At 36.2% G+C, this 288358-nt stretch overlaps 7 protein-coding genes across 26 annotated transcripts; 3 read left to right on the forward strand and 4 right to left on the reverse strand.

The window, feature by feature from the left end:
• Positions 1-17831: 17831 nt before the first annotated feature.
• On the reverse strand, positions 17832-43722 carry LOC117331816 (guanine nucleotide-binding protein G(i) subunit alpha). 2 transcript variants are annotated; one of them, XR_004533656.1, is made up of 10 exons: positions 43383-43558; positions 38549-38591; positions 37134-37275; positions 28189-28346; positions 27561-27689; positions 26270-26399; positions 23053-23206; positions 22492-22684; positions 20514-22011; positions 17832-20480 (listed from the first exon to the last, which is right to left on the reverse strand). XR_004533656.1 is itself a non-coding variant. In XM_033890716.1 (9 exons), the coding sequence occupies exons 1-8, from the start codon at positions 43498-43500 to the stop codon at positions 22494-22496; spliced, it is 1065 nt and encodes a 354-aa protein (XP_033746607.1). In that variant the 5' UTR covers positions 43501-43722; the 3' UTR covers positions 17832-22011; positions 22492-22493. The 2 variants fall into 2 exon arrangements, 1 of the variants encoding a protein (XP_033746607.1); XM_033890716.1 differs by having other exon boundaries at positions 17832-22011; positions 43383-43722.
• A 7334-nt stretch (positions 43723-51056) lies between these two features.
• Positions 51057-72446, forward strand: LOC117331819 (TBC1 domain family member 22B-like). 3 transcript variants are annotated; one of them, XM_033890735.1, is made up of 13 exons: positions 51057-51269; positions 52755-52817; positions 55060-55271; positions 56417-56608; positions 57748-57818; positions 58068-58196; positions 60650-60667; positions 63003-63068; positions 64673-64793; positions 65143-65325; positions 65754-65881; positions 66516-66611; positions 67404-72446. In XM_033890735.1, the coding sequence occupies exons 1-13, from the start codon at positions 51190-51192 to the stop codon at positions 67533-67535; spliced, it is 1491 nt and encodes a 496-aa protein (XP_033746626.1). In that variant the 5' UTR covers positions 51057-51189; the 3' UTR covers positions 67536-72446. The 3 variants fall into 3 exon arrangements, with proteins under 3 accessions (XP_033746626.1, XP_033746628.1, XP_033746627.1); XM_033890737.1 differs by lacking the exons at positions 60650-60667; positions 63003-63068 and adding an exon at positions 62143-62208; XM_033890736.1 differs by lacking the exon at positions 60650-60667.
• An 855-nt stretch (positions 72447-73301) lies between these two features.
• On the reverse strand, positions 73302-131272 carry LOC117331818 (protein polybromo-1-like). Of its 16 annotated transcripts, XM_033890717.1 has the most exons (48): positions 131188-131272; positions 130006-130165; positions 128892-128989; positions 125203-125350; positions 124538-124696; positions 124203-124343; positions 123757-123771; positions 121203-121370; positions 120026-120111; positions 119188-119442; positions 118621-118690; positions 116971-117069; positions 116600-116665; positions 111839-111889; positions 108386-108556; positions 108096-108227; positions 106680-106855; positions 105679-105711; positions 104034-104160; positions 102608-102775; positions 102067-102204; positions 101860-101948; positions 101586-101628; positions 101308-101394; positions 100752-100964; positions 100457-100536; positions 99840-99978; positions 99279-99380; positions 98930-99004; positions 98511-98657; positions 98065-98149; positions 97692-97767; positions 96811-96983; positions 96580-96677; positions 96199-96270; positions 93833-93928; positions 92164-92307; positions 90623-90664; positions 90228-90269; positions 89613-89627; positions 88249-88374; positions 88022-88141; positions 84843-85029; positions 83701-83778; positions 80932-81225; positions 77363-77468; positions 76879-77105; positions 73302-75817 (listed from the first exon to the last, which is right to left on the reverse strand). In XM_033890717.1, coding segments are annotated over exons 2-48 (5385 nt in total). In that variant the 5' UTR covers positions 130132-130165; positions 131188-131272; the 3' UTR covers positions 73302-75815. The 16 variants fall into 16 exon arrangements, with proteins under 16 accessions (XP_033746608.1, XP_033746616.1, XP_033746612.1 ...); XM_033890725.1 differs by lacking the exon at positions 93833-93928 and having other exon boundaries at positions 92164-92283; XM_033890721.1 differs by lacking the exon at positions 93833-93928.
• Positions 131273-137908: 6636 nt separating this feature from the next.
• LOC117331820 (ATP-binding cassette sub-family D member 2-like) lies at positions 137909-155383 on the reverse strand. Of its 2 annotated transcripts, XM_033890738.1 has the most exons (11): positions 154350-155383; positions 153565-153751; positions 152754-152878; positions 151253-151403; positions 150844-150870; positions 147910-148004; positions 147421-147566; positions 146981-147126; positions 145704-145788; positions 145079-145204; positions 137909-144592 (listed from the first exon to the last, which is right to left on the reverse strand). In XM_033890738.1, exons 1-11 carry the CDS (start codon positions 155304-155306, stop codon positions 144379-144381), a joined length of 2259 nt encoding a protein of 752 aa, XP_033746629.1. In that variant the 5' UTR covers positions 155307-155383; the 3' UTR covers positions 137909-144378. The 2 variants fall into 2 exon arrangements, with proteins under 2 accessions (XP_033746629.1, XP_033746630.1); XM_033890739.1 differs by lacking the exon at positions 150844-150870.
• A 47-nt stretch (positions 155384-155430) lies between these two features.
• Positions 155431-166889, forward strand: LOC117331821. Its single transcript, XM_033890740.1, has 11 exons — positions 155431-155520; positions 161058-161190; positions 161522-161672; positions 161857-162004; positions 162331-163199; positions 163427-163520; positions 163707-163750; positions 164737-164782; positions 164881-164956; positions 165135-165166; positions 165514-166889. The coding sequence occupies exons 1-11, from the start codon at positions 155458-155460 to the stop codon at positions 166048-166050; spliced, it is 2193 nt and encodes a 730-aa protein (XP_033746631.1). The 5' UTR covers positions 155431-155457; the 3' UTR covers positions 166051-166889.
• Positions 166890-168386: 1497 nt separating this feature from the next.
• Positions 168387-237869, reverse strand: LOC117331822 (proton myo-inositol cotransporter-like). The gene is made up of 9 exons (XM_033890741.1): positions 237331-237869; positions 187125-187284; positions 186563-186774; positions 180582-180693; positions 175717-175880; positions 174685-174799; positions 174118-174359; positions 173486-173638; positions 168387-171752 (listed from the first exon to the last, which is right to left on the reverse strand). Exons 1-9 carry the CDS (start codon positions 237770-237772, stop codon positions 171526-171528), a joined length of 1827 nt encoding a protein of 608 aa, XP_033746632.1. The 5' UTR covers positions 237773-237869; the 3' UTR covers positions 168387-171525.
• Positions 237870-270584: 32715 nt separating this feature from the next.
• On the forward strand, positions 270585-274871 carry LOC117331114 (antho-RFamide neuropeptides type 2-like). The gene is made up of 3 exons (XM_033889709.1): positions 270585-270774; positions 272201-272713; positions 274807-274871. The coding sequence occupies exons 1-3, from the start codon at positions 270585-270587 to the stop codon at positions 274869-274871; spliced, it is 768 nt and encodes a 255-aa protein (XP_033745600.1).
• Positions 274872-288358: the final 13487 nt, after the last annotated feature.

The raw sequence follows: 288358 nt of genomic DNA on the forward strand, positions 1-288358 counted from the left end.
TAGATTCTACGGTAGGGAGGTTAATCCGCATACGAATTCATCCATAAGGCAAAATGAATATGTAGCCCCACCTGTATCAAAATGACGTTTGCACGCAAATGATATATCGCATTACTAGTATATTTATAAGTTAAGATATGCATTGCATCAAAAACGCTTAAGTTAGGTTAATGTTTTAGGCTTCGCATTTCAAAGAATTGATCACATCATCCGCATATTTTGCGCAACATACAGTTTTTTACGTAAAATTACAGGAACAAAAACAAAACAAAAAACAAAAAATAAAATATATATATATAACTTGGAGATGACTTCTTCATTGTTTAGCTCTTAGTCATAAACGTTAAAAACTACAACTACATGTATAACAGAAAAATATGTAAACCAAAAATAGTGCGAATAGAGTAGAATAAATTTATAATAGAACAACATAGATATAGTTGAGCAAACACTTATGTAAAATTAGCACTAGTGGAAACAATCCCTTTAAAACTGAAAACCTGACTAATGTTGTTTAATGTTATATGATAAATACGTTCGCTGGAGAAAGTAGTGCATTTTTGTTGCTCGAATGGGCAGATGAACACAAGTGCATGTAGTTATAAGAGTTTACTATTGGTAGAATTACAATTGACTTGGAAGCAAATGCACAATATTCAGAAAAATGGTGATTTTTAACTGATGTTGTCCTTTCTTTAATGAATAAATTTATTCCACATGTCAAATCTTCATTTCTATGATATATATGATATATATAAGGCTTTCTCCGTTTCAATATAGAAATCAAGACCATGAACTATCGTGTTCCAATGTTTTTCCATGACATCACCTATTGGGATAGCTTATGGTCAGCAAGACAATATATTCTAGAATATTTTTAGAGAAAATTATGTAATTTACCTCCGGATCCTGTGGATGAGCCTGCTCCTGTGCCCTGTTGAGCTCCACTCCCTTGCCCATCCGCCTTAATCCAGCCGGTGTATCCAACATAAATCTCATCGGCTGTAATGGTTGGCATCCCAGAGATCGTCATGGTCCCGTCCACTTGGACAGTGGTCACGGTGACGCTGGACGTAAGCGTACATGATGTACTAGCACTAACCGTCAATGTGTTTCCAGATATACTACACCCCTGTGCTATGGTCAGCATCAGAAGCACTATATAGAATGTGCACATTTGAACGTGCGTCATAGCGAAACACGCATGCAATTGACGTACGACGTCCTGCACCGTGCAAATAATAACTGAACAAAACGTGGATTATTGTACAATATATACACACTGGTCGGCTCGTTATCTTGTATTATCTTGTTTGAATACTGAAAAACATGGAAGTAGTGGCGTCCTCGACTGTCGGGTACATCTGCTTGCTATCAGCCCTATTTGATCATAAATAAACAAACAATAATTTCACTTTTGAACATAGTATCTATATGCCCTATATTTTTGTAAAAATGAAATATACATTTGTAAAGATTATTTCTTAAATACATTTATTAAGTAAACCTTCTTGGCCCCTGCCACATGTTTTACATCCAGATAATGAAAATGAAAGAATTATAAAAACATCACCAGTGTAAATCGGCGATGTTGCCGCTTTATTCATTTAAAGACGTAGATAGGCTAAATATTTTGTGAGAGTTGGCAAAATTTGAAATTAACCCAAATATCGTTGCATAGATATGACTTACAAAAGGTACAGTAGAAGTTAAAGTTAAATATATTATGGAGTACTGGTTAAGAAGTACATGTGTGTGCATGTATATGACGGATCTAGGATTTCATGTTGGGGGCGTGTGACAGAAAAATATTGCAGGGAAATGGTGATTATAGTATGACATAATGAGTCAATTAAGTCGAAAAAGATCATCAGATATTGTTTCTGGAATTCCAGGACTTGATATATTAGGGGGACGTTGGGCCCCAGAAGCTCTCGAAAAAAATGTGCAAAATCCTACATTGCGTGACTGTCACCATATCTGGGGAAGGAGGGGGGGGGGGATTGATGGAAGGACCGTATAAGGTGAAGGAGAGAAGTGATAGAAAAGAAGAGTTTTGAGAGGTTGCCGAGAGAACGTTTCTTGCTTTTTGTATTTGTATTATTCCCTTTTCTTTAAAATAGAAGGTGGAAAGAATGGTATAGTACCGGAAAGAAATACAAAGAGCCAGGATACAAGTCTAGAAGACCCAATATTTCCGATTTCTTTCAAGGGTTGATGGGATTTGGGTGGGGGACGGTTGTAACGTACACGTGTCACATTCATCAGACAAATTACCAGTGAATCACATATACACTGTGGGGTGAAAGTAGTTTACATATTGTAATCAAATCGACAGGATTTGTTTTCTGCTAAACTGTACTCTTATGTACACTGAGAGGGTACATATTCGGCTTGGTTTTGCTTAAAACCTTACCAATGGAGAGTAAACCATAATAAAGTCGGGGTAGTAGTGGTTACACCTGGAAACGAATCAGAAGAAACATATCATGACATCGATATAGCGTCTACGAGATGACAAGCGATATGAAAGAGTGTACGGGGACAATGATGCGGCTATTGAGGAATGCATTGCTGACTCTAACGCTCGTACTATGGTACAGATAAGGGAGGAGAAAGAGTCTAATAGCTAAGAGACTTCAGAGGACTAATGGTTCGAAAGGATTCTGGTTTTGATCACAGGGGCATGTCTAGTTTTATATTACAAAAAATAGTCAGAAATACCTGTCAATATATATAGGTATTTCTGACTATTTTTTGTAATATAAAACTAGACATGCCCCTGTGGTTTGATCCGGTCCTTAACTTCTTTCTCTACATTACAGGTAGAGTCAAAATTATTCCGTTGCCTAGGGTCTGGATGTAGAATGACTTGTTTTCAACATGTCTTTATTCAATTCTTCCTAATCGACTGTTCACGCTTATTTTCCAAAATATCCTCCAATTTCTGTAATCTTTCCCCCTATATAGGAGTAGTTCGTATTCAAGGAAGCTATTTATTTTTATGACTTTCCAGATAAGCATTCGTACTATAGTAAACATTATCTGTAGTGGGTACTTTGACGTGCATTGCTCACGTGGATAGTTGAACTTGCGACTATACTACTATGTCGTCAACATATCTATAGACATATCAGGTGATGTTAGGTCCAATGTTCGTGATACAGGAGCGCTGTTATCAAAGCTTAAATAGCGTGAGTCATTAATTAAAATGTTCACAGCATTTATTAGACAAATTATATAATATGCAGACATGGGATAATAGCTCTCAACAATCTAAAGAACTTTTTAGAATCTGTCCAATTAGAAGCAGCTAGAATATAACAGGACTTAGATCTGGAACATTAGACAATATACTATAAAGAGAATTTGGTTGGGAAACACTGTCAGTAAGAAGAGACAAACACAAACAAACATTGATGTATAATAATGCATGGGTTCTCACTGGAGTACTCACAAGATGTCTTACATCCTTTTGTTAATCAAAATACTTAATTATATAATGTACATTTCACAATATATCAGGAAATTTTCTGTAAATTCTATTCTAATAAGGATATATTGAGAGTCTACCATTGAGCATATTTGGTACTTTGTTCAATCAGTTTTGTTTTACAGCATACATTTTATCTATTGATGTATTTTTATATCAACTGTTTTCAATTTAATTCTAAATAGCTTAACAGTAGTGACAGCAACGTTCATAATAATATCAAATAAATGCTGTAATTATATTATGTGTTTGGAATATGTGAACGTAAATGTAATTAAGATATACGAATGAGTAATCTCCCTTTGTCGTTTTTTATGATTTTCATTTCAAAATTTAATGTCTATGATTTATTAACTATCAATCTATTACCACCGTATGGGAGATAAAGACTTTGCCTGTTATTTGATCCCTATTGCCTTAACCAATAAACATAGTGAGTGGGAATCACGACACACACTACAAAGTGCTAATTTACAACCACAGTGACTTAGATCTGATAGATACTTGATAAAGATGTTCACATGTACAGAAACCTCACAAAACGACCCAAAGCTCAATTCACAAAATTAGCCCATGGGTGAACGACGGCCAGTCTATCTCATCTATGACGTCACAAATCTCTTGTATGATGATAATATTGGCCACAATCAAAATTGTGTCACTAACAATATTGGTCACTTTAATTGTAACTTTTGATCCTCCTGTGCTCCACATACACTTGTATGATTAATTTCCCATTGTTTGTATGCAGGATGATGCTTTCTGATTGGTTGAGTTTTTCTTTACTTACTTTTATATTTATATTCTGAATGTTTATTCTATATATGAATATGCCAATTGAAAACAACAATCATTTGACCATGAAAACACTATGAATACAGTATGAAAACATCATTTGAAGTACTGATTTTCCACACAATACATCAGTTAAACACTGATACGCCAGAAAAATAGTCCCCGTTTCATATTAGAGGATAGATAGGATACTTGTACAAACTTCACGTGCTGTCCCACAATTCCAATTCTACTGCTTCTATTATAATTAATTGGCTCTCGTTGGTCGATTCTGATCACGTGTTACCTACATCACTATCAATTCAAATACACATAGTTGTAAACAAATCATTGTCTATTTGGCTGTTAGCCACTATTAAATACTCTAATGAACTTAGCAACAAACTAATTGAAGTAATATGATTATAAACATGAACCTGTTTATTAATAACCATTTGCTAGCAACTACATGTATCTATATGTTGTATATAAACTCTAATAAAACACATTTCTATATTGTATTTGATGTCTTTTTGTTTTGAATAAAACGCAAATAATAAAAATAATAAACAAACAAACAAAACAAACAAATCAAACTGGAAACTGCGGAAGAACACGGTAAACGATAGCATGGTCATTAGCAGGATCATCGACGTTCATTAATTCTGCATCTTCTCGTATATAGTATATATAATATGTTGTGTATAAACTCAAATTAAACAAATTTCTATTTTTTTCACAGCATACAAGAAAAAACATAGATAAAATTCAATCATGATTTATCAATTAGATATCTTCAGCAACATGAATTATGAACTTAAATTTGGCTCTTCTTGGTGCTACTCACCATCTCGTATACATTTACTAAGATATAACCGTAACTCATATTAAAAACCCATGACCAATTATTAAATTTGTTATTACAAGGTAGTTACTATCTGAGTGGGGAAAAAAATTCTCTGGAATTCTAATGGCCTAACGAATGAATTTTGTTGTGTGTATAGCAACAATGAATGAGAGCCCCAATAAGATGATGTTTTATGCACATATAGTAAGCACGTCCATCAACCTGTGTTTAATAAGACTTAAATATTACACATGTTGTTTTGAGCTTGACGTATGGCACTTTGGGATGTTCTAATGTATCTTGTATAACAGTCGGATGACCATTGTCTTAAAGTCTGAATCACATGATCGTCTACTTCTGTGGTGGCTGCCCCAATCCAGAAAGCGTGACCACAGTAAAGATTGTCACCCAATCCTAGCCTGTCTAAAATGCCGAAGATATTCTAGACATTTGTCTATAGATAAGGCGACAGATCTATATCTGTCACTTAATAGTGGTGTATTAGGGGTTGCATCTGCTTCGAGACGAAGATTGTATAGTCGATCCATAGTCCTCAATGGAGAAGCAGTACTATTTTCGTGGATAGTGATAACTACACCTTGATGAAACACGTCACACTTTGATTCCCTTAATGTAAAAGTATCAAAATTGTTATTCTATGCTATATTGATGTCTTTCATATATACACAACCTTGATCATTTGTTTTATTCCTTTTATTTCACCACACCTCAGGAATCCAAAAAATGCCATCTGACACATGCACTCTAATTGTAAAGCCATGAATGGCGAGAACACATCACAATTCAAAAGAGAACAGATCCTTTTTAATACATTTGTATGTAAAACGTAATTGGTAATCGTTTTGTGAAGTTGGATTGGACTGTTTCTTAATACCTCTCATGGTATACGCTAACTGAGTAGAATTCCCGATAGGACCAGGCTAGATACACTTGGATGGATGGTATCAGCGCTAAGGTTTAACATTTGGGGGCAATGGGTCACAAAGTACACTAACTCTTCCTCTGAAATTGAAGGTAGAGCCACACCACACATAATTGCAAAAGACAAGAAGCATTGTAGTACTGACGAGTATGCTGATCACGTATTCTTATTGAGGGATGCCTCACACAAAACTTCCACCTTGTGGCTTAACACAGCACCAAATCTCTCATGGGAAGGCATGCAGTTGGTGTTTGATCAGCGTTTGGTGCTAGTCTCCAAAATCTGCCAACGAGATAAAGAGACTGCTAGAGTTTACTTCTCCAAAAATGTGTCAAGCATGAATCACATAATTGTGACAAGCAGAATGCCAAGTTATTCTCCTCATGAGCTTCTATATGATACAAGGAACTCTCGACCTGCGTTTCCGGATAATGTCTGCTGTGACAAAACATGTTTCCTAGACCAAGAATGTATCCATAACACACATGTATGCCATAACTATGGGATATACATGTAGTTTGTAAAATGCCATCGAGACTTCCTCACCACTCAAGTCCGGAAATTTTCCCTGAAGCCACTTGTTATTGAAGAACCCCGCAAAGGAACGTTGAGTGGAGTCTGTAAAAAGTTGAATATCTGCAGCTGCAACAAAATCATTATCGATGAAGAATGACACACAGTTCCAACTTTGTAAAAAATCTGTACCACATATTGAGGTCTTTTCTACCCTCCGAACTAATCTTAACATGGTGGTGCAGTTCTTTCAAGGTTGTAGACAATGCAATTAAATACGACACAAATAAGCATCACGGAGCAATGCTTCTGGCTACAAAATTAAAATGGCTCAACAGTTCCTGTTTCGTACACGACTTCCTGTTATGAAAAGAGTTCAAAATATTGATAATACGATCACGTTTCTCTACTGGTAACCGTGCATCCATTGTGTCAGAATCCAAAACAAAAACCACAACAACAAAAAAACAACAAAAAAGGATGACCTTCTATAGGTCATTTAGTTCCAAACAATATGCTATTTTTGTTTTTGTTTTAGTTTAAAATCAGATTAAATGGTCATTTTTAAAAGCATTCGTATTGATTATTTAGATAACTTATACATTATGTAAGAGAATAAGGCAAAAGGACATCAACTTTGATAGAATAGATCGATGTCTTTCAAATAGCTAAATAGTGCTTTCGAATCCACGGAATTGAAAAGAGTTTTCATATCCGGGACTCGAAAGAAGTCATCATGAACGTGCTTGAAATCGGAACATCATATTAGAAAATGCTCCACTTGTGAATTGAGTGTCACATGCATAACATATTGGTGGATCTTCTCGTTTTAAAAGGAACGAATGAGTAGGATATGTGTGCTCGGAGCCGAGAAAGGACAACTTCCTCACTGCGTCCTTTCCGACTGGGAGAAAAGAATAGATATTGTAAACTATAAACATTACTGCTGATAATACATACGCCATCAACTTGTGTAGTCATATATATATACGCGAGAAAAAAACTATTGCCCCTTCCCCGCTAAATTCTACTTTATTTAGCAAGTCACCAATAAAGACTACGTACAATTTTGCGGATAAAGGTCTGCCTTGTAAGATTCCCCGCTTCATGACGACATTGTCAGACTAAAAACCATTAACATTATTGGTAAATCGATGATAAATTTGTTTCATGATATTCCATATTTCCCGTTTAATCCCATATTGTACAGCTTATAGAATAAGCCTTATTGCCATACAAAATCGAAGGCTTTATTGCTATCTAGAAATCTAGGCTATAATTCACACTCTACTGTAGATTAAAAGAAGTTCATGACCTACATAGTATTTGTGGGATGCAGACTGATGCTTTTTCGGAAATGTGTATGATTCAAGAACTGGACTTAAACGGTTAGCCAGCAGTGTCTCAAAAATCTTGAAAAAACATGAACTTATGTAATACCCCGTATAGCTGTTTGAGTTATCTTTTGGTATAATTTATATGCAAAGTGAGTATTGTACCATGTTTCCATGATTTTGGAACATACTCGTATATAACAATGATATTGAACAAAAATGTTATATGTTTGATCGTCAGACTGTGACATTATTTAATATGCTCATACACAAGACCGCCAGGACCACCTGACTTTCTTGTCTTAAGACTTGTACAAATTTCAGCAACCACTTTAAGACTAATTCTTTTTCTAAAAAAATATCTTTGTCAGTTTTCGCTTTTTCTTTCATGTTCAATTAATTACATTGAACCTTAGAAAGAAATCTGTGTCAAACAAATCGTTTGGTTCATTGTCGAACAATTTACGAAAATGAGTACCCCATACCTTTACTATTCCTTTTGGATCACGTAGGACTCGGCCGTCATACTTGAGTTCTGTTTGTGTCAACTTGGGTTTATGAGCTTTATTTCTATTAAGTTGCCAGAACTATACATTGTTAACTTAACCTGACTGATCAATTTCTTCAAATTAAAGTCTCATGCACTCGCTAAAAGCATTTCTAAGTTTACTTCTAAAAATATTCTTACACGGCCTATAGCCTAGAAAATAAACATCATCATTAACTCTACATCGGCCGTTTTCTTTCCATAACTTCCTTTAACTAACCATCAGTCGGTGTCTATTTGTCAACTCATCATTCCAATATTGTTTAAGATCTCTTAAATTTACATTTCTGAAAACTGATGCTTTTAGCAAAACAGATTTTAGAACAGCATAATAGGTATCAATTTCTAGGGTCGACGTGATATTTTGAGGAAACGCTACTGAACTAAGGTAAAATTTGACCACTATTTACAGCTATACGCCAGTTATACCTCACAAATTCACTGTTACATTGTTGGAATGGACTCATGGGGATCTAACATACTACTTTCGATAAGGATATGGTCAATATTTCGGACCTGTACATTCAGTCGGGATATTTATCGAGAGTAAATTATATCTTTTTAAAAACTTTTTTTTTTTTTTTTTTTTTTTTTAAATATGTAAGAAATGATAACGTGGACTAACGTAAAAACTTGACAGTAACATTTTTCTCTTCAAGGTAATTGCACATATTGGTGACGTACACGTAGCATCTACGTGCGTGTTCTCCTGTGTTTCCCTGCGGTGGTATATAGAACGAAATCTTGTCTTTGACAATTGATGAGTAACTTTGTATTGGGTGTTTTCCAGTCGTTTGTTGGGAGTTGATAGGCCTTTTCCAATACATTACAAGAAAAGGTTTGTACAGTTGGCGGAGGTGGAAAATTAATTATATTTATATGAAATGAATTCCATTAAAAATAAATTTGTTTTAATTCGTAAATAATTAATTTTCCATTGTTTGTACGCAGAATGCGGCTTTCTGATTGGTTGAGATTTATTTTGTGACGTCACAATACGACAATTGACGTTGCATATTGATTTGAGAAAAATAATCCCATATAAAACAAGTAAAAAAATTGTACATAAAACATGTTTTAAATTAGAAAATTATTTTCAAAAATTAATTATAAGCGTTGATGTCAATTATTTTTTTAGTTTCATAGGGGTATGAAAAAAAATTGTTTCCAAACTTCTGTAAGAATCCGCGGATTCATACAGATTGCAAACAAAATTTGTTTCATACCCCGATGAAACTAAAAACAAGGGCCTAATGGGCCAGAATTGCTCACCTGCAATGCAGTGATCTTTTCATATATGGATCCTGCAGTTATTTGAAAGCGTGCTACAGGGCCAATATAATGTCTCTTGGCACTTTGGCTATTCAGAAGTCATTTAAAGATTTAAGCATACTCAACCAACGTGACCTTGAATGTGAGTCAGGGTCATTCATTTGAACAAACTTGGTAGCCCTTCACCCCAGCATGCTACAGACCCAATATCAACTCCCTGGGACTCTTGGTTATTGATAAGAAGTCGTTTAAAGATGTTAGCCTTTTTGACTACTGTGACCTTGAATGAAGGTCAAGGTCATTCATTTGAACAAACTTGGTAGCCCTTCACCCCAGCATGCTACAGACCCAATATAAACTGCCTGGGACTCTTGGTTATAGTGAAGTCGTTTAAAGATTTTAGTATTTTTTTTAACTATGTGACCTTGAATGAAGGTCAAGGTCATTCATTTGAACAAACTTTGTAGCCCTTCACCTCAGCATGCTACAGGCCAAATATTAGGTCTCTGGGACTCTTGGTTATTGAGAAGAAGTTGCTAAAAGATTTTAGCCTTTTTGACCCCTGTGACCTTGAATGAAGGTCATAGTCATTCATTTGAACAAACTTGGTAGTGCTTAACCCCAGCATGTTACCTACCCAATATCAACTCCCTGTGTCTCTTGGTTATCGAGAAGTTGTTTAAAGATTTCAGCCTATTTGATCCTAATAACCTTGAATGAAGGTCATAGTCATTCATTTGAACAAACTTGGTAGCGCTTAACCCCAGCATGTTACCTACCCAATATCAACTCCCTGTGACTCTTGGTTATCGAGAAGTTGTTTAAAGATTTCAGCCTATTTGATCCCAATAACCTCGAATGAAGTTCAAGGTCATCCATTTGAACAAACTTGGTAGCCCTTCACCCCAGCATGCTAACAGGCCCAATATTAGGTCTCTGGGCCTTTTGGTTATTGAGAAGAAGTTGTTTAAATGGTAAAAAGTTGACGCCAGCCGGTCGGACGTCGGACGCCGCGCCACGGCATAAGCTCACTTGCACTTCGGGCAGGTGAGCTAAAAATTGACAACAATGCTTAATTAAGTTTGTTCACGAAAGAAATCCTGAAAGTAATAACCATATGTAGACGAAGAGTGATGACGTACATTTCGGTAAGTTCCGTTGTAGACTTGCACAAGTCCCTATTTGTCAAGGACAAAATATTATACAAAAAATATCAAAAAAATATAGATATAAGGATTATATAAAGTTATGTTGAGGTGTATGGGGGTATAAACCTCAATAGGTCTTGAGACAAGTTTTATGAACAGCTCAATCCTTAAATGAAATCCATCACGATTGAAACAAGAGGCCCATGGGGCATGTATCGCTCACCTGGTTGGATTTGACCAAATGTCAAAATAATGTTCATGTTCAATTTGTTAATACATATACAACAAGAGATCCCAGAGGGATCTTGGCGCCCACCATTGAATGATCTTCATAGGTTCCATGTCAGATTGATCTTTTCTCTACTTTTCCCTTCATTTTACTAATCTGTTCAAATTGAGACATCCCTCCAGTACTTTTCAAACAAGGGAATCCTAGCTATATAAGAAATTTGAGATTTAACAATAATGGCTGTTTGTCGACCATGTTGTTTTTGGATTGGTCCCAATATGCAAAACTAGGCACTGAGGGGAACCTACATATGAAATTTGAGAAAGATCCCTTCAGTGCTTTCTGAGAAATAGCGATAACAAACTTCAATTGTCAAAATCCAAGATGGCTGCCTGTCGGCCATGTTGTTTTCTGATTAGTTTCAAAATGCAATATGCATAACTAGGCACCAAAGGGAACCTACATATGAAATTTGAGAAAGATCCCTTCAGTACTTTCTGAGAAATAGCGATAACAAACTTCAATTGTCAATATCCAAGATGGCTACCTGTCAGGCATGTTGTTTTCTGATTGGTCTCAAAATGCAATATGCATAACAAGGCACTGAGGGGAACATATGTATGAAATTTGAGAAAGATCCATTCATTACTTTCTGAGAAATAACGATAACAAACTTCAATTGTCAAAATCCAAGATGGCTGCCTGTCGGCCAGGTTGTTTTCCGATTGGTCTCAAAATGCAATATGCATAACTAGGCAACAAGAGGAACCTACGTATGAAATTTGAGAAAGATCCCTTCAGTGCTTTCTGAGAAATAGCGATAACAAACTTCAATTGTCAAAATCCAAGATGGCTGCCTGTCGGCCATGTTGTTTTCTGATTGGTCTCAAAATGCAATATGCATAACTAGGTACCAAGTGGAACCTAAATATGAAATTTGAGAGTGATCCCTTCAGTACTTTCTGAGAAATAGCGATAACAAACTTCAATTGTCAAAATCCAAGATGGCTGCCTGTCGGCCATGTTGTTTTCTGATTGGTCTCAAAATGCAATATGCATAACTAGGCAACAAGAGGAACCTACGTATGAAATTTGAGAAAGATCCTTTCAGTGCTTTCTGAGAAATAGCGATAACAAACTTCAATTGTCAAAATCCAAGATGGCTGCCTGTCGGCCATGTTGTTTTCTGATTGGTCTCAAAATGCAATATGCATAACTAGGTACCAAGTGGAACCTAAATATGAAATTTGAGAGAGATTCCTTCAGTACTTTCTTAGAAATAGCGATAACAAACTTCAATTGTCAAAATCCAAGATGGCTGCCTGTCGGCCATGTTGTTTTCCGATTTGTCTCAAAATGCAATATGCATAACTAGGCACAAAGGGGAACCTACATATGAAATTTGAGAAAGATCCCTTCAGTACTTTCTGAGAAATAGCGATAACAAACTTCAATTGTCAAAATCCAAGATGGCTGCCTGTCGGCCATGTTGTTTTCCGATTGGTCTCAAAATGCAAGATGCATAACTAAGCACCAAGAGGAACCTACATATGAAATTTGAGAAAGATCCCTTCAGTGCTTTCTGAGAAATAGCGATAACAAACTTCAATTGTCAAAATCCAAGATGGCTGCCTGTCGGCCATGTTGTTTTCCGATTTGTCTCAAAATGCAATATGCATAACAAGGCACAAAGGGGAACCTACATATGAAATTTGAGAAAGATCCCTTCAGTACTTTCTCAGAAATAGCGATAACAAACTTCAATTGTCAAAATCCAAGATGGCTGCCTGTCGGCCATGTTGTTTTCCGATTGGTCTCAAAATGCAATATGCATAACTAGGCACCAAGGGGGAACCTACATATGAAATTTGAGAAAGATCCCTTCAGTACTTTCTGAGGATTAGCGATAACAAGAATTGTTTACGGACGGACGGAGGGACGGACGGAGGGACGGACGGAAGGACGGACGGACCACGGACGCAGGGCGATTTGAATAGCCCACCATCTGATGATGGTGGGCTAAAAATGTACTCTCTGAAAGACCATATGGATTATTTTTACACCATACTGGTGTTTAAAGAAACTAAGTCCCTTAGGGTGGGGAAAACCCTTTGGCCTATTTTTACATAAGAATTGTGTTTATCCCTTAATGCCCAGCAAAACTATACATAGTTATGGGATTGAGGGTCACAGTAACCATTTATGCAAAATCTGTTCCCCCATCACCACGGATGTTTCTGACCAAATTGGGTTCAAATCCATTTAAAACTCAAATCTCTATTTCCCCTATTTGGCCCCTCCCTTCAGGCCCCTTGGGGGTCAGAGTCAATATTTATATAAACTCTCTTTCCCCCTTCCCCTAAGGATATTCCAGACCAAAGGAGGTGGTGCATGGTGGCCCACGGCCGAATATTATTTTATGCATGATATTATGATAGACTTTTACCAAATACATGTCATTTTAGACACTAAAACGAAAATTGGCAAATGCTGTATACGCAGCGCCACCTAACATGATTTCTGTAAAAAATGTGTACCCTCCCTTTTAAATTCAGTATATTTCTCGTACAAAAGTACTTGATAAATTTCATATTGCATTGATAGTCTCATGTGATGTTATATTTTATAAAAACATGTGTGTTTAGTATGAATTTGTATAATAGAAAGTGTAATTACAGCTTTTTTAACAAAATTATCAGTAAAAAAATTACCTTCTTGAAATTTTCTTTTATTTGTTAAGTAGATAAAATGTAATAATCGTTGGAGTACTATCAAATTTTGCTTTTAAAAAACATGTTTGCATATTAATCTTGATACACAACCAAAAAAAATCATCAAAAATTACTGGATAACAAAAGATTTTTGCTTACAAAGAAAGGTCATGAAGTAAATTGTATTAAAAACCCAAGGGTTAAAAAGGAGCACCCTGTCTGACACAAGCAGTAAAGTCTGGTTGCATTGTTATTTTTGTTGGATTTTTAGCATTTGCCTTTATTTTTTCAGTACTTTCGGTACTTTGATATGTTGTCCAAAATTGGTGATGATTCATATACAAAATTAAACCTTAAACAAATGGGGTGAATTTGTTTCACAAATAGGAAATAAAAATGTGTTCTATAATAATTAGTGGTCAAAACATTAGCTTCTTATGCAGTTAGATGGGGAAATAATGAAATCACCAAAAAAAGAATATATACATTGAGGAATGGAAATTAATTCCTCCCACATAATCGGGGATATTATGCTTTTGACAAAAATATGTTTCCGGGAAAAAAATTGCCGTGGGCCGATTTAGCCCTCCTATGCACCACCTCCTTTGGTTCAAATCCATTTATAACTTTATGAAAAATAGTGATTTAAAGGATAAACTCCTATTTCCCTATTTGGCCCCGCCCCTCAGGCCCCTGAGGGTACAGAGTAAAAATTTATCCAAACTCGGTTCCCCTTCTCCCAAGGATGTTCTTGACCAAATTTGGCTAAAATCCATTTAAAACTTTATGGCAAATAGCAATTTAAAGACTAATCTCTATTTCCCCTATTTGGCCCCGCCCCTCAGGCCCCTCAATATTTATACAAACTCTTTCCCCCCTTCCTCTCTGGATGTTCCTGATCAAATTTAGTTAAAATCCATTCGTAACTTAATAATTAATAGCGATTTAAAGGATTAACCCCTATTTTCCCTATTGGACCCCACTCCTCAGTCCCCTGGGGATTCAGAGTAAAAATTTATACCAACTCGGTTCCCCTTCTCCAATGAATATTCCTGACCATATTTGGTTAAAATCCTTTTAAAACTTTATGACTAGTAGCAATTAAAAGACTAATCTCTATTTCCCCTACTTGGCCCCGCCCCTTAGGCCCCTAGGGGTACAGAGTAAAAATTCATATAAACTCTATTCCCCCTCCCCTCAAGGATGTTCCTGACCAAATTTGGTGAAAAGCTATTCAATACTTTAGGACTAGTAGCGATTTAAAGGAGTAACCCTATTTCCCCTATTTGGCCCTGCCCCTCAGGCCCCGCCCCTCAGGCCCCGCCCCTCAGGCCCCTGGGGGTTGAGAATAAAGATTTAAACAAACTCTGTTCCTCTTCTGCCAAGGATGTTCCTGACCAAATTTGGTTCAAATTCATTAATAACTTTATGACTAGTAGCGATTTAAAGGATGTACCCTATTTCCCCTATTTGGCCCTGCCCCTCAGGCCCCTGGGGGTTCAAAGTAAAAATTTATACAAACTATGTTCCCCTTCTGCCAAGAATGTTCCTGACCAAATTTTGTTCAAATTCATTCATAACTTTATGACTAGTAGCGATTTAAAGGAGTAACCCTATTTCCCCTATTTGGCCCCGCCCCTCAGGCCCCTGGGGGTTCAGAGTAAAAATTTATACAAACTCTGTTTCCTTTCTGCCAAGGATGTTACTGACCAAATTTGGTTCAAATTCATTCATAACTTTATGACTAGTAGCGATTTAAAGGAGTAACCCTATTTCCCCTATTTTGCCCCGCCCCTCAGGCTCCTGGGGATTCAGAGTAAAAATTTATACAAACTCTGTTCACCTTCTGCCAAGGATGTTCCTGACCAAATTTGGTTCAAATTCATTCATAACTTTATGACTAATAGCGATTTAAAGGAGTAACCCTATTTCCCCTATTTGGCCCAGCCCCTCAGGCCCCTGGGGGTTCAGAGTAAAAATTTATACAAACTGACCAAATTTTGTGAAAATCCATTCAATACTTTAGGACTAGTAGCAATTTAAAGAAAAAGTTGACGGACACCGGACGACGGACGGACGGGCCAGGTGAGCTAAAATTAAGAGTAAAATGCTATAACAATAATTTTCATTTAGTCATACATCGTAAATCAATCGTTACGTCAGTCATATACATTTTGTATTTTATCTTTTGATAAAATTAAATGAATGTGTATCAGCAGAGACGTGTATATCACATGTCTCTGGTATCAGTAAGTAATGGATAATGACCTAAGTGATATGAAAACTGAGCCGCGAAACTGAATTTTCTAGAATGTGGAACATTGACAAAAGGGTTTCCGAATTCGGGTGATGAAAATGTCATAATTTTCTGTTTCCTGCATATATTCTTCGTACATATCCAAATATTGGCCAATGATGGTATCAGAGTCGTATATGGTATCCACAATCTAATTAAAATCTAGATGCTCACTCTCACTCCGTTACATGAACATCTAACAACATCCCATAAGGGGTCACGTCGGGGTGACCTTTTGGATTAGCCAATCAAATGACTACTTCCGAGAATCTTGGAAGTGATCTTTAAGTGTCCGAATATTAGCATGACTAGAGTGCATAGCTTGCATAATCTGTCAATTTGTTTCAAGTCATTTCGTCCCAAAAAGCATATAACTATATACATTTTGTGCCAAATTTACTGCTTTGATTACAGTCTACCCCCCCCCCCCCATCCCTTTCCATGTAAAGAAAGTACAAGACACCCACGTAACCATTAGTGATTCCATACTATTTAAAGGCGCTATTCATCTGTGGCTTCTGTACAATCCCCGGAGTAGCCCCAACATGCACCAGACATACCCCGAGTGTTTTTCTTTCTGCAAATAAAATGCATTTGTTTCCCTAGTGAGATTGAAACAATATAAGACATTGGGAATATATAGAACCAGAGATTGCACGTGAAGTTTTCCAATTAAGAAGGAAAATCTCCTAAAAGAACTACTGTAAATCACTTATATTTCACGAGTACTTAATTTCGCGAACTCACCTAATTTGACTTATTCGCGAATACACAATTTCGCGAATTCCAATCTCATGACTTTAAATTCGCGAATGACGTTAGATTGTCTAACAGATCGGCGATATTCCCATGTTGGTAGCCGTTTTGTTTATGAGAGTCATGTGACAGTACGAGAAAAGTCATGTGATTCAATCATGTGATATCGGTGTCTGGCCATACTGAATTGTATTTACCGTACCTGTATACATGCTAAATGGCTTACAAAGGCGGTGTCAGACATTGAACAAAACCCACGGCTCATTAAGAATGCCTGGAAGATGACGGGACTACAATAGGTTGTGAGTTTACGTACATGCGTATACAGTGATACCGATGAACAGTTCTCCATTGCGAATGATTTATACTCCAGGGAATTATTTGCTCTGAATGTTTGAATAAAATAAATAATTTGTTTGATTTCAACTGTTATGGTAAATATCTTTTCGAGAATCAAGTGATGTGAAGTGCTATGTATACATATAACCTTACATAACTTACAACAGCGTGGGTAATAAAGTACCACGTATTCCGTGTGACCATCCGAGATCCTCAGGACCGTACCTATTATACTTAAATTAACTACATGTAAAACGTAGTCTAGAAGTTAATTAAGTCCGAGTTCAACCACAATATCAGTGTTCAGTGGTTTTTTTTTGTGTGTGTATGAAATTTTGATGTTTTGTGATATAAAAACACACTCTGATATACCATTCTATCATTATTTTAACGGCGATGTTTGCTCACCAACTAAAGATTACGGTAGATTCAAAATGGACGCCACTTAGTATTCTTGTCATTCTTATACAAATATTCGTGAGGGATTTTAATTCGCGTTTGACTCTCCTCGCGAATTAACGCGAAAATAAATCCCACTCGAAATATAAGTGATTTACAGTATTACCCAAATTGAGTTCAGTTCTTGGTTCATCAGCTGTAGATCTAGAATAAAAATAAATAAAAATGTGTATGCTTACATGAACCTTTTATTCCTACAATATTATACAAAGATTTATTCACAATACATACAAGCATTTCTCCTGTGAACAAGGTAGCATTATAACACAGTAAGAGGATAGAAGAGAATAGATACAGTACCCAAGACAAAAATGCCATCAACATTTCTTGGATTTCATGATAGTTTTGTTTACACACTAAAAAATCAGTCATAATTCTTTTGAAGACATAATACATATCCAAGGCTGGTAATTACTTACCCTGAACAACAAATACCAGCAAAAAAAAAAAAAAAAATTATCTAAAATTGTACATATGTATACACAAATTCAAAAATTCTTAATTGGCAATATCTTGATTTTAATTTCCATGCTGAAATATATATATATATATATACAAATGAAAATGACTCATAAAATGTCTACAAAATATTAATGTTAAAAATCCAAATGGTAATTCATCTGCTTCCTGTTTTTGTCACATGAATTTTGATACTGCATTAATCAAAACTATTATTCGGTTGACCTTAGCGCATGTCTATGTTGACCTAAAGTTAACACAATGGACATTCAAGAGGTCTATGTTGACCAAAAGTTAACACAATGGACATTCAAGAGGTCCATGTTGACCTAAAGTTAACACAATGGACATTCAAGAGGTCCATGTTGACCTAAAGTTAACACAATGGACATTCAAGAGGTCTATGTTGACCTAAAGTTAACACAATGGACATTCAAGAGGTCTATGTTGACCTAAAGTTAACACAATGGACATTCAAGAGGTCTATATTGACCAAAAGTTAACACAATGGACATTCAAGAGGTCTATGTTGACCAAAAGTTAACACAATGGACATTCAAGAGGTGAGTTCTTTATTTGTTGAGTTTGGAAATAATTCCTCAAGGATTAACGAGATTCGATTTTAATCACAAGCATTTATAAGTATCAAAATTACCTTTATGAACATCACTTGACATTCAGTTTTACAAAAATAATACCTCTCCATAAACATTAGGCAAACTATTCCTCATGATTCTTACACAAACAAATAAAAGAGCCGTAGAAAATGTATTAAAGTTGATAAAAAACAGTTGAATACATTATATACTGACACTTAGTATTTTGGCAGTTTTTTTCAGTTCCTGACATATTTAGAATGTTTCATAACCTATAAGAAGAAGCTTGGACAAACATCAAGCAGAATCGGATAAAACACTTACCGTAGGTTTCGAATGCAAATGAGTCAAATTAAATATGATCAAGCATGTCCAATGCTTAGTCACAAATCATTAATTTAACAGCCACTTTCAACAACTTTACCATAACAGTTTCATCTCTGAATATGCAGAGTGAAACTGTAACATGATTAAGGACATTCTGGTCATTAAACAGAATAATTTCCTCATTTCTGTCTGAAATACACAGTAAAGTTTAAGCAGTGTTCGTGGGACATCAGCGGTACACAGACTGTAGCACTAAACACAACAGCCTAATAAAACTCAGCCCTATACCAGTGTAAAAATAAAGTTTGTAAAGTTCTGTTTTTGGAATGGAATAGACAATACAGTTATGTCCCTTTACGGTAGGTAAAGTACAATACATTCATCAATAATAAATTCCTTCCTCAGTTTTTTTAATTTTTTTTTATTGAATTTGACATCAATACTGGTGTCCTTAAGAATAATGAAATGTATTGATACAGACAAGAAACTGTAATTATAGCAAAAGGAAACTAAAATGCCAGCAGAACTTGGATGAAATTTATGAATCAACATGTCACATACACAATCGATTAATTCTCGCATCTAATTATATAAATGAACACAAATTTGATCATTGAGTATACAACACGCTGAAAGTGTTATACGGTGGAATATAGAATGGTAATGACTTAATAAGAGTTGCCAAAGAATTCAAACAAACTCCATATATCTTTCCTACAGATGTTCAAATCTGGAAAGTCACAGGCCAACCCCCCTCAAAAAACACTATGGTTTGAAATGCTCACCACCCCATCTAAGTAACAGCAACTTACATTCAGGTAAATGAAGTCTTCAATATAACATCAAAAGCAGTGAAAATATCAAACCATCGATAAATGTATGACATCAAAATTAAAATAAGCAAAGTTCTATAAAGACATAAATAAATAATTGTACAACATGGCTCACAAGCATACTCCATTCATTCTTAAAATAATAGTTTACAATTCACATTGTGTATTTACAATTGCACATGGTTACTTCCAACAGGTAAGTGGTCACCCACCCTAGGTAAGTCATTACGTATGCCAGGCATGTTATCTACGACATGTTAATCAATGATGACATGTAAGTCACCTACCACAGGTAATTTATCACCAAATGACAGGTTAGTCACCTACCACAGGTAATTTACTACTTGTGACAGGTAAGTCACCTATTACAGGTAATTTACCACTTGTGACAGATAAGTCACCTAACACAGGGAAAGGACCTACCGTATTACAGGTAAGTCACCTACCACAAGGAAATTACCTATAACAGGTAAGTCACCTACCACAAGAAAATTACCTGTAACAGGTAAGTTACCTACCACAAGACAATTACCTGTAACAGGTAAGTCATCTACCACAAGGAAATTACCTGTAACATGTAAGTCACCTACCACAAGGTAATTACCTACAGTTAAGTCACCTACCACAAGGAAATTACCTATAACAGGTAAGTAACATTATCTGTATTGATCACATTATATATACTGGTAACATCTTTAGTATCAATAACACCCGACAGTCTGCGATTGGTCCAGAAATCTCACCAACATCAGTTGATCTCCAACAGGATTGTATTACAATCACAAGCTACCTGCTACAGTGTTGGTCCATACCTCTGAATAATTGGTGGCAGATTAATTTTTTTTTTTGATAACATGCTATTCAGTCCAATATTGAAATAACATTTGGTTTGTTCTTTAATTTATAACATCAAACATACATTAAAAGTGAATATGTTGATCAATTATTAAAATGAGAGGGACTTGTGGTTTGGACATTGATATATATGTACATTTACCCGTCACAGCAGCTTAAAACACTATGACAAATTTCATAAAATATCAAAACAATATTGAACAACAGCACCCAGTGTAAATAGATTGACATACAAGATAATACCATTGTACCACATCAACCATACCGGTGTGGACAGCTCCTAATGACAGTGGACTACAGGATGATTGATGAATGATCACACTTGTTAATGCCAATATTTAAAAGCTTGTTTTATGAGTTAACACAAAAAGTACACGTATACCATTACAATACCTACATGTACTTCAAACAGTTCCTGTTGATCTGCTCCTTTTCAATGAAATTTTCTCTTCACAATTCAGTTACAGAGAGAGGAGAAAATCTGCTAAAAAGTGTTGTATATACTTGCACTGAATACCTAACACATATATATATATTGGAATGCATTTCATTGTTGAGCATCTACAGTCAGTAGGAATACCTTCATGTTTTAATCAGGAGTAGATTCGTTATAATATTCTCATATTAAAATCAGATCATTGTTCATAATAGAAAATATTCAGCAGTTTCTAATTTGATCTGTTCAAAAAATATTTCTGTTAATTTTGCATACATAATGTTCTATACTTGTATCAAAGATTTATTTGGGAGGATACTGTCTTATTCTTTATAGATATTGAAAAACTAAATATTCTATTTTCCTTTAGGAATTCCAGCGTGCTCAACCATTGTATGACCAACATATAATTGTGCCTTTGTGTTGGTTTTTCTAATCAATATTACTGATTTTCTTACATATGGGACAGCCAAATATGATGTCATTTAATATGGCAGTTAGTGTCTGTGCCTTGTCCTCTGGTCTGTATCTTGCTCCAATCATGTGAAAAGGTATCCACATTTACTAGAACAGTACAAATTCTGACACAGGTCACCGTCTTCACACTATGTGAATCATGTCATTTTTCACACTTGTACACAAAAAATAGATCACAAAATCCATGACACATAAGTAGGTCGCTGTAGCAGCCACTGTTATGCACATTCTGCAGAAGCATAGTTGATGAGGATTACTTGGTTGGTCTGAACAAGTCTGTTCTGGCTGGTTCAGGATCCAGTCATCTTAGCTGGCCTCAGGTGTGATTAAATGACAGTTCTCTTCATTCCTAGTCTTGATAAACTTTCTGCAACAGACCATGAAATCTTAACAAAGATGTACAGCTTAAGAGGGACCTGAGCATACAACATTGAGTGCCCTTTATTGGATCTCTGTAAAACTGATCAAAATGGAACATGCACATCAAGGGACCAAGGGGAACCTGCATATGAATTTGAGAAAGATCCATGAAGAACTTTCTGAGGAATTGCAATAACAAGAATTGTTTCAAGACAAATAGATGCAGGACAGACACGATCACCAGATAAAGAGCAATTTGATTAAACCATTTTCTGGTTGAAATCCCTTGTCACTACTGAGGCTGTACGATAGTAAAGAATTTCTATACAACCAAATACCATGATAATATTATACTTAACTTATAATTAAGATTGTATAATTAAGATTGTTTTAAAATCAATTTGCCTTATTTATTTGTTTGTTTGCTGGGTCTAATGCCCCGTAAAGCCAGGGTCATATTGAGGCATTTCCCCCCTAGTAAACTTACCTTTAAAACAGACCACAGTCTTTTAGATTGTTCTTAATGATAACGTCTGTGACTGCATCAAATACAAACTGGACATTATTAGTGTCGGTGGCACAGGTAAAGTGAGTGTAGATCTCCTTTGTTTCTTTACGCTTGTTCAGATTCTCAAACTGCACTTGGATGTAAGTTGCTGCTTGTTCATAATTGTTCTCACCTTTGAAATGAAAATTGAATAATGGTACAATTCATTTTCTGTATAATGATAAGATGGCTCTCTCAAAATAAAAGACAGGGGAGATTACTTTGTTACATACTGCATATAATGTGTGTTTGGGGTTTAACATTATCACGACAACAAGGAAACACCAAGCAAGTTTCAGACTTGTAAAGTAAATCAGACTTCACAATGATGTCCTAAAACTCCACATAGTAACTATATCTATCAACCTTGATTAAAATCTAGTTTCTGTGCTGATTCATTATTTTGGCCTATATCAGGTGAATATGAAAATGATTGTAGTATTGTCTATTTGCAGCTCACTATTGTTATAATGAAGCTTATTTTAGAAGGAAGAAACGAACCTGAAAACTCTGGGAAGCATATGGTGAGGGCAGACTTTTTGATTTTCTCTTCAAACAGGTCTTTCTTGTTCAGAAAGAGGATGATAGAAGTGTCTGTGAACCATTTGTTGTTGCAGATTGAGTCAAACAGTTTCATACTCTCCATCATTCGGTTCTGGAACAGAAATAACCACATAAAGCTAGCTACTAGTATATATTGATTGAATTAAGGACTATGATAATGATAAGTGACAACAGTTTTGTATCCAGCAACATGGCAAGAATCATTTCCCCCTTAAGGTAACAATGTTTATCAGTACAATATTTTAAACCTCTCAACATGGCAAGAGTTATTTCCCTTTAGGCAACAATTCTCATTAGTACAATATTTCAAACTCAACATGGCAAGAGTTATTTCTCTTCATTAAGGAGTAAGGAGTGCAACAATGGAGTAGGGGTGGTACAATGGAGTAGGAAGTGTTAAAATGGAGTAGGGAGTGTCTCAGTGGAGTAGGGAGTGTTACAATGGAGTAGGGGGTGTTACAATGGAGTAGGAAGTGTTACAATGGAGTAGGGGGTGTCACAGTGGAGTAAGGGGTGTTACAATGGAGTAGGGGGTGTTGCAATGGAGTTGGGAGTGTAACAATGGAGTAGGGGGTGTTACAATGGAGTAGGGGGTGTTACAATGGAGTAGGGAGTGTTACAATGGAGTAGGGGGTGGTACAATGGAGTAGGGGGTGTTACAATGGAGTAGGGGGTGTTACAATGGAGTAGGGAGTGTTACAATGGGGTAGGGGTGTTACAATGGAGTAGGGTGGTACAATGGAGTAGGGAGTGTTACAATGGAGTAGGGGGTGGTACAATGGAGTAGGGAGTGGTACAATGGAGTAGGGGGTGTTACAATGGAGTAGGGGGGTTACAATGGAGTAGGGGGTGTTACAATGGAGTAGGGAGTGTTACAATGGAGTAGGAAGTGTTACAATGGAGTAGGGGTGTTACAATGGAGTAGGACGTGTACACAATGGAGTAGATGTGTTACAATGGAGTAGGGGGTGTTACAATGGAGTAGGAAGTGTTACAATGGAGTAGGGGGTGGTACAATGGAGTAGGGAGTGGTAAAATGGAGTAGGGGGTGGTACAATGGAGTAGGGAGTGTTACAATGGAGTAAGGAGTGTTACAATGGAGTAGGGGGTGTCACAGTGGAGTAAGGAGTGTTACAATGGAGTAGGGAGTGTCACAGTGGAGTAGGGGGTGGTACAATGGAGTAGGGTGTGGTACAATGGAGTAGGGGGTGGTACAATGGAGTAGGGAGTGTTACAATGGAGTATGGGGTGGTACAATGGAGTAGGGAGTGTTACAATGGAGTAAGGGGTGGTACAATGGAGTAGGGGGTGGTACAATGGAGTTGGGGGTGTTACAATGGAGTAGGACGTGTTACAATGGAGTAGGACGTGTTACAATGGAGTAGGAAGTGTTACAATGGAGTAGGGGGTGTTACAATGGAGTAGGGGGTGTTACAATGGAGTAGGGGGTGTTACAATGGAGTAGGACGTGTTACAATGGAGTAGGGAGTGTTACAATGGAGTAGGGAGTGTTACAATGGAGTAGGGAGTGTTACAATGGAGTAGGGAGTGTTACAATGGAGTAGGGAGTGTCACAGTGGAGTAGGGGGTGGTACAATGAAGTAGGAAGTGTTACAATGGAGTAGGGAGTGTTACAATGGAGTAGGGAGTGTTACAATGGAGTAGGGGGTGGTACAATGGAGTAGGGGGTGTTACAATGGAGTAGGGGGGTGTTACAATGGAGTAGGGGGTGTTACAATGGAGTAGGACGTGTTACAATGGAGTAGGAAGTGTTACAATGGAGTAGGGGGGTGTTACAATGGAGTAGGGAGTGTTACAATGGAGTAGGGGGTGTTACAATGGAGGAGGAAGTGGTACAATGGAGTAGGGGGTGTTACAATGGAGTAGGGAGTGTTACAATGGAGTAGGGGGTGTTACAATGGAGTAGGAAGTGTTACAATGGAGTAGGGGGTGTTACAATGGAGTAGGGGGTGTTACAATGGAGTAGGAAGTGTTACAATGGAGTAGGGGGTGTTACAATGGAGTAGATGTGTTACAATGGAGTAGGGGGTGTTACAATGGAGTAGGGGGTGTTACAATGGAGTAGGGAGTGTTACAATGGAGTAGGAAGTGTTACAATGGAGTAGGGGGTGTTACAATGGAGTAGGGGTGTTACGATGGAGTAGGGTGTTACAATGGAGTAGGGGGTGTTACAATGGAGTAGGAAGTGTTACAAAGGAGTAGGGTGTTACGATGGAGTAGGGAGTGTAACAATGGAGTAGGGGGTGTTACAATGGAGTAGGGAGTGTAACAATGGAGTAGGGGGTGTTACAATGGAGTAGGGGGTGTTACAATGGAGTAGGAAGTGTTACAATGGAGTAGGGAGTGTTACAATGGAGTAGGGGGTGTGTTACAATGGAGTAGGACGTGCTACAATGGAGTAGGGGTGTTACAATGGAGTAGGGGGTGTTACAATGGAGTAGGGGGTGTTACAATGGAGTAGGGGGTGTTACAATGGAGTAGGGAGTGTTACAATGGAGTAGGGGGTGGTACAATGGAGTAGGGGGTGTTACAATGGAGTAGGGGGTGTTACAATGGAGTAGGGGGTGGTACAATGGAGTAGGGAGTGTTACAATGGAGTAGGAAGTGTTACAATGGAGTAGGGGGTGTTACAATGGAGTAGGGAGTGTTACAATGGAGTAGGGGGTGTTACAATGGAGTAGGGAGTGTTACAATGGAGTAGGGGGTGTTACAATGGAGTAGGGTGTGTTACAATGGGTAGGAAGTGTTACAATGGAGTAGGGGGTGTTACAATGGAGTAGGGATGTGTTACAATGGAGTAGGGTGGTACAATGGAGTAGGGAGTGTTACAATGGAGTAGGGGGTGTTACAATGGAGTAGGGTGGTACAATGGAGTAGGACGTGTTACAATGGAGTAGGGAGTGTTACAATGGAGTAGGGGGTGGTACAATGGAGTAGGGTGGTACAATGGAGTAGGGGGTGTTACAATGGAGTTGGGGTGTTACAATGGAGTTGGGGTGTTACAATGGAGTTGGGGTGTTACAATAGAGTAGGAAGTGTTACAATGGATACGGAAGGGTTTATGACTGAGAAAAATTGATTACCAAACAGTACCGGGTACTTGTTACAGCTCACTGTGGTATCTATTACTCACCATTTCCTGGTCTTCCACCAGTGTGAGATCATACTCGCTCATGGCTACAATGAAGATGATGGCTGTCACACCTTCAAAACAATGGATCCACTTTTTCCTCTCTGACCTCTGACCTCCCACATCAAACATTCTGTAAACATAGCATCAAACAAACTGAATTAAATCTACAACTTACAATATATATATATATATATCAATCAAACATACATACGTAAAGACAGGTTCTATTCATGAACAAGACAGGTTCTATTCATGAACAAGTCTCCTACCCGCTCTGGCTAAAAAAAAGTAGCTTTCACCTTGAACTTGACCCAAAAAACCTGAAACTGAAACTTGTCCGAGATATTATGGTCCTTTATCATTGTTCAAATGAAGCTGCTAGAGTGCTGACATACGTACAAGGAAACCTATAGTCTCTGTGGTTTCACCGGTGGGGACTTAATACTGGTGATATAGATTTAAAGTATTACATTACCAGATAAACACATTGTTTACTTTATCTCCTTAACCCTGTGACATCACAAAATTTCAGTTTCGTGATAAACATCTTCATGGAGCCTATTGGTTGATTTTTTAAGATTTAAAATGCAAACCATTTTTACAAGAAATACAAGAAATCATATATTTATTGTGTGTCCCTGCTTCTCAAAGTCTAATTAACGGTAAATTGTAGAGGAAATGGAATCCGAAATAAGTGTTGTTCCAGGTTTGGATATGACAGCAAAAGTACTTTAAAAATTAAGCTCAAACTCCAGTTAAATGGAAAAATGCAACATTGTACAACTGATTACGAAATCTAATTAATGTTAAAACTGTTGGGGAAATTTGGAATCTGGATTTTTTGTTGGGATGGCCATGCATAGATGTAAGAATACTCCAGGTTTTGTTATGACAGCACATGTACAAATGTACTAAGAGAGAAACTCATCCACCAGCTACACAGACATTTTCTACACTGTTTTGAAAATTGACACAATCCAATTAACTGACAAGTATAGGCTTATATCACAATAGAAACCATGTGCTGAGATGCTCTTGCTCATACACCTGTAATTATTGAACAAATCGCGAGTTTAACACAAATGTTGATGCTGCTAGAAAAGTAACACCCATGTCTCTCCATGATTCCGTTGCACATGAGACAAAAATTGTATAAATTGTATAAAAGACCTTGTACATTACTGATGTCCATCAGATACAATAATGTATTTACCAAACACCAAATGTATCAGGTGCAAGCGTCCTTAAAAGAATCTCTATTCAAATTATAAATACATGTACAAACACTTACTTAAAGTGAAGATCTTTAAACGTGAAATGTGTTTCCACAATGCCGGTTGTTTTCACTCGCGTTCTCAGCACATCTTGTTCCGTGGGAATGTAACCAGACTGTGATATTCTGTCTAATGAACTCAGGTAGCTAGAAAAAATTACAACATTGCCATTACAGAGGTATTCACAAATTTTTAATATCTCATATTTTCAATTATTTAATGAATATTGAAAATTTATAACTTATTTACCTTTATACATGAAAATATTTTTTGAAACCCCCCCCCCCTTTTTTAAATTTGTTTTTTGAAATTGTCACCCATCTCTAAGTGGCATTAATTGGGTTTTACAAAGTAATGAAAATAGGAATATTTGAATTATTTCATTACATGTGTGTTTCAAGGTTAATCATTTTCAACCTGACAGGGACTTTTAGGACTAATGTTAGGGTTCCTATACTCATGTCTGAAAAACATACGAGACACATTATAGATCTAGATATATTCACAACCGCATTTCACACATTTATCATGATCAGAAAACTTGTTAATAAGGTGACAAACAGGGAAATTATCATATGATAGCAAGCTCATCTAAACAATTAAACATAATAAGCCTACTTCCTGGATCACTTTTATCTGACTTACTATTCTGCAGAGTCATTGAGTTGGTACTCCCGTGACCGACCAAAACATTCTTGCACACCAGAATCCTTCCACAGTCGTTTCATGATTGCCGCCAGTTCAGATGACAGCTCGCCCTCATCAGTGTTATTTGTCAGAGCAAACAGTTGCCGAGCATCTTCCTGAAAAAAAAGTTATTTATCAATATTACAGAACACAAACACTAATTAAAATAACAATAAAGACAGCTTGCTGGTATTACCAGAGGCTATGATACTGAGTCTATTAGAGTGGTGGATACATAACCTCAGGTAAAAATCTGAGGTTTGTGATTCAACGCTCCCTACCTATGTCTATCTGTGATTCAACACTCCCTACCTATGTCTGTTTGATTCAACACTCCCTAGCTACCTGTCTATCTGTGATTCAACACTCCCTACCTATGTCTGTTTGTGTTTCTTGGGAAGCTGAGAAATGTCTGTGCTGTTGTGGTCGTGTCCTTGGGCAAGACGCTTTATCTCTATTGCTCTGTTTGGCATGGGACGGGCCAGTGAGGAAGTCACCAACTACTACAAGGAGACCTCACCTCAAAATGACCCTGGCTGATCAAAGGGCAATATTTGCAACAAATAAACCTGGTATTACCAATGATATGACCTTGAACTTAGGTTTTACATTTCCATTAAGCAGGTTCCTATTGACTGGTATTAGTCTATGACAAGACACAAGCAGAGTGAGCCAACCCTGTTTCCTTTTGAAGCATAGAAAATGAAATTTTGCCCCCTCCCCCCCATTTTTTTTTTTTAGAAAGACCCATTCAAATTTGATAGAGGTACCCCATTTTTATCTCAATGAAAATGCAATGTGATAAAAATGGTATAACCAATTATCAATACGGAATCTTCTCAAAATTTATCTATGGCTGAGAAATCTTTTTAATATTGTATATATAAGTTATCTGTACAACTTTGTGAAGAAGTTTCTGATAGAGATGGAAAGTACAATTTTTGAAAATAAGAGGCCATCAAAATTACATATCCATCAAACTTGCCTATGCTAATAACTCTCCGCTGGAGATGTATAGCTATATAGATAACCCAACAGCCTCACTGCCTGACAATCACTGTCCATTGCATTTGAACCCATCTTAATCGTGGAATTCTCTATCAGTTCTTTAGAAGTGCTGCAGAATAAGCTAGATGTTAATCAATTTATTTTACTATAATGTTAAAATGTAGCAAGTACAAAAATTGATACCGAGTAATACTTATCTACTTTATAATTTAACTTAATAATATAAGTTTATTACAAATTTGTCACCTTCCCTGCTTTCAATGTACAATGTAGAATTTTAAGGGTGCATTTTGAGTGCATGTGGTATGCACAAAATTTTTGGTCAACAACACAAAAAGTAGGCTAATATGACCCATGATTATTTTTGACTATATATACACAGGAATCCTTCCGTGCCAAATCTGATGTTATTGATTGTTTTAAACCTCAGTAATAGAATGTGTGAGAAAAAACAGCCATGTATGTAAATATGTTTATTGTGGACAAACAATTCAGGCCCAAACACAATGTGAATACCTGTGTTGTTTGGCAAAGACTGGTTTCCGTCAATTATGATTCACCGAGTACTTTGTCGTAAAACACAATATAATAAATACTGGGCTAATAAGGTTGTAAAATAAGAGGATCTATATGTAAAAGCCTTATTCACTTGAGGAATGTGTATATACACATTGTAGTGTTCCTCTTGGGTGTGTTGGGCTTCTCTGGAAATTTATATGATCATGTATAATCATATCAAGTTAATATCTACAGCAGTATCTATGACGCTGGCAGTCGAAAGTTTTCAATAAGAATAACACAATTATATGTCTCGGCTGTCCCACTTTGTCACTATACTAAGTTTTAAGCAGACTCCAAAATTGACTAAAATTCCAGTATTTTCCCCAAAACAACCAAAACATCTAGATCTCCACTTGATAGTATGGAAGCACTCTTATACAGTATAGACTTGTATGAATAATGATGCATTGCAAAACAAATGCCAAATTAAGCAAAATCACTAATTCTCAAAATTCACCTAAATGTGTCATTTTTATCCCAAATATCACTTTCTGAAAAGGGAAAAGAAAAGGCATTGATTAAACATAAAATTCACTCTAATTTGGCTATAACCTAATTTGTAAATCAATTGGAGAAGCAATAAAGATTTTATATCAATTTCTCACAATCTAAGGTTTTTAAACCAAAAATACAGCAAAAAAAAAGAGAAAAAAAGAAAGAGAAATTCATGAAATCTAGATGAGATGTCCATATGTACTACAACAATTATATTGCTGGTTTAAAATTTGGTTGAAATAACATAACACACACAACTTTAAAAAGTCCAGAATCCAGGCATCAGTAAATTGCAGAGTTGATGGACCATACATTCTGTATGGTATTCTGTAAATGAAGGCGATGTTAAGATATAGGTTAATGATCTACTTTTTGAGCAACAGACCTAAATTTTGTCGTCACCACTGTCGCTGGTGGAAATGTATAAAACCATAGTCTCACTTTGGGACTTTGTTGCAGGTGAGACAATAACAATGCTATATGTAATTGTTTTTCATAAAATTGCATGTATGCTTGAAAATGAATACATGTTTATTGATGTACTAAATCATTGGTTTTATACAAGTCCCTGCAAAACCTGTTTGCCCTCGGTAAGACTTTGTTCCATCTGGTAATTTGAACAAATTTGGTAAGAATATATCTCAGTAGATTTTCAGTCCTATTAAAGCTAAATCAAATCTACCTGCCAATGTCATTGTACACATAACTACACATGTATACATATTTGTTATTTCATTAAAAAACCTCCAGATGTAAAAGACAATTTCTTTTATTTTGAAAGATTGAATTGCTTGTCCTACGTTGTCATGCAGAGTTTGGCAAGCCATACAATGTATGGTATGGCAAATATCAGATTCAGTTCTACCTGACCCCTATCCTGCTGGAGAATTGCTGCACGAAGTCTGCCTGATAAATAAGAATCTCCTTTCATCTGTGCCACACAGCCAGGCCATTCCTAAGTACATGTCCTCGCTATGATGAGGGTCATGTTTCTGAGTCTCTGTACAAGTATAACTCACAATCTAGCAGTCACTTATAACAAGAACTACCTTCACTCTTAAAAACTCTCAGATCTGGTAAAACATCTCTGAAATCTGGTAGCCCTAGTACTGATATTGACACTGCTAAGTATGATTTCCATAACCAAGCTACAGGAATATTCCATTTAAATATTTTAAAACTATTAATTCAACAGGCAGAAAATGAAAGCAAAAATGTCAACAAAATGGTGTGATAGTTTAGGGGCACATTCCAGAGTTGTGGCTCATCAGATGAAGATTGATGCATATAAATGTACATACAGCACAGCTTAAGCTCTGTTTTGTCTAAGTAAGTTAACAACCAAAAAATTCAACATCAGCAGTTCATAACAGGATGTTCAAACAACAACATTTTACAGCTCCAAACTAGGTCTAAAGCTATTCATGGAAAATTGTCAGGTGGTAATGATCCCTTAGGTTATAATATTACTGGTTTTATATGGGGAAATACTTCAGCTAATACAAGTGATGTTAAGAGTACATAATGAGCTCTACAAGTCAGTAGTAGTTAATTCAGCCATTGATTGACTAATTACACCTCTAAACTAACCCTTCACTTACATCCAGTGTACAAAATTTTATATTTAGACAGTACTGGTGCTCTTCATCTTAAATTACTAAAAAAAAAAAAAAAAAAAAAAATTCATATGTGTATATCTTGCCACATTCTCTTATCCCCCAAAAAACCCAACACTTTTCATGGACTCTTGCTAAATTCCATAAAACCATCGAACTGAAAGTGCAGTAAAAATGGACATCACTACAGCGCCTATTGATTTTCTGAAAGAATTTTATCTCCTTTCCAAACCTTATAACCAATAACTCTTTCAGTGACCTTGGCTGTGTGAGCGTCGCCCTGGTAACATCCAAAGACGTGCACTAGTCTGAGTAGTCTAGCTGCTGTCTGGCTTTGGGACCATCAAATACATCAATTAACCTTTTTTTATTTCCTTTTGTCCAGACTTTAAACTTACAATCAGTCAATACATTGCAAGCAAAGTGAAAGTTGTTCTGCACATTTTTTTTTTTAATTACAAAATATTTCTGTAGAGAAAATACCCTATTGTTGCTTGGCCTATAGGTAGTACGTTAAGTGCCATATATACATGTTATGTGGCACATTTTATAATATTGTCCAACACCAATATAGGTTATCATCAGTGTCAGTAGATCAATGCTGAATTCATGTACAGGGCACTTCACCCGAAGTTGACAATTGTGTATTCCATTGATCAGCCCTCGTCAGGGCCATAAACAGTCGCCACATAATGTCTTCACCACTGTTCCCAGTATACAACTGTAACAGAATACCTAATAGGTTCTCTCCATTGCTTGTGTGTAAGGCAACCTTATACAGGACACAATAAACATTTCCTGCATAGTCTCTAGACAATGTACCTATATCAGGGCAGTACAATATTCAGTATAGTTTCTGTCCTTCCTATAATTATTGCTACATTATATAGGCTTGTAGATATGGGGAGTTTTTATCAATAGACTGAAAGGCCAACTCTACTATGGCTATTGAAATAGCTGGTCAATCAAAGAACTCATTTGAACATAAGCATTTATTTTGGCTTTGACTGCATCCATGTTTGACCTCTCTGGCCCTTGAACCGCCATTCATTCATTCATTCTGAGCTTCCTTGTAAAAATACAGGCTATGATTTGTGAATACATGCATATGCATGTACACTTTGTAACTTAAAGACTTCAGCTCAAAAGTTCAATATCAATATTATCAGGAAAAGATACCTGATAAACTTCCTCCTCACAATCAATAGCTTATCACATCCATGTTGTTAAAATATTGAAGTTGTTCTAACAAAAGACATGTTTAGGGTACACCAATGCAAGATACCTAATTTAAATTGATGTTTAATACCATATAAAATTATCTACCTGTAGCAGCTACCTATCTTATTCCTAGCTGTAATCTTTGTAGCAGCTTCCTATCTTATTCCTAGCTGTAATCCTTGTAGCAGCTACCTATCTTATTCCTAGCTGTAATCCTTGTAGCAGCTACCTATCTTATTCCTAGCTGTAATCCTTGTAGCAGCTACCTATCTTATTCCTAGCTGTAATCCTTGTAGCAGCTACCTATCTTATTCCTAGCTGTAATCCTTGTAGCAGCTACCTATCTTATTCCTAGCTGTAATCCTTGTAGCAGCTACCTATCTTATTCCTAGCTGTAATCCTTGTAGCAGCTACCTATCTTATTCCTAGCTGTAATCCTTGTAGTAGCTACCTATCTTATTCCTAGCTGTAATCCTTGTAGTAGCTACCTATCTTATTCCTAGCTGTAATCCTTGTAGTAGCTACCTATCTTATTCCTAGCTGTAATCCTTGTAGCAGCTACCTATCTTATTCCTAGCTGTAATCCTTGTAGCAGCTACCTATCTTATTCCTAGCTGTAATATTCCTAACTAGCAGAATGATTAACAAGGATATCATCTTCCACAACTGTTTATGTGAATCCATTTTATGATACAGTTATAGATTTTCCTGATCTGTCAAGTGCATACACACTAGTTGTACCATGTAGTGGGTGTTGGTGACCTATTGGGTTTATAACAGGGAGTATGCTGTGACATTAATGATGTACCAGATATGAATATTATTGCTTATGATCTACCTGAATGATGTTATCATGTTTATGATCAGTGTTGAGTCGACTCTGATGACCCAGGTATAAAAATCCTATCTACCAGGTAATATAATCTACCTGTTTTAGATACATAGGTGTAGAAATGTATGCATAAAATGACTGTTAGCATCAGATGTAAATATGTTTATATCAAAAGTAATTACAGACAACAGCTACAGTATATATATTTGTTGTCAACTTGTTATAAATAAAAATCTAGCCATACATATATGGAAAACATGTACAGTTATCTACAAAACATAACCCCATTTAGCTCCATCTTTGATCAATGGGCAAAAATACAAAGTCTAACTATATAGGTTTTAGCATACTAGCTAACCAAGTGATATTTTAGAAAAAAAAACTGCAAGTTTGACCTACATTTTTATACTGCATGCTGAAAACTTTCACATAACATGAATATCTATGAGTGTTAAACATGAGGCTACATATGTTTACATTTTAATTTGTTGTTTGAGTCATAGAACTTCTAAAGGAACCTATGTAATGTAGAAAATTTTTATGCAATGCACTTGTTAAAGAAATACCACTAAAGTTTTGTAGTGGAACTGGGCAGGGCTGGGCACTGGTGACCAGCTGGTAGCTTATTTATTACAGCATCTGTCTAGGGTCTGAGTTCAGAGGTCAAGGGTTCAAATCCAGACCTGGTCACTGCCTCTCATATAACTTGTGTTTCTTTCTACAATAAAGCATGGTCCAATTTTGGATGAACAATATTGTGTCGGCATTAAATATATCTGATGGATTACTTCTGAAGATTTCCTAATGAATCTAGATCATTAATAACAAGTGAAATTACAGTTATTCAATTAATAATACCTTAGTCCAATCAGCATTGACACACTGCTGTCAGGTTGCAAAGAGATTTAATTAAACCTGTTCATCATATTTTTTCAATACCAGGCCTAACAAAATAATTGTTGTGTTTCTACAAGAATGAGACTTATTAGCATTGATTTTAATGGAAAATTTATCAGACTTGAATGGTATAATTAAACACACATGCACCATGGCAGGCAATAATTATAAGCTATCACTGTTGGTTTAAAATGTGAAAACTTACTTCAGGTTTTCCCTTTCATAAAGAGCTATTGCTAATTAAAAAAAATTATAATAAACCTTTAGATCCGACACTGTCAAAGAAGCTAGCAGGACCCCACCTTTTATGATTAATTATAAACGAATGTTAGTTAAGAAATGAATCATGAAAGTCTGACAGAGCTGTTCGAGTTTCCTTTGGACTTAATATAAAAGCAGATCTATAGCAATGAAGTGAAACGTTGATCAGTATATACACCGTCAGTCCATTCATCAGAATTTATTACTGCATGACTTGACCTCCTTGTAACATACCCTGGCATCCACATGTTCAAGATGTCATGTGATCAAGAGGGAAAATATTAAGGTCGGAAGCCATTACTATACACACTGTACACTTAGAGATTACGGAGATTAATATTGAAATCTTATCTGTAGAAAATGTTTTCATGTTTTTACAAATTTTCTTTGTGAAATGAGAAGGAAAATGTCTAACTATATTCAGAATAAGGCAAATACATTTATATTAAAGCAGGTGAGAAACTGCACCATGTGTTTTAACAGAATGAAAATTGTGTGGTATCTGTGGGTTACTGAGAGTAAAGACAATACGAATACAATCTGGGTGACAGATAGAGTAACGCACCATCACTCACTGAATCACTGAAACTATAGTGTGTAGTCTCATATACTGTATATTGGTTTACTTATGACACATATCTAGGCAAATGCCACACAGAATATATAGCATTATGTACACGGCAATGTGATGGCATGCATATATGTTCCACACTTTGTTTTACATGTGATTGATAGTGTATAACTTTGTAGAGCTGTTATATTTCCTGGTGCCAGTCAGTGATGCTATGCACATGAAGCTAAGTGATCCTTCTCATTTAAATTATGAAGATATACATCTAGTTACAACAAATTCCCTGAAGTGCTTATCTTGATCATCAGATCACTGATTTTGAAAAGGTAATCCGAGTAAAGTGTTACAAAAATCCTGATTGACTTGTTTTATTTACCTAATAACAAATTCTATTTTACTATGGACTGAAAACCCCAAACAAAACATACTTAATCCTGTTTCATTCATAAATTGACAAACTGTAGTAATGAACACAAGTTAACAGACTTTTCACCAATTCTATTATAAACACCTTTGGGCAGTCAATCTACTGAGAAGATTATAGTGGTCCTGCTCATTCCTTAACAGCATTTCATTCATAAAAATTCATTAAAAAGTCTAGACTATGAACCATTTCAGGCATAAATTAATACAAGTGTTTTACTTTGCACTGAAAAAAAAGACAATAAAAGAACAAATCTATAACTAAGAATTTGTAATAAGGAAGGCTGTCTAACACCCCAGTATTTATAAATGACCTGTCCTGTGAATGTCTCCAGCCCTAGTACACAGTTAGCCCAAGGTAATGTCCAGTCTTATCATTAATACCACATTCTAGCGGTGATTTAGTAGTTTGTACCACCTGTATTTATACAGTATAAACAGACATCAATCAATATCATAGTTGTTGATCAGAATACTACCTGTGAAGGTGATATTAGATCTACAACAGGGAAAAGGCTGTGCAGTTCTTTGGAACATGCTTTGGACAGAATTTAAGAAATGTTCAATGTCACTATAAAAAGCTTAAAATGTCAGTTATTAATTAATTCAGCTTAGTTGGACTGGACCCTTTTCCTGATAAACTGGTATAATAACTCTACTACTCTTTGATGGAATGGAGTATAAACCCTGATTAACTAAACAGACTGTTTTGACACATTTATATTGTGACCGAGAAGTTGATGACAATTGGTGAATCTGTGTTATGAATCAATGCAACACTCCACTGTGAAATGTATTTCCAATGGTTGATACACACTACTCTGATTCCTATACCGGACTTATCACATTACACAACATCAGGCATATCATTTGATCCATGACAATGTTAAGACTGTCACCTGATCTGTTTCACTAAACTCATTTAACCCTTTCGTTCTACACTGAAGACATACATGGTATCCAACCAACAAAAGCACTGCTCCATACGAGAAACAACAAAAATATAATTTAAACTTACCGCTCTGTCAGGGTGTCCAAACTCGATCTTGAGTTGTCCCATGGCCCTGATAATGGCCATCATAGATTGGATAGCATTGCTGTATACCACCGGCTTGTACTGTAGACATTCTTCTTGTGAGTAGCCCTTCTCATGGATAATTCTAAGATGAAAGGTAACATGTCTTATATACAGATATGGGATAATTAAAATTCTGAAAGGTACAGTGAAAACATTTACCAGCTTCCATGATTTGTATTGAACTAGTACACCAGCTTTAAGGTTATTGATGTTTAATCATTATGTTTTTAATACTAGTAAACATATGTAGCCTAATTACACACATAACATAAAGACAATGATCAGATCAGGAAATCTTTTGAAACATTTAATATCATTTGGTTTTTTTGAAGGTTAATTATATAAGACAACATTGATTACAAACAACTTAACAAAAGTGACATTCTTTCGACTCCTTTAATTACTTTACTATTTAATATATACCCACACTCTTTATAAAAACATGTTTGTTTGAAATTCAAACAATTATGTTTGAAATTCAAACAATTAAATTTTGGTTTGAAAAGGAAAATTTACATTTTTTTTGTTTTTCATTATACCTGTTAATCAAGATTGAATTGAGAAATGTATTGTTACAGCTCTGCTGCTTGATATATATGACATATATATATATACATAATCTAGTACATTATACACATGATACATAATTAAATATATTATACACAAACTTTTATATTCAGAAATAAACTTTCTAATGTGAATGTTGCTGATTGTTTTTCCACATCAATGACATCACTATCCTTCCAATATATATATTGATGTGATGTGGTGTGTATACAGATGTATCTTTATCAATTGATATATACATAGATTCAATACTCTTATATAAGTTCCCATGCATGAGATTCTTACAGCTATAGTCTTAAGAACAGAAAACTAGCAGAGATCTAACGACTATAGTGTAGGATCAAATGACTATATATAAAGTAGGATCATATTGAGTTCTTATGAAATTAATTAAGAGATATATGTAAGGACTTCAAGTACTGGTACATTTATTTCGAAATAATGTCACAAATAGTACAACTAAAGTGGACAACGAGGACACAGTTTTTAATCATGGAAGCCAAAAGGTCTACATTCTGGAACTACTTACAGGACTATAACTATCCTGGCAGAGTGTGTTTTTTTTTTAATTACTAATATTACTATATGTTTTGGAAGTGGGGCCAAAATGCGGAAATGAGGCCTAATGTATGTTTGAATATTGTCACTTGAAAAATTAGAAATTATGTTTACTAGTCAGCATTTACATTTAATTGATGTGCAATATATAAAAAATTGATTTTTTTTTTAAATCATACTTTCCACTTGCTTTGGACGCCAAAAATATTGGCAGTAAATGTAGTACTTACTTCATCTGTTTCACAATAGTACTCTTGCCCGACTCCCCAGCACCTGTAAAAATTCAAATGTGATGTCAATAAATTTTATCAATAGGCATAATTATATAACATGTCAACTATTCATAAAGCAACCCTGGAATCCCAGATCTTTACAGGTCTCACTAACAACAAAAATGTCTTTTTGTAAATATACTTTAAATATACCTGACAACAGTAATTGTCAAATAGACTTTTTACAGTTTTAAAGGAGCCAAATAAAAATTTGGACTAATAAGAAATTCTACATCGGAAAAAGTCTATTAATACTGATATATGACACCAAGTTAAACTTCTTCCCTTGACACAAAAAGTAATTTTCAACAAAAACTATCCAAAAAATCTATACAAGTCAAAGGATTAAAATCTGGATGACTCACAAAGGAAAGGCGATTACACTTTCTGTTGAACAAATGCTCAACTATTTAACAGGACAGATGTGAAAGCTATTTGAAGATAACATCTCTTGGCTTGCATTCAACATGCCTTTTACATTAAATATTGAAACCTTTATTTACATGCCTGCCAAAGAAAATAAGCATTGTTGTCAAGATTTATATATAATTATATACTCTTAATCTCATTTCTAAATTTGCCTATAAAATCAAACTGTCAGGTGTCTTGCTAATTTAAAATTTGACCAAACCTACTGCAATTACATTTTTGTCTCATTCATTTTTGGGACACATGTACAACTTCACATTTTTCTATACATATTGGTGTGACCTAGCTGGAATCTGAATGATGACTTACAGGGTATGTAAATATGCATTATAACCAACAAATGTAACATCGTTGTTTATTTTGTTAAACCAATGTAGTAGCAGGTTTCTCAAACAAGTGGTCCATGCCCACAAGGTTCACACAGTTACTGATGTTTATTTCATTACCAATTTATCTCAAAACTTATTTTGATCCATTTGTTTACTAGCTCCTGTGTGTATGCTTCATGGAAAAGCATCAAAAGGAAACTAAATACTGTATGTCATATGTACTGCATCCACTCATATACTTCCAATCCTATCACAAACAAAACTGATTCAGAAGTTGATAAAGGCCACATAACTTTGATAATGAGTGGAGGCAGGGTGCGAAAAAAGCACTCGTCCTGGATGAGTAAAATTTGGCTGAGGACGAGTGAATGTCGTCATGCACTCGTCCTTAGTGACGAGTAAATTTCAAAAGAAAATAATAAATAAATCATGTTTATACATATTGTCTTTGGCGTTTATTCCACGAATTCTATAGAATTTTCTAAACAAATTAGGATTAAATCATTAAATCATTAAAAAAAGTACTTAAAGCAGTTTCATCGAGCAGTGAGCCCTCTCTCCGCGATTGCTCTGCAGAAGCGTCTACATGATACTGATGCGTTTATGTGATCAAGAAGGGCGAGACTAATACAGGTAAATGACAGAAATAAATCCGGGACCCGGTATCATATCAAATACGACAATTTTTAATGGCACTCATATAATGACAATATTTGAACACAAGCGAGTCACACTTCTGTACACTTTTATCTCTCATTTTTGTGCATTCTAATACCTAATATTAAAAAGTATCACAGGCTAGTGTTGGGAATCGGTTGAATTTTTGTGATCGATCATCACTTGTGTGTAACCAATCGATGATCGATTAAAATCGATTAATTTCCAAATGTATTTTTTGTCTTAATGTCACAATATTTTGTGAAATGCTTTCAACAACAATTTCAGTAACAAATAAACCATTATACCTACATGTATACTATCTTTATACCTACATGTATACTATCTTCCTGTGTGTTTATTTGTTTATTACACAGATAAAAATGAACCAAAATTGTTTTTTTTTAAATAATTTTATTCAACACATAAAAAAACAACAAAAGGATTGTTTATTGGAGTATTTAGCTAATTGGAATTTTTTGCACGGGCTGTAAAATGCTTTAATCCATCCGTTATCGAAAGTCTAATATACTTTGAAAACGAAAGTAGAACTGTGACTTACCATTTTACCAATAGTTTTCGTCATATTTAAAGTATCAGTACTTAACAGACATTCTGCTTCTCGTTTTCATTAAAAACCAAAATGTTTCCATAAAACAGACCCTGTGAGTTTACCGGGAAAAAGATTGTATACGTTAACGTTGCTTCCATAGCTAGTTGCTTATATTCTCACAAACGAAATCTTAGTCATCGGTACGTTTGCATTCCCCCTAGTATTACTACACTCTACCAGTTAATGTGACGCTTGATTTTGTATGATACAAGCATAACCATTTCCCGCAAGCGACTGTGTTGTAGACATTGTCAAGCTGAATTTGCGTATGTTTATCTGAAATCCGGCTAATATATTTTCATAAAACCTGATGTAGGGCACTTCCGATGAAACTCGATTACAGATTTCTTACTCGATTAATTGATCAAACGTCTCAAACAAGTGATACTCGACGACCTCGATTAATCGGAACACCAATATCACAGGCAAATACATGATTGAACTTATTTAAAACAAAATCCGGAAAAAAGGTTTTTCTGATTAGAACCGACTTGTTAGTTCCTGTTAGGCCATGGCGAAGCAAACGATATACTGACTCGTTTTTTAAGGAAATGTTCACAAAAGTGTAGTTCAAATTGTATAATTACAACTAGTAATGATCAAAACATTTTTTTTGAAAACATATTTACACATGTTTTGTGTGTTTTTTTAAAAACTGAAGTTGGAGGGACGAATGATTCTAGTTCAGGGACGAGTGGTTCTCATGAGGCACTCGTCCCCTTGCTTTCAAAAATATTTTTCTCACCCTCAGAGGGATATCAATTTTCATGCAGTTGCAAATGTTGTTAATTTTTTGTGTGCATATAATATGACATAAAGTAACAAAGAGTTAAATTTTAAATGGGACACTAATTGTAACTTATATTACTTCCCATTACTGCTATATCTTACGAGTCCTTTCTAAAAAAAAATCAAAATTTATTTATTTCCTGATAATTCCTTAGAAGTTACCATTTTCTCAACACTACACAGCCTATATATGTGTAATTCTATAATAAATACACCAGAAAATAAATGAAATCAATAAAGTATAAAAGGTTTTCTTTGAAGTTACAAGCATTCTCATAGTCATGCTAGTATATACATTGAGTATTTGGCTAGTGCTGCAACGGTAATCCGTGGTACGGTATATCGCGGTATAAATAGCACGGTTCGGTTCATGGTATTTTGATCTCGCATCACGATACGTTCACGGTTCAGGCTGTTTCCGATATTCAGCGTGGTAATTTGTATCGCTAAATTTATTTAAAATCATTTAAGAATCAAAATTGTCGAGACAAAGTCTTCCCGATCTACTGTCAGGAATCCTGTATTTTGATTGGCTGATGACGACTCACAGATCTAGGTTATTTCCTAACATGAATAATGTTTCTCGCCACTTCATTAAAGGCGTAATTTGCTACAGATCGTACGGCGTACGCCAATCATGTTTATCCTGTGTAGATCCAAGAGCCGTCCACGAAAAAAAATATTTCACTCATCAATAACAGGGCCGTTTTCGTTTTTGCGGTACAAAAGGTTGGACCAGTGTTGTTAGTTTATGAAATAAATACAGACCTGGTGATTTTATATTACTTTCAGACGACCCTTGACAAAGACTTCTTAGGCATGTATTAACATTTGCAAGTCCGTTAAGTTAGGCCTACTATCAGTATTATGTTTGAAATATTACATTTAAATACTGACGGACCGGTTTGTCCTCATAAACGAATTACAGGCCCAGATCAATTGGAAATTGAGTAGAATTCTAATTGAAAACAAAATAATTCAAGATTTAAATTAGATAATTTAAGAAGAAAACAATTAATCTTTGTAAAACATTTATTAACCCAATGTGTCAATTGTCAAAATGTCTTATTGCTAATAATAAGCATGTCAAAACTTCTAAGAGTCATTTTTTAAAATTAAATTTAATTAACATTTTGATAATTACAGCTGTAATATGATGGCTAAATTTGTACAAATAAGTAACCTTGATAAGTGAATTCGTGATAGTGCCCCTTGATTTGTGTTTGAATCCCTCCAATTTTCAGAGGAGGGGTAATGTTACACTTTATCCCGACAGGATAAACTAATGGAACATGCTGTAAATGTACTGTGATACGTATCGTACCGTGAGACAAGTATCGCGATACGTATCATATCGTGAGGGAAGCGTATCGTTGCAGCACTATATTTGGCTGTTATTTAAATCATTGCTCATTTGAATAACCACTGTAAATGTAAACTGATATCTATGACAGCATCAAAGCTGTATCCGAATACACCACGGACAATCTGAATTGCAAATGAGAATTTAAACAGCTAAAAAAACTTACCAGTTGAAATTTAAAATTTAACCATTTGTGTAAGCGATAATTTATCTTAAATTTGTACACGGTGGGCATAAGGTTAATACTATATTTGTCATATTTCAGGCTCTTTTTCATTAAAAAAAATAAATGAAAAATATCATACAGTCCATGTTGTATAAATTTGACCCAGATAATACATTTCGTTGATGAAACGAAATGAACAAAATTACATGAATGTAAAATGTAACACGAAAGGAGTGCCAATGCATTAAAGAACTTTATACAATATCAACTCGGCAACGTGAAAGTGTTTATTTACTTGCGTGTGTCAGTTGTCATTACATATTTGTGACATGGGTTGGGTTGGCGATGGATGACAGTTGTGTTACCGGAAATGAAGACAACCAGACAGACTTTGAGGTTCTTGATAAATCAATTAATCTGTTTAAGAAGAGCTAATTACAACTTACCTAATAAAAGCAGTTTGACTTCCCTGGCAGCTTTTTCTCGATCCTGTCGAAGAGTTTTGTCAATTTGTTTTGATCTCTCCACTGCCGCTTTGTCATCGGCCGAAACAGCACATCCCATATTTACGGCCTGGTTTTATCCGGTATCAAAATGTTAGTTAATTACAAATAAATGTATATCTGACTGAACGTTAACACTAATATGTCCTATTTCAGTTGTGTTAATTCCCGTGACAATCACTGATGGTCTCGAATTACAATTTCCCTCTATCAATGGACCATCAGTGTCTCCGGTTTGGAGAAATCATTGTCTTTTTGAAATAACATGAAATGCCCGGATGTTTACGGGCACCTTGCGTGATATCGCGAGATTTCTGACGACCAAAGGGACTTTCTCAAAATGCATTTTCTACGTCACTTGACCAAATAACACGTTAAAGATCAGTCGTTTGTAAATTAGTCTAAGCTATCAAAAACCACACGACAATTGCGATGCAGTAAGTTTACATTTATAATCTTATTAAGTCATTTATTCTTTCCAAAATTTCTAACCTATCCATTTAAAAAGCAAATATAAAAAAAGGAAATCATAACAGAACTAGATATCAGAAATATGAAGAAAAAAAACAAACAAAAAACACAGTCAACTTGATGAAAGGAAACTATTGGGAAATTATTCGTTTTACATATAAAGAACAATAATTCATAAAGCCTATATACATTGCACCGAAATGATAAAATTTGATATTTTGTAATTTTATTGATATCGACATATAGAGGCTATCAGCCTGTTTCCATATACAATTCTAATACATCCTAATAAAATAATGAAAAACATGTTACAATAATAAATGGATAAACGAATAAATAAATTAATTACTTAATTAATTTTTGGTTAAGGCTTCTATATATACCACTAAATATAAAATATATTTGTTAAACACTTCTCTCCGGTATACATGCACATTGATGACTGCTTTTGATTGTTGCTTTGTAATCAAAGAAAATTTTCCAATGATTGTCAAGCTTATTTATAGAAGAATAAACAGTAAATGTTGATACGACATGATCTGGCAGTTAATTCGAAATTGTTCAAAATAATGTGTCTTTTTTTATTCCTTAGCTTACATATTGATTGTTAAATTAACATTTTTGTGTGTCATTACTATCATATTCCCTAATTATCCTGAAGGCCAATGTTGTTTCTCCAACCTCTCACTGCAGGTAAGGTCCCTCATTCTAAATAATGAATATATAAAACATTTGTAAATCATATAGACTTTGTTCATATGTCTTTACGTGAGATCAGATAGGAGATGTACATTGGAAACATATGTATATATATCATATGATGTATATCGGCTAAATCCGTTCTTAAACCACGGACATACATGTATATATGGTGTATATCTAAATCCGTTCTTTGACCACGGACATATATATGATGTATATCTAAATCCGTTCTTTGACCACGGACATACATGTATATATGGTGTATATCTAAATCCGTTCTTTGACCACGGACATATATATGGTGTATATCTAAATCCGTTCTTTGACCATGGACATATATATGATGTATATCTAAATCCGTTCTTTGATCACGGACATACATATGGTGTATATCTAAATCCGTTCTTTAACCACGAACATATATATGATGTATATCTAAATCCGTTCTTTGACCACGGACATATATATGGTGTATATCTAAATCCGTTCTTTAACCACGGACATACATGCTTATATGGTGTATATCTAAATCCGTTCTTTGACCACGGACATATATATGATGTATATCTAAATCCGTTCTTTGACCACGGACATATATATGGTGTATATCTAAATCCGTTCTTTGACCACGGACATACATGTATATATGGTGTATATCTAAATCCGTTCTTTGACCACGGACATATATATGGTGTATATCTAAATCCGTTCTTTGACCACGGACATATATATGGTGTATATCTAAATCCGTTCTTTGACCACGGACATATATATGATGTATATCTAAATCCGTTCTTTGACCACGGACATACATATGGTGTATATCTAAATCCGTTCTTTAACCACGGACATATATATATGGTGTATATCTAAATCCGTTCTTTGACCACGGACATACATATGGTGTATATCTAAATCCGTTCTTTAACCACGGACATATATATATGGTGTATATCTAAATCCGTTCTTTGACCACGGACATATATATGGTGTATATCTAAATCCGTTCTTTGACCACGGACATATATATGGTGTATATCTAAATCCGTTCTTTAACCACGGACATATATATGGTGTATATCTAAATCCGTTCTTTGACCACGGACATACATGTATATATATGGTGTATATCTAAATCCGTTCTTTGACCACGGACATACATGTATATATGGTGTATATCTAAATCCGTTCTTTGACCACGGACATATATATGGTGTATATCTAAATCCGTTCTTTGACCACGGACATATATATGGTGTATATCTAAATCCGTTCTTTAACCACGGACATATATATGGTGTATATCTAACATGTATATATGGTGTATATCTAAATCCGTTCTTTGACCACGGACATATATATGGTGTATATCTAAATCCGTTCTTTGACCACGGACATATATATGGTGTATATCTAAATCCGTTCTTTAACCACGGACATATATATGGTGTATATCTAAATCCGTTCTTTGACCACGGACATATATATGATGTATATCTAAATCCGTTCTTTAACCACGGACATATATATGGTGTATATCTAAATCCGTTCTTTGACCACGGACATACATGTATATATGGTGTATATCTAAATCCGTTCTTTGACCACGGACATATATATGGTGTATATCTAAATCCGTTCTTTGACCACGGACATATATATGGTGTATATCTAAATCCGTTCTTTGACCACGGACATATATATGGTGTATATCTAAATCCGTTCTTTAACCACGGACATATATATGGTGTATATCTAAATCCGTTCTTTGACCACGGACATATATATGGTGTATATCTAAATCCGTTCTTTGACCATGCACATATATATGATGTATATCTAAATCCGTTCTTTGACCACGGACATACATGTATATATGGTGTATATCTAAATCCGTTCTTTGACCACGGACATATATATGGTGTATATCTAAATCCGTTCTTTAACCACGGACATACATGCTTATATGGTGTATATCTAAATCCGTTCTTTGACCACGGACATATATATGATGTATATCTAAATCCGTTCTTTGACCACGGACATATATATGGTGTATATCTAAATCCGTTCTTTGACCACGAACATATATATGATGTATATCTAAATCCGTTCTTTGACCACGGACATATATATGGTGTATATCTAAATCCGTTCTTTGACCATGGACATATATATGATGTATATCTAAATCCGTTCTTTGACCACGGACATACATATGGTGTATATCTAAATCCGTTCTTTGACCACGGACATATATATGGTGTATATCTAAATCCGTTCTTTGACCATGGACATATATATGATGTATATCTAAATCCGTTCTTTAACCACGGGCATATATATGATGTATATCTAACATGTATATATGGTGTATATCTAAATCCGTTCTTTAACCACGGACATACATGCTTATATGGTGTATATCTAAATCCGTTCTTTGACCACGGACATATATATGATGTATATCTAAATCCGTTCTTTGACCACGGACATATATATGGTGTATATCTAAATCCGTTCTTTGACCACGAACATATATATGATGTATATCTAAATCCGTTCTTTGACCACGGACATATATATGGTGTATATCTAAATCCGTTCTTTGACCATGGACATATATATGATGTATATCTAAATCCGTTCTTTGACCACGGACATACATATGGTGTATATCTAAATCCGTTCTTTGACCACGGACATATATATGGTGTATATCTAAATCCGTTCTTTGACCATGGACATATATATGATGTATATCTAAATCCGTTCTTTAACCACGGACATATATATGGTGTATATCTAACATGTATATATGGTGTATATCTAAATCCGTTCTTTGACCACGGACATATATATATGGTGTATATCTAAATCCGTTCTTTGACCACGAACATATATATGATGTATATCTAAATCCGTTCTTTGACCACGGACATATATATGGTGTATATCTAAATCCGTTCTTTGACCACGGACATATATATGGTGTATATCTAAATCCGTTCTTTGACCATGGACATATATATGATGTATATCTAAATCCGTTCTTTGACCATGGACATATATATGATGTATATCTAAATCCGTTCTTTGACTACGAACATATATATGATGTATATCTAAATCCGTTCTTTGACCACGGACATATATATGATGTATATCTAAATCCGTTCTTTGACCACGGACATATATATGGTGTATATCTAAATCCGTTCTTTGACCACGGACATATATATGGTGTATATCTAAATCCGTTCTTTGACCACGGACATATATATGGTGTATATCTAAATCCGTTCTTTGACCACGGACATATATATGGTGTATATCTAAATCCGTTCTTTGACCACGGACATACATATGGTGTATATCTAAATCCGTTCTTTGACCACGGACATATATATGGTGTATATCTAAATCCGTTCTTTGACCACGGACATATATATGGTGTATATCTAAATCCGTTCTTTGACCACGGACATATATATGGTGTATATCTAAATCCGTTCTTTAACCACGGACATATATATGGTGTATATCTAAATCCGTTCTTTGACCACGGACATACATGTATATATATGGTGTATATCTAAATCCGTTCTTTGACCACGGACATACATGTATATATGGTGTATATCTAAATCCGTTCTTTGACCACGGACATATATATGGTGTATATCTAAATCCGTTCTTTGACCACGGACATACATATGGTGTATATCTAAATCCGTTCTTTGACCACGGACATATATATGGTGTATATCTAACATGTATATATGGTGTATATCTAAATCCGTTCTTTGACCACGGACATATATATGGTGTATATCTAAATCCGTTCTTTGACCACGGACATATATATGGTGTATATCTAAATCCGTTCTTTAACCACGGACATATATATGGTGTATATCTAAATCCGTTCTTTGACCACGGACATATATATGATGTATATCTAAATCCGTTCTTTAACCACGGACATATATATGGTGTATATCTAAATCCGTTCTTTGACCACGGACATACATGTATATATGGTGTATATCTAAATCCGTTCTTTGACCACGGACATATATATGGTGTATATCTAAATCCGTTCTTTGACCACGGACATATATATGGTGTATATCTAAATCCGTTCTTTGACCACGGACATATATATGGTGTATATCTAAATCCGTTCTTTAACCACGGACATATATATGGTGTATATCTAAATCCGTTCTTTGACCACGGACATATATATGGTGTATATCTAAATCCGTTCTTTGACCATGCACATATATATGATGTATATCTAAATCCGTTCTTTGACCACGGACATACATGTATATATGGTGTATATCTAAATCCGTTCTTTGACCACGGACATATATATGGTGTATATCTAAATCCGTTCTTTAACCACGGACATATATATGGTGTATATCTAACATGTATATATGGTGTATATCTAAATCCGTTCTTTGACCACGGACATATATATGGTGTATATCTAAATCCGTTCTTTGACCATGGACATATATATGGTGTATATCTAAATCCGTTCTTTAACCACGGACATATATATGGTGTATATCTAAATACGTTCTTTGACCTTGTCACCCTGAGTTAATTACAGTACTTATATCACAATACATTTTTTTATGTATATTTGTTATAAATTCTAGTTTCTGTAAGTTAACACTGAAGCTGAATGAATTGAATGAATGTGTAATCAAAGACTTGTTCAAGTAGAGATGTAGTCAACCTAATTACAAATACACTCTGTAAGAATCCTAACACACTACATTACTAATTAGCTTGGGACAAATCGTTGATATTGCCGGTAAATCCCCGCCGAAGATCGACTTTGATCTACTCTGACTACTGGTCAGATACAGGTAAATGACCCGCTGTTTAGTACAGACCCCTGTGGTTAATGACCATTACCTAATGGACGAATCGGTCACATTATTTTCTTCAGATATGCCTGAAAATGCCATATCAAAGGACAAGAACATCTAATCCATTTTTTTCCATAGATTTAAATAGCCAGTAGTATTTGGGGAATCGACACACTAATTAGCATACTATGTAGTTTAATGGAGACCCCAGGTTTACTGGTGATATATGTGTAATATTATATATTATGTCAATGACCAGAACACTCGAAGAAAATGAAGGTTACTGGACTAAGAAATACGGCGGAATTATATTTCACAAACAAACCCTTATGATATGATAGGAGTTGCTGTGTGTCTCGGAATCACATGTGGATTCGACCAGAAAGCCAGTGGTTTTATAAATTACATAATACAGAATTTCAGTCAAGTGACTGATCTGTCTTTGTTGACTTTAATCAGTGTGCATTCCATTGTTTAGCCCCCCAAAACCTGGCACGTCCTTAAATGACCCTGGCTGTTAATAGGACGTTAAACAAAAACAAACCAAACCAAATTGTTGAGCCCGGCATCACGGACTTACTTACTTAAGTCCGTGATCCAATTTAACAATGTATTTAACACTCTATGGAGAGTCATGTCAGAGACCTAAATCAGAGACATATATATATGTATATATATGTCTCTGCCTAAATGTACGTCCCTGCTTGGTCTATAAAACAATTCAATATTTGTTATGTTGGATAAATGTATAGTTTGAAACCGTACCGCTCTTTGAAACGTGTAAAAAGTCAGAAACATTTGAACAATTTGAAATGGAGTATCGATAAGCTAGACAGTCGATGGAGCCGAGAATGTTTCTCAGTGACGCACATGAGGCATGTGGGCGGGACCATTTTGGGGGCCGAGTGGTTAAGGTGTCCCGACACGTTAACACTAGCCCTCCACCTCTGGGTTGCGAGTTCGAAACCTACGTGGGGCAGTTGCCAGGTACTGACCGTAGGCCGGTGGTTTTTCTCCGGGTACTCCGGCTTTCCTCCACCTCCAAAACCTTGCACGTCCTTAAATGACCCTGGCTGTTAATAGGACGTTAAACAAAAACAAACAAACCAAACCATTTTGATATATCAGAGTTATTTCCCTTAGTTCCTCCCAATCAGTGCTGAAGCTTGACAGCCAAATGTGGGTCGAAAATCTTCCTGGTAGGGTTTAGATAACCACTAGTGCATGGACACGATTACACGGTGTAGTACCTTTATTGGACTATATGGCTATTCAAACTGCTGAACTTCAGGAAGCAGAGACGAAGAAAGGCCAGTTAGTACAACACCTCTGTGTCTGCTAGAACAAGATATACATACAAATATATAGGGTCCTGTATTAATTTTAAGGTATCCTGTTTTTGTTGTGGCAGTACAACCTGAATAATGCCATAATCTACGAAATAAGCCACATTAAAATTATCAGCGCACATTCATCCTTAATATAAAATATTTGCTTTTGAAACGTACCCTCAAAAGTTCAGGTGACCCAGAATAGAGTAGGAAGTCTGCGTATCGGAAGTGCACGTCACAATTTTCGCCATATTGTCAACACTGAAGTTCCAGCTCATCCCCTGAAAATGATATAGACACGCAATAATAGTTGTATTATGCTCCCGAGATCCAAGATCGAAGATCTACACAGGCATGTCTCGTCCGGGCAGTTCATCTGCTAAGGAGGGAAGCAAACCGGGGTTTTGGAAAAAGGGGACAAGTTTCCCAGGGAGGTAAATTAATTGTACAGCAACTCCTGTCAGTGTCAATGCATTTACAAGAGATGATCACCAATAAAACTTGAGAGCCGGTGAAGGACAAATTACCATACCCTAAATACGCCCATCATGTTCATATACCACCAGTGCATTAGTTAACGAAGTTGGTGCCATTGGCATTGTTTACTTTGCAACTTAATGAACATTTTTTGCTTACATTTTTTTGGAAAAACAACTGGAAGCTTGCAATCAAGTTCGATTCTTCGATTCCTTATGTGATACCGCATAATAAGGTCAACGTCAGAGGGAATGCATGGTCAGAACCTATTGGTGTATTTTGGTGTCTTTGATTTTACAATGAGTTACAGGTGAAAATTTGCACACTCATGTGACATAAAATATGTACATTATATAAAATTTGTCATAATAGATAATTTGTTAAAGAGATTGCTAAATACATATAGTTGGTTTACCTATGGTATCATATTAATTGTATCTTATAATCCATAGTGATGGGTTGGTGAAAAAGTCAGTCAATTTATGGAGTTCACGAGTGATACAATATACTTCATTCCTAGAAAGGCAGATCTATCTGCATTAATATACTGTATATAGGAGTGAGAGTGAGAATTCCTTGCTATGTCAAAATACAAAATAGAGCTGACCTGGCCTGCAGAGGACATATATATGAAATTTAAAAAAAAAATGCTTAAAAGTCAGTAGAATGATGATTTTTTGATGTGTTAATACTGTTATAGTATATAAGTGAGGATACAGCTTTATAAAAAAAATATTCATTTAACAGTAGGAAAAAAAATACATCAAAGACCTGTTAGTATTTATTAAAATGTTATAGAAAAAAAATCCAGTTTTTTGTTGGAAATTTCATGACACCTTACTGTTAGGACAGAAAGTTTGATTTTTCCTCTGTGATATACTGGTATTACATATTATTTGTGATGGTTATTTAGATAACAGAGATAGAGATTCAGTGATCATCAGTACTTATGACTTTACCTGAGGTGTACCAGCTGATAACACCTAGCCTCAGGTAGATGTACCTATCAGGTATAGACTGGGATGGACTGTGTTGCCTGGTTCCAGTAGCCTTAGGGGACATTCTTGACAATAGTGGTCAAGACCACTACAACAGTGACCAATACCATTACATCATATACACATCAACAATTGTAACATGTATTTCACTTCCTTGTGAGAGTCCTGTCAAATGGATTCACTGGCATATTACCTGATAGAGTTGCAGAGATAATTCTAAGAGGAAATTTAGAGCATTTTCTTTGAAATATTGAAAAGCTGGTCTTAAAGTGAGTTGCAGAGATAATTCTAAGAGGAAATTTAGAGCATTTTCTTTGAACTATTGAAAATCTGGTGTTAAAGTGTTAGAGAAAAAACAGATTCATCAAAATTTGCAAAAACCTTGGATTGATATTTTATGATGACCTTGACTATGAAGCACTTGTATAAGTGTTTGTTTTTCAGCATCAAGCCAGTTTATGGAGCACAACACCCACCTATGCAACAATCAGCACTTCCTAGTAAAAGGTGAATTAAATTTTCTTACTACTTTTAATGAAATTGTAACAGGTGTATATTTTTATCACAGTCCTGTTGTCATTTAATGTTTCTATTTGCAGCTTATATGTAAAAAAAATTAACTGTATATCAATATAGATTATTTTCCCATTTCGTGAAGGCTTTAAGGAGAATTATAACTTTTCACATAGTGACTTGTATAATTTTAATACAGCTTACATTGATACTAGAATAGCCTCCGATGATGGAGGTAAGTTGGATGTCATAATTATTTTTTGACTAACAGCATACCAGCAGGTATAGTTTCCTATTATGAACACACAGTATATGAACCTTTGGTTAGTCTTATATTTCTTTACCTATCTGGCATAGTCTTAAGAAGTAATTTTTTGTTTCCAGACATAAAGTAAAAATTGGCTTATAATTATGTTATAAGATGGTACTACTCTAACATTAATAACAGTGTAATATAATGCATCCTTCTACACTCATACTTTGTATAGAAACACACATTCCCAAACGGTTAATTTTATTTTGATTAAATTTGTGTGGAATTTGCTTATTACGGCAAAGGATTCCACCTAGCATAAAATTACATACCCTTCATTTAAAATGAGGGCGTTCTTCTTTTGGAGCTATGGGCTACAACCTGATAAAGTTTTGCAGGATGAATTTTAAAGACTACTACTTTAAAATTACAACAAATTTTTAAATGTAATTTAGCATAGATCATGTCTAGACCAAATGCATGGAAGGTTTTGTAATTGAAGGATCTGATGCCCTTTAGATCTCATTTCAAGTTCTAGTACCGAGGTGTATTAAACCACTCTTTGTAGAAACATTTATCTGATGATGGTGATAATGAGTGTATTTCTGATGATGGTGATACCTAGGTGTATATCTGATGATGGTGATACCTAGGTGTATATCTGATGATGGTGATACCTAGGTATATATCTGATGATGGTGATACCTAGGTGTATATCTGATGATGGTGTAACCTAGGTGTATATCTGATGATGGTGTAACCTAGGTGTATATCTGATGATGGTGATACCTAGGTATATATCTGATGATGGTGATACCTAGGTGTATATCTGAGTGATGACAGTGTTACCTAGGTGTATATCTGATGATGGTGATACCTAGGTGTATATCTGAGTGATGACAGTGTTACCTTGGTGTATATCTGATGATGGTGATACCTAGGTGTATATCTGATGATGGTGTTACCTAGGTGTATATCTGATGATGGTGATACCTTGGTGTATATCTGATGATGGTGAAACCTAGGTGTATATCTGATGATGGTGAAACCTAGGTGTATATCTGATGATGGTGAAACCTAGGTGTATATCTGATGATGGTGATACCTAGGTGTATATCTGATGATGGTGTTACCTAGGTGTATATCTGATGATGGTGTAACCTAGGTGTATATCTGATGATGGTGTTACCTAGGTGTATATCTGATGATGGTGATACCTAGGTGTATATCTGATGATGGTGTTACCTAGGTGTATATCTGATGATGGTGATACCTAGGTGTATATCTGATGATGGTGATACCTAGGTGTATATCTGATGATGGTGTTACCTAGGTGTATATCTGATGATGGTGTAACCTAGGTGTATATCTGATGATGGTGTTACCTAGGTGTATATCTGATGATGGTGATACCTAGGTGTATATCAGTAATATTTTCAGTGCTGATCTGAGAACTTACATTATCATTTTTTTTTTTATTTCGGAATTTTTCTCCTTTGCTTGATGCTTAAGCAAGAATCAGATGGCTTCTAAGTCAAGATGAAGGGAAATACTTTTAAGTGCTTGTTGAGAATCAGATAAAAGAAAAAGTAAATATTACAGGCATTGTAAACCTGCTGTTGCAGTTATTTCATTATAAAGTTTCACTAATATAATCTTTCTATGGGCATCAAGTTTCTACATCAAACATGTACACGTATAGATTTTTATATATACTTAATAGGTGCAACAGCTGAGATCTAGGAATATTGATTTAATAAGATTTAATGTTGACATTGAGTGTTTTATACACAAAGCAGTAATTAACTTGAGATAGGAGTTCAGATGCCGTATTGATCATTAATACTACAAATATCCTTCAATAACATAAGCGTACACTAATATAGTTATAACCTAATCTTAGCTCTTCAGAATCAACCACGATAATGTTAATAAAACAGTAGTCTTATGATGAGGAGTTCTATGTAAACATTTTAATTTCAGTAAGAGAGATGATAATGGCAAGCTAAAGAGTAACAAAAAAGATGCATTCCATGACTTTGAAAACAAGACGTCAGATGCTTGGGATGATGGAGACGATGATTTACTCGTCATGGCCAATATCCAGATGTCTCTCCGTGATGTCCGCAAAACTGCAGAGGCTGTCATAGACAACCACAGTAAGCAAATAAACGCCCAGAACGACAGCAAACAAAGTAAGCTTCATCAATTATTTAATGCTGGTAAATGGAACATTATGTGAAATAAATAATTTCTTACTATTTCTGATTCTATTATGCAGTTTTGCCAAAGTTTTAAAGCTAAAAGAACACACTTTTCTAGGAAATTGCAACTGATTAATTTTCAATTTGTTCATACAAAGATAAAATCCCTGGAAAATAGGAACCTTAACAGTGTAATTAATATTTGGTACCAGACCCAAGACAAAAGATTTTAGGTTTAGAACTCCTGCTTTTTACGTCCTTAACTTACAGTGATAACTGTGTTCATTGTCATCAGCACTGACAGAGGGACTATAGGCTTGCACTCTGTCGATCAGTCAGTGTCCCTGTTTGGGGCATATATATCCTATGGCATAATACTTCTGGTACCTTTTTAATGGGGGAGTGTCAGATTCTGAAACACAGTTGAACTTCATTAACTCATAATCTTCAGGATCGTAAAAAAAAGAGTTTTCCAAGTATTTGAGTTGTGTGACTTTCAGTGTTTGATGTATTTTAGATTTTTACCAACAAAAAATCTAGGAGTTTGAGTCATTTATTTGCCAACGCAGTTCCAAATTCTAAAAGTCAATAAAAATGAGAAAATGGACATTATCTAATTAATTAAACAATTTATTCATTATGTGAGATAAATGTAACATATCAAATAAACAAACAATATTACAACACTTAGGTATCAGTGCACAAGACAGAGAAGTGGAACTTATTAAGTGGGTTTTTACTATCCGGGCCAACATTTGATTTCACGTTCAGGTTTTTTGAGTTATTATTGTCTGAGATTTAATTACTGCTCTATAAGAAAATGACAAGTTTATGCCAGGACCAGAGAAATTAATGGGGTCACTATTCATTGTTGGAACACATTAATTTTGGGATACTTTGCAATATGCAGTTGTCAGATATGTCATGTTATTACTTCTTGAGAAAGTTGTATTCTGAAAGCAGGTATGAAATGAGAGTTGTGGCCCTTTAATTCAAATATTGAATTTTGTGTCCCGGTTGATGGTTAAACTGGTGGCAAATTGAGAAAGTACTATACATTGTATACTGATTTTTTTTTATTATTGTTTATGTTTTTTGTTTTGCATACTCTCTATTATCAATGTATCATTTACCAGGTCATGTGACTGCTATCCCATCAGCCACTTCCTCACAAGGAGCTGGTCCTGGAGTGGGAATGAGGCTGAACACTGGATGGCAGGCTCCCAAAACAACAGCCATCAGACCAACACAGAAAAAAGTGCCAGACCGCCAAGTCATCAAACTGGAAAAGTTCAAGAGTGCCATGGCTGCACAGAACACAGACTTAGGTATACCCCAATGTATCAGAGTTGTTAATTTTAGGATTTAGTTTTGTAGTAAATGTATCTAAAAATTGATATTATTCTTTATATAGAGGTTACACAATGAGAGGTCGTTGTGTGTGGTATTTCTTTCACTAGAGATAGTTAACTTTAACAAGCGTTTTTTTGTAACTTTTGAAAAAAAAATAATGAGAGTGAAAGACATACCATATACAACATCATGTGTGATCTGTTACTACCACAATCAAAAAGCTATTCTGATGTTGAATTGGCCTATTTTGTGTCAACATGTGTTCTTTTCACAATATCAGGTGTGGTGTAAGGCTATGACCTAAATTGAAATGCTGCTAATTAATATGTAAAAGTTACAATATCATTTCTGAGACATCATGAAGCGGCCTTCGAGTGTAAGCCAATCAAATCATATTGAACCATGTAATTAAAAAAAAGGCAGAGTCAAAGTTCACTGTGTCAACCAATCAAAACACATTTAGAGTTTATTCCACATGTGGTATAAACTTTAATGTTATTCAACAGTTGTAATGATCATCCACCTATTATGGTAGAAAAGGTATTTCAAAAAGTAGGATTTATTGTAATGTTGGGAGTCTATTTCGCAACACTTAGTAAGGATTTACTGTAATGTTGATAGTGTATAAGGATTTACTGTAATGTTGATAGTGTATAAGGATTTACCTGTAATGTTGATAGTGTATAAGGATTTACTGTAATGTTGATAGTGTATAAGGATTTACTGTAATGTTGATAGTGTATAAGGATTTACTGTAATGTTGATAGTGTATAAGGATTTACTGTAATGTTGATAGTGTATAAGGATATACTGTAATGTTGATAGTGTATAAGGATTTACTGTAATGTTGATAGTGTATAAGTATTTACTGTAATGTTGATAGTGTATAAGGATTTACTGTAATGTTGATAGTGCATAAGGATTTACTGTAATGTTGATAGTGTATAAGGATATACTGTAATGTTGATAGTGTATAAGGATTTACTGTAATGTTGATAGTGTATAAGGATTTACTGTAATGTTGATAGTGTATAAGGATTTACTGTAATGTTGATAGTGTATATCGCATACAATAAGGATTCATTGAAACAATGAGAATCAATTTTTGTTACAGATGAACTCAGAAAACTCAGCTGGTCAGGGATTCCCAAAGCTGTCCGTCCTACTGCCTGGAAAATCCTCTCCGTATGTAGTGTAACATTTTGATGATAAAATCGTTATCTAAATGTCATTGATTGTGAGACCACAGTGTATGTGTTGCTGAGTTCCTTTTGAAAATGTTAAAATTATACCAAGAGAGAAATATAAAGTAATTTGGTATTCCTCATTTTCTTTGCTCAATGGACCTCTGCCTTTCTGCTTTAGTAAAAAGTATGAATTCAGCACATTTGATACCATTATTGAAGACAATATGACCATGTTATGTTTGTACAGGGTTACCTTCCAGCTAGTCTGGACCGACGAGAACCTACTCTACTAAGGAAGAGGAACGAGTACTTTGGCTTTATAGAACAATACTATGACACGAGACACCAAGAGATGCATCAGGAGACTTTTAGACAAGTAAGGGACCATTATCAGGCGACAGTGTCTGTAACCTCAGGTCAATGGGTGATTTACGATCGATGGGTGACTCACGATCGATGGGTGACTCGCGATCGATGGGTGACTCACGATCGATGGGTGAGTCACGATCGATGGGTGAGTCACGATCGATGGGTGACTCACTATCAATGGGTGACTCACAATCAATTGGTGGCTCACAATCGATGGGTGACTCATGATCGATGGGTGAGTCACGATCAATTGGTGTCTCACAATCAATGGGTGACTCAGGATCAATTGGTGTCTCACAATCGATGGGTGACTCACAATCAATTGGTGACTCGCAATTGATGGGTGACTCATGATCGATGGGTGAGTCACGATCGATGGGTGACTCACAATCAATTGGTGACTCGCAATTGATGGGTGACTCATGATCGATGGGTGACTCATTATCAATGGGTGACTCACAATCAATTGGTGGCTCACAATCGATGGGTGATTCATGATCGATGGGTGACTCACGATCGATGGGTGACTCACAATCAATGGGTGACTCACAATCAGTGAGAGACCTTATTATCTAAGTCTTTGAAATTGATTATATCTTGTAATGAGAAGGACACATGTGACAGTTTTATGTTCAGTTCAGAAATTAACTATGCAATAGTGTTTATATTATTTCATGGAAGCTTTTGATTTTGTGTTAAATGTAAAGGTAAAAATGTCTTGGACGATGTATGAATATTTATTTTTTTTAACTACCAATATACAGTATACTGTATACTTATTATATTAACTTTTTGCCATCTCGTAAAATATCTTTTAACTTGAATATTTTGAAAGCGTGTCCAGTGTCACAAAATATGTCAAACTAATGTGTGTGATATCTATATAGAAACTAAAACTTTCTTGTTGTTTGTATCGGAACATACACATTATGCACATATGTACATTTCTGTTAGCAAAAAAATACTTTTCAGTAGCACAATGAACATACAATGGAGTCTTTGTAGTAAAACAGGTGGTAATATCCTTACACTGGACTGTTGTAACCAGTTTTCCTGTTTCCTCATGTCTCCCTATTCTGACACATCATTACAGTTCTTATCATCAAAACCTTTACAAGTGTCAATTGTCCCAAGGGATTAGATCCTCCTTCACTCCAGTGTTTTAGAAGTATTTGATTTGGTTAATGATCTTGTATATGTTTCTGTTGGTCATAGACTTACTTTTTCTTAATGCTAAAGTGATTCATGTTTGAAGAATCCAGTTTTAATCTCTCCTAGTTTTGTGGTCATGTTTTGCATCAGTTTTATTCTCATCCACCTTTCTCTAAACTGATTCTTCTGATAGGTCAAAATCTGTCATTTGATTTATGGTGACCACTTTCATTAAAATTCCTGAACTTAGGAAATTAAGTTAAATAGGTAAACTTAAACTTTTTCATATGAAGGCATTACAGAATTTTGGGTGTTTCTTAACTCTGATTTTTCCTAAATCCAAGAAATGCTTCCATATAGAAATTACCAGTATGTTATGGATGTTAAACAGGATGGGTATACCATTATGTTAGGGATGTTAAACAGGATGGGTATACCATTATGTTAGGGATGTTAAACAGGATGGGTATACCAGTATGTTAGGGATGTTAAACAGGATGGGTATACCAGTATGTTGTTAGGGATGTTAAACAGGATGGGTATACCAGTATGTTAGGGATGTTAAACAGGATGGGTATACCAGTATGTTAGGGATGTTAAACAGGATGGGTATACCAGTATGTTAGGGATGTTAAACAGGATTGGTATACCAGTATGTTAGGGATGTTAAACAGGATTGGTATACCAGTATGTTAGGGATGTTAAACAGGATTGGTATACCAGTATGTTAGGGATGTTAAACAGGATTGGTATACCATTATGTTAGGGATGTTAAACAGGATGGGTATACCAGTATGTTAGGGATGTTAAACAGGATGGGTATACCAGTATGTTAGGGATGTTAAACAGGATTGGTATACCAGTATGTCGTTAGGGATGTTAAACAGGATTGGTATACCAGTTTGTCGTTAGGGATGTTAAACAGGATGGGTATACCAGTATGTCGTTAGGGATGTTAAACAGGATGGGTATACCAGTATGTTGTTAGGTATGTTAAACAGGATTGGTATACCAGTATGTCGTTAGGGATGTTAAACAGGATTGGTATACCAGTATGTCGTTAGGGATGTTAAACAGGATTGGTATACCAGTATGTCGTTAGGGATGTTAAACAGGATTGGTATACCAGTATGTCGTTAGGGATGTTAAACAGGATTGGTATACCAGTATGTCGTTAGGGATGTTAAACAGGATTGGTATACCAGTATGTCGTTAGGGATGTTAAACAGGATGGGTATACCTGTATGTCGTTAGGGATGTACTAATTTCTACCCGGGATGTGATGTAGCCTTGTTTGTGTCATTACAGGGGCTAGGACTGGGTGCTGTAAGTAGTTCTGGAATATTCTGTGCTGTCAAAATTCTCTAACAAATAAAATAATAAAAAAAAAAGACTTGAAAATGATCCTCTGTCAAAAATTATTTGAGTAACACTTTAAAATATTTTGAGACTTTTTCATTCATGGAAGTTTCAAAAAAAGATCTTGTAATGAAGACAAGGAAGATGAAAAGAAAGAAATGTTTTTATATTTAATGAGAAGTGGTTTGTGTATGTTATTTCTAACATCAGCTATTTTCATACCAGGTAACAATAAGCAGTGATGCAATTTGACTCAATATTATGGTGAACTGTATCATTGAAAATTTTTTGTACTGTGTACATATCTACAGGAAGGGAAAAAAACAAACATTACTTGTCATTTACATTTATCTAATTTAACTGGAAGTTAAAGTACAAGAAATTTGTTAAAGCTTCGGGAGGTATATTGTAAACTTTATGAGTTATATTGTAGACAGTTACCATATCATTTGTTTAAACTTTGCGAAGTGTATTATAGAAGAGAGTCTTGTTCATTGTTCTCTGTACAAAATGACCACTGTTCATCAGCTCTTGTTATAACCTTTTGACATTCAGACTGTTTGATAGTGTTGTTCTATTATCACACAGTTACTCTTTCTTGGTGTTCCTGTTTCCACTGTATTAATAGTTTGTCCTCCATTGCTGGTTATCGGTTATCTCCCCTTAATCATCTTCACTTGTAGAGCACACTTTCCATTTCACGCCTTTGTATGTGGTTTATACATTATTCTATCACTAGTTTGCTAACTAATCATTAGAGCAGATTGTAGGTACTCGGTAAATAACCCAAACTGCTTTATTTACATAATCACCTGTCAAAGAGTAAACCTGTATTAGTTTTAAATGTTTTTTTTGTATTTAATGTTTAAATCCAGCAGAGTATATAACAATGGATTCAGCCTTAATCTGTATATCATTATTATATGAGTGTATTGATCTGTATATCATTATTATATGAGTGTATTGCTTTGGATGCCTACTAGGATGTTGATGAGTTATGACCAGTACTAACACTACTTCTGTACCTTTACACCGTCACAAATGATTAAACAAATCCAATATAATGCAGAACAAAACAATACCAGTGTATTTTTATTTTTATTCTGGAAAAAATAATCTCTTATAATTTCCATGCTTTCCAATAGGAAATTATCCAAAATATCTGTGGGGCTCAACCTTAAAACTTTCTGTTTATCTCTGCAAGCTGTTGCTAATGGAAAGTTCAGAAGAATTTTCATTCTGAAAACAAGATCTTTCCATGCTTTTTACTATTGAAATATCCTGAACTATCAGTGGGGCCTTAAAACTTCCTGTTTATCTCTGTACTGTTCTGTCAGATCGCACATCAAACAAAGCTACCCTGAATGTTCAGCAATGACGGGATGTTGTAATTTCAAAGTATTGACACATTCATGTATGTTATTACCACTTCTTGCTTTCAGATTCACATAGATATACCAAGAATGAGTCCATTAATTCCCTTATTTCAACAAAAAATAGTTCAGGAAGTGAGTAGGCTACCCTTGTCTGGTAGAAAGTACCCACGCCTCATCGTCGTCACTGTTGGATGTTGTCAAATTGTCTGTGTTTGTTTGCTTTGTCAAACTATACCAGGGGCTGAAAACACTTTAAATGTCAAAAGGGTCAAATACATAAATGTCAAAAGGGTCAAATACATAAATGTCAAAATGATCTTAAAGATTTGTACGGGCCTTTTTGTGACTTTTTGTGACAGTGGGTTATCAGACGTTATTAACGACTAAACAGGTTTATGTGATTGGTACCTTTGTATGGTTGATGAAGCAAACTTACTACTCTCTGCATGGTGTACAGAATCATCGTTGTGACACATGTATAGCTAGCTCACCATACCTGCTATAGTACTACATTATATTACCTGACGGGGATTTTGTTCAGTGTTATTTGCATGGTTAACTGATAATAATGTAAAAATCTATTTATCACCATTAATCACAACAACACAAATAAAAACTCTGATATCAAAGTCACTTTAAAAAGATGTAATGTGTTGTAATGTGTCAACTTGTGCAATTTTCACTGAACAAGTTCCTGATGGCTTTTGTTGATATCTTTGGGTTTTTTTTTTCATTGCAAATGTACGAGTCACATAGAGGCTTATTACTTCAGCGTTTATATCTGGGTCGGTGCTTTAGATGTGACAGCTAATCTTGGTTTAGCTGATGCTTGAGTTTGTCCCCATCTTTGGCTAGTTGGTACAAACACTTATAACAACATCATGACTAATATGATACCATTATGAAATTCCATGCTTGTTTTACAGATTCTTAAAGATATTCCAAGAATGACATCACTTGCTCACTTGTTTCAACAAAAGGTTGTTCAAGAAGTAAGTATGCAGCCATGCAATCTGGTTGGCATCAGGATATGTTATTGAAGATTGTATGCATTCTAAATTAATTGGAGATGAAGATGATTCTTGCAATTAATTCTCCAGCTGCTTGGACATATCCTTTCAGCTTTAGAACTCCCGTACATCTTAATCCCATCATTAGAACTCCCATACATCTTAATCCCATCATTAGATTGTAAATAATAACACTAATAACTGTAGTTGGAGACTGGAAATGATCGCATGTGGAACTTTACAGATCAGACTGGAGGTTGTATTAACATATCTGTGTGAGAGGCCTAAGTTACTAATACAATCTCATTCTGCAGACATCTTATTGCCAATTGAATGATCAGTTATTATAATAAGTGTTCACCTTTTCATTGAGTCTATAAGTACATTGCTGTGTACAATATTATCTGTCAGACTTTGGACTTGGCTCCGTTACTGTCCATGTTGGACGTAGAACTTACTGAAACTTCATATCTAGGTACAGCCTGAAACTTCATATCTAGGTACAGCCTGAAACTTCATATCTAGGTACAGCCTGAAACTTCATATCTAGGTACAGCCTGAAACTTCATATCTAGGTACAGCCTGAAACTTCATATCTAGGTACAGCCTGAAACTTCATATCTAGGTACAGCCTGAGGTTTTCATTAAGATGTTTAGTGTAGATATTTTTTGTTAGACTTTGCAATTACCAGCATCTCAATATCCATAAATATTTAAAGAGTATGTTTTATAAACATTCCCTGTCCTTAATTCTATTTTGATCCTTATGTTGAATATTTTATTAAGGTATAAGAATACTGATACATATGTACAGATTAATGACTTAACTGTAAAGCAGACCTTGTTAACCGGTCACCGATATGACACTCTTTATCGACACTGATATTCGACATGTGCAAATTAGTGTAAATAAATGATGATTGATTTTCAACTATAATTCAAGTGTTTATTTAAAGCCAAGATGTGTATGCTCACATTGTTCTACAAATGAGCAATGAATATACAATATGTATAAATTAATCTTTAGATATTAAAGCTTACAAACAACTCATGCTCATAAGAAAAAATAGAAAACATAATATACAAAAGATAACGGCTTGTTTTGATGAATGAAGCATGCCATTGATGTGTGTTTTGTGTTGCCGCTGTGAAGGGTTGCATGTAGTCTGGGATGTAACTGGATTGATGGTGTTTCTTATTAGCTGTGTAACTTTACATGTTCTGCCAGATTTTCACTATTTCACTATTATTTGAGCTTGAAATGATGTCAAAGAGATTTGTTCATTTATTTACTATGCATGTTAACTTGTTTGAAGTGAAATGGTTGAGAAATCAAATATGAAAAATAACAAGTTTCATGGTTAGATTAAAATACTAGCCTGTGGAAGTTCTGTTGCCTTTAAAACTACCAATATGGCTATATAAAAAAAATATATCTTTAAATGTTAGAGTATATTTAGAGAGGGTAAAGAAATGCCTTTATTGCAAAAGTAGATATTTTTGATAATTTACACAGTAATGTTAATGATGCTATTTAAATACCTTGTATGACATGTCTTTTGTAATTGAATGCTTGTTTTGTGTAGATTTTTGAAAGGATTTTGTATATATGGGCGATTCGTCACCCTGCCAGTGGATACGTCCAGGGAATCAATGATCTCGTTACGCCATTCTTTGTGGTTTTCCTGTCGGAATATATTGAGAATGGTGAGGAAAATATATTAAAAACTGTCTATCTTATCTGTCAAATTAAGAAAATTGAAATACAAGTCAGTGGGAAAAAAATATTTTTATGCTGGAATGAAAAATGACAATATAAATGAGCACATGGATAATTGTTTTCAGTATCACTTGAAAAATACAGTTAGAATTTCCTGGTATGCCCTTCTTCAGTCTTCCATTGGCAAAATTGCCAATATAAAGATCGGTCATTTTGAATGATTGCCGTAAGGGAATACAGAGGTCCATACTGTAAATGGGATCATGAAATACACGTAAAAAAATATCTGCAAGAGATTGATCAACACCAGATTCACTGTAAACTTATTTACCCTAGATGTGGAGTCTGAGAACTGTGACCTACAGGAACTTCCAGAGGAAACACTACGCATCATTGAGGCTGACAGTTACTGGTGTACGTCCCGTCTGCTGGACGGTATCCAAGACAACTATACATTCGCACAGCCGGGCATACAAATGAAAGTCAATGCCCTCAAAGAGCTTGTGAAAAGAATAGATGGTAGGAACAATTACACATTCTGTTTGACAGAATGGCTTACATATGTTGCGATTCTGTAGCTCAGAATCACCTTCATTTCAATATTTTGGAAAGGTGTTATTTCTAAGAATTCACATCAACTTACTGATTGGTTAACTTTGAATACTTCAGTATAGGTCCATATAAACACAAATTACTCATCTTACAAAACTTGATATACCCCTGTGGTGAAACTTCATTAATTTAGTGATTTTGGTTCTCATATTGCATTGGTTTTCTAGATCAACAATACATTGTGTCACTCAGTTCATCAATATCAGGATATGCACCTGTTACACTAGTTAATTTGATTTGTTAAATTCGAGACTAGCAGCCCATTGGGCCTCTTGTATTTTAAAGGTACTCTCAGTAGTGATGATTTATTAATCAGAGTTTCTCCTTTACCATAGTTCCCCTACATAAACATTTGGAGGAACAGACTGTGGAATACCTTCAGTTTTCTTTCCGGTGGATGAACAATTTACTGATGCGTGAAATTCCACTCAGATGTACAGTCAGACTATGGGACACTTACCTGGTAGGTTTCATCAGTCCAGAGCTTTATACTGTTTATTCAAAATCATTCAGGTTAATTTTGTAAAGGTTCATTTCAGATAATAAAGGATGATTTAAATCCACATGGGCTATTCTAAAATCATACAGGTTAATTAATGTTGGTAATATGGGTTCAAATGTTAGACTCCAGTGTTTCATAGAATATTGCCTGTGTCCATTTAACATCTCTTTATATACGTACCCATTTAACTTCTTGTAAGAACACCAGTGTTTCATAGAATTACTTCCCTATATGCCTGTACCCATTTAGAGGGGCCGCGGTGGCCAAGTGGTTAAGGTGTACCGACACTTTAACACTAGCCCTCCACCACTGGGTTGCGAGTTCGAAACCTACGTGGGGCAGTTGCCAGGTACTGACCGTAGGCCGGTGGTTTTGCTCCGGGTACTCCGGCTTTCCTCCACCTCCAAAACCTGGCACGTCCTTAAATGACCCTGGCTGTTAATAGGACGTTAAACAAAAACAAACAAACTGTACCCATTTAACTTCTTGTAAGGACACCAGTGTTTCATAGAATTACTTCCCTATATGCCTGTACCCATTTAACATCCCTATATGCCTGTACCTACTAAGCCAACACTGTTGTATTTGTTGACAGTGTGAGCCCAATGGTTTCGCTGACTTTCATCTCTACATGTGTGCAGCATTCCTAGTGAGATTTTCTAAAGATATACAACGGGAACGGGATTTTCAGGTATGTACATTATAAAGTAAAATTCAACAGGAGTAGGATGTTCTGCTGCAGAGTAATTGTATGCCTGTATTTCTACCACAATTCGCTTTGTTATTCCACTCTCAAGCCATTGTATAAATGTGCCGACTGTTGGATAAATATATGTTATATACCACTAGTGGTATATGACCTTCCGGTCTTTTGATTGGTCAAGAATTCGAACTTTGGCCCAAGCTGCAATTGTTATTGACACTTTATTTGCATACGCGAAATTATACTTGGCCACCTTTCCCTTTGATTCAAGCCGAAATTATTGTGGTAGAAACAGGTCACACGACTCGTGATTTAAAGCTAGTGTCTTTTGTAACTTTAAAAAAATAACTTACTCAATCACTCGTTGTGTAACCTCTATATATACAACATGACAAGGATTTTCAGGTGTGAAGTTGTATTTTCAGTATAGAAGTAAAATTCAACAGTAGAATATTCAGGTATAAAATATATTTGTCTGTCTGTATAGAAAGAAAAATTCAACAGAAATGTGATTTTCAAGTGTGGAGTAGTCGTATATCTGTATGTTGTTTTGTCTTATGATTTATAATAGTGACATGATTTCCGGGTATGAAGTCGACACATTTTCTGCCTGTATAGAGAAGAAAGTATAGATCTGTAACTGCCAAGTTTCAAAAGTAGTGTATCCTGTACGATAGGAACCGTAAATAACAAAGCCAGTCACACTGTGACAGACAATTTTACAGGATTAAATTCAATGAAGTCTGAATGACTACTAATGATCTAATGTTTGTCTTGTAGGGAATTCTCATGTTTCTACAAAATTTACCAACACATCATTGGAACAACGAAGAAATCGGAGAACTTTTAGCAGAAGCATTCAAACTCAAATACATGTTTGCAGATGCACCAAGTCACTTAGACAAGAAATGATGTACAGAAATAGTTTAGTATTACAGTTGGTTTTTACTCGGACGCACTTGTGTGGGTCACTCATCTGTACGGTTGTGTGCATATATGATTACGGTGCCAAATATAGAACATTTGACCTGTCTGCAAGGTCATATGACAGTTGATGTCACATGGTCACAACTTAGGTTTGTAACAGTCATTGCATGGTTAGTGACCTTTGACCTGTTTTAAGTAATCAAGGCAGTAGAAGGATTTATATGATGTCCAGGCAAAGCACCAGATTTGTAGTACTGTTTGTTATCAGTGATACCATGTGTGTCTTTTACAAAATTAGGGCAAACATCTCCACATGATATACAAATAATCAGTGGAATCTCTGGTGTCAACTCAGGTCATACCAAACAGGTACAGATCACCATTGAAAAAGTGTTAATATCAGTGAGAGAATGTGTTTTCAGTTTGACATAAAATGTTATCTGGGAGTGTTATCGGTAAGGGAGTGTTATCTGTGAGTAAGTGTTATCTGTGAGTAAGTGTTATCAGTGAGATTAGGGTTATTGGTGAGAGAAATGGCTGTCGGTGAGAGAGAAAAATATATTATTGTTTGGAATGAATTTTTTTGTCTGCGAGACAGTATTTTTTATCATCGAGAAAAAGTATTGTCATTGTTTTAGTGTTACATATGTACTGGAACAAGTATGTTTTACTTTACACTTAGAATGTACCAATGTGTGTTGTACTATAATAGTATGTACGTGTTTAGTACTGGGTGTGGGGATTTGGTCTTCAATCACAGTGTGTTGTCAAGGATACCAAACCATGTAATCAACTCTGATGTGTCCACAATTTAAAGTACACAAACTAAAGTGGAGACAACTCGTGTTACGATGAGACAAGACCTTGGTAGGTCATACTGTGTCATTGGCTTTCTTTTGTGATGGAATTCATTTCTATCATGTATCATTTATTAAAGTAATAAGTGATAATAAAGCTGTTGTTACATTAAAAGATGTTATTGTATGAAAATAATCCACTTTTAGTGCAAAACTAGGTATAATTTTTAAGACATATTTGAATCCCATACAAACTCGTCTTGTTATTAAACAATACTTCCTGATGATAACACTATGATTTTATACCAAGTCAATGTTTTGTAAGTTCTTCAAGTCTCCCTGTTATGGAGGGAAATTTTAAGTAGTAATCCTCTTCATTGACTTGTTAAATTCTCTATTTCTTTTCTCAGATTAAGTAATGCATTAGTACAGGTTTTTTGGTAATTTGCATTATTTTTGTCGAATAGTTTTAATTTTCATTTAGCATTTCTAGATTTCAACATCCTGTTTTCTTGATCAAAAGTTTAAAACACTTGAGTACTATGTTGATTAACTGGAAAAGGACCATATACCCAGGAATTTACAGGACCAACTTAATAGGAAAATAAAACAACATAATCAGTAATGTGACATTAAATAACATGGCAGTAAGTGGCATCATATGCGACACCTGTTGTAGATTTTACCTCTGTGTTCGTTATGTTCACATGACCAGGTAGAAAATACAATGTGATATACCAGGTATATGATGTATAATACCATTTGTGTTATATGTAATTACATGTTATATATAATAACATATGTAATATGCATTTAAAGTATCATTGTTATATGTAACATGTTTTTATTATGCATTTAAAGTATCATTGTTATGAGTAACATGTTTTTAAATGACTACATGTTTATTACAAATGGTGTTGTGTATCATAAGTTGTATCTATGTGTGAAAGTCACCACATCAGTGACATGTTTGACCCTCTACTACCATTTTTTTAATTGGTTACAAATATTCCTGAGTTTACTCGGTGGATAACTAGGTACCCTAACACATACTAACCTGGTGTAGTGTCAAATTATCATCAGTCTTCATCCAGTGTATTACCATATAGTATATATGTATAGGATCATTTACCAAACTCAAATAAAGTTCAGCCAGCTGTTTTTATGGATTGACCATTTGATCAGGAACTCCAATAACTTTTTATGTTACAAGATTAACTTATAAAAAAGTTTACTACAAGATAAATTAGCATATAAGTTGTCACAATAGATAAAGGTATAGAATAGTAGAATCTAACATGGGTCTGTTCTGTGGACAGGGATATCTCAACCCTTGTGTAAGAGTTTGGCCAGTCAGCACTAGGCTTGCTGAGTGCTGGCAAAGCAAACTCTCACACGAGGGTTGAGATAACCTTGTTCGCAGAACAGACCCATGTTTGATAATGTAACCTTTTATGAAAGTTTTTCATCGCGCCATCTATAATGCACCTTGAAATGTGCATCAAAATTGATGATGTCATCATTCACAGCATGGTCACTGAACATAAAATAATGATGTTACATTATTGTGAGCAATGTCATGTAGCAAGTGCCAGTTGTCTTTATCGCATATGTGAGATTGATTCATGTTTTCCCTAGCAACTGCGGGATAACCCTGTGAAGTATGTCCTACACTCTATTGGAGTGACTATATTATTACTGGCCAGGATAGTGAAACTACATAAAGACTGTAATACTGGCAAGGATAGACAAATTACACATAGGGACTGTTAAAGAGCAGTTGGTCAATGAACAGTGTCCCAAGTTCATATGATGACACCGTAAAACAGCATAATTAACTACATGTTCATATATTTGTCATAAAACTTAATTCATACCCCCCCCCCTTAAGTGCTGGATTTGATTTGAGCTCATTGCATGAAACTTAAATGTACCTAAAAGATGCAAGAAAATAAGATGTGCCAGAAAAGTGCTTGAAAAACATGTAAGAAGCACATTTAACCTGTCACATCATATAATCTTACTATAATTGTTTGCAGTATAGGAAGTGGGAAGTGGCACTTTACGTCACAGATGTGATACTAGTGGTTAGTGCTGGTAGCTAATCATATCAAATTTTTTTACTCAGATTCAGTACTCAACATTGTTTGAAATGCTCTGTGGAACTTGAGGATCAATAACTCAGTTCAAGCTAAACATTGAAGCTATTTATACCCTGTGAGCCATTTCTAATATTAATCCTTTATAATTCTTTATAATAATAGCAAAGTGTTAATCTGAAAATGGAGGATATTTTGATACTGTAAATATGAAATAGGATTGAAATACTCAGAAAGTGTAATCACTGTATATACTATTACCAATAGAACAGTATCTCAAGTTTCTGTTGATCGGAAATGTAGGCTTCAGTCTCGCATAGGCAAGCTCTCAGTAAATTGAGAAGGAGGTAAAGGTCATAGTGCATTGGAGTCGAGGATGGGGTAAAGGTCACAGTGCATTGTGAAGCTATCAGGGAGGAGGTAAAGGTCACAGTGCATTGTGAAGCTATCAGGGAGGAGGTAAAGTTCATAGTGCATTGTGAAGAGTCAAGGATGAGGTAAAGGTCATAGTACAGGAGTTTAGCCATTGCATGTACATGTACTTATTTTCTTCCAAGATAAAACCACCAAAGTACTGAAACTGTCATTCCCAAAGAAATATAATTTACATTTATTTTGATTTATATGATTATCAATTCATGCCAGTGCTTGAAATTGAAACCTTTCTTTGTCATTGACTAAGAGAGATTGTACATTGGTATAAAATCTAAGTGATTTTCTAAAGTCTGGTATGATCATTTTACTTCATGGAATCAACAAATTTACATGCTCAATATAAATTGCATTTGAAGAAATGTAATTACGGTTGGTACATCAATAATTTATGTATTAATAAATAAATGGTAAAAGTATTACATGTGTATAGTTGACAAATCTGCATGTTAAATAAGAATGGGTAAATAAGCTCCTCTTCACTAGTATTAAGTATGCGTATAGGGGACTCTAGATACTGTGTACCATCCCTATAGTAAAATGTTCTTGTATAAAAGGACTAGGATCCTGCTGCCTTTCCACAGTAGGATGTGTAAGCTAGTATTGAGTACCATACATGTCTAGTGTACTGTGTAGGGAAGCAAGGATCAGTGCTACAACGGTAAAAGGAGAATATACAGTCTAGGATATAGTATACAAAACCACTTCATTATATGTCTTCACCATTGTCGGTTTAACCTCACACCCATTATGTCACTGTGGAATGGCTCTTTGAATGTACTGGAGAGTCTATTCCTTATATTTAGGGGTGCCTTCTCATTTTATATATTACATTTTAGGCAACCTCCTGTATTATGTATGATGTTAAAATCATGATTCAGTTTGAATTCAATCTCATCTTGTGATGAAGCATTTTCTTAAGGTTGGTAAGTGTATTTGTGATTAGATTTTTGTGTATCACGACCATGGATTAATATGTGACCTATCAGTGACTACACCTTGTCACTTTTATCAGAAAAATAACTCTGTACACATGTTTGAAATAAAAATGAACCCACTTCAAACAAAACATGACCGAATAGACTTGTACACTATTTACAACCTTAGTATACATTGGATTATACTGAAGCCAAAAAGACTCCATTTATTAAAATTACATACATAAATGCTTTACCCATCATTTGTCTGATGAAGGTGACAAAGTGTAGCCACCGTAGTGTCACGCAATCATACACAGGTTGTGGTATACAAAAATCTCTTCACATACTGCTAGTGGTATACAAAAATCTCTTCACATACCGCTAGCTATCTATCATATTCATCTACTGTGCAACGTTAGAACATGAATTTTAGTGTTCATAACTAGTTGTGTATCAATTAATATGTTACCTGAAATGTTCATTTTCTTGTTAAAAAATCTCTGAAAAATATGGTCAGTCTAAATTGTACCTTAGTTACTGATACATGATATGTTGATTTTATTTTCATTCACAAATTTTATTTTCATCATCCTTCATTTTGTTGTCATTTATTCAATGAATGAATAAACCATGAAATTTCTACTGATATTGTATTTTCTTTGTTTTGTATGCAAGTGACTTAATGAGTTTGAAGTTAAAGGCAAAATGTTTCGTTTGGGTCTAAAAACAAATTCATTCTACATTGTACATGAATTGTGCAGATTTGATTATGCAAGCTAAGAAATGCCTGATAATATTCATAGTAAACAGGATTGTAACACAGCCCTGGCTACCTGTTCTTATTTTATCCAATTCGTTTAACTACTTTCGTGGAAGAAATTGAAAGATAGTATGAACCAAATTCATGGTATATATAAGACCTCATCTGGAGTATGTATGTACCAGCATGCTACATTAAATACAAATGAGTCCTGTCTCCCACACTTTATACTTCTTCCATAAAACAAGAATTACAATTACTTTTAAGCGAAGTCCAAAATTCACTAAAATTTTGGTACAAAAAAAAAAAAATAAAAAAAAATATTGATGCATTGCAAAACAAATATCAAATTTTACAAAATGACCAATTCTCAAAATTTACCTAAACATGACATTTTTACACAAACAGTCACTCTTTCTTTCACTTCCACAAGACCATTGCTCATTGCACATTGAGGTGGTACCTATATGTAGTAGTTGATGGCTACTTCACTGAAAATCATACAGGAGGTCCTTGGTTCTAGGTCAATGACACATTCCTGATAGTAGTCATGTGAGCATGGTACATGATCACAGTTTCCCCGAAGAACTCAAACTGATTTGTGTAGAGATCGAACCACCCACATTGGATCTTTACCCGATGTTGCATTAGCTCTACCAACAGATTTAATGTTTTAAACATTAGAATCTTCAACCTGTTAAATGACCTATAACCAGGCAAACAAACAAGGAACAAAACAGATATAATCTTGTAAATATTTATTAAATTCTCTATAGATTTAACCCTACTATTCTTTTGGACCAAATACAAAAAGCTGATGAACAATTGTAAATATTCAAGTCTATCTTAAAACAGTTCCCTACAATAAAGAGAGACCATGACAGATGGAAAAACCTGTGAGCCTGAACAGATTGAAGTAGCACTCACAATGTAGTCCTATCTCTCATTACAGTTAAAAATCCAAACACCAAAGTTTTCCAAAACCAAAATATACTGGTATATATCAGCACTGATAATTCAAAATGTCTTTTAAAGATCAAATTCAGACAGGTAATAACTGAACTTGTAAAAATATAGAGTTTAGAAAAGAACATATTTGTCCAAAGTGTGTATTTATTTGTGTGGAATTTTCATGTTTAATCTATCGTCAGCAGTTTTGGATTATATCAGCCTGCCTCTGATCTATGTTTAGTGTAATAGCATCACAAGACAATAAAGATCACATGACTAGAGACACATGTCACATGATACAACCAGTGTTACTATGACAACAAATAAAGTAGATTTCATCTTGTCTGCCAAATGCATCTTAAATATAGAACAACACTTAAAATAAGTCAGTTATATGTAAGAAAAAAAAAGAGAAAGTAGTTAAGAAACCGAGACATCACAGTTAGCGGTTCTAAAGATTTGCTAAATACTGCACTTTATCCACACAGGAACACATTGAGGTTATGATGGGCTAACAATATTAATGAACATTAAAATCAACAATACTGACAAAATTTGAGTATTTATCGTCTAATTCATGGTTAGGTGAAAAACAGTTTTTAGAGGAATACATACCATTACTATGAGGTAATGGAAAGCTACATTTTTCTGGCTACAATGTCAATTCCTCTAAGTTTACATCCCAAAAGGATCAATTCCTCTAAGTTTATATCCAGTAAAGGTCGCAAAGAAATGACAGTAGCAGTTTTTGAAAATATGTGATTTTGTACTCGATACATGCTCAACAATAACATAATATCCTGGTGGTTGTATAACAGCTACAGATGTTTTCAGAGTGAAGCTCTTTCTGATATGATATAATACAGTAAAGCATATGTAGCAAGTAAATTTAATTTTGCAACAGAGATCATTGAAGGCTTCAAATGTTCAACCATTCAATAAGAGACTAATAAGTAAGAGTATACTTATAAATTATATGGTGTACTGTTTTATAATGCAATGGAATTCAACAGACTTTGTATTGTACATATCAACTGCCATTAAATGTAATCCAGGCCTCCGACATAGCAGTAAATACTTCATTTACCAACCAGACACTACACTTCACATAATATCACTGCAAGTCTCAATATTCATTCAAGTAGGAAGTTTTACTCTGAAAATGTTTACTAGTTTTTGAACACATCATTATAAATATAAATATGAAATTATGCAATACATTATTTAATTTTCCATACTTACTAACAAATTATCCAATTCACTCCTCAACACCAGCATAATGAAGCACATGTACACACATATTCACTCAAATAAGTAGTTCCAGCTACAAATTTATGGTGGCAGAGAGAGGCATGAATTATTTGTAGTGGGGTCCATCTAAAATAATTGCTATAATTGTATCCAAGGACCCAGAAATAATAACTGAGGGAAGTTTGTTTAAAACCTTATCTCCTGCCCAGCTCCATCCCATATAAATAATGTATTTCTGAAATAACCCTAACATCAATTCAATACTCATTTTGTTTAACAAACACCCACACACACATACTAAATGCTTCCATATCCCTGAGACTCACAACGAAGTACTAATACATTTTGGTCCAGTTCTGCTTCTCTCGAGTCTTCCTTTGTAATGGTTTTGAGATAATGATGGCCTTTGCATGGCTTAAAAATAAATAAATCAGCATTTGGCTACAACTGAGGATCCTTAAAGTATATTGCAACCATTTTACAGAAATTGTCTTTCTCAACTATTCTTTTTAAAGCTCACTTGTATGCATTTTGATTTTTGTGTAGTCTCTTCCATTTTGATCTTCATAATGAGATAAGATTCAGAAGTATGGCATGAACATAAACTTAAATTTTTTTTTAGTTCTTGGCCCAAATCACAATATCTCTCACCACTCAGTTTGCTGTTTGCCTATCACTGGTTTTGATGTCCACACTTTGTTGTACTTTGTGGTCTCACGGTAATAATGAGCCTAAATGCTGACCACGCTCTACGATTTCAATGTAACTAATGCAATGTTGAACACATCAAGGGCAACTCCAAACACATAGACGCTACAAAAATTCAACATTAAGACCCACAAAATAGCTAGTCCACTAGTGGTACATCACAACACTGGCGCGACATGCAACAACAGCCAACCCTCTCGCGTCTAGCAGTCGTCACACTATGTAGCGACCTACTTCATGACACAGGTCATGCTACCCTTTCGATTCCGGAAGAGCTACAAATTTGTCGGCAGGGCTTGTGGCATTGGAAGGTAAATTTAATTGGTATTGACCTGTCCACCTTTTTCTCCTGAAACAGACAAATATAAAACTCTTTTATGTCCTTAAATCACTATAATGAAATAAAGTCTATTAAAATGGCACACATTATATAACATTGTCTTAAATATTTATTCTGACTGTGGTACATAAACTGCTACCATTACACTTCCATATGATATTTCGTGAAAGAACATGAAACAACAGGCCAACGGGCCGTAAAAGGTCACCTGAGTTCTGATATACATACTGACAGTTGATGGGTTTTTTTAAATTAAGAATTTTACACATTTGAACAGTGTGACCTTGAAGGCAGGTCCAGGTCATTCAGTCTGCTATCAAAGCATGCCACTATCCCAATATCATGACCCTGGGCCTCTGTTTGTTGAGAAGTTTATTAAAGATTCTAACACATTTGACCCATGGGACCTTGAAAGCAGATCAAGGTCATTCTTTTTAACACCTTTGGTAGCCTTCCATCTAAGCATGCTTCTAGCCCAATATCATCACTCTGGACATCTTGGTTATTGAGAAGTATTGATAAGATTTTAACACATTTGACCCCAGTGACCTTGAAAGAAGGTCAATGTAATTAATGTGAACACACTTTATAGCTAATCGTCCAAGCATGCTACAGGTCCGATATCATGACCCTGGACCTCTTGGTTATTGAGAAGTTGTTCAGTATTTATTTTCAAGTCAGCTCATCCTTACTGAATTTATAGCTACTCAATGATGATTAACTATGTCTATGTCCATCTGAACTTGCACATATTTCTATATTCATCTGCACTTACTACAGTTGTACTCTTCAATATTTTGGAATACAGTGTATATAGGAAATATACAAATGAATGAACAAAGTACAATATTTGGTATAACATATTTATGGTATGGCAATTACCAGCCTATAATTTATGATTGACAACCCATACATCATAATTTTTCATGCTTTGTTTATAAGGATAACAACAATTCACCTGAGGGAATTACAATAGCTATGGTGTTACTAAATCATGACATATGCAAGATTTTTGCTAATTTTTTTCTCCGATTAATTGTAAATTGTGAGGTATCCAGCTCCAAACTTACAGAGCGCCTCAAATGGTAGAGTGCGAGATATGCTCATTGTGTCCTTCATCATCAGATCTCGTAATGCCCATAATGCATCTGTAACATTTCCATGGTAACCAGCACCCTGGGCCAGCCAATGGGCAGGCAGACGGCTCTCATCAGTAAGAGTATTATCTGAATTGGCAGACAGGTTTTTCTCCCACTCACTTATGTGTGGTTTGTCAGCACTAAGTCCCTCAATATATCTGAAAGGTAAAGTACAGATTTGCTATTTTGCTTATTGCTGTAAATAAAAATGTTGTTTGATCTTGTTCATGCGATATTCTAAATAATGTAAAAACATATTGCAATATAGCAGCTGAAGCCACATATACAGGATATCATGCTAGATCCCTTTTCTGAAATGTTTATCTATAAATAACACAATAATTAAACCACTGTTAAGTTCCCGCCATACTGAATTGTTTTAATAATACCTGTACATCTACGGAGTTGACCCTACCTTAGGTATGCCTCGGAATGCAGCAGCCTCTGTGTCCTCGGAGGTACACTCACAAACATTGGAGATGGGGGACGTGGCGGAGGGGGTGGAGGTGCCATTTGGGGACCTATAAAATGATAAACAAGTGACATGTCATACACATAAGCAACCAGAAGGCTGTAGGACCACCTGATATCTGAAACCCTACCTATAGATGTGTACTTCCCCATACATATATCTATTTACATAGTAATGCAGGACATCACGGATATGTCTAAACAATACAAATGTAGAAAAACTTTATAACACTGTAATATATCAGTGTTAACTACATGCTGTAACCTGTGGATTCTGACTTTCAGTAAGCTCTGTTAAAGGTCATGATCATGGTATGTCAGGAAATATTAATGTTGGCCATCTTGGTCATAGTTTAAAGATAGGGTCATTTAAATTTGAGTACCACATGATATCCATGCAGTTTGAATCCAAGGAGCCATAATAATTTGAGGTTTATCTCTTATATGTCATCCACCGAAATCCCTGTGGCCATACTGAATCAGGTCAAGGTCACAAACTAACATGTTTATAATGGTAATGTCAGAAACAAATTCAATCAGTTTTAACCAAATCAGCTGAAAGGAATTCCAATAATAGAGGCACTATGTGTCATTCTGAAGCCTATATGTTTGCTTCTGTAAAACAAACTGTACTAGTCATCATCAAAATGATGTTTATCAACACAAGTTTTACAGTTATTTAGATACAAAGTAGAAAGTAGAAGAAACAAAAACGAAATGAAATGAGACTTTATAAAATTTTTTTAACAACATGTAAACATCACCAAATTTTTTTTACTTTCATTTGTTGTAAATACTTTACGCAGGAGTGTTCATTTTTCCACATTTCTTAATTTCACTGACACAAAACTAAATGTGCTCATTCAATGACTATGAGTTGTCATTATAGGGACAGCTAACATTTGTTCGATGATGACAACCACATCTGTTGTAATGACATAATGTTGTCCAGATTGACAAATAATATTAAACCTGTAGCCAATGAAAGGAAAAATGTCAGTGATATCAAGTATCTTAAGCTTAAGGAGTAGAATTGAGAGACAGGGAGCCACTGTAGGTTCAGTGTAGACTGGTATCCCAAATATATGATAAACACATGGTACAACTTTAACATTATTAACAAACTCAACAAGGTAACTTTTGGCAGAAAATAACTCATCCACTTAGCCTTGTAAAGAATTTTACATGTCCAAAATATACCAGGTACTGTGTATAAAATTACGGTTACCCAGTAATATATTGTTCCAGATGGTTTATCAGCCTTTGTTCTCTCTACATAACGTCAATACGGCTAGTAATGCATCACAATGCTATGGCATTCTCTACACTAGTTATAGAAGGGTTAACATGCTACACCATCGACTCAGGCATCACCCCAAGGCCCTACACATGCTTTAATTGCTGGTATCTGGTCGTAAGAAGGAAAAGCACCTTTATGCCATAGTGAGAGACCATGTGGTAAAATTGAAAGAAAACACTAAATACAAGACTATTTAAGGTAAACAAATATCTAATGTATGATATTGACAAGCATATGGTACTACAAATTCTACACATAATTAGCAATTGGTGAGCTTTCAATTCATCAAATATACTATTTTTTTTTTTTTTTAAATTTCAAACAGACATAAAAATTGATTGTTGGAATCTAAAAATCCAAGTATTCTCACATACTGATTACAGGGTGATCCTTTGGTTGCTAGGGATTGGATAAATCAATCTCACACTGGTTATAGAAAGACAGCTGGCACACGCTATGACGCCACTCAGAATAGCGACATCATCATTTTTATGTAATGCAACCACATCCCAAATTGATAATGTCATTAATTTTGACACACATTTCTTGGTAATTGATAATGACGCCATGAAAAAGTTTCACACCTTATGATTTGTTGTTGTTCTTTTTAAGTATATAAGAAAAATGATCAAACACAGGACTTTACAGTTGACAGAGATATCTCAACCCTCCTGTAAATTTGGCTGGCCAGCAATCGTCAAGGCTCGTGCTGACCAGCCAAGCTTTTACACGAGGTTCGAGATATCCCTGTCCATGAAAAAGGCTCGTGTAGATTACATTAATCTCAGCTAGTTAATTCACAGCTGGTTATGTGTAGAATTTACAAAAGCATATGCTCAGCAATAAATAATAATTATGGATTTATAATCAACATTGAATGCCATTTTAGTTCTCTGCGTGAGATCCACCAGTTTGAAATGGGCACTCTCCATAAGCTAATCATGTGACCCCACTAAAATTTTTCCAATATTTTATCAATTAAGCATGCTCCATACACATTTCCTAATTACCATGCCAATAGTGTTTATTCATAAATATCACTTTTCTAAAATATGGGTCACATTGTGTTATTTAAATAAATGGTTGGCTTACTACTAAATGTACTATTAATACTTAATAATTTATATTATGGATATCTTGTTATACTTAATTAACTGATGCCTTTATTAAAGATATCTTACACTTACACAACATTATAAATATCCCCTTGTAATTCAATTTAGATCTTATTGTCCTCTGTCCTTGCATGCTGCTAGCCAAATTATATGTCTCTTGGCCCATTGGTTATTGTTTTTTTTTTTTTAAGATTTTAACACATTAGATCTCATCTTACAATTGGGTAAAGTCATTTAGACTCATTACTATGAACCATAGCCATTAATCCTCGCATGCTAGCAACTAATCTCATGACAATGGGCCTTTTGTTAATCAGAAGAATTATTTTATCCAAACTTATTTTAGTGATATTCAGTATATCACAGAATTTGCCAAAATCTTAAGAGTCAATTTAGTTCTTACTGAACAGTTCTTCATGTAACGAAACATTTCCATCTATTAATCCATGTATCATATTATATGTGTCCAAACACTGACTATGATAGAGATCCTTGGTATACCCAATATACATGTCACCTCAATTGTTTTAAAAGTACATGTTAGTGAAATAAGCCATCCTGAACTGTGCATTGACCTGGTTTTTTAAAGTAGGCTTTATCTCAGATTTTGTAGCTTTAGATCTAAACTTGAACTGTTATCAGTTCATCTACCTTTCTATTGAGTGCTGAATTTCTTAGCAGCATTGGAAGAATGCCCTATCTCAGATTTTTCAGCTTAAATTTCAATTTCTAACTGTTCTCAGTAACAGTTTAATGTACGAAATTCTGAAATGGTTCCTGCGAATTAGAGTATCACTGTGGGCCTACTGTAAGGTTATTAAACATGTAAGTGGCCAAGTTAATGGGAGACAGTTAATCAGGCATTATCACTCATGTTCTCTGGTCTCAATGGCCTGATATTCATCTGCTTTTCAATAAGCTTTTTTTACCTGGTACATGTAATTGTTTAAAATGGGAATATTACTTGAAATGAGGGATATAACTAATTTGAGTGGAATGATTTCCTTGTGTTAAGTCTAAATTAGGTGCCAAATATTTGTGTGTAAGTCCAAGAAATGTTTGAGAAAACCCAATCCTCTGACACACTGCTTCTCCTACCTTGACCCATGCTTTGGGGTGGCATACCCGCATGCGGACTAGGAGGCATTCCTGGATAGACTGCCACAGTCCCGGGGGTGGGACCCGGGGACATAGCAGGGTGGGGACTAGCCATGCCTGGGTGGGGTGTGTGAGGCTGACCCTGGGGGCTGCCAGGGTATGGTCCCTGTCCCATAGACATAGGGCGCATCCCTGACTGTTGTGTGTAGGGCATGTACTGGCGCTGTGGTGTCATGGGCGACATCCCCTGGCCTGGGCGCGGCACCATCCCCGGCGTAGGGACATTGTGTAAACCTTCGCAAATAAAATCAAAGGAAAACCATACCAAAAAGCTACAGCAACGTTACAAACGGCCAACAACAAAATAAACATAACATCTTGGAACCTGTGTAAACTAGGCTGACGTTTCATTCTAATTTATCATGCATGATGGTTTATACTGATATTCTCACTTTTGGGGAAGCCAATGAAACATGCACCAAACATGCACCTTTTCAACATTTATTGTCTGAATCAATTTTCTTTGGAAATATCAAATATGTACATTTGGGTCCCATTTAATCTCAAATTCCAGATATAGTGACTGACTATAATCAGTTGAAACTATCCCTTATTTACACAAGTTGAAAGGGAAAATATATCAAGCAAACAATTATAGGATTAAAAAAATAATCCATACATGTGTGAAAATAATATTCAAGACAATGTATAATCCATTCACAATCAAATAGTAAAATAAACCAATCAATATGTCTGGTAATAAGCTTTTCCTTTATAGTAATGATTACATTTTTTGTCAATAATTATGATAGAAGCTTATGACCAGACAACAAAGAGAATCATATAATATAAATCAAAGGATGTTTTGGGCCATTTTTACCCCACCCCTCCTTCCACTTCCAAAATAACAAGTTTTAATTGAATTTTTAAAACAATGTATTCTAACTTATGATATTCGTTTGATAGTCCCTCTTATCAATTATGGTTGCCGTGGTAACCAGTTGCACATAACATAAATCAATGGAATTTGAATATCAGTACCGATAATCTTTTTGTGCAGTATGAAAACTTTGACTGGTAAGCATAGCAACCATTATTGGAGGCAGAACCTTTTTCCCCCCAATATATAAGTTTCTTGCATTTTAAAAGTATTAATTTTAACATTGATTTGATGAAAGGATTTCAATTTTAATAGATTTTAGGATTGAAAATGGCACAAAATCATATAAAGTCCTTTCCAAGGAAACATCTCATGCAGGAATGAAAATTAGGTAACAATATGATTAGACGTAGTTCATCCCTCTTATACATGCAATCCAGTACAGCAGTGATCAGCTTTACAGAAGTATGTCAGGAGACCCTGCTTATTTCAGAGTGATACATGGTGGATTATATACTGCAGTAAAAGGACTGAACTTGCAGGTGTATGGTGGAACATATAGTGGCGGATCTCGTGAGCAAGAAGGGCTGTAACCTGTGCCTCCTACAGACATGTCATACTATCCTAGCTAGTCTGTTAGACAAAGAAGCAGTGTGGCTACATACAACTAGCATATTCTAATGCTCACATGCAACAACATGCAAAGCTCTATTGGGCATTGTCATCTAGTATTTCATCCTTACAATTTCTTTATCTGCTGCTTTTGTTATTTCTTCAGAAATGCAGACCCAAGTATTAGTTGAGGAAAAAGTTAATATCCATTTTCTGATGCTAATGATACTAAAATCAATAAAAGCATTCAAAGCATGCCCTGACCAGCTCCCATCACCTGTGTGTTTGATCTCTATCTAATCATTGTTATGTTACCAGTATTATTTGTTTTACTGTAGAGAAAGCGATTTTATTGTTACAAAATTGTCTTCCAATAAAGACTGAATCTGTACCCATGGTGTATCTTAATCATGGACTACAAACCAAGAACAATTCATCCCGAACATCTACTAGTTTGGTTTGGTTTGGTTTATTTTGTTTAACGTCCTATTAACAGCCATCTAACCACACACTGGAAGCTAGTTGTGGTATAATAGACATAGGTGATTCAGAATTATGAATCCTTATGACAGTGATGAGAATTGACTTTCTGGAATACCATATTCTACCTCATAATCACACCTGCCACCCTTTTCAGAAAAAGAGAATGGGTGCACTAATGGAAACATCTAACATCATGATCACTGATCTGCCAAAATGAATTTCAGTATTTTAAGATTTTTTCACTACATAAAGGTATGTAAATGGACATAAAAGAAGTTTTTTTCCTCCATCAAAATTTCAAATGGATTTTTTTTCTCTGTACAGTTTTATTCAGTGCACTCTTTTTGTGTTTTTGAAGTGCACAGTGGACTTATTAGGTCGAATATGGTATGTTTTTAAGTTTAAACAAACTTTATACAGGAGAATACAAATGCTGTGGTACACTTCCTGGGTTATAATGTTATTATGAGTCACTTAGTTCTCATGGCAGCTATACACAACGTGTGGGATTGAGCTTGATAGAAAGGTTTATGAAAGGTTGGTAATGAAGACAACCATTCAAGTTCCCTCTTCTAAATGTAATGTAATCGATGAACAGCCTAGTTTCATCAAGGACACCTATAAATGTGATGTGGCTGCTGGTGTACAGAAGAAATGACCAAAATCAATTGGTAGGATTACGTCTAGCCCTGTAACCAATGACGGGCCTCACCCAGCAGTTAGTCACACATAGACCTCGTGTTCGTTAGTGACCACTGCCGAGAAGCAGGTTTGGTCAAGAACACCTAGCTTACCTTGCATGGGTGCATATTGTTGTGACTGAGCACCTTGTGGTATACCATAGCCCTGATAATTGTATTGACCCTGGTAGCCTGTAAACAAAACCATAACATACAAAATAGCTGGCTAAACAGAAAAAAACACACAGAAAGCTTCAAAATGACCAATGGGGTAGAGGGCACTCGCCAGATTTAAAGTGGCAATTTGGATTTTTTTCCATTTATATCAAGCCACTGTAAAATGTCCAAATAATTTTTTTCAGGGAAATTTTTGCTCTTTTTATTCCCCAATATTTATAAGTCATATACTGACTTATAAAAAAGTTTAAAATCAGTATTAAGAAGCTCCAAATAAAGCAAAAATAAATAATTTTCAGATAACAGGGCTAAAATTATAACACAAGTGATATATATATAAAATGAAAAACTATAGTGGCAAAATAAAATAACATCATAAAGCAGTTTGCAGACAAATAACAAAACACATTTATTGCCATACAAATAATTCAACTAGCGTAAAATAATAAAAGGGGAAGCTACTCTGGACATAAAACCACCACCAGCTAGCTTTGTATATAATTCAGTAATGTAAACAAAAAACAAATTTAAGTGAAGCAAAAATAAAAAAGCATGATTATAAAGAGTAAACTATTTTGCATACCACCACCATCACTACCACCAAATATATTATCTATGTATTAGGCAAGTAACTCATCGTTTGTTAGCCAACAGACTTGTACTCCAAACTAGAACTCCACAGCAATGTCTAACTGGTAGTCACCAGTGTGGGTGTTCAAAAACTAAAGACTGTGAGAAACTATATACTTCACACAAAAATTTTGTAATGAAAAATATAGGTGTATGTCTAAATACAGGGAATCCAACATGCGCCAATTTTGTGTTGAAGAAAACTAATTCCACAGCAGAGCTGTTGCCATAGGAAAAGTCCATCATGTGTGGTACGGGAGTCTGGTATCTTGTCAGTCCATCACTGAGGTTATACAGCAGTATAAAAGGCACTCTCCATCCCAGAGACATCTACACGGAATATAGGAATTGTTACCTACCTTGAAAGGCGACAGGTGTACTAATACATAGTATGATGATCATCCCTTGTCCCGCAGGACTGTTGGCACTGTTAGGGACTGATTACTTACCTCCTGGGGTGATAGGTCGACCTGACGATCCGGGGGAAGCCCTGCCTCCATCCCAAGGACTCTGAGAGCGATTGAGAGATTCATTGAATGCTCGCTCTGCTTCCTGCTGTTTGGCTTGTTGCTCTTCTGCTACCTTCTTTGCTTTTTCCTCATATTTTTCTTTTTCTTCCTTCGACAAATTCCTCCACTAAACGAATACCAAACAACACCATACTCTATGTCACTAACTAATACCACATAATTTGATGTATGATGTCACTTCCCATACATAACATCAAAATAATGAAAACAACAAAATTTGAGGTTAATATATATTCACGATTATGAAACATTATATAATATCAAAACAGGAGACATTAGTTTTAATGTCGACTGGTATACCATGATTAAACAGTCAATTTCCTTCAAATATACCCAAATCCTATTCTAAAACGATCATCTACACATGGAAAACACCTTATTTTACAGAAATGTTTGGTGAACTACCAATGGATGGATATCATCCAACTCTGTTAGCCATTTTGATCAATACATTTTAAAGTATTTGAATGCCATTGCCAGACAAGAGATACAGTCCTTTAAATATCCTCCATGCAGATTGAAAATACTTCCAAAACTACATAACCATGCTTTAACTATCATGGCATATTGTATTTAGTTCATTTAAAGACTGTTACACAGTAATTGTTGGGATAATGTTTGGAGGAAAACATCAGCATGAAAAGTCAAAGATTCAGATTATTTATGATAAAACAGTAAACATACTTATCTGAAATATATAAATCCATGCAATTTAACTGGCATGCACACAGAGATATAAGCACTACTCTAGGAGATACAATTCATCACAGCCAGCGAGTCGAGTCACGACAGGCTGCTACCATTCTAACACCAGCAAGCTCTGATGTTAATAATCCCTTTATCCTAATTATTAGGTTAAACCAACATCCAAACATATAACCATGCAAATGAACTGTCCTATGACTAACATAAACCTCTCGGGTAACTTATCTCTGGTATGAAACTACCTACATAGTCACTGAAAGAATGAATATACTATCATATTTAACCCTGGTGAATACTGTACCAGTTTTCATCAAGACGTGTATCATTTTTTGTTGATGTTCTAAATGCCTCCCCATACTTTATTACTAAAACATCCTCATATGTCTAAAAACTTTCTGATTCCATCTCCTTTTCATCACAATATTAGACATGTGACATCTTATTTTACAATGATAAGAAATTCAAATCTCATTATATCATCTGGTATTAGGGAAAATGAATTAAAACATGTTCAACACAAAACTGGTATTTGGGGAAAATACAAAATCTGTGATTATTGGTCTTGTTGTCCAGTTTAGATTCTTTAAAATTACCTAGACCCAAAACATGAAAAAAAATCAGGAAAGAATTTGATTGATTTTATTTGTGACACTTTCATATTTTTACCCTAATTCTGGATTATCATTAATGTTTTTTCACCCTTAAGTTGGGTCATTATATTTTTTACCCTAAAATTTGATCATAATATTTTCATTCAAAACTGGATCGAAGTATTTCAAACCAATATTTTTTCTCATGAACCTATTTAGTTACAGGTAAAATATGTGCCCGTCACATAGTGAAGGAAATCCACAACATAGTAAGGTGATAAGTAAAATAGCAACCAGAATTTATCCCTAAGAAAGACAAACTAGTGTGAAAGTGAAAAATATGATACATATACTTGTCTTATTGTTTGTTGGGTGCAAATAACTTTTCCTACTTACTTTTTATTAACTTAAAGCAAACAACCCCTTTCCAAATACTGACTGCAGTTACAGTAAAAAGTTTAAATATTAGAAAAAGTACAACTTGAAACAATGTCCTACATCTCCCCACCCTTTATTTAGTAATAGATAACAGGTAGCCATCTTGCATGCATGTTCTCAGTCAATGTTCTATACCAGTTCAGGATAAACAAGAGAACTTTGTTCTTTTCCTTACTTAATCAAGACATTCATGCAAAAATATATCCAGATCATTCCATATAACATATACTACACCACATTCCACAACATTAAGTATGAATTACAACATGTATTTGGTACAACATCCATTACAAACAACATTTAAGTCAAGTGAAAAAAAGAATCCAGAAAATATATAAAGCATTCTGAAAAAATACTTGGAAAGAAATTTCCTTAAATTGGAAATACCATCAAGCAAATAAAATCTCAAAGTGGAAATAAAATCTAAAATTGAACAATAGAATATAAGAATTAAATTGTGGAATTCAAGAACGATTACACTCACACCACCAGCTAAACGAAAGCTTGTTTTGTAGCGAGACTGATGACAGAAAATGTAGAAGGCATTCTTAGGATGTAAAACAAGTCATCTAGTGAAAGAGAGTAAGAATAGACGATAGCAGAGCATTCAAGTACAGTCAAACATCATTAATCCAGACACTTCGGGATGGATTTTTCACAACAATAATGTTCTGTATCATTTACATGGAAGGTCATAATCTAAATCCAGAATATATCCTTTGTGTCCAAAACTTTTATTATATCAAATGTTTGATACCAGAGTGCTTGCAGACATTGGTACCATATCTATCCAGCATTAAGTCCATGTCCAAGTCCCTCATGTTTATTTAGATTATACTTGGAGTCAAAGTTGGTGTCCGCCTCCTGGGCTTGTCATAGGATGAATAAAGGGCCTACAGTCATCCATAACAACACTTGAAAGTAGGACAAGACTTTAGTTGCTAACACTGATTTCTTCATGGTTAGTTCTACCGTGCAAGACTGACTGACTCTCTGTGAGGGATTATTATATAACTGTTAAATGTACAACTACGTGTTAGGATCTCTAGATGTATTTCTCCAGAAATTCATTACCTAGGACAGATTTTGACTATGTACCAAAGTGTCTGTATTAACAAGGCTCAACTATTTTCAGAGATATTTGTACCGTAATAAATAAACTGGTTTATCTTAAATACTAATCTTGAGAAGTTGGATGAATTCATATTTATTTTGGATTTTACATAACTTACTCCATATTTGTTTTACATTAACTTTACACAGGAGAGAATTTTAATTTAAATTCATACTAATAAAGATTAATAGTCAGAATAGTTATAAATATTGTGTGGTATAATCTGTTCAATAATTCTCTGACTCAATTACCTTCTCTCCGACTAAACGACTAATTTCTCCAAAAGATGTAGACGGGGCCTCTTGCGTGATCACTTTGCGCATTTCTTTGGAAAACAATATGTAACCACTTGGGTGGCGACGGGGCTTCTCCTACAATTTACCAAAAGCATGCAACAATATAAAAGTCATGCAATGCACATGCAAATATCTACTCCTGAGACCACAACATCGAGGTGGAGGTCACACCAACATGTTACCTTTAGTCCCACAATACGACTTATCTCCCCAAATGTACAGTCAGGATTTTCCTGTTGAATGTGTTTGCGGATCTCCCCCGAGTATACAATGTAGCCACTTATTTGTCTCTTCATGTTGCTCTTAGCCTAAAATGTTAAAGTTCATCATCAGCATCAACCCAGTCATGCCTCCAGAAAATTACTCATTCTTCTGTGATGCAAAATTTAAGGAAATATCGGAATAAAATGAAAAACAAACATGAGTTTGATATTAATCATGAAAATAAGCATTTATAAACAAATGAAAATACAAAGAACATAAACATTCTGCAAAGAAAACATAAATGAAACATGTCATAGATTGTGATGACACAGTAACCAAAGGTCAAATGTATGTAGTTGTATATACTTCAAATGTAGGATACATTGTCTAGCACTATTGTATATGTAAATAATGTTTTACATAATTATATACATATATGTTTTAATAATTTCAGAAAATATACTGGACAATAAATGAATATTTCTACATATTATTGTAAGTCTTATAAAAGGATATCAGGTACAATTAACTTCAAAGTGAATCTGAAATTCTACAAATTGCGGAAAAAGACTTTTGATATTTCTAATGTATGGTTTGTGTTTTTGGTCTGACAATATTCACACAATATTAGTTCTGATTTTAACAGAAGACCTTACTGAATCCAAACCTGTTGCCTTAGAGCAGTACTTGACGTTACATTTGAATACATTTCCAATCACCAACAGCAGATTAAATAAGGATAAAAGAGCTGAAGGAAACATTGCCAGTTACAATTAGCATTATAAGTAAGATAAGAAGATCACACAAGATTTAGAGACTGTTACACAGTTGATGTAAAATTTTAATGAATTTCAAAGCATTTCCAGCATTGAGGTTCAAATAAAATTTTATTGAATTTCAAAGCATTTCCAGCATTGAGGTTCAAAATAAAATGTTAGAGTTATTATTAATGTTACAGTTCAGCTGCAAAGAGTAAAACATTTTATCTGCAAAAAAAATGAAACACAACTTGACTTGTCTTTTTGGTGACCAAAAAAAGAAAGTCTTGTGTAAAATGATCATCTTGTTAAAGAACATGTTGAAGAATAGCTACATGACCATTTTAGTGGAGAGTTTAAAGGATAACCTTCTGTTGAATAAGAAAATCTATTAGTGGAATAATTAGGTTTAAAGACCAGAAAGATGTGTGATTGATGCTGTAGCACCTGCATAAGTATAAACTGTCTTGTGTATAAACAAAAAAACAAAACAACTTGTGCATGAAATAATTTGTTATTCATTAAGACTTCACATGCAAATAACATTAATTAACATATAACAACAGAAAAATCTTAAAACAAACCCCTGTCAGTTTATTCTGAAAGTTCAAAAAGCTTGTCCTTTTGCAAGATTGATCATTACTTATCATGACTTGCAATGTTAACATAGTACAGTTACTGCAGTTCAAAGCATGAGATAATGACTAATTGACAGACAGATGCAGGAGAAACCTGAACAAGATTTGAAATCTGCCCCCACTGAAGTCGGACTAAAAACGGGCAGACAAAACACGGACATGACAATAGAAGCTAAATAACAATGGTATTTATCTAAATTATCTGCATTCCTGACTTTATCATTTATTGGCGGCAAAAGATTAAAACATTACTGAACAACCATTATACAAGTATATTTAAAACAATACTGATCCTTTTATATAACATGACTATATTCAATGTAATATTGCAATGACCCCTCCACTCTTAAATCTCATGATTAGCCATGCATAAGCCTTAACAAATGTCTACACCTTGTAGTAGTATCTGATGAGAAGCAGAGATACCTGGCCAGTGACAGTGGTGATTAGCTGGGACATATTCAGTGGGGGCACACACACACACACAGTTTATACTAGGGACACCTAAAGTGATGTTAATTGCTGCACCTACAGATTCTACACTTATTTACACAAATCTACCTTTTTCAGGACAACTTTTTCTTTTGGATGCTCATCCTCACTCTAAAATAAAGTACAAAAAAGGGTACACTACACGAATACACAACACCTGTGGTTCAGGGACATGGCAGTGCCACAATGGCTGCTGTCTGCTTATCATCACTGAAATATGTAAAATATCCTGGCCATATATATTTACCAATCCAATAAAATATTTTTGTTATATTATGCAAAATGATAATTAATTCATGATCATTTTTCTTGTATCAGACATTACCATAGCAACAAGATGCCAAAGCCTCCTGGAAAAAAATTCTTTACATCAAAGATTGATGAAAAATCCTCTAGCAGTGTACAACTCCTTGAAGATTTTTCATTTTATTTTTTACATACATGCCTATCTAAACAACATCTACCTTTTTCGGGGGGCATTTTTCTTTACCATGGTCATCCTCGGTCTAAAATAAAAGTGCAGAAAAACAAGTACTACGAATGTCACACAACATCTATAAAGCAGAAAGTTACCAGTGTCAAGTGTTATATGGAGGTTGTTACTGTTGCTATGGAAATAGACTCAAGATAAATCATCAGGATTACTTGTAATTCTATCATTTTCATCAAAAAATCTAAGTATACATTAACATACGAAGGTGGTGAAGGCCAAATGTTCTTGCTGATGTTATGATCTCACAAATTTACAAAGATAAATAGCCTTTGGTGAACAAATTACAGGATTTATAATGTGTTTTGCATTTGTGAAAGATTTCTTGTTTGTTTATGACTGCAATAGATGAAAATATTTCCAATTTGAAGAATCAAGAAAATTTCCTGTTAAAATGTTTTTATCAGAATACTTCACCCATTCCCTGATTTAAAAGTACATATAGTTTTCTATCAATACCCACACTATTGAAAGAACTTAATCTGTTTTGCAATATTTTAAGGATATTAAGAAGCCTGAAAGTAATACCATTATTACCAGAAATGGTTACTGATGTCCGTTATTGAAAGAGAACTTTTTAATCTTCATCGTTTTCACACAGCAAACTGATTCACATTACACATTTAGTATTGTATTGTCTATATGAAGTACCTTCATCGAAATGTTTTAATGAACATTGAACAATCAAAGAAATTTGATGACAGATATTGCGAAAAAAATACTGCATGTATAATAAATCTAAACAATAGAGATAACTTGTGTACTGTTAATTACAGTTCTATATCTAATATAAAAGTATACAAAATAAAATCCCAGTCCCGAACCATACCAGAGGACAGCTGGCAGTACAAAATAACATGAGTGGTGGACTGAAGAATTATTTTATAACATTGAGACTTGATCATATTAAAATATTGTTGATTTTAACAGCCTCCCCAATACCAAATGAACACATTACATAAGTCAGAATACAATCATCATTGTACATTGTCAAAAAAGAAAGAAACAAGGGCAAAGGTTCAGTTTTAAAAATTATATCTACTAATACAATGAAATTGAAACTTTTGTGTAGGGCTGGTGTCCTTTGGTATGTTGTGTACAGAAATGTATGTGTATAGATCAGGACGTTACATACATGTGTGCAGATCACAATGTTAAATACATGTATGTCCATCAAAGCACTAAATATATGATTACAGACCTCAACATCTTTAACCATACAGTGTAACACACATACAGTTAATCATGGAGGCAGACAAAGCTTTCAGAGTTGAGCAGATTTTTGACTTGAAAGGCAGAATAAAAGACAATATTAATTCATAAATATTGACCTTATTTATTCTCTTTCCCTTTATTTTCCTTCAAAGCAAGTATACATAAGTCTACCTCCATACTATAACAGTGTAATACTATAAAAGACTGACACAACAGGCTACCCAACTAGTTTGAATTCTAATACATATTCCCGTACAGATCAAACTGTCACCCTGATCCTCCACCCCTGGCTCCACTTACCTTTTTTGGAGGTTTTTCCGGGACAGGTGTGACCTCCATGGACACATTTAATGTGTCATCAGCAGCCTCTGTGTCTCCATCCTGGGAGTCGTCGCCATCCAAGTAGGGCACATCCACAACCTTCAACAGCAAGGGCGATGGCTCCTGAAAAATTGGTCAATACCAACTGGTTATGCTCAAGCTGCAGGAAGCAAAGCAACATGTAGGGGATTACAGTTAAGGCACAGATTCTCAGTACACTATGTATGCAGGATGTAACGTCAGCCAGTCATAGAAGGCAAGCAGTAATAGTAGAGGATCAGATAATGGTCTACAGAGAATGTCTGTGAGGAGCCAAAGCAATTAAAGACAAATGTCTGCAATCTAGTACTTTCATCAACATTCAACATATGTTTTAAAGTTTGTATTTAGCCTGTGATAAAAATAAGCTGGTATAAAGATTGATCAAATGGTTATCTGCCACTGATTTTCAAAACCAAGAACTAGGTACAACTTAGCAATTGCCATTACTGATAGAAATTTGAATATATTTGCAACATAAAAATATGAAAGATCACCGTTTTTGATTAAATTCATTTGAGAGTTTTGACTATCAATGGTAATAACACAAAACATAAACTCCTTGAGTATTTTCCTATAACAAAACTTTTATCCAAATCAAATTAACACCATATTACTTACAAGTTTCAAATAGTTACAGATTGAAACATGCATGAAATACAAGGGGGCAAAAATATCTTATAGTATCAAGGAATCCCTATTCTGATCATACAGAGTTCTTAATCATTAAATGTTTATCCCCTAAATAAACACCTTTTATTGAAGTAGTATATAGTTTCTCATAGTAACATCGTGCATAATAGCCAACTGTTGTGACATTTGAAATGCTGCTTGTAACATGTCTTCAAAACGTTACATACAAGGAAGCCAAAAGCATATGATAAAGACAGTCCCTGTGTTAATGCATATAGGGGGATTACAGATATAGGAGCAGCCTGTATGTTAGATAGGCTTTATAATGATGTGGCGGTTATTGATATTGACCATTTGTGCTTTTGGTAGACAAAATGATTATGCTGTCTAAAATATACAATACATAGGGCATTGTGTCAAAAAGACAATACAGTTACATCAGATGAATAATAGGACATATTGGATGGACAACATACATCAATAAGGGGGTGGGGGCTTAATGCACGGACACGTGACAACAATGATGCTATGTTATAACAAAGAGGACAATACTGCCTTATTACCGTAACAATATAGAGGTACTACTTCATACAAATTATAAAAGGTGTCATAGCCGTACAGAGTACAACAGGATGGCCAGTGTTAAAAATCCAGTTTTTGTAGCAATGCCATGTAGAGTTATTACAGGAGAAGCCAACGTGTTATCAATATAATAACAGATGCCATATTAAACAGAAATATACAGTAGGACATTTCCTTACATGGACAATACAGCAGGATTTTTGCATTAGATTGACAATACAATGGGACGCAGTGTTAGATATTAGCAGGTCAATGGAGCCATGTTAAGACCCTTAAGGATAAGTATACATTTGGCAAGTTAGCTGAATGATAGAGAGAGATTATCATTCTGACAGGGCCGACAGCACTATGATGACAGTTATAGCGGTGTTAATGCTGTGAAGTAGATGATAACCTGATGATGAAGGTGTTGTCGTGGGGTGGGGTGGAGGTGATGATGAGGTAGGACATAATGAACGTTGTTGTTGTTGTTTTGTAGAGGTGAAGCGACCTGTAAACAGTTAACAGAACCATACAAACCAGAAGTTTACCTTACACTGACCTGCTTGTTTCAAATACAAAATATCACAACAGGTCAGTACACTGAACTGACCAGTACAGAGATTCAACTCCATATAACAACTGGTTAGTACCACACTGAACTGACCAGTACAGAGATTCAACTCCATATAACAACTGGTTAGTACCACACTGAACTGACCAGTACAGAGATTCAACTCCATATAACAACTGGTTAGTACCACACCGAACTGACCAGTACAGAGATTCAACTCCATATAACAACTGGTTAGTACCACACTGAACTGACAGCTATAGATGTTTACTTAAAATTTAACACAAGTGGTTGATACAACTGACCAGTAAAGAGCTTCAACAATGCACGTTCAGCCTGCCCGCTGTGTCAGTACTCAGCAGAGTAAATTTTTGAGAAGAAAAACTGTATTCCCCCCCCCTCCCCCCCCAAAATTTTTTTTCCCTCTTAATCAAGTAATAGCAAGCAAGCACAATATATGTTGTAAACCTGTTTATGTTGCATTGCAAAATAATGAAGTGCAGATTTCATCAAATCTCTAATTCCCCAAAATCACCTTAATTTTTTAACCCCAAGATATCATAACTTCTTTTCAGCAAGTTGGAATGCAACTATCTGAATGAAACTATCTGAACTTTTTTTTTTGCACCGGTGTGTCCAAAATAGTCAGTAAATTAGATGTCAATAATATCCCAGCAGCACTTGGCTAGCATCCCTACATTTCAGAGTACATTGATCATTAAATCTTGATGATACTGAATGAATGATTGGTTCATTGAAATGCTCACTGTGTGTTATAATTATAGATCAATTTTGGTTACAAGTGGACCTGTACTTTTTGGGTGAATGATCTAAATGTGAAAGTAATAGCAGAGTTTCACTTTCACAACTTTACATTGCTTTCAAGACAAATATTACCCCATACCCTGGATGGTATCTATTTTACTCTGAAAAATGTTCGTTCAAGTAAAGGTCATTATAAAACTAAATTTCTTTAGTACCAATACATACAACAAACATATCAGCTGAAATGAAGTAAAAACACTTAATCACCATGATTAATTGTCAACCTGACAACACCAAACTACAGATAAAGAGAAACAACTGATTGTTGATGTAGAAATGACCATGGTATATAAAATATCATTATCTCTGTGTAAACACACACTACTTCAGTGTGGTTATCAACCTCCAGACACACTACATCAATGTTGTAAAACAGGCTTAAAACACTACATCAATTACAATTCATGTTACAATAGCATTTCTCTGTATTCAACAGTTCAAGGGAGACAATTCATCTGACCTTTGGGCCCAGTAACAAATTGGATGTGCCCTACAATGAAGGATGAGTTCAGAATTTTTGTACATTTATAATATGATATGTATTAATTAAAATAATCTACACCAACAGTTACCACACATACAATATATTTTAAGATATAAATCAGAGAAATGAAATAGAACAGTTTAAAAAATAAGTATAAAGCAAGAAATGTCTGAAATACTTTCTCTGGGAATCAGTCATTTGTTTTGGAATTCAATTCAGAATTGATATATCAAATTCCTAAAAAACTGAGAAAAATATACATAGTTTTTTTGGAGATCCAAGGGTTTCAACCTTGATTTATCTACAAATCTTCTCTAAATCCTTGTAAAAATCACAAAACTTAATGTTCTGCATATGTCATGACAGCTGATGAGTAATGAGCTTAATAACTAAATGCCTTGATTAAGATGTAGCTCCTCTGGAGTTTTCAATGAGCATGTATCATCTAAGTGATTGTTTTGTTTTTGATGTCAAATTGCTAATCGTGAACCTTTGATATTGCCATGACAATATTCCAATTATTCAGAGAAGGAATCTATATCACGAGCAGGCCTCATGGATTTAGAGTTTTGGAACAATTCCTGGTGTGGAAATCTTTTGTACAGCAATATTGCAGTGATTAATAGATGTCACAGCATGTTATTTTTTTTTGCTTTGCTAGGATTAAGTGTAAGAAAATCTGATGGCAAAAGTTTCCACAACACAGGAATTTTGGTTTAAATATCATGATGTTACTAACAAAAGTTTAACAGACAAATCTTGCTTGCAGTGAAATCTATATTTTTAATAATGTGAACTCTCAAACATGGACTAAATTATTTAAATACATGCACTATGTCTACTCTCACAAACATCAGTCTATACTAACAATCAGGTATACACAATGAGTGCTACCCACCTTTTGAGGAGTAATGGGCTTCCTGAAGAAGTACAGCTCATCATCGGTAACTTTTGGAGATAATACATATTTCTGTCGAAAAATATGATCACATGATTACTTATTTACGGTTACAAGTATTATTAATGATTTATTATACATTCAATATGAGGGACATTTTTTTTATCAAACCATGTGAAGCTATGTAACAGCTGATTTTAATCAGATTGAATTCAGGCATAGTAGTGAGAAAAAGAAAAGCTATGAACCATTACACAAAACTGACTAAATCCATCAATTAAAAAATGATCCATGGCTTGTCATTCTTAAGAACTGTTCTGTATCTACGCAATTGTTTATATCTATCTTTAAATTACAACTTCACAAATAGTCACATCATACCTTAAGACCTTTCCCCAGCTTCTTAACCATCTTCTCCAACTCGAAGTATTTTGATTCACAAAGATACACATCTTCTTCTGGTGTTTCTGTGACACGATCTACGAACAAATAGAAACCATATACAAATGTATTTTTTGAATATAACAAGTAATCTGTCTTAATCTAATTTTCAACCTGCCAAATTTTTTTTTCCTATAATCCATTCAACTGAAAAATACACATATTACTTACTGGTTAGGTAGTCTTTTATATGAAGTATAGAACATTTGCCAGCAACTCGATCTATACTGATGGTGTCCTCAATACCACAGGCGAACACCTCATTTTTGTAAAACAGACGGGTTGGTGAGTGTTCTATGTCTGATGGATAGATATACCATGGTCCATTCAAGTACGTTTCGCCACTGTTAAGTAAACATATAATTATGTATCTACAGGTTTAAACCTCTACAGTTTTTTTAAGGTGAAGGTTTTGTTTTAATTCAAAATTCAAACTATACAGCCTGTATACAATTAATAGTGGATTTATTTTAAAGGGGCATTCTTTAGTTTGAATAAAATTTAGGTCATCAAAATTAAACTTACTGGAAAAATGTTATTTTTCCAAGTAGTAAAAGTTATATTCTTTACATTAGTACGGAAGTTTTGCTCAAGATAATATCTGAAGTATTACTAATTGTCGCAAAGACATACGGTATTTATATACAATACGCCCTTTTCCTGTACATTTCGATGTTAATTGCATTACATGTAGGCACAAACACTCATATAATCATCGTTCGGACATAGATTTTATCAATATAAATTGTGTATATTTCTTATGTCCGGACGAAGAAATGCCCCTTTAAGCACTAACTTTCCAGGGGTATTTCTCAAACTGCCCTACTTTCAGTTACCACAATTAATACATTTACTGTCTCACAATCAGCCTAATATCTATACAATTATGTCAGACAACTTTAAAGTCTATCACAAACTGAAAATAAATCTATCAAAATCTCCTGAACTTACAGCTGTGTAAAAGAATTATTGCTTTTCCAACCAAGATGTTTTATATTAAGTTTTCTCCAAACAATACTATTGGAGACAAAACTTTTGTCAATAATACATACCTCCTGTTGACCCATATCTTGTCAATCCTGCAGAGTAGTTGTTTTTCTCTATCTGACTTTATATACACTCCATCACCTAGGAGTAAAGAGAACATGTTTTACCATATTGTCTTGTGTTGAGCTTTTAATTTATCAGATACAACTATATCACAGAGTGGTTTAACTATATTAAATCATACAAACAATAGTTTTAAATACAGCAAAGTAAATCGGGTAAATCGGTGTAACATGAATGGATGTACCAGAGAATATCAAGAAAGACAACACCACAAGATTGAGTGTCTACAATAACCACATAATCTACAGCAGAACTTTCAAACACTAGACATAATGCTTATGGTATGTTAAATCTGAGGATGTTGTATAACTGTACCTAGTTTTAGAGTGCCCGCTGCAGTGTTGAGTTGATCGTAGTATACACACCCTTCCTCTCCATTAGGGATCTCTATTTGTACATCCTGTTTACAGAAAACACAATCAAGTTAATGAAGTAAGCAGCTGTCACCGATTTACCAGCTTAAGTCGTTTTTATTCAACACTGGAATCAATCTCCTTGTCGAATTATGGAACAAAAACTGACCCCTGGAGAAGTAAATTTTCATAACTATGCTGCAAATTTGGGCCCACAGTCACACTCCAACACATTAACTTACAAAATCTAACATGATAGTTGAGCTTTATAATGAACATTTTGTCTTTGCGTATTACAATGTAAGTATTAAAACCAATTTTCTGAGGAGGTAGTTGTAACAATTGTACAAAAAGCATAATTATGACAATACAATAAAAGGCTTGTTAAGAATTTATAACAACACTTACCCGCCTCTTTTTGTCTAGTATGCTATTGTCACCATCATCAATGATATCCTTCTCCTTGTCTGCAAACACAGAGGACACACGGACCGGCACCAGTGGGATGTCACGTGGGACAACACTCACATGCTCGTTCTTGGTAGACTGCCAGATCTATAACAAACAACGACACTTTAATGTCTTAATAAACAACTTAGAAAAGGTTTACAGAACCTTTCCTACACAACAAACACTTCACACCACTCTATATGGATAATTTCACATTAAAATAGTTTCAGTACAATTTTAAAATTACTACTTTTTTATGAAAATATTATTTCAAATGCTACAATGCTATAATTGACCTGATGGAAATAAATCAAATAAGTGACTTTCAGGGTCATTTGATTTAAAATTTATGTCAAACACAGACGTCAAATACAAACCTTGATTTTCTTGAAGCACTTATGTTTAGCAACATATCTGTTTTCACACACATACACATCATGATCGGCTATACCCTGAAAGGTTAGAGGAATGACGATTCACCAATGTAACTCTCCTTAACATATTTATGATCATTTACAATACTAACTATTAATACAAAATAATTCCAAATCAGAATTTAACTTGATCCGCCACTGTGTATGAGAATATATAAACTGACAGAGCTAACTTCATCAATAAAACATGGAACTATTAGTCAACATCTCTAATGTGAAGTGCTCTACAAAAATAATTGATACACTTGATTACGATACCTTTCAGATTATAAGATTCATGTTAACAACTTACCTCGGGTCTGTACTTGAAGTAATCCTTGACAAACATGATGAAACACTTTCCTAGGACTTGTGTGATGGGGATACTGGTGTACGAATCACTTTTCAACACTTCCTGTGAAAAACATAGCCAGACTTCTTATAGTTTACTGTATTTGTTTAATAACAGTTTCTATACTGTGCGATTGTCTTCCAGATTTCAAATCTGAGAATATTTTCTCAGCCATTTTCAAACTCTTGATACATCACTGATGTAGATCTCTTAGATAATTGAAACATTTTTGAAAATCATCTAAAGCCCACACATTTGGAGAAACTACCGTCAGAATCTATACCTTGTAAAATACATCTAGGCTATTACCAGCATCATGACAATAAAATCTTCAATTCAACAGGTCAGTATCGTTATGGTAATACAGATATATTCATCTATCCATATAACACTGACTGATAATTTGAGATACAGTCTACTGGTTCTCATAAATATTCATATTATAAAGAGTCAATGGAAATTTTTGAAAATCAATAACATATTCTCCCAAGTCAGTTTGAAAACAACTCCGGCTTTACTCACCTTTTCCAGGAACTTGCGAGTAGCAAGGTGGAAAGTCTCATTTGGTCTGTAAAACCAGTTACCATGTAACATTTGTGTGTCTGTCTGGTCCACAAACAACTTCTCTATACACATGATGTGGGGTTCCTGGCCCTTCTCCCTGTCAATTATAGGTAATTTTCAACTGTTAGTGTACTGATGACTGACAGAACAAACTGTTCCTCAACGTTCTGATTGTAATTTTATATTTCAACAGTCTGCTGTGCCTTAAATCCTTAAAACAATCATTTCATGGTAGTCTGCTGGGGTTCCATACGGTAAATATTTAAAACATTTTAAAAAATTAATAAAGTATCAATTCTATATTGCATAAAGTCTACATTTAAATCAGTAAGGTATGTTTAGATGTGTCCAATATTCCTTTAGCTTGAATTTGATTGTGGACTCTTAGACTTATATCAGTATATTTACTGCTAAATCAAGATATTTTTCAAAATCGTTTCTCTCTTTTATAATTTCAATGATTTTGATATATAAAGGTCTTAAGAGTGATAAAGATTTCAATATAGCAAGGTTATCTATATTCTATAAATGGGATAGGAAGTGAAATAGTGCCAATATTATAAATATGTACCCACCGTGGTTCTATGTAGACAAAGTCTCCTACATGGAAAGTCTCCTCTTTATACCTAAAGCTGTCCAGACCACCTTCACTCGGCTGGAAATAGACCCAAAATTTTATATGACATGAGGAATCTACATAACATATCAAAATTGTCCATATTATAATTGAGGAGAAGGTTTTGAAGGCTTTGGAAGGCAGCTGTTTTCCCTTTTAAGTCTTTGGAGTTTAAAAACACTGTTCTTTATTTTCACCTTTCTCTAAACATAATGCAAAAGTTGAGGTTTGTGGCCAGAACAGAAACAGCTTACTGTGTTGTACTCTTCTGCCTCCTGCCGGGCACGCTTTTCCTCCATGCTTTGTTGCTCCATTGGTAACTTCTCAATCTTTTCTGCATCCAGAGAGGCCTGTAGGTGGCGCTCTGTGTAGCTGAGGGCGGGAGTGAGCAGTATCTCACCATTACGGCATGTCTCATCCCTTGTTTTGATGAAGTACAAGTGCATCTCTACAGCATCTTCGTACAGCTGCAATGACAAAAACGCAATAAAATATTCAACAACTGTAAAAAATAATGACTGAACAATTTCTGTCCGAATAACAAACAAAAATTTGATACAATTAATTTTAATGAAATGTTTAGAACAGCTACATGTAGCTAATTAAAAACCTTAAGATCAACAATATTCAATACATTATTTTGACACTAGATCAAATCATACCCGGATGTCTGACCCCTAGGAAGAACAAAGCGTATAAAAACATGTGCCTAGCCCATTCAATGAACAGGTACACAAATAAGGATTTCTACAAAGAGAACTGATAAGCACATCCACAGTACAGGTTTTACTGTATTTGGCCCTGTCATACCTGAGAGTCAGTCCTGCTTAGTCGTCGAGCTCTTTCAAACACTTCAAACATATCTTCCTGGAACTTGTCAAAACGTCTGTATCTACCCTGTAACAGAAATACAACTATTTAACAAGTATTCAATGGATAAATCATTTCAAAAACTTTTCTGTAAATATATGTCTGTCTTCTTCCAATTATCTTTCAAATCGGGATTTACCTTACCTTATAAGTTAATTTTCCCTATTAGACTAATCTTACCTTGTCTAAATTTCTTTTTCCTATTAGACTAATCTTACCTTGTCTAAATTTCTTTTAATTTGGTCAAATGACAGAGGTTTTCTGAAAAAGAAAGTATATGTTGTATTCACTGCAGTAAAGACTTTCTGTACAATAAATGACAAGATTTTCAATTACAGTTTTAAAATAAAAACAAATACAAATTTCAATATTGAAATCAGTCCTTAAAATACCATATCAGAATTTCAAAATTAATTAAAAAATAGAAAACAATAAAGATACATTGTCAGAATAAAAGAATTATTAAAAGCCATAGAATAATGTCAAACTTACTCCTTTTGTTTGGAAGTTTCTAGATCTTCATCTGGGTCACGTTCAGGAAGTTCAGCGAAAGAATCACTGTAACAACGCCCTTCCTCATCCTATTGTAAAACAAATTTCATAATCAGCTAGCTTATATTTCTAAAGACATTCAATGGTATAGCAGAAAAAGAACTATCCATTACATACAGCTGTAATGCGTAAATTTTGAAGACTTACCTGGAAATTGTAAGTAGATATAAACAGACTAGTCATCATCTCCTGGACAGCGGCCCGCACGTCAGGAATATCATTGACCCCGTCATTGCTCATCTCCAACTTCTTCTCCAGACAAACTCTCTGTAGTGTCAGGGCGTCCTGAAGGTCAAAGGTCACAATGTTACAACTCTTCTTTTGGAAATGTTTACAAATAATCAACAGAAGTCTTATACATTCCTGCATCTAGCAAAAACTTTCATATAATAAAAGTCATATAATTGGGCATTACGTTGTTCTATTAGGTAAACAGTAGCATTAGTCTGTACAAGCACATCATAATATAGGAAATTATTACAATATTAATAGGGTTCCTGCTCCTATCATTGGAAACCCATAAACCAGATTTCAGCAAGATTAGCATACTTAGCGTTACAGTACCCAGATGTTTGGCACTTGTACAAACATTACCTACCTCCAAACTGTTAGGGGAGGTAACAGTCTTTAGACTTGTATCTACATTACTATACCCCCCAACTGTTAGGAGAGATAACAGACTATATACCTTGTAGATTAGAGAGTCTGGCTCATTATATTTGCAGGCATTGTCAAACATCTGAACAAAGTCAGCCACCATGTCTTCTACAGATTCATACTGGGAGGCTGTCAGCTTCTGTTGGATCCTCTGCATGTCGACAGGCTTCTTAATCACCTCATAGTAGTCTGGGTACTCCTGGGTAAAAGTAGCCATGATATGAAGTAGAACTCTTGGAATTAAGTTTACGCTTGTAATTATTGTAGTCAAAATTCATCCCTGAATACACCAAACAATGCCTCTTATGAATACCTTTGCTCTAATTCCTAATCAGATGCATGACGAACTTCATCATAAAATATTATGGTCGTTTATCGTAAAATCTGTAGTTTTGTCTAATTTTTAAACTAGGGATGAAAATAATGATAACAATATATTGTGTGGTGTTCATGTTAGTGTTGGGAATCGGTTGAATTTTTGTGATCGATCATCACTTGTGTGTAACCAATCGATGATCGATTAAAATCGATTAATTTTCAAATGTATTTTTTGTATTCATGTCTCAATATTTTGTGAAATGCTTTCAACAACAATTTCAGTAACTAATAAACTGTTATACCTACATGTATACTATCTTTATACCTACATGTATACTATCTTCCTGTGTGTTTATTTGTTTATTACACAGATAAAAATGAGCCAAAATTGTTTTTTTTTAACAATTTTATTCAACACATAAAAAAACACAGATTGTTTATTGGAGTATTTAGCTAATTGGAATTTTTTGCACGGGCTGTAAAATGCTTTAATCCATCCGTTATCGAAAGTCTAATATGCTTTGAAAACGAAAGTAGAACTGTGACTTACCATTGAAGGAATACGACTTTCTGCACATTTTACAAATAGTTTTCGTCATATTTAAAGTATCAGTACTTAACGGACCTTCTGCTTCTTGTTTTCATTAAAAACCAAAATGTTTCCATAAAAAAGACCCTGTGCGTTTACCGGGAAGAAAGATCGTATACGTTAACGTTGCTCCCATAGCTAGTCGCTTATGTTCTCACAAACGAAATCTTAGTCAATGGTACGTTTGCATTCCCCCTATTATTACTACACTGTACCAGTTAATGTGACGCTTGATTTTGTATGATACAAGCATAGCCATTTCCCGCAAGCGACTGTGTTGTAGACAAGCTGAATTTGCGTATGTTTATCTGAAATCCGGCTAATATATTTTCATAAAACCCGATATAGGGCACTTCCAACGAAACTCGATTACAGATTTCTTACTCGATTAATTGATCAAACGTCTCAAACAAGTGATACTCGACGAACTCGATTAATCGGAACACCACTAGTTCATGTTGACAAACGATACAATTTTTCACCATAATTTTAAGTCAAAACATGTTAAAGACCAAACACTGTAAGGGTGCAGTGAATCATCACTACTTACGGTTTTAAGGGGAAGTTTGAGGAAGGGTGTGGCGAGAGCACGTCCTCGAGCATCCTGGTAGTTATGGATAGTGTTGTAGATATCCTGGAGTTTAGTAGGAAGTGGGGTCACTTTCTTATCCTTCATCCTGTTGGTGAAAATACTGGTAAAATACTATACCCCTAATGCAGTCATGCCTTCTACTGATTATATGTAACATAAAAACAAGCACAGCTATGGAGATTAATTTATCATAATTGTTAATCTGAATATTATAACCTTATTTATTTTTATTTGACTGATACTTTAGCTTTAACAGCTGCATAGGATATTTTCTATTTCCATAATTCTACTGAGCATTTAGTATTACAAGAAAATAAAGTCTTTGAATAAAAGAAGCGATTATTTTGTGGCAATCAACCAAAGGAATTCAAAATACATCTTAATCAAATCAATGACATCAAATATCTAGTATGAAAATTCAGTAATTTAACAGTATTTAAAATATTTACGATTAATAACATTTTAAAAAGAACATCAATGATATTTATGAATATAATTAAAAACAATAAGAGCAAAGATTTCCCAATGTCAGTTAACATGTGCACTCCATTTCATTAACACTATGTAATAAAGGTAATGTATTGGCTTCGTGAATTTTCTAGTGACAAGTTAAAATAAGGTATTAGATGTACACTTTTGTATTTTTCTGACATAATTAGAAAATCTTTTAAAACCCATTTGCTCAAAGCCTTCAAAGATCTTAAGTTGTGATAACAAAAAAGAATGCATCTCAAGGACTTGCTTTTTGTGCATGCATGCAAGAACGCAAAATAGCATAAAAGAATATTCCCAATAGGGAAAAAAGGTATGTAGCTGCCAGATAAGAGTATGTATATGCTATCTATAGACTATATAAAGTTATTGATTAGAATGATGATTGGAAGACTTTGAACAAATATCAGTAGTTCACATTTTATAGACACAACAACAAATACAACAACAACTGAAGCATGTCTAACCAATGTCCTAAAGAACATTGGTCAGACTTGCTTTTATCCTATAGTATGCCATATCCAATGGACAAAGTGAGGGAGTGAGGAAATGAGTGTCAGAGGATAAAAGGATACTTGTTGGAGGGTATACGGCTGTGAGTGGGGCCCTAACAGTGGTGTCAAACACTTAAACAATTAACACACAACATTCTAGCCTAATCTCTACCATCACCATCATCAGGCTTTCATTGCCTTTGTCTATTTGTGTGCATGTACAGGTATCAGGGTTCTCCATACCAATGAGTACAGATTTTCATTATTAATGTTTATAGAAAACAATCTATTTATGTGGAGCCCTGCTCCGTCATGGGAATTTTCTGTGTAGTAAGTCTTAACAAGATTTGAGAAGAATTCAAATTAAATGTTGAAGAGCAAGATATTTTCTAAAACAGTGTTCAAATGTCAAGAAAGTAGGCATAAATATTGCATGTGAAATGAAGGAGGAATGAAAACTTCATAGACTACAATAACACAACATAGAGTAGGGCTGCGTATCATCCTGATTTCTGCTGCTCTCGTAACATTTACTAGAGCCGTTCTCTCGTAACTTCTACTAGAGCCATTGTCTCATAACTTCTACTAGAGATATATACCAACAAAGCACTGCTTACCTTGTCGACTTTTCACACACATTTGTCTTCACACTACATAATAGTGATAACAAATGTGATTACTTGAGAATTACTGACTACAGAAGGGGTGAAAATGTTCTGTTCTGTTGTACATCACAACAATATGTTAATGTGTATATGTGAATCTAGTAACACAACATCTACTCTATCATCTAGGCTATTTTAAGACCCATTATCTTAATGTATTTTATTATACATATATATATTTTTTTTTAATTACTTGTTTCTTTGACATGACTCTATATCACTGTAACTTTTTATTTTGTCAGGGAAGAATCAGAAGTTTTTGAGTAAAACAAACAGAATATCATGCTGAACATGTTTAAAAATATATTAATAGATCATTCTGTCTTCAATTACTATTTTTGATAAAAACATAACCTGACATTATTTTTTGTTCTGAATATAACCTGACATTATTTTTTGTTCTGAATATAACCTGACATTATTTTTTGTTCTGAATATAACCTGACATGTTGTCCCTTTGTCCATGTAAAGGAAGAACACATTACTTACCTGTATAGCCAGACACCAAGAAAAGATTAAGACAAATAAGATTAATACCAACATTTACAAATCAATCACATGGTTTAACAGACAGATCAATATAATTCAAATGTCCCAAAATGCAAAAATCAAGCAAGAAAAGCAATCAGATGGAAAAATACATACTTAAGATCACACCTCAGGAAACTGTTTTCAGGTTAAAGTCTTTTTTTCTATTATTGAAATTCATCCGGTGTCATATTTTTTTCTCTCTAAATTCCTTCACCTCTACATACAAATTAAGTTGTAATCAAATCATGTTAATTATGTGTGATCATAAGCTGACAAGATTTCCAGTCTGGCCGATTTGGTTGGAATGCAGTTAATATTGCTGTTAATGATTTTCTATGGCTAGAGGAGCGGCTGTGATATCCCTACACTACTGAACCTTATACAGCCTTTACAAGACTCACTGTCGGTACATCTGCACGTACTTCCTGCTGAGAGCCTTCCGGGCTTCCATTGTCTGTAGCATGTTCCTCCACTTGTTCTTGACTAACTTCTCCAGTGTGTTAGCGTCCTTGTACACCTGAGATTCCTCCTCGTTATAGTGACGGGCATTGTTAAACATCAACTCAAAGTCTACAATCAGCTCATTCTCACTGTAGTACTGTGGAAACAGAATCAATATACACTGTTAGCTTTAACACATAGATCTACAGAAATTAACCAAGCTAAAATTATAACCATATGTACTTTTCCAAAATTACTGCAAGATACATATCACCAATATTCTCATATCCATGCTACATAATATTAATATATTTGTACCTTGGCCTTTTCTGAGTTCAATTAAGCCTTAATTAAAATTGTTGATATAAAAATCGGCTTAATTGAAAACAACAACATCACAGAATCAAAACATTCAGAAGAATTATCCTTAAATATCTACTACCAAGAGTAAACATTCAATACTACCATATAATATGAAATTAGATTCAGGTTATTATCTGATAAAATTTGATGAATTGGAAGCGACAAATTCTGAAAATATTTTTACTGCCATTCAGCAAATCATTTTTGTCCTCCATAGTTGCTTCAGAAACGTAAAAAAAAAAACCATGAAATAATCATGATTACTTTTTATCTGGGTATCAAAACAAAAAACAATATAGATATTTAATAAAACAATACTCTTAGTGTTCGCTCCAATTGTAAAGATACATCCTGGTGTTCCCCCTGATTGTAATGATACATCCTGGTGTTGCCCCTGAGTGTACAGATACATCCTGGTGTTCCCCCTGATTGTATATACATCCTGGTGTTCCCCCTGATTCAGTGGTGTTCCCCCCTGATTGTATAGATACATCCTGGTGTTCCCCTTGATTGTATAGATACATCCTGGTGTTCCCCCCTGATTGTATAGATACATCCTGGTGTTCCCCCCTGATTGTATATATACATCCTGGTGTTCCCCCTGATTGTATATATACATCCTGGTGTTCCCCCTGATTGTATAGATACATCCTGGTGTTCCCCTTGATTGTATAGATACATCCTGGTGTTCCCCCCTGATTGTATAGATACATCCTGGTGTTCCCCCCTTATTGTATAGATACATCCTGGTGTTTCCCCCTGATTGTATAGATACATCCTGGTGTTCCCCCCTGATTGTATAGATACATCCTGGTGTTCCCCCTGATTGTATAGAACTGGTGTTCCCCCCTGATTGTATATATACATCCTGGTGTTCCCCCCTGATTGTATAGAACTGGTGTTCCCCCTTATTGTATAGATACATCCTGGTGTTCCCCCTTATTGTATAGATACATCCTGGTGTTCACTCCCCATATCATTTTTAGTACTAACTTGAACACTAAGAATATGTATAATGGTATCAGAATACCTACCTTCTCGCCCTTGATTTTAGCCTCAATAGTGACCATGTCTATAGGCTGAAGTATGACCTGATAGTAATCCGGATAATCACGTTTTGATGGCAGCTCCATGAAGATCATCCTCAAAGGTCGGCCATCAGTATCCTGTACACATAGATCAGTTAAGTCAAACCACTCATGACAACATTCATGGAAGTAAATTCTACAGTCATTTGAGTTAATTAATGGTGGTATATCATGTTCACAGATAAAAGAGACAAGACAGCAGTGTCCTTTTGTATTGATGTTCATCCATTACTTACTGAATAGTCATGTACTGTTTTATAGATAGTCCAAAGTCTGCGCCTCATCATATCCTCAGGTGTGGCCCGCTTAGCACGCTTTTTGTCACTGTCGGGAGCTCCAGATCCACTTCGGCGGTGTCTTGACTTGTGGCTATCATCATCCATGGAGTCAAGGCTATGACCAGACTTCTACAATTGGACATACGGTAAAATTATAAGTATCAATCTGGTTCACTGAACAAAACAGCAAAGGTATCTTATTGTTGAGTCATGATCAAAGGTATAATTTTGGGACGAGTTTGGAATATTTAATAAATCTTTTATATTGTATGATATCATAATATATACCATCCACTTCCTTCAAAACTCTGAAATTCTACCATAACATGTACAACCTTAAACTATCAATGTGAGGATAACAAATCAATTACAGATAAATTGTTTGGTGAGTAGCATATGACAATTGTAAGTGTGTTTGAAATGCATCTGCCAAATGCCCCAGAAACAGATTTTAGACTTCTGCCTGAGAAACAGATTTTAGTCATCAGAATGTTTAGAAAGTTATGGAACTTGCTCTCAAAGTAGGTAATATCTATCTAAAAAAAAAGCATTTCAAACAAAATCTTACTTGCCCTCGCTCACAAGTGCATTTTTTCTTTTTCTTTTTTACATTAATTCAATTAATTTTAAAGAATATCTTCCAATGTCTATCTTAGTGCTTTCTCCTGATCCGAATGACACGTTTGGGGATGACTGATGAATTAATACTCTACAGGTATTTTTATGGAAGGCTTAATTCACGTGGTTCATCACTGAAGCAGGCCTAAACCATTTTAAAATACATGTACTTTGGAAATATGTTGTTTGCAGTGCCAAATCAAAATGATTGTCCCTATTTCTAAAATTGAAATTTATTCTTTTATCTTTTTTATATACCAAAACAAATATATAGGGAAGTGTATCACTTGTGTACATCTTGTATACACAGATTTGATGCCAAAGACAGGGAGGATGGAGAAAGTATCAGACATGGGACCTATTCTTTTCATTTGGTGTGGGCCTGGGGACCTTCACTTGAAAATTATTGTATTATTATAATTAAATTTTTGATCATTTTGTAAATATTGAGAACACATGACCGATTTCAGAAATATTTTCCCCTTCATTCCAGGATATCATTATGACTCAATATCATTCCAGAATATCATTAAGACTCAATATCATTCCAGAATATCATTATGACTCAATATCATTCCAGAATATCATTAAGACTCAATATCATTCCAGAATATCATTAAGACTCAATATCATTCTAGAATATCATTATGACTCAATATCATTCCAGAATATCATTAAGACTCAATATCATTCTAGAATATCATTAAAACTCAATATCATTCTAGAATATCATTAAGACTCAATATATAATGTACTTCAAACATGACGCATATTTATTATGACTTCATATCGTAACTTATCAAAATCCAATCTGAATTGATAACATGTCTGAAACTACATCACCAGCACTGAAGGTACATTATCAAACTTAAAGACAATGTATCATGTATTCAACGCATGAAATATAAGTATGTCGTGAAAACTATCACTGAGAAAATGCCTGGCATTAAGTCTGGTTACAGAATTATCACATTAGCAACAATGGCATTTCTATTATGCACACTGACCATGATTGTCCAGAACATTTTATGTATGTCTACAAAATAATACATTCACCAGTGCTTTTTTACATGTGGAAGCTAACAAAAGTCACTTACAAATGACATAGTTAAGTATGAGGTAGAATACACTTAAAATCATAATGTTTCCTCACCACTTCCTTGATTTTGTTTGTATCGTACATAAACTATCTTACATAAACTATCTTCTATATATATATCTAACAGTTTACAGTATCATTCCCTGACAAAGACCTCATGGTTGAAAAACCTTGAAATACATTTTTTAAACCACTCAAATTTCTCACTTATATTATTGATAGTATTTTCATATACATTTGTATGTTATATTATAAATGTCTATACAATATGGGAATATACTTTTTAATCAAGGCCACAACACTATCGTACATAATACAATGGTGCCTTTATAAAAGTATGAGAAATTTAGCCGAAGTGCAGTTATGATCTAGACAGCTGGGAGATATCCACACTACGTGGCTTAGATACAAGCCCAGGTCAATGTGATGACACACCCTTAGATCATGGATATGACCAGCAGTAATGTACTACATGAGGATATAGGTACAGCCTTACAGTAGTTAGGGTCAGAAATCATTTAAAATGACTATCACACCAGTTTTTCTTAATATCATGATATACCACCTAAATCTGAGATATGACCTTACGTCAATATCAAATCATAACTTTGGTTCATGGGCATATTTGTATATATGATGCGTCTATAACTGAAACATAGTTATGATCTTTACAAGACATTGCACACAAACAGTACCATACCACCCATAAAAAAACTTGAATGCATACTATATCTTAAGCTTGTTCAATATTTCAAAATAATGAGATTCAACAGATGCTTATTGTTAATTTCATAAAAATTTATCCAATTAAGAATGTCAAAACTAAACTATAAGTTAACTAATAATATATTAAATACATCAAACTTATTCTTGGACAATAAATTATCTATAGTTTTGAGGATAATTTCTAATATTTACAATCACTATGGGTTTTTTGTGATTAAATCACCTAGTACATGTATATATATCTAAACCAGCACATGTAACACGAACTACAAACCTACTAAATTGATTACATAGATATAAATAAAACACTAAAAGGTATATGATGTAGTTTTCCACATGATTATTGACAAAACACTACATCTCTGTATCAGTGAGCTTTGGTCTATACAAAGTTTCCCCTTTCAATTTGAGTTTATACAAATGTATTGAGTTTATACAAATGAATGGAGTTTATACAAATGTATATCAAGTAGAAATTGTCAGTTTCATTAAGCCAATACTCTGTATACGGTTTCTCTTTTACATAGTCATTTGATCCAAGTCTTCTCTATCCGACGTCGATCATTTTATTGCATGCACACAGCACCACAACTTGACAGAAAGCACCACATATTTTCTGAATACTTTACAAATGTAAAACATAACACATAGAGTGCTGATGTGAAGTATATAACACGTATGAACAGTCAAATAATCTGTGCCTTTACAGAAAGCAAAATGTGGGTAGCCAAATTCATACCAATACCCTGTACCTGAAAAACCTGTCTTCTTTTTTTAGAATCCTAAGAAATGAATATAGAGCTTTTAAATCCCAGACCACCTATTCCTATGCAATTAAATATGTCATTATTATCACCATTCACTCACATGCAAGTGCACTGGACCCACTCAAACTTTTTTCAGCTGTATAAAAGGATGTGTGAGGTAAGGGCTGAAATCAATAACATCATCAGTACACATGTACTCACCACACTGGAGGGGAAATCAGATTGAGAAGAAAGTTCCTCCATGAAAACGTCCTGTTGTGCAACCATAGAATGTATAGACATGTTAACTAAGGGCTTATATACTAGTAATATCACACAGAAGGAACTGTTATGGGATTTATAGATAGTATCAGCTCTGCAGGAAAACTGAAGTTAAATCATGTCTGATTTGTAAACTAGACAATTGTCTTCAGAATAGACATTATCGATAACTTGTTACATTATTTCATTGATGAGAAATTAAAACTGGTTTTAATGTTACTATTACATCCAATAACTTCATTAAAAACTTGAGTTGTTTCAAAAGGAGGTAGTTTGACACTTTAGCATAAAACAAGCATCATGATCACGTTAAAATACTACACAATAAAACTGAATAAAATTGTAAGGAAACAAGACTCAGGATTAAGCCAAAGTTTGATACCAAATACATATTACATTCTCTGACAACAAGCTATTAGAATGACAACAACGAGAGGAAGCCTTGCTGGTTAGAACATACAGAAGGGACGGAACAACAGCAGCACAAACAACTAGAGGTTTATCATAAACGCTGGTCACTGATATAACTTGTACGTATATACAGGTACATTACCATGAAATGTCCCAAGTACTGGTACAAGGTCAAATTTTATTTCTATTTTGTCAGATTTATCTACCTATCATTCATGCAAACTTTTTTTAAAAATCATTTGTATCAGTATCTGCAAGGAACCTTAACATCCCCTTCCAAAAAAAACTGATGTTCAAATTTTAATCAATGCTATCAATATCAGTTAAGATAAGGTACGTACATAACTGGTTAAATAGAGGTGGGACTTCAGTAAAAACAACTATGAGTGTTAAGGTTATAAGTAATGCTCCCCAGTCTGTATGAAGTATTTAAAGTCATTTACATCTGATAAAAAAAAAAGAAAAAAAAAGAAGAAGAAAAAAAAAGACGCAAATAGAAAAATTGGCTCAGATCAATGAGATTGATCAAATAGGATAATTAGTAATTTCTTCAGGTTAATTAATATACTTGTTGCAGTCTTCCAGATAACACATTCTTGTATGTAATTTATCTTTTCCTTGTTGTTGGGGACTATTATAGATTCCTTTGTGATATCTGTACGCATTGTACTCTAGCTATTCTGTTACCATAGAGACTAGGACACAAAGACATGCCTGTTAGTCACAACATCTATTGTAGATCATAACATTTTCATTCTCTTAAAACTTTTTAATTTAAATTTCACTCATCTGTAAATACCTACAACTGAGTAAACTGTAGTTTCTAAAATACTATATCTGCAGCAGATTCATTAAATCAACTAGTTTTAGAAACTGGAATTATCTACAGATTTTTCCTCATGCAAAATTTCCAAATATAAATATATTGAATATGGTGGAATAAACTCATTGTTTGAATTCATATGCGATATATATATCATAAACATTTATATAAATAAGATATATGCCATGCTTTGTTTCCCATTCCCTTATCAAGGTATTGTACTGACACTTTCAATAATGCAAATTCAAATTAACATTGATTCAAAGGACTACTGCCTTGTTACTAAACAGACATACAGGTTAGGACGGGTACATTTCCACAACTCATACAATGTTCACACAAGATCACAAAGTCTTCCAACTGATGGACTTGGTCATCTATACATAGTAATTTCTAACAATTCTGAGATATCATAATGTACAAAACTATTAAAGCCACCTGTGCATAAAAATTTCATACTAACAGAATATCAAATACTTAACTCAGGATAAATAAATCTACAGTCTGCGACACATACACAATGGCAGTAGGCTAGTCTTAGAGATATCGGCGCATGTACTTGGCATATAACGTTTTTCGTTTTTTCGTTTCTATTTCATATGGTTTGTCACAGCTCCAAATTGTTATTATGTATCTTAATTTCTGTCTCCATTATTTAACAAACATCTTTCTATTGTATGTCTGTATAAACAACTGGTTTCATTACAAGTTTAGATACCATTTTTATCCAACAGAAAAAAACCCCATTGAAATCCATTTTTACAGATGTGTTTAACTGTTCTCTACTAACATGCAAAATAAATCAGCTATGTTCACAGAACACACAAACACGTTCATTATTACAACATTTTGGCAGAATTGGTCAAGGAGATTACACATACAACAGTCTGTATACTGGTATCATGCAAAGTCCAACAACCCCATTATCATGACGACCATCCCAGTTGAGCCTAGTTTCTGTTGAAACTCAACTGAATATGTTAGTAATAGACTGTTAACAACCTATAACACCTAGAGACTAAATACTACATGTTTACCAGTAATAAGCCCATGCATACTCATAACACCTCTCATATCAATCACAATTTCGACAAATGGCATTTTTGTAAAGTAATAAATAAACCCTCCAATTTCACCCACACAACCCATGTTATAACTCAGAGATCATATTCTGACACACTGGTTTACTGCAGGACAAGTGCAGTAATATTGCCCCACTCCATAAGCTTATCATTTTTATTTGAGAAATGTAGGCGAGTTAAAGAATGATGTGTACATACACAAAACTTTATTGATATTCATTATTCAAGTATCTGTTGTATGAAAAGTGATGAACTCTTCTGTGATAAACAGTATACTGTTACTGTTTTTCAGTGAATTTTTTCAATGTGGTTAGATTCCAATCTGATTTGTTACATGCTTGAACATCAGACGCCCCACTCCCCACACAGATACTTATTTCCTTATGCTGGTGTTCTTCACTATATGTTCTTTAATCTGACATCTACCCCCATACAGACTTAATCTGACATCTACCCCCATACAGATTTAATCAGACATCTACCCCCATACAGACTTAATCTGACATCTACCCCCATACAGATTTAATCTGACATCTACCCCCATACAGACTTAATCTGACATCTACCCCCATACAGACTTAATCTGACATCTACCCCCCATACAGACTTAATCTGACATCTACCTCCATACAGATTTAATCCGACATCTACCCACATACAGATTTAATATGACATCTACCCCCATACAGACTTAATCCAACATCTACCCCCATACAGATTTAATCTGACATCTACCTCCATACAGACTTAATCCGACATCTACCCCCATACAGATTTAATCTGACATCTACCCCATACAGATTTAATCTAACATCTACCCCCATACAGACTTAATCCAACATCTACCCCCATACAGACTTAATCTGACATCTACCCCCATACAGATTTAATCTGACATCTACCCCCATACAGATTTAATCTGACATCTACCCCCATACAGACTTAATCCAACATCTACCCCCATACAGATTTAATCTGACATCTACCCCCATACAGACTTTAATCCAACATCTACCCCCATACAGACTTAATCTGACATCTACCCCATACAGATTTAATCCGACATCTACCCCCCATACAGATTTGATCTAACATCTACCCCCATACAGATTTAATTCGATATCTACCCCCATACAGATTTAATCTGACATCTACCCCCATTACAGACTTTAATCCTGACATCTACCCCCATACAGACTTTATCTGACATCTACCCCCATACTGACTTTAATCTGACATCCTACCCCCATACAGATTAATCTGAACCATTACTACCCCCATACAGACTTCATCCTGACATCTACACCCATACAGACTTAATCTGACATCTACCCCCATACAGACTTTAATCCTAACATCTACCCCCATACAGGACTTTAATTCCTGACACATCTACCCTCCATACAGACTTTTAATCCTGACATCTACCCCATACAGATTTAATCTGACATCTACCTCCCATACAGATTTAATCAGACATCTACCCCCATACAGACTTAATCTGACATCTACCCCATACAGACTTAATCCAACATCTACCCCATACAGATTTAATCTGACATCTACCCCCCATACAGATTTAAACCGACATCTACCTCCATACAGATTCAATCCGACATCTACCCCCATACAGATTCAATCTGACATCTACCCCCCCCATGCAGACTTAATCTGACATCTACCCCCGTACAGACTTAATCTGACATCTACCCCCATACAGACTTAATCTGACATCTACCCCCATACAGATTTAATCCGATATCTACCCCATACAGACTTAATCTGACATCTACCCACATACAGATTTAATCTGACATCTACCCCCATACAGACTTAATCCAACATCTACCCACATACAGATTCAATCTGACATCTACCCCACATACAGATTTAATCTGACATCTACCCCCCTACAGACTTAATCTGACATCTACCCCCCATACAGACTTAATCTGACATCTACCCCCATACAGACTTAATCTGACATCTACCCCCATACAGATTTAATCCGATATCTACCCCATACAGACTTAATCTGACATCTACCCACATATTGATTTAATCTGACATCTACCCCTATACAGATTTAATGTGACATCTTCCTCCATACTGATAGTTATCTTCCTGACCTGCCCCATATGGAGATAAAATCATGGAAGAATTTGTATTCTTTTCACATATATGAAGAATATATATATAGATTGAGTGTCTTTTCTGGAGTCCCCAAACCCTCTGTATCTATCACCTGAAGATCAAGGTATATCCTTATTCTCCCTAGTGAGAAAATTTTCTATGTTATCACAACATACAACAAAAGATGCAGCTAATTTTGGGAGCATCTGCAAGCACAGCTATGCATGCCACAATACCTGACATACAAAATACCTTGGAGTCCCCACGCTCCAGTTCATGTTTCCGGTCCCACATCACCTGTTGCAAGGTCACAGCATCCTGTCAACATTTACAACCAATTATCAAACTACAAATATTTCTGTTTTCCTGCTAACAGTGCAACGATGACCAGCAAAGGCATTTCAGTCATGATATATCAATGATATATTTTACTATTTATTACATTTTTACCTGTGAATATCATAATTATCATTTGATAAAAAATAAAAAACTTTCATCATCACTAGTGATGGCTTAATGTTATTGAGCAATCAGAATGGTGTTTTCTATAAACTGCATTGAAATCCACCATTTTTTTCTGTAAACATTTTTTTATTGACTATGTGATCGCCAATCCTACCTACCTGGTATATTTTGGACTCGTCAGCATTGTACTGCTTGGCATTTTCAAAGACAAGATTTATATCTGTTGTCAGCTTATCCAAACTTCTGTACTGTTTGTACTGAAATGAACAATCACATAGGATTATTTTCATGTATTTATCAAGGTTAAATGCCCTCTTATATCCAGGTAAAGTCTGTGAATACAGATGACAGCTGGATAAGTAGTAAAGAGATTTGACAAAAACAATACAACACCCTTACCCCTTCTACACTGTCATGATCTTTCAGTAACAGTTAAGTGCTACAATATAAAGTTCAATTTCTTTTACTATGAAAGAAGACAAACTCTAGAAATGACTTTTTTTTACTCTATCTAAATATTTGTCATTATCAATTGTAAAAAGGTAAAATGAAATAAATTAAATCAAAGGGCCAAAGGCCCTGAGAAACGTCAGGGTCTGAGGTCATAATTTTTTTTTAATTGGATTTTATAGTCAGACAGCTACATTTGTATCAGATGAAATGTCTTAATTTGGTTATTCCTATTCTATATATATACTCAAGAAAACACGATTGTATAACATATTTATCTGCTGAAAACTTTCCAATGGCTGAGTATACTTCTTTCCCTAACCTAAGTATTTAATGTTTGTGGAAGATTATTGATATACTTCTGAATCAGTAAAGCTGCTTGTAAACTTTGGAAAAAAATCAACTGAAGGACAAATCGGTCTATTAACAGTTACATGTACAACCAGAGATAAAATCCAAGATGTACACAGCCTAATTTTTTTAAATTTATATTATAAGATGTTAATTAGGCCTAGCAAACATCTATTTTATGATCCCTAGTGACATCGAAATATGCAAATATTTTACCTCCGATAGAAAAATGCGGTCGCGTTGTCGGTCACGCTTTCCGACACGCTGTCCGATGAGACATATACATACTGTATAGGCCTACAGTTTTGACAAACAAGATGCCAGTACATCAGTAACTGATCATAATCGTTAGAATCTTTTCAAATTAACAAATAATAATCTTATCAAATAAAATCCTCATAAAAAACGGCAATGTAGTTTGTTAAAACTTGCCGTCAGTTCCTGTTGATATTTCTTGCATATTCTAGCGACATACAAATAAATATGAAACTGTAAACGGTCGCTGGTTTAGTTACATTAGACATAACCGCCATTTTGGCTGATGATCACCTGATTAGTCACGTGACAGCTGAAGTTATCCCTGTTCCGCTGCAAAGCTATTTATAGAATATTGTAAACATTTGACTACGTAAACATGTGACGCATGTAAATTTCCACAACGATCAAACTGATTGTTTTACTTAATTTTCCAGGCAGGATTGAGACAGAACTACGCCAACAAAATTGTATATACTGAGGAAAATGTTTATATTTAGTCTAAAATGATCTAGAACACCGAACATTCATATTTCAATTTAAATATTTACAGTTAACACAGTAACCATCAGTTAAATCGTGTCAATATTTGCTGTTAAAATAGGAACTATATTAGGCTGCGGATGAAGATCACTTGTATTACAGAAAAGGGAAGTTGTTAGCCGGAAGCAAAAGTGTGACTAACAAAATTTACCCATCATGACTATAACGGCAGGTGCCAAAGGCATCATGATGTTAAAAATGCTGCTTACCTTCAGCTTCTTGCGAACATTTGACAGTGACATAGGCTTCTTAATCTCCTCATAATAGTCGGGATAAAACCTAGAAAAAATAACATTGATAATGACTGAACCTACGAAATTTCATTTCGTTAAAATAACAAGGTTCTGTTGAACAATACTAGTCCCCCTAATCAGTTCATTGTACTTTTGACCTGAAAAGAAATCCTAAACAAGCAGCCCCAATAGACTAGTGTGAAGTTTGAGTTTACTGGACCCATTATAACTCGAGTCATTGTCCCACAACTAAATTAGGGGGTCATGATAGCTCAGTCGGTTAGAGCGTTGGTCTAGGTAACTTCAGGTGTTTGTGTTTCTAGGGAAGCTGAGAGTTTGATGATCAGTTCACTTATTATTGTCTAAATCCTTTCAATGACTTAAAATATCTTTCCTATATTGACGTTGGTATATATGTAACACATGTATATATCTACTTCTTACTTTATATCTGTACATAAATATAGCTGTAATAGTCGATACATCATAAACATTCTTTCAAAAAAAAGATGTTTTCATTGATGTTTTCTGATCAATGCCTACCTTTTACTGGGAAGTTTAAGGAAGGGCTCACAAAGAGGAGTCCCAGATGGACCTTTGAAAGCCTTGATGTAATTGAGTAAGGCCCAGTAGGGGTCACCTTCCTCCAGCTCTGACACAACAGTTTCTGTGCCAGAATCATCATCGTAGTCCATGCTCATGTTTGAGTCCTGGGATACAGGGGGTTCAAACGTCTCCTCAACAGGGTATGGCAGATTGGCACAGTAGGAGGACCAACTGCACTTATCCCGGGATCGGCTGTGACAAAAAACCATTTCCAGTTTACTGCATAGCAAGTAACAACTTGAATGCTGTATATTTGGTGCATGTATTATCATATTAAATCTAACCTTTATACTCTCTCGATATACACTGTACATATTGTAGGGTTACTCTCTTGATAAACACTGTACACATTGTAGGGTTACTCTCTCGATATACACTGTACACATCGTAGGGTTACTCTCTCGATATACACTGTACATATAGTAGGGTTACTCTCTCGATATACACTGTACACATCGTAGAGTTACTCTCTCGATATACACTGTACACATCGTAGGGTTACTCTCTCGATATACACTGTACATATCGTAGGGTTACTCTCTCGATATACACTGTACACATCGTAGGGTTACTCTCTCGATATACACTGTACATATCGTAGGGTTACTCGCTTGATATACTTATGTAATACTGATATATTATACGTACAGGACATGAAAGTATCAAATTGACACATCATCATGAACTTAGCCCTATCTACTCTTTATTATTAATGACCATGCAACTCTGATGTAGTCAGACCTGCTGTTTACATGACCCGACTGTAATAACATACCTTGCTCTCTCCCCTGGTTTAGGGATAATTTTATTCTGTATATCCACCTTCCTTGTCTGAACCACCTTCTTCAGTGTCTGTGCATCCTAATACCAAATAAGGCAATGTCAAACAATTTGCTGAACTTAACGGAAACTTTAGAAAAAAGAACCTTTGATAGATTTAATTGCATATTTCTTAAAATAATTCCTTCAATTAATGCAGTAAAAGCTGTTTTTCCTCCTAAATGGTTCACATTTTGATGACTTTTACCTAAACTTTGTAAAATATACATTCTCTATCAATCTTATTCATATCGAATCTATTTTGGTGATTATATGACACTCTTGAAAAGGGAACCGTTTGAAAATAACAACACTGAGAGTGACCTAAAAAAATCCATCTTTCTCTGAATTAACTACATGTATGTATACCAAGCAAATGAAAAATCTGAAGGACAAGAAGTCAATCTTGTACTTAAGCCAATCTTGGCATACATTTTTATTACTAACAATATCAAATTGTGTGAATTTTATTGTAAACCGAAATTAAATTCTGAAGTAGTGATAGTTGATGTTCACCAATCATATTGGCTAATTCAAATTCATATATAAACAGAAACAACTGAACCATTTTTAAATTATATCATTGCATATATCAAAATTATACAGGTCCTTGTCAAAACTGATTATACATCAATAACATTACATACATTACATGAATATATAAATTTGCATTTATATATTAAATAAAGTACAAGTTAATTATATACTTTACACACTGCAAGCAAAAAAGGCTGAATGTTCAAAACTAGAGGCTGGAAAATTTTCCAAATAAAACAGATCATGCCTGAGCTGGACACGTGCATATCCACATATACAAAATAAAAGGAAAGACAAAACCAAAAGGAAAATTTAAAGACATATTCCAACAATACATTAATTGTAATATTTCTGGGTTAAACACGTGTTCCAGCCAACTTCAGAAAGTGGGTTTCATACTGCCAATGCCTTCATCCAAATGGAATCAGAAAACTATGAATTCCCTTCAGATTAAACTTGAAGGGGTATCAAATATGTATAGAGACCGAAATATATTTCAGGAACATATAGCCAAAGATGAAAATGGATCTTTTGGAATGCAGTGTTTTAAAGAATTTTATTTAATAGAAATTTAATGCTCTTTTCTGTAAACACACCTTGTAGATAAGGGATTTAGGCTCGTTGAAGGTTTTGGCGTTTTTGGCCATCAATAGAAAATCTTTTTCCAGGTCGTCCAGAGTTGTGTATGCTCCTGCTTGTAAGCGCTGACCAATTATCTTCATGTCAATTGGCTGTTTTATTATCTGGTAATACTCAGGGTATTTCTGCAGATAAATGAAAATGGGCTTTGTTAAAACTACTTTTGGACTTTTTAAAAAATTTTTATGTGTGGTGTTGATTATTTTTTCAATTCAGTAACTGCTTAATTTTGAGAGAACAAAGTCAAAAAAGCTTTACAATATTTGTAGACTTTAAACAAAAAAAATTAACTTTGGATCTTCATCAAAGGAAATTTCACATCCTCATTTCAGATATCAAAGGTAGCGATTGTTATTGTGAAAACGTTTTAAAATGCAATGGTTACAAAAAGTGTTTAGTTGGTATTAATGTAATTTTACATATTAATGGGGGCACATGAGGTTAAATCAAAAGTGTACTATAAAAGTGTGTATTTGCAAGTGTCAAGGTCCTCTGATAGGTGAATAGAGATATGAGAAATGTTCAAAGCATGAAGCCCGCAAGATTGAAGCAGCACTCCATAGTAAGACAATAAATCCATATAGGTGTTTTTGATGACATGTCGTGAAAACCATCCATTGCACAGCAATACTAAGTAACATGTGATTTTTTTCTGGATATTAATCCTTCATCATCACTGAAAAAAATCTGATGATCAAGATGTGAATCCAAATCCAAAACTTTGAAGATACAATGTTTTTCAAACCCCTGGCCAACAGAGTTAGGTGACTGGGTAGAGTGTGATGTGAATGAAAACACCATGCGTTCATTGTTTGATATTAGTGTACTGAGATCTTGAGTAACACTATTACTCTGAAGATTTCCAGAATAGATACTGGCTTCCCTATAAATTTGTCTTTATTCAGCATGCACAATATCTATACCAAAACATTCATCTGTCTAAACAAATCAAAATAAAAGAAATGATAATATAAGGGTACAACAGTGAAATGACCAAATCAATCTCATTTAAACTCTCAAAACATTTCTGTTGACAATTGTTGTTCACATTTTATAAGATATTGATACTTTAAGTAGGTATACTTGTTTATATTTTGCCTATTAAGCAGGCTTCCATTAACAAAACACATAAATCCATTTGTGAAATGTAAATTTGCTTTTAATGCAACTCACTAAACCATGACATTCAAAATGCTTTTAAAATAAATTTCACAAAAGTTGTCTACAGAAATGAGAGTATAAATGTTCCTTGTGCACAAAGACTCCTGTTAACCTCTATGACATTCTATGTCATTAAACAGGGGAACATGACATTCTAGGTCATTAAACAGGGGAACATGACATTCTACATACAGTATACAACCAAATCTGGGTGCCTGCCTAATAAGGGCATGCCCACCTTTTTTCCATAAAATTATTTTTGGCTGATAATGTCAAGATGGTGTTCAGAATTAATAAAGAAAAGATATACACTTACCTTTTTTCATATTTATTTGTCCAATTAAAATTACAGACTATATTCATATAGGCACTTCACAAATTTTCACTACAATTGCAACGTTGCATTATCAACTGCAACAAAGGCATATAGGCCTAGCTAAAGTACCCTTATCTCTAGATCTATAAATGACTAGCGCAGTCATAGTAATTATCAGTGTCATCCATATCACTGTCATCGCTGCTTTCAGAAAATTCAACATTTATATTATGCACACAGGCACTTTTGTTTTCATAAACAGATTGATCAATGTTAATTTCATCATAGCCTTCAAACACCTCAATTTCCGATTGTGATTTTGCCATGAATAGATCATCTTCTGTTCCATCTAACTTCTTTGTTTTTCCACATTTTTCTTTTGTGAACATAATCACTTGCAGTTTGAACTTATTATTATAGCTTTTCATCTTGACAAGACTGCACATGCTATTCTTTCTAAACAAAAGCAAAGGGATTGCTACAGTCTGTTTCATACATCAAAGCATATTTTCCTTTGAATTGAAGACAGCCTGGTACTGTGTATAGTCTGTTCATAAAACTTCAGAATAATGAACCTTAATAAGGGTGCCCTGCACTCTTATTTGGTCATATGGTATATGTATGTCATTAAATAGAGAAATATGATATTAGAACTGGTATTGATCTGGTGTTATCAAGGTACTTCTACTGTTGTTTGTGTGTGTTCATGTAGAACAAGAGAATTTAAAATTAAATGGATATGAGATCTATTCATGACCCTGGCAGTTGATAGGACGTTAAACAAAATAAACCAAATGAGATCTAATTCAATATATAATTCACAACACAAACATCTTTCATTGGATGATTGATTATGAAATATTACACTGATTGGCTTCCAAAAACCAAATTGCAAAATATTACTGAAAAGGACACTTTGTCAAAACAAAGATCTAGAACCACTGAGTGCTGATATATTGTAGGCAGACCGGGAACTGTGGGTGATGTTATGAGGTTAACTACATTATGCACAAGGGTTGAATGGAAATTACTACCTTTCTGCCACTAAACTGAACATACATAAGCAAAGAAGCATATAAAGAATTGCCAAGCATTCTGATTACTACACACTACAAGTACATCCTATTGCATTTAAGTCATATACCATTCCTCTAAAGTCTTTCCCTAAGTTCAAAACTTGTCTGACAGTATCATTAATTAGAACACTTAATTTTGTTGATTTTCATTTCAACCTTATCACAGGTATTTGCAGAGCAAAACCTGTCAAATTAGAACATTATAATCAGTCCCAGAGAAAAAGGGTTTTAAAGAGGCATAATTCACGAAAAGAAATTCTAGAAGCTAATCTCTGATGTGGAGATGATAAATCCATATGGTCAATTCGTCATATAGAGGAACAGTAGTAAATATGTGAATTCTAATCAAAATAAATTCACTCACACTCCCAGCTTCTCTACACACAAATCATACATGCACTCACAGACTTGGAAGGCAGTAAGTGGAAGGCAGGACTGATCTCTCTTTCCCCATCTCGGGCCATCATTACAGATGTAAAGAGGCTTTCAAGGTCCTCCGGAGTGTCTGGCTCCACAGGCATCAAGCTGCTGTCGTTAGAGCTTTCCTGAAAGCAAAAAATACATAAGTCTTTAATGACAGTCCAGTTTAGTTTTTACATAATATTGTACTAATTAGCAGTATTATCTATTGTTTTTTTTTTATTTGTATCAACATCTGAAAATTGGATTTAAAAAAGAAAATCATTCTAAAATAGCTGACAGGAACTGTCAATATTCTACAAACAAAAGCTGGTCTCACCTTGTCATCATCCAGATCATCACTGTCGGTAGCTATGGCACGGCCTGCTCGCCTATCTCCAGGGACAAGTTCTCCAAAAGCCTCGGATATCACCTCACTCCGAGTTTCATTAAATAGTTCCCACATATCGCAAGCATCTTTGTACTCTTGGGAATCTTTCTATAAACAAAGACAAAGTCATATCTTGAATATTCTGTGTTTGATAATTTTTAATGCTTTGTATTCTTCTAAATAGAGGAGTATGATCAAATATGTGCTAGGTAAAGGCTCTCACAACAGAAAACTAAATATCAAAATTTCTGGTGAAGTAAGTTCGTATTCTAGACAAGTCCTTTTTACCAAACCAATAGTCTGTTGCACCCATGAAAGTATTTTTTTACACCCATGTAAAATAACCAATGGCTGCATGACAAGACACACATTTATATGCCTACCCCAAATTCTTTATAATACAACTTGATTTGAACTTTGAAACATGATTTGCAACATTATTAGGATAAAAACTAATTTTCAATAATTCTTCAGATAAAAAATTTTCAACTTAGGAATATTGACGCAGATAAATCTAAACAACTAGTCAACATTCCACAGGGAAAGCTATCATGCTAGAGTTATAAGATTTGTCTTAAACTACCAAAGTACAAATACAGAATGCTGTGTACTACCTTGTAATATGACTTGGCATTGTTGATCATTAGCTCAATGTCTGTAGACAACTGGTCTATATCTTCATATTCTTCTGTTTTCAGCTTCTGCTGGATTTTTAGTAAATCTATAGGAGTACTGACCACATCATAGTAATCAGCTGCCGTTCTGTAAAGCAAACCCAATTTAAAACCATTAATCATCCTATAAGGGCTAATTAAAAGAGTGTTTCTTTTACAAAGTGTTATTTCTATATATATAAGGCACAGGAAATCATGATGGATGAGTCTCCATATCCAGGGTTTTCCCGGACGCAAAAAAATCACGAAGGACTCACAAAAAAAATGTATTTGCATCCATGGGACGCAATAATAGACAAACGTCTAATTATACTACATAACCACATTGCTAAAAAAATAACTTTTTGTCGGTATTGTGCCGTGTTCATTTCTCACTGGTATCGATCGATGTTTTTACAAATCTAGGCCTGGTAATAGCTATATATAGATCATTTATGATCAGGGTAAATCCGCGTCTTCCGCGAGTTTGAAATGGTAAAAGTGTTACGTTCGGCTAATCGAAGCGTCTAAACAACTATGATATCGATGTAGACAAAGTTTGCAACCATGCAGCGAACGATCAGAAGTTTCTTTGGTGGCTGTAATGTTAACAAACAAATTGCAGCAGATGATACATATGATGATGTGGTGAATGAAAGTCTGTCTTCAAGTAAAAAACGAAAGTTAAAAAATGGGACTCATGAATTTCTGCTGGGACTCCCAATTTTACAGTTGAGGAGTCCCTGGGACTCCCTAAAACAAAATGACAGGGAAAACCCTGTTATCAAGTAAATGAGTATTGAAATGGTTTTATATTATTGTTTAGCTGAGAGTCTGTGATATTGTGTGACCCTTTAGTCACCTACGGGATAACTTACCTACTTATACAAGTACATAATGTATGAATTCAGTAAATAGGCCATCATGACTAATTAATGAGATACTTATTTGAAACAGATTTACATTAAGTTATTTTGACTTGTTTCTGGATCCCATTTCTTTGTTTGTTTTGTCATGCAATTCAATATGCAATGAAATAAAATTTATACTAATAAATGTATGAAACTCTATCATTGTAACACTAAATCAAAGGGCCCTGGAAAACGTCGGGTCTGAGGTCATAAAATAAAAAATAAATAAAATTGGATTTTATAGTCAGACAGTTACATTTGTATCAGATGAAATGTCTTAATCTGGTAATTCCTATTCTATATATGCAAGAAAACATGTATAACATAATATTATTTATCTGCTGAAAACTTTCTAATAGCTGAGTAGTTCTTTCCCTGACCTATTTCTTTAATGTTTGTGGAAGATTATTGATATACATCTGGATCAGTCAAGCTGCTTGTAAACTTTGAAGAAAACAATCAACTGAAGAACAAATCGGTCTAGTAACAGTTACATGTACAACCAGAAATAAAATGCAAGATGTACACAGCCTAAGTTTTTTTTATTTATATTATAAAATGTTAATTAGGTTAGCAAACATCTATTTTATGACCCCTAGTAACATCGAAAATACAAATATTTTACCTCCAATAGAAAACTACGGTCGCGCTGTCGGTCACGACATATGTACGGTAAACCTCCGATTAATTCGAACACACGGATAGTTCGAACACACATTTTTTTCTAAAAAAACAATAAGTTTTTAGCTAGTAATAGTTTGAACTCTGGCTGTTTATAACTGACACCATTTTGGATAGTTCGAACTTGTCAAATGAAGAACGTAAAGTAAGATTTTTTTCCGGCAAACTCCATTGAAAGCTCGCGACGACCCGGCCCCGATGACCGGCCCAGAAAAAATGCCAAGATTTAAATTTGATCAACAAGCATGTTTAGCTTATTAGATTGTATGCGTGATCATTAGAATGCGTCTGTGATTTAATATATGCCACATATTTTAGCGTTAATTCAGTTTTTGTTACATTGCAAAATACACCACGCACTAGACAGCTGATTGCAAATTTAGGCCCCGACAATGTATAAATAACATGCGATATTTGTATTCGCGCTGTATGGCAAACTAACAAAATTAATCGTCCGTGTATTTTCACATATAACTAGTGTTAACTTAGCATTATGATTATTTAATTGTGACTGGACATCTCTTAAGTATTGCCAATCAAGGTATTACCTGAAAACCTGCGACCTCACGCTAGGTAAGCAGGCCACGCGAGGTGTCGCTTGCGGTAAAGTTGAAAGAGTGACGTGAAAAGCATTCATATCCAGTCAAAACAATTCACAGTGTCCCAATTCACAATTAGTGATGGATAATTTTGCAAGTATCAACTATGTTTGGTAGATAATACGACTGGGCATATTTAAAGCAGACATGTTGATGTTCTGACCTAATTTTACAAACATATCGCCTATTTTTACAGTAGTGCTTTCGTAAACACAACAGGTTATGTAGACTGCTTTTCATGTATTTAAGAGACCATTTATTACAATAATATAGCGATAGTTGCTGATTCAGATAGAAAATATAACCATGCAAAGATTATACTGTATAAATGTTTAACTTTTGTGTCACAAATGAAACGTGTACTGTACTGTTTTGGGGCCTACTGTAGCTACGCATTGCCCGAGTTGCTTCGCGCAATAACCATCATAATTATCGCAAAATGAAGAACGTTTAACGATCAATTAACATTGAATTAAATAAAATACTATCATTTTACTTACTTATAAATGTGCCAATGTTCAGGCCGCCGTTGTTACGTATCAGATTTACGATGTATTTGTGTCTAATGATTTTACTCTGCCGAGATTTTCGTCGATATTGACTCGAATAGTTCGAACTCACGCTTATTTTCTGAAGCATAATTTCGAATAATTCGAACAGGTTCGTCAATATTTATTTAATTTTGTTCTAACTAACCGGAGGTTTACCGTATATCATATGTATAATGTAGTTTGTTACAACTTGCCCTCATTTCCTTTTGATATTCCTTGCGTATTCTAGCAACATACAAATAAATATGAAACTGCGAACGGTCACTGGTTTTGTTACATTAGACATAACCGCCATTTTGGCCGATAAGTGATGATCATGTGATAGCATAAGTGTTTGACTGCAAAGCTATTTATAGAATTGTAAACATTTGACTACGTAAACACAGTTGGTTTTAGGCTTATATGAAATGTTCCTGTATATGAACTCAGGATGAACATATGAGTCTATGACATGCGGATAGTTTCTCTGTAGACGCATGTATATTTCCACGACGATCAAAGTGATTTTTTTTACTTTCTTTTTCAAGGCAAGATTGAGACAGAACTATGTAATCTTACACCAACAAAATTGCATATACAGATGAGGAAAATGTTTATATTTATAATCTAAAATAGTCTACAACACCAAGCATTCATATTTCATTTTAAATAATTGCAGTGAACACAGTAACCGTCTGTTAAATCGTGTCAATAATTGCTGTTAAAATTGGAACTATATTAGGCTGCGGATGGAAATCATTTGTATTACAGAAAAGAGAAGTTGTTAGCCGGAAACAAAAGTGTGACTATAACAAAATTTACCCACCACGACTATAACGGCAGGTGCCAAAGGCATCCTGACAATCACCTGAACATATCTTGCTGTCTTTCACACAAAAAAATTCCTGCACATATAAAGAGCGACTGACCTTCTCTTTGGAGCTCTGATGAAGGTCTCACAGATCAATCTTCCATCTTCTGTTTTGTAGTTTCTAATAGTGTCATAAAGTTCCTGACAAATATCCACCTACAAAAAAAACACAGACATATAACGAAGTTATCAGACTAGGGAGTAATGACAGTGAAAAATCATCATTCAAATAAATATATATTCTTATCATGTTACAAATATGAAATGAAAAAAAGAAAATCAATTAGGCATTTCCTATAATTTCTACATGGTATAAACATAATTTTCACATTACAACTGAGGTCTGTTCAGGATGCATGGCGCGCACTCGCAAAAATGCTTGCGTGACAATAGATCAGCGATCCTGAGTGGTAGTGTGCACTCCTGCATGCATTCAAAATGGCCGCCTCCATTGTATGTAAACAGTGTGAAATACATACTAAGTGAGGTGTTTTTGTTCATTTTTCAGTGAGAAATATCATTCATAGTGTATGATTGTGGTTATTTTAAACAGTAAATCCTTCTTACCGGAATGACAGCGGCCACTTATTAAGTCGGCCAAAAAAATGCGTACCAAAAGCTCCAAGCTGTCATCAGTTTTTAAAATCAGTTTCTCCATGTGTAATATATTGGACGCCATCTTGGTTTTTCTGGCGAACAGCTCGGTGGATTGGTATACGTGTGCGTGCGAACTCTCACTCATGCCTGTTAAGAAGCGAGCGCATGCTTTCACCCGCGAGCATTCGCCATCCTGAGCACGCCTCAGATGTCATGCCTGCTACTCTTTGTTCATCCAAATAAAGCTATTGTGTATTATATGTGCTTATAAAAACAAAAGTGGGATATATTCTAAAATCAATTTTCCAGAGGTAAAGATCACCGACATATGTGAAGCTTGCTGGTTTTCCTAAATATGAACACATTACACAATAACATCATCAACCACAAATACTCAGGCCTAATTTCCAGCAGAAACAATGATGGAAGTCACAATGAACAATACAAGAACTTGAAATCACAATGTGAAAAATTTATTAAGTAATGTTGTGCGAGACATATGAAACTTTGGAAGTAGAAAGGCATTGAATTTGAAATAGAAACAGTATGTTAGTATATAAAATATCATAACTTACAGGGTCATATTGTAGAGACTTCTTGCGTCGTTTGTTTGGCAACATGGATGGACCTGGTGACTCCTCACGTTCATCAACTGGGTTATCTCCAGAACCTGGGGGCTTTTTCCTTTTGGGGGCCATCATGTGTACTTGTTGTAATATTTTTTATAAAGGGGTCCTAAAATATATGGATTTAAAAAAAAAAGGATATAATTCTATCTATAAGATTTATTAAATATGAGTAGTTCTGTCTTGGCTGCCCTGCTTTGTTAGCAAGTTTTAATTAAGCAAACTTCAAAATTAACTTTGATTCTGTATTTCACCCCAAAACAGCCAAACAAACCCTCATGTTAATAAGGTGATCACTGATCATATATTAGCATCCTTATAGACATGTACAAATACTGCAAAATCGCTCATTTTCAAAATTCACTGAAATTTGACTCCCACCAAGTTTCAATTTCGAATGATACAGCATAAATCTTAAATTGATATCTGTTTTTAGTAGACAATATTTTATTAAGCTATATATCAAATAAATATTTCTATACGTAGGTGAAATTAAATCTACATGATCTTTTACACTTCCTTTGAATTTGAAATACTTTAACTATATTAAATAGGTGATATATTTAAATCTACATCTATTTTATGCCTCCTTTCTGTCTGTAATGTTACAGCATGAACATATTTTGTTGTAATAATATGTATCAAGGTAAATCCTTGGTTTTTTATGTATGATTTATTCATAATGTCATTGTAAAGCGATCATGTGTTATCATGTTTAAATATATCGACATTTAGATAAAATTTACTTGAACTTAAACTAGTACAACTGAAAGGATGTTCCCAATTTCTAGTTATTTACATTAACTTATATAGAAGATTATTTCATGCATCTATTCTATGTCCGAAATTTCGCACAGCATCATACTTTCAACTGTTTGATTGTTGATAGGACGTTAAACAAATAAAACCAAATTAAGCTCCTTCCAAAGCGATATGACTACTGTAGACAACTGCAGACTCACAGTATTGTACGTCGAAGACAACAGACAATGGAACAGGCTGTACCCAACGAGCTACTGATTACAATTACAATTGTAGATTTTGTGGCTAATGCAACGTTAAAAATGACACAGTATATGATATGCTGGCAATTGGCTTTATATTCAATCGAACGTTATGCGTAATACTAACCCTTTTCCGTAAAATAGTTAGATCTTGAAAAAGACGCTCCACAGTCAGCGAGCCGCCATTTTTTTCGTTTTGAAGGAAATCGTGGTCGTCTCTGAGCTTGAAAAAGAGGGATGCGGCTTTGTTTGCTCTAACCAAGCGTTTAGACGACCTTGAACCAGTCTGGAATATCGATTTCCAATTTTCATCTGGAGAAGAGTTCCCGCAGAGCACAATAAATTAACATACATCTGTGTCAATAATCTATTTGTTTTGTTAGAATTAAACATTGCGCACCGCTGATGAAATGCAAACTAATCAATAACTGACTATGATCGTATGTTGACTTCAAACAGTGAAAACATTCGCATGACCATATTTAGACATTGGATTTGACATCGTCTGCTAGAATCTAGAATCTAATAACCATACTAAATTTCTTAATATTAATTGCCTGATTATAAACAAGGTATTGATCTATAAATAACAGCCGCTATATAATGTAAGGTTATACAGTGATAGTCTGTCTAGCTGCGTCAAAGTTGATATATATTCTTGTCCCAGTGGCCATGGATAGAACGCGAAGTAACTAAACAAGCTAATTGCTAAAATGCTTATCCACTCCATTAAATATTGGAATTCACAATAGATAGACTAATTTGACAAACCAAATTCTACGTATTTATGAAATGAACATAGATCTAGATACATATCAACGCTAAATATTCTGGAACAGTTTCTTCAGGTTGATATAGAATATGATAGAAGTTACTAATAGGTCTATGATATCTATGAGTGTGGCGTTTCTAATGACCAATGTGAAGCGTACTAGCACTGTCTTATGTAGTGTCCGAGATGGTAAAAGATTCGATTGTTTCGTTTTAATCATGACCCCATTGACACCAAGTTAGAAAATAGTGTGAACACCAGAAAAACGTGGAATCCCCAGAAGGCAAAAAATTCACAAGATTAGAAAGGAAACAATCTCAGCCCCAGCTAAAACAAATCGATCGGCACATACAGACCATTCTATGCAGCATACAAAACCACATAACTGACTGGGGGAATTCCAAAATTGTCGACAGGGAAAACTATGGCGCGGGAAGGATATCATAATTAAATATTTTTGCCTAGGCAGAAATCGAATTAAGGCAAAATTCGATTTCTGCTTAGGCATAATTCGATTTTTGCCTAGGCAATAATCGAAACAAAATTATTTTTGCCTAGGCAGACATATTTTTGCCTAAGCAATATTCGATTTTTGCCTAGGCAAAAATATTTAATTATGACATCCTTCCCGCGTCATAGAAAACAACCTATCCAGGCGGCTGATCAGGGAGGCCATCTGGATACGTCGCAGCAGGCAGTACTAAACAGGGACGAGGGGGCTACAGTTTTTCGCACATCTATAACCAAGTGTTAAACAATATTGCGTACCCGATTCGACTACGGTACATCATACAATATCGTACACTTGTTTGATTCTGTTTTATTTTTACCATCTCGTCACACTATTTTCTATCTTGGTGTCAAAAGGATCATGATCAAAGACTTATATGAAGACGAAACATCCTTCAGAGTAAATCGAGTCTTTTACCATCTCGGACACTACATAAGACAGTGCTAGTTCGCTCCACATTGGTCATTAGTCTGATGAAGGTGACAGTGTAGTTAACGACTTAAATATTGTGTCATAAAACTTCTATCATATCAACGCTAAATAGTTTTATTTTAATGTATACACAATGTATTTGAGAGAGGAGGGATGTGCAGACTCCACCAAAATCAGAAGCCTTGGCTAGCGAAGATGGTTGCGGGATGTGCAGATTGAAATGGAAATGAGATTTTCTAGTTTCATTTTATCGAGATACATTTCTTTAACAGCTAGGATCGTACAAGACCATTTATTGAAAAAAAGGTTTTCGTTTTCTATGGAACGCCAAAATTAGCATACATTCAATTAATTGAACCTATCTTCAAATAATTCAATTCAATTAAAGATAGGTTTAATTCAATTAGAGATAGGTACAATTCAATTAAAGATAGGTTCAATTAAATTGAAGATATGTACAATTATATTAAAGATAGGCGTTTTAATAAGACTAATATCTTCAATTGATTTGAACCTATCTCTAATTGAATAGTACCTATCTCTAATTGAATTGAACCTATCTCTAATATTGAATTGTATCCATCTTTAAATACGAACAAATAGGAAATTTTAAGGGCCCCGGACCGCTCCCCTTGTTCTGCCAATGAATTAAAGATAGGTTCAATTGAATTAAAGATAGGTCTAATTGAATTGAAGATAGGTTTTATATAATTCAGCATATGCTGTATTTGAAGATAGGTTTAATTTAATGTTTCTTCAGTTTTTACAACGATGGGATTGCTTTAATGTCGAGCGGAACAGAGTTCCAACACAGGGACTTGAGAATTTGGTAAAAATGAATGACACCTCCGATGTTCACTAATTATACTAATGGATAGGTGGATCTATCCTCGGCAGTTATGACACTTTCGGGGGCATTATTTTAACCAGGGCTGAGTATGATAAGGAGGGAGCACAGGCCATTGAACGCAAATTCTGATATTGGATGTGTCTGTCTGAAGGGAATGTCAGTCATTGATAAATACATTTGAACCTTTGAAAGCTACTGTCGCTGAAACTAGAGATGCAACATTCACCATTACTTGCCTTACGATGCCCCACATCACCGCTCATTATATATTATCTGACAATTGAACATTGCTGCAATCGTCTTTTTACATACTTAATTTTTCAACAATATGACAATGTCTTGGGCTGTCGTTTTTTTTATACCAGATTTCTGAATCAATCTTTTTAAATTAACTGCTTTGCACAATTGTAAGTGCATTGAATAAATTGATTCATATGTAACCCTATGTGTTTTCGTCGTATTCCTGCTAATGTTCAGAAAACACAAATGAATTGGAAATCATAACGATTACGTCTTGATTTTGACCCCTTTTTTCGACCTATTTGTGTTTCCTATGTAGTTTCCTTGATATCATATCTCATGTTGAATATATAAGACGGTTGTTCCATCCTATTGCTAGGTACTGACCGTAGACAGGGACGTAGCTGGGCCCTTGATTAAGAGGAGTCACGAGCGCCGTAGGCGCGAGTCCGAAAGTTTTGGAAAGTTTTGAAGTTTTGAAAATGTTAAAATGGAGTTAAAGCAAAGCTGATGGTCCGGCTTTCCCCCGGTAAACTTAAATTTTCATTTCTGTTCCCGACGTGCAGAGACATATATACAGAGGGATTGGCAGCTCTCTATTTGCCCTTGTGTTTACATAGTGGCCCCTGACCTTCCCACAATCCTTTGCGGTCGCTCGGTTCAGTCTTCACTAGACGCCATATTGGAGAAAACTTGAAAACCAGACACATAATTATCGATAATTTCTAATTGAAATCATCACCAAGATCCAATTATGTGCTTTAATTTTATTAATATCAAAGTGCAGAAGTGTCATCAATATGAAATATATCACAATTTGCTGTCCAAGTGTTTGTATTTTGAGTATGAAAGTCAAGCACAACGCAGGAAAGATCGGCGGGAATCTCCAATTTTCGAAAAGTCCCTATGGGGTTTTCGAGAATACGGATAAATGACAACAATGTGCATGATAATCAAGACCACATTCCATAAGTATGATAGTTTTTGGTTAATGTGGTAACTTTTGTAGTGGCCTAGATAAAACAATGTGCTTTTTGTGTGCGTTTAAAATTGACGATGTTTTGGTCGGACGGAATGGCTGCTTAATTACAAAACTTGGACATGTCGAATAGGACCCAATGGATTTTAGAAAATACGGATAAATGGCAACAATGTGCATGATCAATAAGACTATATCACATAAGTATGATAGTTTTTGGTTAATGTGGTAACTTTTGTAGTGGCCTAAATAAAACGATGTGCTTTTTGTGTGCGTTTAAAATTGACGATGTTTTGGTCTGACGTAATGGCGGCTTAATTACAAACATGGGAGGACATGGACATGTCGAATAGGACCCAATGGATTTTCGAAAATACGGATAAATGACAACAATATGCATGATCAATAAGACTATATCCCATAAGTTTGATAGTTTTTGGTTAATGTGGTAACTTTTGTAGTGGCCTAAATAAAACGATGTGCTTTTTGTGTGCGTTTAAAATTGACGATGTTTTGGTCTGACGTAATGGCGGCTTAATTACAAACATGGGAGGACATGGACATGTCGAATAGGACCCAATGGATTTTCGAAAATACGGATAAATGACAACAATATGCATGATCAATAAGACTATATCCCATAAGTTTGATAGTTTTTGGTTAATGTGGTAACTTTTGTAGTGGCCAAAATAAAACGATGTGCTTTTTGTGTGCGTTTAAAATTGACGATGTTTTGGTCTGACGTAATGGCGGCTATTTACAAACTTGGACATGTCGAATAGGACCCAATGGATTTTAGAAAATACGGATAAATGGCAACAATATGCATGATCAATAAGACTATATCACATAAGTATGATAGTTTTTGGTTAATGTGGTAACTTTTGTAGTGGCCTAAATAAAACGATGTGCTTTTTGTGTGCGTTTAAAATTGACGATGTTTTGGTCTGACGTAATGGCGGCTATTTACAAACTTAGACATGTCGAATAGGACGCCAATGGATTGTAGAAAATACGGATAAATGGCAACAATGTGCATGATCACTAAGACTATATCACATAAGTATGATAGTTTTTGGTTAATGTGGTAACTTTTGTAGTGGCCTAAATAAAACGATGTGCTTTTTGTGTGCGTTTAAAATTGACGATGTTTTGGTCTGACGTAATGGCGGCTTAATTACAAACTTGGACATGTCGAATAGGACCCAATGGATTTTCGAAAATACGGATAAATGACAACAATATGCATGATCAATAAGACTATATCCCATAAGTTTGATAGTTTTTGGTTAATGTGGTAACATTTGTAGTGGCCAAAATAAAACGATGTGCTTTCTGTGTGTATTTAAAATGACGATGTTTTGGTCTGACGTAATGGCGGATTAACCAGAACATGTCGAATAAGTTCCAATACTACGATACACACATGCGCATAGCCCGATTTACCTGCGCTCGCGTGTGTTTGATAGGAGACAGGACGCTCTCGATAAGGGATATGCTTGAGTGGTCACGAATAAAGGGAGCCACTATGTGTACGGGGAAATAGCGATGTTACTAATCTCTCTGTATATATGTCTCTGCGACGTGTCAGTGTCACTATATGGTTCTACTATGAGAATATGAAAGAAGAACGTGTTGATGAGCGCCCTTTTACGATTGTATTTTATTTTAGTGATATCACCAACATTATTGTAGTGATAGCGCCCATTTCAGTTTAGCGACATCTCCTCATTGATGTTACCACTCCGAGGTACGTAAATGTTACTACATCTTCTTTGACTTGTCCGTCGTCAACAGCCTCTCTAGATCGAGTACCCTGCCTACCTCTCTGACGACGATCATTTTTCAGAAATCGTCCGTCCGCCGTCCAGAGCTACGTTATTGCAGCTTAATGAGATTGTCAGCAAAGTAAAGATCTTCCAGCTCTATGATGAAGTTCCATCTTATTCCTGTTGATTCTCTTAGCTTACCATTATGAAGTCTATTACCAGGAAAACGGGAAATCCAGACATGTTACCGGAATCGGTCAGAAAGCACGCGGCAAACGGATGCATAATCCGGCTAAGGATTTCAACAAAACTCCTGTGAGTTCGAAATGTAGGACAGATTCAACATTTGCGATCTTGATTATCAGACTCTTGGCCAAAATATTTTTGGACTTGGTAAAAAAATCCTAAGAAGGTAAAAATGTGTAAAAAGAAGGAAAAAATCCAGAAATTAAATCTACATTGTCATTGTTAGACCCCACAAGAACATCTCCCCAACCTAAACGGGATGAGGTATCAGGCTCAGTATTGGAACAGCAAATTCTTTTAATTCACTTTTGTTCTATCAGAATTAAAGGATTTTATCTAGATCTATATTTAGCCTGAATCGTCCTTGGGTGTAGGGCAACCAATTTTTGTATTTAGCGGTAGGTCTTACCCACTGAGACCTCAACTGGGGAAATATAGCAAATTCTTCAAAATCCTTATGTTGGAATTCAAGAATTTGGTCCATATTTTGTCTGAAGCATACGTATGTGAAGGGAAACCAATTTTGTATACGTGATGGGCCCGACCACTAGGGACATGGCCCCAATAGTGGAAATGCAAAAAATTCTTTGAAATCCTTGTTTGGTCAGAAACATCCTTTGGTGAAGGGCAACACATTTTGTATATATCAGCAAATGTAGTATCACTGGAAAGGTCTTCTGACAGGGAACACTCATGTCATATATAAAATCCCTATCGCATACGGTTAATAGTAGATCAAATGTCAGTCAAGGTCAGCTGGTCCGCAAATAAAGTACAGATGGAAAGATCTTGTTACATGGAACACACATGTGAAATCTCTAAGCTGTGTCCTCATCAGTATTGACACAACATTTTTTTTTATAAAAACTTGGTCACTTGGTCAGGACCATCTTGGGCCTAGGATCAGGCAAAGATTGAGTTGAATCCCACTGGTGGAACTTCAGAAGAAGTTTTAAATGTAGACAGTTTACTCACGGCGGACAGAATGACGGACAAAGTACAATGGCCATTCCGAGCTTTCGGGTCAGATGACCAAGAAACAACATTGCTTGAGAGAGAGTATTTATTCAAGTTTTAATTAGACAGTATAACAATTGGAAATGTTCCATTGTGTAATTATTCTACAAGAGAAAATGTTTGTGCAATATTTCTAATAGAAGTTGTAAATTACAATAATGGTCTTTATTACGGTATTTCTTTAAATAATAATTGACATTTTATAGTCAAGAAAGTTGGAAGGATATTTAACTGGGGTTATAATTTCAAGAAAAGAGAGTACAATACCCAATCCTGAGGATGCCTGATGGAATATCGTAATTTCTCAAACCCCAGTACCAAAAAAACATTCATCCTTGAAAATCAGTCAAGTTGAAAGTCTAACAAAAATCACTTCATACATTATTTATGTTGTACATTATTTGAAACTTTGGTTAACTTTTTTAGCTTTTCAGTTTGCATTTAATGTAACCATTGATATAATGAAGCAGGTAGGCAATACAGCAGTACATGCCAAACTTGTTAGCAATAGCATATATTTTGACGTCCAACTGGAAGAAGGTCATATACTAGTAGTTACTCTTTATCTTAATATTAGATTGTTTCTTAATTACCTGTCAAAGACAATAAAGTTAATCAAGGCATGGTAAGGGCCCAAGGAAGATTTTGTAAGTACATGTAGTACTTTGAACTTTTTCTGACTTGCCCCGAGTTTGTTTAAATACTAAACATTTGACACTGATGACTTTGATATTTGACAAAAACTTTCCTAAATACAATAATATATTGCATCCATTCATCAGAACACTGCTGACAAACTTTTGCTGGTTTAAATTACAAAGAAGTTTTCAAAAGAAAAACAGTTTTTTTGTTGTTTTTTTTTTAAAGCTAATTAACATCATGATTCATAAACTTACACTGTTTTGAAAACAATAATACAAAATATTCAATATTTTGCAATGCTCTTTAAAATATCCTTTATACCATTCATGATTTCATATTTATTTACTAAATCAAATGATAGGCTTCCTTCTGGCAATTAGATTTCAAAGTACATATGTATGAAATAGCCCTTTTGATGTCATGGTCTTTATCCAATATAAAAGTATAATGAGTATTCCTGGACCATTAAATGCATAAGATCTACGATATTTCCACACAAGCTCATTGTCTGTTTTTGATATAAATTACTAGGGTATATAATGTGTAAAGAAGAAACTTTTACCTTAAATATTATATTATGCAGGAAACTTTTTTTGTTTTGTACATTTGCATGTTGAAAATCGGTAGATATCTTGTAATTGATGATAATGAGTTGGTAGAAAACAAAAGTCAATATCTCCTTAACTGTGATCATGACAGTGAAAACAAAACAATGTTCACCTTGACAGCCCTTTTCCTGAAAACTGGACATATATTTTGTTCGTATGAATACCGTAGATCCAGAGACATTTTTAAAACATTTTTTTTGTATTAAATTTCCTCTTTAATTTGATCACAAACGATGCAGTCATTTATCATTTCAATACTAACTAAAAGCAAGGCATGCAGGAATGGGAACCATTAAGTTAAGAATCACGCTCTCAGAGATAAGACTTATACATTGTAGGTCAAGCAGACTAGCACAAACGCTTGATTTAGTTGGGAAATTCTAAGTCTAAATTAATAGAAACACTTGTTTGCATAGGAAACAATAAACAAAATTATTCTAAATATGATAGGAAAGCTTGGAAAACAAATAGAAACAGTGCATCCAGTTTAGCATATCAAAGACATCACATAAAATTAAACTTGGAAATTCTAAGTCCAAATTAATAGAAACACTTGTTTGCATAGGAAACAATAAACAAAATTATTCTAAATATGATAGGAAAGCTTGGAAAACAAATAGAAACAGTGCATCCAGTTTAGCATATCAAAGACATCACATAAAATTAAACAACACACACAATAGTTACTGGTAATTCAACAACAAATTACCAATCAGATGTTTGGAATAAATAACATAAACAATAACAAGGATCACAGGTGTTTTGTTTCTACCAAAGTAAGAACTTGGTTTATTTAAGTTTCATTTTGTTCCTTTATCTATTTGATAGTCAAGATTAGATACATCTTGTGTGAACTTGCAATGTGATCTTTTAAACAAATGTTATTCACACGTTTGACATTTTCCTTTCAAAGCAAGGTTGACCAAATGACTTTCTTCAGAAATGTTAATAAGAACCTTTATCAAAATTAAGCATGGCTACCAACACAGCTAAGGCCTGAGAGAAATATTTTTGCGAAACTGTCAGCCATGTTGTTCTTGTGATCTAAAAAATGAATGTACCCAAACCAATAGGAACCTAGATATGAAAATAGAAACAGACCCATACCAGATAAATGAATGGACATTGGTACGGGACAGTACAGGAGTTAAAGGTGACATTTCTGTGACTTCACTCATTTTCATCAGACATATGACTAGCTAAGCATGTACCCGAGGTGATAAGTGTATGAGATGGTAATCAAACTGACAGGTTTATCTGTCTACACTATAATCTATAAACTACTATATGTAGAACTCTGAGGAGAAGTCAATTTGGCTACTATATGTAGAAGTCAATTCGGCTACTATATGTAGAAATTTATCTGGCTACTCTGAGGAGAAGTAAAAACTCTCTAATCTGTCTAAATTGTGGAAATTTATTGGCTACTCTGAGAAGTCAATCTGGCTACTATATGTGTAGAAATTTATCTGGCTAATCTGATTAGGCTAATCTACGGAGAAATTAAATTGGATACACTTTGTTTATAACCTGGTCATAGATGTGCAAGAGTTTACAGAAATTAATAGAAATACTTAACACTAAACAATAAACCAAATGATTCTAAATATGATATCTATGATGTGCTGCCCTTGTCAGGTGTGTCACACTTAATCCTATACTGTTTCTAATCCTATACTGGTTGTGATATATCAAAGTTCACTCACGATCATACTCATCAACCTGACGTAAGCTAATATACCACGAATTAGTTTCTGTGTGATTCCCTCAATAACATTAATGTCTGTTTCGACAACATTGTATGTAAAATATATATATAACGAACCTAAAGAATAATATAATTATTATATACCCTTTTTGCAACTTGATAATAAAATAACCTTTACAATCGGTCAACAAATCATTACCAAGGTAAAGATATACAAATCTACCACAATTAAACCAAAAAACTGTTAAAAGCTTGTTCCTGATTTGTGACAATTCCAAATATATCGCATTGGGCTATAATACTGTTAGAGCTACCTCCAAATATTGAAAATAGACATAAAAATGATGACTGATTGTCTTTTTTCCGTGTATATATCTGAAAACATTTAAACCTCATAATTATCGAATTAAATCCCATACTACATATGTTTCCCACCATATTTTATACACCCCATTTCAATATTAGGAAGGGGCCGCGGTGGCCGAGTGGTTAAGGTGTACCGACACTTTATCACTAGCCCTCCACCTCTGGGTTGCGAGTTCGAAACCTACGTGGCGCAGTTGCCAGGTACTGACCGTAGGCCAGTGGTTTTTCTCCGGGTACTCAGGCTTTCCTCCACCTCCAAAACCTGGCACGTCCTTAAATGACCCTAGCTGTTAATAGGACGTTAAACAAAAACAAAAACCAATATTATGATATCTATCTTACAGCCATTATTATGCCCTTTCAGTGGATGAGGCTGAGACAGCATACCAAACACTGAGGCAATATTATGAGGGTACGGTAACAGCACACTATCATTTGCCAACACTCCGTAGTGGCTACCGAGAAAACTTACTGTCGTTATTGGTCAGAACAAAATGTAAACACACTGTTTACCAGAAACAGACTGGAAACAAAACGTACAACAACAAAAACAAAATATTACCAATCATAAATTAACAAAAACAATATATAAGCGGCAAGAGTGAGGTACAGTAATGAGAGGGATCTAAACTTGATTGATTCACTGTATGTGTGAATAATCTGTTTGTTTAGAGCTAACCCAAAACAGCACATACAAGCACCAAATCATTCAAGTGACAAACATTCAAAATCATTGTACCATTATTGAATAATCTTATTGCTAAAGTATTTCACTTGTTACATTCACAACACTGCTTTTGCTTTTTAATAATAATGCAATGTACATATAGAACCATTTGGGTAGATGTGCTGCTGATTGTTCATTTATTTCTAACGAATATTTACTGAATATAGGATCATAGTACATCATTGTAGTACATAGTTATTACATAGTCAATTATGAAAAGAGTGGACATACTCAAGAAATGGTAAAATTGTATGTTTAAAATTAATAGGGAGTAAAAAATATGAACACTTGAGAAAAATATCTGAAAAATACTTAATGTAGTATTAGAAAAAAATTGGATTTTAAGAAACCGTAGATAAGTTGATCTAACCATTTTCTTAATAAAAAAAAGAAAGTCAGTTTCATTTAATTTTGTGGGAATATAAAATCTGTATATTGGCAACAGATAAAATCACTCTAATAATTGTAACACAGATGTCATATTCCAAAATATGTGCAGCTTTCTTTTGATAATACTCTCTTTGATTTTCCATTCTTACTGAAGACCAGCCTTGAAGATGGCTTCGGACTTAAAAGCTAGTTTATAGCGGGACATTTAATCTAAGAATAAAAGTTCTCATACACAACTTACAACACACAAAAATAAAGATAATTGCTTATTTCAACACATGACTCCAATCTATCAAATAAATACTGTACAATTTTCTATTTTACACTGGAACAATAGTCCATATAAACAATACATTACAATAAAAAACCCATCATATTTTATTGGATAAATGTTGTACATGTATGTGTATGAATTTGATCAAGCATTAAATTTTACAATCAAATTTCATTCATTCTTTTGGGACAATGGGATTGGATCTTTGGAGAAATATGAATCAAAAGTAGATCTCCTGTATCATAAAATGACAAAAGATAGAATTTAACATTTGACTTATACACAGTATTTTTGTAAATACCTTCTAAACATCTACTACATTTAAAGAAAACATGACTCAGACAGATTTCTCAAAATTCAAACACTTTCTCAGCTTTTGTTCTACAAATTTCAAGGTCAAGGTCAATGAAAAAAAAAAAGGCAAAGACATTTGGTTTTTAACAAAGAGAGAATACTGTGTCTGAGCACATTAAAATAAATCAAATTATATTTGAAATAATTAACTTTTATGATAATAGCATACCGTACTATATCAACAGTAAGAGTTCATAGAAAAGGAACACAATTTGTATCCAGAGCCAAGTAAATTATGATTTGTCCATAATAATCATCGGGATTCATGTTGGACCATATCATAACTATATAGAGAAAATTTGGTACATGGAAAAAAATATGATAATAAGTGGGATATTATAATATCCGATATTGTATGTGGGATCCACTGTATTAAAAACTGCACACTTACTTTAAGAAAAATCTATTTTATAGTAATACAGTACTTAATAAGCATCTGCCTAAATTTCAAGTTTTTTTAGTGGCTTATATGCAGTATTTTAACCTTTAATAGACAGTAGAAACCAAATTCTTTGACTCAACCATGGTGACAGGGCACAACAAAGAAACACTTGAATCAACTGAAAAAGCAGTTGCGAACCTTAATTTACTGGTTCCAGATTAATATACAAATGTATTGACTAATTGTGATTGTACTTAGATCTACTCTCAAAATGTGAAGATATCCTAACCAATATCTATATCCCAAAACAGAAGACTGTTAATATGTTACTGATCTCTTTTTCTCTCCACAACCTACACCAACAGAAGTATGTGGCAAGAGACATGCTCCTATTGAGTATGAGGCCAGGAAATGAGTAATCAAAGTATATGAAAATATCATGAGACCACTAATCTAGTTGGCAAAGCAAGCAGGCACCCCACTGGTCCCAATTTGCAGCCCCCACTAATCTTGTCAATTCAATATCTATCAATAATTCTGATCACATCACTATCCAAACACTAATAATCCTGTTATCCAAAAATCCAGACACCTTCTATCTGGTTTTCCAAAGAAACAGTTTATGGACAAAATTGTCCCATCTAACAGTCTGCCTGTTTTTTTTGGTGAGAGACCAAGGTGGACAGCTGAGGTTCCATTAATACAGAGTGAATTCCGTTTAAATAACAACCTTTCAGTCACCAATCTTAAATAGACTAAACAAAACTGACGACATGTTTACCTTTTGCACAAAACAATAATACTGATGTACATATGTAATAATAAAAGTGTTTGAAAAGACTTACATTAAAATACTACCTACTTACTATCACATACACAAAAACGTGTACCAACCACATTTCATCTCTCTGCACATAGCACACACCTGACACTCATTCATATTCAGGACAAATGGCCATGACGTTGCATTGATATTTGATATGACTTAATACATTTTTTAATTCAGAATGGCAGTCTGACTCTCCATCCTTCTTAAGGGCACCTCCTATCACTAGTCTGACTCTCCTTCCTTTTTGAGTAGAACAGAGTCTTCTCCTAGCATCCCACACAGCTCCTTCAGTCTCTTGTGCATTTTGGGCAAGCCTGCAAGTTGAGTCTCTAGACGCTGTTTCTCCTCATTAAGGGTCAATCGAGTATTTGAGTCAAGTTCTTCCATTCTCCATCCTCCCTCCCCATCAAACTGCAGGAGGTGAGTGTGGAATTTCCTAATGGACGATAATACACATCAGTTATGATTTAATTTCTATGAATTAGTACTGTAAACGTGGAAATTTACGCAAGGCGGAAATTTACGCTAATTACACAGAGTCCTTTTGATCACGAAAATTCCCCCCACGTGTATTATTTTGATATCAATTTGCGTAATCTCGAACTACAACGAATGTGGATTGATCGCGAAAATTACCCCAACGTGTATAGTTTACATATCGAAATTGCGAAATTACCCCCCCCCCCCCCCCCCCCCCCCCGCAAAAATAACAACATTTATAGTACATCATTATTTTGAAACTGGACCATAATCAAGCATTCTATAATAAGAGTTCGTGGACTAAAAATAAACAGTTTCTTATTAATAACCAATACAAAACACTCTTTATAACAGAGACTAAAGATAGATTTGTTGTCTTAGAATCACAATCACAGATATAAAAGATTATTTTCTGTTCTACTTCAGGTAGAGTATGACCTACCAGAGTGATGGCCTGTGTGTGATAGTCATCAGGGAGATACCAGAATCCTTCACTGTCTGGTATATCTTACTCTCAACATCAATGGACACAGCGCTGGTGCATTCATCCAGGAGTGCAAACTGAGGCCTGTAAAACAAAACAATCATGGAATGAAATAACAGTACAAACCTTAATCAAATACATATTTCTAGTGACTACAAACACTTTAAGCAAACCTTTATTTCGACTAAGTGTCATTCAACAATTTTTCTTTCTTTTTTTTTCTGCCGTTGATAATCAAGTCTGAGGCCCCAGGGATTTGGAATAAACCTGTTTTGTTATATATTTTTTTAGTCAATTGCATTCCTATGTTAAATTAATTACATTTTTCGTATCCTTTTAAAGTAATTTCAATCAAAATATTCACCAAGTGACCCCAATGTCTATTTAACAGTACATTTCTACTATTAAACTTACCATAACCCAGTGATCACTACAGTAAATGTAATTTTGAAAGCATCATGTGTTCATTGAAGTTTGAAGTAACATCTCAATAACACTAACGAGGAGAGTAAAATTTCCTCTCTCCCTCAACACCTGCTTCTATAGATAAACACAATTTAATCTTATTTCTTCCAATTCTTACTTGTGGTAGAAAATCCTAGCCATTCCCATTCTCTGTTTTTCTCCACCAGATAAAACATCCTTCCAATCACTGTGAGCGTCCCATCCTGCAATTATCAATATTTAATATTTATAATTTTGATTATGAATTGCATGAATGACCTATAGTTTCAATGTTCATAACAAACTTACATGGAGTGATCAAAATGTAATGAGTTTAACATCTCCTTGTTATTAAATTTTGTTAATATGTGTACATTTTACTATAATGGCACTACTAAACACAGCAAGAAAATTTAAGGACAAGGTAAAATTATCATTTATGTGAATATTTTAAGTCTCCCATCCTCCATTATGATTTAACAATATAAACATATTAACAATGACCAAGTCAAATTGGAATGAGATGGAATATTATGATATAAGAGGCATATGAACCTTAACAGTCACCTTTCAGTGAGTTCCAATATATTTCAGTCAATTTGACCCATATTGACCCAGCCCATCAGCCCTCGGTGGTCAGTCTGGGCCAATATGTGTATACATGTACCATCAAACTGCCATTCCATACTGATAAGTCTAACCAAATTTTGATTTTTTTCTGATTGCGATTCAACAAATGATGCACAAAAATTTGATTTCCCTTATATAATATTTAGTAAAGTTTACCCCCTCCCCAGAGGGAAACATGAGACCCCAGGGTCATCAAATTCACAACTTTGGCAAAGACTCTTCCTCTATGAAACTTACTTGGGTTATGAGAAGAAGAATTTTGAAATTTTAGACAATTTGATGCCTTAGGCCCCTGGGGCCATATAATTCACAATTTTGGTTGACCTTTGGCCATGGAAGGTTTCTTAAAAATTTCATTGAAATTGGTTCAGGGGTTTCTGAGAAGAAGTGAAAAATGTAAATTGTTTTCAGACACACGATAACAGACAAAAGGCAATCAAAATAGGTCACATGACCTAAAAATTTAATTCAATTTACATTTTGCTTTTTGACAAAATTTAGAAAACAAAATTTGTCAACTGATATTAACTAGTCATGTCAGCTGAGATGGAAGTGTCCATGAGGTCTTCAGGCAAATTACCCCATACCTTTTCACCACATCAATACCAAGAATCAAACCTATAGCTAATTGTCTTGATGAAAGGCATGTAACCAATCTAATGAGCCACCTGACCACATCTACCCTCAATTTCGTTTACTACATCATATTGACTTTAGGTAATTCTCCAAACCATAATATTCAATCCATGCACATTTTGTCTATGCTCCTGAAGTCAAAATACCAACCTCCTTCCCTGTCAACAATCTGTCTCAGATTGACGATATCTAGAACTTTCTCCAGGTCTGCATCAGTATAACCCTTAACAGTCATGTCCTCCAAAGTATCTGGATAAATCACCTGGTCACGGAATGTTCCTAGAGACATGTACGGCCTGCAGCAAATACAAGTATCATGGGCATTACATAATAAATCTATAATGAGAATAATCAATATTGGAGCAAGTTATGTGCATTACAAGAAAAGAACTACAGTCAACTTGGCTTGTAATGAATTTGATATATAATGAAGCATTCTGAGGCTTAAATAATATTGTACTCTTACAGAAATTTCACTGTTCTCGACATATTTTCCAAGTTGACGGCATGTTTCTGCTTACCAGTTATGGAATACATGTATTTGATTATAGGACTAATACTGACTGAGTAAAACTAGCAAGAAAAGTTACCTTTGAGGAATGTAAAACATTGTGCTGGGTGGTGGTTTGAGGAGTTTCCCACCATACGCTGGCCACAACCCACTGAGTATACGAAACAGAGATGATTTGCCACACCCATTTGGTCCAGTGATCAACAAATGTGTTCCTTTTTCAATCTGAAACAGTACATGTTTCCCACCTTTTGTAAGTTTTCGTGAGTAAGTGCAAAGTAAAGAAATCTTATAAATGTAAAGATTCATACTAGACAAGACACTTCCTAATTGAAATGGAGATTCAAATTTGGGGTCCAAAATTTAGACGTGAATTCATCAGAAAACCTTCTTTATGGTTGAGGTTTTTTTTTAAATCCTATTGAGCAAGCATACAGATTAGGTAAAAATATGTAGTTTTAAGGGATTAGTTTGTCAACTACAACTATACATGCAACATACTGATGAAGTGTATGACAGAACAGCTACCATAGATGCACACACAAGACATTTGAAGAAATGGCTGTACCTTGAGGTTCAGGTTGGCTACAATAATATCTCCATTTGGTGTAATGATGGGCAGGTCCCGAATATCAATAGTTGATTCTGTGTCAACAACTTCACCTGCAATGAATGTAAACATTGTCAGAAAATAAATAATACATTACCCTGAAATATCAGGAAAACCAGTCAGCGTAATTTTAATATTTTGATTTTTTTAGGTAAGACTGCATAATCATAAAGGAGAACCATAAAGACAATCCATAATCTGACATACAAGATTACCTATAGAATCTGGGTTACTAATATAATATAAATTATCTTCTGACACTGATGAATTGCTTGCTGTAGCCAGTACAAGTTGTACATTTCTCAACTCAAGTAACATGATACAGACAATACAATATTGTACTTCCAACTCATTTACAGTTGAAAATGTGACATATTTTACTCATGTACATATCAAATCCAATCTGACAATGAACATGTAACTGATGATACAGTATTGTATTTCCTCTTACTAACAATTTATATCATGTGACAAAAATTTACGGATTGCAAATTATTTTGAGATTCTGTTTTCGTATTTGGCAGCTAGCACTTGCACAATGATGTATTAGTAGCTCTTAATGCTTAAATTTCAACTAATGACAACTATTAATCAGAAGAAGTGATCTCACTAACACAAGTTTATCATGATATGAACCGCCATTCATACTTTCCAAGTGTTTCTATTTCTGTTAAAAGATACCTTGATTTAATCCTTATACATGTTGTCGTTGTACATCAAATCTAATGATTTTTTAAAAATAATCAATACAATAAGCTACAAGTATTGTTTAAATGAATATCTGTACATTAAATGAAAATTCAACAAGAATTGATTTTATATACATGTACACCAAAAATATATAATAGTACATTTCACAACAATACCAACATGCCAAAACACATTCAGCAACAGACATAACAACAATTTAACAGGTATTTCATTACATGCTTATTTTGGTGATACAACACTCTAATGTATAGTTACTTCACATCCTCTCAATGCAATGCAGAGCGATTACAGTATGTGTTGTAAGAACATAGAATTATTTGATCATATGACCACTAACAGTGATAGCTATTGTGATGTCACTGATGTCATTGTGATAACACCAACTTCACTGTTTCAAAAACTCCTCGATCTGATGTAAAGAAAGCAATGTTTTACTTTCTACTCATTTTCCAACGCCCTGTTAAAATATATACAGTAGTAACAGATAGGAAATGGTGTTACAGTCCTACATCTTCTATTGCCAAAAAATCCCCTCAAATCCCCACTGGGAATTAGTAAGTTTGTCAGCAATTTTATTGCATTTGTTAGAACTGTAACACCTTTTGCCAAAACATTCTCTTCTTATAATAATTTCCGTACTTCCATTTATCAGAGGTACCAAGTTCAAAGAAAAACTAGTTAAACATGACAACTCAATATTTAAATTGAACAATATTAAAACATATAGTGAATGCTATGGCTCTTTTAAATACAATCATCAACGGAAGAGAAGATGTTGTCTTTGATGTTATTAAGCACAAAGACATTAGATGTAAATGGCATGCCAAATGCATACTATTTAATGTAGTGTAGCAGGCCAGGTTTTAATTGTAAATACTGTACATAGTTGTATGGTCGCCTTCTAGCTTCGGGCTAGGGGGAATTTCCCTTTAGCTCAGTTGGTAGAGCGGCGGACCAGTAAGCCAAGGGTCTTGGGTTCGATCCCGGCTGGCTGCACACTACTTACTCCTTGAACTTTTACATTGGTGCCACAGACCACTCCAAGTGAAAGCAAGAGGCTTCTCTGGAGAGAGAACCTGGGTTGGTGTGTTCGGGGGCGAACACGTTTGAAGGAGGGAGTAGTGTAGCAGACTGGGTTTTAATTGTAAATACTGTACATAGTTGTATGGTCGCTTTCTAGCTTTGGGCTAGGGGGAATTTCCGTTTAGCTCAGTCGGTAGAGCGGCGGACCAGTAAGCCGAGGGTCGTGGGTTCGATCCCGGCTGGCTGCACACTACTACTCCTTGAACTTTTACAGTAGAATATGTATGGCACAAAATGAACCACTTTCCACGGATATCTGTGTACCTTTATATTGTTAACAGGAAAGAATGTTTAAAATCATTAACACACAAGAGAGCATGCAATATCTGTTGAAATAGATTAATAAATTAGTAGATGGATATATTAAAATTTCTATTACTTTACACCACTTTGTCCAAAGTATCATTTTTCAGTCTCAGGGTAGTTTTAAACTATCAATAATTCAATATATGTAATTATAATTATTACCTGATGTTAACTTGGACGTGTGTCATAATTACTTTTTGATATGGTTGACTTAAGATGTATGTCTATTGACAATATTTTTTCCAATATTCTGTCAGAATGCATACCAAATGTCACTTTGCATTTTATGTTAATGATAATTATTATGCAATGGGAAAAGAGTCAATGGCAAAGAGGGGCATCAGACCAAAGTAGTGATAATGTAATTATATCCTCTTTTTTCATGTCATTACTCTGAAACAAAAATTTTTACTTGTGACTTTGAAGAGAATGGAAGGCTCCTACTAAGCAATACTTAAAGTATAGAAACAGAAATGTCAATAAGGAACGAAGTTTTTGATAATATTTCATGGATTTAGGGTTTAACATTATATAGCATGCTCCTAATGTTAATGTGCACTTGTTATGTCATCTATCTGTGGAAATCTATAAACAAACAAAAAATGATTAAAAAGATTTTGTCACATTTTGTTCACTTTTACCCAAAATTACTTCAAACATTTCCACAACTTTCAAAACTTTAAATTGTCTGATCACTCTTTTGTATAATGTCAGGAAAATTCACCAATGGAAAGTGAAGCCTAGAAACACAATAATCAAAACAAATATAATCTCATGCCAATAACAATTTACCATGGTAACAGGATTTTGGTGTAGAATCTTAAATATAAACAACAATTTTTGAAATAAATCAATAATACCTTGTATAATGTATTAAAAACTTCTAAATTTAGAGTAGAAATTTAAAAATAAAACACATTTAAATTCCTTTTATTCAAAAATAATTCATATGAGTAATCAGTACCACTTTAAATATTAGTTCCACATGTTATAGGAAAAGCAAGCTTCATGCATCAACTACATGAATCATTTTTGTAATTGAAATTTAGGGATTTATTCATAATTTTTTTTTAAGAATTATTCTATACACATGCTGAAACATCCAAATTTGCATTCATTATTCACTTCATTTTACAGACACATATCTGCTTTAGGGTTTAATTTCCAATCACGAAGTGAATACCCAAAGAAACATTCTAACCTTTGATTTCCAGAGGTCCACTAACATGGTCCAGAGCTACAGCCTTTCCGATTTTAGTGACAGTATTTTTTTGGTATTTTCCTTCTCCAACATCTTCAAATACCTCTATCATATCAGACACACGGGATGTGTATCCAGCAAGCTCAGTGATCTGTTAAACATGAAAATTAATTCTCTGAACTGTCAAATACATTAAAGGGATACTCTACACAAGATAGAAAATCTGGCTGTTCTGTATCCATGAGAAACTCTTTCTAACAACTTTTCAAACTATTGTCAGCATTAAATATCCTTCCTGCGGTCCATTTGTACAAGCAAAATATGGAATACAAAATTAGACTGCCAAAATATAGCACATTTATCATGTGATGACTTTTGAAAGGGAGCCTGCATATGTCAGTGACATGGTCATGATCCTGAAAAGCAAATACTACATACATATATGTATATGTCAAAAATAGATAATAAAATGCATATGATGGACATTGCTTGTTGCTACATAATAAGGATCAAACCAATGATTTTGATGTGAATATTGAAGATGAACGCGTACTGAATCATATCATGTAAGAAACTGTCAATTCATATACAGTGTACACAAGTGTGTTTTCAGCTGTCCACAAACAATTTCTGCTGGGATCTCGATTTCTTTACTTTGTTTCTAATTTCCTGTCTAATTTTCCAGGGTTCCCCTGTAATTTTGTTATACAGGGTTCCAGGGACTCTCAGATGTGAAAATTGGGAGTCCCATTTAGAAATCCACGAGTCCTATGATATTTTAAACTTTAGAAAAAATCCTAGTTAAACAGTTCCAGCATCCAAGTTGGTCATCAGGTATAACATGTTGCCTAAGTAATAAAATACAAACACAATAAAATACTACTATCAATTAAAATCAACAGTTATTTCTTCATCGTATGGCAGATTTTGGACTAACAATGCAGCATAAGGATTCAGACATTTAGTTTGGATGTCCTTCATGTTTTTTCTGTGTCTAAGACGCAGGAAACCTACGCCAGGTGCAGTCAGGCTTGCATGAATGTTTATAAATCAATCTAGATAGATAGCATAGATTTGCTACAAATTAAAAATTGTATGTTTGTTGATATGGACTGGTAAATTGAGATATATGAAATCCAAAGGAATAGAAATAGATAATTTTGCACACTTATTATCAAAATCAAATTATGAAATCATAACTTGTGTGGAATATCTCTTTTAATATGTACCTGAACTCAATCAGTGTAGTAGGTAAGTTATTATCTGTTAAATTATCATTTTTGTACTTATTTTGTTCAATCAATCATTTTACTATTTAGAAAGTTTGTTTACCCTTATTAAACAATTAGCAAGCATATAACACTGAGGTATATCAATAGAAATATTGAAACTGTAAGCCACTGACGGGCTATAACTGTAATACTTCCTAAACCCATAACAAGCTGACATGAACTTTGTCCTGCAGATAAGTATTTAAGTTTGATACATAACTATAGTGCACCTCTTTGTATGATGAGATTAGCCTTTCAGTAGCATCTGCAGAGTTGATGAGGAGGTTTCTTGCAGTAGTAAATGCTTTTGTTCTCTCTCCGACTCCCCCATCTGGGTCATCATCGATGTGACTACCTGTATGCGAGCAAATACCAAACTTAGTTAGCAGTAAATATCATTGATTGTTTTCATCATCTATTTTTAATGAAACATTATGGACTGTCTGGGGACATTTGAAAATTTGTCATTCTTTGTCACTAAGTAGTCGATTATTTAATCTTATTAGTTATCAATTTTGCCAAATATTCCTTGGTTAAATTTGCAGCATTTAATCATAAAATAAAGCCTTGTGGAATAGACAATTTTAGCTAACCTTTGGGCAGGTGAGCTTATGCCATGGTGCAGCATCTGTCGTCTAGCTGACACCAAATTTTTCATTCAGAATTCCAGAGATCTGATATTTAGCCTATAGCATGCTAGCGGAAGGGCTACAAAGTTCGTTAAACTTAGTGACCTTGACCTACATTAAAAGTCACATGGGTCGAATGTGTTAAAATAAATTCTTCTTAATAACTTATGGACCAAAGACCTGATATTGAGCTTGTAGCATGGTGGAATAGGTAGTCACTATCTACTAAAAAGAGACCCCACCTCAAAATGACCCTGGCTGGTCACGGGGCAAAAAAAACCAGCGAGCAAATAAACAAATATAGAAATTTGAACTTAGCATCCACGTAAATGACATATAGCTAGCTCGACTTTAAAAGTTGCATTTGTAGCAGGTGAGTGATACTTGTCCATTGGACCTCTTGTTAACTTACCGTCAGTGCGGATGCCTCCTCCAGTGGCAGATATGATCGGAATGGCCACCATAACAAGCCCACTAGCACTCCAAACATATTTCATCAAAAACTGCTCCAACATGATGTACCAAAGTTTGGTTTTGAAAATGACATCCATTTGTTTTGCTAGATGTCTGAAGCTTGTTTGCAACAAGTTTTGTTCAATCTGAAATAAATAAATAAAAAAAAGATATATTTATTTTATGATGTTCTGAAACATTTATTTTAAAATGCAATTGCAAAATAGCTGATCTGTATCATCAAGCAATAAACTCATGTTTGGGAATGAGCCTTTATATGTCTAACACTTATTTGGAGTCTTTTGTAAATTTAGCTTCTAAGACTTTTTTGTTTTCGAAACTAGTCTGAAATTTTGAAAATCTGTATTAATGAGTAGAAACAGCATAATTTTTGGAATATGAGAACAAGACATAGATAACTGGTTTGTGTTACTGTATTTAATAGTATCAATAGACTTGTGCTGTCAATGATTCCTTTGGGAAATTCATTTTTCAAACTCATGAATGCAAGTGTTTTTTTCCAAGTTAGGAACAAACATTGGTTTGCTTAATTTTAACCATGTAGCCTAAAACACTGTTAAGTGACAGAAAATGGAAACTTCGTAAATTTCCCTAAGTACTTTCAGAATACAATTTTACATTAACTTATAAAGGCTTTAAAAGCAGCTTCTGACAAAAACCTGAAACATGTATTTTACTATTTATTTTGATATGTTTGTTAGAGTAGTTCCAGCAGTTCTTTACCTTGTGGCCTCCATAGAAGGCAATCTCCTCAGCATTGGCAATGACTCTTGAGTGTACATAACGCAGATAACCCTTGTGCTTTGCTTCCTCTGCTACTAACTTGCCAAATTTGGGAGAAACAATTCTCAAAATATGAACTGTACAACATATGACAATAGCAGCCAACATGGATGGATACTTGGAGCTTGCACCACGGTGACTAGCTTGCGAGTACAAAGTGAATGTAATTAGTGCTATATCAAGTATGGGCTTTGTTAGGTGGGAATAAAGATGAGCAAGAGATTGGGTAAACATTGTGATGTCATCTGTGAGACATTGGTCAGAATTAGCCAGGCGGCTGTCCAAATTGTCAACTCGGTAGTAGGTTTGATTTTTGAAGTATAATTTGTAGGCATGTTCTACAAGTCGTGTTCTGAGTACCAGCCCAAGTTTACACTCAAGAAAACGTATAAGACTATTGACAAATGTTGCAGGAATTGCAATCAGGAGCCACTGAGTAAGTCTGAGGAGAAAACTTTTAACATCTCTTTTGACTATCGTTTGTACTATTCGGCCGTCTAGCGTTGCTACGTATATTGATAGGAACGTTCGCACTATCAGTGTCAATGTGTGAACAGTCAATATACCGAACTCTTTGGTCCAAAGTCCGGGGATAATGATCTTCAACAAGTGTCTTAACTGCTTATAAAATCGTTTGTTGACAGTGGGTGTAGACTTCTTAACTTTCCCTTGTGTGTCCCGATAACTTTTGTTAAGTGACAGTTTGTCGTCTTTGTCAACGGCATCACCAGTTCCAATAAGCCAACCAAGAGCTTTTTTCATCTCCGGACAACATTTTTTAGCTGCATACGCTGCAACTAGACATACAGCTGCAGTTGCTGCTACATTTTTCCTTGTAATGTTTTTTTTGTTTGCTAAATACAGAAATTTCGACATTTTTACACTTTCACCTGTCATTTACACGCCACATATCATACATTCGCAAGGTGTTATCCAGACCTCCATCACACTCTCCTCCATGTTGGATTTCTTATCAGAACGAGTTTGTGACCTTTGACCGACTTCCGTCGTCTGCATCAGAAGTCCGTGGACAAGGCGAGCGGTAAATATGAACTGGGTTGGTGGAGCGAGGAATCGAGTGCGGTTTTCAAATGAAAGAAAAATACAGAAGGTAAATATTACACAAAAGCAACACAATTATCACATTTCTCACTAAAGTGGACATTTCTATCGACCTCAAATTAAAAAGAAACCTTAAGCTTTCTTTGAACAACGTACGGTCTCCCAGCTCGTACTCCTCCACGTCTCCTGACACCGAAATCAAAACATTACATAACCGATAAATCCAATGATAGATCTGATAGCTTGAAGCATTTCACAGAATTTCAGTCGTTATGTTTGCCAAATTCGGCGATAATTGTACTGATCCGGCCATGCAAATGTTAAACGGAGAGAGAGAGAGAGAGAGAGAGATATGGCGCGGGAAGGATGTCATAATTAAATATTTTTGCCTAGGCAGAAATCGAATTTTGCCTAGGCAATAATGAAATATTGCCCAGGTAAAATTCGATTTTTGCCTAGATTTATAGGCAAAAATATTTCTGCCTAAGCAAAAATAATTTTGCCTAGGCATAAATCGAATATTGCATAGGCTGAAATATTTTTGCCTAAGCAATGTTCGATTTTTGCCTAGGCAATATTTCATTTTTGCCAAGGCAAAACTATTTAATTATGACATCCTTCCCGCGCCAGAGAGAGAGAGAGTAGTATGAAGTATATGGATCAATAAGAATGTTATAAAAACTAGAATCAGCATACATGTTATACTGTTATATATTTGTTATATTTGTGGGTGGGGGTCTATACGGACGGAATAGATCATCAATACTCCCGGGACAAAATGGATGTTTCACGGTAAATACATATCTTATTTATTCAACAATGACTGATGTAAGGTAGGTGCTATGTCACGCCTGATTTTATTTTATCTGCACCAAAATTTAAGCGACACGAAACGGTGTTGAAAAATTTCACGTTTTAAAATAGTAGTAGTCTACGCTCTGGCGAGGATATTTGATTTTAACTCAGTCTGGGTGCTAAATTACCAGGTACTTGTATACAATCGCCTATGGTATGCTTAATTCAGAAAAAAGGTACCAATATTATGCACAGCTTTGTGATTTGTGAATCAGGTGTAATTAACAAAGTTGTTGTTTGGTAAAGAATTTTGATAAAAAAACAACAACATAAAATGCTAACAAAGACAAGTCTAAGTCTGACAAAATACGTAGCCAATGCGAACTATTCTATTGATGGTGCAAACATTACACCGTCCCGTACCAGAAAATTATTCAAAATTTATCAACATCAAAATTTTCTTTATTGTTATGATTTTTTTTCTCTTTGCTTAACTTTGCTCTTTGTTTTGTTTCTTTCTTTAAATACAATGTGTAGCGGGGGATGTTATCGTATATCAGAGACATATATGTCTCTGCGTATATGTACTGATAGGTTAAGCTGACAGGGTTAAGCTTAACGCTAACTTTATGTTGTGTCTGTACTATGTGTACCTGTGTCACCTTGACCTTTACTAGTCCTCTGTTCACGTGTGCTGTCTCTGGTCGATGTTTTTGTCGTGCATTGTTCGTAGTCGCTTGCTTTTTCGTCAGTGTCTGTCGTGCCTGTGTATCCTCTATCGTGATTGGTCCTTATAGTTTTGTATTGTTAAAAAGTGGGATAAATTCAGGGTGGTGTATCATATACTGGGCAGTCTGATGGATTAGTTTCCTGTGTGCTGTCACGTCTTCCTCGCCAGTACTTATGTAGCGTTAGGGTATTTCGGGTCTTGGGTGGGTAGTATTAGACAGGATGTTTGGGTTTAGTTAGGTCGTACAGGTATGGGGGTTGGTTTTAGGTTAGGATGTTAGATATAGCTAGGCCTATGCTTGTGTGTGTTTCTATGTAATTTCATGTTGTAAATGTTTATATCGTCATTAATAAATGGTTAATTGTAGTTCAAGACGTTTGTTCTCTCTCTATACGACAGATACAAGTTACCCATCGAACCTGGGTTGTTGGTCCACAAGGGCGAGTCGGGTGCGGTTTGACGTACGCAAACTGGGCCCGGCACGCTCCTGTTACAAAAGGTCGTTTTGACCAGAGCTTGTTCTGTTTATAGAGAGGAGGAAGTGTCTTGAATAAAATCCCTGTTACAAGTTGTTTAAATTGGTCAGTTTTATTAGTGATCTTGGAAATAAACTAATAGGTACACCAATGGCACAGGGGCGCGTCACTGTAAACAGTAATGGCGGAGAGCCCGATAATCAGAATGCTCGAACAATCGATAGTATTTCGAGCCTATACAATATTGTAGGGACGATGGCAACATAAGGCAATCGTAAATGTTCTGTAAAGAAGGTATTGAATTACCTGTAGATACAGAAAAAAACCTTTCATTTAACATTTAATAATCCAACACAGACAACACAAATTCTGTTAATTTTTATTAGTCTCTGTCAATAAGTATTATGGGACACATGTAGACGTAAATAGAACGTCCCGTGAAGACTTGTCAAACGAAACAATGCCTGTACTACAAGCTCGTGTGTTTGATAGTCAGGTAAATGTGGCACGAAAGGGAGAGTCGGAAACCACAAATGTGAGAGGAGTGGGCTCAGCAGGGATATCCGGAAATGACACTAGGTATTATTTCCCATATAATTATCTCCTAACAGTGTAGAAATGGGAAGTTTAAGAGGGTATGTCATAGTGAAGGTGTATGAAAATAGATGTAAGCCATTGAACTGGTCAAGTACCGGTGTATGAGCTGTATGTGTCAATGGACGGGCAAACGAGGCTATCGGAAACATTGATTGGGTGAAGGGGCCAACAAAAGTGTATACATTACTGCAGGTGGATCTTTGGTCTCTCTCAGATCAACCAAAGTGTGGATAGCAGTCAATTTGTACATATAGGAGGATAAGTCGCCATGGGAGTAGGCGCACGACTGCTAGGTCTGACTTGGGAGAAATTGACGCTTCCACGGGGCATCGTTGTAGGGAAGAGGAGTTCCGGTCCAAGTTTAAAAAAAAAAAAGGAGATGGATGGCCTATTGCTACCAACGTGACCATGGACGCGTAAGCGGGGAGGAATCAGTAATCAACACTGATGACTGTGGCTACCACGACCTGATGAAGGAAGACCTAGGATGTGTAATTGAACTGTGCTAAAAATGCAATATTACCCGAGACATTCCGGAAGTACTATTCGTTCGGGTGTTTTCACTTTCATATCTATTTCAGAATTACAGACTTTATAATTGAAAATGTGTATGCCATAGTGATATATTTTTTGTTTGTTTTTAACTCTCAATTATATTTTATATGTATTTAACTTCATAAAAACGGGGGCTAACTTTTTCAAAGAAGGGAGGTGTGTAGCGGGGGATGTTATCGTATATGTACTGATAGGTTAAGCTGACAGGGTTAAGCTTAACGCTAACTATATGTTGTGTCTGTACTATGTGTACCTGTGTCACCTTGACCTTTGCTAGTCCTCTGTTCACGTGTGCTGTCTCTGGTCGATGTTTTTGTCGTGCATTGTTCGTAGTCGCTTGCTTTTTCGTCAGTGTCTGTCGTGCCTGTGTATCCTCTATCGTGATTGGTCCTTATAGTTTTGTATTGTTAAAAAGTGGGATAAATTCAGGGTGGTGTATCATATACTGGGCAGTCTGATGGATTAGTTTCCTGTGTGCTGTCACGTCTTCCTCGCCAGTACTTATGTAGCGTTAGGGTATTTCGGGTCTTGGGTGGGTAGTATTAGACGCGATGTTTGGGTTTAGTTAGGTCGTACAAGTATGGGGGTTGGTTTTAGGTTAGGATGTTAGATATAGCTAGGCCTATGCTGGTGTGTGTTTCTATGTAATTTCATGTTGTAAATGTTTATATCGTCATTAATAAATGGTTAATTGTAGTTCAAGACGTTTGTTCTCTCTCTATACGACAGATACAAGTTACCCATCGAACCTGGGTTGTTGGTCCACAAGGGCGAGTCGGGTGCGGTTTGACGTACGCAAACTGGGCCCGACACGCTCCTGTAAAAGTAACATTCCGAAAATTCATCAAAAAGATAATCAATGATTCTATGATTGTGTGTTGGATCTGCATTTTTATGATACTGTAATAATGCTTATTACTTCTGAATACAATTCTATACTATGTACTAACACTGTATGAAAACTTCTGAATAATAATGATAATAATAAAAAAAAAATCCGAGAAACGGTATATTTTTTCCCCTTAAATTCTAATCAGTAGACTTCCTTTGTCAGTGATAGAGAAATATACTGTCCTCACCCGTTGTTCCAGATTCTTATACATCCTTTTTCATAACAATCTCGGAACACTAATGAAATTTGGTAACACTGGAAATATTTCTGTCCTTCATATAGCTACAAAAACTTTAATCCATTCAATTTACCCCCACACTCCTCTATTGTTCACACTGATCTCGTTAATAAATGAAATCCTTTTAGAATTTTGTTCTGATTTTGGATTCAGCTGAGGTGTCAGATTTGCCGAAATAGAAAATATGTTTTCTGATTTTAATCTTGGTCATGTTTAGGTCAAATCATGGTTTTGTGCGCCATACCTATTAATGGACTGAATAATGTACAAGACAGTTTGGTTTCAGCAAAATGAAACGAACGTTAAGATAAAAGTACTAAAAAGGGACACAATACAATGTTTTTTTTAACATATATTGTATATATAATGTACGATGTATTTAGATTTTGCTCCATCGACGGTTCCCGCAATGTAAATTTAGGTTAAATCCAAGTAATATCAAAATCAGAGTGAGCACCTCGATGTTACACTTAACATCGCAGAAACATTTCCCAATGCAATCATGATGGTAACGGCTGTTAAATTTACTCATAGCTTTCATCAATATGTTTGTCTCCAAGTTCTGTGCTGTAAGCTTTTCCATTAGCACTCTACACGAAAATAGACGAGTGATATGGAGAACACGCCACTGCCGGAAATAGTGATAACGAGGACACGCCATTGACGTACAAGATCAGAGGTAGAACTGTTGAGCAGTGAAGAAATCGAAACCACTATGTTTGAATATAGAGGTTAACAGCCGGCTGATCTACAAGAATCTTACCACCAAATTCAACAAACATACTGTTTAGCAAGAACTCAATTTCAATAATTTGGCATACTCGGTATTTTCACGGCACAAATTGTTATTGCCGTTCGTATTTCTCCTTTCTTTTTTCCCCAATAAAACCCTCATCATGAGAACAAATGCACTCAAGTTTGGAATGAAGTGTGTATTGAGAGGAAAAGTCTTATGTTTAATTCAAAAGAGGTTTTTGAGGAACAGATGTTAAGTCTTTGATATTCTGGCCCCGATTTCAACGATTAGGAAATAATTATTTGATTTAGTGAAGAAAAAAAACAACTTCTGTAATGCTTTCCTATGAAAAATGTTAAGTTTAGGAATATTTATGAACATGGAGCCTGGATATTTAACACAAGAAGCAGTTATTGGCGTCGCCAATTGCTTAAGAACAATTTTCCAAATTGTCAGTACATGATTCATGGTCAATATATCAATATTAAGTTATGTAGTTTACAATTTCATACCATTGATGAATGTATCTTTAAGACATTTTGTAAGTTGACAATTATCTTGTATTAGGAATTCTTCGAAAGAAAGAAATTTGATGCGAAGACTGCAACTCGACACAGAGTGACTACATCTGACAGGAAGCATAGCGAAGATTTAAAAGCAATTCATACAATCTCGAGTATGCATTCAGATACGTTTTCGTGTAAGTAAATATGGGTTTATTACCAAAACTTTCGGTACATTTTCATGTGATGCAATACAACCAATTTTATCGAAGTGCTATGAAGTTACATGATATTGGTATCCCAACCGACTATCTGGTAGCTGTTTTAGAAACATAACTGATATGGCGATTCTGTACTAAACAATTTGAAATATTTTATAACACAAACAGTTACATACAATATGTTTATGCTGGAATGACCACCGAATTGATAATGATTAATAATATTTTGAAATATTACATAAAACATTAGTAAGATTGTAATAATTAAACCGCAAAGTTGAAACTTTGTTTTTTTTATTGCTTTAAGTCCAACAGCAATGGCGACCTCTGAAGATGCTTGACCTTGACAAGTTTAGATCCAAAAGTTCGATATTTGTTGGCGATATTGACTTGGGACCATCTTCACCTATCAAAACTCCTTCGAAGTTGCATCTTTTGGAAGCAAGTCATCAAAAACAGTTCGTATATGAATGTATAATTTTCATCATCAATTATCAATGATTGCATGATGAATTTGATTACCACTGAATGATAATTGAAACAAACAATCTGAATTAAGCAAAAAGACAAATAAATAATACTGAAGGTTTTGTTTGTGTGATAATGTCTGATCATTACCTTAGTAATCTGTTTTCATTACAGAGTAGCCCCGAAAATGAACAGGTCGACAGATGATGACGATTTGTTTTCCCCCAAGCCAAGTCAAAAACACCCCAGGTTATGTTCAAGTGATGAAAACTCTCACATTGTACAGACGTCACAACTTAGTTACAGCCAAACTAAATTCAAGGTACAAATCACTTACTTTGAAATAGGACTTTCGTCCTTTCTAGTGTAACTATGCCGCCTTGTTAGTATTTACTAGTGCGAAGCGAAATCGGGTACGTAGTTGTTTTTACATATTATATGTTAAGTTAAGTGATTTTTTTGTACTTGCCATTCTTTATTTCATCATAGCCTATTTCACATTTTTCATTGTAAAGAAGCTGAATTTGAAATTACATGCTGTGTCCCATTTTAATTGGATAAAAATATACATATGCCCAACATCTCAAAAATCTATGAATTGATAGTCTTTATTAGAGCATGCACTAAATAGGAAAGTGTACTGTTTAGATACCAGGTGTACCTAAGAGGACACAAACAGTACCAAATAGCGATGTTGACGACAGAAAGAAAGTATGGAACAGGAAAATAACAGATGAAATGTTCAAACACTCTAGTCTGCCAAAGAAAAAGCATAAAGCGAAGTTTGAACCATATAGTCAAAGCAGTCGTTGCATCCAACAACACGATTCTGTCAAAGATTTGTTCGGGATGAATCTAAAATTGGATCAAGATATAACACTGTATAATCCAGGTAAAGATATACCTGCGGTACCTTTTGTGTCTAAATCAACACCAATCAATCCCACAGGTAGGGACATGTTCATCACAGAGGACTTTCAGATGACACCGATTAGGAAATATCAGATGGAAAAAAATGTGATACCCAAATTAGGATTGAGCCATTTAAGTAGAAATGTTGATCTTTCGGATCTCAGTGATGTTGATCAACCAGAAAATGTAAAAATAAAACTAAGACCTCGCGTATTTCAAGGGGAGGATTTCATGCAAACACCACTAATTAACGTATCTCCGCCAATCGACCTGTTTCAAGCACCACTGAAGCCAAATTTCTCTAACGGGACAAATTCTCAAAGGGCTGTCGATAATATTATTTTTGGAAAACATATTTCCCAAATGGATGACGAAGATAAAGTGAAAACTAATGGAATATGTTTAAATGAAGCAAATTTCCAGACACCATTATATAAATTCACACCCAGGACACATTTACAACCTGTTGTGTCTGTTGAAGACAACCATGATATGCATCCATCTGAGGAGAGCTGTCGCGAGAAGCCTAATTGGATGCTGCCTAGAAGCCAAGAGTCATTTATAACAACTCTGAATGATTTTATAGATTCTACGACTGATCATAGGTATGATTTTTTGTCAATTTGAGATTTTTGTGAAGCATATTATTACAACTTTCATAATAATAGGTGTAATGAACAAGGAAAATGTTTGGTAAGGGATTTTGAAAAACAACTAAAATATTAAAGTCCAAGTCGTACAAAATAACGATTAAATGCGAACTCTTCGATAAAGATGCAGCATTATACAGACCCATACTATATCATCCACATGGAATACTTATATGTTTTAGGTTTAAAGCAGGGCATATGACAATATCTGAGACAGCGTCGTTTCCAGGGACGATCAGCATGCAAGATGCGCCTACAGAATCGGCTTCGCTCAGTGTAAATACTTTAATCATCATATAGGTAATCAATATCTGTAATGTAACTTTCATATGGAAATACTGTTTGTATTTATATTTGTATGACATTTAAGTGTTCACTACAGTGCATGAAAAATTAGCTTTTTATTTAACCACAAAAATAATTAACTAAAATCTGTACTAAATCGTGTTTTATTTCTTTCAGGTCATTGAAAACCATACACAAAAAGAGGAAGTATTTGATGAAATGTAATTAAAATGATCTTCATTTTAAATGAAGCAAGAAGATTGCGTTCATTTTAAATAACATACATTTTTTTAAACACGAAATTGCTTATTGCAATAGATGAAAAAGGTTTTGCTAATATCTTATTAATCTCCAATCACTAATGTGTTAGCGTTATGCCCTTTTCTATATAATCATATGCATACAATTTACCTCTAAATATTAAGTGGGTTAGTTTTCCTGGAATGCTGCGTTTTTAGTAATTCTTTCAAAGGATAACTTCAGCAAAATATCCAGGATTCTCATTGGCTAGTAAATGACATGATAAATAACATGCTTTCATGAATATTTACATTTTTAGTTCACTTGAAGTCTCAAGTGACTTGTTGTAATCGCCTTTTGCTCGTCTTTGTGCTTGCATAAGCAAATTACATTTTTTACTCGGAAACCACTGAACAAATGAAATTTTACAGAAAAATTCCATGGCCAAAGGTCAACTAAATTTGGATTATTTGGTCACCTGCCCCTAGGGGCCCGATGGCGCTGCAAAAATGGGTCAAATAGACTGAAATTTCAAAAATCAAGAAACCCAACTTCAAGATGTGCTTGACCAAAATGTGTGAATTTCATGCCCCTGGGGTCTCGCGTTTCCCCCTTAGGAGGGGTAAACTTTGATAAAATTTATATAGGGAAATCACATTTTGAGCATCATTTGTTGGATTGCCATTGGAAATAGTTGAAACTAGGTTCGAATTATCAGCATGGGATGACAGTTTGATGGTATGCACATCTTGTTCCTGACTGACGCCCATGATGAACGGGCCAATATTTCTCAAATTTTGACAAAAATATCGGAACTCGGGTGAAAGTTAAGGCTCATGGCCCTCTTGTTTAACGAAACTTTTAAAGTTTTCTCCATAATAACCTCCGATATGAAGAGATAACATCTTGATTATTTCTCTCATTGTATTATCATTTGCACTACTCTTTCCCATTTCTTTTTTTGTAGCTTGACACATGGAAAAAGAACTGCGATGACGGAGATCTTGGATGAGGTACGTGATGAATTCATTCAGAGGGACTTTGAATTTGCAATAAAATATTTTTCATCTGCATTGAATAAGCTGATTATACTGACGTGTTTTTTTTTCAGATGCAAGAACTCGAAAAACAAGACAAAATGGACGAATGGATGATGTTAGATGAATGTGAAGTTCCACATCAGAAAGGTAATCATCTTATGCTTCCAAAATACATCTACGTAACCAATTTTGCTTGGTAATCAAAGCTGGTTTTATTGAAGCTGACTATATGATTGACATTGATACAATAGTGTAATATGTATATATACAACTAATGTGTTAAGCTATTCGCCTTTTTTACCAGTAATTATATTTTGCATTTTAGAATCGTGCATAGATCAGACTGAAGAAGAGGAGGTACTGTACCTTTTCTTTTACGAAATGAATTTCTCAATGGAATCAGGCATTCAATATTGATCTAACATTGATTCTCATTATTAATTATCACAAGCGATCGAAATGAGTCATAAATGAATGAGATCATTTTAATGATTTTGTCTAATTAATGTGTTCTCTGTGATTTATACATATTTATATTGTTAAGGAGGCAATGTTTATACATGATACAATATATAATTTAACAAATCATTGCTAAATTAATCTTATAAGGCACTATTCATTTGTGTGTCGTGTACAATCCCCAGAGACAAACTGTCAGTCAATTCTATTGGTTAAATGCTGCGTTTCACATTTGCTTTCTGCAGATTTTATTTCCGAGCGACGATGAAGAGGTGAAGGATACCATGAACGATATGTTGATGAGAGTGGTAGCCGATTGTAGTGATGACTTCGAGTTTGACAGATACGAGTCGCTAACGGAAGGCCAGTGCTCCATTCCAACAGTCCGAGGGCCTGATACTACAATGGAAGAATCCCACCCTCAATTATCTGATGGAAATGGTTCAAATAAGAAGGATTTGAACGAGATAACGGCTGCAGAATTGTCTGCAACTGACAGTGGCCATGATGTTTCCGAGACGAGATTCCGTGATGCGACTACGTCGACAATAGAAAAAGAAACCTGTGATAAAGGAACACAATATTCCCCAAAGATATATAATGAGCCTGCTTCATTACAAGACTTGCTTTCTAGTTCTAACCTGTATCGGCGGTTTTCCGTCAAACCGATTCAATTGGGACAGAAAAAAGACGAGAGAGAACAACCCAGTTTGGGATCTGGAAAGGGAAGTTTGAATAGCGTAGAAACTGCTTACTGCCTGAGGTCTAGGAAAAAGTTTTAACAGATGTCTCCGATCGCAACATAACTCGCACTTTAGTAAGATTCTTACATAGGAGTTGTCTCCCTTTAACCAGTAAAAATGAAAGCGACGGACGACATAAAACAAATTAGATACTTTATTCATTATCACAAAAATAATTCCACATAACATTGAACGACATGTATATTGTAACTAAATTATGATCACAAAATATTAATGTTCTATCGGATTGTACAAACGGTTTTATAACACATAGACACTCACAATCTGGCATATTTTAAATGAATTCGAGATACAAATATTTTTGTCTTAGCAGTATATAGTTGGTGTTTTAAAATGACATCATCACTATCTGAAATTTGTGATTTCTTAAATAAATAGTTTATTATTAGCCCATTTAATTCGAGTTTTTATTGTTAAATAGTTTATTGTTTCTATCGCTAATGTATTCGTGACGGATGAATGTATTTAATTTACCATCAAGCCAAGACGTTTCCTTTGTATATGAAAACAAAATGAAGTGTAAACATGTAGGGATTCTAAGTGGCAGTGAATTTGACATTTGGTGCTACATATTTGTTTTATGTTTTATGATTAATAGTATGCTTAATGATGACACTTGACACACACATATATATAACTTATACGGCCAATAAGTTATCCTCATCAATCTTACGTACTTTTAGAATATTTCTGATATATAGTATTTGCATGAAAAGATCTGCATAAACACAAGCTTAAACATGAATATATATGTATATATTCTTATAGCGTTCATTCATACCGTATTGTGGGTTGTTTTTATATTTTTAAATGGAATATGGCATCTTGTAAAGTTTTCTTTGTTTCGTTTATAGCAAGAAAAGTACTGAAATATCATTCTATCCCTTTATATTTCCTCATGGTATATTTGGCACAAAATATTTATAACTATTGCTCATTTTAAATTACCATATTCTTTCTTTTTGTGGCAGCTGACACAGAATTTGTAAGATTTCTGTTTGAGTCTTCACGATGTAATATTTGGAACAATATGGGAAATTTGATTCCCTTTCAGTTCTTGAATTCAAATTGTTCATTTGTTTTACCGCAACAGCTTATTTTAAATGTTATTTTTCTTCAATGTTTCTTTTTTTAAATTCTTTTTTCAATGTTTCTCTAAAAGAAAACTATTAGAAAGCTGTGATTTTGAACACATCCATGCAAAATACATTTATAATAGTTGATATTTGTGTAGCACTATGGACACGTTATTCATGTTCCTGTGTATAATGAGCCAGACCTCTAGAGAATCTTGATGATGGGAATGCGAAATAATCACTATAGCTAGACACATTTATCAAATCGATCAAGTCTAAGCAATAGACTTTTATGACATAAAAGGTAAGGATAGACGTCATTGTTTCAAATGAAAAATTGAGATAAAACATGTTTGACAAAGGAAGATTTTTAATACAAACAAAAAACGTATCAAAATAGCGGTGTGTTAGCTTTGTTTTTTTGTGAGCCGATACGACATAGCACGTATTTCTTTTTTCCAACCACATTTGAAAACGGTCCACAATGCAACTGTGTCGAGTGGGTAAAGTAAGTCGTCAAAAAGCACATCAAGATATTTGTATCAATATGCACTCATCTGAAATTGGAAGGTAGACGATAGCTTATTACATGTTAACCAATTCAATAGACAATATTACGTGTATCTAGTAAAGTGCGTGTGGTTAAAAATATCCGTCTAGCTGTCTGTCTTTTAAGAGTGTAATTGACACAAAATGTCTTGTTTTTTTACCATTGCTTGATTTATTGGTACTGTTCAACTGTGAACAGCGCAAAATTAGGGTTTCATTCGGAATTATGGAGTAAATCAAATAACATGTTGATTATTTTTTACACCATGTGTAAAATGTTAGTGATGTTCATGTTTTTATTCATCGAAATATCGAATTTTTAACAATCTACACATACTGTGCACAATTCTGGGTACTAAACATGTTACTCTTTTTGAATGTTTGTGATATTGCGTGGAATTATGGAACAACTAAACAGGAGATCAAGGATTTCTTTGTTGATTCATATATTAAGAATTAAACAAAATTGTCTTTTTTTCTTCACTGGTGGATTTTTAATGATTTTTAGTCCCCTGCCGTTTGGAAAACGGGGGACTATAGGTTTACCCTCCGTCCGTTCGTCTGTCTGTCTGTCTGTCTGTCTTTCACGCAACAGTTGTCCGGACAACTCAGTATAACATGTAGTTGCACATTTTCCCCCCCGAAAAACTATTTTTCAAAATGGCCGCCGGCTTCTCATTGGCTTGTCCGGACAACTCCTCCTAATGTACCAATCTAATTAAAATTAGACTTGTAATTTCCGTTCCTCTACGATACACTGCAATACAAGATCTAACGATGCCCCATAAGAGTTCATCTCAGCATGACCTTTGAGCTCAGCCAATCAGCGCGTCGCCTATGAAATTGTCGGTGTGATTTCACTCTTCGGAAGTATAAATACTTACGTAACGTTCCCGAGGTATTCCGATGGTCGATAGCAACGGTAAACAACATGGCTTCACCCACTCCACCTCACCGTGAACACTTCAACAGATTTATATTTTTACAAACGGGTGCTGCCTGTGAGATTTTTCATTAATCATACGAAAGAGAGAGAGACAGTGAAGACAGCAGCGTCGTGTAAAATAGTTTGAAAGGGAATAACGTGTATGGTAACGGTTTTCGCAATCCAGTTGGCAACACAGTCCGTCCTGTCGACTAAGACAATATATAGGCCTTATCGTTTTCTGTTCTTCTTTCAATGTAACGCCCAGAGAATAAGCAATTTTTTTATTATCGTAGCCATTTGAGTAGTCTGAAATTTTGCGTATTTCAAATCAAGCGCTGATTTGAGTCTTCAATACTAAGGAGACGCAACCGAAGGCTCGTATAAGGCTGTTTGTCATTGGTTGACTGATGACGTCATTGAACAATTATCATTGGCTTATACTTAAAGCTCAAAGGTCATGCTGAGATGACCTCCTACGGGGTGTTGTTAGATCTTGTATTGCAGTGTATCGTAGAGGAACGGAAATTACAAGTCTAATTTTAATTAGATTGCCTAATGTACTGCCCCGATTTTGACGGAACTTGGTATACATGATCAGTATAACATAGCATCCCACATTTTTTTTCGGAGTAAAAAATTCTGAAATGCATGGAAAATGGCTATATCTCGTCACCTGGCGAGTAAAATAGCTCAAAGTCATACGTCATTTGAGGTCAAATGTCACTTTTTTCGAAATTAGAGCTTGTCCTGGGCATAACTTCCGTGTTATTTCACCTACGTTTAACCAACAAGGTATACTTATGTATTTTTGTATTTTTTTTTGTATTTTTTTTTTTTAAATATTTGTTGTCCGCAACCTGAAATATTCTTCCTGTTGTTCTGTTGGGAAAACTAGTTTAATATATCTATTGAAGTTCTGTCGAAAATAAATGGGAAATAAAAAGGTGCACTCCTAGGTCAGGCAGGGGACTTTGGATTGCTGTTGCAATGCTATCCATCCTTGTTTAAATAAAACGTGACAATTCAAAGAAATCCTCTAGATATTAAAAAAAATATTCCAACGAGTTTTAGATCCCTTCATCAGTTGGTATTGGCCAAAATCTCACAAAATGTAAATTGGTGTTTGGGTTATGATGATATTTAAAGACACGTATCACCCCTGTTACATAGACACGTCAAGGTTATGTCCATTTGAAAAATAAAATGAAATCTAATTCGACGGATATGTGAGCCAAATTCTAAGTGTTGCTCAATTCTGTATTAGTTGGCGTATTTTCATAAACATTTAATACGTATGGTAGTCATATTTGCCAGTCCCTAATTTCCTTATCAAATCATATTTACACCTGCAGTGAGAATTCAGATACATGCATACAAAATCCTAATTATTAGCTTCTATAAAATTCATAAAATACAAAATGTAAGTATTTCAATTTTCTGAAAGCAAATTATATATTTTTTCTTGAACATTTCCTTCAGGTTGGTGATGTAAAAATGTAGTTATATAACACAAACAATATGGTATTTAAGAGTGTGACGTTTCGATGTCTACACTGTCACCTTCACTTCATCAGATTCAACTCTTAAATATCATATTGGTTGTGTGTTATAACTTCTATCATAAATCATACAATTGTATATACTTAGTAACCTAGTAACCATGAAAATGGAATGAAACGGACGTGTTTCAATGAGTTATCTTTCAGGTAAAGCATGATGATGTTCTCTTGGAACTAGGCTTATCTATTAATCGTCTTATTTAAGATTGAACATTGACAACAGTGTATTATTATATATACATTGTAGTTAACGATAAAAGATCAGAATGGACATTGAAACTGTTTCTATCATCTCGGTTATCTCAAACACAAACTTAATAGTAACGGTATAGCAAAATAGCGTAATGATATCTAAGTATTCTAATATTTCGGGTTATGATTGTGACATGATGTGTACAAAGTAATTATCTTCTCTGACAAGATAAACCATGTTGTTTACTACTTTATTGATGTTGAAATGAATACATGTATTAAGACTTCGGCATACTACAGTCATTCTTTAAAGATGAATCCCCGCTGATTTGCAATATTTTTCACATAGAAAAATGTACATAAATTATTTTCCTTGTATTCAAATTATTCACATCCATCGCTAGTTAAGGGGAAATGAAAATGAACAATGAGCACGGCTCTGGAGACAAGATTGGATCAAGGTAAACATTTACTAATTAAATAACCATCTATTGCTCTATGTACGCCATTCATTAAACAAATGAAATGTAACTTCCAGTTCTGTTGCTAAGTATTCACTACATAGGTCAGATATTAATAAACTCTTAGTCCTTTTATGTTCTTATATAAATTCAGCATGATCTTTGGTTTACACTTGGAAAAACGAATTTCGAGAACGCCAAAAATGCTTCATGTAATGCACAGATGGTGTAACTATTTAGTTATATTTAAAGACATCTCCGACAAAAGAGTAATTATGATCGGTTAAAAACAAGAAAAGGCTGTTGTATATTTTCATTCAATACCAAAAGTTACATACTTAACGCTTGAACCACCCTTCAAAAGTACGAGCTTCTCATTTTATCTCTAAAATGCAAAGTGAATAAATGCATTATTGCATCCCGAAGAAATGCTATCTTACTCCGTCTCTATAAATATGCATAATGAACACATACAATTGTGTGATAAAGTACGAAATTCAGCGGTAATCCATCTTTAACATAGAAATCAAGTACAACTAACTCGGGGACAGCGAATATATGAGCTATTTATGCACCAGTAAAATACATTTGCTAAATAATATTAATAGGAGATCATTGATTGACTAGGAATCCATCAAGATATTTCGTCTTTCACAAAAATACCTCAAGTTTATGGCGAGGAATACCACTTGTAGCCGACGAAATGATTGACTGCATTTTACTTTCCATCATTCTGGTGAGTCTAATTCTGATTCACGACCATCTCTGTTAAGACCACGTATGTGTACATATTGAATTGTTTTTGTGTTGTAGCTAATTGGTTGTCCTCCGCTGCACCAAGGTTGAGCAAAGAGACCCTCCACTTCTTCCAAACTCTTTCCCTTTGTTTCGGGCAGCAAAAAGCCTAAGGTCACAACTCCTATGAACGCCATCCCCGCGTAAAGGCAAAACGTTCCTTGAAAAAGAAAATGCATTGAGAGATTAAATTATGAGTTGTTTCAATAGGAGTTATAGTCATTAGATAGTATGTCAATGAACATATGTTTGCTGTTGAATATTATAATTACTGCCATATATGACCAGGAAGAAGTTTATATGCCTTTCGAATAATGTTGCAATTAAGTGAGAATATCGGTTTATAGTACTACATGCATTCAACTAATGCCGTGAATTATACAGCCACTATTATAATTACTGGTTGTTCATACACATGTATATTAACGTTAACGTTGTCACTAGCCTGATTTTGAGGATGTGACATAACATGGCTTTAACTTGGGTTAACTGTAGAGTTGTCAAATTTCACGGTGCTAATATTTCTTGGTCGTCCAAATCGGACCTTGTTTGTGGGCATTAAAGTTCACGCAAAGCCATTTTGTGACCATTCTGCAGTAAAAACCATAAATACATTTGTAATATTCGCTGGTTATCTATTTTTTGTGCTATGTTTTATTACCGCGAATATAGCGAAATAAAATACCCCTCGATTATTAACAACTATACAGCATATGGTTGGCGTCAATGGAATAGAAGGCATATTCCCTTCCAGAACACATGCTTCCATTCCCCATTTACTTAATCAATGAAACCACCGAGGTATCGTCACCGTCTCTGTATTGGTTATAGGACATTGCCATGTATACCACTGGTACTATTTATCAACTGGCTGACACTCTCCCTTTGTTGCTCTTTACCACATTGCCTTACACACAGAATCGCCTTATTTGAAGTCTGATTTTAAAACGCAGTGCATCAATTGTTTTATTCATATTCTTGAAGGGTACGTGTATTGTTATATTGGGATTGCTATTTGTGAGATCAAGGCCAAATGTAACGTGAACAATCGTTCAGAAAATCTGTCCCTCGATAAAGGATTGGAAAATCAACAGTGGATAGGAACAACGCCGTTCGTTAACGACAGTGTCAAAGAGTATTGTTACACTATCAATATAACTTGTTTATTCAATGGGAAGAAACATGTATCCTACTGCAGAGTGTAATTGAAATAAGGCCCGAAATACTTGCATCAAGGAGGCAGACATGATTTAATCCTCAGCGGGAGGGAAAAGTCACATGAAGCATGGTTTAGAATTCAAATTATAGCGATTTACAATTATGTCATATTTAAAAAAAAAGGGACAACAATTAATTCTTACCCCAATAATTAAGAGATATCACAAAATGTATGGTTGTTCTCGTTTAGAAAAAAAACGCATTAAATTTGAATTAATAAAGTAATCGAAATAATGTTTTGATTACATCAACAGGTCGCGTTTGAACTTTTGTCTGGGTCACGTCTCTGTAAAGGGTACTGACACCAAAATTATGTATCGGTGAATTGTGGTTTGCTCGTTCGTGGATGATAGCCCTATCCATGGATTGGCATTGAGAAAATAGTGTTTTATTGAATACGAAACAATGCGATATAAATGAATTTAACAGATGTGAAAACATGCTAATCTACATATCCATTTTCTCAACATAATTATGAAAATGGTCACACGCCTCACAATAGCGTTACTTACAATAGCTCTCGCAAGCATGACGACATAGAACATTACCCTTTGCTTCTTTTGATAATATGCTATGTTAAACTGATATAAGTCCCCATTTTAATTAAATGCTACCTGCAATTATCGGTTGCCATTTTAATTTTCAACCTGATATATACGGCATGTATGTGCATACCTTGTCTCGTTAAAGTTTCAGTAAGGCTAATAAAAGACATGGAGACGGCAAGATTAAATATCCAGTTTGTAAATGTCGAAGCAGCGTTGCCAGTACTTCTTGCCCATAAAGGATATATTTCGGAATTTATAGTCCATGGCATGGGTCCCATACCTGTAAAATATAAATGAGGAAGATATACGATACGAGTGTACTGTAAGAAAGTTAAATCATACGTTCATTGTTAACAATTTAAACTAGAGTGTAACATCTTATTCAGCTGTTTGTTAGTTTTACGATTCTTTGAGATAGCTAGGTGGTAAACTCCACTGGTGGAATGTTTTCTAGGTTTGTTGTTCCTCTTCATCCGACATCATGAATAGTGGCATCGGTTCAGGATTTAAATATTACATTATCAAGTAATCGGCCTTAATGTATCATGTTAGTTAGGTTTACATTGATATGAGTCGATTTTGATTTCCTAATATTTTCTCTGGATTTCAACGGTCATAAAAGGATGAAAGAGTGTATGATAGAATTGTATATTATGATATTCACCTCTGTGTAATCGTCAAGAAAGACCAACTTACCCTACTAGTTCCTTGAGCATCTTTCAAAAATAAAAATACAAATGTACTCCTGTCTAGTCTTACCAGGTGCAAAGAATATAAGATAGAGAACTAATCCAGCCATAGGCATCCACGAGTAATCAGTGGGACAATAGTCATACGCCCAGGTGAGGTTGCCTGACAACGAGGTGGTGTTACATCGTCCAATTGTGGCTTGCCAAGGGTCCTCGTAGTCTGTTGGTAAACACGAACTATTTGTTGGTCCCCTGATGTTGTCGAGATAGCAGTAACCGCACTCCAGAGCTCTCATACACTGATTACAGGTTCTACAAATAGAAAAAAAAATATAACAGAAAATTGTACCTGATATAAATTATAGATGACAAAAACAACAATTAAGTTGGGTTTTTTCTGTTGGAAGTACACATATATATCAGTGTTTCACGTTTGAAACATTCTGATAAATCAAGAGTGCTTTAATTGTGCATTATGTACACGGTTTTCTATGGCAAGTGTTGTGGTAGCCCTAATATATCGTTTAATTCGGTTATGGGCTAAAATTTGAGTACGTCAAAGTAATTATGTTTAAGGTAGTTGATTAGAACAGACAAGGGCGCCAGATAATCATTTGGGAAACCATGAAAGACTTACGTATGTGTTGAACAAGGAGATTCGGCCGATACACTTTCTATATTAGTCACTGCTGGTGTGTAGACGGCAGAGAGGTGGAAACCAATCGCCAGCCAAGCTAGACTTATAACAGCACCTGTATCAGAACATCATAATAGGCATTGGTTACAATGTAATAATAAGGCATAATATGGGACTATAACTTTACAATGGTATGAAAATGAACAAATATAATTAGGGTAGTAGCAAATATTCTGAACTTATTTCACTAACTTCCAACAATGTTACAAAGAAACAAGATGATGATTGAATTCTAAAATATGAAGGCACAATCATATCTATTTTGCAAAAGTTGTAATATCAAATACTTCCAAATTACTCCTTGTAGTTAATTGTTATTTTATGTTTCAGGATGCTACTTACTTATTAGAAACATTATGTTTCAATAAAAAAAAGAACGCCATTTTCGACAGAAAGTCAAAACAGTCAATATACTGATAAAGATTTCCGAACCATTCAAAAGCAGAAGCATCCTTCCTCATAAATCTTCAAATATATATTTGTTATATCCATGTAAGTCACGTAAAAGGAATAAGAACGATATTCATACCTACATACACTAAACTCATTGTCTACCGGTACTGAATCATTAGTATGATAGTACCTGTGATAATTATGAATAAATATTTATATTTCAATAACATTTTTGCTAAAGTAAAAAAAGAGTGAAGTAGAATTGAAGTTGCCTTTTAATTATACACACTAAAAAGTAACTTATTTGCAAATTGTAAGTTGCAGAAAAAAGCGAAATTCATACCTTCTTCACTAAAAGGCTTACAACCATCAAGAAAGGGAAAAAGTCCCCCTAATCGAGTTGAGGCCGATACCAAAATAACTTAAACTGATGCAAAAGCTTTTACGTACATATTTGTGTAAGCATTATTCGTCGACTAAACAAGTTGTCTACAGACAGAAAGGTCATGTGACCACATATCACGTTATCATGCATGCAATAATACAACGGCAGTCCCAGAAAGGCATAAACGTCCATACCTATGAGACTGCCAAGTGTCAGAGCACGTCTTCCAATTTTTTCAACCAAGTATAAACCAAGAATTGTAAAAACAAAATTGACGAAAGACGTAACGGCGGACAGCCAAATAGCAGTTTCGTCTCCTTTCACACCAGACATTCTTATAATTGTAGCACTGTAATACCTGTTGATGGAGAAGGCAAACCATATACGGTGTAATTATAACATTGAAATACCTGTCAATGGAATATACAAAACATACTTAGTGAATTACAACATTATGATACTTGTTAATGCGGTATAGATAACATACTTAGTGTAATTAAAACATTATGATACTTGTTAATGCGGTATACAAAACATACTTAGTGTAATTACAACATTATGATACTTGCTAATGCGGTATACATAACATACTTAGTGTAATAAAAACATTATGATACTTGTTAATGCGGTATACAAAACATACTTAGTGTAATTAGAACATTAAGATACTTTTTAATGCTGTATACAAAACATACTTAGTGTAAAAACATTATGATACTTGTTAATGCGGTATATATAACATACTTAGTGTAGTTACAACATTATGATACTTGTTAATGCGGTATAGATAACATACTTAGTGTAATAAAAACATTATGATACTTGTTAATGCGGTATACAAAACATACTTAGTGTAATAAAAACATTATGATATTTGTTAATGCGGTATACAAAGCATACTTAGTGTAATTACAACATTATGATACTTGTTAATGTGGTATATATAACATACTTAGTGTAAAAACATTATGATACTTGTTAATGCGGTATATATAACATACTTAGTGTAATTACAACATTATGATACTTGTTAATGCGGTATACAAAACATACTTAGTGTAATTACAACATTAAGATACTTGTTAATGCGGTATATATAACATACTTAGTGTAGTTACAACATTATGATACTTGTTAATGCGGTATATATAACATACTTAGTGTAATTACAACATTATGATACTTGTTAATGCGGTATACAAAACATACTTAGTGTAATTACAACATTATGATACTTGTTAATGCGGTATATATAACATACTAAGTGTAATAAAAACATTATGATACTTGTTAATGCGGTATATATAACATACTTAATGTAATAAAAACATTATGATACTTGTTAATGCGGTATATATAACATACTAAGTGTAATAAAAACATTATGATACTTGTTAATGCGGTATACAAAACATACTTAGTGTAATTACAACATTAAGATACTTGTTAATGCGGTATACAAAACATACTTAGTGTAATAAAAACATTATGATACTTGTTAATGCGGTATACAAAACATACTTAGTGTAATTACAACATTATGATACTTGTTAATGCGGTATAGATAACATACTTAGTGTAATAAAAACATTATGATACTTGTTAATGCGGTATACATAACATACTTAGTGTAGTTACAACATTATGATACTTGTTAATGCGGTATAGATAACATACTTAGTGTAATAAAAACATTATGATACTTGTTAATGTGGTATATATAACATACTTAGTGTAATTACAACATTATGATACTTGTTAATGCGGTATATATAACATACTTAGTGTAATAAAAACATTATGATACTTGTTAATGCGGTATAGATAACATACTTAGTGTAATAAAAACATTATGATACTTGTTAATGCGGTATATATAACATACTTAGTGTAATAAAACAGTATGATACTTGTTAATGCGGTATATATAACATACTAAGTGTAATAAAAACATTATGATACTTGTTAATGCGGTATATATAACATACTTAATGTAATAAAAACAGTATGATACTTGTTAATGCGGTATACATAACATACTAAACATACTAATAAAGTAATACCTGCTGATGTGACAATTGTGAAAAATACGAAATATAATATTTGACAATGCAATACACGTTTTTGCGCCCCCACCTTATGGTTAAATGAAATATATGTTTTAATAATGCATATGGTGAAACTTACTTCATGTACTATTTATTATAATATGGAAAGCATATGGTTTATATAAGGATTTTTGTTTTTACACAACCAATGAATATACGTGATGTTTCGATGGATAACACGGTATGATGATCAGGGAAGCTCGTACACATTGTACACCATTGTTTAGACATGGTGTCCTGGTCATTTGTCTGATGATGCAGACCAGGTGATTTCTGAGGATATAAACAAACACATGAAGCGCATAGGTAAACGAGCATTCGAAAAGAACAAAGAACGCCATTTGATTAAATTAAACCATCTTGTAGACAAATCAAGATAAAACAACATGAACACAGATACAGCTCTGGATGATTCTATGCTCAAAAATAGGTAGATAATATAATATACAATAAGCTCACCGATAGCGAGAAAACGTTACTCTCTAAGGGTATGCATTATGTCATCTTTCCAGATAAAATCCCAGCTGACGATTTTGTTATAGCCAAAGACCAGGTATGTGCGAAACTAAGTTCTGCAGAGGCTGATCAACTCAAATCCCAGGTGACGGTTTTTTTTTTAAATCAACAACGAAAGAAGAATGAGGCGCACTACAAAAGTTAGGCAGAGACAAATACATTATGATATTACCACCTTACAACACCGATGACTGAGGCCAGGGTCATGGCAATGCTATAGGACAAGACATACGAAAAGTTAAAGACCAAACCAACACAAAAGTTTAAAGGCGTCTAGTTGCCATCCTGACCCAGTTGAAACATGACAGCATTATTACTGTAGGCCAATACAGATACCTGAACCCTACATCAGAGAACATCCCTAGAATGTACCGTATATCCAACATCCACAAACAGGGAAACTCATTGAGACTCATTGTGGACTAACACTGGTTTCATTGCTTTCAATGTTCCCAGGTCATTAGCAGACATTCTTGGACCGCTTGTAGGTAAATCAGAACACCGTGTGAACAATTCAAAACATCTAGCGGAGGCCATGTCTTTCATTATGATCCAGGAAGATGAATAATTCATGTTACACGATGTTGTCTCTCTTTTTACCATCACATCCATTCACGATTAAATTAGAATCATTCAGAAGCGCCTAGAATTAGACAGGTCTTGACAAAAGAATACAAACCTCCAGGACATCATGGAAATGCTGGAGTTTTTGCTTACAACAATATATCTTATTTTCCGGGCAATATCTACATGCAACGCTTCGGCACTGCTGTAGGGAGCCAAGTGTCACTCAGTGTGGCAAATTTGTTCATGAAACATCTGGAGCAAGAAGTGATAGCCACAGCACCCATGCACATTATACAAGCCGAGTTTATTGAAACGGTACGTTGATGCCATACTTGAGATAAGGGAAAAATACTCTATACCTCAATATATGAACATTCATTATGTAATCATTTCATTGATTAGTATTACTTGCTCGTTTTGTATAAGAGTTGATTTATCTCTTTGCTAAAAGAAATCTCAATGGATAATCTTATCTGGTCTTAACTAGCATTTAGATGATTATATCTTTTATCTTAAATTCTTTTATTGTATCAATTTATATGCAGTAGGAAGATGCGTGTTTGATCAGTAGAAGATTTCAGTCGGAAACTCTGTTGTTGATCAAACACTTAGTCTCTCTCCTGCGTAGTAACTGAGAACTAATATTTATTTAATGAGGAACTGTAAAATATCAAAAAGAAAAAGAAAACACATAAGATTTTCATTTAAGCATTGATGTCATTTTTTTGGTTTCATTGAGGTATGAAAAAAAAAGTTTGCAAACTGTATGAGTCCGCGTAGCACGCATACACACACAAATATGGACAATAATAAAACCAAAGGGCAAGTGGTCATCCCGTATAATAAAGGTATATCCGAAACCATCCAGAGGATATACCGTAGTCATGGCATAACTACAGCTACGAAGTCACAAAAAACACAACGAATCATCCTAGTACACAAGGGATAAAACGTCGCAAAAAGCATATACAACTTAAATACAAAATGGGATGCCAAAACTGCGACGCATTGTATATTGGAGAGACGGGAAGACGTTTTTTCTTGATGAAGACCGGAAAGATGCAGAATCCGAACCAGATATTTACTTATATAAACAAGAAATGTATCTGATCAGAAAGAAAAGCAGTCGGCGTCCTCAATTAATAAATCGGCTGTTACAGACCACGCCATAAAAAAAAAAAAAAAAAAAAAAATGTGATAGACTGGGAAAACTCCAAACTATCTGACATGGAGAGAAATCTGTTGAAGTGGCGGATAAAAGAAGCCATCTGTATACACCGCACTGGGACAGTTCTAAATCGGAATGAAGGGGGCAAAAAATATATGACCAGGTATTAGACAAAGAATAGCAGTGAAAGTGTACGTACCGTACTAGATTCATTGGTTGTGTAAGAAAATCCTCACATAAATCATTATACATTTAAATGGAGAAAAGTAAAAAAAAAAAAAAACGAAACAAAAAACATAAAATATCTATATCATTGTCATACCAGTTGAGAAAGCAACACTGAATACATGTCTTCATGGGCAGTTTTGTGTAATTATACTACTGCTATACATATTTGACAACTATTAATGCACACGTTGTATCATTTACTTTGTATATTTATTCGAATATTAATTAAAAACTACATATTTCAGACTAACATATCTTTACGATGTATACACTGGTATTTACTGAAGTGAAATTGCTTATATTAATTTATATATATAGGTGTAGGTGTTTCATTGAATTAAAATTAAGGAATTACTTAAATACTATCTAACATTATCTAAATGACAACCAATTAAGCTAACATTTGAAAGTGTCATATAATTGTCTTCAAAATGGTAAAACTTCTCTCTCAAATGTTACCTCTGATACTTACATAACTGTATTGATTCCAGCAACCTGCTGAAACATTTGTAAACTGCATCCTACGATCAGAGCTCGTCTGATGGAAGGTGTTTGGATCATTTGGATAATGATAGGCATCTTTGCTGTAAGAAGGATGTTAACTGTTATTATATATCGCCCTAGGAAATTCATTTAATCCAAATTGACGTTATAAAACTTTTAACTTGCACGAAACACATATCATTTTAGATTCAATATCAAACGCAATATTTGAAAATGTCTGAATTTTTGCAGAAATCGCTGGAATTTGATTGAAGGTTAAGACTTAATATGGATTTCCTGGTATATAACGAGGTCTGAAGTGACAGTGAACCTAAACGCAGCTTCTGTTTCCCTGCCATAGAAATAAACCTGCGAGGCTATAGCAATAGTGATTGCCAGTACTGGTTGTGTAAGTACACAGGGGGACTCTGTATATTGATAAAACTATAAGGTGACGCTAACATTTTCTGACAGGTTGCATGTCGATTCTTCCTCAATATTACAGCAATATAATCATTGGCGTATTGTTCTATTACGGTTTTGTAAATATCAAATACATACATGAGCAGATGGCGATTATCGCAGTAAATTTATTATAGATATAAATCCTTTATTAACACGAGAAGTATTAGCTATTGATTGAGATAAACAGAAACACTCAAATTACAGATATGTTTGATTTGGATCATGGATACTGGTTATGTTGACTGTCAATACCATAAAAGAAGCCCTAATGCTTTATTTTAAGAAAATCGAAAAGCTCAACGTTTCATCTCAATGTGCCATGAATGAGGAATCGATTGCATGATGTTTAAACCGTAAGTCGAAGTCACTATTGATAAAACTAAGGCAGATTATACAGCATGTTTATTATGATATCCATTAAGTGAATAAACTAATAAATAATTTTTTTAAAATGTTATCAAAGAAAGAGCCACGGTAGTGTCACTGAAACAATAAGGAACAGCAATGAGTATACTCCGATTTCACTTTCAAAATCATGTTTCTTGCATCTTGTAACTTATCATGTAAAGCAATATGTAATAAATCGGAGACAAACGGTTCCAAGTAGAATTTACAAAAAACAAAAAAAAACAAAAAACAAAAAAAAAACAAAAAAAAAAAACAACAACTTATATCCAACATGGACTTTACTTATCTGATAAAAAAGAGATTACCAACTTTTTCTTATAGACTTAATACTTATACTCAAAACACTTACAGTTTATGTACTTTCTATATATGATGGAAGAATATTTGAATTTAGATAAAGTGTTCCCGCATCAGAAACATGAACAGTTGATGATTGATACGATTTAACTAGCACGAATTGGTAATATGTACTTAAGCGCTATCATCTGTTTGTTAAACATGACGTAACAAACTGCAAAATGTCGTTGGCAGGCCAGGAGAACATCATTAATCTTGCTTTTCTTTAATTAAATATCTGTTTATAGCGTTTGATCGATTTTTCTTTAATTTCCTTTTTTTCCTTTTCTTTTCTTTCTTTTTTTTTCGAAATCGACAGCTCAGAAATTCTGCAATGCTGTAACTATATCATGCTGATTTCAGTCGTCGTTCCATTGTCGTGGTTTTATTACCGAACACACCGATAACGAGATATATTGATGTATGGTGTGATAGATTCCTATAGACCTTACCAACATGTAATTGATACCTTTCACCTGTCACATGTCGTTTATGTTGACTATTTTATAGCCCTTTGGATAAATGTATATGATTCCTGTGTAAAATTAAAACGCCTCGTGTATGGCATTGGAAATCATTGATATCTATAAATTTGAATTCTTTTAATTATCAGCGTTTAATCTAAATAAGAATTATACTTGCTTCGTAACATTCTATACAGAACAAGACTGTTTCTTACCATCTGACAGTGCGACATATCTGACTCAAGTTTATGCTGAATCGCTCATCAATATGACCTAAGTTATTGTTCGGTAATTATACAATGATGTCTTAGTTTGTGGAATGAATACTTTTAAATAATATTACAAATACATGTCTTTCTGATTTTTTTTCAAAGGCAAAACATCTGAACACCCTACCCCCCAAAAAAGGCCTTTTGTAAAGGTAATTCCTGAATATTCAAAACACAACCTATTGTATAGGTAGTTCCTATATATTCAAAGAATCGCCTATTGTATAGGTAGTTCCCGAGTATTCAAAGAACCGCCTATTGTATAGGTAGTTCCTATATATTCAAAGAATCGCCTATTGTATAGGTAGTTCCCGAGTATTCAAAGAACCGTCTATTGTATAGGTAGTTCCTGATTATTCAAAGAACCGCCTACTGTATAGGTAGTTCATGAATATGCCAAGAACCGCCTACTGTATAGGTAGTTCCTGATTATTCAAAGAACCGCCTACTGTATAGATAGTTCCTGATACTTCAAAGAACCGCCTACTGTATAGATAGTTCCTGATTATTCAAAGAACCGCCTACTGTATAGGTAGTTCCTGATTATTCAAAGAACCGCCTACTGTATAGGTAGTTCCTGAATATCAAAAGAACCGCCTACTGTATAGGTAGTTACTGATTATTCAAAGAACAGCCTACTGTATAGGTAGTTCATGGATATGCCAAGAACCGCCTACTGTATAGGTAGTTCCTGAATATCAAAAGAACCGCCTACTGTATAGGTAGTTCCTGATTATTGAAAGAACCGCCTACTGTATAGGTAGTTCCTGATTATTCAAAGAACCGCCTACTGTATAGGTAGTTCCTGAACATCAAAAGAACCGCCTACTGTATAGGTAGTTCCTGATACTTCAAAGAACCGCCTACTGTATAGGTAGTTCCTGATTATTCAAAGAACCGCCTACTGTATAGGTAGTTCCTGATTATTCAAAGAACCGCCCACTGTATAGGTAGTTCCTGATAATTCAAAAGAACCGCCTACTGTATAGGTAGTTCCTGAATATCAAAAGAACCGCCTACTGTATAGATAGTTCCTGATACTTCAAAGAACCGCCTACTGTATAGATAGTTCCTGATACTTCAAAGAACCGCCTACTGTATAGATAGTTCCTGATTATTCAAAGAACCGCCTACTGTATAGGTAGTTCCTGATTATTCAAAGAACCGCCTACTGTGTAGGTAGTTCCTGAATATCAAAAGAACCGCCTACTGTATAGGTAGTTACTGATTATTCAAAGAACAGCCTACTGTATAGGTAGTTCATGGATATGCCAAGAACCGCCTACTGTATAGGTAGTTCCTGAATATCAAAAGAACCGCCTACTGTATAGGTAGTTCCTGATTATTGAAAGAACCCCCTACTGTATAGGTAGTTCCTGATTATTTAAAGAACCGCCTACTGTATAGGTAGTTCCTGAACATCAAAAGAACCGCCTACTGTATAGGTAGTTCCTGATACTTCAAAGAACCGCCTACTGTATAGGTAGTTCCTGATTATTCAAAGAACCGCCTACTGTATAGGTAGTTCCTGATTATTCAAAGAACCGCCTACTGTATAGGTAGTTCCTGATAATTCAAAAGAACCGCCTACTGTATAGGTAGTTCCTGAATATCAAAAGAACCCCCTACTGTATAGGTAGTTCCTGAATATCAAAAGAACCGCCTACTGTATAGATAGTTCCTGATACTTCAAAGAACCGCCTACTGCATAGATAGTTCCTGATTATTCAAAGAACCGCCTACTGTATAGGTAGTTCCTGATTATTCAAAGAACCGCCTACTGTATAGGTAGTTCCTGAATATCAAAAGAACCGCCTACTGTATAGGTAGTTCCTGAATATTCAAAGAACCGCCTACTGTATAGGTAGTTCCTGATTATTCAAAGAACCGCCTACTGTATAGGTAGTTCCTGATTATTCAAAGAACCGCCTACTGTATAGGTAGTTCCTGAATATCAAAAGAACCGCCTACTGTATAGATAGTTCCTGATACTTCAAAGAACCGCCTACTGTATAGATAGTTCCTGATACTTCAAAGAACCGCCTACTGTATAGATAGTTCCTGATTATTCAAAGAACCGCCTACTGTATAGGTAGTTCCTGATTATTCAAAGAACCGCCTACTGTATAGGTAGTTCCTGAATATCAAAAGAACCGCCTACTGTATAGGTAGTTCCTGAATATTCAAAGAACCGCCTACTGTATAGGTAGTTCCTGATTATTCAAAGAACCGCCTACTGTATAGGTAGTTCCTGATTATTCAAAGAACCGTCTACTGTATAGGTAGTTCCTGAATATCAAAAGAACCGCCTACTGTATAGGTAGTTCCTGAATATTAATAGAACTGCCTATTGTATAGGTAGTTCCTGATTATTCAAAGAACCGCCTACTGTATAGGTAGTTCCTGATTATTCAAAGAACCGCCTACTGTATAGGTAGTTCCTGATTATTCAAAGAACCGCCTACTGTATAGGTAGTTCCTGATTATTCAAAGAACCGCCTTCTGTATAGGTAGTTCCTGATTATTCAAAGAACCGCCTACTGTATAGGTAGTTCCTGAATATCAAAATAACTGCCTATTGTAAAGGTAGTTCCTGATTATTCAAAGAACCGCCTACTGTATAGGTAGTTCCTGATTATTCAAAGAACCGCCTACTGTATAGGTAGTTCCTGAACATCAAAAGAACCGCCTACTGTAGAGGTAGTTCCTGATACTTTAAAGAACCGCCTACTGTATAGGTAGTTCCTGATTATTCAAAGAACCGCCTACTGTATAGGTAGTTCCTGATTATTCAAAGAACCGCCTACTGTATAGGTAGTTCCTGAATATCAAAAGAACCGCCGACTGTATAGGTAGTTCCTGATTCTTCAAAGAACCCGCCTATTGTATAGGTAGTTCCTGAATATCAAAAGAACCGCCTACTGTATAGGTAGTTCCTGATTATTCAAAGAACCGCCTACTGTATAGGAAGTTCATGGATATGCCAAGAACCGCCTACTGTATAGGTAGTTCCTGAATATCAAAAGAACAGTCCCTACGATAGTAGGTAGTTCCTGATTATTCAAAGAACCGCCTACTGTAGAGTAGTTCCTGACTATCAAAAGACCGCCTACTGTATAGGTAGTTCCTGATTATTCATGAAACCGCCTACTGTATAGGGAGTTCCTGAATATCAAAAGACTCGCCTACGGAATATGTTAGTTCTGATATTAAAGAACCGCCTATTGTATAGGTAGTTACTGAATATCAAAAGAACCGCCTATTGTATAGGTAGTTCCTGATTATTCAAAGAACCGCCTACTGTATAAGTAGTTCCTGAATATCAAAAGAACCGCCTATTGTATAGGTAGTTCCTGATTATTCAAAGAACCGCCTATTGTATAGGTAGTTTCTGATTATTCAAAGAACCGCCTACTGTATAGGTAGTTCCTGATTATTCAAAGAACCGCCTACTGTATAGGTAGTTACTGATTATTCAAAGAACCGCCTATTGTATAGGTAGTTCCTGATTATTCAAAGAACCGCCTACTGTATAGGTAGTTCCTGAATATAAAAAGAACTGCCTATTGTATAGGTAGTTCCTGATTATTCAAAGAACCGCCTTCTGTATTGGTAGTTCCTGAATATCAAAAGAACCGCCTACTGTATAGGTAGTTCCTGATTATTCAAAAGAACCGCCTACTGTATAGATAGTTCCTGATTATTCAAAGAACCGCCTACTGTATAGGTAGTTCCTGAATATCAAAAGAACCGCCTACTGTATAGGTAGTTCCTGATTATTCAAAAGAACCGCCTACTGTATAGATAGTTCCTGATTATTCAAAAGAACCGCCTATTGTATAGGTAGTTCCTGATTATTCAAAGAACCGCCTATCGTATAGGTAGTTCCTGATTATTCAAAGAACTGCCTATTGTATAGGTCGTTTCATCATATTTATAACACCGTCTATTTGTATACGTAGTTTCAGTAAGTATCGATATACCATCTGTTTGGATGTAAACAGGTCAGCTGGACAAAGAACACCTACATCGTTTTTGTTCCTCCACTTCCGTTTCCATGCAGCTGTGTTTGATGGAATCGTATTCCTCCTCAATATCTAACTGTCCCCTCATTGTTTGTAGTACTCTACGAGCACGCTCGTCCTTGTGGTTTATAATTAGCCATCTGGGACTTTCCGGCATCATTATAAAACCCAGGAACTGCAGGAAGGACGGGATACCGGCTAAGCCCAGCATATACCTATAGTTAACACATACATACAAGATATACTATAAATATGATATCGTATAGTACGCATATAACCGATAATGATGTATAAAAATTTCAAATACCAATAAGATAAAGCTATCACAAATATATACAGAATAGATACAGATGTCATTACAAATTAAATTACAATATGTAGAGCATTAATTAATACCAAATATATACAAATACATACAGGATACATATTCACTTCGTAATTTAAAAAACAAAAAACAAAAAAGAAAGAAAAGAAAAAGAAAAAAAAAGGTAAAAGAGAATTATATCACCTGTACGTAGTTCCTTTAAATATTTGTTGTAAATATACATAATATTTATCTACATACCTCCATCCCGTTGTTTCGTCCCATCCGAATATACCGTCGATAACATTGGCTACGAATTGTCCACACGCAACCATGGCAATGTTTGTTGATACAAGTCTACCTCGAATATGAATAGGAGAACACTCTGCCAAGTACATAGGTATTGTTGTCGATGTCATACCTGAAATATAATATTCCCTATTTAACTCGTCGTTACAATTCTTCTGATTGCGTAGTTATGGTATGAATCTGAATTAAGTTAAGTTATCAATCCTAATGCTCCTCATTATAGCAAATGCATAAGAGGGTAAGTATATCCTGAATCATAAGATGACCACGTGTAACATTGCTACGAAGATGATATGCTTGAATCCCATGATTCAAAGAATATTTCAATTATCATGTCTGTATTATAGCAAATCAGTTTAATCGCATAATATATGCGTAAAATATCAATTGATATTACGTGGTATGAACGTAATTGGCATGTTGTTTATATATTGACTCGCAACATACATATTTTTATCTATAATTTAACAATGTTATTTCAATGACACCTTCAACAAAAATGTCTTCAACATGCATTTATTATCACAATGATTGAAAATCGTCACGATAATGTAAACTCTAAATCTAAGTTCAGAATGCCATTAAGATAAATACCAATTAATGAAATCTTTAAGTAATTAGAGTTATAAATTTAAATACTAAAAATACTCAGGTGGATAAGTTGACCAAAGTAGAAAGATCTGAGGTATGATGTGACCCAGTACCGACAGCTAGCATGCCCCCATTAAACAACTGTTATCTGAACCTGAAGCTAAACAACAGGGAGACAAGTAGGAACTTGTGAGAATTAATTCATATGTGGATTCTAAGTATTGCGAACAATTGAAGATAAAAAAGAACTTCTTCTGAATCTTTAGCGGATTCAGCATAGACACCAGTTTATTTTAGTTATTGCCGGTTTCGACCTAAGCCCTACCAGATCCGAGCAATCCTCCTCAACTATTAAGTCGTAGAGGCCTTAAAATGTAGCTATCGGTAAATGTGTTTCAGCATTAGAGCAATAACCAGCTGATATGTCAGTAAGGTCGACTCATATACTCGATTACATACCAGACAACGTAATCATTTCCCCGTAAACATGGAAACGGTTGTCTCCATTTTGTCTTGAAAAGACAACCAGTGTAAATATCCATCAATCATTTTATGAAGGAGAAGGATATAAATAAACAAAACAATAAATTAAAACTACATTCTTAATGAAAAACTGTAACGATCCTAGAGCTTTGTCATCTCTGTGATTTGAAAGTGACCCCATCAATTATAGTAAAACATTCTGTTGATTACATACAATTAAATATCTCATGTGAAATTCGAACCATCTTAATATGTTAACTACATATTTGACAGTAAAAGACGACATCGGGATGAATTCATGTATCTAAATACAAAATCAAATGAGATTGTATGCTGACTGCATGAACCATGTCAATTTTGTTCTTAGATATTTCAATGAGCCGTATAATAACTTGTATACCGAGGTTTGTCCCGGACATAATTCCCTAGTGGATGAAAAAAGACAGTTTGATCGATCAGCTGGAGACCCGTATACTTAAAACGGGATGAATATACTGGGTTTCTATTTCCCGTCCCACACAACGCAAATACGTTCGGAAATTACGTCCCAACTTTGTACGACCTTTGTCAGAACACTTCGTCCTGTGTGCTTAGTCAGCAATACAAGCAATACACAAGCGTCTGACGAGATAGCCACCGTTTCGTAAATAATTCCAGCGTAAAGACTAGCCGGAGCGCACGTCTGTCGGCTTCTTGGTCTACACATTTACTACGCAACATAGAAAAAATCCATGATATAAAATGTCGATACAAAGACAATTCCCAAATTATATTAGATTCATTTTGTTATTGCAAATTAAACAAAGATTTGTTTGAATGAGTCACGAGGGATATATTACTCGATTCCTGAATGTGACAAACGGTGTAAAACTACTTCCACGTCCTTAGTGGAGTCCCACCATCTCGATTGTTACAACAAACAAACCATCGTACAAACTAGTACATACGGAAATTCATATTGAAGGAAATTTTATTTAATAGGTTTACTATTCAAATGCAAAAAATATCAAATATACGTACATGTGCAACAAGAAGGCATATGCTTCGTGATTTAAAGATACACAGAGAAATCAATGACCTTGTTTAGATTGCATGACAGCGTACAGATAGGTTCCATTCTCATAAAATTTTCCCTTAATTATGTCAACGATATTGTTTGTAATTATAGTAGAAGTACATTCACTCACTAACATGAGTAATTAGCCTATTACCGAATGTATCAATACATTGCATTATTTACACTAATGGTGTGTACTAATCAAGACTTAACATATCTAACTAAGTGATGAGACAGTACATGCAACATAACAGTGTAAAACCAATCCTTTCTCGCTTAGTTTATAATTCAGAATTGATCATATATCTCGTTTTATTTAGTGGAGATAGAAAAATAGAAATCCATTACATTTCAGTAAGCTTGGTTGAGTCAGGATATAGCGGATTGAATCAATCACATTTTAGTATTCTTTATTTAGTCAGGATAGAGAGGATAGGAATCGGTCAAAATTATGTATTATTTTTTAGCCAGGATATAGATGATATGAATCGGTTACAATTTAGTATTCTTTATTTAGTCAGGATATAGAGAATAGGAATTAGTCACATTTAAGTATTCTTTATTTAGCCAGGATATAGAGGATATGAATCGGTCACAATTTAGTATTCTTTATTTAGTCAGGATATAGATGATAGGAATTAGTCACATTTAAGTATTCTTTATTTAGTTAGGATATAGAATAGAGGAATCAGCCACAATTTAGAGGATGGGAACTGATCACAATCTAATACTTTTTATTTAGTCAGAATATAGAGGATAGGAATCAATTACATTTTAGCATGTTTTATTGCAGACCAGTTTACAATGTTTCCCTTTAGAAACAACATCAGAGTGGTTGCCCATTTTTCATTAACGACCTAAGGAGATTCCGAACTTAACAGAGGGCATTATTGTATCGACACTATATTATCTTAATATCAAAAAACGCTCGAATCACTGTCTATTTCAAATGCGAAAGTCATGTAACAAATTAAGCATCGTGTAAGCCTTGGGGACTACTTTACCATTGTGTTGATAAGTCGTTACATCAATCTTCATAGAGATTGATAATTGTATGACAATGTCATTGTAATCACCTAACCATTCCAGTCGATTAGAAAGCATAATTTGAGGTTCCAAAGACACACGCGTAATAAAAGCAGGGCGTATGATTGTAGTAATAGAAACAGTATAGGCCGGATAATGAAGTAACTGGAACATACAACTTCTCCTTGTCCTTCTTGGACTCCTCAGAGACATCATGCAGCTTTTTCATTTCCTTTTAGGACACGTTAGTGATTTTAATTATATCATACAGTTTCTCCGTCCTTTAGGGACACGTAAGTAATGCCTAGGGACATCATACAGCTGTCCCCTTCATTCTAGGACCATTAAGTAATGCTAGGGACATCATACATATTTTTACTGTCCCTTAAAGACACGTTAGGGATGCCAAGGTACATCATAAGCTGTCCCTTTCCTTCTAGGACTCCTAGGTGATGCTAAGGACATCACACAACTTTTCCGTCCTTCTAGGACATATTATTGAGGCTCTATACATCATTACAGGGCTCGTCAATGGTGCTAGGGATATCATACACATATTTTTGTCCTTCTAGAACTCGAATGTGGTGTAAGGGACATCGTACCGCTGTTAATGATGCTAGGGACATCATACAGCTGTTTTGTCCTTCTAGGACTCGTCAATACTGCTAAGGACACCATACAGCTTCCTCTCGTCCTTTTAGTATAAATAGTGTTACAGTAGAGAAAGTATGTGAACAATACCCGTAATTCAATTAATTTGGTAACATTGGATGTTGGATTAACAATAATGAAAATGTGTGTTTATTCCGAACAAGTGTTAATATTCATCAGCATTCAGATGACATGGCTGCGGCGAACCCTGGGGACTAAACGACTACCGTCAGTTTACAATCCATCATCACATAGCACACGGATATGGAGAGTTTTAATAGGAAGATGGCAATAGATACAGTATATGCAGGGAAATGAATAACAAAGCATTATACAACTGTTACGAAATTGTAAAGCTGATTTGGTTATCATATTTAATCGTTTGACGTTGATTTTTACATAATAGAGATAATGGACGGATATCAGTTAATCTCCCGTCCCTACTTCGATTTGTGTTGTTTTTGTAGGATTTTATATAGCATGCAACAGCTTAAATAATGATTTGTTAGAGCTTCCAGTACCCAGTTGTGCTGTTTCCTTAGATAAATTACATTGCCAAATAATTTTAGCACTGATAACATATTTTGATATATAGCGTAACATTTTGTCAGAGTAATGTTCTGTGCAAGAACAATTTCAAACGAAATCATAATACTAGGGTACTATGAAGCATAGCTCCGTTTCATGTTATGCATAGAATAAATAAACACACCCTACATTAATATGGATAACTATATTAAAATGGATGTAGCAACGTGCAGCTCACCGAAAGCTTGGACGCTAATACAATTCATTTAAAAACATGAGCAAACTTAATAATGTGCTTTTGTGTATTACACAAACTACAAGGCAAAGCATGTTATTGAATCTTTCATCGTTCTAAATGTGACAATATGGCCGGTGATAATTACATGTTGAGCTGATAAATTACACAGACGTGCAACATAATCATCCAAGCCCATCCATGTTAAGACCAATTCATTGATCATGTCTCTAATTACGCAATCGTTACACCATATAACGGTCTGTCAGACCGTCCCATAACACCTAAATGTCTGGCCGAGGGTGGATCGAATCCGCCTACGCAAATTGTCCACATGGCTTTGACTAATTGTGCAAATTACCCCAAATACCCTAATCAGTGTAGATATAGTTTGAGAAGCTGTCGATGACAGTAATCAACATGCATTCATTTAAAATTAAATTAAGTTGTCTTGTGATGATTAAGAAGAGGTTTCCTCTTACATTCTAAGAGCAATGACGAAACTCTCAATGAGGTTTGTTAACACATTTTCATAGATTTTTATTGAACAAATGACGTTTTAGGAAGACGTGTGTAACCCTGGTTACTAGCTGTAATATACTGCTCGACTAGAGAGATCCCTTTGGCTCGAAAGGTCTCAGGTTCGATCCCTAGCGGAGTCAGTGATTCAAATTTGAATAATCATGCGCTTTGTTACATGCGACTGAAAAAGCTTCTGCCTAATTCTCCTCAAGTTTCGTGTAACTTAAGATAATGTCCGTTATATTTTGCTCCTATTAAGGTCTAGTGCACTTTTACACTACATATTTTACGAAGTTTTTGAACTCTTGATTAAGTTGGGATTTTATTTTGATGTAACCCCTTACAAATTTTGGAGGATATCTCTCTGCTACATGATGGACGTGGGGACAAGTGTAACAATGGTCCCAGGACAGACAGCATTGGAAATTTCTTGTGATGGCCTTATGGACGATGTCGCACGAAGAGGATAAAGTAAGTATACAAAGTCGTCTAACTTTCCTGGCTATACTCATGAAATCATAACGATTCGAAGATCAAGCGTAGGAGGGACAACCAATTTATATTTATGAAGTTATCAACAAATTATGCGCCAAGATTTCCCGTGGTTTTGTGAGCTATTCTGTGACATATCGTGTACCGTTTCGTGTTAAACTCACCGCACGTCTGGAAGTAAAGCGTGGGAAGAACAATTCCATGTTTATTGATGAATTTACATCTCCATGATGGACATCTTAATCGCATAGGATCTACAATATTTCTTGATAAAAACTCATATCTGTTTTAGTTGATATTACTATACCATGTGTAATGCAAAAACGCACGAAACTTAATTTTAACTTAATAATTACACGAAAATGAGAGTATCAGAGCAAAAAAACGATAGAAAACTATTGTTGTTACGACGAAAAAACGAATTAAATCCCTTCTGAATTCATATGATCTCGAACTGATTCAATAGCTTCACGTGCGCACCTGGTAAGCGTTACCCAAGATATTGATAAAAACACGAGGCCATGGCCATAGCAGGGAGGACAATCTTGTTGTTGGCGAAGCCCCTCTCTGTCATATGCCTATCCTATTTTGATATTCTAAATATATTTGACACCAACGACGTGAAAAAAATATATGGAGAGAATATGCCTTCCAACCGACTACGATTTGTTGCACTCTCATATATTTAAAGGAGAAAGCACAATACTCAGAACACATTAGTATCTTTCTCTCAGAGATGTTCTGGATGGACATCCAGCAAACATCGTAACGTTTGTATTTGTCAGTTGAAGATACCAGCTGATAAATATGTGTTTCTGACCAATCATTAGTCACTAAAAATGTTATTCCAACGTTTCCTGACAAGCACTGATTATATTTCTTTAAATCACATTTTAGTGTAAATTACACACGTGGTCCCCTCCGAATGTCTAACTAGCAGTTTAGGTCAGCGCCTTGGCTTTAGGGATATCATCAATGCATTATTAGTCAGCTTCGATTTTCCGGTTTGAAAAACTAACGTCAATATCTCGTCAATAATGACAGTGAAAATAAATCACTGTAAGGTTTGTGTTTTCCTTAATATGTCTTTTTTCCTAAAATTTGGGTATCATTTTAAGTGTTTTCTTAATGCTTTTATTCTCTTATGCACTTCTACCAGGCCAACAAGAATGATTCATATAAGTTTGTTTCGCTAAAATAAAAAAACAAATAAATACTTAAAACACGTAAGTAATCTTTTTACCTATGAAGGTATTCACTACCACAAGATATAGCAGGGATGTTCCCTACTACCCCGTATACTCACTACATCATTATTACACAGTACACATCAATTTGCCCTGTATAAAATAATAGTTGTAACTCAATATTGATGCGAGATAATGTTGATGGTACCACGTGATATCGTGACAACCAAAGCTAGACGGAAATTTAAGACTGGTTTTCTATTCACAATGGTTACCCCCAAAACATAATAGACTAAAATGGCCCGATCAATACAATTCGTTTTAAGCTGTATCGAACGTCAGAAGGCTCCTCAAACAAGGACGAGGTAAAATGTCAAACTTCATCTTTACAATAACTGAAATGCAGAAATTGCTACCAAAACCGTTTGTAACATAATTTTCTGTAAGCAAGGTCATTTCGTACATATCAATATATATTAAATTGCAATTAATCTCTTTATCAAAAACTGAAATAACTTTAACTGAGACAAATCATACCATTATACATTCCTTCGTTGAACACTGAAGATGTAAGAGATTTTCACCAACTTTGCTCTATAATAATTTGTAAAAGCGTAAAATAATCCCATCAACAAACCCCTAAGCGTGACAACAGTAGTGACAATATTTATATGAAATGACAATTCTGATTAAAACAATGTGTACAAATGTGACAAGCTTACCCTAGATTGAATGAGATCTCATGCATTTTCATTACTACAACTATTTTTTATATAAACGCCGCATTACCTTACTACAAATAGTTTAATGGAATATTTTGTTTATTTATTTTCCATATTTGCAGGCAACAAGAATGCAAGATATATTGTATAAATGACAATTATCGAAATGCATTGTGATTTAATGATATTACGTTTTCGTCTTCATCTGTATGATCACAAGGAGCCTTGTAGATAACGAGAGGTATAAACGCTATATTCTATAACTATATGGTTTGTCTCTAGAGGCCACTTAGCTGAAACCGATATCAGCATAAGGAAGCGAAAAAAGACACCTACAACAGCCAGTAGCCGTCACGTGACGGAAAAGACAATCACCGAAAACACGCATTTCCATAATCGGGACGACACCTCGTAGTGAGAACTGTCTGGTGTCTCCTCTTGATAGTATCACTATCATTGACCCGTGTTACATGATACGACGGTCACGTGACATTTACAATGTCACTTCAACAGGCGTGTGTCACATGATACGATGAATATAAATTACACCTTGCGGTTCGACTTCTAGGATTTTATTTAAAAAAAGAATAGTTTCTTTTTACCCGCAGAAATTTAGTTATGTTCCTCGTAAAACGAGACAGTATTTAAGATAGTTCAACGGTCAGTCTGACATGGTTTATGCTTCCATGGATAGAATATGCTATTACATGGGTAGCGAAACTGGACTGGACTAGACTATACTGGACTGGAATAGACTGGACTGGACTGGAATTGACTGGACTGGACTGGACTGGAATAGACTGGACTGGACTGGACTGGAATTGACTGGACTGGACTGGACTGGAATTGACTGAACACCGGTGGCTATTTATCTCAAATGGTTAGAACTTCCGTCTTGAGTTCGGAGGTCCCGTGCTTGAGTTCCGGTCTGTTCACTCCTGTTACATATGTAACTCAGTTTAATTATATATGGTTTATAGAGCTGACTTTGACATTTGGTACCTCAGGACATGTGTAAACTATATAATAAAGCTATAAATGTGGTCAATCAATAAGTCGGTTAGTATCCCAGGCCTAACCAGTGTGTAAGCCAGACTAACCTAGGAAGAACATTGTAAATCATGAACCAATCAGGTATTTTCTTTCTCTTTGTATTCACTAACGGTGTTTTGCCAGCATACATAAACATCTTCCAAATCATTGTTTAGGTAAATGATATCCCTTGTAAATTTGTCATCAGTATTATGTTCCTTTCTGCGAGGCCTCAAATTCTGAAATAATTTAAACTTACACGGCGTTGGGTTTTTTAACAACACTAATCAACTATTTACCAATCCTAATCGCGGCACACGAAGGCATACCGTTAGGTATAACTCTAGAGGGCGTCATATTATATACTGCTTTTGTGTAACAGCCAAACAGATTGTAATGGGAAAATGAATGACCCCCGCCTGTTACACTATTACTAAAAGGTAGAAAGTGAATATTGAAATCCTTTCATGTGCCATTCATAAATATCAAGAATGGCATCAGATTGCAGGAATGGAATCATGTGTATGTCTAATCAAAATAATTTCTTTTGAGGCTAATGTTTCTATTTCCAGAATCGCCACTCTTGTTTCTTCAAAGAACAGATGTATTTTGATTTTGAAACTAAATGTATTGTAAGCATAATGCCACTCATGAAAGATAAACAATACACAGAGGATGGATTCACCATAAATACAATCAATAATATGCGTAAAACAGAAAAAAAACCAACAATAAGAATTTCACTAAATATTGAAGGCTCCCAACTCTGGCATCTCTTTAATGTTGTTGGTGTTAACGGGGATAAAAAGCAATAAGTTTAAATTACAAACATCTCATCATATCAACATTATTCTAATTTACAGTGAATATATACACTGCCTAAGATACCCATGCCCCCACTAAACACTCGGAGGAAATTGGATTTCAATCGTCTGGCTTTAATACAAAATGGTAAAGTGACCACTTTGGTTAATGTCATACTGTAGGGAGATTGAGAGAAAAGTAGATCAAAGAGAATCGTATTAGATCAGAGATAAAGCGATCTCGAGATTGAACATATTGATAAAGAGAACATCAAGCGAGCATTAAATCATCAAATGACAATATAATGACATCATTGCAAAGCAGCAGTCTATTTTGATATCCTTACGTACGGTTTGGATATCATGCGGGTCTTTATTTAGAAGACAATCGATCATAATTTGGACTATATTAAAGGATAATCACTGTATTTATTTACTTTCTACAAGGGGGGTTATTATTGATTTAAAAGACTCTGGAGATTGTTTTAGCGTGCTGTATATGTACTGATGATAATGGTGAGTATAGTGCGGGGGTGTCGTGTTTCCGGATCTCGGATACTATCATCGAGTATGGAAGGGTTTAGTAGTCTTAGGATATGTATGGTAGTGAGCGTTTAGATAAAAAAAACATCTCATAACATCAAACACATTTAACTTTTCAATAATTAAGGCAGTGTATATACCATCGTCAATACTAGTAAAGTATTGAATTTGTCAATATTATCAATGAAATGAACGATTGACTAATTAACATCATGAGCTTATCATTGGAATCGCCATTGATGTTTTATTCGATCTTAATGTCATCAGGCCATCCGTCTACTAGCATGATATTATAAAGTAAAATTATGTAAGGATTTATTTTCATTATTTGTTTCCAGGAAATAGGTTCTGACCAGACAAACTATCAAGCCCATTTCTTTTTTGCTAAATGTACATCTTTTAACTCTTAGCCAGAGAACAGTACAATTCCATGTTCGTTTTTATTACATTATGATACATTGCCAGTTTGTAAAATCTGTAGAAATAAATGCGTAATTACATTATTAGTGTCACGTGAAGTAAAATATCTATTCTAGTTAAATAAGGCGAAATAAAGTGCTACATACATCAGATTCTAAAAAAAATGACTACAAATAATATTTCCCTTAAACTAAAAATGTATATGGATGAAAAAACATTCCCAATGAAGATCATTGTCTGCCTAGAATTACATTCGAATAAATGCAAAGCAAATCAAACGTATGTTTCGTATGGAATGAATTTGAAGAAATGGACCGAAACAGCATATACATGGATGATACGTTACCAAGTAACAATTCAGCTTGTCCTATTGTCATTCGGATTGGCCTTTGCTGATAGCACGGTGCTATCGCTGAGAGCTTGTGTTGTGAGCAGTAAGCCGTAGATCGAGACAAGGCTCCCCTATCTTTATGCAAAATCACGTATTGTTTGCCTTGTATAGTGATGGCATATTTGTATAATAATCGTTCCTTTGGGGTTTAGTTATCTCCTTTGAGGGCTTTATGGCAGTGGTCGATCATTGCTGGCGAGGTTTCCCATAACCCATGTGACCTGTTCTAGCGGATATCTACACGACACGGGTATTACGTTGGTAGGCTCATTACTGCCCCAAACGTCAAATTCTGGTTATGATAACTCAAAATTTGATAGAATGCAATCGATTTTGTCTGTTGTTTCTCTTTAATGGGTGCGATCTATTATTACAAACAATCTATATTCTACAAGACCTGATCTATAGGTTTTTGACTTTCGAATACAGTAGTTTCTTACACAGGGAAAAGAACAATCTCCGAGGAAATGTCAAACTTGAAAACTAATTACATGGCATTTTATAAAGGTCGAGCCTGCATAGAAATGACGCATGATGAGACTGCAGGGCACTCGCAGTGTACTTTCCAAAAGACTTGGATAGTGTTTAGATATTGTCGACACAGTCGAAGAATACCATTTACAAACTAACCTTTGGATGTTGAAATGTTCATGTATTTTGTATGCAAATTGAAAACGCTTGTATTTGAAATGTCGAGAAACATGAAACCCTGTAAGCGTAGCTGTACACCCAGGTATTAGAAATCACGACACATCTAATAGTTAATCATTTAATCTATTTCGTGTTTCCTGTGTATTTTTCTGACTGTCAGTGTAACATCACACAGCATTAAAGACGACAATGATTTTCCTCTGGTCCACTGCCAGCGGCAAGTCAATTGGCCGGTAATTGTCAATGTATCACAGGCTCTGACCTTGGGTAGGGAAAGGAAAACACTAGTTGCGCTAGATTAATAGTCGATGATTCTTCCATCGACCCAGAAGTGTCGCAGCGCACGTGAAATGTGTTAATTACATGATCTGACAATACCACGCGGTGACTAGATATATAATAAGATATTTGTATTCAAAGCATTACTATGGGAGAATAAGCACGGAATACGGAAATACAAACAGCAATTCTGTACGTATTGACAGAACAGCAAACATATCAGCTAACGGGCTTCAAACACGCTAATTTTTTTTCTTGCTGATTGAATATTCTGTTTATGATGAAGTGATGTATTGATTTTTATTCAAATAAAATCCACATTCGGTCATATAACATAGACTGTAAACTTATATATTTCACCAGTTATCTTATTTTCGCGGTGAATACATTTCGCTTAAGGTAATTGACATTTCGTTGCGTTCGTAATGTTTAGTATTGTATTATTGAGAATCCGTTAAAAAAACTTCAAATGTGCAAAAATGTATATGAACAGTAACATGCAGACTTGAATATGATATTGGTTACTTGAAGAAGGATTTTTTAGGAGGTTTGTTTACATAGACTATGGCAAACTACAATGGAAGCGATATCGAATTTACTCACTTCCTTCCTGATGCTTAAACAGTTATTCATCGCCACAATTACGTTTTCTATCGCGCTTAATCTAATTTGGTAGTTGACCAAATGGTCAATTTTAGCTTCATTTAACATGGGCGTTTATTCTCCTTTAAATCGTTATATGGTAATGTTACATCGCATGTCTTATAATATAGAATCTGCGCTTGATCACTCTATCGTATACATCATAATGACTTTTGACTGTGCTATTGTTATCAGCAAGTCTATCATACAATATACCGTATTGCACATCTGTATCCTCATATAATTATAGTATATACCTACAGAACATTATACTTATTACAAAGTAAGTATCACTGAAGACCAATGATGATCATCAATGATATATATGTATTATCCGTTTTTGTAAAAACAAATTCAATGTATTACCCGGGACTACTCTACAGAATGCTGAAAAAAGTTTCATTTTGGTTCCTATAGACCTTGGAGTTGGCAATACACAGGAAATTACGCAAACGTTTCGCCGAATGGCGTCTAGCGAGAAAAATACGTGTACTTCTGATACAAAGTCCAATGCACTACTGTATCACAGAAATCACGGATGCAGGCGAAGCATTTAAATGGAAATAAATGATTTAGTTAAATAGCCTCAGAGAAAACAATTACAGAGCTTTAATTTAAACGTAATTAACTATTTATACACATGAGCCGGAAATAACTGTTTGTCATACCGGCACCAAATTTTCATCTCAGCATAGTCCTGGTTGGTTACTCCGACATCAATAAATCAACATTTACTGATTGATACTTCTGTCTGTCATAACTCGCTTGTGTTGCCCACAAGGAGCCCACTGTCGGTAACGGATGGTTATTATTAGACAGACAAGTAAGGATGAGGAGGAGTTGTGACATGTGGCTCAGTGTCCGGCGTGATATACCCTAAAGTAACAGCCAGCCATCAATTAACTGCTACATTGATTTTTGGGTTTTTACGGGACTTCCTAAAGACATAAACACATTGGTTACTGTTAAAATCAATACAATACATCGTAGTGGCACATCAATAAACGCCGTATACATATAACATTCCGATAGGCAATGGCTTTATCCCAATATCTTTGAAATAAGTTGAATGTGTCCCTTTGTGAAATACAGGTTCTATATAAGTAAGTTTAGTACATTTGTATAAGTATTATTTATCATTATAAAATGCGCAAACCCAGAAATGTTACCCACTCCCCCTTTTTATTACAATTTCCTAATTATATTATATTGACTATTGATAACGGATGTTTCATAGATATATCCCCTTGCATGCCAAGTATAACCGCTGAAATATCCTGATTTACCCATATTTAAATAGTATGGATGACTTGTACTAGGCTTTCACTTCATAAAAGACGAACTCGTTGCTTGACCTTTGCACCCTGAAACATAAACGCGTTCGAGGTATTCTCATACTTGAAATCATTTACTGAGGTTTGATCAAAATCCATTTAAAGATGAAGCCGCTAGAGTGCTGACAAAAGGTTAACAAATACACGTACACACGCACGTTCGAACGGACCGCTATATCCCCTCCCTGACCTAGTCGCGAAGGATATTCTTACTCGAGTCATGAATATATTGTCGTATACTGTGAAGTTTTTAATTCGCTTACATTCCCCTACCTCCATAGGATATCAAAATAAATCAAACACGAAGTTGGAAGCGGATGTTATCTTTTTGGATTGTGATAATCACGTGACTATCTTCTTTGCGCGCGACGATGATTGTAGAACTCGTTCTCGAGCACGATGGCCGAAACGGGGGATCATTCGACTGAGAAAACATACAGTCAGTACTGCATGTCTTCGTAACATAAAACGATATAAACGGTGAACAGTATATCCATAATCACCCGTGTAAAAAGATGACGGCATTGAACGTCGTCCAATGTGCACTTCGTTCCTGCGATTATTTATTTTAACAGCACTGCAGTATAATAACGCATGGACAAGATAATAATGTAACGTATACGACTACGCCATCGCCTAATATAGTGACATGTGTATGCATGAATCAATATGCTGTTAGAATCAGCTTACAGACCACTCCGCAATCAGACAGATTATAGTCGTTTGAAGGGTAAACCAACTCTACAAAATAACCGTCAAGTATGCATAGAATCCATTTCCTGTTACTGTGTAAATCACCCATAATCGATAACTCTCCGACCCGTGGTAGACACGCTTGTTGCCTTACTTACACCGTCTTAGCATGTCATTACTGTGTAAAATATGTCTACATATATCGTTTTGAACATGGATATACTGCAAACTAATTCCATTTTAATCCATAAATTTTCTTTAATATCCCCTTATACTGTAATGAGATAGTATAGTAAGATTGATGGAGATATCAATGAAGTGTTTCATGTCGAAAATGCATACATATCTAACGAATTACTTTCGGAATCAGGGTTTCAACTCATTTCCTTTCATACACGACGCGTGTGACGGGGTTTCAATGCATTTGATTTATTCTGTGTTGATAATGATTTGAATGATAACTAGCTTGTTATATAGCACGGATATTTATCAGCGTCGACATACTACCGTAATCAAACTGTCGTTAGGAGTCAAATTCCTGGAAATCTATGAAACGGATAAAATAGTATGGACTACATGGTCGCTAAGCGAGGTCAAGGTCTTTAGTAAGATCCATGGCATTGCCGTAGAAGTGGGGATAATGAGAGCAATAGGGGTACCTGCAATGCTGGTCCTACTTTGTTAATGTCTGGAGATGTCTCGTTTAAATATCACAGCAGAGTATGAATCAAACCAATGCACAGCTCGCTTGAGAGTACTACCAACACCACACCATAGTATCGCCATTAATTATAAATTGGCCAGCGAAATCGATCATCAAAAAACAAATACTGTGTGGGCGTGCGTGTTGATATGTGAAACCTGAACCTGTCAGGGAAAATTTACAGGACCGACAGAAGTGGTGCGATAATTGATCAGGCTGTGAGGAAACTCTATCCAGCAACATTTGCTGTAGTGAAAAGCCTTAAAAGATGGTTGAAATGTCAACTTAAATGTGTATTTCCTGTTTATAAGTAGATTTATAAGGTTAGTTTGTGGAAATTATCATCGAATCCAAACCACATTTTCTCTTAACAGATATGGCCTTCTTATTGATTATTAAGTGTAATGAAGCCTGTTACAACCAGATCCATATTATCTACCCGATAGCACTGATAAGTGAAATATACTAACAAGGAAAGCCCAACACGAAATATTCATAGCAGTATAGGTCTCCAAATCTACATAAAACAACCATAGAATAGGGTTTTGATATAGTATTAATATGCTGGTGTGGGTTAATTAGATCATTACTATCACACTGTACTGTAGTGGACGATCGTGGAACGTTTGACAATAAAATAGTTCTTCACAAAGAAGACCCCCTAGATCCACTTAATACAATTTCGCATGAGTTTGACATATAAAAGTGTGTAATTGATGAGAGATGTGGACACTAATAAGATCCTATCATACTGATTGATCGTCAATAACATTGAATGTTTTGTATGGATTCAGCTATTGCGGTATAAACAACTTGCGGTGTTTTGTTTTCTGGTTTAAGGATAGAACTATCGCCAGCACGCCATATATATTCATTCACAGCAGTATTTTGAAGTTCTGGATAATTGTTTTGACAATAAACAACAAAGGTGATTAAAGTACAAAGAGTAAATATAAAAAAAGTATAATGGAAGATAGAAGACATAACCTGATGATATGTGACAGTTTAAATGTTAACAAATGAAAATATCCGTATGCTCAAAATAACCCTATGTTACACGATTGATAAGCGGATACCTGTTAAACAATATAAATGTTTGTGTTCAATATTGTAACATAAGAAGTGGTTAATTCTGACCTTAAACTGCTTGATCTTGATCAAAGGCCATCGAAATTTGTGCAGAACTTGTGTTACAATACTATCGTACTTTAAAAAAATCAATTAGATACTTGTTATACAAATTGTTGTATTATGTAGGAATGTATGGACACTTTGATTACCGTACTCCTCTATACCATGTTTAGTGAATAGTAATAAATACACACAAAAAACATACAACATATAAAAACAAATCCTATCTCGATGTAATACAATTAAAGACGTACAATGTATCAGAGCAAGACAAATCTTCGATAGAGAAGCATTAAGAACTAGCGGTAAATGGACCCGGGACTAAGTCTTCTGGAAGGATACACGGACCCGGGACTAAGTCTTCTGGAAGGATACACGGACTTGGGACCATGAGTTCTGGAAGGACACACGGACTTTGTCTTTTGGAATGGTAAAACGATGTCTTCTAGAAGGGCAAACGGACCCGGACCATGTCTCCTAGAAGGGTAAACGGACCCGGACCATGTCTTCTGGAAGGGTAAACGGACCCGGGACCATGTCTTCTGGAAGGGTAAACTGACCCGGACCATGTCTTCTGGAAGGGTAAACGGACCCGGACCATGTCTTCTGGAAGGGTAAACGGACCCGGACCATGTCTTCTGGAAGGGTAAACGGACCCGGACCATGTCTTCTGGAAGGGTAAACGGACCCGGACCATGTCTTCTGGAAGGGTAAACGGACCCGGACCATGTCTTCTAGAAGGGTAAACGGACCCGGACCATGTCTTCTGGAAGGGTAAACGGACCCGGACCATGTCTTCTGGAAGGGTAAACGGACCCGGACCATGTCTTCTGGAAGGGTAAACGGACCCGGACCATGTCTTCTGGAAGGGTAAACGGACCCGGGACCATGTCTTCTGGAAGGGTAAACGGACCCGGGACTATGTCTTCTGGAAGGGTAAACGGACCCGGGACCATGTCTTCTGGAAGGGTAAACGGACCCGGGACCATGTCTTCTGGAAGGGTAAACGGACCCGGACCATGTTTTCTGGAAGGGTAAACGGACCCGGGATCATGTCTTCTGGATTGGTAAACAGACTCGGGACCATGTCTTCCGGAAGTGTAAACGATGTCCCTTTGAAAATCTTTCTTAGCTGTATGGTGCAGATTTAAGACATATACTGTACTGTATCTATTATAAAAATCATATCTAGAGGTGGTATCATCGTGTGTCTTTTAAGCAAAACTATTTAGATAATGATCTATCTACTACTTTATTTGTCCATTCTGCCACTTAAATTATAAAGAAGTCGGCAGTACATGTATAGAAAACACATCAAATGAAACTAGCGTCATCCAGTAAATTAAGTTATCATGATTGTATACTAAATCAATTACCAAGCGTATGTGTGTTCCTTCATCTTTGAAAAATGTATAGAAGCGCATTAGAGGTTTGCAATGACCGGAACTACTCTTCCCGCAAGGGCAAGATCTGATTGTCTATCATTCATAATCAAACCACACTAATCAATCATGAGCGTAAAAGATATATTGTTTAAAGATATAAGGTCTGTATAACTTCTGTTTCTGAATAAACACTTGTTAAGATGTAAGATGGTCTGTTAAAATGTTCTGGTTTTGTGATTAACAAATTAACATTAATGTTAAAATAGACACCCGTTAGCTATCTCATTTATGGACATTGTTTTCTAAAACCGACAAGCAGCCATGGGAAAAAACTCAGCGAGCACACAGATGGCAATGTTTGCATACTATTATTTTAAAAACACTGTTGAGTTACGTCTTTGTATTTTATCTCTGCTTGTGTTGTAATCTGTACAATGGATGTAATAGCTAACTCCTTGTTGTTACATTATTTATTTGTTTTCTATCGTTAAAAGGACTTACATGCGAATTTACAACTCCACCAAACCATTGATAGACAGTCAATAGTGCGCTACTGTTAATCGGTGACCGTCCCGTGCGTTGATTAAAAGCAATCGAGTTTACGCTATCTAAACAACGACATTCGCCCGAGCAGGACAAACCCTACATATCGCATGTGACGGATGTTATTTGAAATTGGCATACTTAAATATGCATATATACAAAATGATGAAAAATATCGATTTTGAATTCATTTTAACTAATTGGAGTTGTTTCCTCTTGAAATAAATGCTGCCCTTCTAAAATGTTTGCTATGCATGCACTATATTTACATCTATATCACGAATCCACCTGTTACAACAGCCAGGACATGTCAGGAGACTGCAAGAGAAAACAGGCACGGAAAAGACAAGTCAAAAACGTAAAATAAGGATACGATTACGAGTTCTCAATTCTGCGGTGTGTTCCTGAGACCTTTTAACCACCTCATGCGGTCAACAAGTGGGATATAAGAGGCATTATCCGTGTGTATTTGAGATACCACATTTGATCCTGGACCGATAGACGAATTCAATGTGTCAAAGAAGCATATCTGCCTTACACGCCCAATTTTGTTTATTCTTACGGGATAGTAATGTCGTGACCTGAGCCGCTCGCTAAAGATGCCATAGAACCGTCATATCTGTCACACGAGCATAATTTCTACCTCAGGAAAGTTAATATCGGGAACTGGATCATTCGTTAGATATACAATAAAAGCGTTATATCTACTCTGATCATTCCGTAAAATTTCTGTTTCCGCTTATATTGATACGAGAACCCGACGTATTCGTCAAGAACGCCCTGCATAAACAACTTCACAGGAATAGGTATTCTGAAATAACGGTAGGGATCTTAACACGTGAACACGTGAGGAAAACTGATCTACGGAAATGTGTTCCACATATATCTTGACTTCATGTGTATAAAATATGCTTCCAGAAGGATTAAGGTGTTTCAAAACCAATCAGTTCTCAAATATTGAACTTTTCCTAAAAAGTTTAAGGAACGAGGTTAGAAATACAAATGTAATAAAATGAGAAAAAAAGGTTGTTTAACATTTTCTGAATAGTGAAATGTAATAAAACGGGTGAAAAGTTGTTAAACATTTTCAGAAAAAGTTATAATACTTGTGGCTGAAATTACACTTACTCTGAACCCGGCAAATCTGAAAAATTGCTAAATAGATTGTTGGACCTTATTGCATTTGGTGCTGTAAACAAATTCTGATTAAAATCTGAACAATCGTACACTTATCTTACACATAGCCTGTGAATGGTACCAGGACACATAACATCTTAATTGTACATTACATGTTACAATAAACACAATTTAACAAAATAAAAACATTTAGAAGATAGTGATGTCATTTCATATTTAAAAAAGCTGTATCGTTAGTTTCATCACGTTAACATTCCAAACGTGTTCCATACTGTGCTATATGAGAAATCAATGATTCCAATATAAACTGAATGGTTTATCGCCGGGAAACTGATTGCGACATTTCTTATTGCTACATGTTCTGGAGCAATACCAAAAGCGTATCACAAAAGTCAATATCTGTACATTCAGCAGACACTTCAACAGCACAAAAACAGCAAGTATAAAAGCGGTATTATAATCTATTACGAAACAAAATCATTTTAATGTAATCTCTTTTTTAATTGTAGAAAGCCGTTGAGCTTAATCCAACTAAAAATCGAATTAAATGTTGGTGTTTTAAAAAAATTTTGAAAGCGAGAAGATAGTCTTGAATATTTTTTTTTATATTTGTAATTCATACCCTGTATTCTTTTCCAGGAAAAAAATGTTTCATGTGCAAAGTTCTTACCAATATGCAAAATCAATAATCACCACTTTCTATTTGACTAACGTACAATTATGTGTATATACGTATATGTCTATATCTAAGATAATTTCATTTGCTGAATGTCTGAAATACATTACGCTCCTTTTACGGTAGGAACGTGCTTTAAAAGCATTGTAATGCGTTTTAATCAGTTATTGGACTAGAGGTAAACAAGGCTGTGGGCAACTCAAACAGATCTCATTGAAGTTCATGCCAGAGAAGGCTAGGAGGCAATACCTTTAATCTAATTGAATAATTGAATTACGTTGAGATGACTCGAAAATAATACATAGAGATCGCCATTAGGAGTTAACGATTTTGGCAAGAAAATCACTTATAACAGTGTTGACATGCTTAGCTGCGAGATGACGGATGCGCGTCATCGTTACGAAAGCGTGTCCCTGAGGGAGCGATACATCCGTCTATGTCACTTAAACGCTTTGGTTTAATTCGCTGTGACGCGTTCAATTACAGAGGCACAATACAGCACAAAATTGAACGTAACATAAAAAGTAATGGAACGGAGAAAATATCATTCCTGGGGATTATATTTTAGAAAGTTTTATACTCGGAAAACCCTCAGCTAATATTCTTTTCTTGAAACAAATCGATGCATGATTAAACGTGTGAATAAAAGTGATCAATTGTTTTTATAAAGTTAAAGTGACATAACCAGGATTTGACCTAAATTAGCATGGCAGGTGCCGCCGATTAAGCAGAAGACGCTTAACCCTTCGGAACGCCTGGTCTGATCCGTCTAGTTCTTTCTCCAGTGCCTCCATGTAAATCAATAATTTTGTTGGTATACTGCCCTCGTCTTATAGATTATGAACGAGAATTACGGTCTCGTTTTAGCGTTGGTATTCTTTGTTGTTTTTCTTACATGCTTGAGTAAGTGACCACATCCTACAGTTACACTTTCTAGCCAGTGGTTGTAAAATAGCATAGCATTACATCAAAAGACACTAGTCTCAGACACGTAATAGTAATTATCCTAAACAATTATAGGTAAGTTTCCAGCGAAATAACTGAAAACAAACCTTTAAAAGAACGCCAGCAGATGAAATTAAACCTTATCATCATAACTGTGTTGGTTTTCCTTAAGCCAGATAGAAACCCAGAGAGTTCGATGGATCTTACAACGTAGATAATGCTACATTTGTATTTATTTAAATTGATTAGTTAATTTTTGGCAAAACAAGCCATTTCAGTATTTCACCAACGTCACAGTAAATTCTTAATTATGTTTATCCTTGAGAAACAGAATCGTAGAGGCTGGGAAAATGACAGAAACACATCTTACAGCTATAGAAAGTCTGGATTAATTATCCGGTTGGTGATTCTGTTTCACTTCATTTCCCCATACATCTTGTCATTTTTGTAAGTGCAATATCTATTCACGTTCGATACGACTACGAAGTGTTTGATATCCCACATTCTATACACAGTTGGGTTAATCCTTAATGCCTCCACGAGCGACAGCAGTAATATTGGCTGTTTATGGAATGTTCTTTGCTAAACAAAATCCCTGACATGAAATCTACGAGCAATAATATCGGTAGTTAATGTAGTAACTTTGTGTAACGAACGAGTCATGAGTATGTTGCAGGTAATTACAGGTAATTACAGGAAAATACAGACCTTGACATTGGTTGTCACTGGATTATAAAAGGTTTCTGATTTTCGTTGTTATTTTTAACCCAGAGCCGATCAATAGCATCTCAATACCGTATTCTTCACATCAGCGTCCGGGCGATGTAGCGCCACGGAAAGTACATTGTCCTAGCATATAAAGTATCTACGATAATGCTATTGTACCTTACAAGGCAAACTTTGCATTGGTGATTTCGAAGAATTGGGAGCGGACGTTAATTGTATTTGAGCGTAAAAATAATCACGTGACTGTCTTCTTAGAGCGCAACGACGATAGTAGTGCTCCTGCCCACGAATAACGACGGCAAGATAAAAGTAGTGTGGAAAATAGATGCCGACTGGATTCATTTATAGGCAACAATCGGATGTGAAGATCGGTAGGTCGAAATCCGAAAACATACCATCCCTAATGCATACCTTTCAGGCAATACAGTGGTCGCCATCTAGCGTCCAAGACGTACGACACTAGGGACACACACGCCAGCTGACATGACTGATTATAAAGGATCAGCTTAAGAATCTGTTACTATCAGGATATTGAATTCGTCATGTTTACGGAAATTCGTGATAGCTGAAATCCCGAGAACTGTTATAAGGAGACAATGCTTGGGTTCAGACAAAGGTCGGTCGCTCTAGGAATAGTCCAAAGATAACGAGCTTCGTGTAACATAAACAACACAAATGTACAATGATTCATTACGTATATCGCAATGACGTAAGTGAAATAAGATACAACACATTGTAAATCGTATTGATGAGTCAACTACACGTGTAGAGTGGGCAACAATCTTCAAAAAATGATAAGGCGTGATTAGCTGCTAAATATATAACTAAAATAAGCCTGATATCAATATACATATTGACCAAATTGCTTAACCAACCATTTAGTAAATAGCATAAGGAGCAACTTATTTTTGCCGGTCCCAAGAAAAATGGCACTGAAGCTTTTTACTGTCGTACAAGAGCCATCGAATTATCTAAATCAAAAAATCCTTGTAGAGGTTTTTGAGGACAGCAATCATTTTAATTTACATTTATTAAGGACGTGTAGCACAAGCGCAAATGTCATGTTTATCTTTCAGTCGACCCATGTAAACACTGTGCTTCAAACCTCTCTATGTTTTTTTTCATACACATAAAACTTAATCAAGCTAAACTTCATAACCCCTTTTGAAATTGCCTTGAAATTATAAGTGAAGTATGTAATAAACATATAAAAATAGGACAAGAGTCAAAACTGCGCGCGCCGAGTTACAGAAAAGTATAGGTTTGTTTGTCCAATGCCGAGAAGTTAAAACCGCCAGTTCATTAGTGACTTTAAACGTTTAACCTACCATGTTTTTCTGTCTAACAGACTCACGTTGACTCTGTAAGTGGTAGATGATTTTTTCCTGTGCTTTCGCGACAGCAATCAGTACGTCTGATCGACGTTGGGCTTCTGAAGCGTGGCTTTGGTTGCCAGTCCACCAATCTTCAAACCAAAAGCAGTTTGCGCATGCACGCATAGCATGTTTCCTGTGTCTCATTTACATATAAAGAGTGAAGCACCGCATTAGTAGTTCCCTGTAATCAGAGGGTAGATTCCCGGTTTAAATTGCAATTATGAAGAACTATGGTATTGATTCTCAAATTATATCATCATCAGGGCATATATTCTATCATTTACCACATTATATCATCATCAGGGCATATATTCTATCATTTACCACATTATATCATCATCAGGGCATATATTCTATCACTTACCACATTTCTGTTATTTTGTCCAAATGTATTTGTCACGAAAACATAGATAGGTTTTAAAATGTATTTTTGGCCACTTTGTTAAAAATTAGTAGTTCAAATGAAGTTAATTTAGGTTTGATGTTGCGTCGCTTGTAAAAAAAACACTTGCTAGGCTCGAAGCTGTTGGATTCCGTCCATTGACTACCCATCGCCTGTTCTGATCGCTGTTTGCAAAGAAACATATGGTTTCCTTCACATAATTGATACAACTGAATTACAGTTTGGATGATTTCCATAGCTCAGTAGTTTAAACATGATTTTTTCGGGGCTGTAATGCTCATTACCCATCTTTTAAAATACCCCCTCTTTTACGTCTTCCCTTCAGCCTCTCAAAGCGAGAATCAAAATGGCGCGTAGTTCGCATACTCTGCTTTTTAACCGACTTAAGAGTCAGGTCATATGTCATGCGCATTTGACGTCATTTCCGGAGACCGGCAAATAACCATCCATCTGTGATTTTGTTTAGGTCTAGAGAGAAACGATCACAGAAAAAAATGCTGATGATACAAGATGCAAATGTACAGTAATAAAGAAACAAAGCAAAATTGAAAGACAATATATATGACCAGCAACTGCAAGACTCCAGCGTCAGAAGACAAATACCATACAAGACATATAGATGATTAACCAGAGACAACCTGAAAGACGAGCTTTACATGGATCTACACAAGTGATAAAACTCAAACACAAGAGAAAAATCATGAATCTCGAGATGTCTGCCGAGTATCGAGCTTATGTTATCCTTGTGTGGTGTCGCGCCGTCTCGGATATTTTGTTTGATGTGGTGTCTCTCATGTCTCTGTAACTTAGGTCACGTGTTGTCATATCGAGACACTGATCATCTGTACTTTGAATCAGCAAGGGGCAGCATTGAATAAATCATGCTATTGGTTTACAATTTATATTACATCTCGATAAAAACAATCCCTGAGTTATCGGTAAATTGATACAACATGTCCCCTGGTTTAGAGCTGCTTTACGATAGATGTGATACAAACTTTATTTATAAGAGAGAAAATAAACTTGATGCACTGTCACAAGGGAAGATCTTGTGTTCGGATGCGAGTAAAGTGTCTCGCTCCCTTTCGCTGATGAACAATTGTTAAAATCAATAGATATGGTCTTTTAACTTGTAACCCAGCCTAATGTTCACAGTTGGTACGTGACAGCCAACGTGAAGAACCTTTTATACCAAGTACAGATACTATCCATCACAAAATGCTATTGTCGCATATTAAAACACATTTATCATGGGCCGCATCAAAAGCCTTTCTAGTCGATCGATACAAATCAAAGTTTAATCACATTTGCTATAGAATCAAACGTCTCTGTTGACTTTGCGTAAGGACATTTTATACACGACAGGACAACATAGGATGTATGTAGACAATGGCGGAGTCACACGACAGGACAACATAGGATGTATGTAGACTATGGCGGAGTCACACGACAGGACAACATAGGACGTATATGTAGACTATGGCGGAGTCACACGACAGGACAACATAGGACGTATATGTAGACTATGGCGGAGTCACACGACAGGACAACATAGGATGTATGCAGACTATGGCAGAGTCACACGACAGGACAACATAGGACGTATATGTAGACTATGGCGGAGTCACACGACAGGACAACATAGGATGTATGTAGACTATGGCGGAGTCACACGACAGGACAACATAGGACGTATATGTAGACTATGGCGGAGTCACACGACAGGACAACATAGGTTGTATGTAGCCTATGGCGGAGTCACACGACAGGACAACATAGGATGTATGCAGACTATGGCAGAGTCACACGACAGGACAACATAGGATGTATATGTAGACTATGGCGGAGTCACACGACAGGACAACATAGGATGTATGTAGACTATGGCGGAGTCACACGACAGGACAACATAGGACGTATATGTAGACTATGGCGGAGTCACACGACAGGACAACATAGGTTGTATGTAGACTATGGCGAAGTCACACGACAGGACAACATAGGACGTATATGTAGACTATGGCGGAGTCCCACGACAGGACAACATAGGACGTATATGTAGACTATGGCGGAGTCACACGACAGGACAACATAGGTTGTATGTAGCCTATGGCGGAGTCACACGACAGGACAACATAGGATGTATGCAGACTATGGCAGAGTCACACGACAGGACAACATAGGACGTATATGTAGACTATGGCGGAGTCACACGACAGGACAACATAGGATGTATGTAGACTATGGCGGAGTCACACGACAGGACAACATAGGACGTATATGTAGACTATGGCGGAGTCACACGACAGGACAACATAGGTTGTATGTAGCCTATGGCGGAGTCACACGACAGGACAACATAGGATGTATATGTAGACTATGGCGGAGTCACACGACAGGACAACATAGGATGTATGTAGACTATGGCGGAGTCACACGACAGGACAACATAGGACGTATATGTAGACTATGGCGGAGTCACACGACAGGACAACATAGGTTGTATGTAGACTATGGCGAAGTCACACGACAGGACAACATAGGACGTATATGTAGACTATGGCGGAGTCCCACGACAGGACAACATAGGACGTATATGTAGACTATGGCGGAGTCACACGACAGGACAACATAGGACGTATATGTAGACTATGGCGGAGTCACACTACAGGACAACATAGGATGTGTGTAGCCTATGGCGGAGTCACACGACAGGACAACATAGGATGTATGTAGACTATGGCGGAGTCACACGACAGGACAACATAGGATGTGTGTAGACTATGGCGAAGTCACAGGACAGGACAACATAGGATGTATGTAGACTATGGCGGAGTCACACGATAGGGCAACATAGGATGTATGTAAACTAAGGCGGAGTCACACGACATGACAACATAGGACGTATATGTAGACTATGGCGGAGTCACACGACAGGACAACATAGGATGTATGTAGACTATGGCGGAGTCACACGACAGGACAACATAGGGCGTATATGTAGACTATGGCGGAGTCACACGACAGGACAACATAGGACGTATATGTAGACTATGGCGGAGTCACACGACAGGACAACATAGGATGTGTGTAGACTATGGCGAAGTCACAGGACAGGACAACATAGGATGTATGTAGACTATGGCGGAGTCACACGACAGGACAACATAGGACGTATATTTAGACTATGGCGGAGTCACACGACAGGACAACATAGGACGTATATGTAGACTATGGCGGAGTCACACGACAGGACAACATAGGATGTATGTAGACTATGGCGAAGTCACAGGACAGGACAACATAGGACGTATATGTAGACTATGGCGGAGTCACACGACAGGACAACATAGGATGTGTGTAGACTATGGCGAAGTCACAGGACAGGACAACATAGGTTGTATGTAGCCTATGGCGGAGTCACACGACAGGACAACATAGGATGTATGTAGCCTATGGCGATGTCACACGATAGGACAACATAGGTTGTATGTAGCCTATGGCTAGAGTCATACGATAGAATGATATAGGTCGTATGTAGCTATAGCGGAGACAAACGATAGGGCAACATAGGTTGTATGTAGCCTAAGGCTGGAGTCACACGATTGGACAACATAGGTTGTATGTAGCCTATGGCGGAGTCACACGATAGGACAACATAGGTTGTATGTAGCCTATGGCGGAGTCACACGATAGGACAACATAGGATGTATGTAGCCTCTGGCTGGAGTCACACGATTGGACAACATAGGTTGTATGTAGCCTATGGCTGGAGTCACACGATAGGACAACATAGGATGTATGTAGACTATGGCGGAGTCACACGATAGGACAACATAGGTTGTATGTAGCCTATGGCTGGAGTCACACGATTGGACAACATAGGATGTATGTAGACTATGGCGGAGTAACACGACAGGACAACATAGGATGTATGCAGACTATGGCGGAGTCACACGATAGGGCAACATAGGTTGTATGTAGACTATGGCGGAGTCACACGACTGGACACCAAAGGTTGTATGTAGCCTATCTCTGACTCACACGATATGACAACATAGGTTGTATGTAGCCTATGGCGATGTCACACGATTGGACAACATAGGTTGTATGTAGCCTATGGCTAGAGTCATACGATAGAATGATATAGGTCGTATGTAGCTATAGCGGAGACAAACGATAGGGCAACATAGGTTGTATGTAGCCTAAGGCTGGAGTCACACGATAGGACAACATAGGTTGTATGTAGCCTATGGCTGGAGTCACACGATTGGACAACATAGGATGTATGTAGACTATGGCGGAGTAACACGACAGGACAACATAGGATGTATGTAGACTATGGCGGAGTCACACGATAGGGCAACATAGGTTGTATGTAGACTATGGCGGAGTCACACGACTGGACACCAAAGGTTGTATGTAGCCTATCTCTGAGTCACACGATAGGACAACATAGGTTGTATGTAGCCTATGGCGATGTCACACGATTGGACAACATAGGTTGTATGTAGCCTATGGCGATGTCACACGATTGGACAACATAGGTTGTATGTAGCCTATGGCGATGTCACACGATAGGGCAACATAGGTTGTATGTAGACTATGGCGGAGTCACACGACTGGACACCAAAGGTTGTATGTAGCCTATCTCTGAGTCACACGATAGGACAACATAGGTTGTATGTAGCCTATGGCGATGTCACACGATTGGACAACATAGGTTGTATGTAGCCTATGGCGATGTCACACGATTGGACAACATAGGTTGTATGTAGCCTATGGCGATGTCACACGACAGGACAACATAGGATGTATGTAGCCTATGGCGATGTCACACGATTGGACAACATAGGTTGTATGTAGCCTATGGCTAGAGTCATACGATAGAATGATATAGGTCGTATGTAGCTATAGCGGAGACAAACGATAGGGCAACATAGGTTGCATGTAGCCTATGGCGGAGACACACGATTGGACAACATAGGTTGTATGTAGCCTATGGCTGGAGTCACACGATAGGACAACATAGGTTGTATGTAGCCTATGGCTAGAGTCATACGATAGGATACAGCCCATGGCTCGAGGCGCTATCAATTTTCAAAAAACTACGTCATACGCTAACTATACGAAACCAATAGGATCGTCGGCCGGTTAACAGTATAACACTGTAACATACTCAAAATGAATTATTTATATCAAATCTAGCTTAGTTGGCATCAGTTCTGACATTCACACGAGTTAAACATATCTTGTCCTTCAACCGATAATAGCGTTTCTAAATAAAGAACCAAATTCGCGCATCACAATGTTGAAACTATTATTAAACAGACACTTCAGTGAATGGCACGGACCTGATACACAAGACATGGCAATGTTACCAATATCTATAATTATCATGCGGATGAAGATGTTTTTGAGTTCGGTACATCACAAGGATTTTAGTGAAAAGAGTATTGTCATTTTCATTGTAATAGATTGTGTTTACAAACATTATGTCGTCAAAAATATCGTCGGTATAGGTATTGCTCAGTCCATCTGCATAATCGATTATGTTGAATGCAGAAAAATACGGAAGAGAAATGGAAAGTGACATAAACAAAGGTTAAAATGTGGAAGGAGAATGTACCAATACCATAATTTAATCGTTTTGGTAAATGTTAGATATTGCGTGCATGCTGGGTTACCGCAGACCCTTATCACTTATCATCGTCACAACGTTATACCAAAGGTAAGTTAATATCACTCCAAATCTTGTAGCATATACAGTATATTTCGAATAATGAAGAAAACATTAGACAATATAGTCATTATCTACTATTGGTATTTCATAACAACCAAAAAACCCCTACGGTCCCAGAATTTGACATGTTCATCCTTTGAAGGAACACCTGGTCGATAACTTAACATTCTACCCCATTGAGTTTTTGTACCGTCCTGTTATGCTAATAAAATGATTAGACCATACTTGTAATCCTTTGTTACATTTTGACCAAAAAGACATAACACTACACAAATATAAATACATATTTTGTTGAAAATAAGCAGTTATCAGTTAAAATATCAATAATCAAAATATGACTTAATATACATCTTTTTACATGTCCAAAACAAGAGGTAAATTCACTCTAAAAACGCCACAAAACTGAACATAAATATTTCACTAATTGTGTGCAAGTGATCTTGTGTTAATATTTTTCGATCCAATTATGCTTAAGATGAATAAAATAATCTCCTATCTAGTAAAGTACTAATATGCTTCCATCTATATAATTGGGTCATTTGCCAATTGTCCTCAAGACAAATTTCCAATTACGTCAATCAGAGTTTTAAATGGCTAATTTTACATTTATGTACACCAACACAATATAGTATTCACTATGACGTTACTTGGCGAAACAAACGGGGACAATACAAAATCGCCAATATCACGTCACCATATGCAGTTATTGGTTTTCAATGTAGAATTTTCTTGTTCGCTATTCGGCCCCTAAATCCAAAATTGAATCTCAGAGGTAGATAATGGAATATCTTCTGTAATTAGAACCAAATCAAATCAAACAGAACCCGAACGAGGCACTCTTTTGTCGCCACCGGAGAAGAAAACGTATTGAACCGTAGAGTTAGCATTCTGTGTGGCAAATGTTCCATCGCTGATGTATGGAAATCCAGCCAACACAGACTGAAATGTATTCAAAGGTATTTTTAGTTTCTCGAAAGATAAAATCGTTAATAGGTTACATTAGCTCATGGATTCTTTTCTTTCATGTGTCTTACCTTAGATTGCGTTCCTCAAGAAGGGGTATGTATCCATTCATATATAATATATATTATTGATAAAACAGCATTCAAATATCATTGACTTTGTTACTCCGTTAGGGAGACAAATCAATACTGACACCATAAGGAGGCAACTCATGTGTATGTCATAAATTTCATTGTTTATTATAGGAGACACCTCATACATAATACTGTTCCGTAAGGGAGACAATGGTATTTCAGTAGGACAGCGCTATAATACCAGCATGAGTTCCTCGATTCTACAAAGAAAACAACACAAACAGAGGCGTATATACGCCGAAACTGCTACTTGATTGTTACTCTTTAAGGGGATATACGTTTGATTGAGTTTGTGTTTTGGATAAATATATTTTGTAACCGCTTTACAACTTTACCTTTTCATGGAAATTTGCAACAAGATTACATTTTTACATAACATAGCTGTTTATATAGCATTTTACCTATAGTAGTTCGAAGTTGAATTTTGACTATTGCCCATTGTTTTTATAATATTTGTTATTTTTTGTGAGCACTTCGATGGTTAAAGCTAATTATGTATCTGTATACACGTATAGCCACATTACTATAGAGTTGATTCTCTACACTAGGCCTATGGTACCCAGAACACTTGACAAAAGTAACAAAATATGCACGTTTACTTTAACGTCATGTTCAGCGAATCAAACGTTAGGCATGGGAAGTATTTTTTAAATGCAGCTATGTTACAAAACCAATAGGTTTATTTAAATACTATGTTCTGTCAGGTAATATAAAATACTCAGTAAACAAATGTAAAAAAAAGTGTCATTTTGCTGCAATAGTTTCTCTGAATCCATTAAAACAAGCCATTAAAAAATGCTATATATTTTTAATCAACAGAACTGACAATAGTAAGAGTTGATAATTTGGTTTTAAAATGTTCAAAATCAATTTCTACCACAATAGCTGGATGTATTTCAACTCCCAATGCATGAAATAATCATTACAACTGCTAAATAACATTCAGTTTATACTACACGTGGAATAAACACTAAATGAATTTTCAATAGTTGACACGGTGAACTTTGACCGGGACTTTTTTTAATCATGTGGTTCAATGCGATTTGATTGGCTAACACTTATAGGCCGCTTCACGATGTCCGGAAATTATAACACACAAGAAGTTCGCAGTTGTTTTTGTTATATTCTTGAAAATATATATAGATTTCTATCAATTTATTGCTTAAAAAGAATAAACTAACTTATCATTGGTTATGATTTGTAATTAATTGTAGTTTTTCCGTACATTTCCGAAATTGTCAAATGTTCATACCAATTAGCGGTATTTCAATTTGGTTCATATCCTAACACCACATCTGATATTGTCAAAAGAACACACGTTGACAGAAAACAGGTCCTTTCATCCTCAGAATAGTTTTTTTCTATTGTGGAACTATTAGAAATAGGTCACACAAACTCGTGGTTGATGTATATGGTGTATTTTTCACTCTCGTTAGTTATTTTTTGCAAAGTTACAAAAAAACAACAACAAACAAACAACAACAACAACAACAACAACAACAAACAAATAAACTTACACGAGTGAAAAAAACCCCATATATAACAACCTCTCCTTATGTAACCTCTGTATTGATCTCCCAGACTGTTCATAACATCCCCCTCAAGGATAATACTTGACTGAATTGGGTACCATTGTACTGGATTAATTGTCTGTGATTTTTTGTGACACTTTTTCTTTGCTGAGGCTTAAAGCAGAGAACATGAGGTACAATTATTGGTGGTTTGGTATTTTATAATCAGATCACGGAACTAGACTTAGCTTCAAGAAAATAGGTGAGGCGGTGTCAATTGAGATATTAAGGAAACAATCGGTTTAGAAAGAAAATAAAAGATGAAGACTCCAAATTTCACCGCATAATGCAATGGGGACAGCATTCTCTTGGGATATAAGACAACAGCAGTGTTTTTAACAAGCAAACGTAGACTGTAAATATCCTTATCTGTAAGATGTATTCTGAAGACACATCAATTTAGTCTTTGTCTCTGTATATGTCGATTATTCCCTAAAGGGCCCAAACTCCAAACATATCTGCATGTAAATTTAGAATATTCAGAGTTCTGTTAAAGATGACAGACTTTTGGACGACAGAAACATGACTGCTGCCATTATAAGGCGGTATAAACATGTATATTGTCCCTTCTATTACAAACTATGGTGTAATGAGATAGCTAATGGTAGAGACAAACGCAAACGTCACGTACAGTTCTAGCTACCACTATGTACCACGACATCAATTCAGACAGTCTTTCCTTCGTTATTACCTCAGAAAATGCTCAGGATAATGATTTATCGAAAGCGTCTGCTTTCAATCGACCAGTGTTAGAACTCCAATGTTCTAATTAGTAATTAAAGGTTAATTGGTAGCCTTGATCGCAAATACGACCACAGCAGCGAATGGAACGAGTAGAATAATTGATTTGAGATCCCATATAAATGTTTATTAGCCGTCCCTATTTTCAGACAGAACAGGAAGGTTGGCGTAGGAACTTTTGTATCCGGGGGCTGGCAATCTTAAGACAGTAACATATAGAGTGTAGGTTCTTCTTTAGGCTTGGTCGGTCATTATTCAGTCAAAGAAGTCAGGGCCGCTCAGACAGGAAATGTATCAGTGTAGATATTTAGAAAGGGTGGTATTACAGTGAAGGCAAAAGGGAAGTATTAATATCATAATGAGTCTATATGATGCAACACATGAGTTCTAATTAGTTTTATTGTATTTGATACAGGTGTTGTGAAACGATAACAACATTATCTATATAATTAACTACATGTCAATATTCAGGTAAATAGTTGTAGCAGGTGGGCTTTCCAATCACGAACAACACGCTCGTAGATTATTACAGAGTCATTACTGCTAATTGGTCATCTGAGTCAAGGCCCGTTAGGAATCACAAAGTAGACGGGTCGATATATATCGATCTTACAGCGTATCGGCTACGACGGTATGTCAAATACACGTAGACACTTTCGGTCAATACAACTAAGCTTATTTATGGAACATTTAATGCTTTTATAATGCTTGCAATCATTGTTTGGAAAATATGGCACGTGTCTTTTAAACATCTAAGAATCAATTATGAGTACCGGAAGCTGCTGGGTGATGTGCCGGAACTTGCTCGATGATTTGCCGGAAGCTGCCCATTGCTGTACCGATGGCTGCCTGGCTTCCAAAGGAAATTAAACATACTCACACCTATGTGTCAAAATATAATGTAATCGAAAGTAGAATACGATACACGGGCCATAGAAGTGGCTCAATAATATAACTGTGTCGTAAATGCCGATACTATACCTTGATACATTCTGTATCAGTCTGTTAACAAAGCATACACAGCTATATGCGGCCAGTCGCATGTGTCTAAGACCGCAATTTTGTGTTGCATGAAATGTTTCTGAATAGGAAAATATCACTTTTCATGGTTCATATCCGAGACCTGGGATGCGTTCTGGAGCCAGAATGAACACATTTCGTTATAGCAACCGGCCCAAACACAAACGATGACGTAAGCGATTTTTTTGCAAGAACATGACATTCACTCTCCTAATGTAATATTTGAAGAGTTAGACATTAACAGAGACTGAAATATTGTGTGCAATACAAACAGTAAATACCAATAAGGCATGTGGTCCTGATGATATTTTAAATGAATATCAGATTAAATTGAAAACGGTTTTGATGCCGTGCTTCCTCATTTTATCTATCAATGTACTTACACCCGGGCACTTTTCGGGAAAAAATATCCATCATTAACAATAGTCATGTCTCATTTGATAAGAAATATTACAAAATAACTGATGTTCAATTTGGCTTTAGGAGAACGTATTCAATCTTCAGAAGTATATATAAAAAGCAGTTTCTATCAGTACATGTAAATAAAACAAATTAAAGTGCTTGTATTTAGGAATTGTGATATTTTCAGGTAAAATGGAAACTGAACACACAACGGATGTCATTCGTAAATTGTAAATGAATCTAATATCAAGGAATTTTAGAAAAAAAAGAAAGAAAAAAAAAACCAGCAAACAACCAGCGGATCAACGAAGAAAAGCGTTATTTTCAGGTTTGAATGTATATCGTAAATTTTGATACTGAAACCATAAAGCGCATGACGTTGAAAAAATACATACAACGTTTCGTACTAGGGGTGCGTAAAACACAAGTAATGCTTTTGTTTATTTTGAGCCTGGTAGATATACATTGACACTGTGAAGACAAAATAAGGAATTTAAACATTGGATATAGATAATAAACACTGAAAATTGCATTTTAGAATCATGTGATAAAGACATGTGGGAGCATAGCGATAAATGGGTGTTAAGTATCAAGGACGAATTAATTAATAGTTTTAATAATAATAGGTCTAGGTTACCTACTGTAAACAGAAAACAATCATAATACATCTTATATTATAATTAAAGACAGCACAAGATTGTATAGAACAAAGCAACATTTTATGTCTCAACAATTAATTAAGTATACACGGTTATTTGAGAAAACCAGCTCATAATTTAAATATAGAAAAAGACTGTTTTCAAAATATTCATTTGAGAGATTTTTGAGAATTCGCACGGTTTGTAATTAAATGATGTCGAAGATAAATTTCATCTCATACTTGAATGTCCATGTTATTCTGATATATACTGGAAAGAAAAAAGAACGCAATTAGGTATTGCCCGATTTATAACGCGAAATATAAAGATGTTATAGAATGTAATAACGGTGTAGTTGATTGATAGGGAACCACCCGGTCGTCTATGTGAAGTTCATCATGTTTGTTTAGTACATTGTACTGTCGTCATATTTCTGGTTGATCTTTTCTGTCGAAAATGGAAATTGAACGATACCGTCAGAGGTAATGTGGAGCCTGAGTTGCACAACAGTGTGGGGAGCTGAAGGATTTATTATGATTCTCGACAGTAGAATGCGTTAACCAGGGGTCATTAATGACAGCAAAATATTTGTGAAATCGTGTTGGTTAAAACAATGTGGATTCATACTGTTCTACAGTGATACCTGCATTGGACTTGTGTTATTACTGTCCGAAAATGGGAATTTGGTCAGGTCACGCTTAACTAAATCAAGTGTGGCAAAACTGTTTACCTGGTTGCAAGTTGGTTGCTGCCAATGTGACCCCACGGTAAAAAAGTATATATTAATTGAAGAATAAAACTTTCTGATACTTTGATTACATGGATTTGAAGGACATTTTTTGAGATATGAGTTTTGAAATATCTGCCCTGTTGATCCAAGGGAAATTGTTGCTGCCTCTCTTTAGGTGTTTACCTACTACATGTATGTTCAGGTCGGCGATTCGCTACCCGTCTCTGTGGATCTGATCTCTGCCCGATAGAATATTTATGGGACGAGTTAGACAGAGTAAGACGTAAGCCGAACCATCCAATCAACGTCGCTCATTTGACGTTGGTGCTCGATGAAGAATGGAACCGCATACCAGTGAGGAGGGCCAATACCATGATTAAATCAATACACAAACGAGTGCGTGTAACCGTCCAGCTCATGAGGGTATAAACATATCGGTGGGCCCATAACGGCACGGAATTCCCTTTGAGAGGGGTACCCCTTGGATCAACCTGAAGTTTGACAAGGGTACTTAATGTACATGGATGACATTATAACAGACAACAAAGTGGTTCCTTTTCTTTCAATTACACTAGTACTACATTTTATCTTTTTTATTTCAAATAATAAACCGGCCATTCTCTAATTGCATTTCTTTTTCCTTTCAATTACCATAAGATTTGTTTGAAACCTTGATATTTTATAAAGCCAGTAACTTAATTTGTTATGTTTACGAAGTGTATTGTTTTTTTGCACTTAATGATTATTTTCTATATGGTCAGTGTTAAGAGAATTTGAATATTATATTATATTATGTGTGTGTGAAACTGATTAGTCGGAAGACTAAAAGTGAATAAAGGACTTGAATTTATGTGCGGAATGGAAACAGATTTTCAATAAATATTAGCATATGATACAAAATAAATGTCTGCAGTCAAATATTTTCATAGTTTCAATTATCTTCGTGAGAGAGTTGCTTTTCATCAACACAATGAGTCCCTAACGTTGTTACCTAAATTGCACCAAATGAAATTTCACGACACATGACACCTCTCCTTTGCCATTTTACTGACACTGGAACTAAAACTGGAACTTGAAAACTGTTTTTCGACTAATAACGCAAATGTAGTCACCATTTATAGCGGCAGCTAACATTCGCAACCTATTGATCAGTTTAAATTCATAAGCAGATCTCAACAGACGAGAAGAATGTTCAGCACTAAATGGTCAGAAAGTAAATCAGACATTTCACGCGTGGCATGATCTGTTTAGTCACTCTGTTTATAATTATATTTTCAAGAGCGAACAAGCGCTAAGTAAGGGATGGCGAGTTGGGCTGGTAAAGTATTGATTTTACAGATAATTCGGGTGGTAAAGTATGGTCAACCTGATAAATAAAGGAAAGTTAGTACTCACTTCAGAAAAAATATGACGCTGAACCTTTTCTGTGAGAGTTAAAATGCATCAGATATTTCTTATCTTATTACTTCAAATATTCAGCGTGAACGAAAATGTAGATGATGTAACTATATAATTGCCATTATGTTAAGTTGAACACCGTGGTAGAATAGTTGCGGTATGTCTGAACGGCGGAGGGTTTCTAACAGGAAGTTAATGCGCTATGTATACCGGCGCAGATTTACACTAACACCTAAAACGGACGAATTGAAATTTGAGGAGATTTACTGTAATGGATGTTGCTATGCTGTTGGCTTGACACAGATATAGGTTACCCTATACCACAAAAAAAGTATTGTACTAGTTAAAAAATCAATAACGCACTTTTTTTTGGCTTGTTGATGAATGTTGTTCAAGGGGTGTTACTCAGAAGAGTTTAGTAATATCGCAGATATATTCAGAGGTTCTTGTCATCAAAGGGCAATACCATTCCGCTATTACAGAGTTCCGTGACACCAGCTTGAGGAGAAGAGAGTATCACTATTACAGAGTTCCGTGACACCAGCTTGAGGAGAAGAGAGTATCACTATTACAGAGTTCTATGACACCAGCTTGAGGAGAAGGGAGTATCGCTATTACAGAGTACCTTGACACCAGCTTGAGGAGAAGAGAGTATCACTATTACAGAGTTCTATGACACCAGCTTGAGGAGAAGAGAGTATCACTATTACAGAGTTCTATGACACCAGCTTGAGGAGAAGGGAGTATCACTATTACAGAGTACCTTGACACCAGCTTGAGGAGAAGAGAGTATCACTATTACAGAGTTCTATGACACCAGCTTGAGGAGAAGGGAGTATCGCTATTACAGAGTACCTTGACACCAGCTTGAGGAGAAGAGAGTATCACTATTACAGAGTTCTATGACACCAGCTTGAGGAGAAGAGAGTATCACTATTACAGAGTTCTATGACACCAGCTTGAGGAGAAGGGAGTATCACTATTACAGAGTTCTATGACACCAGCTTGAGGAGAAGGGAGTATAGTTATTACAGAGTTCTATGACACCAGCTTGAGGAGAAGAGAGTATCACAATTATAGAGTTCTATGACACCAGCTTGAGGAGAAGGGAGTAACGTTATTACAGAGTTCTATGACACCAGCTTGAGGAGAAGACAGTATCACTATTACAGAGTTCTATGACACCAGCTTGAGGAGAAGGGAGTATCACTATTACAGAGTTCTATGACACCAGCTTGAGGAGAAGGGAGTATCGTTATTACAGAGTTCTATGACACCAGCTTGAGGAGAAGGGAGTATCACTATTAGAGAGTTCTATGACACCAGCTTGAGGAGAAGAGAGTATAGTTATTACAGAGTTCTATGACACCAGCTTGAGGAGAAGGGAGTATCACTATTAGAGAGTTCTATGACACCAGCTTGAGGAGAAGGGAGTATCGTTATTACAGAGTTCTATGACACCAGCTTGAGGAGAAGAGAGTATCACTATTAGAGAGTTCTATGACACCAGCTTGAGGAGAAGGGAGTATCACTATTACAGAGTTCTATGACACCAGCTTGAGGAGAAGGGAGTATCACTATTACAGAGTTCTATGACACCAGCTTGAGGAGAAGGGAGTATCGTTATTACAGAGTACCATGACACCAGCTTGAGGAGAAGAGAGTATAGTTATTACAGAGTACCTTGAAACCAGCTTGAGGAGAAGAGAGTATCACTATTACAGAGTTCTATGACACCAGCTTGAGGAGAAGGGAGTATCGCTATTACAGAGTTCTATGACACCAGCTTGAGGAGAAGGGAGTATAGTTATTACAGAGTTCTATGACACCAGCTTGAGGAGAATAGAGTATCACTATTACAGAGTTCTATGACACCAGCTTGAGGAGAAGAGAGTATCACTATTAGAGAGTTCTATGACACCAGCTTGAGGAGAAGGGAGTATCACTATTAGAGAGTTCTATGACACCAGCTTGAGGAGAAGAGAGTATCACTATTACAGAGTTCTATGACACCAGCTTGAGGAGAAGGGAGTATCACTATTACAGAGTTCTATGACACCAGCTTGAGGAGAAGGGAGTATCGTTATTACAGAGTTCTATGACACCAGCTTGAGGAGAAGAGAGTATTACTATTACAGAGTTCTATGACACCAGCTTGAGGAGAAGGGAGTATCGCTATTACAGAGTTCTATGACACCAGCTTGAGGAGAAGAGAGTATCACTATTACAGAGTTCTATGACACCAGCTTGAGGAGAAGGGAGTATCACTATTACAGAGTATCATGACACCAGCTTGAGGAGAAGGGAGTATCGCTATTACAGAGTTCTATGACACCAGCTTGAGGAGAAGGGAGTATCACTATTACAGAGTTCTATGACACCAGTTTGAGGAGAAGGGAGTATCGCTATTACAGAGTTCCGTGACACCAGCTTGAGGAGAAGGGAGTATCACTATTAGAGAGTTCTATGACACCAGCTTGAGGAGAAGAGAGTATAGTTATTACAGAGTTCTATGACACCAGCTCGAGGTGAAGGGAGTATCACTATTACAGAGTTCTATGACACCAGCTTGAGGAGAAGGAAGTATCGCTATTACAGAGTTCCGTGACACCAGCTTGAGGAGAAGGGAGTATAGTTATTACAGAGTTCTATGACACCAGCTTGAGGAGAAGGAAGTATCGCTATTACAGAGTTCCGTGACACCAGCTTGAGGAGAAGAGAGTATAGTTATTACAGAGTTCTATGACACCAGCTTGAGGAGAAGGGAGTATCACTATTAGAGAGTTCTATGACACCAGCTTGAGGAGAAGGGAGTATCACTATTACAGAGTTCTATGACACCAGCTTGAGGAGAAGGGAGTATCACTATTAGAGAGTTCTATGACACCAGCTTGAGGAGAAGGGAGTATCACTATTACAGAGTTCCGTGACACCAGCTTGAGGAGAAGGGAGTATCACTATTACAGAGTTCTATGACACCAGCTTGAGGAGAAGAGAGTATCACTATTACAGAGTTCTATGACACCAGCTTGAGGAGAAGAGAGTATCACTATTACAGAGTTCTATGACACCAGCTTGAGGAGAAGAGAGTGTCACTATTACAGAGATCTATGACACCAGCTTGAGGAGAAGAGAGTATCACTATTACAGAGTTCTATGACACCAGCTTGAGGAGAAGGAAGTATCGCTATTACAGAGTTCCGTGACACCAGCTTGAGGAGAAGGGAGTATCACTATTAGAGAGTTCTATGACACCAGCTTGAGGAGAAGGGAGTATCACTATTAGAGAGTTCTATGACACCAGCTTGAGGAGAAGGGAGTATCACTATTAGAGAGTTCTATGACACCAGTTTGAGGAGAAGGGAGTATCACTATTAGAGAGTTCTATGGCACCAGCTTGAGGAGAAGAGAGTATCACTATTACAGAGTTCTATGACACCAGCTTGAGGAGAAGGGAGTATCACTATTACAGAGTTCTATGACACCAGTTTGAGGAGAAGAGAGTATCACTATTACAGAGTTCTATGACACCAGCTTGAGGAGAAGGAGTATCACTATTACAGAGTTCTATGACACCAGTTTGAGGAGAAGAGAGTATCACTATTACAGAGTATCATGACACCAGCTTGAGGAGAAGGGAGTATCACTATTAGAGAGTTCTATGACACCAGCTTGAGGAGAAGGGAGTATCACTATTACAGAGTTCTATGACACCAGCTTGAGGAGAAGGGAGTATCACTATTACAGAGTTCTATGACACCAGTTTGAGGAGAAGAGAGTATCACTATTACAGAGTATCATGACACCAGCTTGAGGAGAAGGGAGTATCACTATTAGAGAGTTCTATGACACCAGCTTGAGGAGAAGGGAGTATCACTATTACAGAGTTCTATGACACCAGCTTGAGGAGAAGAGAGTATCACTATTACAGAGTTCTATGACACCAGCTTGAGGAGAAGGGAGTATCACTATTACAGAGTTCTATGACACCAGTTTGAGGAGAAGAGAGTATCACTATTACAGAGTTCTATGACACCAGCTTGAGGAGAAGGGAGTATCACTATTACAGAGTTCTATGACACCAGTTTGAGGAGAAGGGAGTATCGCTATTACAGAGTTCTATGACACCAGGTTGAGGAGAATAGAGTATCACTATTACAGAGCTCTATGACACCAGCTTGAGGAGAAGGGAGTATCGTTATTACAGAGTTCTATGACACCAGCTTGAGGAGAATAGAGTATCACTATTACAGAGTTCTATGACACCAGCTTGAGGAGAATAGAGTATCACTATTACAGAGTTCTATGACACCAGCTTGAGGAGAAGAGAGTATCACTATTACAGAGCTCTATGACACCAGCTTGAGGAGAAGAGAGTATAGCTATTATAGAGTTCTATGACACCAGCTTGAGGAGAAGGGAGTATCACTATTATAGAGTTCTATGACACCAGCTTGAGGAGAATAGAGTATCGTTATTACAGAGTTCTATGACACCAGCTTGAGGAGAAGACAGTATCACTATTACAGAGCTCTATGACACCAGCTTGAGGAGAAGAGAGTATAGCTATTACAGAGTTCTATGACACCAGCTTGAGGAGAAGGGAGTATCACTATGATAGAGTTATATGACACCAGCTTGAGGAGAAGGGAGTATCACTATTACAGAGTTCTATGACACCAGCTTGAGGAGAAGAAAGTATCACTATTACAGAGTTCCGTGACACCAGCTTGAGGAGAAGAGAGTATCACTATTACAGAGTTCTATGACACCAGCTTGAGGAGAAGAGAGTATCACTATTACAGAGTTCTATGACACCAGCTTGAGGAGAAGGGAGTATCACTATTACAGAGTTCTATGACACCAGCTCGAGGTGAAGGGAGTATCACTATTACAGAGTTCTATGACACCAGTTTGAGGAGAAGAGAGTATCACTATTACAGAGTTCTATGACACCAGCTTGAGGAGAAGAGAGTATCGTTTTTACAGAGTTCTATGACACCAGCTTGAGGAGAAGAGAGTATCGTTTTTACAGAGTTCTACGGCACCAGCTTGAGGAGAATGGAGTAGCACTATTGCAGAGTTCTATGACACCAGCTTGAGGAGAAGGGAGTATCACTATTACAGAGTTCTATGACACCAGCTTGAGGAGAAGAGAGTATCACTATTACAGAGTTCTATGACACCAGCTTGAGGAGAAGAGAGTATCACTATTACAGAGTTCTATGACACCAGCTTCAGGAGAAGGGAGTATCACTATTACAGAGTTCTATGACACCAGCTTGAGGCGAATAGAGTGTCACTATTACAGAGCTCTATGACACCAGCTTGAGGAGAAGGGAGTATCATTATTACAGAGTTCTATGACACCAGCTTGAGGAGAAGGAAGTATCGTTATTACAGAGTTCTATGACACCAGCTTGAGGAGAATAGAGTATCACTATTACAGAGTACCTTGACACCAGCTTGAGGAGAAGAGAGTATCACTATTACAGAGTTCTATGACACCAGCTTGAGGAGAAGAGAGTATTACTATTAGAGAGTTCTATGACACCAGCTTGAGGAGAAGGGAGTATCACTATTACAGAGTACCTTGACACCAGCTTGAGGAGAAGAGAGTATCACTATTACAGAGTTCTATGACACCAGCTTGAGGAGAAGGGAGTATCACTATTACAGAGTTCTATGACACCAGCTTGAGGAGAAGGGAGTATCACTATTACAGAGTTCTATGACACCAGCTTGAGGAGAAGGAAGTATCACTATTACAGAGTTCTATGACACCAGCTTGAGGAGAAGGGAGTATCACTATTACAGAGTTCTATGACACCAGCTTGAGGAGAAGGGAGTATCGCTATTACAGAGTTCTATGACACCAGGTTGAGGAGAATAGAGTATCACTATTACAGAGTTCTATGACACCAGCTTGAGGAGAATAGAGTATTACTATTACAGAGTTCTATGACACCAGCTTGAGGAGAAGGGAGTATCACTATTACAGAGTTCTATGACACCAGCTTGAGGAGAAGGGAGTATCGCTATTACAGAGTTCTATGACACCAGCTTGAGGAGAATAGAGTGTCACTATTACAGAGTTCTATGACACCAGCTTGAGGAGAAGAGATTATCCATATAATTACAACAGGACAGCAGATCATTTTTGACATTTCTAATAATGCTTAGCGTTTCTCAGCGGGGTTGTGTTTGACAAGAAAACCAAACCAAACCAAAACTGCAATTTACATATGGGAATTATTTTGTACCAGGTATTTTGAGATCAACGAGAAATAAATGTCAAGAAATTTGAAGTACAGTCTGATTTAATATCGTGTAGGGAGACACAGAAAGAAAGAAAGACAGAAAAAGAGAAAGAAAGAAAGAAAGGGGAAAAACTCCTCTTCCGGAAAATAGGTTACTAATCTAAAACTAATAGTGCACATAGTACACACCGCCTACGATGCCATTATGTATATCACTACTGTCAATTATACAGGCCAAATACCTAAACCAGATTAACATCCATATCAGGCATGGATTAATGGGTGGTACGGGTAATATTACGTCTCGTTAGTCGGATATGATTAGTATACATTGCCTTAGAATACCCTCAGTTACGACTTACACATTTTCGGTCCAATAAGTCATGTCGGTTTAAATGACACTTATGAAGAACGACAACATACTTATAGGTGTATTTTTGTCCACGTTCGTCCCAGTGTCATGTCATTAAAAACAGATAGTCATTCATCTTTCTCGTTTATTGCAACATACTCGTTACGGGGTTAATGTACACTTTCTCCCATCTGTTGCCCCTGTGTCTCGTGTGGCAATATGTAGGCGATCTATTTTAAATATAATAAGTGTTAGTATTCTTATTGCAGACATTTGGTTCCCACATACATCCCTACCATGTATGGCCCTCATCACAACATACATACAACTCAACAATGAATCGCTCTTGTCACAATGTACATACCACCCTATCATGTATTGCCCTCATCACAACGTATTACATAGCCGTACCATGTATTGCCCTTGTCACAACGTACATGTACATACAACCCTAACATGTATTGTCCTTGTCACAACGTACATGTACATACAACCCTAACATGTACATACAACCCTAACATGTATTGACCTTGTCACAACGTACATGTACATACAACCCTAACATGTATTGTCCTTGTCACAACGTACATGTACATACAACCCTAACATGTACATACAACCCTAACATGTATTGACCTTGTCACAACGTAATACAACTCTACCATGTATTGCCCTTGTCACAACGTACATGTACATACAACCCTAACATGTACATACAACTCTACCATGTATTGTCCTTGTCACAACGTAATACAACTCTACCATGTATTGCCCTTGTCACAACGTACATGTACATACAACCCTAACATGTACATACAACCCTAACATGTATTGTCCTTGTCACAACGTACATGTACATACAACCCTAACATGTATTGCACTTGTCACAACGTAATACAACTCTACCATGTATTGTCCTTGTCACAACGTACATACAACTCTATCATGTATTGCACTTGTCACAACGTAATACAACTCTACCATGTATTGTCCTTGTCACAACGTAATACAACTCTACCATGTACATACAACTCTACCATGTACATACAACTCTACCATGTATTGACCTTGTCACAACGTACATACAACCCTAACATGTATTGTCCTTGTCACAACGTACATACAACCCTAACATGTATTGACCTTGTCACAACGTAATACAACTCTACCATGTACATACAACTCTACCATGTATTGTCCTTATCACAACGTACATGTACATACAACCCTAACATGTATTGACCTTGTCACAACGTAATACAACTCTACCATGTATGGCCCTTGTCACCATATACATAAAACTCTACCATGCACATACAACTCTACCATGTACATACAACCCTAACATGTATTGACCTTGTCACAACGTACATGTACATACAACTCTAACATGTATTGTCCTTGTCACAACGTAATACAACTCTACCATGTATGGCCCTTGTCACCATATACATACAACTCTACCATGTACATACAACTCTACCATGTATTGCACTTGTCTCAAAAGGTCGGAGGGTATTCACTCCCTTCTCCATGGTGAAAATAAATACCTCGGGGGAGTATGCATACTTTTTCTGCCCGAGATTTCCTGTCACGAAAACGCCCGACCTTCGCAAGGCGTGTAGACATCGCTCGCGCATCTCCCAAAAGACCAATTGGTTGAAAGACTATGTGTACTTCTACGCAATAATATACTTATTTATAAGAATAAGATTGATTAATTTCTTTCCGGCAGTGGAAGTGTAACATACTAGTATAGAGGATATCCGGGAGCTGACAATACACTATATATAGAAATCTGCCCGAGAACAAAACCAATCCGAAGTCAATACTTCTTATCGAATAATAAACAAATGTCGGCTCCACACTTTACCTTAACGACAAGTCAACTCAAATATTTTTGATGAAAAAATACTGAATTTTGAGCAGAATTCAATTTAATATCTTAGATTTCCTTTCGTATAACAAGTTTCTGTATTAATTATGGCCTATGTGCGGTAACATTCAGCTTTTGTACGTTACCCCGACGGGGAATAACACATAGACTCATGAGTGGCCATCACACTGTGATTATACGGTGATACCGTTTTTCATTCAGTGCAATATAAGGTGACGTGGTATAATATAAGGTGACGTGGTATAATATAACATGACGTGGTATAATATAAGGTGACGCGGTGTAATATAAGGTCACGTGGTATAATATAAAGTGACGCGGCATAATATAAGATGACGTGGTATAATATAAGGTGACGCGGTATAATATAAGGTCACTTGGTATAATATAAGGTAACGCGGTATAATATAAGATGACGTGGTATAATATAAGGTCACGTGGTACAATATAAGGTCACGCGGTATAATATAAGGTCACGCGGTATGATATAGGGTCACGTGGTATAATATAAGGTGATGCGGTATGATATAAGGTCACGTGGTATAATATAAGGTCACGTGGTATAATATAAGGTCACGCGGTATAATATAAGGTCACGCGGCATAATATAAGGTCACGTGGTATGATATAGGGTCACGTGGTATAATATAAGGTGACGCGGTATGATATAAAGTCACGCGGTATGATATAAGGTGACGCGGTATGATATAAGGTCACGCGGTATAATATAAGATGACACGGTATAATATAAGGTCACGTGGTATGATATAAGGTGACGCGGTATACTATAAGATGACGCGGTATAATACAAGGTGACCTGGTATGATAGAAGGTGACGCGGTATAATATAAGGTGACCTGGTATGATATAAGGTGACGTGATATAATATAAGGTGACCTGGTATGATATAAGGTCACGTGGTATAATATAAGGTGAAGTGGTATGATATAAGGTGACGCGGTATGATATAAGGTAACGCGGTATAATATAAGGTGAAGCTGGTATGATATAGGGTGACGTGGTATAATATCAGGTTACGCGGTATAATATAAGGCGACGCGGTATAATATAAGGTGACCTGGTATGATATAAGGTCACGTGGTATAATATAAGGTCACGCGGTATGATATAAGGTCACGTGGTATAATATAAGGTCACACGGTATAATATAAGGTCACGCGGTATAATATTAGGTCACGCGGTATGATATAGGGTGACGTGGTATAATATAAGGTTACGCGGTATAATATAAGGTGACGCGGTATAATATAAGGTGACGTTGTATAATATAAGTGACGCGGAATAATATAAGGTCATACGGTATGATATAAGGTGACGATGTATAATATAAGGTCACTTGGTATAATATAAGGTGACGCGGTATAATATAAGGTCACTTGGTATAATATAAGGTAACGCGGTATAATATAAGATGACGTGGTATAATATAAGGTCACGTGGTACAATATAAGGTGACGTTGTATAATATAAGTGACGCGGAATAATATAAGGTCATACGGTATGATATAAGGTGACGATGTATAATATAAGGTCACGCGGTATAATATAAGGTCACACGGTATGATATAAGGTGACGCGGTATAATATAGGGTCACGCGGTATAATATAAGGTCACACGGTATAATGTAAGGTGACCTGGTATAATATAAGGTGTAGCGGTATAATGTAAGGTGACCTGGTATAATATAAGGTCACGCGGTATAATATAAGATGACGTGGTATAATATAAGGTCACGCGGTATGATATAAGGTCACGCGGTATAATATAAGGTGACGTGGTATAATGTAGGGTCACGCGGTATGATATAAGGTGACGTGGTATAATATAAGGTCACGAGGTATAATGTAGGGTCACGCGGTATGATATAAGGTCACGCGGTATAATATAAGGTGACGTGGTATAATATAAGGTCACGCGGTATAATATAAGGTCACGAGGTATAATGTAGGGTCACGCGGTATGATATAAGGTCACATGGTATTTTGTGGCTCACCAGTGTACCATACATTGCATCACAAACATAAGTATATTGTCGCGAAGGAAGGCCATTAATCATTCACGTGCCAAAATAACCTATCTGGTGGCTGAAGATCAAGAATCAATATAGACCTTTGTTCCTTTTCGTCTCGTCATATCAAATAATTTTGTGTTTGATTTGCAGAAGTAATCATTGATGCTATCATTGATTAGCCATTGTAAGTGTTTTTGAGAACAAATGTCTATATCCGACAGGGATGTAATGGATCTGTATATAGCACTCCAGGGAAAACCAATCACCATTACATGTGTACGGTTTTCACATCGGATACGACTGAATGGGATTGATTATTTTAACAAAAATAGTAAACATTAAAGAAAAAAGTCCCTACACTGAGAAATTTACCGGTATAGTAAGTCTGTAGATGTACAGCATTCCATAGTATACATAACAGAAAAAAACACGTTAAACTGAGAAATTTACTGGTAACGTAAGTCTGTATATCTACAGCATTCCATAGTTAACATAACAGAAAAAAAACACGTTACACTGAGAAATTTACTGGTAACGTAAGTCTGTAGATGTACAGCATTCCATAGTATACATAACAGAAAAAAAACACGTTACACTGAGAAATTTACTGGTAACGTTAGTCTGTTGACCTACAGCATTCCATAGTTAACATTACAGAAAAAAAAAAACATTTCTCTGAAAAAAAAAGTACTGGTATCGTAACTCTATAGGCCCTCAGTATTCCATATATTATCATTCGCGTTCACGTAATTCCTCACAGTAGTCTTCTTACACTATACAGAAAAAAAATGTACAGTTCAACCACTTCAATGTCTACATTTACTGCGAATTTTATCTCACGAAGATTTCACATCAATAGTCATATCTAATTATTACGTAAACGTATTTCAATTCCATTTTCTATGCAATCACACTAACACTTCAAACTCCAAAAGTAATGTGTAATTATTTCATTGAACGATATGACCAACAGAAGCAATAATAAGTGAATGTCAAAGTTTGAAACAACAAATTACAGTATATTTAAGAAATAACCCGGAATTACTGGCTAAAAATAGGTAAATTACAGTATCTTAAAGAAACAGTAAACTTGCAGTATTTAAAGCTACCGCGCCACATCTCGCTAAAAATAAGTAAATTACAGTATCTTAAAGAAACACCGCGCCATTACTCACTGAAAATAAGTAAATGGCAGTATTTAAAACTACTGCGCCGCATCTCGCTAAAAATAATTAAACAACAGTATTTCAAACTTCCATGCCACCTCTAGCTTAAAATAGGTCAATTACAATATTTGAAACAACCGCACCGTCTCTCGCTTAAGAAACACTCCACCAGCACTGGTTAAAGATAAGTAAATAACAGTATTTGAAACTACATTGTCACCTCTCGCTTAACATAAGTAAATTACGGTATTTTAAGGAAATATCCTACCGCGCCATTAAAAATCATAAATGAGCGCGTGATTTTCCTCACATTTTGACTATTCCCATGATGTCAGTGGACAGTCAACCATGGCATGAGAGCAGATAATCTGTTATAATGGTTGGCGTGCTAAATTATATGTTACCCTAACGTAATAGTTTGAGAACGAACTTTGTGTGCAATCAATCAAATGACTGAAAATTACCCCCTAGCTTCACCACTCTTAAAACAGCAAGGTCGAACTTCTGCAAGTGTCAATTTTCACACTTATTTTTTTACAATGCGGGTTTTGTTTCAATGCAGTATTTTATTGTTTCTGTTCATTTCACGTTTAAATGTGAGCACAAACATACAACATCCGTTTTTTTCAAAATCACAAGAAAACATCGAAAAACGTTAAAAAGTTAATACATTTAAAACAAAACGATCGAATTGATAATACAGAGAAATAAACTCAAAAGACATTAAACAATATATCCACTATTAAGTACATTAATACAATCAAGAAACCGTTTAAATGTCCATGGCATGCGCTCCTTTGGTTATACAAGTGCGTCAGTTAATGACAGGAAAGCATGCCGAACACATCGGTTTTATAAATGTCAGGTTGATTACAGATACACGCTTCATCTTACACTAATATTAGTACGCCTATGTGTTACATACGGCTAATTCGACAAAGCAATTTCGCGATTGGTTGTAATGGTTTAAAGTACTATTAACACGTCGATGTAATTATAGGACGACAGGAAGGGACAATCCTGAACGTTACGTCGACAACACCCACGGTATTTACTGTGACAGGAAAAGTCACCATGCCATCGTGTCATCGTTCTAGCAGTTCTTGTGATGGGAACTGTCAGTCAATTACTTCATTTTTACACCTTTCATTCAATGAGTTGAAACCTATTGTGACTTTTTTCAAACTCATATCTTGTTTGATATGTATTATATATCAATATAACGTACTCTAATGGTTTATATTAGTAATCGTGAGTATGTGATGATTGACAACTGTCTGGAGTAGCGGTGTAGTATATCATGTTTGCGGACAGTTTCCAGTCCGACACACTGGAATGACATGTCAAAGTGAACAGGATAAGTGATGACCGCACTTCACGCCGTTGTGTGACGGCAAAAACGACCCCGGGTAAGTCTACCAATCCATGTAGTAGTTGGTGACTACCACATTGAAGAACCTACGGGAGACCCGTGGCATGTCATCCAGATAAATTAGGACAAAGTGTTTTCTTGCTCATGGACACAACCTCGACAGCACAGACCGGCCCGTTTCTCAGCTTCTCGAGAAACACCAACCGACTCGGCTAGGGACTCTAACCGACTGAGCTATCGCGGTCCCATAGAAGAGACATTACATTTCATCACAGAACTCGTTATTGGTTGATTTCAACTAAATACAGGACGTAAATACACATATTAAACAACTATGGAAATATGAAATGATACGATTCTGAGATGTCAGACACTTTTTTTCTATTTAACGGCGAGATGATATGACATTGACACTATGTAATAGTACTTACCTATTCCAGCGCCTACGATGACCCTTCCAGTAAGTAAGAGGTACTTATCACCAGCGATAGCCATGCAAACTGCCCCAACTGTAAACACTATACTAGCCATCATAATGACAGGCCGACGTCCAAGTCGGTCGTTTAGACACCCTCCTATTAACGCAAAAACGGCGGCAGCAGCAACTGTAACGCTGACGATGAGTTCCTGCCAAACAGACGACAGATTGAATTCATTCCGGAGCAATATCATTGCCCCCGATATGACACCAGTATCATACCCAAAGAGAAATCCTCCCAGGGCCGAGAAAAATGTCAACACGTACACAAAAGTTGGTGTTTTTGGTTTGGAAACAATACTGTCCAATTTGAGTTCGTGTCGTTCCTCCTCTGACTCCTCATAAAGGGAGCGGGGCCGACCCCCATTCGTACTCCCGTTCGATTTGATACTCATGTTGTCTTTGTAGAAACGCACCTGGCGAGCTTGTCAACCCCGATGTTACATCCTCCGCATGTCCATTTTACTCTGATAGCGAGTGTACTCTGCTCGTCGTGATTGCATTGTCTCGTCAGGGGGGACAATTTGATCGATACCAACATTCGCAATCCACAAGTGACTGAAACCTCTGTCGTACAGAGCTATGTGATCGACCGCTATTGACGGTATAAATCGAGCTTGGAGAAAACAGTTTTGTTTGGACCAAAATCACTGATGACGTCAGAGAAAATAATGATGGTCGTAAATGAATTAAGGGCAGGTCCATTCCGAACGGTTGGCGAAAAAAAGCCTCGTTAGTCCTTCTGATAGAACAACGATTTATCGATTCATTGAGAAGTCCGGCCATGTCTATGCTATATCAGAACACTTACCTGCTTTTTGAAGTGCTTAATTCATTGCTACTTTTACTAAATAATTCAATACTGTTTTAATACTGCAATTTGTCACTGAAAGCTGTAGGCGTAACTAAGTATCCCCCTCGTGTGTCGTAGTACAAAATACATCCCCGATAATTCATTAACGAAGGACAGGTAAACTGATTGTACGAGATGTACGGATAAAATGTGTACCTGGGTTATTTGCCATGCGTGAAGCCTACCTGTATATGTCACACGTGTTGATGTGTAGGTATAGTGGTTTTTATAGGAAATACACCTGAATGTCTGTATAGATTATTTATGTTTGTCATCAAGGGCATACTCTGTAGAGTCTATAGTGAATGGTTCGTTTAGGCCGATGTAACACACAGCCTGTGATTAAAGATTAATTACTAGAAGCAGACAATTTTATTCCTTCTTTGTAAAACAGGTAAAGGAGTTGGCAGCTAACACAATCCTTATCTATCGAGGATAAATTAATATTTGGTACTTAGACGAATACAAAATTCATTTCCCCGGTGTCTGTGATTTTAAAGTCATAAATCGAGATTATTGCGTCCACCCGTTAATTGAATAAGTTCTCTCTGTAGCACTTTAGACTGTGTGTTTGGTAGTATAGCCAAGTACGGGCTCTGTAGTATGAGGAGAAATAGTATCACTGTCCATGACGTCTTCGGTAAATAGTGCAATGTCCATGAATTGTGCGGTAAACCGTCGTACTGTCCATGCAGTGTGGGTTCAAAGTATGATGATATGTAGTATGTTGTGAGACGAACAAACACCCTTACAAAATTTGTGGTAAAATATAACACCATTGAAGTCTGTCAGTGGTTAAACCTAACAGTATCCGTGTATTAAGTGGTAAACCCCAGTACCGTCCATGTAGAGTGGTTAAACCCCAGTACCGTCCATGTAGAATGGTTAAACCCCAGTACCGTCCATGTAGAATGGTTAAACCCTAGTACCGTCCACGTAGAATGGTTAAATCTAGTACCGTCCATGTAGAATGGTTAAACTCCAGTACCGTCCATGTAGAATGGTTAAACTCCAGTACCGTCCATGTAGAATGGTTAAACTCCAGTACCGTCCATGTAGAATGGTTAAACTCCAGTACCGTCCATGTAGAATGGTTAAACCTCAGTACCGTCCATGTAGAATAGTTAAACCCCAGTACCGTCCATGTAGAGTGGTTAAACCCCAGTACCGTCCATGTAGAATAGTTAAACCCCAGTACCGTCCATGTAGAATGGTTAAACCCTAGTACCGTCCATGTAGAATGGTTAAACTCCAGTACCGTCCATGTAGAATGGTTAAACTCCAGTACCGTCCATGTAGAATGGTTAAACCTCAGTACCGTCCATGTAGCATAGTTAAACCCCAGTACCGTCTATGTAGAATGGTTAAACCCCAGTACCGTCCATGTAGAATGGTTAAACCCCAGTACCGTCCATGTAGAATGGTTAAACTCCAGTACCGTCCATGTAGAATGGTTAAACCCCAGTACCGTCCATGTAGAATGGTTAAACCCAAGTACCGTCTATGTAGAATAGTTAAACCCTAGTACCGTCTATGTAGAATGGTTAAACCCCAGTACCGTCCACGTAGAATGGTTAAACCCCAGTACCGTCCACGTAGAATGGTTAAACCCCAGTACCGTCCATGTAGAATGGTTAAACCCCAGTACCGTCCACGTAGAATGGTTAAACCCCAGTACCGTCTATGTAGAATGGTTAAACCCCAGTACCGTCCATGTAGAATGGTTAAACCCCAGTACCGTCCACGTAGAATGGTTAAACCCCAGTACCGTCTATGTAGAATGGTTAAACCCCAGTACCGTCCACGTAGAATGGTTAAACCCCAGTACCGTCCACGTAGAATAGTTAAACCTCAGTACCGTTCACGTAGAATGGTTAAACCCCAGTACCGTCCATGTAGAATGTTTAAACTCCAGTATCGTCCACGTAGAATGGTTAAACCCCAGTACCGTCCATGTAGAATGGTTAAACCCCAGTACCGTCTATGTAGAATGGTTAAACCCCAGTACCGTCCACGTAGAATAGTTAAACCCCAGTACCGTCCACGTAGAGTGGTTAAACCCCAGTACCGTCCACGTAGAATAGTTAAACAACAGTACCGTCCATGTAGAATAGTTAAACAACAGTACCATCCACGTAGAATGGTTAAATCCCAGTACCGTCCACGTAGAATAGTTAAACAACAGTACCATCCACGTAGAATAGTTAAACCCCAGTACCGTCCATGTAGAATAGTTAAACAACAGTACCGTCCATGTAGAATAGTTAAACCCCAGTACCGTCCACGTAGAATGGTTAAACCCCAGTACCGTCCACGTAGAATGGTTAAACCCCAGTACCGTCCACGTAGAATGTTTAAACTCCAGTACCGTCCATGTAGAATGTTTAAACTCCAGTACCATCCACGTAGAATGGTTAAACCCCAGTACCGTCTATGTAGAATGGTTAAACCCCAGTACCGTCTATGTAGAATGGTTAAACCCTTGTACCGTCCACGTAGAATGGTTAAACCTCAGTACCGTCCATGTAGAATGGTTAAACCCCAGTACCGTCCACGTAGAATGGTTAAACCCCAGTACCGTCTATGTAGAATGGTTAAACCCCAGTACCGTCCACGTAGAATGGTTAAACCCCAGTACCGTCTATGTAGAATGGTTAAACCCCAGTACCGTCCACGTAGAATGGTTAAACCCCAGTACCGTCCACGTAGAATAGTTAAACCTCAGTACCGTCCACGTAGAATGGTTAAACCCCAGTACCGTCCATGTAGAATGGTTAAACCCGAATACCGTCCACGTAGAGTGGTTAAACCCCAGTACCGTCCATGTAGAATAGTTAAACCCCAGTACCGTCCACGTAGAATGGTTAAACCCCAGTACCGTCCACGTAGAATGGCTAAACTCCAGTACCGTCCATGTAGAATAGTTAAACCCCAGTACCGTCCATATAGAATGGTTAAACCCAAGTACCGTCCATGTAGAATGGTTAAACCCCAGTACCGTCCATGTAGAATAGTTAAACCCCAGTACCGTCCACGTAGAGTGGTTAAACCCCAGTACCGTCCACGTGGAATGGTTAAACCCCAGTACCGTCCATGTAGAATGGTTAAACCCCAGTACCGTCCATGTAGAATGGTTAAACCCCAGTACCGTCCACGTAAAGTGGTTAAACCCCAGTACCGTCCACGTGGAATGGTTAAACCCCAGTACCGTCCACGTGGAATGGTTAAACCCCAGTACCGTCCACGTAGAATGGTTAAACCCCAGTACCGTCCACGTAGAATGGTTAAACCTCAGTACCGTCCACGTAGAATGGTTAAACCTCAGTACCGTCAATGTAGAATGGTTAAACCCCGGTACCGTCTATGTAGAATGGTTAAACCCCAGTACCGTCCATGTAGAATGGTTAAACCCCAGTACCGTCCACGTAGAATGGTTAAACCCCAGTACCGTCTATGTAGAATGGTTAAACCCCAGTACCGTCCATGTAGAATGGTTAAACCCCAGTACCGTCCACGTAGAATGGTTAAACCCCAGTACCGTCTATGTAGAATGGTTAAACCCCAGTACCGTCCACGTAGAATGGTTAAACCCCAGTACCGTCCACGTAGAATAGTTAAACCTCAGTACCGTTCACGTAGAATGGTTAAACCCCAGTACCGTCCATGTAGAATGTTTAAACTCCAGTATCGTCCACGTAGAATGGTTAAACCCCAGTACCGTCCATGTAGAATGGTTAAACCCCAGTACCGTCTATGTAGAATGGTTAAACCCCAGTACCGTCCACGTAGAATAGTTAAACCCCAGTACCGTCCACGTAGAGTGGTTAAACCCCAGTACCGTCCACGTAGAATAGTTAAACAACAGTACCGTCCATGTAGAATAGTTAAACAACAGTACCATCCACGTAGAATGGTTAAATCCCAGTACCGTCCACGTAGAATAGTTAAACAACAGTACCATCCACGTAGAATAGTTAAACCCCAGTACCGTCCATGTAGAATAGTTAAACAACAGTACCGTCCATGTAGAATAGTTAAACCCCAGTACCGTCCACGTAGAATGGTTAAACCCCAGTACCGTCCACGTAGAATGGTTAAACCCCAGTACCGTCCACGTAGAATGTTTAAACTCCAGTACCGTCCATGTAGAATGTTTAAACTCCAGTACCATCCACGTAGAATGGTTAAACCCCAGTACCGTCTATGTAGAATGGTTAAACCCCAGTACCGTCTATGTAGAATGGTTAAACCCTTGTACCGTCCACGTAGAATGGTTAAACCTCAGTACCGTCCATGTAGAATGGTTAAACCCCAGTACCGTCCACGTAGAATGGTTAAACCCCAGTACCGTCTATGTAGAATGGTTAAACCCCAGTACCGTCCACGTAGAATGGTTAAACCCCAGTACCGTCTATGTAGAATGGTTAAACCCCAGTACCGTCCACGTAGAATGGTTAAACCCCAGTACCGTCCACGTAGAATAGTTAAACCTCAGTACCGTCCACGTAGAATGGTTAAACCCCAGTACCGTCATGTAGAATGGTTAAACCCGAATACCGTCCACGTAGAGTGGTTAAACCCCAGTACCGTCCATGTAGAATAGTTAAACCCCAGTACCGTCCACGTAGAATGGTTAAACCCCAGTACCGTCCACGTAGAATGGCTAAACTCCAGTACCGTCCATGTAGAATAGTTAAACCCCAGTACCGTCCATATAGAATGGTTAAACCCAAGTACCGTCCATGTAGAATGGTTAAACCCCAGTACCGTCCATGTAGAATAGTTAAACCCCAGTACCGTCCACGTAGAGTGGTTAAACCCCAGTACCGTCCACGTGGAATGGTTAAACCCCAGTACCGTCCATGTAGAATGGTTAAACCCCAGTACCGTCCATGTAGAATGGTTAAACCCCAGTACCGTCCACGTAAAGTGGTTAAACCCCAGTACCGTCCACGTGGAATGGTTAAACCCCAGTACCGTCCACGTGGAATGGTTAAACCCCAGTACCGTCCACGTAGAATGGTTAAACCCCAGTACCGTCCACGTAGAATGGTTAAACCTCAGTACCGTCCACGTAGAATGGTTAAACCTCAGTACCGTCAATGTAGAATGGTTAAACCCCGGTACCGTCTATGTAGAATGGTTAAACCCCAGTACCGTCCACGTAGAATGGTTAAACTCCAGTACCGTCTATGTAGAATGGTTAAACTCCAGTACCGTCCACGTAGAATGGTTAAACTCCAGTACCGTCTATGTAGAATGGTTAAACCCCAGTACCGTCTATGTAGAATGGTTAAACTCCAGTACCGTCCACGTAGAATAGTTAAACCCCAGTACCGTCCACGTAGAATAGTTAAACCCCAGTACCGTCCATGTAGAATGGTTAAACCCTAGTACCGTCCACGTAGAATGGTTAAACCCTAGTACCGTCTATGTAGAATGGTTAAACCCCAGTACCGTCCACGTAGAATGGTTAAACCCCAGTACCGTCCACGTAGAATAGTTAAACCCCAGTACCGTCTATGTAGAATGGTTAAACCCCAGTACCGTCCACGTAGAATAGTTAAACCCCAGTACCGTCTATGTAGAATGGTTAAACCCCAGTACCGTCCACGTAGAATGGTTAAACCCCAGTACCGTCCACGTAGAATGGTTAAACCCCAGTACCGTCCACGTAGAATGGTCAAACCCCAGTACCGTCCACGTAGAATGGTTAAACCCCAGTACCGTCCACGTAGAATGGTTAAACCCCAGTACCGTCCACGTAGAATGGTTAAACCCCAGTACCGTCCACGTAGAATGGTTAAACCCCAGTACCGTCCACGTAGAATGGTTAAACCCCAGTACCGTCTATGTACAATGGTTAAACCCCAGTACCGTCCACGTAGAATAGTTAAACCCCAGTACCGTCTATGTAGAATGGTTAAACCCCAGTACCGTCCACGTAGAATGGTTAAACCCCAGTACCGTCCACGTAGAATGGTTAAACCCCAGTACCGTCCACGTAGAATGGTTAAACCCCAGTACCGTCCACGTAGAATGGTTAAACCCCAGTACCGTCCACGTAGAATGGTTAAACCCCAGTACCGTCCACGTAGAATGGTTAAACTCCAGTACCGTCTATGTAGAATGGTTAAACTCCAGTACCGTCCACGTAGAATGGTTAAACCCCAGTACCGTCTATGTAGAATGGTTAAACTCCAGTACCGTCCACGTAGAATAGTTAAACCCCAGTACCGTCCACGTAGAATAGTTAAACCCCAGTACCGTCCATGTAGAATAGTTAAATCCCAGTACCGTCCATGTAGAATGGTTAAACTCCAGTACCGTCCACGTAGAATAGTTAAACCTCAGTACCGTCCACGTAGAATGGTTAAACCCTAGTACCGTCCATGTAGAGTGGTTAAACCCCAGTACCGTCGACGTAGAATGGTTAAACCCCAGTACCGTTCACGTAGAATGGTTAAACCCCAGTACCGTCCATGTAGAATGGTTAAACCCCAGTACCGTCCGCGTAGAATGGTTAAACCCCAGTACCGTCTATGTAGAATGGTTAAACCCCAGTACCGTCCATGTAGAATGGTTAAACCCCAGTACCGTCCATGTAGAATGGTTAAACCCCAGTACCGTCCGCGTAGAATGGTTAAACCCCAGTACCGTCTATGTAGAATGGTTAAACCCCAGTACCGTCCATGTAGAATGGTTAAACCCCAGTACCGTCCACGTAGAATGGTTAAACCCCAGTACCGTCTATGTAGAATGGTTAAACCCCAGTACCGTCCACGTAGAATGGTTAAACCCCAGTACCGTCCACGTAGAATAGTTAAACCTCAGTACCGTCCACGTAGAATGGTTAAACCCCAGTACCGTCCATGTAGAATGGTTAAACCCGAATACCGTCCACGTAGAGTGGTTAAACCCCAGTACCGTCCATGTAGAATAGTTAAACCCCAGTACCGTCCACGTAGAATGGTTAAACCCCAGTACCGTCCACGTAGAATGGCTAAACTCCAGTACCGTCCATGTAGAATAGTTAAACCCCAGTACCGTCCATATAGAATGGTTAAACCCAAGTACCGTCCATGTAGAATGGTTAAACCCCAGTACCGTCCATGTAGAATAGTTAAACCCCAGTACCGTCCACGTAGAGTGGTTAAACCCCAGTACCGTCCACGTGGAATGGTTAAACCCCAGTACCGTCCATGTAGAATGGTTAAACCCCAGTACCGTCCATGTAGAATGGTTAAACCCCAGTACCGTCCACGTAAAGTGGTTAAACCCCAGTACCGTCCACGTGGAATGGTTAAACCCCAGTACCGTCCACGTGGAATGGTTAAACCCCAGTACCGTCCACGTAGAATGGTTAAACCCCAGTACCGTCCACGTAGAATGGTTAAACCTCAGTACCGTCCACGTAGAATGGTTAAACCTCAGTACCGTCAATGTAGAATGGTTAAACCCCGGTACCGTCTATGTAGAATGGTTAAACCCCAGTACCGTCCATGTAGAATGGTTAAACCCCAGTACCGTCCATGTAGAATGGTTAAACCCCAGTACCGTCCATGTAGAATGGTTAACCCCCAGTACCGTCCACGTAGAGTGGTTAAACCCTGGTACCGTCCACGTAGAGTGGTTAAACCCTAGTACCGTCCACGTAGAATGGTTAAACCCTAATACCGTCCATGTAGAATGGTTAAACCCCAGTACCGTCTATGTAGAATGGTTAAACCCCAGTACCGTCCATGTAGAATGGTTAAAATCTAGTACCGTCCATGTAGAATGGTTAAACCCCAGTACCGTCCACGTAGAATGGTTAAAATCTAGTACCGTCCACGTAGAATGGTTAAACTCCAGTACCGTCCACGTAGAAAGGTTAAAATCTAGTACCGTCCACGTAGAATGGTTAAACTCCAGTACCGTCCATGTAGAATGGTTAAACCGCAGTACCGTCCACGTAGAACGGTTAAACCCCAGTACCGTCCACGTAGAATGGTTAATCCCAGTACCGTCCACGTAGAATGGATAAAATCTAGTACCGTCAATGTAGAATGGTTAAACCCCAGTACCGTCCACGTAGAATGGTTAAAATCTAGTACCGTCCATGTAGAATGGTAAACCCCAGTACCGTCCATGTAGAATGGTTAAACTCCAGTACCGTCCATGTAGAATGGTTAAACCGCAGTACCGTCCATGTAGAATGGTTAAACCCCAGTACCGTCCACGTAGAATGGTTAAACCCCAGTACCGTCCACGTAGAATGGTTAAAATCTAGTACCGTCCATGTAGAATGGTTAAACCCCAGTACCGTCTACGTAGAATGGTTAAAATCTAGTACCGTCCACGTAGAATGGTTAAACCCCAGTACCGTCCACGTAGAATGGTTAAACCCTAATACCGTCCATGTAGAATGGTTAAACCCCAGTACCGTCCATGTAGAATGGTTAAACCCCAGTACTGTCCACGTAGAATGGTTAAAATCTAGTACCGTCCACGTAGAATGGTTAAACTCCAGTACCGTCCACGTAGAATGGTTAAAATCTAGTACCGTCCACGTAGAATGGTTAAACTCCAGTACCGTCCATGTAGAATGGTTAAACCGCAGTACCGTCCACGTAGAACGGTTAAACCACAGTACCGTCCACGTAGAATGGTTAAACCCCAGTACCGTCCACGTAGAATGGTTAAAATCTAGTACCGTCCATGTAGAATGGTTAAACCCCAGTACCGTCCTCGTAGAATGGTTAAAATCTAGTAGCGTCCACGTAGAATGGTTAAACTCCAGTACCGTCCATGTAGAATGGTTAAACCCGCAGTACCGTCCATGTAGAATGGTTAAACCCCAGTACCGTCCACGTAGAATGGTTAAACCCCTGTACCGTCCATGTAGAATGGTTAAACCCAGTACCGTCCACGTAGAATGGTTAAAATCTAGTACCGTCCATGTAGAATGGTTAAACCCCAGTACCGTCCACGTAGAATGGTTAAAATCTAGTACCGTCCACGTAGAATGGTTAAACCCCAGTACCGTCCACGTAGAATGGTTAAACCCCAGTACCGTCCACGTAGAATAGTTAAACCCCAGTACCGTCCACGTAGAATGGTTAAACCCCAGTACCGTCCACGTAGAATGGTTAAAATCTAGTACCGTCCATGTAGAATGGTTAAACCCCAGTACCGTCCACGTAGAATGGTTAAAATCTAGTACCGTCCACGTAGAATGGTTAAACCCCAGTACCGTCCACGTAGAATGGTTAAACCCCAGTACCGTCCACGTAGAATGGTTAAAATCTAGTACCGTCCATGTAGAATGGTTAAACCCCAGTACCGTCCACGTAGAATGGTTAAAATCTAGTACCGTCCACGTAGAATGGTTAAACCCCAGTACCGTCCATGTAGAATGGTTAAACCCCAGTACCGTCCATGAGCTGATGTGTAATATAAAAGTTGTATCATTGTCCATGTTTGTTGTAAAATGTTGTACAGATCATAGCACCACTCTGTCAGAGATAAAATGCACTATTAGACCTTCAGCGTTGGATGGTGTCACTATATTGAAACAATAATATTATTTCAATGAAAACAATTAGAAAGAAAATGGATACAACCAATAATTTGTTGTGATGGTAATTGAGAGAGATGAGACTTGATCAATATTCCTGGTCACTCTAAAAGGATGGTATGGGTAATCGCCTACCATGTTGATCAAACCCCTCTACGTTAAATGGACAGTCAAATCCCTTTACGTTAAATGGACAGTCAAACCCCTTTACGTTAAATGGACAGTCAAACCCCTGTACGTTAAATGGACAGTCAAACCACTCTACGTTAAATGGACAGTCAAACCCCTCTACGTTAAGTGGAAAGTCAAACCCCTGTACGTTAAATGGTCAGTCAAACCCCTGTACGTTAAATGGACAGTCAAACCCCTGTACGTTAAATGGACAGTCAAACCCCGGTACGTTAAATGGACAGTCAAACCCCTCTACGTTAATTGGACAGTCAAACCCTTCTACGTTAAATGGACAGTCAAACCCCTGTACGTTAAATGGACAGTCAAACCCCTCTACGTTTTAATGGACTGTCAAACACCTGTACGTTAAATGGACAGTCAAACCCCTGTACGTTAAATGGACAGTCAAACTCCTGTACGTTAAATGGACAGTCAAATCCCTTTACGTTAAATGGACAGTCAAACCCCTTTACGTTAAATGGACAGTCAAACCCCTGTACGTTAAATGGACAGTCAAACCACTCTACGTTAAATGGACAGTCAAACCCCTCTACGTTAAGTGGAAAGTCAAACCCCTGTACGTTAAATGGACAGTCAAACCCCTGTACGTTAAATGGACAGTCAAACCCCTGTACGTTAAATGGACAGTCAAACCCCGGTACGTTAAATGGACAGTCAAACCCCTCTACGTTAATTGGACAGTCAAACCCTTCTACGTTAAATGGACAGTCAAACCCCTGTACGTTAAATGGACAGTCAAACCCCTCTACGTTTTAATGGACTGTCAAACACCTGTACGTTAAATGGACAGTCAAACCCCTGTACGTTAAATGGACAGTCAAACCCCTGTACGTTAAATGGACAGTCAAACCCCGGTACGTTAAATGGACAGTCAAACCCCTCTACGTTAAATGGACAGTCAAACCCCTCTACGTTAAATGGACAGTCAAATCCCTGTACGTTAAATGGACAGTCAAACCCCTGTACGTTAAATGGACAGTCAAACCCCTGTGCGTTAAATTGACAGTCAAACCCCTGTACGTTAAATGGACAGTCAAACCCCTGTACGTTAAACGGACAGTCAAACCCCTGTACGTTAAATGGACAGTCAAACCCCTCTACGTTAAATGGACAGTCCCACCCTCTACGTTAAATGGACAGTCCCACCCCTGTACGTTAAATGGACAGTCCCACCCTCTACGTTAAATGGACAGTCAAACCCCTCTACGTTAAATGGACAGTCCCACCCTCTACGTTAAATGGACATATTGTCTCATGGAATGTGTAAAAAGACAGTCATACCCGACTTTAGGAAGCAATAGTTTTGTTTATTTTGTGTGGTTTAAAATCTCAGAAATGTGATCGCATACCTAAGAACCAAACACGAATTAAACTGTATCATGTAGCTGTTTCGTCCTTTTAGGACTTGTTGGTGATACTAAAGGCCTAAAGTATTGGTGCCTAAATATACCACTGTGGTGCATTTCATAACTGGGTTTCCTTCTGAAATGTGTTCTAGAACGAACGATCAGAATGTTATAATACTTTTGATAGTTGAATTTATATCTTATATATATCACTGTGAATATACATCTGATGTATATATCTGTGAATATACATCTGATGTATATATCTGTGAATATACATCTGATGTACATTATATATATCTGTGAATATAAATCTGAGGTATATATCTCTGTGAATATAAATCTGAGGTATATATCTCTGTGAATATATATCTGAGGTATATATCTCTGTGAATATATATCTTATGTATATCTTTGTGAATATAAATCTGAGGTATATATCTTTGAATATAAATCTGATGTATAAATCTGATGTATATATCTGTGAACATAAATCTGAGGTATATATCTCTGTGAATATAAATCTGAGGTATATCTCTGTGAATATAAATCTGAGGTATATATCTCTGTGAATATAAATCTGAGGTATATATCTGTGAATATAAATCTGAGGTATATATCTGTGAATATAAATCTGAGGTACATTTTTGTATATATCTCTGTGAACATAAATCTGAGGTATATATCTCTGTGAATATAAATCTGAGGTATATATCTGTGAATATAAATCTGAGGTACATTTTTGTATATATCTCTGTGAATATAAATCTGAGGTATATATCTGTGAATATAAATCTGAGGTATATATCTCTGTGAATATAAATCTGAGGTACATTTTTGTATATATCTCTGTGAACATAAATCTGAGGTATATATCTGTGAATATAAATCTGATGTATATTTCTCTGATTATAAATCTGATGTATATATCTCTTTGAATATAAATCTGAGGTATATCTCTGTGAACATAAATCTGAGGTCTATATCTGTGAATATAAATCTGATGTATATCTCTGTGAATATAAAACTGATGTATAAATCTGATGTATATATATCTATGAATATAAATCTGAGGTATATATCTCTGTGAATATAAATCTGAGATATATATCTGAGGTATATATCTCTGTGAATATAAATCTGAGGTATATATCTCTGTGAATATAAATCTGAGGTATATATCTGTGAATATAAATCTGAGGTATATATCTGTGAATATAAATCTGAGGTACATTTTTGTATATATCTCTGTGAACATAAATCTGAGGTATATATCTCTGTGAATATAAATCTGAGGTATATATCTGTGAATATAAATCTGAGGTACATTTTTGTATATATCTCTGTGAATATAAATCTGAGGTATATATCTGTGAATATAAATCTGAGGTATATATCTCTGTGAATATAAATCTGAGGTACATTTTTGTATATATCTCTGTGAACATAAATCTGAGGTATATATCTGTGAATATAAATCTGATGTATATTTCTCTGATTATAAATCTGATGTATATATCTCTTTGAATATAAATCTGAGGTATATCTCTGTGAACATAAATCTGAGGTATATATCTGTGAATATAAATCTGATGTATATCTCTGTGAATATAAAACTGATGTATAAATCTGATGTATATATATCTATGAATATAAATCTGAGGTATATATCTCTGTGAATATAAATCTGAGATATATATCTGAGGTATATATCTCTGTGAATATAAATCTGAGGTATATATCTCTGTGAATATAAATCTGAGGTATATATCTCTGTGAATATAAATCTGAGGTATATATCTGTGAATATGAATCTGAGGTATATATCTGTGAATATAAATCGGAGGTACATTTTTGTATATATCTCTGTGAACATTAATCTGAGGTATATATCTCTGTGAATATAAATCTGAGGTATATATCTGTGAATATAAATCTGAGGTACATTTTTGTATATATCTCTGTGAATATAAATCTGAGGTATATATCTGTGAATATAAATCTGAGGTATATATCTCTGTGAATATAAATCTGAGGTACATTTTTGTATATATCTCTGTGAACATAAATCTGAGGTATATATCTGTGAATATAAATCTGACGTATATTTCTCTGATTATAAATCTGATGTATATATCTCTTTGAATATAAATCTGAGGTATATCTCTGTGAACATAAATCTGAGGTATATATCTGTGAATATAAATCTGATGTATATCTCTGTGAATATAAAACTGATGTATAAATCTGATGTATATATATCTATGAATATAAATCTGAGGTATATATCTCTGTGAATATAAATCTGAGATATATATCTGATGTATATATCTCTGTGAACATAAATCTGAGGTACATATCTGTGAATATAAATCTGATGTATATATCTCTATGGATATACATCTGATGTATATATCTGTGAATATAAATCTGAGGTATATATCTGTGAATATAAATCTGAGGTATATATCTCTGTGAACATAAATCTGATGTATATATATCTATGAATATAAATCTGAGGTATATCTCTGTGAACATAAATCTGAGGTATATATCTGTGAATATAAATCTGATGTATATCTCTGTGAATATAAAACTGATGTATAAATCTGATGTATATATATCTATGAATATAAATCTGAAGTATATATCTCTGTGAATATAAATCTGAGATATATATCTGATGTATATATCTCTGTGAACATAAATCTGAGGTACATATCTGTGAATATAAATCTGATGTATATATCTCTATGGATATACATCTGATGTATATATCTGTGAATATAAATCTGAGGTATATATCTGTGAATATAAATCTGAGGTATATATCTCTGTGAACATAAATCTGATGTATATATATCTATGAATATAAATCTGGTGAATGAAGATTTTGTCCATGCGCTTAAAAGAATCTCCGTGTAAATTTAGATTTTGTCCATATGTTTGACAGAATCTCCGTGTAAATTTTGTTTCGTTTTTCGTTTTTGTTTTTAAAGTTGGTGAATACGAATGGAAATCGATAAATGGCATCACTTGTAAGGATCTAACCTTTTGAAATGTGTCACCATTGTCTCACAGCGACGGAACTCTCCCATGGGGGGTAATCAGAAACCGCAGCTTTCACTTTAATTCTTCCCATACGAATTGATTGACGAATTCAACTGGGCTGAAACATGACGGTTTCTTTTTATTAAATACACATACCTTTAGACATTTATATCAGAAACAATTAATACAATACGTTACAATGTAAATGCGAGAAGATTAGGCATTTATAAGCTGGTATTAATAACAAACAGTTATGGAAATAGACAAACAAACGGACGAATATATAGACACTATGATATAGCATACCTACATACATTGTGAGATAACATACCTACATACACTGTGAGATAACATACCTACAGACACTGTGAGATAACATACCTACAGACACTGTGATATAACATACCTACAGACACTGTGAGATAACATACCTACAGACACTGTGAGATAACATACCTACAGACACTGTGAGATAACATACCTACAGACACTGTGAGATAACATACCTACATACATTGTGAGATAACATACCTACATACATTGTGAGATAACATACCTACATACACGGAGATAACATACCTACAGACACTGTGAGATAATATACCTACAGACACTGTGATATAACATACCTACAGACACTGTGATATAACATACCTACAGACACTGTGAGATAACATACCTACAGACACTGTGATATAACATACCTACAGACACTGTGATATAACATACCTACAGACACTGTGAGATAACATACCTACAGACACTGTGAGATAACATACCTACAGACACTGTGAGATAACATACTACAGACACTGTGAGATAATATACCTACAGACACTGTGATATAACATACCTACATACATTGTGAGATAACATACCTACATACACGGAGATAACATACCTACAGACACTGTGAGATAATATACCTACAGACACTGTGATATAACATACCTACAGACACTGTGATATAACATACCTACAGACACTGTGAGATAACATACCTACAGACACTGTGAGATAACATACCTACAGACACTGTGAGATAACATACTACAGACACTGTGATATAACATACCTACAGACACTGTGAGATAACATACCTACAGACACTGTGAGATAACATACCTACAGACACTGTGAGATAACATACCTACAGACACTGTGAGATAACATACCTACAGACACTGTGAGATAACATACCTACAGACACTGTGAGATAACATACCTACAGACACTGTGAGATAACATACCTACAGACACTGTAAGATAACATACCTACAGACACTGTGGGATAACATACCTACAGACACTGTGAGATAACATACCTACAGACACTGTGAGATAACATACCTACAGACACTGTGGGATAACATACCTACAGACACTGTGAGATAACATACTTACAGACACTGTGAGATAACATACCTGCAGACACTGTGAAATAACATACCTACAGACACTGTGAGATAACATACCTACATACACTGTTATATAACATACCTACAGACACTGTGAGATAACATACCTACATACACTGTGAGATAACATACCTACAGACACTGTGAGATAACATACCTACAGACACTGTAAGATAACATACCTACAGACACTGTGAGATAACATACCTACATACACTGTTATATAACATACCTACAGACACTGTGATATAACATACCTACAGACACTGTGAGATAACATACCTACAGACACTGTGAGATAACATACTTACAGACACTGTGAGATAACATACCTAAAGACACTGTGAGATAACATACCTACAGACACTGTGAGATAACATACCTACAGACACTGTGAGATAACATACCTACAGACACTGTGATATAACATACCTACAGACACTGTGAGATAACATACCTACAGACACTGTGATATAACATACCTACATACACCGTGAGATGACATACCTACAGACACTGTGATATAACATACCTACAGACACTGTGATATAACATACCTACAGACACTCTGGGATAACATACCTACAGACACTGTGAGATAACATACCTACATACACTGTGATATACCATACCTACATACACTGTGGGATAACATACCTACAGACACTGTGATATATCATACCTACAGACACTCTGAGATAACATACCTACAGACACTGTGAGATAACATACCTACAGACACTGTGAGATAACATACCTACAGACACTGTGATATAACATACCTACAGACACTGTGGGATAACATACCTACAGACACTGTGAGATAACATACCTACAGACACTGTGATATAACATACCTACAGACACTGTGATATAACATACCTACAGACACTGTGATATAACATACATACAGACACTGTGATATATCATACCTACAGACACTCTGAGATAACATACCTACAGACACTGTGAGATAACATACCTACAGACACTGTGATATAACATACCTACAGACACTGTGAGATAACATACCTACAGACACTGTGATATAACATACCTAAATACACTGTGGGATAACATACCTACAGACACTGTGATATATCATACCTACAGACACTGTGAGATAACATACCTACAGACACTGTGAGATAACATACCTACAGACACTGTGAGATAACAAACCTACAGACACTGTGATATAACATACCTACAGACACTGTGATATAACATACCTACAGACACTGTGAGATAACATACCTACAGACACTGTGAGATAACATACCTACATACACGGAGATAACATACCTACAGACACTGTGAGATAATATACCTACAGACACTGTGATATAACATACCTACAGACACTGTGAGATAACATACCTACAGACACTGTGAGATAACATACCTACAGACACTGTGAGATAACATACCTACAGACACTGTGAGATAATATACCTACAGACACTGTGAGATAACATACCTACAGACACTGTGAGATAAAATACCTACAGACACTGTGAGATAACATACCTACAGACACTGTGAGATAATATACCTACAGACACTGTGAGATAACATACCTACAGACACTGTGAGATAATATACCTACAGACACTGTGAGATAACATACCTACAGACACTGTGAGATAACATACCTACAGACACTGTGAGATAACATACCTACAGACACTGTGATATAACATACCTACAGACACTGTGAGATAACATACCTACAGACACTGTGATATAACGTACCTACAGACACTGTGAGATAACATACCTACAGATACTGTGATATAACATACCTACAGACACTGTGATATAACATACCTACAGACACTGTGATATAACATACCTACATACACTGTGATATAACATACCTACAGACACTGTGAGATAACATACCTACAGACACTGTGATATAACATACCTACAGACACTGTGAGATAACATACCTACAGACACTGTGAGATAACATACCTACATACACTGTGATATAACATACCTACAGACACTGTGATATAACATACCTACAGACACTGTGATATAACATACCTACAGACGCTGTGAGATAACATACCTACAGACACTGTGAGATAACATACCTACAGACACTGTGATATAACGTACCTACAGACACTGTGATATAACATACCTACATACACTGTGATATAACATACCTACATACATTGTGAGATAACATACCTACAGACACTGTGATATAACGTACCTACAGACACTGTGAGATAACATACCTACAGACACTGTAAGATAACATACCTACAGACACTGTGAGATAACATACCTACAGACACTGTGGGATAACATACCTACAGACACTGTGAGATAACATACCTACAGACACTGTGAGATAACATACCTACAGACACTGTGAGATAACATACCTACAGACACTGTGATATAACATACCTACAGACACTGTGAGATAACATACCTACAGACACTGTGATATAACATACCTACAGACACTGTGATATAACATACCTACAGACACTGTGAGATAACATACCTACAGACACTGTGATATAACATACCTACAGACACTGTGAGATAACATACCTACATACACTGTGATATAACATACCTACAGACACTGTGAGATAACATACCTACAGACACTGTGATATAACATACCTACAGACACTGTGAGATAACATACCTACAGACACTGTGATATAACATACCTACAGACACTGTGATATAACATACCTACAGACGCTGTGAGATAACATACCTACAGACACTGTGATATAACGTACCTACAGACACTGTGAGATAATATACCTACAGACACTGTGATATAACATACCTACAGACACTGTGAGATAACATACCTACAGACACTGTGATATAACATACCTACAGACACTGTGAGATAACATACTTACAGACACTGTGAGATAACATACCTACAGACACTGTGAGATAACATACCTACAGACACTGTTAGATAACATACCTACAGACGCTGTGATATAACATACCTACAGACACTGTGAGATAACATACCTACAGACACTGTGAGATAACATACCTACATACACCGTGAGATAACATACCTACAGACACTGTGATATAACATACCTACAGACACTGTGAGATAACATACCTACAGACACTGTGAGATAACATACCTACAGACACTGTGAGATAACATACCTACAGACACTGTGGGATAACATACCTACAGACACTGTGAGATAATATACCTACAGACACTGTGAGATAACATACCTACAGACACTGTGAGATAACAAACCTACAGACACTGTGATATAACATACCTACAGACACTGTGAGATAACATACCTAAATACACTGTGGGATAACATACCTACAGACACTGTGAGATAACATACCTAAATACACTGTGAGATAACATACCTACAGACACTGTGAGATAACATACCTACAGACACTGTGATATAACATACCTACAGACACTGTGGGATAACATACCTACAGACACTGTGAGATAACATACATACATACACTGTGAGATAACATACCTACAGACACTGTGAGATAACATACCTACAGACACTGTGAGATAATATACCTACAGACACTGTGAGATAACATATCTACACATACTGTGAGATAACATACCTAAATACACTGTGGGATAACATACCTACAGACACTGTGAGATAACGTACCTACAGACACTGTGAGATAACATACCTACAGACACTGTGAGATAACATACCTACAGACACTGTGATATAACATACCTACAGACACTGTGATATAACATACCTACAGACACTGTGAGATAACATACATACATACACTGTGAGATAACATACCTACAGACACTGTGAGATAACATATCTACAGACACTGTGATATAACATACCTACAGACACTGTGAGATAACATACCTACAGACACTGTGATATAACATACCTACATACACCGTGAGATGACATACCTACAGACACTGTGATATAACATACCTACAGACACTGTGATATAACATACCTACATACACTGTGAGATAACATACCTACAGACACTGTGAGATAACATACCTACAGACACTGTGAGATAACATACCTACAGACACTGTGATATAACATACCTACAGACACTGTGAGATAACATACCTACAGACACTGTGATATAACATACCTACAGACACTGTGAGATAACATACCTACAGACACTGTGAGATAACATACCTACAGACACTGTGAGATAACATACCTACAGACACTGTGATATAACATACCTACAGACACTGTGAGATAACATACCTACATACACTGTGATATAACATACCTACAGACACTGTGAGATAACATACCTAAATACACTGTGAGATAACATACCTACAGACACTGTGAGATAACATACCTACAGACACTGTGAGATAACATACCTACAGACACTGTGATATAACATACCTACAGACACTGTAAGATAACATACCTACAGACACTGTGAGATAACATACCTACAGACACTGTGAGATAACATACCTACAGACACTGTGATATAACATACCTACAGACACTGTGATATAACATACCTACAGACACTGTGATATAACATACCTACAGACACTGTGAGATAACATACCTACAGACTCTGTGATATAACATACCTACAGACACTGTGATATAACATACCTACAGACACTGTGAGATAACATACCTACAGACACTGTGAGATAATATACCTACAGACACTGTGATATAACATACTTACAGACACTGTGATATAACATACCTACAGACACTGTGATATAACATACCTACAGACACTGTGAGATAACATACCTACAGACACTGTGATATAACATACCTACAGACACTGTGAGATAACATACCTACAGACACTGTGATATAACATACCTACAGACACTGTGATATAACATACCTTCAGACACTGTGAGATAACATACCTACAGACACTGTGATATAACATACCTACAGACACTGTGAGATAACATACCTACAGACACTGTGAGATAACATACCTACAGACACTGTGAGATAACATACCTACAGACACTGTGATATAACATACCTACAGACACTGTGAGATAACATACCTGCAGACACTGTAAGATAACATACCTACAGACACTGTGATATAACATACCTACAGACACTGTGAGATAACATACCTACAGACACTGTGAGATATCATACCTACAGACACTGTGAGATAACATACCTATAGACACTGTGAGATAACATACCTACAGACACTGTGATATAACATACTTACAGACACTGTGAGATAACATACCTATAGACACTGTGAGATAACATACCTACATACACTGTGATATAACATACCTACATACACTGTGAGATAACATACCTACAGACACTGTGAGATAACATACCTACAGACACTGTGAGATAAAATACCTACAGACACTGTGAGATAACATACCTACAGACACTGTGAGATAACATACCTATAGACACTGTGAGATAACATACCTACAGACACTGTGATATAACATACTTACAGACACTGTGATATAACATACCTACAGACACTGTGATATAACATACCTACAGACACTGTGATATAACATACCTACAGACACCGTGATATAACATACCTACAGACACTGTGAGATAACATACCTACAGACACTGTAAGATAACATACCTACAGACACTGTGATATAACATACCTACAGACACTGTGAGATAACATACCTACAAACATTGTGAGATAACATACCTACAGACACTGTGATATAACATACCTACAGACACTGTGATATAACATACCTACAGACACTGTGATATAACATACCTACAGACACTGTGAGATAACATACCTACAGACACTGTGAGATAACATACCTACAGACACTGTGAGATAACATACCTACAGACACTGTGAGATAACATACCTACAGACACTGTGATATAACATACCTACAGACACTGTGAGATAACATACCTACAGACACTGTGAGATAACATACCTACATACATTGTGAGATAACATACCTACATACACTGTGAGATAACATACCCACAGACACTGTGATATAACATACCTACAGACACTGTGAGATAACATACCTACAGACACTGTGAGATAACATACCTAGAGACACTGTGAGATATCATACCTACAGACACTGTGAGATAACATACCTACAGACACTGTGAGATAACATACCTACAGACACTGTGAGATAACATACTTACAGACACTGTGAGATATCATACCTACAGACACTGTGAGATAACATACCTACAGACACTGTGATATAACATACCTACATACACTGTGAGATAACATACCTACAGACACTGTGAGATAATATACTTAACAGACACTGAGATAACATACCTACAGACACTGTGAGATAACATACCTACAGACACTGTGAGATAACATACCTACAGACTCTGTGATATAACATACCTACAGACACTGTGAGATGACATACCTACAAACACTGTGATATAACATACCTACAGACACTGTGAGATAACATACCTACATACACTGTAAGATAACATACCTACAGACACTGTGAGATAACATACCTACAGACACTGTGATATAACATACCTACAGACACTGTGATATAACATACCTACAGACACTGTGATATAACATACCTACATACACCGTGATATAACATACCTACAGACACTGTGATATAACATACCTACAGACACTGTGATATAACATACCTACAGACACTGTGATATAACATACCTACAGACACTGTAAGATAACATACCTACAGACACTGTGATATAACATACCTATAGATACTGTGATATAACATACCTACAGACACTGTGAGATAACATACCTACAGACACTGTGATATAACATACCTACAGACACTGTGATATAACATACCTACAGACACTGTGATATAACATACCTACATACACCGTGATATAACATACCTACAGACACTGTGATATAACATACCTACAGACACTGTGATATAACATACCTACAGACACTGTGATATAACATACCTACAGACACTGTGAGATAACATACCTACAGACACTGTAAGATAACATACCTACAGACACTGTGGGATAACATACCTACAGACACTGTGATATAACATACCTACAGACACTGTGAGATAACATACCTACAGACACTGTGATATAACATACCTACAGACACTGTGATATAACATACCTACAGACACTGTGATATAACATACCTACAGACACTGTGATATAACATACCTACATACATTGTGAGATAACATACCTACAGACACTGTGATATAACATACCTACAGACACTGTGATATAACATACCTACAGACACTGTGATATAACATACCTACATACATTGTGAGATAACATACCTACAGACACTGTGAGATAACATACCTACATACACTGTGAGATAACAAACCTACAGACACTGTGATATAACATACCTACAGACACTGTGATATAACATACCTACAGACACTGTGATATAACATACCTACAGACACTGTGAGATAACATACCTAGAGACACTGTGAGATAACAAACCTACAGACACTGCGAGATAACATACCTACAGACACTGTGAGATAACAAACCTACAGACACTGTGAGATAACATACCTACAGACACTGTGATATAACATACCTACAGACACTGTGATATAACATACCTACAGACACTGTGAGATAACATACCTAGAGACACTGTGAGATAACAAACCTACAGACACTGCGAGATAACATACCTACAGACACTGTGAGATAACAAACCTACAGACACTGTGATATAACATACCTACATACACTGTGAGATAACATACCTACAGACACTGTGGGATAATATACCTAGAGACACTGTGAGATAACATACCTACAGACACTGTGAGATAACATACCTACAGACACTGTGAGATAACATACCTACAGACACTGTGAGATAACATACCTACAGACACTGTGAGATAACATACCTACAGACACTGTGATATAACATACCTACAGACACTGTGATATAACATACCTACAGACACTGTGAGATAACATACCTACAGACACTGTAAGATAACATACCTACAGACACTGTGAGATAACATACCTACAGACACTGTGAGATAACATACCTACAGACACTGTGAGATAACATACCTACAGACACTGTGGGATAACATACCTACAGACACTGTGAGATAACATACCTACAGACACTGTGAGATAACATACCTACAGACACTGTAAGATAACATACCTACAGACACTGTGAGATAACATACCTACAGACACTGTGAGATAACATACCTACAGACACTGTGATATAACATACCTACAGACACTGTGATATAACATACCTACATACACTGTGATATAACATACCTACAGACACTGTGAGATAACATACCTAAATACACTGTGATATAATATAATTACAGACTTTGTTAGATAATATATCGTTTGGTGTTTTTTTGTGTCTTCAAAGGAAATAAATTGCTCTTACACAGAGGAATCAAATCGATTACAGACTAGCAATTCCACTTAATTTAAAAGATAAGCGAGAGTAGAATGTCAGTACCGACAGTGAAAGACACAATGTGCACGTGAGATTACGAACATGTACGACAGAACTTTGTCGATAAGGTCGATCAGATAATTTATGTATATATATATATTTTAGACTAGAGATTCGACAAATTTTCTTAAAGTGAAAGGAATATGAAGTGTCAGTTGAGGTAAATGGTATGATGCGCTGTATTCCGAATGTAAATCCCTATGTACAACACACCGATACTGTGCTTAAGGTTACCACCTGCGCTTGAACTACGCTCAAGATAATATATTTTCTTGTGTGTTTTCCTGTTTGTGACGTGTTTCTCTTGGTGCATATATTTTCCTTATTCCTCCTTTTTTCCTCTGATAGTGACGTCATGGTTTTCCTTATTCCTCCCTTTTTTCCTTTGATAGTGACGTGTTTTCCTTTTCCTCCCTTTTTTCCTTTGATATTGACGTGTTTTCCTTTTCCTCCCGTTTTTCCTTTGATAGTGGCGTGTTTTCCTTATTCCTCCCTTTTTTCCTTTGATAGTGACGTTTTTTCCTTTTCCTCCCGTTTTTCCTTTGATATTGACGTGTTTTCCTTATTCCTCCCTTTTCCCTTTGATAGTGACGTGTTTTCCTTATTGTTCCCGTTTTTCCTTTGATAGTGACGTGTTTTCCTTATTCCTCCATTTTTTCCTTTGATAGTGACGTGTTTTCCTTATTCTTCCCGTTTTTCTTTGATAGTGACGTGTTTTCCTTATTCCTCCCGTTTTTTCTTTGATAGTGACGTGTTTTCTTTATTCCCCCTTTTTTTCCTTTGATAGTGACGTCATGGTTTTCCTTATTCCTCCTGTTTTACCTTTGATAGTGATGTGTTTTCCTTATTCCTCCTTTTTTACCTCTGATAGTGACGTGTTTTCCTTATTCCTCCCTTTTTTCCTTTGATAGTGACGTGTTTTCCTTATGCATGGAACCCTGACCCATAAAGAGAAGGCCGATTGGAAGAAGTTTGTTGTACCTATGGTACATTCCTGCAATTGTGCCCACTATGAAACAACGAACCAGTCTCCATTCTTTTTATGTTGGGAGAGGGGGAGGGGGCACGACTGCCGATTGATCTGGCCTTTGGGGTGGATACTAATCAACAATCCAACACCTTATCAGACTATGGAAGGGAACTTCGTGCAAGGCTGAAGGAAGCGTACAGGATAGCTTCTGAGTACACCCAGAAAGCACAAGAGAAACAGAAGAAGTACTATGCCCGGAACAAGAGGTGCTGTTATACAGGAGAGAGGCCGAGTTCTGATAAAAGTGGTAGCAGTGGACGGCAAGCTTGAAATTGCAAACCGCTGGGAGGACGGGGTTTATATCATCCTCAAGCAACCTAACCAGGACTTTCCTGTATATGAGGTACTGCAGGAGAATGGAGAAGGCCGGATCAAGACACTTCACCGGAACCTCCTGCTCCCTATTGGTTCACTTCCTCCACAGGTATCACAGGAACCAAGAGCACCCAAACCACTGCCACGGAAAATGCCGAGACGGAACCCTCCAAGAAAACGACAACCAGAAACGTCGCACGCAGACAACGATTCGGACGAGGAAGTTGCGGTTGCCATAGAGCTCAGGGAAACAGATACATGTATGGAGGTGGACATTCAGTCATCACCTCCAGAGTCTTCATTGGATAGTGTTGCAGCCGACACTGACCAGGAAGTTCGGGATGAGGGACTGGAGCCTTCCAATGGCATTGAGGATGGCCAGGACGATGCAGAGTCCGAATCCGGGAGTAACTCATCGGTAGTGGAGTCTCCAGTTCAGACCAAGAGGTCCAGTCGACACAGACAGGCACCTGCATGGCAGAGAACTGGAGAATATGTCATGTCTCAGACAGGTACCAGAGCAGAGCCAGATTGGTTGATCCGAGCCAAATTTATAAAGTCCCTAGCACAGGAAGGCACTTTTGACTGGACATCAAACAGGGTAGCTGATGTGTTACTAAGCGTCATCATTGGAGGAAAACCGAGTATGGATGAAAAAGGATGAAGACGAGGACGTCTTCCAAAAGGAGAGGGTGTATGTGGCCAGGTGAACTATTTCAGTATTGCTACAATGAATATTTTATACATTTTGTGATATACTGTTTTAATTCTATCTATTTTTATAAGTATAGTTATTACAGGTCAAGTTAATGTATCCCTTATTACTGTGTGAGTTGCAGAGTTGGTAGGTACTCTGCATGTACATGTAAGTATGCACATACTACATATATAGTACTGACTCACACTACCTGTGAGTCTGTAAGCTATAAATAGATTTTACCTGTACGTGTGGTATGTATCATGTACAGTCATGTGACTAGTCTATCTTTGTGTTGTCCAGTGGTGCATGTAATGTCCAGTATTATCTTTACCTTGACCTGACCTTTTAATTGACATTCAATTTTATTGGCTAAGATATTTTGGAAGGGAACGTTCTTTGTCAAATATTTTATCAGCCGGAAGTAAAGGAGCTGTGGTGACAGCTGGAGGTTTCCCTGATTCCAGGAAACTTTTTTCATATGGTCAGCTACAATTAAAATGGTGAGTGTAGTAGTTGTTTAGTATAATTAAGCATTGAGGTTGATTTTTTAAAATTTTCATCGGGGTATAAAGAGAATTTTTTTTGCAAACTGCAAAAAATCAAAAAAAATCAACCTCAATGCTTATCATTAATTTCAGTTAATTGTCTTTTTCTAATTCAAAACATGTTTTATGTACAATTTTACGGGTTTTATTTGGGATTCTTTTTCTCAAATCAATACGCAACGTCAATTGTCGTATTGTGACGTCACATTTTTCGCGCCATTCTCGGAATTTCTTTCATAGAAGAATGAAAAGAATTTTTCGACCAATCACATTTTAGTATTTACCATGAAAACAAAGAAAAATTAATCATTCTCGTATGTAACTACTTTTTTGTTAATGTAGTTTCAAGATTGAACTGTGTGGATTTAATTGCTAATATTTTTAATTACCATTGTATCATTGCAATTTGAATTAGTAAGTCTATGTCTCGGGGAGTTTTGATGCAGTAAACAAAAGTGATTATGGTATCAATGAATATCCTATTGCTTCGATAGTAATAGTAATATATAAGGATATTATCTATTAAATACTTTCAAAACATCTGCTTTACAATTTGGGTCTGGTTTTGAATTACTCTACCATTAATTGTCTCATTCTTTATCCTGCATCTATCGCTGTATACGAATGTAGGTCAATTTTGAAATATATCAAAGTCTGGCCTTACTCTTAACTACATACAAGTCTGGCCATACTCTAAACTACATACAAGTCTGGCCTTACTCTAAACTACATACAAATCTGGCCATACTCTAAACTACATACAAGTCTGGCCTTACTCTAAACTACATACAAGTCTGGCCTTACTCTAAACTACATACATGTCTGGCCATACTCTAAACTACATACAAGTCTGGCCATACTCTTAACTACATACAAGTCTGGCCATACTCTAAACTACATACAAGTCTGGCCTTACTCTAAACTACATACAAGTCTGGCCATACTCTAAACTACTTACAGGTCTGGCCATACTCTAAACTACATACAAGTCTGGCCATACTCTAAACTACATACAAGTCTGGCCATACTCTAAACTACATACAAGTCTGGCCATACTCTAAACTAGATCCAAGTCTGGCCATACTCTAAACTACATACAAGTCTGGCCATACTCTAAACTACATACAAGTCTGGCCATACTCTAAACTACTTACAGGTCTGGCAATACTCTAAACTACATACAAGTCTGGCCATACTCTAAACTACATACAAGTCTGGCCATACTCTAAACTACATACAAGTCTGGCCATACTCTAAACTACATACAAGTCTGGCCATACTCTAAACTACATACAAGTCTGGCCTTACTCTAAACTACATACAAGTCTGGCCATACTCTAAACTACATACAAGTCTGGCCATACTCTAAACTACATACAAGTCTGGCCATACTCTAAACTACATACAAGTCTGGCCATAACCTAAACTACATACAAGTCTGGCCATACTCTAAACTACATACAAGTCTGGCCTTACTCTAATCTACATACAAGTCTGGCCATACTCTAAACTACATACAAGTCTGGCCATACTCTAAACTACATACAAGTCTGGCCATACTCTAAACTACATACAAGTCTGGCCATACTCTAAACTACATACAAGTCTGGCTATACTCTAAACTACATACAAGTCTGGCCATACTCTAAACTACATACAAGTCTGGCCATAACCTAAGCTACATACAAGTCTGGCCTTACTCTAAACTACGGTACATCAAAGTCTGGCCATACTCTAAACTACATACAAGTCTGGCCATACTCTAAACTAAATACAAGTCTGGCCATACTCTAAACTACATACAAGTCTGGCCATACTTTAAACTACATACAAGTCTGACCATACTTTAAACTACATACAAGTCTGGCCATACTCTAAACTACATACAAGTCTGGCCATACTCTAAACTACATACAAGTCTGGCCATACTTTAAACTACAGACAAGTCTGGCCATACTCTAAACTACATACAAGTCTGGCCATACTCTAAACTACATACAAGTCTGGCCATACTCTTAACTACATACAAGTCTGGCCTTACTCTTAACTACATACAAGTCTGGCCATACTCTAAGCTACATACAAGTCTGGCCTTACTCTTAACTACATACAAGTCTGGCCTTACTCTAAACTACATACAAGTCTGGCCATACTCTAAACTACGTACAAGTCTGGCCATACTCTAAACTACATACAAGTCTGGCCATACTCTAAACTACATACAAGTCTGGCCATACACTAAACTACATACAAGTCTGGCCATACTCTAAACTAGATCCAAGTCTGGCCATACTCTTAACTACATACAAGTCTGGCCATACTCTAAACTACATACAAGTCTGGCCATACTTTAAACTACATACAAGTCTGGCCATACTTTAAACTACGTACAAGTCTGGTCATACTCTAAACTACGTACAAGTCTGGTCATACTCTAAACTACATACAAGTCTGGCCATACTCTAAACTACATACAAGTCTGGCCATACTTTAAACTACATACAAGTCTGGCCATACTCTAAACTACATACAAGTCTGGCCATACTCTTAACTACATACAAGTCTGGCCATACTCTAAGCTACATACAAGTCTGGCCTTACTCTTAACTACATACAAGTCTGGCCTTACTCTAAACTACATACAAGTCTGGCCATACTCTAAACTACGTACAAGTCTGGCCATACTCTAAACTACATACAAGTCTGGCCATACTCTAAACTACATACAAGTCTGGCCATACTTTAAACTACATACAAGTCTGGCCATACTCTTAACTACATACAAGTCTGGCCATACTCTAAACTACATACAAGTCTGGCCATACTCTTAACTACATACAAGTCTGGCCATACTCTAAACTACATACAAGTCTGGCCATACTTTAAACTACATACAAGTCTGGCCATACTCTTAACTACATACAAGTCTGGCCATACTCTAAACTACATACAAGTCTGGCCATACTCTAAACTAGATCCAAGTCTGGCCATACTCTAAACTACATACACGTCTGGCCATACTCTAAACTACATACACGTCTGGCCATACTCTCAACTACATACAAGTCTGGCTATACTCTTAACTACATACAAGTCTGGCCATACTCTTAACTACATACAAGTCTGGCCATACTCTTAACTACATACAAGTCTGGCCATACTCTAAACTACGTAAAAGTCTGGCCATACTCTAAACTACGTACAAGCCTGGCCATACTCTAAACTACATACAAGTCTGGCCATACTCTAAACTACATACAAGTCTGGCCATACTTTAAACTACATACAAGTCTGGCCATAACCTAAACTACATACAAGTCTGGCCATAACCTAAACTACATACAAGTCTGGCCTTACTCAAAACTACATACAAGTCTGGCCATACTATAAACTACATACAAGTCTGGTCATACTCTAAACTACATACAAGTCTGGTCATACTCTAAACTGCATACAAGTCTGGCCATACTCTAAACTACATACAAGTCTGGCCTTACTCTAAACTACATACAAGTCTGGCCATACTCTAAACTACATACAAGTCTGGTCATACTCTAAACTACATACAAGTCTGGTCATACTCTAAACTACTTTCAGGTCTGGCCATACTTTAAACTACATACAAGTCTGGTCATACACTAAACTACATACAAGTCTGGCCTTACTCTAAACTACATACAAGTCTGGCCATACTCTAAACTACATACAAGTCTGGCCATACTCTAAACTACATACAAGTCTGGCTATATTCTTAACTACATACAAGTCTGGCCATACTCTAAACTACATACAAGTCTGGCCATACTCTAAACTACATACAAGTCTGGCCATACACTAAACTACATACAAGTCTGGCAATACTCTAAACTACGGTATATCAAAGTCTGGCCATACTCTTAATTACGGTACATCAAAGTCTGGCCATAGTCTAAACTTCATACAAGTCTGGCCATACTCTTAATTACGGTACATCAAAGTCTGGCCATACTCTTAACTATATCCAAGCCTGGTCATACTCCTAACTACATCCAAGATTGGCTATACTCTTAACTACATCCAAGATTGGCTATACTCTTAACTACATCCAAGTCTGGCTATACTCTTAACTACATCCAAGATTCTTACTTAAACGGAACTCGGAACTGGTTTCTAGTTTCATTTATTCAAAACGGAACTGGAAACAAGGACCAAGTCCCGTTAAGTTTATACCTGACTGATAAGTGTCCTTACACTCATATCATTTCTTTTTCAGATTCGGGTCTCATATTGAGATAAAGTACGTAGAATGTTTTCTTTAAGGAATTTGGAAACTAATTCCTAGTTCCGTTTTTCTGGTTCCGAGTTCCGTTTATGTTAAACGGAACTTGGAACTCGGAACTTGGAACCAACTTCAGGCTCTCTGACATTAAGATGCTATGACTTAATTGTTTAACTAAACCTGACAAAATTAGAAAAGAACGTTCATGAAAACAAACTTGACTGGTGCGGTAAAGGAACTCGTCAATCACAGACTGCTGGCCACGGCAGTGACAATGGACTTACACGGTAGATTATGGGGTTCCTGTTGACTGGATCTGTCTCAGTCTAGGAAGCACATTTCTGAGAGCTCGTCGAGACCTGTCAGTAGTAAATACGACTGTGGGAGTGATCCTATAGGTCTCATCGTCAGCTTTACGTCGAGAGTCTTGACTATACCCGACCGGGCCAATTACTGCTGGTGTCACTCCTGGACCATCCTTCGTTTTCAATAACATCCCATTTAGTCATCGAGTTAGAACTCTCCAAGCACATTCAGCTAAATAAATCAATGAAATAATATAATTTAAGATAATTCTTTTTCTTCGTTTGTTTGTTTTTTTTTTTTAAAATTTACAATAACATGTGTTGATAAAAGTTTTAAGTGATGATGTCCATGATAATTACCTCATAATGAAATTCAATACATCATCCAAGGTTTGTTTTCAAACTAACGTTAAAGCTGGCCAAGCTATGGCAGACGACAAATCTTCCACTTCAACTCTAAACAGAATAGACTATGTCAAATAAAGACATGTTTTCTTCCACCGAGACGACAGTTTGTTTGCGTTAGGTTTCCTCCTGTCTGCTTCAGATTGGCCGTGTAATAGGTACCCAACAAACGCTACCATATTACTAACGGACGATTCGAGTGAAGGCAGTGGTCTGGACCTGGATAATAATACGATACTCGATAAACAAGGAACTGATAAAATTTTACAGTTTTTTTTGTTTTGTTTTCATTTTGGTTTAAACTAAAAAGGCCTACGGAGACAAAATCATACCTTTTTATTTTGATAGATTGTACGGATCACGCGGTAGGATAAAACATAGGTGTCAAAAGTATTTGCTGTTACAGTTCACAACTCAAAATTTTGCTCTCTTCGTCTGGAACCGGTTTTAGGGAACATCTAGGACCGGATGTTTAGAAGTGACTAGGACCGAATGTAAAGGAGGGTCGAGGACCGGATGTTAGGGTGGTTAAAGAACCGGATGTTAGGGAGTGTCTAGCCGGATGTTAGGGAGGTTATAGGACCGGATGTTAGGATGTGTCTAGCCGGATGTTAGGGAGGTTAAAGGACCGGATGTTAGGAAGGGTCTAGCCGGATGTAAGGGTGGTTGTTAAACCGGATGTTATGGACGGTCTACGGACGGATGTAAGGGAGGATCTAGGACCGAATGGCAGGGAGGACCTAGGACCGGATTGTAGGAAGAACCTAGGACCGGATGGTAGGGAGGACTTAGGAGCGGATGGTAGGGAGGACCTAGGACCGGATGGTAGGGAGGACTTAGGACCGGATGGTAGGGAGGAATTAGGACCGGATGGTAGGGAGGACTAAGAACCGGATGGTAGGGAGGAATTAGGACCGGATGGTAAGGAGGAATTAGGAACGGATGGTAGGGAGGACCTAGGACCGGATGGTAGGGAGGACTTAGGACCGGGTGGTAGGGAGGACTTGGGACCGGATGGTAAGGAGGAATTAGGAACGGATGGTAGGGAGGACCTAGGACCGGATGGTAGGGAGGACTTAGGACCGGGTGGTAGGGAGGACTTGGGACCGGATGGTAGGGAGGATTTAGGACTGGATGCTAGGGAGGACGTAGGACCGGATGGTAGGGAGGACTTAGGACTGGATGCTAGGGAGGACTTAGGACCGGATGGTATCGAGGACGTAGGACCGGATGGTAGGGAGGACTTAGGACCGGATGGTAGGGTGGACTTAGGATCGGTTGAAGGGAGGACTTATGACTGGATGGTAGGGAGGACTGAGGACCGGATGGTAGGGAGGATTTAGGACTGGATGCTAGGGAGGACGTAGGACCGGATGGTAAGGAAGACTTAGGACTGGTTGCTAGGGATGACTTAGGACCGGATGGTAGGGAGGACTAAGGACCGGATGCTAGGGAGGACTTAGGACCGGATGGTAGGGAGGACTTAGGATCGGTTGTAGGGAGGACTTAGGACTGGATGGTAGGGAGGACTTAGGACCGGATGGTAGGGAGGACGTAGGCCCGGATGGTAGGGAGGACTTAGGACTGGATGCTAGGGAGGATTTAGGACCGGATGGTATCGAGGACTTAGGACCGGATGGTATCGAGGACGTAGGCCCGGATGGTAGGGAGGACTTAGGATCGGATGGTAGGGAGGACTTAGGACTGGATGGTAGGAAAGACTTAGGACTGGATGGTAGGGAGGACTAAGGACCGGATGGTAGGGAGGACTTAGGACCGGATGGTAGGGTGGACTTAGGATCGGTTGAAGGGAGGACTTAGGACTGGATGCTAGGGAGGACTGAGGACCGGATGGTAGGGAGGACTTAGGACCGGATGGTAGGGAGGACCTAGGACCGGATGGTAGGGAGGACTTAGGATCGGTTGTAGGGAGGACTTAGGACTGGATGGTAGGGAGGACTTAGGACCGGATGGTAGGGAGGACGTAGGCCCGGATGGTAGGGAGGACTAAGGACTGGTGGTAGGGAGGACGTAGGACCGGATGGTAGGGAGGACTTAGGACTGGATGCTAGGGAGGACTTAGGACCGGATGGCAGGGAGGACGTAGGACCGGATGGTAGGGAGGACTTAGGACCGGATGGTAGGGAGGATTTAGGACTGGATGCTAGGGAGGACGTAGGACCGGATGGTAGGAAAGACTTAGGTCTGGATGCTAGGGAGGACTAAGGACCGGATGGTAGGGAGGACTTAGGACCGGATGGTAGGGAGGACTTAGGATCGGTTGTTAGGGATGACTTAGGACCGGATGGTAGGGAGGACTTAGGATCGGATGGTAGGGAGGACTTAGGACTGGTTGCTAGGGATGACTTAGGACCGGATGGTAGGGAGGACTTAGGACCGGATGGTAGGGAGAACTTAGGACCGGATGGTAGGGAGGACTTAGGACTGGATGCTAGGGAGGAATTAGGACCGGATGGTAGGGAGGACTTAGGACCGGATGGTAGGGAGGACTTAGGACTGGATGCTAGGGAGTACTTAGGATCGGATGCTAGGGAGGACGTAGGACCGGATGGTAGGGAGGACTTAGGACCGGATGGTAGGGAGGATTTAGGACTGGATGCTAGGGAGGACGTAGGACCGGATGGTAGGAAAGACTTAGGACTGGTTGCTAGGGATGACTTAGGACCGGATGGCAGGGAGGACTTAGGACCGGATGGTAGGGAGAACTTAGGACCGGATGCTAGGGAGGACTTAGGACCGGATGCTAGGGAGGACTTAGGACTTGATGCTATGGAAGGCTTAGGACCAGATGGTAGGGAGAGAGGGAGAGTCTCAATTTTACAAAACTATTTGATGTGTTATAATTGTCGTTAAACGTATAACTACTCCTAAACGTCTCTATACACATGGAATGTGTTGTGGTTGTATCGGGATGAAGTTCAAGGAGAACTTGAAGAACAGAATTTAAACGTTTCCAGGATGCTTACACAAAAGACTACTTAACTCGCGGGTATGTTTATCTCACTTTAGTTCTGATTTCCATTTTGAAAGAGACATGTTCTTCATCCCGTGATATCGGCAGAAGGAAAAGATATGTACACCCCGAATACTAAGATTACAGCTTTATCTGAAAATACCATCAGTTACCTGCCGAGAATAGAGGCTAGAGATTAATAGAACATGCTACTAGGGCTCTCATTAAACAGTTGATTCATTTACGAGGAGTAAAACCCGATACAGCCTGTATTAGAACGTTCATATTTCACGAGCCCAGGTCGATTTAGATGTGCGAGACACTCCCTAAAACAATAAACTTAACTACTTGAGGAATGTGATGAGTAGTGTTTTTGTATTTTTTCTAACTTGATTATCCATAACATATTTCTTAATGCAATGTTTTCTTGGGTAAAAGATAGAAGATGAAAGATAAAAAGGACAAACAGACAGACAGGCAGGCAGCTACTGCATAAAACATAATCATGTAGTATTAATTTTATTTCTAATTCGACATGCATGTCACTGATCTTCAATGCTATTCTAACTATCATATTATCTTATTTTAACTACTGTACAATGCTATTTTAACTACGGAAAATGTTATTTTACTTCCTGTACGATGTTATTTTTACTACGGTACAATGATGATTTTAACTGCTATACAATGTTATTTTAACTACGGTACAATGATTATTTTAACTGCTATACAATGTTATTTTTACTACGGTACAATGATTATTTTAACTGCTATACAATGTTATTTTTACTACGGTACAATGATTATTTTAACTGCTATACAATGTTATTAAATGATGAACAATGTAATTTTAACTGCTATACAATGTTATTTTTACTACGGTACAATGATTATTTTAACTGCTATACAATGTTATTAAATGATGTACAATGTAATTTTAACTGCTATACAATGTTATTTTTACTACGGTACAATGATTATTTTAACTGCTATACAATGTTATTAAATGGTGTACAATGTAATTTTAACTAGTGTATTTTATTTCTACTTCGACATGCATGACATTGATCTTCAATGCTGTTCTAACTATCATATAATCTTGTTTTAACTACTGTACAATGTTATTTTTACTACGGTACAATGTTATTTTAACTACTGTTCAATGCTATTTTAACTACTGTACACTATTATCTAAATTGCTGTACGATGTTATTTTAACTACGGTACAATTTTATTTAAACTACTGTACAATGTTATTCTAACTATTGTACAATATCATTGTACTACTGTACAATGTTATTTAACTGATGTACAATGCAATTTTAAAGGTTGTATAATATTAATTTGACTGCCGTACAATATTAATTTTACTAAATTACAATATGATTTTCACTAAGTTACAATATTATTTTAAGTATTGTTAACTACTTTACAATGTTATTTTGACTACTGCACATACATGTAGTTTCAATCTCGTGCAATGTTATTTTGAACTACCATACATATGTTTGATCAGGTTGAATATTGTATGTAATTTTGATATCTTAATCTAAGATTGTCGTTTTAACCACTGTACATAACGTTGATCTCCTGTACTATCATTTAAACCATTATTTGTTCAGTTCTGTTTTCACTATCTCCGTACAGTGTTATTTGAACAGTTAGATGTGCAAATTGTGATCTCGAACAGTGCTGTATTAATTCTATGTGTAGTTTTGAAGTGCAATATCTGGCCACTGTGCTGTTTCTTGTCTCGACTGATTAATCATATAGCAGAATTCTCAAGAAAAAGCCAACTCAATATTTGTATTGTTTAAAATGAGATACAAAAGAATAATTTATTTTTTCAAATTTGTATGTATTTTAAGTCGTAAACAGATTAATCTTGTTTCTCAGCAAACCTAATCTCTCAACAGTAATTTTTTGTTTAGCTCGTGCCAGGATCGGTGGAATCCGTATCTACAAGTTTGATCTAGGTAAAGACAAACCGCGTTAAATTTCCCAAGAATCTTTGTTTGGACAAAGCCGATGTGAGACTTAACGAATGAAGTTCGATATTGCGTCTGGAAGAAGGTGACTTTTAGCTGGCCTGTTTTCCCCTGCATCGTATCATCAATCCCATGTTTAACGCCTACAGCGTTCCTCACCTTCCCGGAAATCAATCCAAATATCCACCAATCTTGGCCACCGGAAGGTCAACCTCACACGTCGTGTAAGGGCTTTAAATGTACTACATCCAAATACGGAACCATGGCGTGGGCGCCGACATCATTGATTTGAAAACTTGTGTTGTAGCGTGAGCCAGCACGACTGAGATAGGACGTCATCGCCTAACTTTAGTGAAGCAGAACATCTATTTAGTTTATTGGAATACAATGACATATGAACAATTCATTGTTCCTTTTCATACTTTAGTTCATCAATGTTCTATTACGTAATCATTACCGATCTCATTCGGCTGTTTTTATTGGATAAATCAATTCAACTTAGTTAAACATTGGCTTGATACATTTCGTTATACTCCGTGGGTTAACATTACATCTCTGTGTACCATATTGGGTTGATTTCAAAACATGCTTAAAGTGTACCCGGAACGAAAAACGATAATCAAACATGTAATTCTCTGTAATCATCAAAGAAGAATGTCGCAAACCGCATCAAAATCGGTTGACCGAGTGCCGAGATATGGCACATTGAAATACGCGATTTACACCTGTCGGTCAACTGCAAGTCAGTGTATCGGTCAGTCAATCTATTTAACGTCACACATGTAGGTTAAGGGAGTAACTGTAAAGGTGACCAGCAGTATAGACGGTAGTGTGAACAGTACCAACACAGACATGTCTGAATACGATCTGGACTGACTTTTTAGGTTGATGACTTTGAGGAAGATGGACTCCAACCAAAGCAGTTTGAGCCTTTAAGAAAATTAAATCTCAGTGAAATGGACTGTACCCGGGACATACATATGTACGTCCCTGGTTATACACGATCCTATAACCGGTCAATCACAAATAAATGTATATTTTGTATATGTTTACCATTACTTACTTATTAATATTCTATGCAATCAAACAATATTATTACAATTTCCCCCCCAATTTAAGATTGGTTATATGCAAAATAGGTAATGGATTATAAATGTTTAAAATAGGTACAAATATAGAAAAGGTAATACATTATATATAAAATAGGTAATATGTAAATAAAATAGGTTATATATGAAATCGGTAATATATAAATCAAAACAGGTAATATGTAAATAATATATTTAATATGTAGAATAGGTTATATGTAAATAAGATAGGTGAAATAATTAAGGTAATATGTAAATAACATACGTAATATGTAAGTAACATAGGTAATATGTAAAATAGCCAAAATAAAAAGATTTGTTTCCGGGCGTTACAGACATTCATTGAGGGTTATCCTCCTTTGTATATTAAATATACCATTTCTTAGCCTTAATATAGCCGTAATATGCCACATGGTTTGACGCAGCATTGGATATTATGGAAAGTGTACAGAAATCCACCATAGTCGTGTTTTTGATACTGAGTGTAAAAAATAGTCCTACCTAACGCAGATTCTCCTCAGAATGTATCAGCTATTTATAAAATTTTAATGTCTGGACCAATCAAATGATACATTAACCCCTCGATACTGTCATGACATATTCAGAGCATTTCGAATATAAGTAATGCCTGGTATAGCCATGTAGTAAGTAACCACTTAATACAGATTAGGTTTCCCACTTTTGTAGTGTGACAATTCGTCATACATCTAATGTAATATGATCCTAATAGCAAGGCTCCACCATTAAATTTTTTGAGAATCGCGCGAGACCATCGTTGTCAGACCTCTCTAGCTGTTCAGCCTCTTCGTTTTAATGGCTTTCAGACGCCTAGCTTTCAACGAGCGCAAGTTTTGCAATGTCTTAAATGTCAAGTTGATTGCGCTTACCAGAACAATTGTATTTTCCGGAGAAAGGACTCGGGCTGCATTATCAAGCTGAGCGGAGATATTTTGTTCTCTGTGTCCTTCGGTATTTAATCAATGTTTTACACAACTTGTTAGCTTGACTGCAAGAAAGCGCCGTGTTCCAGACTTTACTGCGCCGTTATACAAAATATTTGTCTGATAATGCACACACTGATCTTGTATCGCAAAATGTAGGATGAAATGACATCAAATGTATCTTACCGTCTCTGTAACAAGTGTTTTTTTTTTTAACTTAGACATTCTTCGTTTGATGAACATTAGTCTGAAGACTTACTCATTGAAATATAAAAGACAAGGTTATTGTAGAAAATATAGTTATATCACCCTCAAGTAAGTAATCAATGGGCCATGTACAACTCTGTAATTCCGTCTATGATTACGACTTCTGACGGAAAGATGAATGCTTAAGACCATGGGAAAGTTTAATGGCCGATTTCATGATCCCCTTTGAAAATATTCGTACTATAGGAAGTCAGACGTATTCGTCGGCAACGGATATACTTAATTTCAGAATGTGACGTAACCCGGATATGACGTATATTTGGATGGCAGGTGAAGATGAAGCAGAAGCCGCTTACCATTCTAGAACACTTGGTCTTATTCTGGTATATAATCTCTGTTGATTTCGTTACAATGCCGATAGTTTCTGTTGATTTCGTTACAATGCCGACAGTCTGTTGATTTCGTTACAATGCCGATAGGTTCTGTTGATTTCGTTACAATGCCGATAGGTTCTGTTTAATTCGTTGCAATGCCGATAGGTTCTGTTTAATTCGTTGCAATGCCGATAGGTTCTGTTGATTTCGTTACAATGCCGATAGGTTCTGTTGAATTCGTTACAATGCCGATAGGTTCTGTTGATTTCGTTACAATGCCGATAGGTTCTGTTGAATTCGTTACAATGCCGATAGTTTCTGTTGATTTCGTTACTATGCCGATATTCTCTGTTGATTTCGTTACAATGCCGATAGTTTCTGTTGATTTCGTTACAATGCCGACAGTCTGTTGATTTCGTTACAATGCCGACAGTCTGTTGATTTCGTTACAATGCCGATAGGTTCTGTTTAATTCGTTGCAATGCCGATAGGTTCTGTTTAATTCGTTGCAATGCCGATAGGTTCTGTTGAATTCGTTGCAATGCCGATAGGTTCTGTTGAATTCGTTACAATGCCGATAGGTTCTGTTGATTTCGTTACAATGCCGATAGGTTCTGTTGATTTCGTTACAAAGCCGATAGGTTCTGTTGATTTCGTTACAATGCCGATTGTCTCTGTTGATTTCGTAACAATACCGATATTCTCTGTTGATTTCGTTACTATGTCGGTAATTTCTGTTGACTTTCGTTACTATGTCGGTAATTTCTGTTGATTTCGTTACAATGCCGACAGTTTCTGTTAACTTCGTTACAATGCCGACAGTTTCTGTTGATTTCGTTACAAAGCCGATGGTCTCTGTTACCTTTGTTACATTGCCGATAGTTGATTATAAATATTCATCACAGTACAACCACGACAGGAGATTCTGAATCTAAAATAGGTAAACCGAGTTAGACATGAAGCCGGTAATGTAAGGAATGCAGTCAACTCGAAGGTGTAACATTAATTAAACTGCTAATCTCAAGTAAAACAAGGATGTTTACACTAATACTAAAACAGTATTTAACAGAAAATTCGCCATCAAAACTTAAACATAATTAGTTTTCCCGGGGACAATTTAACGTGTTTGCAAATTTCTTTCATTTTCATTTGATCTCTCTGAAACTGTATCTTTTCAATCGAGTAAAAGACATGTTATACGACCAACTAGAAGACATTTAAATGTGTTTTATCTGAGGCTCGTGTTAGAAAAGTACGCTGCAGAGTCTGTCGCTACGCTCAGCTACTGTAATTTATCTGTCGTTATTGCAGCAAACTTTTAAATTTTATCACCAAATTTGGAAATTTCCTGAATGTAAAAGGTAAATGAAAGAGAACATTTGTTACGTCAAGCAGAATGTTCCAGGGCACTGGAACTCATTAAATAAGCGGAACTGACGTCAACGTTAATGCGTACTACTGGCTGTAGTAATGCCTCTCTGTGCGGGAAGTGTATTTTAGGCTAGAGAAAACATTAATAACCACCTCCAAAGAAACGGCCGTCGTATCGAGTTATTTCCAATAGAAATCAATAATCGTCTGTCATGGTGAGGGTTTGGGAGTGCGTGATCCCTACATAGCAACGGAAATACTGATGCTCATTTAGGACACATCAGAGGTTGATCCACAATCACTTCCGGCGATTTTTCACTTTTTCTGCGTACACACCTTCCGCTTTGGTGACATGAAAAATAGTTCTCAGTGTAAAGTTGATTATGTCTGCCGTGCCACACGTATACGTTTGTGAACCGTTATGGTATGGTTACCATCCTCTTTTGTACGCCTAATAAAGTTTTTGAGTCGGGGTAATGTTACGGCAACCTATCATTAGATAGACCCAGACAAACACGAACGGCTCAGTGGCGCTGTTTTCCGCCAACACATATCATCTTCTTATAAAATTGTTCATCACCATGTTACGAAAAGTCGATGCTATTTTGAGTATCAGCAGACCGAACACAATATTATGTATTATAGTCTACATTTTAAATTCCATTGTCGAACTAATATAATTGCTAACGTATACAACACGAGCAGAACCGATGTATATTTACATAAATGAAATTACGTAGGCGAAATCATATGCCGGTGTCTTTCTTTGCCATATCGCCGAACATTTTGAACAACATTGCTAACCCTTCTGTAGAATGAGACCAGTGTCAATATGATATTACCGCCATGTCACGACAGAAAACATTTAAAAAATAGCCTGAAGAAATTCTAATATTTCAAGCAACGAAAACCCTCTTACCGGTATCTGGCATTGTCCTTGACTTTTTGAACTTGTTCCAAATGAAAATGTTCTAATTCTAGGTGTGTTAGTGATGATGTGATGAATGTTTGTGAAATGTAATACAAGAGGCCCAGATGGCCTGTATCGCTCACCTGGTTGGACATCATATATCTTCTCGTTTATTCCCTAGCCCTAACTTGAGGTCAGAATTCCCCTCGTTCTTTAAATACAATGAGATACGCTATGTCCGCCTAATCATTTATAGATAATACTGGCTACCTGGTAAAAGAGTGAGTATAAGATTGGTATTGATGACAAATGTCTGCTGTTAATAAGGCTTGCAGAACTGGGTGTAGCAATGATAGAGATTTACTTTTCGGACTGAACTGTATAAAAGATAGAAAAATGGTCTATGGTGTAATTCAGTAGCTTGTTTTTTGTTTAGTCAGAAGACATCTTTCTGAATCGTTTGGAGGTCAGGGGTTTGCTTCCTGGATCAATCCGGCTATTGAGCTGTGTTGAGGTCAATAGATCAGGACCCATCCACTCTCTAAACCCTGTGAAGGTTAACAGTGAACTTCCGTACTGATCTGCCCTCTGAACAACGCGGAGGTCAATAGTTAACCTCTCTTAACCTTGTGGAGGTCAATAGTTTACCTGTGTGAACCGTGTGGAGGTCAAAAGTTTACCTCTCTGAACCTTGTAGAGGTCAGTAGTTAACCTCTCTAAACCTTGTGGAGGTCAATAGTTAACCTCTCTTAACCTTGTGGGGGTCAATAGTTAACCTCTTTAAACCTTGTAGAGGTCAGTAGTATACTTCGCTATACCTTGTAGAGGTCAATAGTTAACCTCTCTTAACCTTGTAGAGGTCAGTAGTTAACTTCTCTGAACCTTGTGGAGGTCAATAGTTAACCTCTCTGAACCTTGTTGATGTCAATATTTTACTTATGAACCGACCGGCTTAATGAACTACGAAGATGCCAAAAGCTTACTTTCTGGCAAATTCACCTACATGTAATTAAGTGAGATCAGTGTACTCTTTGAACCTCTTGGCTTCTTCTCGGAAGGTACAGATCAATCTACTGAAATAGGTTATCTGAACCGTAAGGAGATGGATAGTTATCCCCTGAACCCTGTGAAGGTCAGTAGTTAACATCTCTAAACCTTGTGGAGGTTAATAGTTAACCTCTCTGAACCTTGTGAAGGTCAGTAGTTAACCTCTCTAAACCTTGTGAAGGTTAATAGTTAACCTCTCTGAACCTTGTAAAGGTCAGTAGTTAACATCTCTAAACCTTGTGGAGGTTAATAGTTAACCTCTCTGAACCTTGTAGAGGTCAGTAGTATACTTCTCTAAACTTTGTGAAGGTCAATAGTTAACCTCTCTGAACATTGTAAAGGTCAGTAGTTAACCTCTCTGAAACTTGTGAAGGTCAGTAGTTAACCTCACTAAACCTTGTGGAGGTCAATAGTTAACCTCTCTGAACCTTGTGAAGGTCAGTAGTTAACCTCTCTTAACCTTGTGAAGGTCATTAGTTTACCTATCTTAACCTTGAACCTTGTGAAGGTCAGTAGTTAACCTCTCTGAACCTTGTGAAGGTCAGTAGTTAACCTCTCTAAACCTTGTGGAGGTTAATAGTTAACCTCTCTGAACCTTGTAGAGGTCAGTAGTATACTTCTCTAAACTTTGTGAAGGTCAGTAGTTAACCTCTCTGAACATTGTGAAGGTCAGTAGTTAAGCTCCCTGAGCTTTGTGAAGGTCAGTAGTTTACTCTCTGTACACATCTGTCTACTAAACCGTGTAAAGGTCAATGACCTATTTCTGACCCGAAACGCCCTTTGAATTATGTTCACTAGGCAAATCGCCCTCTAATGCGCTTTCTTTAGTCCATGCTGCTACATTTTCGAGCGTTTCTAAAACTAATAAAAAAAACTCTCTAAATGGGATAAAGTAATAAAACAATTATATCCGTATTAGAATAAAGTCTCTTACAAAGCGCTCCAGTAGACAATAGAACTACAAGGTTAACCAGAGCGACACTGTGAATATTCGATCACCTAATAACTCAAGCAATAATGATTCCATTATCGGAGGAATGTTCAGACCTCAGCCCGTTTGATGAAGACGAATGCGTCCGAGGTGTCATAGAAACCAGATCATTCTCCCAACATGTATGAGATTCCTGCTGGTAGGGTGTGAACGTTGGAAGATGCCATCACTTCTCACTTTTGTAATTGGTGACGTGGACTATGAAATTGACCAAAGAATAAATTCCTATAATATCATTTCACGAAATATACAAAAGGTCAGTCTGTACATATTAGCCCTTGTCCATGCGTAAAATTGCTGACTGGCTAGAATGTATGATAGTATGTATCGGTGACAATCATCGTTATCCGGGAACAGGGCAAACTCATTCAACTGATCGGCCTTACATGATACACCAATTATTGAAATCACGCTTACCTCAACTCGCGTGTGATAATAAAACACAAAAAGAAAATCGTTACCATCATTTTTTTTTTATAAAACACGGAACTTTATGCTTAATATTACAAAATTCCTTTCTTTTTGATAGAAACATTAAATGAATATTTGATATTGAAAAAATCGTCTTTTTTAATAGAATTATGGATTAAATGTTTGATATTGAAAACTTCATCTCTTTTTATAAAATCATTAAATACATGTTTGATATTGGAAACTTCCCCATTACTTTATTATCTTTATTTGTCTGTTATATTGTATGACTGATAGTTTCGTCATCGGATTGCAATGTTAATATCTTAAGTTTAATAGAGTAATTAAGGAATTATTAAATGTGATCTATATTGTGTCGTTGTTTCAAGGATTTCAGGGTTTTATTGATATCACTCTTACATACTAACGTGTCAATGAAGTCACATATATATTATAACAATGATACGAGGGATGATTGATATGTTGTGAGCCTCGTGTTGAAGGAGGTACTCAAGGATGTTCATTTTAAGTCCCACTATTCTCTTTGACTATATATGGCCGTGTACCCACGGACTGGTCTTATTTTGTTAGTTTAAATCGAGGTAGCACTCTAAAGTAAACAAGACAAGCGGCTTTTGCGAAATGGACAAAATAGGTGAAAGAGCAGTGATCCAATATTTGCATAAAAAGGTTTAACACCTAATGATATCAATAATGATATGGTAGCAACACTTAGGAGATGTGCCCCTTCATATGCTACAGTGAAAGGTGGGTTAGTGGAATTTAAGTGCGGCCGACAGAGCTTTGAGTATGACCCCCGTCCTGGAAGGCCTGTCAATGTTGCAGCCCCAGAAATGGTCAATAAAGTTCTTGATATTGTTATGACTGACAGACGAGGAAAGAGTACATTTCATTCTGACCGAGGATCTTGCATTGAGAAAGCTTTCGGCCCGATGGGTACCAGGACTTCTGACAGTAGATCAGAAGCACACAAGGCGTACATTATCGCGTGCTAATCTTAACCTTTTCTAGGAAGATCCTGCCAGCTTTCTCTAGACATTTGTCACTATGGATGAAACATGGGTACATCATTTTACACCAGAGGCCAAGCAGCAATCGAAGCAATGGAAGCACCCTGGCTCTTCCAAGCCAAAGAAGGCAAAGACTGTTCGATCAGCTGGGAAGGCTGTGACCTCGGTTTTCTGGGATGCAGATGGTATTCCACTGATACAGTATCTCCAAAAGGGAGAAACAATCAATGGCACATACTATGCCTCACTTCTAAGGCAGTTACGGGAAAATATTAAACTTAAGCGCCGCGGAAAGCTCACTAAAGGTGTGTTATTCCATCAGGACAATGCTCCTGTTCACAATTCTGTCATTGCCATGGCTTCCATTCACGATGGTGGCTTTAAATTGATTGATCATCCGCCTTATTCACCTGTTCTCGATCCATCAGACATTCATCTATTTCCGAAACCGAAAACAGCTATTTCAGGCACCACCTTTTAGTCCGATGATGACGTCATACATGCAGTGGATGACTTTCTGAACAGCCAAGAAAAGGAGTTCTATAAATGTGGCATTGAGGCCGCCCTTAAACACCGCTGGCGAAAGTTTATAAAAATTGAAGGGGACTATGTTAAAAAATAATACAGTATGTCAGGCAAAATTCAAATCCTTCAATATGAGGCTCACAACATATCAATCAGCCCTCGTATATGGCGTATAGTTAATGTCATGGAACCATGGCGCTGGGCCATGGAGTACAGATTTATAACGCCTGTTTGTCATGGAACAATGGCGCCGAGCAAGGGAGTACAGATGTACCACGACCTGTTTGTCATGGGACCATGGCGCTGGGTCAGGAAGTACAGATGTACCGAGGCCTACCTGTCGTGTGACCATGGCGCTGGGCCATGGACTACAGATTTATCACGCATGTTTGTCATGGAACAGGGGCGCTGGCAAGGGAGTACAGAAGTACCACGACATTACTGTCATGGAACCTTGGCGCTGGGTCAGGGAGTACAGATGTACCACGGCCTGTCTGTCGTGGGACCATGACGCTGAGCAAGGGAGTACAGAAGTACCACGACCTGTCTGTCATGGGACCATGGCGCTGTGCCATGGACTACAGATTTAGCACGGCCTGTCTGTCATGGGACCATGGCGCTGGACCATGGAGTACAGATTTAGCACGGCCTGTTTGTCATGGGACGATGGCGCTGGGCCATGGAGTACAGATTTACCACGGCCTGTCTGTCATGGGACGATGGCGCTGGACCATGGAGTACAGATTTAGCACGGCCTGTTTGTCATGGGACCATGGCGCTGGACCATGGAATACAAATTTAGCACGGCCTGTTTGTCATGGGACTATGGCGCTGGGCCATGGAGTACAGATTTTCCACGGCCTGTCTGTCATGGGACGATGGCGCTGGACCATGGAGTACAGATTTAGCACGGCCTGTCTGTCATGGGACCATGGCGCTGGACCATGGAGTACAGATTTAGCACGGCCTGTTTGTCATGGGACCATGGCGCTGGACCATGGAGTACAAATTTAGCACGGCCTGTTTGTCATGGGACTATGGCGATGGACCATGGAGTACAGATTTTGCACGGCCTGTTTGTAATGGGACGATGGCGCTGGACCATGTAGTACAGATTTAGCACGGCCTGTTTGTCATGGGACGATGGCGCTGGACCATGGATTACAGATTTAGCACGGCCTGTTTGTAATGGGACGATGGCGCTGGACCATGGAGTACAAATTTAGCACGGCCTGTTTGTGATGGGACGATGGCGCTGGACCATGGAGTACAGATTTACCACGGCCTGTTTGTAATGGGACGATGGCGCTGGACCATGGAGTACAAATTTAGCATGGCCTGTCTGTCCTGGGACCATGGCGCTGGGCCAGGGAGTACAGATTTACCACGGCCTGTCTGTCATGGGACCATGGCGCTGAGTCATCCATGAACACTGTCTACATTTAAATTGTAGGGGATCTTGTAGATTTAGTTACGACAGGTAAGCTTTTGATTCTCTGATTTTTACAGAAGTCCACTTCACTACTTGATATGCAGCGGTGTTATAGTAAGCACATGTTGAAATGGATATATTTAGTTAACAAGATTTAAAAAAATAAATTCAAAATTGTATAAAATGTTTTCGGTCTACGTTCGGAATACTTACGGTGAGACTCCCATAAAAGCAAATACTTGATAACCAAAACCTTACTTACCAAGCTAATATAACACCATTCATGTTTTTTTTTGTTCAAAGTCCACATTGATAAACAGTTTCCAGGTTTACCAATTCGTTAGATATACGTCTTCCGATTCTTAATAAAGATAACAACAGGTTTGGGACTTGATATTAGTATGGTGCAATTCTCTTTGGACAGAACGAAATTCATCTTCATCTCTGTACTTAAATTATCAGAAGTGTTTCGGAAAAGAGCTGAAAAATAACGCTGGATCATCACGATGTGCCAATAAAATACATCATCATTAAAGGGACCCCATATTGAACACCCAAGAGAAATCGCTTATACACCAGAACCGGCCATGATCATTCCTACCCGCATGTTAGGTGAGAGATTATGGTTCTGTATCTACCGTCACGTGACAGCTGTGTGGTCATCACGAATCTCTACAAACATTTCTCCAGAATTTGAGAACAATGTTCGATATTTGTGCGTGGCGAAAAATATTTTTATGGTATATAACTGTGGAAAGTACAAACGAAAAAATAAAATAAAAATAGTAATAATAATATTATCTCTTTGTGTGAGTGTGTGGTGTGTGTATGTGCGTATTGATATGTTACTGGGTATGAGTGTGAGGATGTGTTGGTGTGACATCGGTATACGAGTGAAAATCAGAAAGCATAGTTTGATTGGTTTGGCCAAAAAGTGTAATCTTACAAATGTTTTATTTTGTTTCATTGCTGTCAAATAATGTTGCATCATGTGATAAGATCTTGTGATTGTTATGATTGTGATGATGAGGAATGTTAATAGTAATAATAATAATGATGATGATGATGATGATGATGATGATGATGATGATGAACCAGACATTTAAGTATGTGAAAGGCGCTGAGAGCGAGTGAGTTTGATATTGGTGTTAATATTGTTTATGTATATGGTGTAAACATTTAAAAAAAAATTAAAACAATATATATAAAAAGATAATAATTGACTTTAATGTATCATAGTAATCCATTACAAATCAAACATTGAGAAACTAGGTGTGATCTCTAATCAACACTTCCATGGCGTTACAGATTAAACCTTTAGGTGTGAAAGTTTACGTAGATAGCTACATACAAACATGATTTATATACGACACTGAAGGTGTTTAATCAGATACATAGTTCCCATGAGTGGTCTTCATATCCGTCCAATGACAAAAGGCACGTGCACGATGTTGTCACGAACGCCATATCTGACTCCCCACAGGGCAATGATGTCGGGTCCATATATAGTACAGTTGTTAGCGTGAAAAACGTTTGATGAATAGGAAGGATGAATTATCACAAAGAATCATTATCAGGCACGTCCTCCTTTACGGTACTAAATATATGGACAGGTATATGGACGACCGCACCAGGTCGACGAGTGCTCCTCAAGATTAAATGATTCTTTCCTCAGCAGTCACCTGTATTTGTTTTACAGGCCTTTAGCACTAGAACTATGCAATACTTGCAGAGTGTGGAAAGGTAATTGGATGTTTTAGGACTCCGCTACCATATGGAAATGATGTAACAATATGACACACTACAATTGTATATGAACAAAATAAGAGTTTACGTTATGACTAAGAAATATGATAAATCAACCATTATATCCGTATTAGATACTACAAGGCACATCGTATCTGACATACAAACACTACACAAATGTTCGGGTAACGCATGTGATTTCATGTAAAACACCTTTACCAATAGAAAGAGTAACATCGTTTCTTAAAGTACGAGTATCAAAAAGCTATTGTCCGTCATTAAAAGGTCTCCCTCTTACACATTGGTAACGCCAGCATTTGACTGTCAACTTATTTTACCATGTTTACCATACATGCACTATTTTAACACGGACGATGGGTCAAGCTTGGCCCATCACTACATCTTAAGCATTGAGATGAACGGAACATATAATTTCATTTCCCCTTGTATTCACACAACTGATAGTATACGGCACCCGGATTATCCACTTAACTCTACTACTGATATCGTTTGAAATAATCTGACTGTCATTTGAATAATCAACAGTCCAGTTCCGAAGATTTTCCCCTTCTGTATGTACAATGTACATAGGAAAGGAATTAGTATAAGCTCTTAGCTTGTTTTCTTATCCCTTATGAATGTATGTGTTTTGGGCAGTTTGTGTATTGAATAAAATATTGTTTAAACTAACATCCTTGTACTAAGTTCCCAGTGATTCACCATGGCATTTCAGTGACATATGCTATTTCCATACAACTGTCTGTACCAACCATGATCTCGGGAAAAGGACTTGATCACACCATGCCAAGTATAGTGTACTAACTAACAAGATTATCAGTGATCTAAAACAGATAGGGTTTCCATTTACATTCAATGACGTTGTCAACATCATCACATCACTGCAGGAACATCATTAATGGCGTGTATAGTTAGAATAATGTATGCGGCGATTGTTTGGAATTTGTTTACAAAATCGAGATAATTCATTATTTACGTTTTAAGTTGAACTCGCAAATACCAAGTGTTATCACAACACTGCCTTCCTCAACCCCCCTACCCAACCCCCCGCAAACAGATGAAAGTAATACTCATAGGGAAATAGAGATCGCCAATCATGTCTTGTAAAACATATGTAAATACATACATAATCAAGAGATGCGGAAGTGGGAATGGGTTCTAACTTCTCCAAACCAAAGGACACAGTTGTTAGTGTACAAAGAAAACTACAGGTTAATGCATGGACGCTTACATTATACCAATAAAAATACTCAAAACACTTAGACAGTGTTTTAATGTGTACGAGACTGACGGTGTCATGTGTAGTTTCGGTTAACTATGTGGGTGGCTGTACCCTTAGAATTTAGAGTTAATAGCCAGCTGCTGTAAATTCTTTGGTTGAATAAATGAAGCAAATCATATAA

This window comes from Pecten maximus, chromosome 7 (genome assembly GCF_902652985.1).
Source record: "Pecten maximus chromosome 7, xPecMax1.1, whole genome shotgun sequence".
Taxonomy (NCBI): domain Eukaryota; kingdom Metazoa; phylum Mollusca; class Bivalvia; order Pectinida; family Pectinidae; genus Pecten; species Pecten maximus.

Excerpts from the sequence above, each read along its gene's own strand:
- LOC117331816 (XM_033890716.1), bottom strand. The coding sequence starts at position 43,500 with ATGGGATGTGCTGTTTCGGCCGATGACAAAGCGGCAGTGGAGAGATCA. Across the intron at positions 28,347-37,133 it reads TTGGACACCCTGACAGAGCG|GAAGATGCTCGGCAACTGTT; the intron begins GTAAGTTTAAAT and ends CTTTTTTTTCAG. Across the intron at positions 27,690-28,188 it reads CTCAATGACTCTGCAGAATA|CTACCTGAGTTCATTAGACA; the intron begins GTAAGTCAGATA and ends AATTTTTTCTAG.
- LOC117331819 (XM_033890735.1), top strand. The coding sequence starts at position 51,190 with ATGTCTCGTCCGGGCAGTTCATCTGCTAAGGAGGGAAGCAAACCGGGG. Across the intron at positions 56,609-57,747 it reads TGCACAGAACACAGACTTAG|ATGAACTCAGAAAACTCAGC; the intron begins GTATACCCCAAT and ends TTTTTGTTACAG. Across the intron at positions 64,794-65,142 it reads GTCGGAATATATTGAGAATG|ATGTGGAGTCTGAGAACTGT; the intron begins GTGAGGAAAATA and ends TATTTACCCTAG.
- LOC117331818 (XM_033890717.1), bottom strand. The coding sequence starts at position 130,131 with ATGATGGCCCCCAAAAGGAAAAAGCCCCCAGGTTCTGGAGATAACCCA. Across the intron at positions 128,990-130,005 it reads AGTCTCTACAATATGACCCT|GTGGATATTTGTCAGGAACT; the intron begins GTAAGTTATGAT and ends TTTTTTTTGTAG. Across the intron at positions 90,270-90,622 it reads AAAAATGCCCCCCGAAAAAG|AGTGAGGATGAGCATCCAAA; the intron begins GTAGATGTTGTT and ends ACTTTATTTTAG.
- LOC117331820 (XM_033890738.1), bottom strand. The coding sequence starts at position 155,306 with ATGACAGGTGAAAGTGTAAAAATGTCGAAATTTCTGTATTTAGCAAAC. Across the intron at positions 147,127-147,420 it reads ATGTTTTACATTCCTCAAAG|GCCGTACATGTCTCTAGGAA; the intron begins GTAACTTTTCTT and ends TATTTGCTGCAG. Across the intron at positions 145,205-145,703 it reads GCTAGGATTTTCTACCACAA|GCCTCAGTTTGCACTCCTGG; the intron begins GTAAGAATTGGA and ends TTTGTTTTACAG.
- LOC117331821 (XM_033890740.1), top strand. The coding sequence starts at position 155,458 with ATGAACTGGGTTGGTGGAGCGAGGAATCGAGTGCGGTTTTCAAATGAA. Across the intron at positions 163,521-163,706 it reads CAGAATCGGCTTCGCTCAGT|GTCATTGAAAACCATACACA; the intron begins GTAAATACTTTA and ends TATTTCTTTCAG. Across the intron at positions 164,783-164,880 it reads TGACGGAGATCTTGGATGAG|ATGCAAGAACTCGAAAAACA; the intron begins GTACGTGATGAA and ends TTTTTTTTTCAG.
- LOC117331822 (XM_033890741.1), bottom strand. The coding sequence starts at position 237,772 with ATGAGTATCAAATCGAACGGGAGTACGAATGGGGGTCGGCCCCGCTCC. Across the intron at positions 186,775-187,124 it reads GACGAAACAACGGGATGGAG|GTATATGCTGGGCTTAGCCG; the intron begins GTATGTAGATAA and ends TGTTAACTATAG. Across the intron at positions 180,694-186,562 it reads AGTGGAGGAACAAAAACGAT|CAAAGATGCCTATCATTATC; the intron begins GTAGGTGTTCTT and ends TCCTTCTTACAG.
- LOC117331114 (XM_033889709.1), top strand. The coding sequence starts at position 270,585 with ATGGACGGTCTACGGACGGATGTAAGGGAGGATCTAGGACCGAATGGC. Across the intron at positions 270,775-272,200 it reads GGAGGAATTAGGACCGGATG|GACCGGATGGTAGGGAGGAC; the intron begins GTAGGGAGGACT and ends GGGATGACTTAG. Across the intron at positions 272,714-274,806 it reads GGAAGGCTTAGGACCAGATG|CTCGTGCCAGGATCGGTGGA; the intron begins GTAGGGAGAGAG and ends TTTTTTGTTTAG.